Source organism: Chiroxiphia lanceolata, chromosome 4 (assembly GCF_009829145.1).
Source record: "Chiroxiphia lanceolata isolate bChiLan1 chromosome 4, bChiLan1.pri, whole genome shotgun sequence".
NCBI classification, from domain to species: Eukaryota; Metazoa; Chordata; class Aves; order Passeriformes; family Pipridae; genus Chiroxiphia; species Chiroxiphia lanceolata.
In genome coordinates this window covers 72,708,824-72,997,181 of record NC_045640.1, presented here as the reverse complement: position 1 = coordinate 72,997,181, position 288,358 = coordinate 72,708,824, and the positions used below count along the sequence as shown (strand labels likewise).

The 288,358-nt window shown below is 43.0% G+C and overlaps 2 protein-coding genes and 1 long non-coding RNA gene across 9 annotated transcripts; 2 read left to right on the top strand and 1 right to left on the bottom strand.

Annotated features, from left to right (window-relative positions):
- Positions 1-89,714: 89,714 nt before the first annotated feature.
- Positions 89,715-123,770, top strand: UGT8 (UDP glycosyltransferase 8). Of its 5 annotated transcripts, XM_032686066.1 has the most exons (7): positions 89,716-90,082; positions 90,827-90,944; positions 105,216-106,039; positions 117,854-117,996; positions 119,793-119,869; positions 120,767-120,986; positions 122,207-123,770. In XM_032686066.1, exons 3-7 carry the CDS (start codon positions 105,218-105,220, stop codon positions 122,568-122,570), a joined length of 1,626 nt encoding a protein of 541 aa, XP_032541957.1. In that variant the 5' UTR covers positions 89,716-90,082; positions 90,827-90,944; positions 105,216-105,217; the 3' UTR covers positions 122,571-123,770. The 5 variants fall into 5 exon arrangements, with proteins under 5 accessions (XP_032541958.1, XP_032541957.1, XP_032541960.1 ...); XM_032686067.1 differs by lacking the exon at positions 90,827-90,944 and having other exon boundaries at positions 89,715-90,082; XM_032686069.1 differs by lacking the exons at positions 89,716-90,082; positions 90,827-90,944 and adding an exon at positions 90,379-90,398.
- Positions 123,771-152,255: 28,485 nt separating this feature from the next.
- Positions 152,256-261,044, bottom strand: NDST4 (N-deacetylase and N-sulfotransferase 4). Of its 3 annotated transcripts, none has more exons than XM_032684663.1 (18): positions 252,945-253,135; positions 251,841-251,969; positions 228,659-228,798; positions 219,769-220,521; positions 205,470-206,716; positions 185,955-186,042; positions 181,290-181,444; positions 176,194-176,379; positions 175,188-175,316; positions 163,768-163,950; positions 163,148-163,244; positions 162,610-162,733; positions 161,619-161,793; positions 160,443-160,613; positions 159,007-159,116; positions 156,144-156,246; positions 155,375-155,900; positions 152,256-152,795 (listed from the first exon to the last, which is right to left on the bottom strand). In XM_032684663.1, exons 5-17 carry the CDS (start codon positions 206,448-206,450, stop codon positions 155,781-155,783), a joined length of 2,622 nt encoding a protein of 873 aa, XP_032540554.1. In that variant the 5' UTR covers positions 206,451-206,716; positions 219,769-220,521; positions 228,659-228,798; positions 251,841-251,969; positions 252,945-253,135; the 3' UTR covers positions 152,256-152,795; positions 155,375-155,780. The 3 variants fall into 3 exon arrangements, with proteins under 3 accessions (XP_032540554.1, XP_032540553.1, XP_032540555.1); XM_032684662.1 differs by lacking the exon at positions 252,945-253,135 and adding an exon at positions 252,821-252,922; XM_032684664.1 differs by lacking the exons at positions 228,659-228,798; positions 251,841-251,969; positions 252,945-253,135 and adding an exon at positions 260,972-261,044.
- LOC116785360 lies at positions 253,047-264,279 on the top strand. Its single transcript, XR_004356505.1, has 4 exons — positions 253,047-253,252; positions 253,976-254,043; positions 256,202-256,293; positions 264,147-264,279. It is a non-coding gene; the product is annotated as an uncharacterized LOC116785360 (long non-coding RNA).
- Positions 264,280-288,358: the final 24,079 nt, after the last annotated feature.

The following is a 288,358-nucleotide window of genomic DNA, read 5'->3' as shown; positions in this document are numbered from 1 at the left end:
GGTTCTTCATATTCAGCCTTTTACTTAATTATCTCCCAACTAGACAGTAGAATTCCTTGTAAATGTATTTACCTTCTCAGTCTCTGTCCTGTGTAACATACTTGATCCTGAGATAGAGCTCCCAGGGGCAAGTAATGCAAATTTGTCATCAATGAAGGCTGTCTCAGTCAGATTTAGGAAATGCGTATTATTTCCATATTCAGTATTTTCTATCACTAAAGCTCCTCTGAGACTCCCATACCAATCCCGTGGATGTTTTTCTACTTCATTATATCTGGTTACCTAACTGGTATCCCTGCTCAGAGACTACAGCTCAGTTCCTGACCCTTTTCCTTAAAAGATGTGGCACAAAAGGTCTTCTAAAGACATCTTAGTAGCACCACAGTTTGCCAGGCGTGGTGTGAGCCATCGGAGCAGCTGCCCCGAGAATTCCTGCCACACCAACTCTGTTCTTCTGCTGTGCCTGCACAGATCTGCTCCTGCCACTGTCCCACACAAGGGCTCATTGTGGCAAGGGCCCAAAGCGGGAAAGGGGGGGGACAGCCAAAAGTTCTTGAAAAGCCTCAGTTCCCAGCGTTTTACTTCATATCCCATTTCCAAAACAGTGAATTTAAATGTCACTGTGCTAATTCCTTCAAACACGAGTATTCATTACAGAGCCAAGGAATCAATTCTGGCCTTTGTTGGCAAAGAATGGAGAAATGCACTCGGGGCTGACTGTTTACACGACAACAAAGGCTGCCCAAAGCAGCTGCTTTTCCAAGGGCTGGCTGAGCAATCCTCACAGCAAGGTGGGAGCAGAGGGGCTGCTGATGCTCTAGTTTCCAGTTCAGAATAATGACTTGGAGCTGAAGAAAGGAGAACAACAGAAATCTAAAGGATGTGAAGGCTGATTTCTGAGTGCCGGCAGAGGAAGCGTTAACAGGATTGAGCTGAGTACTCTGTTTTCTTGGCTGCTTGTTCTCCAGGACAGGAGACAGCTCAGCATCCCGGTCGGCTCTGTGAGAGCCATCCTCCGAACACAGCCCGGGCTCCGACCAGCCACAAAAATCCAGGAGCCCTCCAGCGGCCAGAGCTGTCTCAGACCCTGACACAGTTCCCGTTCCCGTGGTTTACCTCCCTCGTGCAGATCTTTAATGGAAAGATGCGCTATTTTTACCCATTTCGACACCGTCGATGGATGGAGGCCCTGGCAGGAGTCAAAAGGCTGCTATTTCCTTGGCTTTGGAACTGCCTCGTCCTACTTTCAAATAACCCAAATCTTTTGACTAACTGTGCATGCTGGAATGTATTGCTTTAGCTGGGCTTTTGGGAAATCAGAGGAGTGATTTATTCTCTGAGTGTTTCAGTAAAAAGTAAGTAGATGACCCTGGCAGAAAGCTTGAGCACATTAGTAGAATTTTAAGTTTGCAAGCTAAGAATTGCATGAGGTTAACATGTACCCTTCTAGTCACCAAACCACCCTCTGGTGACTCGGAATTTACTGTGCATTCTCTTGATGTAAATTCAATTCTCTTTCTGCTGAAATGTAAAGAATCCTTTTATTCTGTAGGTGAAGGGAAGAGATGTATGAAGGAGACTGAACACTTCCCTCAAGAAGGACCTCTGCAGCACTCAGGGGTCAGCATCCCACTGACCTTTAATAACAGGTAACCATTACTTGAGGAGGATTAATGGGCTCTTCTGACATTCTTTTGCACGTTGGGTTGTGCTTTCCTCTGAGATACCCTCAGATATATCACCAGGTTACTTAGGAAGCAGGGCCCTACCCTTTACAAGACTGTACTCGCTGAGACAACACACCCACAGCACTGGGATGAAAAGAATCCAGTTCCAGCAGATCTAAGCAAGGCATGGGATACTCTTAGGCATGATGGGGAACTGCCACTGATTTCACCAGAAGTGAAATTTATTCCCCTTTCTAGAGCTTCAAGGAAACAAACAAACAAACAAAAAGCTGTAGTAAGGGAAAGCAAATCTTGTTCCTACCAGTCAGCCCTAATGATATTTTTGGCAAGTGCATTGCCTGATAACCTGGGACATAACTGCTGCCCAGGGTTTTGGTGTGACAGAGACCAAACTGCAAGGTTCCTGTATTTTTTTTACAGAGCCATGAAACTCAAAGGCAAAGTGTCCTCCTTCAAACAGCCTTCAACTGTTAATGACATATTTTTTTGAAGGACTTGTGAAAAAGCAGAAGGTAATGTTACACACTATTTTTACCACACTTTGCTGTTGCATTACTTTCAGAAAAACGCCCCACAAATAGATTACAGAGCTAGTACCTGTGCTCTCACCAGAGCCACACGCGGGTGGTCAGCTCTTCCAGAGGAACTGACTGACTCAGACAACTTTTTACATGGCTGTAAAGATGCAGTTATACCTTTCCACCTCAATACATGTTCCAACTGTAGTATCACAGCTGTCTGGGACACCCTTAGATCTCTTCAGTACACTGGGCCAGATTCTCAGCTCATACTGATTTTTCACTGGTTTATTAAGCTACAGATCCAAACTGATGTCTCCTGTTTAACAGGAGATGGGAATGACATCCTGTTCCCTAAACAGACATCAGATTGGATGCAGTTCTGCTCCAGCTCTGCTGCTCTTACTCCACTGTGCTGAGATGGGGTTTATGGGGCTTCACCACCTACACTCAGCATCAAATCCACACACAGCCAAGAGTCAGCCCGACAATCCAACCTGGAATTTAAAACCTGTAAGATCAGTGTGCGCCCTGTTGGACAGTCTGTTTTCTCTTACTCAACTGGCCCAATATCATCCTGAGAGGCCCAAATTAAACCACAAAAATGACAGACTTTCTTTCACCTACAGTCACCCAAAAGAATTAATCTCAGTATTTTGCAAGAAGGGTTTTAGGAATTTCAGTTGCTAAGTAAATACTTATCAAACCCAGAAAAATACTGCTGTGTTTTTGATACAAACATCACTTATCAGTTCCTTTTAGCTAAGAAAGACTAATGGATCGCTTCCACTCCTCACTTCAAATCTGAATTCAGCCTCACAAAAAATCATTGATTTTACACCAAGGCTGAATTTGCTCTTTAATTATTTGAGACTGCAGAGGGGCTAGAGAGCTATAACATGTATTTTTGCTCACAACAATCCATATCTGCCATATTTTTCTTGTTAGTTCCTATTTTATGAGAGATTAATTGGTTACTTTTGGTCCAGATGACACATAAGCACAAAGACTCGGATGAATTGTCCCTGCTGTAGGACTGACTTAAGCATCCTTAATCACTGAAATGATTTTTAAGCCCTCATTTCACAAACCCAAGGACTTTCTATTTCAATAATATATCTTTTAGCTCTGCAGCAGAATATGAGTGTGTTATAAATAAGCTATAGCTCTTTCCTATTTTATAGCTTGTGAAGATTAGCTTTTTGCAGAGATTGCTTGCTACGAAGTAAATATACTGGTGCCCTGCTGATAAGTCCATTATTTCTTTATAGCTGCAAACAAAGCCTGTTCCCCCCTCTAGATACCTTTGACAAGCTCTTGAAAATATGCCTTGCACAGACACTGCCAGTGAGTCACTCACAGTATTGCCCCAAGTGTATTTGAAACAGCTGTACTTGTAAAAGCTTTCCCAGAATCTCAGCTGATCTCTGCTCTTCCCAGCCTGTAGATGAGGAAGAAAGATTTGATGGGGGGGTTCACAAAGGGTCCAACTGTCACCCAACAACAGGAATTGAGTTCCAAAAGTGTGTGGCCCTTGCCCAACAATCCAATTTTCAATGCAATGTCTCTGTGGATTACAACCAGTTCATACTGAGTGTCACTAGTCTATAACCCTGAGGAAGGGTTGGTTCTGCTCCAGAGCTATGGACTCTGGCATAGACACAAGGAATTCTTTTCCACCTCCCCAGGTGCAGTGGGGAAAGAGACAGATAAAGTTTGCCAAGAGTCCAAGGAATATCAAGACAAGTGGTTCTCAAGAGCAATTCAGCAGGGCCTGAATCTCTGATTCAAGACCAGAGCTGCTACACCTGGAGTTTGTCAGCAGACAACAGACCTTCTGAAAGAAAAGTGGGATATGTTTTTTGAAGGTAAATGATGGAATTTATCTCACCTAATCAGGGGCTGCAAAAGCATCAAGGCACACAGTGCCTGAAAGCCTGAGGTGTTTGCTGTGATGCTCATGGGCTGAAAAGATTTTGTGATTTGGGCATGGCAAACCAGCCCTCTGAAGAACATCACTGGTTTGCTGCATATGCCAGCAGTCAGTGTGGGGCTTCCTTGCTAAGGGAGGAATTCCCTGCAAGGCATTGAGTGGACCGGATAACCTAAATTCCTAGGAATAGCAACTAGTAAACCATAGGGGCTGCTGAAGTTCCACAGCCCATGGATAGGTTGTGATCTGGCTGACCATCCTGGACAAGGCTGGACCATTCTGCAAGAGAAAAGTTTGGCTGCCTGGGGCTGCTGTCATCCATGACTCCTGAATTCCTTCTATCTGATGGCTCTCCAGAGTACAAGCCAAAGCTGATGGAGCCCTGATACATGAGAGCGGGAGCAGAGCCAGCAGTTTAGCCATCCTAAATATGGGAGTCTTCGTTTAACCACATCTCCCGATGACATCAGCCATCCCTGAGGTTTCTCAGTACCTCGGAAATGGGATTTTTGGTTCCAGTTCTTTGAGTAGTGTCCATATGCTGAGAGGGAGAGAGAAGCTGTAAGAAAATGCAGTGATTTTTCACTTCTTTAACATGGAAAAGCACTGCATGCCAAGAAATGTCCTCTTTGTACTTGTTCAGACAAGTTGCTAATGTCTATATTGCAAGATCCAGGAGATAAAATAATCTCCTTTCTGTGTGCGCATGTGGGGAGGAAAAGGGCTGGCAGAATGTAAATTTTGACTCTGTTGAAAGCACAGCCCTGTGGGAATAACTTCCTACCATGCTCAGCTGCAACGAGGAAGCTCTGCTGGAGAGAAGAAACAGGAGGATCTTTGTGAATGCTGCCTTTTCCCCCCTCTGTGCCTGTCGAGATTTAGCAAGTCCTTCCCCACAGTCTCATTGGCTGAGTTGGAGAGATCTCTTCTCCAAAGGGGTGGGAAAGGACAGCTCTTTATTTCAAACATATGGTGAAAAGGCTGAATATAATGTTGGGAATTTGCAGCTGGGAACCGGAGAGCAAAAAGGATATGAATTACCAAAAAAAATCCCAACGATTAAATCATAGCTCCGAAAGGGGGAAAGGAATAAGCAAGATCTTTGCAGCTGGAATAGGGCAGGATTTGCACATTCAGTTTATTTATTGCTCCAAAATAAACTGAAAACAAGGCTTAGAAGTGCAAATGTGCAGCCGAGAGGTGGAAGGGGGGGTAATGCTTGTACAGAACATTTTTTAAAGATTAATCACTTTGATATGCCCATATGTGTCTTCAAAAAAAAAAAATGGACCAGATTCTCTGTGGGTGTAAAAGGCAGCAGTTCATAGAGCTCAATTATTTATATTAGCAGAGTCTCTAGCTAATGTTTCTACTGCTGGCAAACACCAAAGTACAAAAACTCCATGAAAAACACACATAGAGCAGCAAAGTGGGGAAGAGTAGACCTTGCACAAAGCGCTCCTCTTCCTGCTAAAAATACGTATTATTCTTCCTTTTAAGTTTAAAAAGATTTTGCTCTAGAAGTCTATTTCCCTCAAGCTGTGCAGCCAATTTTAGTGGCTCCCACGTGTCACAACACTGAATATTGGTGCCAGCCTACCCATTCTTAATGGAGGGTGTGTGTTTGTTGGCTTTCCAAGCAGCCACTGAGGTGAAACCAATCTGGCAATATAGAGCATGGTGAGAAAAGAACACCAGCTCTGATACTCATATATATATATATATGGGTGTATATGTATCTGTATTTTTAGCTTAACTCCCTATTTTTTCCTGAGTATTTCTTAGAAAGAACCTTAAAAGGTAAAGTATACATATTATGCTTCATACACACAAGCTGTGACTGGAGTCCAACCTATTGTTCTTTCGTGTCTTCCAAGGGGGATAGAAAACAAGGAGTTTTTAATCAATAATTTGATCATATGCAAAGCCATAAGCTTCTTTCTTTTATAACACACCAATACAAAACTGGAATTACACGGATGTTTCAGGAAAAAGGTCTCAAAAAATGCAGGGAAAAAAATGATCCCATCCTTGTAAAGGACAATTAACATCTTACAGGGATATGAAGTGTTCTTTTCACAGGACTTGGAACTTCTGTGCCAATGTTTACCAAATAGAGCATCACATGCCACACAAAGGCCCAAATTCACTTCCCATTTACAGCCATGCAAATCCTTCTCAAGGATAAAGAAATATAATCTCAAAATAAATCTGGTCTTAAAGATGTTAAGATTATGATCCCGCTCGAGAAATCTTCACTACAACCTGAGAGCAAGAATTCTTCTAAGTAACTCTGACATGGTGTTTGGACAGCTGTTTAATAACAACATAAAATCCTGCTGGTTGAGCTCTATTATAGTTTCTCCTTGTGCTTCCAGCTGGCCCGTGCCTGCTTGGAGGGGAACGGAGACAAGAGCCAAGGATACACATTGCTCTGTGCAAGAATCAGAGAGAGGAAAGGCTGAGAGCCAAATCAGCCCCTCTGCTTCGAGGTGCCTTGGGCTGGAATTCACACCGAGACTGGCCAGAACTGGAATTCCATAAGGGAATGCAGACACAGATGTCATAGTTCTACGCATGTGGTCCAAGACCACTGCGGTCTTTTAATGGCTCTTTGGTCTCACGTGCTGATGGATGACCCACCTCCCTGCAGGAATGAGGGTTTGACCTCTCTGTGGAAAACCCAGCTATCCAAGGATATCCAGGGAAAACTGACTTCGGCCTCCTCATGGAAAACCTGGACCTTCAGCCTACAACAGGAAAACGTTGTGATACATAGGAACTCATTCGTGTTTAGATCTACATAACATCACTGGGTGGGGTTAAACCATCTGAAAAGGAGAGTTCAGTTCATGCAACTTGTTGGAAAAGCAGCACTGCAAGTATGTTTTATCTGAATACGCAAATCTATTAAAGTCAAAACCATGAAAACACATGGATTTTATCTTTTGTTTCAGAAGAAAGCAGAAAAAAGTTAAAAGCCACGTCACTGTAAAAATCAAAACAATTGTGTTTAAAATACCAACAATATTTCTTCATGAAGAGCTCTGAAATGCTAACACTGGTTACACTACAGAATGGAACAAAGACTTCAAAACTTCTCAAACTTCCACTGAAAGCCCCTCTGGTTTCGCACAGCTCCAAAATTTAGGTTGTCAGTTCCTTAAGTGTTTTACAGTCTATGTCCTGCAACTATAATGGAATAGAAACAAGACAGACTGTAAGAAAGCCTCACACCTTATTCCTCGGCCCAGTCTTGCAGCATATAAAGGCTCTCAATTCTAATAACTTTGCTACTATGTGACAGAATTCAGTATCAGTCCAATCCCTCAGCTTCTTTTATATACAGCCCCTGCAATATTGAGGGTGCACACACAAGCAGCACAGTCTGTGCTTCACATAAGTTTTAATGTCATACATTAGCACTAATGGTATATTAAACCTCAAAATTGCTTTGCCCTAACGGTGAGCAAGGGTTTGTGTGAGATTTAGGATGTCTAGCAGCTGATAGAGGAGCTCTGCACATGAAATCTTGCTTTCCCCTTTGCTCACCATCCTGATTTATTCACAGTGCTGCCCGAACGCATTTGCCTGATGTGGAGCCTCTGCATGATGACTTCACCTTCAATCAGTGTCCTACAGAATCTGCTTTCCTGTCTTGTCGTGGCCCAGAAAGGGGTTTCTGGTGAAATGAGAAAGCACTTAGTGTAGATCAGGTGGGGTTTGACACGCTTCCCATGGAAAGCTCCTCCTCCATTTAGGTGTGTGTCGGATCAGGCCTTTTGAAGGTTTTGCTTCAGCAGCCCCACGACTGGGAACGAGTCCCTTGATGTCCTGCACCAGCTGCAGTGACACTGTTCAGGAATAGTCACCCCAGGAATCACCCTGGGTGAATTAATTTAGATTATGCAAGGTAGACTTTAAACTGTGTGCCTACACTGCTAGTGGAACATTTTATATAGAATTATTCCTGCTCATTCGTAGGCAAATTCAAACTACCATTTTGCTGGAGCAATTATTAGATTCGTCACAGTTTAAAAAAAGAGCCATGGGAGTTCTAATTTTTTGTTCCTTCAAATATTTTCTACCATTAATAGATAAATTTTCCAACCTACTCAGTTGCTCCCACGAGCAATTTTTACCTAACTAAACTGTTCCTAAGTATCTGCATTTCAAAGTCCCATTTTGCATATTTGCTGCAAGGAAGTCTAGATTAGTTTTAGCACCAAAAACCTCGATAGAACTGGAAGCACTGTGCACATACAGGGATGGCACTTTGATCTGAGGGTACCAATACAGGGGGGGCTGGGGCTTGCTCTCACGCGGGGTCGGAGGGCATGTTGTGTGCCGGAGAGGTACAGGGGCTGGGGGGGCCGGGCTTTGGGGCTGGGGCTTGCTCTCACGCGGGGTCGGAGGGCATGTTGTGTGCCGGAGAGGTACAGGGGCTGGGGGGGCCGGGCTTTGGGGCTGGGGCTTGCTCTCACGCGGGGTCGGAGGGCATGTTGTGTGCCGGAGAGGTACAGGGGCTGGGGGGGCCGGGCTTTGGGGCTGGGGCTTGCTCTCACGCGGGGTCGGAGGGCATGTTGTGTGCCGGAGAGGTACAGGGGCTGGGGGGGCCGGGCTTTGGGGCTGGGGCTTGCTCTCACGCGGGGTCGGAGGGCATGTTGTGTGCCGGAGAGGTACAGGGGCTGGGGGGGCCGGGCTTTGGGGCTGGGGCTTGCTCTCACGCGGGGTCGGAGGGCATGTTGTGTGCCGGAGAGGTACAGGGGCTGGGGGGGCCGGGCTTTGGGGCTGGGGCTTGCTCTCACGCGGGGTCGGAGGGCATGTTGTGTGCCGGAGAGGTACAGGGGCTGGGGGGGCCGGGCTTTGGGGCTGGGGCTTGCTCTCACGCGGGGTCGGAGGGCATGTTGTGTGCCGGAGAGGTACAGGGGCTGGGGGGGCCGGGCTTTGGGGCTGGGGCTTGCTCTCACGCGGGGTCGGAGGGCATGTTGTGTGCCGGAGAGGTACAGGGGCTGGGGGGGCCGGGCTTTGGGGCTGGGGCTTGCTCTCACGCGGGGTCGGAGGGCATGTTGTGTGCCGGAGAGGTACAGGGGCTGGGGGGGCCGGGCTTTGGGGCTGGGGCTTGCTCTCACGCGGGGTCGGAGGGCATGTTGTGTGCCGGAGAGGTACAGGGGCTGGGGGGGCCGGGCTTTGGGGCTGGGGCTTGCTCTCACGCGGGGTCGGAGGGCATGTTGTGTGCCGGAGAGGTACAGGGGCTGGGGGGGCCGGGCTTTGGGGCTGGGGCTTGCTCTCACGCGGGGTCGGAGGGCATGTTGTGTGCCGGAGAGGTACAGGGGCTGGGGGGGCCGGGCTTTGGGGCTGGGGCTTGCTCTCACGCGGGGTCGGAGGGCATGTTGTGTGCCGGAGAGGTACAGGGGCTGGGGGGGCCGGGCTTTGGGGCTGGGGCTTGCTCTCACGCGGGGTCGGAGGGCATGTTGTGTGCCGGAGAGGTACAGGGGCTGGGGGGGCCGGGCTTTGGGGCTGGGGCTTGCTCTCACGCGGGGTCGGAGGGCATGTTGTGTGCCGGAGAGGTACAGGGGCTGGGGGGGCCGGGCTTTGGGGCTGGGGCTTGCTCTCACGCGGGGTCGGAGGGCATGTTGTGTGCCGGAGAGGTACAGGGGCTGGGGGGGCCGGGCTTTGGGGCTGGGGCTTGCTCTCACGCGGGGTCGGAGGGCATGTTGTGTGCCGGAGAGGTACAGGGGCTGGGGGGGCCGGGCTTTGGGGCTGGGGCTTGCTCTCACGCGGGGTCGGAGGGCATGTTGTGTGCCGGAGAGGTACAGGGGCTGGGGGGGCCGGGCTTTGGGGCTGGGGCTTGCTCTCACGCGGGGTCGGAGGGCATGTTGTGTGCCGGAGAGGTACAGGGGCTGGGGGGGCCGGGCTTTGGGGCTGGGGCTTGCTCTCACGCGGGGTCGGAGGGCATGTTGTGTGCCGGAGAGGTACAGGGGCTGGGGGGGCCGGGCTTTGGGGCTGGGGCTTGCTCTCACGCGGGGTCGGAGGGCATGTTGTGTGCCGCGCGCGCTCCGCGCGCGCGGTTTAGTCTCAAGGTGCAGTCTCAACAGGAGAGGGGAGAGAGAAAGTGGGGGAGCCTTGCCAGCACTTGCTACACACCTATGGAGGAGGACAGAGCAGCCTCGGAGCGCACAGAGGTTTGCCGTTTCAGGTCTGGGGGGAAGGGGGAGGGGGGGTTCCGGGGAAGGGAGTGGGGAAGAGAGGGGAGGGGTATCGAGCAGGCCATGGGGGGCTTCTAATTGACGGGGGGGGAAGCAGGGCACTCCTGTATGAAATGTAACAGATGTGCAGTGCACCTGCAAATACCTGGTAACACAGTGGAGGAAGGACATGGTCAGGGAGAATAGTGGGGTTCCTTCAGAGTGATGGGGGTCCCAGCCAAGCTGGGAACTTGAAAAGCACCTCAGACTTGGATGGGTACAAGGGCCAAAACACCTGGTCAGTTTGTTTTTCTGTTTGTTTTTGGCTCATCTGCTGCGACTGCCCAGGTTCAGCATGTTCCAGATAAGTTTGCTCTGCTCTGTTACGTCCTGTAAAGGGTGGGCAGGACAAAGGGCTGTTCCTGGGTATCTCCTTATGACTGTATATAAATAGGTGATAGTAAAACAGAAAATCAAAAACCTGCCCAAACCATTCTAACAGGAACATAGCCTGTATGTCCCTGTGTGGTTTTGGGCTATGCTGGCGATGGTACATGCCTTCGGTAGGGCCGCCCATGCCAGACAGGTCAAAACAGCAGGGCCAGATACAATAAATCTACGGGCAGGATGAGCTCGTTAGCCTCCTGGCAGTCATCCTAGGAGAAGGACAACTCTAATCTCAAACCCGGGCAGATGGAGCTCGCTTAGCCCTGTAAGGCCATCCATCTAAGAGAAGGTCACTCTAACCAAACCTACGTCCTGAGGATTTCGCTGCCACCGTCCAAGCTCGCTCGGCCCTGGTAGATGAACCTCAGGATTAAAGGGTGGGTTCAGTTCCGCGCATACTGCATCTCACCTAAAAAATCCATTGCGCAGGCTTGAAGGCTTTACCCACATGCAAAAAGTCCTGTAGCGACGGACGAGGGTCGAAACGGCAGGTGAAAGATGCACTGGGAGCCGCAGACTCAACTCCGCATGCAGGCGGTTCAGGATATTGGTCATTTGAGACTGACCGGAGATGACAGTCTCTTGGGGCAGCACCCTGAACGACCAAGCAGCCTTTTCAAGGACAGCACTGCTTGCTCCACTCGGAGAGGGGCCTAGAAAAGGTGGCCTAAACAAAGCTCATCTCCACTTTCACCCGGTTGGTTAACCGCAGACCAACGGGCATCTTCCTCAAATGCGGTCGCACAAAGAGTAAAAGACAAAGGCATGCACCTGCCTCCAAAGGTGTACCTAAATTAACTATAGCATGTTGGAACATCAGAACCATGCTTGATTCTACGGATAGTGGACGTCCTGAGCGGCGTTCTGCCCTAATTGCCCATGAGCTGGCTCGTCTCAACATCGACATAGCTGCCCTCAGTGAAGTTCGCCTTCACGAGGAAGGAAGCCTCAGAGAACATGGTGCTGGTTACACACTCTTCTGGTCAGGTAAGCCCAGAACCGAAAAACATCTCTCAGGTGTCGGCTTCATGATCAAAAACTCTATTCTTCCCAAACTCGAAAATCTGCCAACAGGTCACTCTGACCGCATTATCTCCCTACGCCTTCCACTCCACAACAACCAACACGTCGTCCTCTTTAGTATATATGCCCCAACTCTCCAAGCTGACCCTGCCGAAAAGGACAAATTTTATGCTGACCTGCGCCACCTTACCCAAAAAGTGCCCGCAGATGATAAGATCATTATCCTTGGTGATTTCAACGCCAGAGTAGGTAAGAATTTTGATGCCTGGAAAGGAATATTAGGCAAACATGGTGTTGGTAACTGCAACGATAATGGTCGACTCCTGCTAGAATTCTGTGCAGAGCAACAGCTCACCATCACTAATACTATCTTTCAGCAGAAAGATAGTCTGAAGACAACCTGGATGCACCCCAGATCTAAGCATTGGCATCTCATCGATTATGTCCTGGTGCGACGGAGAGATGTTCGCGATGTCCTCCATACCCGCGTGATGCCCAGTGCAGAATGCCAGACAGACCATCGGCTTGTGCGCTGCAAACTCAGCTTCAATCTTAAATTCAAACCCAAAATGGGCAACATCACAAGGAGAAAACTCCAAGTTAACAATCTCCAATCAGCCACAGTAAGAGAGAGATTCCAGGCAAACCTTCAAACTAGGCTTGAAGACCGTTCCACAGTTTCTGCAGATTCCTCTCCTGAAACTACCTGGCAGCATATTAAAAACAGCATTCTGCAATCCTCCGAAGAATCCTTAGGGTTCTCCCTCAAGAAGAACAAGGACTGGTTTGACGAAAACAATCAAGAAATCCAGGACTTGTTGAGGAAGAAGAGAACCGCCCACCAAGCACACCTTGCACTGCCATCCTGTCACGCAAGAAAAACAGCCTTTCGTCTCGCATGCAGCAAGCTCCAACAGAAACTCCGTGACATCCAGAACAAGTGGTGGATCGATCTAGCTGAAAAAACTCAATTATGCGCAGATATGGGTGATCACAAAGGTTTCTATGAAGCCTTGAAGACAGCATACGGGCCTACATACCAGGTTCAAAGCCCTCTACTCAGTGCTGATGGCCAAACGCTTCTAACAGATAAAACCTCCATTCTGAATCGATGGTCTGAACACTTTCAAACTCTTTTCAGTACCAACCGTGTGGTCCAAGACTCAGCAATTCAGTCCATCACACAACAACCAGTAAAGTATGAATTGGATACAGCCCCCACTTTAGAAGAAACCCTCAAGGCCATACAGCAGGTAAAAATCGGCAAGGCAGCTGGGGTTGATGGAATTCCACCTGAAGTCTGGAAACATGGGGGCCTTGCACTCCACACCAAATTTCACGAGTTTGTGGTGCGCTGCTGGGAGCTCGGTGAACTACCATCAGACCTTCGTGATGCTGTCATCATCACTTTGTATAAGAAGAAAGGTATTAAATCTGACTGCTCAAACTACCGTGGTATTACTCTGCTCTCCATTGCTGGCAAAATCCTGGCAAGAATACTCTTGAACAGACTAATACCCACTATAGCTGAAGGGATCCTACCTGAAAGTCAGTGTGGTTTCAGAGCCAACAGAAGCACCACAGACATGGTATTTGTTCTCAGACAACTGCAAGAGAAATGTAGGGAACAGAACAAAGGTCTTTATGTAACCTTTGTCGACCTCACCAAGGCTTTTGATACTGTGAGCAGAAAAGGTCTATGGCAGATTTTGGAACGTTTAGGTTGTCCCCCCAAGTTCCTTAAAATGATCATCTCACTTCATGAGGATCAGCACGGCCAAGTCAGGTATGGCAACACACTTTCTGAGCCCTTTTTAATTAAGAATGGTGTGAAACAAGGCTGCGTTCTCGCTCCTACCTTATTCACAATCTTTTTTAGCATGATGCTCCAAAGGGCCACAGCAGACCTCGACGATCAGGACGGTATCTACATTCGATATCGTACTGATGGAAGCCTGTTCAATCTAAGGCGTCTGAAGGCCCACACCAAGACCCTAAACCATCTTGTCCGGGAGCTGCTTTATGCTGATGATGCCGCCCTTGTTGCCCACACAGAAGCAGCTCTGCAACATTTAACATCCTGCTTTGCAGATGCTGCTGAGCTCTTTGGGCTGGAAGTCAGCCTAAAGAAGACAGAAGTTCTCCATCAACCTGCACCTCAGGAAGTCTTCCATCATCCCCATATCACCATTGGCGAATCAGAGCTCAAATCAGTCCAACAGTTTAATTACCTAGGTAGCCTCATCTCCTCGGATGGCAAGATTGACGGGGAGATAGACAACAGGTTGGCAAAGGCATACAGTGCTTTCGGAAAACTCCACAAAAGAGTATGGCGTAATAAACACTTGAAGAAAAGCACCAAGATCAGTGTTTACAAAGCCATAGTGCTGTCTACTCTCTTGTATGGTTCCGAATCATGGGTCATCTACCGCCACCACCTGCGTCTCCTAGAACGCTTCCATCAGCGCTGCCTCCGTACAATCTTAAACATCCACTGGTCAGATTATGTGACCAATACATCTGTTCTTGAGCAAGCAGCAGTCACAAGTGTAGAGGCCATGCTGATGAGAACACAGCTGCGTTGGGCAGGGCACGTCTCAAGGATGAAGGACCACCGCCTCCCTAAGATCTTGCTCTATGGTGAACTTGCCACTGGCTGCCGCAAGAGAGGAGCCCCGAAGAAAAGATACAAGGACTCCCTGAAACAACATCTCAGCCTTGGCCATATTGATCACCATAATTGGTCCACTCTGGCCTCAAATCGGGAGGCTTGGAGACACAGCATCTATAACGCAGCGGAAGCCTTTGAGAACACACGCAGGATCTCTCTCGAGGAGAAAAGGCAACGCAGGAAGAACCGTGTCTTGCTGAATACTTCATCTAAGGAGTCTTTCTGTTGTGCCTTTTGCAACCGGATATGTCTGTCACGTATTGGCCTCATAAGTCACCAACGTGCCTGTAACAAATGTGGATAAAGCCTTCCCAAATCTTCGTTCGCGAAGCCCAGCCATGATGACCAATACAGGCCAAATTTATACAAGATATTGTGTTCTGTGGGAAGGACACTGGGAAATACTCCAAGCTGGGAGGTAGCCAGGCATACATCCCTATCTAGACGTCAGTCCAGTCATTTAGATACAGGAACAGGAAAATTCACTTTAAATTCAGAAGTTCTTCCTGAATTTAGCTCATTCTATTAATATTAATATACAAGGCCCTGGACAGAAGGTATATGATTTCTTTATCTTAATTCATTTTACCTTGCTAGCAACAAAACAATAAACCAGTGGAACACCACCTTACAAGACAGAGAAACGAAAGCTTGATTTGCTTTCCTTCCCTTCACGGAGGCAAACATTCCCATTGTTTTTCTGTGGAGCACCCTTGGTTTGCACAGATCTCTCTCACCCTGCAGCAGAACTCCCTGCTGTTGTGCAATTGGTGCTAAATATGTGAAGCCACATCTAACGTTTTCCTACTTTTAGAACATCTGCTTTCTGCATTTACCTGCACCTGAAGGCACACACTTCTTTCTCTTATATACAGAAAAGACAGAGAAATAAGAGAAAATGGAAGTGCCAGATATAAAGTGATACCATAAGCATTTCAAATCCAGCTGTGGACTCCTGCTGGCTTCCTCACCCAGTAGGAAGTGTAACTTAGGGCAAGAATCTGTGCTGAGTTAAGCAAGATGAGTTTAGAATATTTTAGTTATCTCTTCTGCCCTTAAAACCTGTCTAAACCTTCCATTTTCTGCTCACACCCACATTTTTAATAATTCAGGCTAAGGTAGCACATCAGGTGAGACCCAGTGGTTAAAAGGAGCAAGAGTGAAACATAGTTTTGAAGTTTCCTCATACACAGAGTGGCATTTTCCTCAGGAGTGTACATATAACTAAGAAATACTAATGATACCACTTGAGAGATCACTGTTGGGCCTGGACTTCTTGCAGGATGGCTGTGGTGTTTGCTGGGGAACAGTGTGATGTTCTGAGGGTGAAAGACTTATTAAAGCAAGTGGCAAGACAGAAATATTAATTAAACCCAGTTAAAAAAGAAGAAATATTTTCTGAAGTTAATGAGAATAATAGATATTATGCAAGTTGATTTCTGTGATCATTCAATGAAGTTAGAATATCCCTAACCAGGAGAGGAAGATTTTTCCATCATCATGAGATGATTAGATGGTTAAGCCAGAGGGTATTGGTGAACATGTGCTCCACACAAGATACAGTCTAGACTGTAACAGAACAACAAGGATAAAAGAACAATTGTGATTAAAAGAATTATTAAGATGGAAATAATCCTACCAGCCAACCTCTCTTTCTGGCCATGGAGAACACCGTGTACAAACAAAAAATGTGGTTTGATAAGCAGAGCTGTTTATATCAAGAATAACTTCAAGTCTGAAAAAGGGGGGGGAAGAGAGCGAGTCTTTTTAGTTGAAGTGTAGACATGGCTATAAAACATGCAAAGACAAACTGACCCTCAAAGACAAGCTCTGTTTTATCACAAGGACAGAAACCTAGGGAAGAACATCTTCAGTGTCTCACACCTCAAGAAGCAACAGCTGAGAGAAGATTGTTCTTGAGATCACATATAAGTAATAGTAGATTTTACAGGAAGCATCCTACACGATTCTGGCATAAGCAGCATAGAATACACATAAACTTTGTATTTACAGGAGGCCAAATAAAAAACTAAAGCAATATAAAAAAGTAGGATTTCACTGTCTTTGATAAATCCAGAAAAAATAACCTGACATTCCAAAACCAGGAAACAAACAGAATAAAAACTTGTTTTAGGGGAAAATAAGCCAAAACTCCCCACAGATTTGTTTTCAGATGATAGAAGGAAGATGACAGCCCAACCTAATTTGTTTGCTCTGCAATTCCTAATAAACCAAGTTGCAAGTGTCTGCTAATTCCCACAGATTGGGCAGACACAGCACCTGAAACGTTACACAACAGAGGTCGGTGCTTTTCCCCCCACTCACGATTCCGGCCTTTGGCAGAAGCTCTCAAGCTTAAAAGCATCTGCAGAGCACACCTGGTGTTCCAGCAACACGGGGCTGTTGGGAACCATTTTCCACTCTAGTTTTCTAGTCTCAGGATGCCAGCTTCTGCTTCAGCATCCTTGTTCTTGTAACAGAAAGGAATAGGCAAGAGGACCCCAATTTCCTGAGCCCCCCCTCATCATCTGCCTGTATCTGTGTGCAAGGGAGTTCTGCAGGAGCACAACAGCACAAAAGCCTTGGCTGTAGGTTTTGGTGCTTCATCCAAATCATCCCTCTCTGTAATTTTATTAAAACATGCTTCATAATTTTTTTCCAGATGATGTTTTTGGCTATGCTGGGGCAAAAGAAAGCACAAAGAACATCATTGTTATAAGCATTATGCTGATGAAAGGTTCCTAAGCAAGTGAAATACTGTAGCAACAGACTCTTCAGCTGATAAAGTGGGAAACCAGGAAACTCCTTATAAGGCAGCCTTACCACAAAGTTCATTTGTCCACCTGCAAATCCTCTGGCACGGAGTTATGCACTGGTGGGGGAAATGAATCAGTCTCACAAGGAACCACAGTAATTTGCTGAAGACCAGAGAAAAACACAGCTACAGGATAACAAGGTGGACTGGGAATCCTACAGTTCCCTAAATTCCATTTAAGCAACAGCCATAAAACTGCTTTGTCAGGGTCTGTGACTGCCCAGGAACTCACATTTATTGAAAAGGAGATGTTGCCATCCCTCCACAATTTCCCCCCCTGCACTCTGGGTTGTTTATAGCAGCAGCAGCATCCCTTTTATTAAGCTGGCACCTGTGGAAGATGCAATCCTGATTTTTGGGCCTGGGGTCTTATTGCTGTTTCACTCCAAAGATAACCCAGCAGGCAAAATGTGACACTTCCCTGCTAATTTTCAACCCCCCCTTTTTTCCTAATAGTCCCTACTTTTCTGTTTGCACTTTACTCACCAAACATTTCTGATAGGAAGGCAGCAGCTTCATATCTGTGATAAACACAACGTGGTAAAGAACATTCTGTGATCCTACAGAACAAGAATATCTGTGAGGCCAGAGAAGTGCAAAGAGAAAGAAAACAGCCCAACACTCCAAAAAGGAACCATCCATGAGGAACTGAGGAGCGGAAGATGTAAATTAAGGAAGCTGAAGAGAAACATGGTGCCCAAACAGAATTCCCTGATTCCTGGTTCTCCTAACGGCAATCTTTGGAATTTGAGCTACTCTTTTGAATGGCAGCAGGGAAGAAATCAAATCAAATTATTCCACCCTGCTGTAGCATTTAGAGGCTCTGTTTCTGTAGAAGTCAAACCACCACAGGGACGATGGTATGGAATGATTTATCTGGTATTTATTAATTTGAGCGGAAAGCTATTTCTGAGTTAAAAATCAGAATATATTAGTTTCTCTTTCCTTTGAGTTGCATTCTTGTTTTGAAAATTATCTGAACATCTGCTTTGATTGAAGGCATTCTGCCTTCATCAGACAGAATAAGTTTATGTAGAACAGAAGGTGCTGAAGGTGGGTGTATTCTACTACAGAAACTGTCAGATAATAATGACTTTCATGAAAGATTTGTCAAATTCAAGGTGGTACTTGTTAAAAGTTTGTTGTTCCTGTGAACCTTCTAGAATAACAGAATACCTAGTTGTAAAAAAGCCAAAGAAACCACTTTCTTTCCATCTATTTGCATCTCTTGAATTCAGGGAAAAAAGAAAATCAAAATATCACTCCTGTGGTTAGAATTTTTTGCTTTTCTATTTCTAACACAGAATTGCTTTTTCTTTTTAAGACAGGAAACCATAGTGGGTAATAATCAACACTGCTCAATTATTTACGCCAAATATTAACTTATCACTATGATTTAATGAGTATAATTTATATTGCTTCACTGTTGGCTCCTGAATAATCTTGACTAATATGGTAGACAACAACTAATTCCTTTGAATGTCATTAAAGAATTTTACCTGTGACTGTATTAAAATGAGGATTTTATTTAATGTTTATAAATCAGAGTTTAAAGAAGCAAAAGAAATATGTGCAGAGCAAAATTGATTCTAGCAGGGCTGTATCCACTGTATCCCGGGGTGTGTTTATACCAGATTTGAAGCTGAAGCATTGACAAAACAGCTGATGTGGAGAGAAAAAAAATAAACTTGTGATGTCTGCAGTTCAGGAAAGAACTGACAGCTGTCAGTATGAATTTTTCTTGTCATTTATAAAATAATTAAAGACCGGTTTCTGTGGCAGGAAGCAAAAATCAAAAGGTTTCAGTCTAGGAAAAGCTCTGATTGATATTTATCTGGGGAAAGGAAGCAGAGGAGAAGGTTGTTTTCTTCCCCTACACCCTCGGGATTAGCAGTTTCTGGTCTGTCCTTGTGTGTGCTTAACTTCAAATGTCATTCAAATTCTGAGGAGTGAGACGTTTTCTCTTTGAAAGACAAGCCCTGTGCTTCTGAAGGAAAGCTTTTAGGGACAGAGCACTGGAAAGGAGTCCTCAAGTCTATAGCAGAGCCGAGAGAAGAGTTTTTGGTCTGTTCTCCAGGGATGGCTGTACAGTCAGAACACAGTTTCCTACACAACAGGGAAAAACTTCCCTTTAGTTCCTACAACAGACTTTTGACCTTCAACAAAAAAGACCAGATGCTTTAAAACCTAAAATGCTCCTACAGAGATGGAAACCAGAGATACCAAGGGCAGTGCCCACCTACCTACAATATCTCGTAGTTATTTTAAGGATTAAACTGGATTAAGATGGATTAAAGTAGAAAATTGAGCTGAAAAACCCATTAGTTGATATTCTCTACCAAATATATTTTAATTAACTCTATCAGAGGGGAAAAATTCATGTTTGAGAATGAGTTAGCTGGTTGCTGTCAACTTAAAGCTTGACCACGACTCGATTAAATGCTCTCCATTCACCTACATTTCCCTCAGGGCCAGACCTGTTGGAGCAGTCAAACTTTCCCTGAGCCAAGAGTTCCTTGGAGGAGCTCTTTGCACCACCCACAGCACAAGCCACCCTTATCTGCTCAATTTATGAGCCCATTTAAAAAGCTCCTGCAAAGCCCAGTGCACTCTCAATATTCAATTTGAGATGCTCATAATTCAGCCCAATGAAAACCAATTTTCTCCAGAGAACTCAGAAGCCTTTCTTCTTGGTGAGAGCAATTTCCAAGCCATATTTCAAGTTTCAGCTCGCATCAGTTTTGGCTGTAAAAGTGTTTAAAAAGAGTCACTGTGTCTATAAATATAAATGTATATAAATATCACACATATATATATATTTTACTTTGGTATAGACATTTTTTAACTTCTCAGTTTCATCAGATTCAGGACCAGCTGAATGGCCTTCACTCAGGACTTTCCAGGCAAACCAAAATTATCATGGGTTTCAGGAAGGGACAGGCTGAAATATTTAGGCATCAAAGGTGAAAACAGCAGAAAGAAATCAACTCAAGAGGCAGAAATGGAAATCTTATAGTTGTTTGTCTTGCTTCCCATAGACCTCCTGGGTCCCCCAGAAATCCTACACTGAGCTTGTAGCAGTCATTCTTCCTCAGTGACAACCTAAATATACACAGCTAATGGCAAGAGGAGGAACTGAAATCAAACTGAAATCCCAATAAATCATCCACCTCCATATCATTCAGCAGCTCAGCTACAAACCAAATTCAAGCCTCCAGTCTCATTTTCTTGTATTCTAAATCAACTTAATGCTATTTCTCACTTGCTAGTTGTTTGTGCAGCCATCTCTCAGTTACTTCTAATATGTTCCACTTTTTGTTGGCAGAATATCCGATGCTTCCACATCTTACACTCCTGTTGTTTGCCTCCTCTCCTTTCCAACGTACACTTCTATCCTGGAGTAATGGGTTCAACCACAACTGATTCCAAAACACGTTTTGTTTTGTTTTGGGAAGGGTTAGGGAGCTCAGCTCCATTGCCTCTGATACTGTAACAAACCAGATCTGATGGAGAGATCAGGCTCCACACAGATGATTCCTGGCTTTTAGATACTCTATTAGAATAGGATGAAAAATAATTTTGTTGTCTCTGAACATTTCAAAGATATTCTGGTTTTCCCACTTCTAGTACGTACAAAAAGTTGAAAATCTTGGAAACCATTGGAAGCCAAACTCTTCTGCACTTCTTCAGTAATTTGAAAAAACTTTCAAATTGAATTCAATCATTGTGCATATACCCATTTTAGTTAAAATTGTCTGACATTTCAAAACTAGAACTTAAATTTACAAAATAAACACCCCACATGGTCTTTCATACCAAAGATAAGAAACACTTTGTTCTCATAAATTCAAAGTCCTCTGGTTGCAAACAGTTTTTTTTCCTTTTTTTTTTAATTCCCTTTCCCTTAGGTTTAGTTTCAGCAGATTACAATGACATCCAAACAGTTTTGCCCCCATGTCACTACGAGATTCTGCAACACCAGTTTTCATACTGCAATCAAATTGATGCAATAGAGAGATATTTCCTTGCTCTGCCAATTTAACAGACCCTTCACATTATTTCAGTGTTTTTTGGATATAATAACCACATGCAAACACTAGGTTAAGGACCAAGTTGTGATTTTCCATCTGAAAACTAGTGGCAAGTGTTCAGGAGTTAAGCCTCATAAAGTGTAATAAAGTTTGGGACAATATCAGAGGGAACAGCTTGGTTTACTGATTCTTAAAGCTTCCTACAGGGTCTGTGGTCACTCTGACAGCTGCTGAAATATAAGCTTAAGCAAAACACATCACACTTGTATACGTTTGAGAAGAGCAATTTATCAGAAACACAATAAACTCCAGCTGGGAATAAGCAGGATGTAATTCTCTCTAAGGCCATTATAACTTGGACATTAAAATTCAGATTTATTTTTTTTTTTAGCACGAGTAGAATTTACATTGGATCAAATTATTTTTGGTGTGTCCATGAATCATTCCATTTTAATGGAGGTTTATCAATTTATATCAGCAAATGATTTATGCCCTTGGCACGATGCCCTCACAGGTTTCCAAACTGCTCCTGTTTACATGTGTTGCAATATTCCCTTTAGTTATTGTGCCATTTTGAAACCTTGCAGCATGTTGTAGTCTCTTGGATACAAAGCCATGCAGTAGCACTTCTTTCAGAGAGTGAAAAAGGGTAAAGACGGACTTTGCTGAGAAATAAGTATTACAGAGTATTTCTCCAAGTTCTACGTTTAGGACAGCAAACCAAACAGAATAATACTGGTAATGGTATCAAATTATTCATTCCATCAGCACCACACTTACCCTTTCTTACAGAGTGGAATAAAACACTCCTGCATTTAGACCAACAGCATTTTACAGATATTAACCTCAGAGAAAAACTTTTTAGGTGTCTCAGGAAGTTTTTGTTCTTCTCAGCCCTGCTTTTCTCACATCTTTCTGATTATTTCTCAGGTTTTGTGTTCTCTGTTTTACAACTTCTTCAATCCAAACACATTACAATGCACACACACAACAGTGTGGAATGTTATACAGACATGAAAACACTCTCTGTACACTGCAAACACTCCATTATGTATGATTCAGCTTCAGTTAAAAAGAAAAAGGATACTGTATGCATGCTGCTTGCTAAAGCTAAGGCTTGTTGGTATTTTCACCCACAAACTTTGCTTTTGCTCCCTTTTCCAAAGAACAGGCTGGAAAATTGTTCTGCTCCCAAACACTGCTGTGCACTCTGGCTGATAAATATTATGTTTTTAATGACAACTATTCTATTGACAGCTAAGCAGGAGAATTATCCAGGGTGGTGCTTTCAAAGGCAGATTTTATTCACTTTGATTGAACTTGGAGGAAAGTTTCTGCTTTCATGTCATTTGAAACCTAAGACGTGCACTTAAAAATAATCAAAAGATCCATCTAAACAAACAGGAATCCCCAAGGAAATGGACAAGTGTCTTGACCTTTTATGGACAGGTATCACTTGAAAACATTTTCAAGGATTGGGAAGCAAGCCTTATCTACCACAGGGGTTCTTACTGACCTCATCACACTGGTTTAAACAGGCAAGGCATGCTGGAAAAGCCTTCTCTTAGTGTGCTTGTTGAGGAGAGATTAATGGAACTGACATCTTCTGAGAGCAAAGATAAAGCTGAGAGTCAAGAGGAACAGATCAAAACGTGGATCAGCAATCCAGAAGGTGACCAAAGTGTTTTTTTTCCTATACTGCTTCACTCCCTGTTCAGAACTAGAGATTTACAGGAGATTTTGTCTATAGAAGGTAAGGAAGGCAGAATCTCTAGCAAATACTTTGATTTTCTGTATTCAGAGTTGGGACTTCCTGCTGGACAAGACAGGATAGGAGAAAGAACAACTACATTCCTCAGAGTTTTGACACTCAAAGTTGCTACTAAATTCTGAGTGACTGACAGTAAAGTGAGAAAATTGGCATTTCCTTCCAAGAGAAATCCCTGCATAGCCTAATAAAATATTATTTTAGTGTATTCCTTCTCTGATTTGAAAAACAGGATTGACAAATGTCTAAGGACACAAATCAAGCAACAGAAAAGACTAAAGCTGAGAGTTTGGCAGAAAATGCAAATCCTGTTTCTATCCTGGATCCATTCTAAGTGCTTCCACTTGAGACAGAAACTTCAGCTGAGTGTTTGCTGCTGAGTAACACCCAAAAGTCATGGCCCCTGTAGTCAGAACCCAAGTCTTGTTTTATAGCTAAATATAAACCTGGTTTTGAGTACAATAGAATTCCTCACTTGCATGCTGTAGATGCTTCTAGAATGAATACCTGCTGACTGAAGTCAATATTGCCACTAATGTCAGTGAGATTAGGCCTAGAACTTCATTTCCCTGCACTTAAAAGTTTCCCTGCTCTTCTGTGCTCTGTAGGTTCTAAGTTTTAATAGTGCTGTGCTTAAAAGAACTCCAAAGCATTTTAAAAACCTCTTTGCAAATGGGTGTCTTTAAATGCAAAAAGCATTTGGTGTCCTTTGTGCTTATAACATCACTCAGAGATGCTGCACAGAAGTAATAAATAATAGATTAGTTCTATTTTGCTAACAAATTAGATGAATTCATTAAAAAGCCCTAAGCTTTCAGAAATGCACCTATATTTTGCATAATCTCCTCAGATGTGTTTTAGCAAATTAATCAATGAAGGTTTATTATTTCTTTTCCCCTGTACCTCACAACTAATGTGCTTATCTGTAAAACACAGCAGTGGCAAAGTGTAATTATCTTTAATAGCAATAGATGGAGAAGCAGGCAAGTTGTCTGCTTACAGATGGATACGAGTTCAGTGTTCCCGAGTTCCAAACCACTTCCAGACCAGGAATTATCCAGTTCCCCAGAATGGCATTGCTGGGGAGCACACAGTAGGTACCAGGAGCAGAACACCAGGCTAAGATAATTACTTAAATGCTTTTGGGGAAGCATGGACTGAGTAAACCTGGGTCTCTGCAGAACACCACAAAAACATAGCCCAGGTTTACAGCAAGTCAGAGCAAATGACTGGTCGGGGTCTCCCAGATGCCAAACTCATGGCATAATTATTAATACAACCTTACTTAGTAACGATTTTATAGAGAGTTTAAAGATTTGCATCTCACTGAATTTGGGTAAATAAGAGCAGCACTTACTTGGAACTTCTGCTTAGTGGCACTTAGGAAACCAGCATTAACCCATGCTATTAAAAAAGCAGGGAACACTTCGATCCTGAGATATTTGTCTCTTAAATATTACTTATGTTTAATTGATGGCTTTTAAACACTGCAACAAGCCATAAAAAAAATGTTTCATATGTTCAGTATCTTTAATACAAACTGTTGCAATTGTATCTGGAGGAGATCTGACCCCATGCAGAGAGGTTTTAAAGAGCGGTTTGTTTGGCTTAATGAGGTCTCTACTGAGGAATAAGCCGAGGAGCTTCTAGGGGACCATTTTATTAAATGGCCCTTTTTTAATACAAAAAGAAACAAATCAGATTTCTCTTTCCCTTGGCAAGCTTGGAGCATCCACCCTTTCATCATTTGTTTTTCTTGATCTCTCCCTAGCCCTCTCCCCACAGCACACAACAAAAGCCTTTGATGCCCCAGGGTTGTACCATGTCAGACACCACAGAATTCACACCAAGAGCTAATTAATTCATTGGGCAAACTGTGCTGCTGTGCCATGCAAAAAATACCCGGAGTATCCTTTGGTTTTGTACAGCATCGTCAAAAAAGATTGTCAAAAAGCATCATTACAAATCACAGCAGACATCTCAACATTCATTTTTAGTTCATGTGGCTCCCTTTGGTTATATTTACTGCTTCCTCACAACCATATTAAAGCCATTAACACTGTGGGTGTATATATATATACATATACACATTTAGTTTTTGTAACCATTTCTATTTTTTAGCTGAAACTCACTGTACTTCCTAGTGTGGAAAATTATATCTTTAGGACACAAAGTCCTGCAGCACTTGACAGTTTAGCAGAAACCACTTGAAAAATGGGAATGTACAGCTCACACAGCTCTGTCAATAACAGCATAGGATTTAGCTCACACAGATGTTTTGTATTGTTTGATAGGGAAAAAACACATCCAAGATTACAGCTTACATTTTTAGCAAGATATCTGTGCAAAGTCCTGGATGTAATGTCAGCACACTCCTGGCAGCGACTGGTACATCTGGCTACACTTAGTGTGAACTAATATCTCCTCAGCCAAAGAAAACAAAAAGAGGTCTTTTGAGAGAGCTCTGCTCTTCTCAAAAAGGCACCACAAGCTTTTAATAAAAGGTCCAATAATCAAACAATTCGAGAACTGCTAAGATTTGATTTTTACATTTATGGGCAGCCCCTCAATAACCCACCCAAAGAGTGACATTTCATTCCACTGCTGTACCTGACAGATCCCAGCATTAGCCTCAGACAGCAGCAGCTGGCTGATGCCAACAAATCCCACAGGAATTCCTGTCATTCTCCAGGGAATGGCAGCATAGAAGCCTCAAAAAGAGATTAGGTAAAAAGAGTTGACCCAAAGAACTGAAGATGCAACAATCACTTGAAAGCTGCATATTTGCTTATTCTGTCCAGTGCAGTTGAATTTGTCCCACTTCATCCCATGGCTAACAAAAACCTGAGGAGCTTAAGAGTAAAGCTGAAATACTTGCAAAAAAAGTGGTATAATAAGTCATACACTGGTAAAAATTGCTCACTGGGGAGAAGATAGCACATGTGCTGGCAGCATATTCTCCCCAAAACAAAGACAAAGAACTGGTCAACACTTGAAAATTAGTTTTAAAAGGAAGAAGAATATTTTACATGAATTTGTTTTGAAAGGTTCTAGGAAACACAGCAAATAAATTCAAATAATGGATTCTTCTGAGAACACCCCCAGGGACCAGCAGGCATATTTTGTTTCTTTCTTCCTGTGCTATCCTCCTCTTCTTTCCACTGAAGTGCCAATGCTCCCTGAGTTAAATTCCACTTAGTGGACCTTTAGTTGTTACATAAAATGCTTTGTTCCAGGTTCTAAACTTACTGTAGTTCAAAACATGAGACTAATTAAAAAAAAAATAAAAGGCTGACCTTGGTGTTTAAGGGTGACATAAATGGCAGATACCTCCCAAAAGCTAATTCTGTTTATAGGCAAGACCTTTGAGAGGGCCATCTCCCACCCCATGCAATCCACATATCTGAACTAGGATGTTCCATGAGCAGAATTCCCTTTTCCTTCTGAAAATTCCCAAAGACTCATTTTTAGTCCTTTTTTTTCAGGTTCCAATTAATAGCCCCTGGAAATACAAAAATACATCTATTTTAGCAGTTATTGCTAAAGACTGCCTGAAGTAATTTCTGTTTAAGTGCTACACTTTGAAGAGCTACTTCTGATCACATGCAGCAGAAACACATTCTTCAGCTTCCTTTGTCTGGCCATGAAACTTTGCAATCTTTTAATATTCTATAAACCAAATATATCTCTTCCTAGTTACTAACAAGACATTATTGAAAATATTGACATCCATAGGTTTTTATGGAATGGAGTTCTCGTAATTTCTTCTAGTTAAGGCAGGGGCTTCTGTGGTCCTGCACAACTTAATAAATTAATAAACTTAATAAAAAGGAATCTTTTACCCCTAAATGAGGCTTAATCTGTAACATTTAAAATTTTAACCATTTTAGATGTGGGGGTTTTTTTGTTTTGTTTTTGTTTTGTTTTGTTTTTAATTTACCAGTCATAGCTTGATTTAATTTTAGGCAAAACAACCAGTCCCTGTAATCATCTAGTTGCCCTCTTACATTTCCAAGTGGTTTTAAAAGCAGGCTTCAAGTTTTTATTGCCTTAACCCATTTAAAATGAACAAAACTTCTCAGATGTCCATTTTATGAGTACAACCATTCCCCATCATTTGAAGCATTAAAAATCCTGCTAATAATTACACAGGAAAGAGCTACAGTTTTAAATAATTTGCTCTACAAAACCAAACTAAAAATACATTCTTTGCTTAATATTCAAAACAAATCTAAGATTGGTGTTGCAGACTACAAGAAAATACAGTTATAGAGGTAAAATTCCAACCCCCTGCCACGGGCAGGGACACCTTCCACTGGACCTGGTTGCTCCAAGCCCTGTCCAAGCTGGCCCTGAACACTTCCACAGCTTCTCTAGGCAACCTGCTTATGATTCTGTGCTAAATTTAGGGGTTTTACCAGCATAACAGTATTTGTGCCTTTAAAGATCTTGTCAGAAAACTTCAGGTTTTTAATCAGAGATCTTATTTTATTCACGTTTTTTCCTTCCCATTTCCCTTGGCAAGATAATTTCCATTATGGATTTTCACATAAAGGCAGGTAGAGGATGTTAAATTGGAGTTGGAAGGAGAAGAACTGGTAATACTGAGGAAGTTTACATTATTGACTTGGCCCTACACATCATGTTTCAATAACAACTATGTTTTTACAGCAAAATTCTGCCTCTGGAACAATGTGAAAGGTAAAGACAAGATCTATACTCATTTTAAGGACAAGTTTTAACCTTGTTTATGTTTTTAAGGGGTATGACTTCATCTCTTCCCATCGTATATCTTATATTTGTGTAGTACAGGATAGCATAAGCCCCAAATGCTGTATAAACAATGGATAATGAACTAATATACATAATCAGTCTCCAACAACTGTATTATGATTTCAGCAGTTACCTGGAAACCACCCTAGAAAACATCTGTGCAGAACTACAGTGACGGAGACACGTAGAAATTACATTTCCTTTCCCCCTAATTAGACCCTATCAAGCCCCATCTCTTCTGCAGAACATAATGAAGGCTCATTAGCAGAAGTGGGATCCTGGCTGACAGAACTGTTGAACTGCTGTTGATTTATGATGCAGACTCTGCCTGTGTCTGCTCCATCCATTGTGAGCCTGCCTGGGTTTGTCTGCCTGTCTCCAGAGCCAGGCAGGAGCCGGTGGCACCGAGCAAAGCCAGGCTCAGCTGCCTGGGCAGGGAAGTTGGACAAGCAGGGATGGCACTTCAGGCACTGGAAGTGGCTCTCCAGGGTCTCCCCAGAGCCTTCTCCTCTCCAGGCTGAACACCCCAACTCTCATGCAGAGTCATACCCATGTGTCCCGTATGGACACGACCCAGTATGTCCATAAATCTGGCTTCCTGATTACTTCTAAAATATTCCAGCCAACCAAGGAGTGTCAAACACTTCCTCAGGGAAACAGAGGTCCTGGAGACATGACTGAAACATTCGTGCCTCTGGATCGTTCTGCCACTAAATCCTGCTGGTTGCCACAATAATCTCTCTCAAACTGGGAGATGTCAGCGTGTTTTTCCAAAACTAGTAAGCATTCCAACAAATTTCAGTAGTTTAAGTTAGTTGAAAGCAAATGTTTAGGTCTCACTGAACCCCAAATAAAACGTCTGAGTGCAAGCAGAGTGGTAAGGCAGGGGGAGAAATATGAGGCAAATATTTGACTTAACACATGTCAACCTAAGGTTAAGTTTATTACAAAGTACCTCTTCTGCAGGGAATGGATTAAAATCACACCAAACACAAGGAATTCTGTGTGTGCTCCACAGACACAGTTCTCATCACACAAAGGACAAGGTGGGGATGGGGAAAGAAGCTCTTGAAGCACATGAGGAATGGCTCAGAAGTCAAACCACAAAATGCAGGTCCATGACCCCCATAAAGGCAGAATAAAATGCAAGGGGCTGTGTGAAGTCACTTATGCACTCTATACTTCCTTTGCTGTGTCTCAGCTGGCAGCAGCGAGCCCACAGCTCAGCCTGTGACAGCATCTGTCACAGGGAAACAGCCACTATCAGGCACTGCTCATATTTATACAGGAGATGTGTAATATGCTGCTCTCCTACCTAACCTACTCATTAAACCACCGTGGAAAATTACAGCAGTTGGGAAAGAGACCTCTGCAGTATTTGGAAAACAGACTTGAATGAGTTTCCAAGCTACTGTTCCCATTTGTCTGCAATATTGCTGTAAATGAAGGAAAGGCTCTAAGTTGCATATGATTCCTCTGTCCCTGTATAATCTTTCAATCCAGCTGCCTCATAAAACCAAGGACAATTAATTTCCAAACTGTTGATGGTGCTACACCAACAAATGTTCACATTTTAAGGCAGCTCAGCACACTTGCATCCAGAATCAAATATTTACTGAAATCTAAGCCTTTGAAGACCAATGTGAAAGTCCCAGGTAATAAAAACTTGATCCCCATGTGGTTTATTACACCGGTGGCACATGTGAAATTAGCCTTATGAGACAAGCCCCCAGGATTTCTGTTGTAGTCTGAGAGGTGAAGATGGAACACAGTGAGTTCATGCTGACCTCTGTTGCCCTTGAGGAATGTGGGACCCACTCTCTAGATCATCACTGCTTTCAATATTATTCCTTTTGGTTTTACTCATCTTTTTACATTGTTCTTCCTTTACTCCATTCACCTTCTACACACCTGCTTCAGGTCAAACTGCTGTTCCTTCTCGAGCTCGCCATGCCACATTCACAGTGTAAATAAACACAGCAGAAGACAGACAGAAGGACACAGAAAACATAAGCCAAACCATGGAGTTGCACTCTTGTATTGGTTACATTTGCTTTTCCTCCCCTTTCTTCTCATTTGTTTTACTTTCCCCCCTGATGTAGGCCTGGGATTTTTTCCTTTTTAGAAACATCACACTCAATTTTTGATGTACAAAATGACTACAGTGATTAGTCAGTAATGAAATGCCTTCAAAAGCATCTCCCTACCTATATAAAAAGATGCCCCCCCAGACAGCTGGGGATGGATCCTGCCACTGATTTCCTCCCTTCACAAAGAATATCAAACCAATGCAATGTTCTCAGAGCCCCCATTGTTACTGTGGCAGCATTGCCATGAATAAGGACAGGTGGGTTATGTTACATCAGTCATTTCTCCAGGTATAGAGGAGCTCATTGGGCCTGAATGCACAGTAACAACTAACACTCTCCTGCAACTACAACAGCTCAAAAGCACCTGAGCGGCTTTTCTCTGTCTGGAGACAGATCTCTCTTGTTTCTATAGAAAAACAGAAGTAGCTCTCAATTTTTGTATAATCACTCATACCTCAAGTGAACAGATACAACACTTCTGCTTTCCTGCTCTAAGATCAGACTAATCAGGCTACAGATGTTTTTATTAATCCTTCTCAGGCTCCTCAGCTAAGAGAAGTCGACAGCTCGCAGCCTGCACAGAGCTCAGGCACACACAGCATGTGCAAATGGCTGATGCAGCTCAGCAGAACAGCCTCTCTGAGGCTTTCAGGAGCAATCTCTGTCTAAAGCCAAGCAGCATAAAATACAGCTTAACTCAGACTGTTCCTTTGATAGTAGAAGGAATAATTAATGGGAGCAGTTATTAGGGAAGAACACAGCCAAGCTCATTTGCATCGATGGTCCTCTGCCAAACTCTTTACATTTGTGATAAACCGTAATTTCTAGGCCCTTTTAGAGTCCCTTTGCGTGAGCAGTTAGAAGGGCAGAAGAATAAATAAAAAATGAGAAAGGTTGAAATATAAATTCATTTTAATGTGAGGAGTGAGACGTTTTCAGGTACATTAAGTTTCATATCGAGCATGAAAACACCAAAAGACCACCTGAAATTTTGTTCTGGTTTGATTACAGTGTAAACCCCTCTCAGAAGAGGTCTCAAAATAATTGATGCTGAAGCTACCGAAGATTTATCCATAACATAATGCAAAATATTTCATCAGCTTTCAGTTTCTTGGAGCTGTGTGATCAAAGTGAGCTAAATCATTAATTTGCTTTTGTAAGGAAATGTGTGAGACATCTGCTGGCAGCACACACAAAAAATACAGATTTTTTTTTTATGCTGGTTAATGGAAGAGCAGAGATTGAAGTCTAGTTCAAAACCCAGTAAGATTAGCAGAATGGGTCCTGTCATCTTCAGTGGGTTTTTCCTCATCAGACCCCTAATATTTAAAAGATCAGAAAACAGCAAGCATGCTTGAATTCTCCTTTTTAATTTTATATTCTCTTTCTCTGGTTAGAATACATTTTCAAGTGGAGTCATGCTGACAACATACTGGAAGCAGAAAAAAATGGAAACAAACCACCCAGCTCTCCACACACATTTCAGTTTTCTGACCTACTAATTTGAAATTAATTACCGTCTGCATAACAACAAATGAAAAGCTTAATGAATTCTATCAAAACCACATCAGACCAACAGCCTGCATATATTCTATTAACTGGTATGGTGTGTTAGACTGACAGGGATACTCTCTTGTAGCTGCCAGGTAAAAGGTTCATAAAGGGAATTGTTTTTCTGCTGGCAAACAGAAGAACTACTAGTGTGCAGCAACCTAGAATTACCTGCAAGAAGATTTCACCCTGAAATATTTTCTCCTAGGGTTTCTCACTCCTTTTCCTCCATGCTTAAGACAAAGTCATGCTTGGGGTATATCTTCTCCCACCTATGAACACTAGAGTAAATAAATTTGCTAAGCTTGACATGTGAAGGCAGACATTAGTGTTCCTGATCCAGGCATCTGTGTCAACATTAAACCTGCAGTGTTTTTTCAAAACAATTTCATTGCAAACTCACCCTTCTTTCTACAGATCCATTTCAGGATCAAAATCCCTTGGCAACAGAAGATGAGGATTAAGTATTGACAGCTCAAGATATGATAATAATAAATGTGATGGAAGAAAAAGGAAAAATTGATGGCTAATCATTTGCTGCAGTTGTTGTCTTCTTTTAAACTCAAGAGAAACAAGCAGTTCCTCCTTACCATCTACAAAATCACCTGCAACCTCACAGTCCTCAATAAGCATCCAGGATAAAGTAAGGATCTGATAGGCAGTGACACAAAGAAGATGAGCAAATTCAGCCCCTTCAGAGAAATTTGTACAGAAATGGCAATTCTTTAAAGCTGAGTCAAGGGTGCTGTTTTGACAGAGAGAAAAAAATAATCATGGATGTGATGCTGTGGAACTTTGAATGAGCCTCTGAGGAAAGAGCCCACTGCCTAAACCCAGAAAAGGTGAATATTCCAAGCAGCAATTACAAGACCCTAATTTTCTGTTGTTAGAGTTAACTCTGCAGTTTGAAATTTCTGATTTGCTCTTTCTGTTCAGAAAATTAACTGGCTTCACTAGACTGCTTAAAAGACTAACAAAGGTTTGTGTAATTCAGGCATCCCTCAAGACCCAACACGTAGCCAGTGAACAGATGCCAAAAAGTGCTGGCATCAGTATTATACAGGGTGAACCTCAACACTGGGAAAGCACAAATGCAGAAATCCTCAGCTTCTCCACACTGGAAATTACTGCCACTTCAGTCAAGAACACAGTTTTTATAGATAAACACATTTTTCACAATCATTGAAAAATATCACCCTCTTCGTAGAAATGCTGCATTTTCTGAAAAATTAAAAACCCTCTCAAACCCAAGATTATCATCTTATTCTTTTACCACTGCCTGACTTGTACAATTAGGAATAGGACTACATAGAAGAATTAAAGGCAGTAGGATTTGGTTACCTTGACACTCACAGTGTATTCCCAGCCTTACTGCTGTTTGGATGAACTACTCAAGACAGTTCATTCCAATCACACAGGAACTTCAGAGTAGAAGGAGCGAATTCTGCAATACCTAACTTCCTTCTCATCCCCTGTCAAACTCCCTTTGGCATCCACAGAGAGTCTGGAATAGGCCAGTCAGTTCACCAAGAAGAGAGTAAGTCCTACTCTTCCAAGTTGCTTAATCAAGCAATTCCTGTTCTTTAAGTCACCCATGGAATTAGGCTTCAGTGTCACTGCTTTTTCAACAGTCTTGAAACCTCTCCCCTCTGCTTCAAATCACTTAGAATATTCTCAGGATGATCTGCTTGTTTGGAAGGTGAGTTCATACATATATATACACACACAGACCTCAAGCAAACAAACCATATTGGAGAAGTCTGATGAAGTCATATGTTAAATAAAATAAAATGTACACCAAGTCAAGAACTGAAATTCTTTCATATATGACTGCAGAGTCTCATTTTTTCCTTTATTTCCTGCCCCAAATAAGTTACTTACTTGTACAAAAATGTTGCTGTTTGATAAGAGGTCTTCTTAAAATACTTCAGTCATATCAGAATACAATAATCTGCTATGCCCAAATTACAACAGAGTTGTAAACGTGAGCCCTTCACATTCCAAGCAAGAGTACAAACCATTGCACCTATGGCAATGCCAACTGCTGCCAATGCAGCCATGAAAATTCATCTCACCTCTGTTTTCTCCACCATCCCACCTTCCAGTGCTCACTACATGTCTTTTGGAACAGATCTTGCAGGCAGATACAAGAGTTTATCGTCTTTTATTACTATGAGACAGCATGTCTTCATGGCTTTAGTGTATATGAAATGATTTGGATCATGTAGCACACAGTCTGAAGCCCTTACCAAACAGAACAAAACCATTCCAAACCCCCATACTTGCGACCATAGTCCTTTCACCAAATTTACAAAGTATTTAAAAACTATGAGTTTTGCCTCAGCCATTATTTCATACTGTGTACACTTCTTTAATTAGAGGGGTAGGTTGACAATAGCAAGAAATGACACAACCGTGACAGTTTTCCACCTCAGTCAGATAAAGCAAACTGCTGGGCCAGCAAGTGTTGGAATTCCACAGGGTGACTCGTGGAGCAGTGACAGAAGTGTCCCCACGTGTGAGACCTGCCTGCACACACCCTTTGTCCAAACAGTTCTTTATGCTGACGCCTCTGGCCATGGTGCCAGGGCAGAGACCTCCTCACAATAATACCCACCATTAGAAACCATTTCAGCTGGCTCTGCTGTACAGGATGAATGTTTCCATCTAAAAAAAGTTTGCCAGCAAACTCTGAAGGACAAGAGCACTTTAGTAGCCTGGTGACTGGGTGAACTGAGCTCTGACAGTGAAGTGTCAGCCAGCTCTGCTGGCTGCTGCTCTTTTACCTCAGTGCTGGTAACAGTGACAGAACGTTCACGGAGCCTTCAACTCTTGGCAAACTTAGCCCTGTATGCAAACAGGCCTAACAAACAGAATATACACAATTCCTGAATGTGCCTTCCTGCAAAGGGAGTCATCTGAAAGCATTGTATCCAGATGTTCCAATCAGTGTTTCCAATTTACTCCTGTTCATAAACCAAACGTGTCTCAGGGACGACTCAAACATCCCCAAATATACTTTTACAGATGACCTACTCCACACAGATTTCTGTTGCGTGAGGAATGCTCTGCCAAGAGGGTTACTCCAAACATCAAAAACTAAAAAACAGTACTGCAGGCCAATTTTGAACAACTTCTACCATAAAGAAAAGCCTTTTCTTAATTATCTTTTTATACACCGAGTGCTGAGAAAGCCAGACAACCAGGTTCCCAGGACAGAATGCTGATAATCGGTTGCATTTTTGTTTTAGCAAGTCATCTTTTTTTCCTCCACTCATTTTGGCTAATTCTGTCTCCTGTCCTGGGCCTTGGCACAAAAAAAAGAAGCATCCCAGATTAACCACTTGCCTTTTCCAGCCCAGCCTGTAATTCAGCAGAATACTTTACACAGATTTGTTCCCATGGAAAAGAAGCATTTCTAGGTTTTAAATGGAGAATGTCAAGTGTCACCATTACAGAACTCATGCCCAGCAGTGACCAAGGGGCTGAAAGTAGGAATTGAGAAGCAAAACCATGAGATGAATTTCACTTCTCTTGAACTTGACAGCATCCTGACTTGTTTGAGAATGAATCCTTCCTCTCATTAAGGCCCAGGGATGTTCTGGGAAGAGGGATTTTTGGATCAAAGTGGCCATTCTAAATTAAGGCCCTTCTACAGCAGTGGAATATAATAGTAGTGTCAAAATGCAATGATTTTTCCCCGTGCCAGAAGATCTCTCTGCGTCCCAAACACTGAATACCAACAATTAGAAATTAATTCATATTAATGGCTTTTTTTTAGAGATACTATTACGCTTACATAAGGTTCTGGCACACTTGTATATACTTGTATATGTATAAAATCATATTTTATCTATATGGGCATGGACCCCTTCTTACTCTGAGAAAGACCTGGCATGTTTTTGGGTGCTACATAAATTAGAACCTTAAGTGATGACCACCATCTTCTCTGATTACAATTTTGAGCTTTCCAAACCTGAGATAAAGGCACATCTATGTGGGAAGCCCCGCTGATTTTTGCCTAGACTTCAAATCCACCAGTTTTCCAGGCTAAGAAGCCACAGATAGTCTGTAAAGGCTCTTTCTTTCAGGAACAGATGGAACATTCATCCCTAATGTGAAGTGAATTCAGAAGGGAACTGTCTTTCTCAGGTTTAAGGAACAATTCCTACTACACCACCATCCAGCCCTACAGGGCCAGATCCATACACTTGAAAAAACTGCTGAGAACCCCAAGGATTTCATGAAGTCAAACAAAATACTGTGAGGAATTCAATCGCTACAAACATCTCAGACTTTTTGGCTTTCCACCTTAATTTGGGAATTTTTTTTCCCCCTCTTTGCAGCTGTACCATTTCAATATCAGGTACAACCTCATGTGGACCTAATTATCATGAACAGGCAAAGCAATCAAAACCACTCTCTAAAACAAGGAAGTAGCTTTCAGGTCCTTTTTTTAATTCTCATTACATATCTTCTTCTCTCAAACCATTGCCTGGAAAAACAACATGCAAAAAGCACTGAAAAGTGGGTAATCAGGGATATGAACCAAAGAGAAGAGAATAAAGCAGTAAGACACTTAGCCAACTCATGAGCTTTCCATGACTTCATAGGCATCATTCCCAAGTTTTCCTCACTTCAAGGCTAAATTGTATTCACCTTCTCTCATTCCAGTTATTTTATGTCTATTGAAGGAGAACAAAAGCTGTTGAATGAAAGGTTGTTCCAATAGCCTTTGAACTGAATGGAAAAAATAAAATACCCTTTCCTTTAATGTGTTGAATCAGAGTACAGATCAAGGTACATATATATTAGCAAACTTGAAGGTGGTGTTTTATTCCATCAACTCCACACACACACACACACACACACACTGGACAATCTTGTTCACCATTTGAAAGGTGTAAATCTAGAGCAATTGCACAAATGTTAAAGCACCAGTAGAGTCTGGTCTCGGAGACCAGAGCGGTCCAGATGTGACAAACCAAAGAAATACCTTCAAACAGCAGCTAAGTTTGCTCAGTCTCATCATCCTGTCATGTGCATTTATAAGATTTGGTAGTAAATCATCAGGGAGAAAATCAAATGGATCTGACTCTTGATGTGGATTATCATCTGGCTACACCCTGTACAAGATTTAAAGCAACTTCATCTTTGGAAGCAAGCACAACATGCCTGGCATCACTCAAGTTACCTCACAGGAATCAAAAATACTGCATATATAAGGTAGTTGAGGAAGGTGATGCTGACTTGTTCTACAATAGATTTTGGAACCAGCTTGTATTTGATGAGCAAATGTCTGTTTTCCCTCACTTTCAGTCCTCTAATTCTGACTCTTGTCATAGAGCTGCAACCCTTAATTCATTTCCTGTACCTGATAGGTCTCTCCTGGGGTCAGTGATAAACTGGCTCTGGTCCTCCACACTCTTCCAGCAGCAAGCCAGGAACTGGTCATGCCTTTTTTCCTATAGTGGGAACTCTAAATGGGCTACAGTTGGTGTTGATTCCCCAAGTGAAGCTAAGAGACAAGATCACTTACTGTGAATAATTCACTACATGCAGGGTATAGAAAACCATGAGGACACAAAAAGAAACAGTTATAAACTGATCACTGGTACATTTAGGCTGGAAATCAGGAAATTCAAAGCTAATCAAGGCATGAAATTCCATATTAAGGTCTCCCAAAGATTCATAGGAGTTTGGGAGACTAATAAGCCAGTTTAGTTATGGATCTGGACAACACAGACAGGATCATGTAGCTCTGTCACACAGAGTGAGATGGTATTACCTTCATAACTCAAAGATCCCTGCTGGTTCTGTATCCTACATTTGTCTTTTAGGATTTTTTCCCATGATTGATTCAACTATTTAATGAACCTCTGGAATCTTAATAATTGCTGAGTTAATTTTGGTAAACAAATATAATTACCTTCTCATAAACCTAATTCTGAGGGTCTTCTACAGTTCAGCATTTTTCTATAAATCCTCAGTTAGGAAAGTGGCAATAAGAATATTTTTACAATGTTTAGCATGACAAGAATCAATAGGTTTAATCGAAAATAGCTTTATGTGAACAAACTGTGGTTTGGGGAACAATTAAAATATAAATCCATGTTCTCTCAATTAAAAGAATAATTTTCCAATAAAAATCACTACGAATCTATAATACAGTAATAAATTAAGTATGTTCTGCCTATGTCCACGTTGCTGGAGTGCCGCCTTGTGGACATTCCCTGCAGGTGCACTGCAATCAGCTACGTTTCCTAAACTGAAAAGCCAGAGCAGGAAGAGAAAAAAACCCCAAATCTGCTAATTTCGTGTCTTCACAAGAAGAAAATAGCACTGTTGAATTTTGAAGGCGGGAGGGAGTCTGTGAGCTCTCATATGAACTCCTACACCAGTGAATACAGCTTTGTTTTCCAGTTCTCATCACTGATATAAGAAGGATAATGGTCACTTACTGATCTCCTTATGACATGAAGAATAGATGATATCTTGGTAAGAACGAGATACTGCACGTAGTGATGCAAGCTCTTTAGTAAATCTCTTCAGCCTGAACATCAAATCAAAAACTAAACCTCTCCTTTAATTTAACAGGACTGAGGACTTGCCCACAATGATTCTACTTTTGACTTCCCTGCAAATCTAAATAGCCATCATGTCAGTAATATATTCACATATCATATAGATTTCCACTCTTGGCTGTCCAAGAGTGGAAGTGACATTACTTGTGCTCTGCATTACAAATGAAAATATTTAGATTACTAGATTTCAGTAAGTTTCCTTTGAAATAAGTATTAAGTGAAGCAAACGTGGCTTGTCTTTGCTTCCCCATCTCTACATCAATACACGTGCTCCACTTTAGCCCGAGATGTCCTAGACAAGGAACGAGTTACTTGGCAGCTCATTATCTCCTACAACTCAAGAGCTTTCATCACACTGCTGTGGTAGCAGCCTTCCAAGATCTGCTTCTCCTCCTCCAGGTTGTTTAGCTTTTATAGAATTTCAGATTATCAAAAGATGTTTACCAAGTGCTAAACATCCTCCTTTCTGTTTCCTAGAGCTGAACACAGAAATACTCTTCTACAGCAAATTAAATGAGAAAATCAGGAAGAGCATATAAGAAGTGCAATCAAAGAGGAATCATTTCAACAGTAGTCTATTTCTTTTTCTTTGTAATGTGCTCTTGCAAGAATACTTGGTATTTATTTTGCCAAGAATAATTACAGGCTTTAATCATTTATTTCCCTGGAATTTGATTCAATAATTGTAGAACACTGACATCTTCAGGTGGAAGAGTTATTAAAGTACATAATAGGACAGGCTGAATATAAAACATTCAAATTAGAAATAATCCTCAAAACAGTTTTCCTTCTAATATTTTCTAATTTGGCTCTTTTCTCTATGAGGGAGTTACGTAAAGCTGTAGAGACAGTCACAAAGTGTTAACACAGATATGAAAATGCCTGCAGCCCTTCAGTATGTGATGTAAATGTTTGAAATAGCTGTAAAACAGCATGAGAGATATGAAGGTTCTTCACAAAATATCTTGCCAAATGTCAATAAAATTTACAGCTCTTCATTAAAACAGGAAAGCCAATTTTTTCTACTCAACTTACAATCTTGGTCCAAGTGAACAAAGCACAGCTTTCCTTTAGTTGTTCAACTTGTTTTTAGCAGGCCTTTTCCATCTTGTGCACTTTGAAAATTTGGATCAATTTGACTCCAGTCAAGTGAACAGAATAATTTGGAATTTATAGTTGTGATAAATTAAAATATGGCTTTGGGGTCCTGCTCATAACTGTGGTGTATCAAAAGAACTGTTAATATACTTTTGATACTTCTCAGCACACAGATGCTCTTATAGTAATTCAGGTAGGTATTACTAAGGAAAATAGATTTCTCCTAATGAGGGCTTTAGGTGAATTTTATTCTGGATTTGAAGGCCATAATTATATAGGCTAGTAAGTGATGATTCTGGGATGATGCAGAAACAGGTGATTCATGAAAAGTTCACCTATTTGAGAAATGCAAGATGTTAATTTACAACATTAAAGCCTTTTGTAAAGTTCTTGTAATTTTATCCATTTCAGTATTTTATCAGTTTACCCATAAGTCAAAACATTAGCACAAACAATTTTTATTGAACTCCAACAAGTGAGTGCTCATCTCTCTGAATAAAACTACCCCACATCAAATACAGGAATATATGGACACAGATATTCCAGCTGCCTGGTTAAACAGAGTGAGGAACTGCTACATCTTCTCCTTATCTGAAACCAATTTTTTGACTCCTTGTACTGAATTACAGCAGAATCAAATGGGCAGAACAACATCAGAAAAGTAAGAAAGAATATTGACTCTTGCCAGCAGAGGGTGTTCCTGGCAAGGCAAACTACATCTTAATCATACATAACCAGTGCCCTTATGTTTGTTCTTGCTTATCTTTTCCCAAATGTTTTAGTTGCAGTTTTAAATAGGTAAGGGGGGGAACCCAAAGCACATCATGCTTTTACCCTCGCAGTTAGTTGTACACAGTCAAGTGTTTCAGAGCTCCATGGTGCTGGTTCACACAACTCATTGCAAGATTACTGGGGTTACTTAGGATTTGCAAGTTTAGATGAGAAGTCATGTGTAAACTGACTTAGCAAAGTTCATTCCTGTGGATCTTTACCTTCTCATCAGTAGAGTTCAGTCTTATCCTTATAAAAACATGTAAATGGAAAGGATAAACATATCAATCACTTGCTTATTTCAGATCCATTTTTTTCATATGGTCATGTTAAAGACCAAGAAGGAGCTTCAATATAAATATTCCTTGTCCCATATGCAGTGTAGCAGCTCGTACTCCTGGGCATTGTGCAAAGATGAATCCTTCCTAAACCCCAAGGCTGCAACAACAAAGACTGATGGCTTATTAAATGACAGCTGCACTTGGGTGATGATGGTTAATGTACATTGTAATTTCATTAAAATCCTCAGGCAGTTCCTGATGGGATTGTAAATTTTAGCCATATATGAAGATTGATTTCAAGTACCAGTGCAGGTCATCTAGCCTCCAAACTCCTGGATAATCAGTATATAAAGTTAAGGAGAATGGTTATCTTCAGTAATTAGAAGCCAAATTAAAAATTTGCATGAATGCACAAGTGTAAAACATCAGGTTTAAACAAGGAGGCTCAACTATTATATAAATACTAAAACTTTTCACCACTTACGGATTTCTTATGATACTACTGTACATCCTGGCCAAGTGTTGGGTGTACTCTACATGCACAGGACTAACAACTGATTCGCTTCCTCTCTCTGGAGGAGTGACAGTGTACTCCTCTTGCTCTCTAGAGGTCCCCCACGGGTCGGAGTTGCTTTAACTGTAGGAGTTGCAAGGATTTACACTGATGAGCAGCATCAGGGACCTGCAGCTTCGTGCCTCTACAGCCCTAACGTGAGACACCACCTCTGCTCACCCAAACAGTTACACTTGCATTTTCATCAGTGCCCACTAACGAATATAAGAATATATTGTAAGAATATAGTGGCTATGGCTATCACAGGTGTGTCCTGGACTAGCAGTTATCATTCGTATAGAAAGGAGTTCATCGAGCTTCAGTGAAAGGTGCTATCCAGTCCTGCCATGCAACTTCACTTTTGGCAGTGACAGCACAAAGCAGCCCCTGCTTGTATCAGCCTGGAAGTATGACTTGATTTGGGAGCAAGGGTGCCTACGGGAAACACTCAATACAGAATGTGAGGTGATGCTACATCTCTGGAGGGGGAGAAAAACACTTTAAAGGGAAGTTTCTCCAAATTAAATTTCAGCTGGAATACTCCAGAGTACATAGAGCAGAGATAAGAGTAATGTGTGCAGTACAGAAGTTTTTCTCCCAATAGACTGTAAAGCAGGATATGGGAATACTCCAAGGTATCAGAGACTGCAATTATTTGGTTATCAGCAGAAACAAATCAAATCCCTTTTTTGCCTTTTGTATGTTTGGGATGCACTGACCAAAACTTACAATCACTGAGTACCTCTGTTGTCTCCATCATCCCCAACTCAGATACCACAGAAACTGCTGGCAAAGCACCTACTTGGGTAGGACACTTCCCACTGAGGCACAATCCCTAGGAAAATCCCATGGGCACACCACAGCAGCCTTCCTGGTAAGCAGCTGGTTTAACAAATTTGGGGTTGCTGTAGACATTCATCTCTTCACCATCACACTAATTAAGCAGAAATAACTGCAACTACATATTTACAAACATAGTTCCATTAACTGAAATCTGCTCATTTAAAGGTCACAAAATGGAGAGGAAAAAAATTCTAAGTAGGAAAGCAAGGCTTAACATGCATGGGCAGTCCTGAACTATCCAAGTATGGTACTAACTTAAAGTAACACGTTCCACTGTAATTCTCTGGAATACTGAAGTACTCATCCTTCCTCAGTGCCAGACTTGCTTCACTTATAGCTGTGCAGCAGGAGTCCCACTGCAGACCTTGGGGTGCCAGTTCTGACAAGCCATCGGTTCCTGTGCAGCAGTACAGCATCTCTACCCAGGAGCCGAGGTTTGGGATCTTTTCCCTGCCATCACCTTGAGAAACAGGGATGTTGGAAGAGCAGTGAACTCTTCCCTGGTCAGCTGGCAGACTTGGCACATGGCCCTGCTCCTTGGGTGGTGGGGCAGACGTTGCTGGAGCCCGTGTTGGCCAACAGTGACAGTAATAACAAGGTAATGACAGGCTGTGCTCCATCACAAGGACAACCCTGGTGATCCCACAGACAATTAGCCTTATCCTGCATCTCAGCCCTCCCACCTCCTGTGAGTCAGGCTGGGCATCATTTCTAATTACAAGGGAGGTACCTTAAAGCAGGGACCACGTCTCTCCACGCACAAGGGCCTGCACACCAGGGTCCCACTGTTGCTTTGTGGGCATCACCACAACACAAGTGATAACACTGGATTCTAATTACCCTATGTAATGTAACATCTGGTTAAGAGACATTAATGAAGTGTTGTTTACTTGATATCACATGTTAGTGTAAAGAGCTTTATTTTTCAAGCAGATCACTACCAGATTGTTATGATTTTTTACTTTAAAAGGATACTTCAATTATTTAAAGCAGGAAACTATTTCCCAACTTTGTTTCCTGTTGTATGTAATTACTAACCGAACCTCCACTGTTGCACTGGAAGATTCTACTCATAACAATCTTGGTACAAGAGAATTCAGTACAATATGAAGCACAGGTTTCATACCAAAAGTCTTAATGAAAAGGTTAATGAAAGGACTTAATTCTGCAGTGCATCTTCACGACAACCCTTCTCAAAGAGTATTAGCCCAGTTTAGCTTTGCTGGCAGTTCTTTACACCCTATTGGCAAACTCCACCTAAAGAACACCGCCACAATATTCAAAACAATCCCAGGGTCATTTTCACATCGTTCATTCAGGATTTCTTTCCCTTCTTTTCATCCAGTTAGCTTTCAGAACAAATCAGGAAAACTGGGTGACCTGGGTTTCTCGGAAGCTGTTTTGCTGACAGGAGCACCAATGTATATTCATATGAAATTATGAAGACAAATATAATCCATACAAATACACCAAGTGTTGACTGAGGCCTGCAAAGCCCTGATTATCAGTGCTGGCATCTAAGCTGAAAGATTAGCCCTTGAAAACGCTGTGGTCTGTGAAGGCTGTGTTCTGTCTGCAGCAAGGTTGGTCAAACAGGCAGGCCTGTGCTGCTCTATGTAACAAGGTCATGGGGAGCTCCTTATCCTAAGGAAGTCCCATAAAACCCGCTCTACAAGCTGTCCAACACACAGCAAGCTACCTAAAAGCAGCCATAACAAAGAATTCTGATCAATTTTTTCACATGTGCTCGAGAGAGAGCTTCACTTCCACTCACAGTTAACATTAAGGACACACCTATATCTTACCTAATCCATGTACAGAGCCAGAACCTCATGCTATATTCCTTTGAAGTTAATTATCCCTACTACTTCCAAGAGCACAAGTTCACTAGAAATATTCTGTTACCCTCAAGTATTTTGACTTATTCTGTAATTCAGAAATAACCGAGCATCTAAAACATTCCAAGAAGGGGATTGTAAAACAAAACCCATTCTCCTCACAAAGAACCTTTCTTTCCCACAGCATGGGGGTGTAGAGTATTTGTGATGTTGACATTTGTGACTTGATAAATTCCAAAATGTATACTTTGTACCATGCTAGCCTACTCAGCAAGAACTTGTACATACTTGGCTGTTCACAAGGAGATAGAAAAGGAGCGATCCAATGTCAGAACTGAAAAATTAAAGCAGGGCAGGGCAGCTAAATCCAAATCTTCATGAATAGCCTGAGTAATGCAATTGTACAAGAGCTGTAAAAATAATAGTTGACATAGGATAACCTGAAGTGATTTTCCACTAATTACAGACAAAGACCAGACTGAACTTGAGTTATGACTTTTAGCGGCTTATTTTTATCGTATGATCAAGGAGGAGGACAAGGACCTGATGAAACTAGTAAGAGGTCCATCATGGTCTTGAAAACCCTAGGATTTGCAAGAAAAATATTGTTTAGTCTGGAACTCATATAGAATGATAATTATACCAACTGTCCCAAATAATTTGGCAAACTGCGCATTTCTGTATTTAAGGAACATAAATATTTTCATATGAAAAACGGGAAAAAGCAGTAAAACTGTTAAACAACCTAATTTTAGTTATAAGTGCAAAAGCCAACGTGTGTGCATTTACAACAACACACATGCTCATATGAGATAGAACAGTAGATTACACTTTAACCTAAACTTAAAAATGTTTGAGGTTTCTATTCAAGCCTGTTCTTAACTACTGTGTAAACTGGCATATATTCAACACTTACTAGAGATTGATATGATAGTTGTACATTCTTCTTTCTGGAAATAGAAAAGATACCTATAATAAGCCATTATACAGATGAAAAGGAAAACACTACATAGAAATAACCTCTGCATGTTTTCTAGTTTTCCATTAAGCAGCTTAGGATCTAATCTGCCTTCACCAGTGGAAAACTCAGGAATAATGAAGGACTATTTCCCAGACATACCTGCAGGTCAAAATCTTTCCTCCTACATAATAGTGCTTTTGGGATGGTTTATTACCAGTTTTGTAACACTCCCGTTGATCACGTCAGCGCATTATTGCCTTTTACCATTGTCCCACACAGACATAAATCAACCTTTATTCTTGGGTGGACACAGATTTGTCCCCGTTCTCTGAGGGCTCCCTATGACACACAGTCTTCTGCTCTGACACCTGCCAACGTCGAAGATGATCTTTTTGATACCCCACCCATGACTTATTGTTCTGTATCCCCGTCTGCTGCGCACCTGAGCACACCCACAGCACACGTACACACTGTTGGCACTTCCAGAAGCTTCCATCCAAAAGGAAACAAACATCCATGGCCATTGGAAGATCTTAGTCAACAACATAGGCAGCATTCAACATATGGTAATTTGTTTGGGTGAGTTATGACATTTTTGAGGTGTGCCATTCCTTTTCTGTGACATCACCTAGATAAGGGAATCCAGGAGGGCTTGCAGATCCTGGATGCACACCCTGAGAACATCCTAACTCGGTGGTGTCATCTCACCTCATGTTATTCTGTGTGTGACCTCCGTGGAAAACAAACCAACTGCTCTCCAGACATGCCATATGATGGAAGAAATCCTCAGAGGCAAGTGTCTGAGGCAGATGATCTGGGAATTGGAGCACAGGGGTTTGCCACACAGTGCCCCAGTAGATAAAGGTTGATACACCCTAAACTCTTTCAAGAATCACTAATAATATTACAGGTTGCAGCCAGGAAAAAAAAAAAGTTATTAGGCTGAAAGCACCAATGCTATTTTGTCATTATTTTAATTCTTATGTGGATGTTGATCCCAGGTTATGGTTGAGTTCTGATTCAGCCACTCCCTCCTTAAATCTAAAGTTATTGCTTGGCATTTCTTCAAGTATTTGCAGTAAGACTCACTTCCCAACTTGGGGAGACACTGTGCTGAACTACACACTGTTCAGCATCACCATCATGGTGTTTTACTGCAACCCACTGTCAGCACACCTGGTATTTATTTTCCTATTGTGCATTTTAACGTGGGGTTTGCTGTGCAAGTTGCATTGTTTTCTCACCAAGCAGCAAAACCAGCTGATGATCTTAATGACTTGTGAGCCAGGTGATACAAAGCACTGAAGATCAGAACAAATACCCCGTTTCCATATCGTATTTGTCCCTGTCAAAATTAGTTTAAGAAGAGCTGTGTCTGCTCCCAGGTCACTGCTACTTAAGCCTTGGCCCTTGTTTGAAAATGCAGTGGAGTATCAGAACACAAGTAGTACAACAGAAGCCACAATTTAGTATGACACCACTGGGTCCTTGGTCACCCTTTAGGCTCCCTAAACAGCACACTGAAGAACAAATATATTTTTTACTTCTTTCTACCCCTACTTCATGTGTTTTTATCTAAGGCACAGACAGCCTCAGTCAAGGAATATAAGTGATCAGCTTCATAAGTGGGTTAATAAAAAAGAGGGCAGGCACTGCCAGCCCCATGTCACCCAGCCAGGGTGACAGCAAAGGTTATGAGCAGCAGCACAGTAACTGTGCAGCTGCAGGAGCAAACTGCTCCACCTCCCCACAGTGAAGCAGACAGCAAAGTGTCCTCTCCACCGGTTGCAGCACTGGACATGCACACACTGCTAAGATTAAGATTTTCCCAGGGGAACAGGATGGCATACTCATCTCTTCCCCTTTGCCTCTTCCTCCCCCCGCTCCTTTACCCATTTCACCTCTTGCTGTGCTTATCACCATGATTTCTTAATTCTCTCATCTTCCAGAAGCAAATGGAATCTAATAAAAACCTTCATTAAATCAGCGGTTCAGAATTCCGCCCTGCTGACAGAACAATTTATCACATTATTCCGACAACAAAGCAACATAGAAGGACTAAGAAAATCAAAACAGATCCTCAGATGACCATGTGGCCTACACACATTTTTTTGAGTTCATTTACTCCAGTCTGGGCATTGGCACAGAGCTGTTTTCCAGGACACCCACTCATTTTTTTTTTTGTATGGTAGAACTAAACAATTAGCTCCAACTCCACCATACTTCACATTCAATTTAGCAGGCAGAAGAAATCTTTCACAAGTGGTTACTACTGACTAGCATTGAGTTTTACTCCTACAACTACAGTCAATACTTCTTCCATCTTGATTTCTTCCCCCTTTTTTATTTACAAGTTAAAACAAATGCCTTCAGCCTACTTGCTGCAAGGCACAGCTGTTTCTAGCAACTAAAGCTACTAAAAGGCATTTTGAACTCAACACCACTGTCACAAACACTTGTTATGGATCAATAAGTGTCAAAATACCAAAGAGCATGTGTGTTCCTGGTCTTATGGGAAACTCTTTAAAGTGTTGAAAATAAAATCACTCCCTCGATGAAAGAAACTGCCTGATTAGGCGAGTTCTGCAGTGTGGACATTGTGTACTCTTGGGAGGATAAGGCAGCAGGGGAGGTCCACATACATTCCTGTCAAAGCCCACTCCGACTGTCTGGGAGGGAATGTGTGTTGCTAAGGCATTCTTTACGCTTCTGAGAGTCAGCATCATCTACAGCCTACTGCCGTAAACTGCTCAAGAACGACAAGCATCTGAGGGGAAGCCTCCCATACACATGCGCACGTGTGTGCTCAGAAATGCAAATGCAGACAGCCCGGCGTTGTTTGACATCCTGGGCCAAGCTCCTCAAATATGCGGGACCCGTTTCTTTCTCGAAGGGACAGAATCACTCATGGTGTGGAAGCAGAAAGAGAGCAATGAAGACAGTTCCTCTATACACACAGTGGGCTGGTTACCATCTCAAAAAGGTCTGGGGGCCTTAATTCAGAGACTGTCACTTTCTGTAGGAACATAAACCCACTGAGGGCAAGAATAATTTCCACACCTTTCCCCAAAGGTACTTATTTTGATCATATTATTGAGGCCACTAACTAACCCTCAAAGCTAGAGCCACACTTAGTGTTTAGATTCTGTGGCAACCCCTCAAGCCTCGCATCACCAAGTGTGCCACAGGACTCGGGAGCTGTTTATAACATGCACCCAGCACAGGCTACTCATGTCAGTTCACATCAAGTGCAAGCACTGCTTTGTGCTCAAGGAAATGGTTTCTACAGAAAGAGGACAGCGGTGCTACGTGAACGCCAGAATTCTGGCCTTTCCTTGGGAACACGACTCCATTGTGCAATGAGATCCCAAAGCCACGATAAGCCTTCCCTAACAGGCGTGGAAATAAAGAACACACCAACAGAGAAATTCAATTATTCCTCACAAGCACTTAATTTACATCCCAATAGGACTTGCATACTCTTGAGAGGTTGGTGCCTGTGCATAGGCTACCTCTCCGATAAACAGTCCGTAACACAGCACAATGTGCCACTCACGTTCAGAGCAGGCAGCGTCTCCTTGGCACTGCCGCTGCTCGGTGAACCTCGCATAGGAACACCCCTAAAGCAAGAGGCTGATTTCAGCGACCCTTTGTCACAAGCCAAGGCAACCTCTTGGCACGGCAGACTCGAGGACTGTTGCAAGTGACAGTATCTGACCACAGAGGGCATCGAGTTGATCCCACCTTTTTGGTTTTAGTGCCCCGCTCCCACCGCTGGTTTTGGCTGAGCAGCACGGCGGGGGTCAATCACCAGCAAGTTACAATTGATGACCGCGGTTAGTGAGCTGGGAAGGGAAGAACTTGCAACAAACCTATCCGCTGAACACAGCGCCTCGTTCGTGACCCGAGACGGATCTGAAGGGTTTGGGCTGAGCATACAATTATAGGATATTGAAAACTGCCCTACCTTTTCTTTGGTGTAAGCACATTAATGTGATTTAGCTGCAGCGTTGCCTACTGATGTCTAAAGTGTTTATCCTTCTTCAGTGTTGTTGCCTCCACGTTGGTTTTGACACAAACTTCTGGTGTACAAATTTTTACAGTTGCATAATAGTAAATAATGGCACTGTACTTTATATTTTATAAAAATCTCAGGAAACAACGTGTGCTTTAAAAAGCAAGGAAGACTTCAAGCTGAGTGACCAACAAGCTCATCATCAAGTATATCCTCCCTTTAAATGTCTGAATACACCCTGCTCCAGCCATACAACCCATGGTTGCTATTTCTACTCAATCCTTTAAGTGGTTAAAATCCAAAAAGTTATTTGTCTTTTTTTTTTTAATTAGTGCAGGTTAGGGTCTTACTAGTGTCCCACCATAATTAAAAATCAGCAAAATGACATCAGGCACAAGGAGCCTTGACATCCAACTCATTTTCTATGGGACACGTTCCTGTATTTAGGGGCTTTTCATCATCTCTTCAGTGTACGTGGTAGCTAAGAAATCCTTGCAGTAAGGCTGATGTGTTATCAACGCCAAATGCTAGAGCTCCTGTCTCTCAGCTGGTATCAAGGTACAACAGAGGACTTAGATTTCTTCAGGGGAGCAGGAGGGGACATCTGCAAGTCTCATCCTCACCCCAGGTTGGGAATACACACAGAACTCTGTACCGGGATGTGATTTCATACCCCACACAATAGGCACAGGTCTGTATGGAGGTGTATGACGCAGAACTAAGTCCTGTGCAAATTCTCTCATCATGACATCAACAAGGACAGCAATCACAACACTGTAACAAGTGTTTGATTACAATCAAGTCTAAACACTGATGTGCTGCAGCAACAGCAACCACAGTGTCAGACTTGTCCCAGCCAGGTTAGAGAATTCAGACACGACTTGAATACCTGGCAAAGGCAGCAGCACCTGAAGTGTCTGAGGCTGGCACTCCATGGTAAGGGACATGTCATAGCTCAATAAGCTCCTGGCTCCATGGGGAGCTGTGTTCACCCAGTATCTACTGAAGCTGCCCCTAACTGCAAGGTTGTCAAAGGCAACAGGAGGCATGGCAGCTTGGGTGAAGCAGTGTAACAGAGGAATTGTGATTTGCCCAAATGCAAAGCACCAGTTCATTCTCCCCACCCTCACATGCCCTTACTGCCAGCCCTCACAACCAGCTCACAACAGGCTCCACACGAGCTCAGCAGTGCATGTGTCCTGTGCCTTGTCTCCTTCCTAGTGGAAGCTGAAATCAAGCAGGCCTCCCCTAACTAAGGATCATTCCAGCTCCAGTGCACTGCACAACACCAGCTTTGCCTCTCCCATTTCCCCAAGATAGCTCTTTCCCTTCCCTGGCGTCCCACAGAGGACTGGCTGCCATCTCTGCTCCAAGTCCCTTTCTGCGGTCCCAGTTCTACAACTGTCTCCCTAATGGCATCCATCCTTACTTTTTATCCCTGTCTGGTGATAGCAAAGAGCACACAGGGTCAAGCTGGGGTGGTGTGCTGGTTTTCCTTGCATCTAACACACCATTTCCCCCCTCCACAAATCTCAAGCTGTCCCTTGGACACTCCATTAGCTCATTTCCTCCTCCCTCAGCAGTGCTATGTGTAATTACAGTATTCTCCCAAACATTCCCACTCTCAGAGAACATCCCCCATTTGGACAACTGCTGTTTAGCTGGTCAGAACCAGCAAATTTGAGTTGTTTTGCATTCTTAAGTCAGCAGTCAAGGCTCCCCACGGCCCCACTCACAAAGGGTGGGCTGTGCTGCTGTTCCTCTGCTCTGATTTCCAGCAGTAACTGGACAGCAACGTTTCTGAGATCTCTCTTGCTGATACACAAGGAGCAGTCAGAGATTTGCATAATGTATTCCTTCAAGTTCAACTGGATACAATAGTGTAACAGAACACAATGCAGGGTGGTAACAGGGGCACACAAAAGAGCCACATACCGCCCAGAGGAACAATTCACATTCTTTTGGGAGCTCAAAAAGGAACTGTGTAAATATGTTCCCAGGTGATGACTGGATAGAGCTAATGGTATCAGTGCCAGTTTAATTTTGTAATTTATACTAGGTGGCCATGTAGAATCTGAATAACACTTGTGTGTCAGACTTCTGAAGGTCAGGCTGATGCAAGTGGCATTGGTTGCCTCAGAGCTACTTTTGTTCCTCTGCAGCTGGTGGAGATGTGCCCTGCGTTACCTTCATCCATTACTACACTGTTCTGACTTACAAATGTCATTCTCATGTTCTTGGGAATGGCCTGAAGCTTCACTTACATTTGCTTAAGTCATTGCACCCTTTGTTTTTAATAAAACTGTATTTAACTCCATGAGAATCAAAGCAAAGAGGTAAATTATGTATTTCCTATACTGTAATATCTCACCAGATAAACATAGCTGGAAACTCAGTTTTCCATGCAAAGTGCGTGCCTAAATGGTGGATGCAGCCAACTCTCTAATGCTTCTTACTAATTCTTAGTATCTCTGAGTATATTGGACATAATTCTTACTCTAGTTTCCCTTCCTTCCCCTCCCCACCTGGCACTCATGGGTCAGAAGGAGAGAAAAAAAAGGTACAGTATGACCTCCCATAAGGCTATAAAATGTCATACAACAAACTACATCTGTAGTACAGACATACCTTACAGATACTTTGACATAAACTGAAATGCCAGAAGAGAAAATCTACCCATGTACTACTTCAGTGGTAACACTCAGCTGCAGTTACAAATAGAGCATTTCATACTGGCCATTTCTAACACTCTGAATTGATTATTTCTACTAGTTTTGTCTGGAGAAACCACATGGGGATACAATTGCTGTACTTTGATGGCAAGTGTTTGGAATATGCTCATAATTTCAAGGCAGATGAACCTGTTCTGAATTTCTATTCACTTGACAAACTTTGGAACAGAAAGCCACCATGTAGGTAATACAGATATAATCTTAAACTTAGTGTATTTAATAACTTCAGTTGTTATTGGATTAGTTGGGATTTGGAACAGCACAGCACCCAGGCCTGTAGGGAACAGTACTGGCAGGGCAGGGAGAGGAACAATCATTACCTGTTACCCATTATGTTGGGACACACCCTACAAAGAAAATTCTGTGTAGGATTATATTTCACAAGGCTTGGCTGTCTCAGAAGCAATGACAAATCCTTGTGATAAACTAAGCTCACTCAATAATTGTCTTTTTGTGTTTCTACTTGGAAGAGAAAGCTTTTGGCAGTAGATTCCTGATAATCACTGTGCCAATTTTTCAGTAAGAAAGGGAATGACACTGATAAAAACAGTCAACTATTGCAGCCCCTTCAAGTTTCTCCTCTACTTTTTGATTTTCTGCTGTTTGTTTTCATCTCTCCTTAGTATAATGAGATAGTAGAACAGGTACATACCTGAGATCAAACATGTATTCCTGCCACAAAGCAGTTAAAGCAATGTTAGTATCACAAAGCCAAAGGTGAATAATAGAGCAGGGAAGTTACTTTTGCTCCCTTGTATGCATCAGGTACGGCCCAGTCTTCATTTACAGGCAGAAACCCATTCCAGGGGTTCTCAGTTCCAGAAACAATCAGTGCCACAATCACCTCTGCTTATCAGGGGATTAAATTGCAGGGAAGGGTTTCTTAACGACTGCAGTCCTGGCCTGTGGTGTACACAGCACCCAGTCTCAGCAGAGTTTGGCTTTGAAACACTCCAAGTCTCTACTCACATACTTTGAACCTACAGTGTAAAAAGCCATCAGGTTTCTGATATCTATGTTGGTTGTTTTCTATCAATAAACTATTCCTCTGTCAAATGCCAAATGCTTGCTTTGCAGAACAGAGATAGTAAAGCTTTACTGATCCTTACCATTTTATTCTTGAACATGGGCAAAGCAGTGTGTTTTTCCTGACCTCCCTTTTCAAGTGCTCTACACATCATAGCCAAAAATCATATCATCATGACCACAGGCAGGTAAAAATGCATGGAAAACTTCAGTGAAAGCTGTTGGAGAGAGGAAACACTATAACATGCTAAGACACAGGATCCTAGGATGCAAAGTAGTTACAACAATAGGTGGCACTTTCACTTTTTTCTGTAATTAATAATATGATCTAGGTATATTTATGGCTACACTACTCAGGACAAATATCTAGATTTTTTTTTCAGTCACTCGGCATTTTTGCTTGCTACAGGAAACAACTGCACCATCTTCGATAAAGGATTACACAGAGTTTACTAAAACATAGCTTAACACCAAAAAAAAAAATAAATACAAATTCTATGAAAAAAATTCTTTGAAACCAAACTTGTGCCGAATAGTATAAACCAGAAGTGGATACAAGACAACAGACCATTTTCAGCAGCTGAGCACAGGAAGACAGACAAAACATTTAATGTTTGACTGATAGTGAACTGAGAAGGAGCTTGTCTAAAGTTACAGCATTCACCTGAGTGATTAAGCAGCCTTCCTGGCACGAGCCCAAACCGAAGGAAGAACCACCTGACATGGAGTTGGAAGGCTCTGCCTCTCTTCATTAAAGACTCACATTTCCTGTTCTACTGTAAGCTGCACCCAGAAGTGCATTCCTCTGTGCTGAAGTTCGAGATAGGAGCTGGCAACGCTTTGGTGAGCATCTCAAACTATCAATCTAAGTGACACATGAAAGGACTGTGGAAGAACTGCAAGTTGCAAAAGTTACTTTGGGAAATTAAGTGCCAAGAACTGGAGAGCACAGCCCAGTGACAGTCCAGAATATAGAGAGGAGACAGTGTTTGTGATAGGATTGCAGTGGGTATTGTGACACCACTGCCAGTGGTCAGACACGTCACGCTTGATTTCAGATCAAATTCAGAAAGTTAGCCAAGATCACCAAGATATCCTGAATCACACTCCATTTTCCCTTAGTCCTTTCCAAAAAAAACAAATGCACATTCCTAACTCCCTAAAAAGCCACCACCCCAATACTCACCCAGGTTTTACCTGATGCTGGCTTGTATTCCTCCTGCTCATGCATTTTTAACAATACCTGATGTATCCTGTCACTGTATCTTTTCCCTAAAGTGGGATTGTGTTAGTCTGAATTTGAAGAAAGCAGATTCCATCAGCTTATAAAACCTTTCAAGAACTTTCCTAAAATAGTTTTAAACATATCCTGTATTTCTACAGAGCCAAAGTTCTACCACTGTACATTTGATTTCCAGAGGTCTGCTGCATTTTCTGAACTAGCTGGCAAGTCTGAAAGCAGATCATACCCACAGCACAAATGTTCTTTGAATCCAGTGACGAGACATCACACCAGGAAGTAAGAAATGCTCATTGCAAAAAGTCTCAGATTATTTGCTTTACAACTCATAGGGAAGTGCCTGTAACCACTCTTTCAACCAGTTCAGTATTGGTTTATAAGCAAACTAATCAGCCTTTTTAACACTGATGCTCTCTGCTGCTTTGGGATCATTCCAAGTAGGTATCATCTGCCCTGTGATGGGAGGCAACAGGCATTCTGCCTACCTACTGGAGCCACTCCTCCTGTTCTTCCCATTTTCTAATGAAAACTACGGCTTGGCTGCTCTCACTGGAGCCCTGCCAGCTCCATCCTGGGCACAGAGGGCTCTCTGTGTGCAGGTGTTTCCAAGGCAGCGTTCAGCAGACCAAAGAGAGGTGTCCCTAAGCTGCTTCTAATGACAAGTCAATGAGAACAGCTCTATCAGGCACAGCAGAGATCAGGACATTGGGAGGATCTCTTCCACAGTTGGGCTTATGATTCGCTCCATCAAGGAGCACAAGCAAGATGCAAAGCTCAGTCACTCACACAGCTGTCAGGAAACCCTCTAGTGCCATTGTGCCTGAACAGGAGATTCCAAAAGGGGCTTCAACAGTTGTACAAACTCTGTGAGCAAAGGTCAGCAACCAACTTGGAAATTCTGCTACAGAAAGGGGTGCCAGTTAGTGCTACTGCTGTATCTGCAGTTACATGGGGAAAGGAGTTTGAAGTATTTTACCCCTCTTCTGTTTAAGTAGTCTGCCTGCTACCAGTCCCTATGGATCAGAGACTCTGCATCCTTATCACTTAACCCCCTTCCTCCTCATTGTGACGCTCAAAATGGGTTCTAGAGACTCACCGCTAAAAAATTGATTTTCCCCTCTATCAAATCAAACCCAGTGACCTTCAACATTTCTGGCCACTTTCATTCTCCAAGCTCAGTTTTGTTCATTCTCCCCAGTCTGCCTCTTCCAGCCTTTCCCCCAATACTGGCATTATGAAGACAGCAGAAATCACTAAGTTACATGATAGATGTGTCCATGGCATTACCCAGTGCAGAAGAGAACTAGGAAGCCTACCCTGATTTTTCAGTTTGATCTTGAACTAAATGTTGGCAATATTAATGAAAAACTAACCTAATAAGAAGAAAAGACCCATCCAGAAGAGGTGAACCCATATTACCTAGTATTTGAACACAGATGCAGCCTAATTTGGACCTCTGCCAATTATTTATGTAAAATGTAGTTACTAGCTGGGAAACTTAAAAGATGTGTTACCATAAGAAAGAGCAAAACAACAATAACTACCAGCATCTCATTTGTTCCTTTGGATCATTTTATGACAGAAACAGGACTTCTATCAAGGCAACCATCACAACCACATCACAACTTGGAACCCATTAGCAACACCATACAGTACATGTGTTAAGTAATAATTTCAGTTTAGTTCTCTGCCTCATATATACACACAAGAAAAAAAAGGATGTGCAAAAGCAATATGCATTTAGGTAACTCATAACTTGTGACTGATGCCTGAAGTCAATAACAATTCTCCTTCTTGCATCCATTTCACTGGCTCCAGTCTGATTTATAGACTGAATCCCATCAGGAAAAGAGTAGCAGGAAGAAATATATGCTGTCACAGGAAAAAGAAAGCTACTCAGGTGCCACAGTGCTCATTAAAGCTGCACCAAGTGCTCACACAGAGGGGAAGCAGTAACTGTACTAGATACACACTGGTTGCCCCACAGAATGGAAAATGTTGAGGTAAATACCATCAATACACAAGTCTGTTTTAATGACAGTATCTTGTGCATTCCACCATTTTTAGCACATGAAAGGATAGCCAAGAAAGGAGTTCTAAGGAGACAACTCCTTGGAGATGAGTTGCACCGTTATTAACACTTCACTACCAATAATGCTTGGTGGGAGGGAGCAGCACATCAACCTGCAGGATCAAGTACCCATCTCCTGCTGTACAGCAGGGCATTCCCCACGGCATACTTGCCATCTCAGCAGCACTCCTTGGCTTATCCATAACTAATGTCACACTGGTACATCCTATTTGCAACAACCAACTGCGAAGTGTCACTGCTCAAGTGTTTTCATGACACGCAGCACTGATTTCATTCACGTAACACAGCTCACACAACCACAGAATGCCATGGCTGCTTCTCACTCAGCAACACCCACTTGCAGAAACTCTCCTGTACTTGCTCCCTACAGCCTATTAAAAAGGAGATTATCATTATTTATGCAGGAAGTTGCACTCAACTCCCCTGCCTATGGAACACTGATTGCCCATTGCTCGGGAAGTGCCCAAAACAAGCATGTAGCTGTCAGACTCACATTCCCTGTTTCGAAAGACACACCAGGCAGCAGGGTTACCTCTCACTGGATTGCAAAACTTGAACCCCAGAATTACCTTTCACCTACAGGAAAGTGCATTCATTGAAGACTTTTTTAGCTAGGTTATGAACGAAAAAGCTTCCAATCCAATTTATCTGGAAAACAGCTGTAGTTGAAATTCAATGGATGGGCTTGGAGAAGACAGGGATTTCACAGGATTAGGTTCCAAATGTAAGCTGGCATGCCTTTATTTGCTGTCACAAGTGACATCTAAACTGGACTGCATATTTCTGCAGTTGCTGTAAGGAAGGGACTTGTACATACATTGCTTTAAGTGTAGTACACAACACAAAGCAGAGCATAAGCAATTAAACACCAATGCAGCCAGAGAAGAAATAGCCTTAGCAATAAAAAGAAAGTTTGAAAGGAAAGACAAAAGGATAAGAAAACAAATGCTGTATCATTTTATGTTAAATCTGTGCTTTTCCCCTCCTCTGGAGGGCCTGGATGCTTCGTGCTATTTTAATGCTCAGGGTATTGTTTTCCACAAGCACTTGAACGAACACTGAAGGACAAATGTATCATTCTGGAAGGTGCATCTTTTTGCAGTGAGGTAGCCCTGAAGTCCTGATTCTGTTGATTCAGTGTCTCCTCAGATCAGGTGAATGATAGGAAGTGCATCTCAGCAACCCTGTGACTTCAGCTGTACTGCCAGAGCAAGGAGGTCACAGCACCCTAGTGGAACCCACCGATGGCCCACATCCAAAGGTACAGCCAGAACAGGACATATCAACAAATGAGCTACAACACTCCCATATCCACCCAGATACATGTGCTCAAGTCTGCTTTAAACTTCCCAAGTTTCGCCTTCGCAGGAAGACTAAGAGCTGACTTGCAGCTGCTTTATTGTTTAGGTGACCCAGATTGTGCTTTTAAACACATTTGCTCAGCTGAGCTACGAACTGGCTTCTTTGGGGAAAAAGAATTATGCAGAGCATTAAGACTGATTATAAGACACCTCCTTTCGTTTCTGCTTTCAGACAAGTCCGGCAATGTTGAGAAAAACCGGTCACAAAGATCAAAAGAGAAGGGAAGGCAATTAGCAGATTGTCACTTATCCCTCTTCAAAAGAAACAGTTTTGCAGCTTCTGTTGATAAGAACAAGCTACAGCCACGTTTTAAGGGGCTCTTAGCAAACTACTGCATATGACAGGGACAGGGACTTCAGTCTAAGGCTCGTGAACGATTTCTGCTTACTTTAAAATCTGAATTTGTGAGAAATATTTGCCTATTACCGTGAGGCAAGAAACATTCTAATTAACAGATCAAGAAAAAACATGAAAGGACAGTGTAAACTGCATAGAATAAAGGTTGGAAAGTTGACACTTAGAAAGGACACCTTAGATGTTAACTGCTGCTTTTCAATGAAGCCCAAGAAAACAGTGAATCCTATACCCAGTCCACCTCCCTTGCAGTACAGATAACTGAGTTACATATTCAAGGTCTGATCTCTGAATAGATGCAAAGAAATCAAGTCTCTAATTTTCCTTTTAGTATTTGTCTCCAAAAAGGAACTTGTGGATATACTGCATCAAAGAATAATAAGGAAATAGGTGAAATCACAGCAGTTCCATTATGCAAGAAGGGGAAAGACAGATGAGGTTGGCATTTGCAATCTCAGGCACTGAAGGACATCACATGTTACAGAAGCCTGTTCTGGATTCAAGTTAAACACAAAACTATGAAATAGAGCAGCAGGTAATAGAATTGATGTTACTATGTCAGATAGGGAATAGTACTGAACACTGCAGATGTTATCAACACAAAAACACCCACCAAAAAGACCCAAACCAACAACAAGAAACTAATCCAATTTCAGCCAAGTTGCTATTTTGCTCATCAAGTTGTTATTCAGGGAACAGTACTTCCTTGTTTATTTGTATAGATTTTTAATGTACTGTGAGGAAAGGTAGATTTTCAGGTCTCTACACTGCAGCGAAGAGCAGCCTGTGCTGTGACCTGACAGAAAGCCCTGCTGCACCCAGAAGAACCACATATTTAACATTCTGTCCTCAGATTATTTGAGTGATGCAAAGAGTAGTGTCAATACCAAATGAGTGGCTCACACAGGACAGACTCCTGTGGGATTTGTGATGTGCCACTGCTGGGTCTTTTCAACTGTGGTTAAGGGATCATTTGCGAGAACAGAAAAGGAAAAAGTACATAGGACATGTAATTTGATGTCTTTAGGAATGATGTCCTTAAGAATGGCCACCAGCCTTTGCACCGAGAGAATTATGTCCAAAGGTGGGAAATGGCCCAGTCATCGATGTCCAAGGCTGACTCTGACTTCTGAAGTTGACCCCAGTCCAACACAGTGACTTGAAAGATCATGGCCTGATCCATCCCTTTTGAGTCTATGTTCTCTTCATTCCCATTCTTCTATCAAAAAAAAAAAAAAGCACGTCCAGATGGCCAAATACTTACATTTTTTAGTCAATAAAAAACTCAGGCTCATTTTAGGGTAACCATATAACTTGCCAAAAGAAAAAAACCCAAACATGTAACTTGTTTGCAGCAGGGCTTCTCTCCTCTGGCACACACCATAGCTGTGGGAAGCACACCCAGACATAAATCAAGGACTGCTCCCACTTGGCACTACTAACTCCCAGCACAAGCACATTATCCCACAGCACTGAAAGCAAACAGGTGACATTCTGAGGAGTTTGATCATTAAATACAGTATCTGTGTCACGGTGAACACAAACAACTCCTTCAAACAGCAACCACCTCAACCACAACATGAGTGGTAACCTTCAGGACAAGTAACTGCCTTATGTTGTCTTCAAGTATGAACAGCAACATGAGCTGAAACAGCACCCAGAATTCCCAGTGTAGGGAAAATACCTATAAGATCTCCAACTCCTCAGTTAAGTGGGTTTCCAACGATGATCACTGCTATTTGGGCAGTGTTGCTATGAAAGCCTGTGAGGGGATGATTAATTTGAAGTTGGTCTCAGCTCTCTTAAAAAGGGCCAGGAACTAAGTGTTTTCATCTTCTCCACACACACACTGCAGGGACAGAGTTATTGTTGAGAAACCCCATCCAGATACACTTTGTTCCACCTTTAAGCCCCATCCAACACAAGTCTCCAGGTGCCTGCTCTGTTTCCCTACTCCACACCACTACAAGCAGCAGTAACTAAGGAATGACACTATGCCTGAGCTTCAAGCCTCCTGGAAGATTTTCAGCTAATTCTCTCAGCAGCAACTGAAGCAAAAACTATAGCTACTCCCTAAAAAGATAAGGCAAGCAGGGCTGATTTGGGGGCTGCAGGATATCCCAAATGACTGGTCAGTCTGAGGAAGTCTCACACTTAGCATTTGACACTAAATTACACTCACAGAGCCCCCAAAGCCAAAATATTTTCAGCTTTCGGGTTTGCAATTGCTACTCCTTGGGAAAACCAGCTGTTAAAGCAGCATCAGTTCAGGTGTTACCTTCTCCTTACAAGTGAAGTCAGAGCAAGAGTGGACTTGGGGGCCCACACCAGGCCTGCCTAGATATGAAAGCTCAAACAGGCAATGAAAAATTTAGCACCCCACTTATGTTGTAGGGCTTGCACACCTACAGGATCCATATAATTTGCATCTGTTGCTGATAGTGGTCTTTTCAGTTTAGGTATCTAGTTTAAGGATCAGTAGACAATTAACAATTGATAACCAGCTCAAATAGCTCACTTGATATCTCTGTCTGAGGCACACTCCCACACTGTCAGTGTCTCAGTTCACTCTGCTACACTGAACAATAACTCCAAATCAAAACAGAGGCAGCTGCACTGACAATGTCAATAAAAACAGTGCTTCAGTGCTGCTTTAAAACAATAAAATCAAATAAATCAGCACTTATGGGCCACATTTCCTTTAACCTTGAAGCCTTATAGCATCCTCTTTGAAACAAATTATTAGAAGTAGATAATAGTTTTCTGTGATGCTTGTGAATTGCTGCTTAAGTGGATTTTAATAATTGAGAATGGAAAATTTTATCACTGTGCACTAGAACCTTGTCAGGATGAAATGCTGGGGAGCAAAAATTTGTTTTAGTTTGGTGCTTCATCCTCATTTCAGTAGCATGTGAGGGAGTTCTAGCCCTTCGGTTTCTTCTATTTTAATTATTTAAGCTATCTAATAGGCTTTTTAATTTTTCAAGGGCAATGCACAAGGTAAGAAGCAATTTGGTAAGGAAAAAAATGGACAGGTCAGTCGGTACATAAATTATACTGGGCACAAATCAAAAGGCATCCATCATGGAGTCACAGCATGCCAAGCAGTTGGGAGGTCATGGCATCTCCTGCATACCCCTCTTCCTTCCTCCTTGAAGGAATCAATGTGCCTCAGTCATTAAAAGGATGCAGGTAATGCCTGTGCAACCTCAGGATCATGTTTCTAGAGAAGAGGTTTGAGAGCCAGCTCTCCCAGTTGAAAACATTGGATGAATTGGCCCCATTGTGTAATTTTCATCTCTTCACCCACCATCATTTAAGAAAATTAAAATGCAAGTGATCTTGGTGTCAGTGATCATGAAGAACAAGAAAATTCAATTGAAAAATACAACCTGGTCTGATGTTGAGAACTCCTCTAAATACATACCCACTTCACATCTCCCATTTGTTTTCCCTTCTGCAAGCACAAACAATTCCTGAATAAGAATAATCTCTTTTAGGAAAGAAATTAGAAATAAGAAATTGCTTAGATTAAAGTAGGCCTTACTAACCTTGCTTCCTGAATAAACAAAAAGCTTTCCTAGAACTGAGAAATGCATTCTACACAAAGAATGTGTTTCTTTGTTGTCAGACAGAAAATGCAGTGCAGAACCAAAGCACTTTGTTCTAGGCTACTTGCAGCTAGCACTGGTTTTAAGTCTTGAACTTCTGGAGGGAGGAATTAACCCTCCCAGGCAAAGCCAACAACACTCATCACATCCAAGTCCCAAAAGCTAAACTGAAATATTAACTCCATGAAGTACATTTGCCTTGCTGAAGCTCCTGACCCAGGGATAGATTTCATCAAAATGGGAATGCACTTATTTGTTTTTCCCCCCTCTTCACTTTGCAGTTTTAAAAAAAGAGTCAGATTCTTTTTACACCTTTTTTCCCCCCCAGTTGAATTAGAGTGGGAAGGCACTAAAACTGCAGTAATTACAGTCAGTCAAATACTTTAAAGAACAAATCATGCCTTTTTCCCCCTCTGGAGGCTAATGTCTTCCATTAAATTGTTCCTTTTCTGCTTTCAAAATATTTTTTTTAGGCAATAATAGATTTCCACCTCACTATCTCTTTGAATACCTGTAGAAGTGTAAAGTACAGTACAGCATCTCACATGATATGGTATTTCCAAAAGGTCTACAGAAACAAATCATATTCATGGTTTAGGACACTCAATAAGAACAAAGTAAGACAGTAGAAAGAAAGTACAATAGTGCTGAGGTTGCTTCTGTCATTAATGGATTTTATGATATTTCCCAAGGTAAGTGAAGTTGGTCATTAATTCTTTTTCTTCTGGAGTCTTCAGAAATACTTATTTCTTGAAACAAACTTGACAGTTGCAAAGAATGTTTTTGATGCAAATATTTCAGTTTCAGACATAGAGCAGTGGTAGAGAGAGATAGCACCTTTTCTGAACTAACAAACAGGTTAGCAGCAAGAGGGGCTTTTCCCAAAATAGGGAAAACACAAGGAACACTCAGTTCTTCACATATCAGGTCCCATGACAACATTCCAGCTATTATCCATGGAGAAATATAGCCTTCCAAGGAGCATTTATTCCCAAAGGAAGCATCAAGGCCCACCCTATGGACACCCAGCAGGATATGCAAGAATCTAGGTTAGTAAATACCTGTTTCTCCAGCCTCACCCTCTACCACCAAGCTTGCCACGTATTTTGACAAGAGATGTCTTTCCTCTATTTTTTGGGGGGAGATTTAGCTGGAGGGGTGGCAGAGGGAAGGAATGAAGAAATACCCCACCCTGTTGCACCAGAACCTCCTGTTGCTAAGGTGTTACCTACATCATCTGAGGAGCAGAACCCAAAACTCCAGTCTGTACTTACTGCTTGAATTAAAAGTGTCCCTCAAACCATCAGACACTCATAGACCTGCACTGGGGACTACCAGGATGGGGCAGCTTCTCAGAGTTCATCTCCTATTTAATTCACATTGTTCAGAGCATGACACAAGTTTACTACTAGCAAAGTGGACATGCCATGCTTCAGGACACCTTGATGATCACATGATTGTGACAAATCCAACGGGGGGGGGTGAAATCCCAACTGATTTAATATTGGCACAGTAACTTGACGTGTATTTACAGGCAATGCTGTAAGAAATAGATTCTGCAATGTACAGGGACCAAGTACAACATTCTCTATATAATAGTTAAGATAATGAGCTATTTTTGGCCTATGCTGATCAAAATCACAACAGATAAGGGGGAACAGAAGATAATCTACTGAGATTAATCTACTGAGATACAGTTGATTAGAAATCCATCAATCAAATCAGATGAGAATTACAGACAGACATCCTCTGGCAGGAAAGCCACCCATCAGAAAGCCTACCTCAGTTATTCCTAAATAACACCAGCTTCTATGGGGAAATACACCCAGCTTTCCTTTCCTGCTTCTACCTGGAGATTCTCTCTTTTCAAGGGCTGTTGACCACACATGACTTCGTGGGATCTCATTTTCTCCTATCACTGACCATGACATCTGAAAAACAATTCAGGGGTTTTGGCCACTGGCTGTTTTTAAGTCCACACTTACAAACAGCACTGGAAAATCATCTTTACAGCTGGTAACTATTCAACTCCCATAGTGGCATCCACACCAGTAACAGGTTGAGTATTCCTAAGTAGAGGTTCTGGGTAGGAATTCTAGGCTGCTGTGATGCTGAGCACACCAGAGCTGGATTGAACACAATTATGATGTAATGGCATTGTTGACACAAGACACTTCCGTAATTTTCATTGTTGATATGGCTTCTACACAATTAGTAAGAGACTGAATTAGCTCCGATTGAATGAGTCACAAGAACACAAGTGGGCTTCCATTACAGCTCAAGTAATTCATCAACTCAAGATAATTAAAGCCAACACCAAAACCCACCACAAACCAAGCTCCTGACCAACACCTTTACCTCTGCTTAGTCTGGCAGATGAAATACAGTCAGTCCATTTTTGTTGCCTAAGATATGCCTTAAACAAGTAAAATACTGTATAATTTTATCTATGGTTGTTTTCAAATGGGTGATGCCAAGAGGATTGTGCTTTCACTTACGGAAATATGAGCTTTACATCTTAATTACCCTCTTAGTTCCCTTTTTTAAGAACCTACATACCATGTTCTATACCATGCATTGTTATCTATAATATTTCTATAGAGTATTGCCAACATAGCCCCTTCTGAATGACAGCCCTTTTCTTACCCAAGGAGCAAAAGTAGTAAAAATTACAAGCTATATTTTTAACTACATCACTAACTCCTACTCCCCAGCAACCTTGATTCCAAGCTAAGTTTTGCTGGAACAGATTGGATTTGAGAAATGCAGCTAATGCATGTTTTCTGTAGAGCCCTGACAGTGCAGTGAGTTCTTTGAGGTTTTAGTTGTTTCTTCCCTGCTATTATTATAAGGAGAACATTAATCAGATGCAAGGCTATGAAATATGCTACATAAAAATACACAGAAAGGTATTTAAAAGTATTAAAATTAATTTAAAAATTTTAAAACCTTTACATCGATAAAGTGTTCTGTACACTGGCAACTTGATCATATTGCCTCAAGCCCTCAAGTCTTTCAATGTAAGAAGTCTGTATAAATAGACTAAGCCTGCTTTATTCCTCAAATGAATTTGTTGTTTAAAACTCAAATGAAGACATACAGACCTTGGCTCCCCTAAGACTAGTTATTCATAACTTGCTGTCATTTGCATATTTTCAGATACCTTCCAGATCCAAAATAATGCACACAATCAACATAATTACTTTGCTAAGATACATAAATAGTGTGTTTGTTATGTCAGGTGAAGAAATGCTTCTGACTATTTTGGGGTTCAAATTTTACTTATTAATAAAGTAATACATTTAATTACAGGGAAAACAGCATCCATTTAATTGTTACCTTGCAACTTCTTATGTCCTTAATTCCACATAATTGTGATTAATGCATAATTTGTATTTATCAGCAGCAACCTCTGACGTAGTTGCATTTAATTATTTCTGCAGTCTTGACCTATCTCAAGTACCTCATATTGGACACCATGGTAAATTTCATAATTAAAATAGAGAAAATCCTATTTCAGAAAGGCAGCCCATGGGCTGGACAGAATAGCCTAAGAGGTATTTGGAATCACGGAACTGTTTGGGTTGGAAGGGCCCCCCTTAAAGATCATCTTGTTCCAGTCCCCTGCTATGGGCAGGGACACCTTCCACTAGACCAGGTTGCTCCAAGCCCTGTCCAACCTGGCCCTGAACACTCACAGGGATGGGGCAGCCACAGCTTCTCTGGGCAACCTGTCTCATCACCTTCCTAGCAGAAAAGTCACTTCCTTAATCCAATCTAACCCCACCCTCTTTTCAGTTGAGACCAGCTATCCCTTCTCCTGTTACTACACGTGCCCTGTAGGAAGTCTGGGTATTGTCTTTTTTTAAAGTCTCATTTACACGTTGTAAAGCAGCGATCAGGTCTTTACTGCACTCCCATATTCTGCCTTAGACCCCCTGTTATTACTCCCAGCAATCCTAAAGACTCCCCATTCCCACAGCCAGCCTGTATCCCCACTGGAAGCGCTGCTACGCACTCCCAAGGAGAAAGAAAGGACAGATCCCATTTGAATACAAACAGTTTTTCTGATTTGTATTATTATGAACAAAACAGAAGAGCTTGCCTAAACATCTGAATTCCCTGGAAGAAAGAGAACCCAGCTAAAGAAGATGGTAGTGTGAGCCCTTGAGGACTGACCTCCAGGCTGCTGCAGTGCTGTGAGCAATCCTGCTACTCAAGCTGCTCAGATGAGGCTCTTCCTGCTGTGCCAGCAGTTCCCGGGCCACGCATCACTGAGCTTTCACAAGGGATGTTTTTGTTGGTTTAATGAGGACTATTTGGAAACAAGGAGAACTTCAGGAATGCCATATGCATCATTTTTCCCCCTATCCTGCACACAACCAGTTGTGCTTAGAATAAGAGCGCAGCTACGACTATAAATTTCCTATTAACTTCACTAACACCATTTATAGTAACTATACAACAGTAAGAAGTTTCTGGACCTTAAATTAATGTGAATAGCTCAGGAGTGGACAAAAAAAAAAGAATAAAGCATATTTTAATACTGCCATCTGGGATCAGACAGCAATTTCTCACCCATGATAATTCATGTATTCCACCTAAGTTCCTTCTCTCTTTATTTTCCCTAATAATCAGTAATAGGAACACACCACCACATATAGGGCCCAGACCTCTCCTGATGGAAGCACATTGTGAAATGGTGACTTTTATACACAGTTTGGTTGTAAATTGTAAATACATTCCAGAGCTAGAACAAAACTCTGAAAGAACATAATTCTGATGAGCACAGGACACAACAGGAACTGCAGCGTAATTCCCCCAAACATTTGGATATCTAATGCTCCAAAACCAGCTGATGCTCTGGCTATAACTCAGACATCCTAAAACTATTTTGGGAGTTCCTGCTCAACTTCCAGACTTCATTGTAGAACAGCACACAATTCTTTAGGTCTTGTGCCACCTGCCAGCCCTGTCTGAATGACATTTATATTTTAGGCCATCTCAGATTTTAATAAGTAACTGGAAGCACTCGGCCACATTGATATCTCTGAATATTCTTAATTTCTTTGTGACTGTTATTGTCTGCCTCTTTACTCCTGCTCTACAAGTTCAGTATCAGATCAGGGACTCAGAGCTACCATATACAATATCAGCAGTTGTACTTTGGATTTTGACTGATAGATTGATCTCTGCTAGTAACCATCACGTGTATAATAAGTTACTCATTAAAGCGTGATCTTCCATCTCAGGTGGAATAACACCTCTGCTCATTAATTTCCATGCACAAACACCAGTGGAAATGCAAACATCCCAAATTTACCCAGTACAGGGTAAACTAATAGGAAACTAAGTAGAAACATTTTAGTTTTGCCATGATGAGTCATCTTGAGTTATCTTCCTCCTTTCTTTTCACCTTCACAGCTCACCCTCCAAAAAAATCAAAACAAACCCCAAGGAAAAACATAGGTTTCCAACTGAAAGCTATGCAGGGTACCATCAGCAAGAAAAATGTCTTGCTCTACAGCTCACCTGCCTGAAGCACTGCATTGCTAAAGTCTTTGTGCCCTCTGGTTATTATTTAATCTTTTCCCAAGATCATATAATTTCACTGTAATTAACCCACATATCTGGTTTCCCTTGTGGAAGTAAACTGCAGGCAAACCTCCCCTCCCTTTAGGATGAGGTCGCCTCTGATGTGCCAAGAGCAGGGAGGCAGCAGCAGTTTCCAACTTCCTCTCGTAAAACAAACACCTCTGGAGGGTTATCCCTAATGGTGCCGTGGATCTGGAATTCCCACAGGAGATGAGAGGCAGGCCCTGCACACAGCTTGCCTGGGGCTACAGCAGCATTCCCTCAGTGAGCCCTGGCAGCTCACGGGAATGCACTAATTCCCTAAGCTGCAGATTCCATGCCCTTGAGCCCTGGGATAACACCTTCTGCTCCACACACACACACAAACACGAGAGTGGATTACAAACCCCATTTAGTCACCCATAAAAGTGGGTGTTTTTTTTTCCAGCCCCACCTCTCTGTACTGTTGTACCTCTGGAATCAGCCTTGCCCTGGTTTGTCTCTGATAAACAAAGGCAAGATAACAAACAGCATCCGGTGACAAGTAAAGCCAAGCTTCATGTCACAATACTCTGGCACTTTTTAAAGCAGTTTAGGGGCCCAGGAAGGGTCACCACCTTTTTAAAAACAGACTCTGAGCATATTCACAGAAGGTAAAAACCCAAATCAGGTGGCCTCTTATTTAATTCTGCACATAGTCCTTTTTAATGTTTTTCCCACCAATCAATATCTAGAAAGGGCATTTTGCAACAGCCTAGAATTCTCCAGAGCCCATTAGCACCTGCCTGGCCACTGTGGGACTAGAGTAGAGGGGACAGACTCAGTCTCCTATTGCTGTTCGAAGGCATGAACAAAGAAATTGCTCTTGCAACATAAACAGTACTTTGCATGAGAACAAGTCAAAGTGAGAGGTACAATATTCAGAAAAAACTCAAAAACACTTAAGTACAGATTATTCTACTAGATTATTTTATGTCCTGCTCATCAAATCACACTCCAACATATTTTTAGGACTACAAAGAATAACAAAGAAACCCTCAGCAATTACAAGTGAAGCAGCAAAACAGTGCAAGCCGAGAGCACATTAAGCTTTCCAGCCTAACTAAATTGAAATGAAAGGTGACCTGTAGTTCATTCATTTGCTTCACAGGAAATCAGAGGGGACTGAGGTCCCTGATCCCACCATCTGTATCCAGTATCTTACTCATCTCAGTCCCTACAGCAGATCAGCTCAAGTCTAACTAACTACACTTAACCAACAGTCCAGAGAGTTTCCTCTGCTCCACTGCACCAGGTCAAATCCCACTGACCAATAAAACCTTTCAACAGGAATATCCCATGAAGATGAACTTTTGGCTTGGCTTATATGGATGTAAATCAGATTGCAATCAGCTACTGTGAAAGTTTTGTGTCTGTACAACCTCACAGGGCTTGTTCCTTCTCTGAGACATGTGGCTACCAGGTGTTAGACAAAGGATCATAGATTCATCTGTCTTCAGGTATATATATACATATATATAATTCTGTGAGGAAGTTAACAAGATACACAACAGGATTTACAAGGTAACCAGGGCAGACTATCAGTTACTCTGCAGAGAGAAATGCAAAAGAAGCAGGAGCACAGCAGAGCTCTGAGCCCTGACCTCAGGGGAACACCAAAATCCTTAACAACAAGTGGCAGTAGCATCAGCCTTTTATCACCAATTTCTACTTTTCCATCTTTCAAGCACATTTCCAGATAGTGGTATCTCAAAAGCTCCTAGGACTGGACCTGAAAATGCAAATCTGTGCAGCACAGAGCTGGACACAGTTGGGTAAGAAAGAAGTGTGTGAGATAAGAGAATATCCCTCAGGGAGTTACTGAGCTGTGTAGAGGCAACACCCATGAAAGTACAGTTTATGAATAGTCAAATTCCATCTACACCTTGGAAACTCCAGTTTGCTTTGCTTGCTTGCAATGGGTCGAAATTCAAGGTAGGGCAAGGTAACTGCAGGTTAACTGAGATATTTAGAGGTTTGCATCAAAAACAACCACTTCCTAAAAACCACGCTCTGACACTGGATCTGCAGAGGCTTTGGAATGAGGTGGAATTCTCAATGATTTTCTTTAATCATTTGGACAACTCACATCTAAGTCTGTTCCCAGACTGCTCCTTTTACTTCCAACTTACTACCCCAAGCCTCTTACTCTTAAGAGGTTTACAGGCAAGTTACCAAATTTTTCTCTGAACATATATATTGCTTTAATTAGAAAGGGACGTGGTCATACAGACTTCACATAAGAAGCTGGTTTGTTGGGGAGAAATAGGTGTTTCTTCTTTTGTTTGTTTTCAACTCATCTGACAAATCCTTCACCATTTTAACAGTCATTCCGTTTCACACATCTTTCCTGAACATATATTTCTTTAGTGCACCCAGAGTATTTGAAACTACAGTATGTGTGCAAATACATATGTTTATCTATATAGACAGATAAAACATTCAAGTCAACATTCTTAGATGCTTTTTCCTACTACAGAGTTAAAAAGAGTTAATGCAAGGCAGAGACAGAGCTGTAAAAAAAAAAAAATCACACAGCATAAGCCTAAAGAAATCAAGAATTTCAAGATAATGTATCACCTCTCTCTGATAATTTGCTACTAAAATCAACTCTTCATTTGTGCCTAGACCAAAAGTACTTGTGCTCTTATGTGAGCTGAACACTAAAGTAAAATCAGGTAGGCAGTTACTAAATATGCTGAAAGAATGGGAGTTTACAATTATAAGATTTAAAAAAAAAGGACTATGAACTTTATGACCCAAGTTTTGCTGTCATAAAGTCTCTTGGTAAACACAATTCTCTGTAGCATAGTCAACAATTCATCACTACCAAAGCACCCCGTGGTTTTAATTGCTTGACTTTGACCCCCATCACTTGCCTCACCTAACACTGGAGTCTTCTCTGGTGAACTCTGAGGAGCAAAGGGAATCTGTAAAACTTTCTAGTATTTCATCTCACTGTTTGGATTGTTCATCCTCCCATTAAGTGTACCTTTCAAACTGAACAAGTTTTGAAGAAGCTGCTGATACCTCATCTGTATTACACGCATTTGGAAGCCTTCAGGGCTGCTAGTTCACAGCTGTTCCATGGAAAAGCTTTATTAGACCAGCTGAGTGTGATCTCATTTATAGTTTCCCACAGTGTTAAAAAAAAAAAAAGAAAAAGCCTTTTTCCCTCCCATGTATGTTCTCTTCTATCTCAGAAAATACAAAAGCACCATCAGTTTGAGATCTGTGCAAGTGTGAAGCACTTCCTGGAAAACAAGAGCAAAATCAGCTCTTAGACTTGCCAAATTCGTTAGTAACAGAAACCTACTCCCTAAGAAGCAACATGAGCATGAAATCACAAAACCAGGCACCTGAGGCAGCAGTACCACAAAACTCCTCATAGAGACAACTGCCCTAAGGAAAACAATAGTCTTCATTATTTCCCAACAGCCTGGCTAAACTGTGTTTTCTGGGGTCTTCCTAGTCAGAACAATAATACATGTATTAATATGAAATAATATGTATTATTTCTTATGTTCATAAATACATTTGGAGTTTTAGTCTCGACTTAACAACCTGTCATTGACCAGGCCCAAACATCATATACTGCTCTACAGAGCCATAGCTAGGGGAGATTCAAGGGTTCTCAGAGTCCTGCTTAGGAGGAGCAGTGCTGTGTAAGTGGCAAGTGGGCTTTTAATGGTTCATATGACTGGTTAATCAGTGACATTACAATACAACTGCTGTTTGGAAAACCTTGACAAGTGTTATTTCCTGATATCTAGTAAGGAGTGCTCAGTGTTTTAACAAAATAGAGTTAGAGACAAAGAACAGATACAACAAAAGCCTTATAAATTAGTATGAAAATCCCATTAAGTAGAAAAATATAAAATAGTATAAAACACATGGGGTTTTAGATTTCCATTGCACATTGGATTATTAATCCTTATCTTTAGAAGTCTAGACAATGCATACAAGTCAAATTAACAGGAAAACCAGAATTCTCATAAGTTAATCAAAGAGAAAGCCTGCAGAGCTCCACAGACAGAAGTTACTTGTATTTCCCTAACATCAGCGCTCTTGACCAAAAGAATAATTTCATTCTTTTTATCTGATAAGCTTCACGAAAGAAGTGTTTATCCAAAAATACACAAAGTAACTGACTTAGAGATCCATCAAGGTGAGATAAGTAGACATTCCCAGCCCCAGTACTGTTTTAACGATGGGTAATGCCTAAGTCACACTTCCCTACGCTAATGTATCAATTTAGAAGAGTTATGTCAGAGAGTCAGAGCTTAAGCCTTTAAAGCATAACTAATTCAGTCCTGCAGTGTCCCAGTTCATGAATCATTAACATCATCACAGAATGGCTGAGGTTGGAAGGAACCTGTAGAAGTTACACTGATGCCTTTTGAGCAGAGTAGTCCCAGGCTCACTCACACATCTGACTCCAACTCAGTCTCTCTGGTCAACCTCTGCCAGTGCTCAATGACCTCACCTTGAAGAGGTTTCCTGTTCAGAAGGAACCTCCCATGTTTCAGTTTGTGTCCATGGGCCCTGGTGCAGGCACTGTGCAGCACAGGAGAGAGCCTGGCTCTGTCTGCTCTGCACCTTCTCTGCAGGTGTTTGTACATGGGTGAGATCCCCTTCAAGCTGAACAGCCACTGTACTCTCAGCCTTTCCCTACAGCTCAGTTGGGGAAGTTCCCCTGAACCTCTGTCTGACCCTTCCCTGCCCTCTCTCCAGTGTGTCCACGTCTCTCCTGCACAGAGGAGCGCACAACAGGACACATGACCCCAGGTGTGGCCTCACCAGTGTTTAGCACTTTGGAAAGAGCTGCTAAAATGTCAGCAGTGACTCTGCACAGGAAACATGCAAAGCAAAGTCAACTTTCCTTAAAACATTCCATTAGAGAGAGTTTCCTAACACCAGATTACCATTGTCTGACTTGGCTTTAAAGACACTTGACCACATTCTTGATCAGGCTTTTAATTATGTTTAAAACAAATAATTTCTTAACTGTATAGTTCCATAGACAAAGTCCAAGATACAGCCTTATGACATCAAGTTTCTTCGCAATAAACTTCTCAAGCCCTGGATTCTCAGCTTTGGTCACCTTATAATTTAAGCAAATAAATGCCATTTTAGTAGTGAAAGTATTTCATAGTTACATATCTAGAACCATCTTCTAATGTTCAAAGCAGATCTCTAAGAGGTCAATTCCATGAAGTTTACATAGCCTTTGTTTGTCTGGGGATCTTTCATTCCTCTCTCACACTGAGGAGAATCACTGTTCAATATACAGATGAAGACACCATCTCTACTTTTGAGTTGAATCTTTGGCCTTTTCCTCCTCAACAACTTCTCCGAATGACACACTCAAGCTAACAGCACTCCTTCCCAACCCTGCTAAGGAGAACATCTGAAATTAATCCTTGTCTTTTACACCTCAAAGATGGCTGGAAAAAGTTAAGTGAAGAAATAAGTGGGTTTGTGTTCATCTGACTTTACTGAGTTATGATTGCATTGCAGTAACACTTGGGGAGCGGGGAGTAAGTAAGCACAGTTCTTCTGTGAAGTTCTCAAAAATGTATAGCCAGAACAGTTTCTAAAATTATTTCCTTGACTACAGTTTTGCAGAGGAGAATTAAAAAGCCAATATCAACCCAATAAGGATAAATCAGCTTTGTAAACAAGCTGCTTACAACACAAGACTTCAGTTTCACTTGACAAATCCCAATACAGATCATACACTTCTCTTGCCTAAGATTGCAGTGACTAAGCAAAGGGCACCATGTTGGGAAGACAGTGTCTGATTTATCACATTACTCTAATTACCTTGACTTACTCACTGTTAGGATCACTTCACTGTTGTAGAAAATTCGGGCAGCCTCAAGTTTGGCAGACCTTAACAAGTGTGCAAGGACTAACTCAATACGTTATTAAAAACTGAAGTTCAATGCTTTTTTAAAAAACATTTCTAGCACAGCACATCATCGATGGATGTGTATTCACTGGGAATATGTGATGGTGGGGATTCTCACTCTTATTAGCCTCATGTTTATTTCTTATGAATCAAAACACTTGGCCTTACACAATTTCCATAGAATTCTCACAATTCTATGAGAAACCACCATTTTCACACTTCTCCCAAGTCAGTAACAGTAAAAACAATTCCAGACTAAATGCTACAACAATCCCAGTCACTAAAATCTTCCTTGTAGCCCAATAATTTGAATCATGTGCTTACCTGCTGTTTTACTTGTATTTACAGAACCACATTGACTCAACTGTTTCATTCTCTTGTGGGGAGGCAAAGCAGCCTTTTAGCTGACTTCTCTACCTGATTAAGGTGGATCTTTAGCACTTTTGGTTCACAAGAATTAAAGAAGACAGAAAAGGGGCTGATTTGTCCTGATCTTATCACATTTGTCATCAGCCACACCTCTGCAACTCCATTGAATGTAAAGCTGCTAGGGACACCACATCTCCCAGCGTGATTCCAAGTGACCTTTCCCCCAATAGTTTGTTCTGTACTTTTCTTTGTATGTTTATGCTAAACACAAAACATCTTTTGTCATACACTGACTTGTTAATAATAAGATACGACGTAATGCTCACTCATACTCATCCCATGACAAGGCTCAGCACTCACCTGAAAGTCATTTAACATTCACAGGCACTCAATACACAGGAAGACTCCAGGTTTATCTATCAAGCAGCACAGCACAGACTTTTACCTAACACACATATTGAAATCAAGTCCAAGACTAATTTATCCAACCCAGACTTTCAGTTGTACAATAGGAGGACACTGCAGTCATGTTCTGAGCCGAAATTTAGATAGTGTTCTCTGATATCCTGAGTATGCTTTTGGAATACTCTGCTTCACCAGAGGTCCCCAGTTCTTGTACCTTTTCAAGATGTCCCTCAAAAGACAAGAGGAACCAACTTCCTATGTCAAGGAAGGCAAGAAAGAAGATATTTTTGTCAGGAAAGAATGTACTAGGAAGTGTATGTATCTTTTAAAATAAAAGGTTTCCTATAACTTCTTTGGACTCCTTATGTTACTGTGATGGACCCATGATGTTTCCCTGCTAGGGTGACTGGCCCATTAGGTGACTTAGAGAGTTATTTAAGATCCAGAGAAAGTTCTGTGGCACCCAGTGCCTGATGTCCTTGGATTTTGTACAGGAAACCTGAATGCTCAGCATGGCTCACATCACATGAGCTTGTTACTGTAGGATTCCTTACACAGTATCACATATCAACCCTTTCCTTGCCTTGCAGAGCCCAAGAGGTAATATTTATAACATTGGAATATAGCAGGAAGTTCACCCCTCTGCAGAGCCACTCAAGCCTCTATTTAACCCTCACTCAAGACTTTGCAGTATCACACTAAAAAAGTCACTATTAATGTCACGGTTCTGTGTTTAAATACTCATTCTAATTTCACTCAGAATATTTCAGAATTAAGGGGAGAGAAGGATTGAACATTTAGGTCCAGCTCCATCTCTCACTTAAGACTACCTTCTTAAGTGTATCAATACTTACATATACAACAGTTATAATTTTAACTGTACTATTATGAGTAATCAGAAGTAAAAAGTTAAAACCAACAACAAGATGGGTTGAGCTGGAAATCAAGTAATGAAAAAACAGACCAAGTAAAAAGCAAGTTGCACAGATATCCTGAGTATAACAGAAAGAAATTGCACAGGAATAGAAAAAAACCCCCATGGACAATGCTTAGCGTTTTGCAGTTCTACTTAAGAGGTTTCTACAAACACATTCAGTGTTTCCCCCACAGCTTGTCATGTGCCTTGAAGGGCAGATGACCATATTTTTCCTCATTTATACCAATGTATTACCAACAACTCTGACTGAAGTGATTCTGAAAAAAGGTGAAATAACCAAAGTTTATATATTTATATAAACACATGCAAATATTTTACACCAGAGACATAAATATGGAACTACAGCTTATCTGGAGAACTACATGCTGAAAATACCCTCACCCATAAATCCATTTCAGTGCTCTGTTCCCAAAACTCACTACAAGGAGGCAAGCACATTCCCTAAAATCTTATCATGCCCCAAATCCTTAGGTTGAACCTCATAAAATTTCTAAATTCAACTTTTGTGTTCTCTGTAACAATTGCCATGCACTTGTGAGGCACCACCTCAGACACCTAATAGGCTGTTCAGAGCAAGATACCAGGAGCTGTGCTAGTTAAAGACTTTCACAATAATTCAGATAAATCATCACAGCAACACAACTAAGAGAGGCAAGGCTGGTAGGGACAGGTAGTCAGGCTATTATGCAAGCCTTTGGGCAGGCAATCACACGAGGCTCAGTGAAGTGTCACCTCTGAACTCACACAGACTGTAAAATACCAGAATAAGATGACTGAGCACATAAAAATCTCTTGCCTAATGTGAAGCTTTATAATGGGGCCACACAGGAGTTCTGCCCTGTCTGTTAAGGGGAACATCATCATTACAGCACATTTACAGACTCCTACATGTAGATGTGCTGCAAGATGGAAAGTGAAACAATTTGCATACAATGATACATGTGCAAGATCTCGTCTATATGATGAGGCTTTCAGGTACAGAAACTCAAACTGCTTCAGGAGCTTACAATTGAGAAAATCATACTTTTGTTCCCATATAATTTCTTTCCACATAAATCCTGCTTTCTTGTTTGGCAGGTACATGTTTTCAGTGCATTATAAAGCAGACAATGCCAAGGTATTTCTGGAGGTTCATCAATTTTTGAATGGACATGTATAGAATTATTGTTTAACTACTCTTTGAAATGTCAGTCTAAAAAAAACCAGCACTAAACACACATTTGGGAAGACCTCTGACAGTAATCTTGCTATTCTAAGAGCCATCAGCACACACAGTCAGATCTGTGGACAGTTAGCATTTGTCAGCCTGGCTGCATTATAGTGGACTGGGACTCATGGGAATGAGTCACATCCTTCCCTTCTAAAGGAAGAGCAGCAGCATTATGGAAAATAAAGAAATCCCACTTAATTTGACAGGTATTACACAAAACAATCCAAGAAAGAGCAAGCAAAAAGAAGGCACCAATACCACTAGGATTGGGAAAGCTGGTTATTCATCAACCACCACGCTATGACATAAGCCACAGTCAGGTATTACAAACACCAGCACAGAGATGAAAATCAACTCAGACTAAATAAGAAATTGCACAAAGTTAATTGACTGATTTGCAAACATACAGAACCCAAGACAGCACCAGTGGTTACTCCACCTCCACCTTGTTGACCCACAAGGCCCTAAGTGAATTACCTGCTCTTATTTAGTCTTTAACCTGGTCAGAGCCTGCACGTCTATGAAATGTTAGCGAGAACAAGTGATTCTGCTTTACAAAAGCAGGGTTTGTTTTTTTCCCCCTCTGGTGTGTTTGGTTGGTTGGTCAATTTTCGGGGGTATTGTTTGGGTTGGGTTTATTGGTTGTATGGGATTTTTGTTTGTGTTTCTAATGTTTGTTTTTATTTGTTGTTTGGGGTTTTTGGCGGAGGGTTTCTGTGTGTGTGGTGTACAAGGAGCAGTTCATCAGTACAATGCCAGGACAGCTCCTTCATTTTCAGGGCTAACCTGCATTGCTGCAGGCCCCAAATGTTCTCACACTTGACCAGGTAAATATAACCTGTCTACAAGAGGAGGTTCAGAGCATTAACTGTCACTCCCGGTCTCATATAGCTGGAACATACACTAATATGCTATCTTAGCTTCCAACCTTTATCAATAATTCACTGGAACAGATGTTAATTCATTTCCAAGTCTTTTATGGTAATGTATGAACATTTTAGTTTTGAAACCTAGACTGAAAGGGAATTTATCTGACTGTCAGAGGGCAAAGAGTACAGATTTTCTTTCACCCTTATGCCTACAGTGTGGAACCAGAGGGTTTACAATTTTTACCCATGGTAAGAAGCCTCGAAGGTCTTAATCCAAGAGTCATTATTTTCATACACACTCCTTATTAAAATGCCCCATTAGACTAAAGAGTTCATCAATATGCCAGAGTTAGGGAAACTTGCCTTTCCTGGCCTTTGAAAGTTTGGTGACCTAGCAAAATGTGCAATATAACTTCAAAATGGAGCCAGTTATTATACAAGATTTGTTTGGAGCCCCAGTAACACTGAGCATAGTGAGTTATGTAAGGCACACAGCCAGTCACCAGGCACGAGACAGAGGAGTGCTACTAACTGCAAACATTTCCAGCTAAGCAGAAGCAGGAGACTGTCCAAGTTCTCATCCCTGACACTCAAGAAACAAAAGGCTTTCTTACTGTTTGCTCAGCTCCACATAAACACTTTGACCAACATAAATTAGAACCCATATTATACATCCCAAGTCACAGGTGACAAGTTCAATTTCATTTTTATATGCAACTCCAAAACATCTCAGCAGCTCTTGTCTACAATTCACAACACAATCACCACATTAATCATCACTCCTGCAGAGTGTTTCACAGATGCCTTCAGGTTTGTGTGATAATTCACACCTAATCATCATTTGGAATCAAGTTTGAGAATTATTTCTAATCAACACTTACAGTGCACCAGGGGTTGCAAAAGAATTTCAGTCATTATCAATATTGTGTCCTTACCTAAGAGATAGTTTCATTACCTGCTTTGACCTTAACCTTACTGATTCACCTTTTGCCTCTGTCCTGTCTGCTCTGGCAAGAAAGGAGGGATCCTCTCTGAGAGCTAAACCAAGAATTAAGATCTGGTGATAGCTCCTAGTTTCATGCCGTGAGGATACACCCTCTTACTACTTTAAACTGCATGGCAATAGAAACAACACCAGCAGGGCAGTTCGTTTGGTCTGTAAAAAAAAAAATCTCATAAATGTTGTTTTAAGACAAGTGACTGCACTCTCCTCAAGCAGCAGGCGGTACCTCCAGCTGTCTGTCACACTTGTTCACCTCTGTGCCTGAGAGACACATGCCAGCCCAGTTCTGTGGCACAACTCCATGAAGTCTTCATGCTAACAATGAACCCTATCTCTGCATTAACACAGAAGTGACTCTGCAATCAACAGCTCTGATATATAAGCATAAAACTGAGAAGTGCCCTGGCTCCCTAAATTTTAGATGTATTGTGTGCAGCACAACACTAAGAACACAGCAACTTCTTTTCTTTCACTTTTGATTCTTGATTTTACCAGAAACCTGGTGTCAGTTGGTTCAAAACTGAACGCAGGTTAGGCTGAAAATATTTCCAGAATCAACAAAGTTAAAGCTACTATATTAATCTCGGTAGTTATGTGTCATTTTTATGGGTTGAAAAAAGACTAGATTTCAAACTTCTGCCTATTTAAAGCTGTTCAAGCTCATTTTCTCTCTAAACACTAAAAAAAACAAATCCAATGATACAATGGTATAGGACAGACCCATAATGATTTATCTGTTAAGATGTTGCACTTACATATGTGCATACTCACTGATCACCAGTAAACACCTTTTCCTTGATAGTTTTAATGAAATTGGAAGACACCTCTGGTGCTCTATAATATGGTGACGAAGAGGGGAGGTAGTGCTATTCTGGGAGGGAGATATTTTTGAAGACCATTAGTCAGAGGGAGCATTTGATGCAGGCAAGACAGCAAAGTGTGACACCATCTGTTCATCACTGTGGTTATCAGTGGTAATGGAATTTAGTTGTTCATAACCACTTCTGTTTTGTTAAAAGAACACTAATTTTTGTCTTTAAGGAGTCAAAATACAACAATGCTCATTTCACTGTGCTGCATGTATTTACATTTTGTTCAGTGACCAGAACAGATCAATTATTGGCCAATGTCCATCCTGTTGAATCCAGGCTGTCATATGGATACTTTAATGTTGGCAACTACTGCCAACCTTGTCACCGACACGTGCCAGTCACTTCACAAATTCCTTGGTGGCTGTCCTGAATTCTCAATGGACCCTCCACAATTAGTTTCCAAGTCTCAACTAGGCTGGAGAGGAATCTGCTAAAAAGAAGGCTCAAGAGGATTTTTCCAAAGGAGAAGCAGGAGACATTTACCACGGAAAGCAGCACTGAAGCAGGAACGGAACCTATTCCTACATTTCTTGGTGAGCTTTTACCACTAGATGGTGCTTTCCAAGAGAGTCAAACAGTAAGAGTCAGAACAACAGACAAGGTCAACATGCCAGAATGAAGTAAAAAAAAACAAAACAAAATCACAACAAAACTAACTAGCAACATGCTCTTATATTATTGAACTTGCAATCTGGGCCACGTTGGGTTCTCTGACAGAGAAAGGGAACCCTAACACACCCTGTCATCACAACAGGGACATGACAAACAGTGACGTATTAGTAAGTATTCCCAGCTCTTAATTGCTTCCAGCAAACGATACTGGGGCATGGAGAGAAGAAAATAGACTGGAGCAGCCTCTGGGCAAGCAGGTGTCTTTTTGAGAACATAGATGAGTTACACTGCAAGCCACCTAAAGGCATCTCAGTTACCACCTGGCATAGTCCCTCCAAGTATAACACTGGATCACTGGGCTGGGAAAAAAGGAAAAAGTCGATGTTTGTCCTTGTGAAGAGGCATCAACTTCGAGAGCTTCGCTGGTTATTTCCATCATTTAGAAGCTCGTTAAACAAACACTATGAAAAGCTTGGCAACTGCCCTTTGAATGATGTTGCAGGATGTTTTAAGACTCATGTAACACTGCTGTACAGACAAAACTCATGGGGCTGGAAGCTTTAAGATGAGTTGTTTTGCCTCATGCTCTAATCAGGTAATGAATAGAACATGGCACAGAACAAATATATACATTTTAATGTCAGTCTTTGCACTGTTTTATTGTTTGTTTAAGCCTGCCCAACTGAGACTCCTTGCACTATACGCCCCTGGTTGCATTCCACTGGAAACAAAGGCATATTTCAGGGAAGTACCTCTCACAAAGAGGTATTGATGAACCAGAAATCAGAGTCTGGACAAATGACCATTTTTCTATAAACACAGCTCTATTGTTTCAGCTTTTCTTCTTGCAGGGAATAAATATTTCATTATTCAAAGCAGTGGCTGAAAAGCAAACGACTCCTCCCCCTTCTACCAATAATCTTTCCCTCTCCACTCTAGAAAAACCCAACTCCATGGTTTCCACAGTCCCCATCTTGCAATATTTCTCTTCATTTTCTCTACTCTTGTCCACAAATACATGACTGTGGAGTTAAAAAGGGAAAGCCTAAGCCTATTGAGATGCACACAGTGATTTCTGTGGTCACTTGCCCACCACATAGGAATTCTAGTTTGCTCTCTGCATGTGTATCATTACACTAAACACTTATCCCACTACTACCAATGCCTTTGTTCTCACTAATCCTGTCCCTGTTTTGTTTTACTCTGTCCCTCAAGCTGCCTCCTCTGCAATGAGTTCTTTCCCAAGGAAGTGTTCTCAGCCATTTCACTGATATGAAATCAAAGGGAAGAACCAATTCTGTCTTCCCTCCACCCTCTGCAGATTTCAAGATCTGATCCAAGTCAGGAACATCAAGTTCAATTCAGCCTCCAAACTTCTGGCAATCACCTTCTGTTCCACATGAACCCCACTGCACTGAGATTTACACAACAGGCCCAGAGTTGAATACATGTGAAGGGATATTTGCAGGCTCTCACCTAAAATCCATTCTCCAGCCAAGATGGAAAGAGTACAGGTGAATATCTTCTCTAACGTCCTTATCTAAAGAAAAAGCTGAGGGGAGATCTCATTAGTCTCTCCAGCTATCCAGTGGGATTGCATCAAGGAAGAGCAAAGCTCTTTTGCAAAGTGTACAGTGATAGCATGAAAGGCATTGGACACAAAGGCCAAGACTGGAAGAGCTGACTACATACTTGAACAAAAACACTCCTGTGAGGGTTGCCAAACTGGCTGTGGAATCCACAGCCTCAGACATGTTCCAGACTCAAGCCATCAGGCACCCAAGACTAATACAGGTGGTTCAAGGATTAGACCTCCAGACATATCTTCCAACCTAAACTATATTTCAAGACTGCCATGCTCAAGGATCTGTTACTGGCTGTAGCTACTCCAGATACACATCATCTCCAGAACTGTGTTCCCAAACTTCTACAGGGGCAACATTAAGCAGCAGACCCCTCTTCTGCAGAAGGAAGATTCACTAAGGCTCCCTAACATCCTAATCTAGATATGACAGTTCTTCAATGATTTTGCTACAGTTCTCCATTCACAGCACAGAAGACAAGAAAAAAAAAATCTCAGTTAATAATCAGTTACTAAGCCTTGGTTCATAATCATACATAGAAAAAAAATCCAGAAGAGGACCAACCACAATTCTCAGCACAGAAAAATGAAATATTACATTAAACTTGCAACTGACCATGCTTTGCTATACCCTACCAACCAAAGAAACAACCTCCCAAAACTGCTGGTAAAACTATTTTGTAGAAGGGGAGATTAGTCATTACATAACAGATTTTTCTTTCCTAAACATAAACTTGTGATTGGCTGGAGTTCAGTCATTACTCCTGCAGTAACAGGAAAATGGGACAAATCTAAGTGTAACAGGTCACTGCTCCAAACATTTTGATGCTTTTGCATATATTTAACACAGTCTGGGTATGAAACTACAGCAAACTGATTTCCCTAAGCAAGGTATTTAATATATTATTCAAGGTTCCTGAGAGGGCTTTAATATAAATGTACTCAGTGAAAGACACTTAATACCTCCAGTTCCATCACTGAAGGTTTGGTGAAGGACAAGGTCCTGCAGAAGATCATTCACATGAGGAGGCAAACCCAGGAAATGCATCATTATATGATAACATCAACACAGGATTGCAGAGATGGAAGATTTCTGTGCTGACAAACAGTGTCTGCTCTCTCCTGCATCACAAGTTAGGGCCAACATATCTGCCTGCAATTATATTATTCCTATCCAATTTGGGTTTTCCTAGGAGATCATAAACACAGATGGGATTACACAGATATCCATAGATACAAGCTAATTAGTTCCATAGCCAGATGACTCCATTTGAGAATGTGTTAACCCAAAGACAAGGCAAGGAAAATAAACAGAAGATTAATACAAGGCAAACTTCCCCTCCAAGAGAAGAAAGGAAGAAAAGAGTCTTGGAAAATAAATGCAGACAAAATGCTTATTTGAAAAGGAGAGATAGCACTTGGTATTATTAAAAATGTGCTATTTTCTGCAATTGTTTAAAACCAATTCTCTAGAGTTAGTTTGTATAGAATATCAGCATCGTGATTCATACATTGTACCTGTTTAAAAATGTTTTACTTAATCTATTTAATACCCAATTTTAATGCAGTCCTGCCATTATGCTGTTAAAAATTACTTCACGCACTGAACAATTCTGATATAAGTTCAAGGGTTAGTACACGAGAAATTCATTAAAAACCCAGACTAATATACCTATGATTACTCATTTGAGACTTTTGACTTGAAAGAAGCATGAATGCCACCAGGGACATGGAACACCAACAGGTTTCTAATATGTATCCCTAAGTTAGGGATATAATTAAAAACTTCAACTATCTTTATGGTTTGTTAGAGCTCTAATTTGTTAAGGTTACTCCTTTCTCTAGTTTTGAGAGAACTGGAAATGGATTCTTGCTTTTCTTGAAAGTTTCTTTCCCATCCTTCTCTTGATATTTAGCTCTTGTTCTAAATAAAAGGGAAGATGGCTACACTGAAAACTAAGAGAGAAAATGCCTTTTGATTTGTTCTTTCTTTCAAAGCACATCACCTGCCCTAAATGATTCTCTCTATACATTCAGGCCTCCAGGCTTTCTGTGGCCTTAAGCTCAGGGACAGCATGAAATAGTTAAAAGAAGAGAAAAAATTAGAGATTTTAGGAAATGGCCTGAGATACACTCTGAAAAACAGATAAATCAGTACAGAACTAATATATGAGTAACTACATGCTGTATTTGTAAGAAACTGTAAAGCCACTTGTGCAGAAGGGACAATGTAAAATTACACAGCAGGTGTCCCAAAAGGGGTAGCTATAAAAGTAACACATAGCCTCAGTTGTAAAAGGCTGTGGTCTCTTAAACAGATTTTGATGGTGCATTTCTTAGATCTGAGTGGAAGAAGTGACACCTATTGTGAAAAAAACTTCTGCAGCATTTAAAAGAGAGCTTGATATACAGTTTTTATTACCAGGGCTGCTTGCAATCAAGGAAGAAGGGAAAATAGTCCATAAGATGTACAGGAATGGACAAAGATGAAATAGGGATAAGGAAATTCTGCAAATATGCCTATTAGAACAAAACAGAACTGCTTCCTGAAAATACTGCTTCTCTAACTGAAGCACAGACCTCTCCCCTGGGATTTAAAGCAGTGGATAGCAGTAATTTCAGCATGACATTCTAAGAGTGTATCAATGCTTGCAAAATGCAGACAGACATGCAAGTGAGGAACTCATTTGGAAAGTGTGGCATGAGGATGTGGTGGTGGCTACCCAGACATTGGGAAACAACTTCTTGGCCTGGGGTAGGTAGGTACACGCAGTGATTTGGGCACACTTCCCATCACACCCAGCACAGGAGCTATAACAAGATGAACCAGCATTGCTGCTGAAGGCCCACAGCTGCTGCATTAAGTTCAGTACTAGAAGTTACTGACTTCCCAAAGCACTGCAGAGTTGTTGAGATCAGCTCATGGCACTTGAAACGCCAAGTTCCCTCCATGCTCTGTGGACTCACATCAGTGGCCACACTTTATTGCCTTGGCAGTTTTGATCAATCACGCTGGTGGCTTGTTTTGTTTCATATCAGTTGCTGGAAATCACTTTCCCCCCTACCCCTCCCAGCTTTGTATAGAAAGAAATTGATATTGAATAGTCACCTGGCACTGGAGCTTGTACTCAAGATCTTTGCCCTGTACCCCTGGCAAGCATCCCAAAATCAAGGCTGGAGAGCCCTGTTCTGGTTTTTAATCTCTTGCTTCTTATAAATCTATAGTCACAAATTCAGGGTTGAAAGGGATCTCCTAGGTTGGGACTATTACCCTACCACTGAAGGAACTCAGTCCTACCATGTCTTTCACGGACTTACAGAGCTCATATTGAAGTCAGGGTACTTCCATAACATGGAAGAACATAAAACAGGTTACAGTCAGTAGCTTACAATCACAGCCCAGCAGTATCTGAGGAGACAGGAGACATCTTCAGACATTTAAATGAAGGGTGTCAGTTCTCTGCAGACTCTACTGTTCAGCACATTTTGAGACCACGACTTAGTATTGTCTTTAACTACAAAGACTTCAAAACACTGAGCTCAATATGACCTACTCAAGTTATCTTACCTCTGACAAGAGGAAGAAAAAAAAGAAGCATCCACCTGAACAAGACTCCAGGGAAAGATCCCTAACTATTTGTTTTGTCAAGCTTTTGCCACTCTACATGCAAGGCTATGAATCCTGTTACAAACCACTTCTAAACCAGAGAATTGAACCTACACAGCCCATACCACACCCTTGTCAGTTGTGCCAGTATCCAGTGACCAGCTAGATGTCAGTTCAATTCCCTAGTTCCTTGAAGCCCTATTGAGGTGCTCTGTTGCTCACTCCTGCTTCTCAGCTGAGGTAAGGAGAACAAGCAAGATGAACAGTGTTTCTCACATTTGGTGGTTTTTTTTAGTAGGTGTGGTAAGACCTCTGTTATTAATGAGAAATGTTGTAAGAACCAAGTACAATAAAATACTGCTAGAGCAACACATTTGTTTGTTGCCCTTTCTTCCCCTTCAAACAGAAACATGTTTTATTGGAGTATCCAGGCACTATTAATTGTCTTATTTATGGTCATACACAAGTAACTTTACAGGGGAAAAATACACAAACCACAGCTTACCATCGTGCATGATTTAAGTTATAACCATATAAACCTCAGCAGCACTTCCTGAAGTCACTTACAGGTGTAAAAACAAAGTACAATCAGGAATCCTGTTGGATGGGTTCACTCCCTCTGCAGCCACATTTTGAACTCAGTACTTGTTACAATATTGGAGATAGTGTCAGTGGGTTCTGAAAAAACCACTCGCAAGGGCCAGGTATGGAATTAGTACTAACTCTGAGCTTTGGTATTTCATGGATTTTTCTTTTCCTTCTAAAAAGGAGACTTCATTGTAGTACCACTTTGTAATTGCTTCTTCCTGACTAACCAACTAATTACAACAAGCAAGCTCTGTCAGGTAACAGACTTGAAATATCTTTTGATACTTAAACTGAAAAAAAACCTACCACTGCTATCTATTATGTGGTTTTCCATAAGCTTAAAGACATGAAATTACAGCTCTTCTCTTTGAGGAGGGACAAGGACGGCTACACAGGGCACTATTGGCATGAGATATATCAACCTGCAAGGTAACAAATTACATTTACAAACGTTTTTAACCACAACTAAACCCACCACGTTTTAACCAGATTAAATCCACGCAGATAGTTTTTGAGCTTGTACCAATCTGGCATTTGAACCTCCCTGTCAATGATACCAATGGCTTCTCAGTTGTCAGCTCCCAAAGACTTAAGAACAACATCTTAACTGAAAAGTCAAGTTTCTGGATAGAAACAATAGTCTAAATAAAACCTCGTGAGTGACTTTTCACGTGCAGGGGGTTTTCTCAAAGACTTAACGACTCTTTTTTTAAAATCGAATGGGAAAACATCAATTTCTATGATAATGTGAACACAAGCATCCGTCTTGCTATTGTTACATTTCTTTTCAAATGTATAACGAGAAAGATGTTACCCCACAATTCTAAGAACAGCTAAAGATGCAGTGCCAGAAGAGCAATATTAGAACACAGCAATGCTACAGAGAGTCGCACAGGTTTTGAATTGACTCCAGTGAATCACAGTTAAGCACAGAGAAAAAAACAAAGGAACAGAGAGTCACCAGAATAGGTAACATAAACAAAACTCGACTCAATCAACAAAAACCTACACCACACCTTATTGCCTGTTTGTGTTTCAGCCTAACATCGATACTACCAAAAGATTTACAAATATTCTGAAGAGACAGCTGAGTCTTCCAGACCTAAGTTTCACAAAAACAAATTAATTTCCACTTGCTAAGAAGAAAAAAACCAGAAAAAGGGTACTGTAATTTTCCAATTACACCCTAAAATACAGAGTTCTGTTTAGACTAGGGCAAAACCAACAAGAAAACTTAATTAACAAGCTTCTCTACTATCTACTTTAAGAGGTCCCAGTACAACATAAACCACACGGGTGACCAAACTCCTTCTAAGCCACTATTCAGTTTCTAACACTAGGAAAAAAAAAACCTTTCAGAGACAGCACAACTACTTGGTATAATCAAAACCTTTATTACTTACCCAGAATACTGAGGTGTTGCACTTGCACCCTCCCGGAGTCAAACTCTGCCCTTGGAGCAGGTTTACAAAGCTGTTGCCCATAAAGCTGCTCACTGCCTTCTTACCTGCTCAAACAGCCTGCTTTTAAACTTCCTGGGGTAATCAAGGAAATCAAGGTCAGCTGCTTTTCATGAAGAGCTTTCTTTCATCTCTTTCACCTGTTTTGATACTTGCTGCAGTTACTGTCACCTGTTCTTGGATTACAACGAATAACAGCTGTGTAGTTGCCATCTACCCACTTCGTGGTTTCACAGACTTTGACCAAATCTTCCCTCAGCTTTTCCCTTTCCATACAGAAGAGTTCCAGCTTCTTTAGACTCTCCATCCCCCTAAATACTCTTAAGTGTTCTTCCCTGTACCTCCTCCAAACACATCATGTGAAGTGGGATTAATGGTTTTAACACTTTTGTACATTAAAATGTTCTGACCCTGTGGTCAACAAACCCCCTCAGAAAGTTCCAGTACTGCCAGACAAGGAATAACAAGAGATGAGATCTTACTTGAATTTGTTCAGAAATGATTCCTTCTTTCTTTGTTACAATTTTTGCTCAAGGAAATAGCACACTGTTTTGTGATCACGCAGGGTGCACCGAGAGAGCAACTGAAGGTGCACCGCAGGTTTCTCAACCGGGAGAAAAAGTGATCGAGGCACTTGACATTCTGCCGCTGCCCAAATACACAGCAGTTAACTGCAAATTAACACTTCACACCTAAAAGATCCTCAAAATACAGGGCGATCACACAGGACTTATCTTCTGTTGGGCACCACCACTTACAGGTGTAACATACAGTTCTGGGAGTCACCTACACAGGTAGAATTAACATCACTTCTGTGTTAGTGCCTGTTATGTGAGATAATAATGCCAGCAATCACCTGCAGCAAAGGCAGGCTCTTCTGGACATTTTTCTTGTTTTTATGGGGATCTGCAAACAAGTTCCCAAGATGTGGCAAGCAGATCTAGAAGAGCTGGTTGTCTGGTAACACTGCAGTTAAATTAGGTAATATACATTTCAGATGATTAGTTCCATCTGGCATATTGGAAAGGCAAAAGAACTCCAAACCGCAGTTAAATAAATTAGTTTGGCCGATCACATACCACTGAACAAGCAAAATTATCTAACACTGTCTCAGATGAGCTACAAGGAGGTTTGTACTTCTACTTTGCTCTGTAAAAACTCTTGAGGTATGTGCATGTATAGCCAAAACAATCAAGGCAGTGGGGAAAACAACCCAAAGAACAGGGTGTGAATCATCATGATGCAGAAATCTACTGGAGAAATGACTTTCTCTTTTGCCAACAGACCTGGGCAAATCAGGAGGAAAGCACAAGGGACATAATCTTCAACTTAACTTGCATACACTGAACAGTTCAACCAACCAGCTTTGAAGAATCACAGATCTAGAATATTCCTTGATTCTTATGAGCATGATAAAAAGTCCACAAGGAAGAAAATGCAACAGGGAACAGTTGCCTTCGTTCAAGAGAATCAAGTTAGAACTTGATTCTATTGGGTGAAGGCACACTACAACCTCAGAGAAACACTTCACGTCAAGCAGCATTTCCTTGTTTCTCAGCCAGTAAAAATAACTTTGAGACATCACTGTCCAACTTACAAACAAATTTTCATTAACTATTCCTCTCTTTAAAAATAATACGAAGGTGTCCTTTGGACAACAATAGAAAGTTCTTCAAAAACACTTCTAAAGTGTTTATTAGCTCTGCAAAACTTTAATTGAAATTAAGAATGGTTCAGATTTGCAGCATTTTGTGAATTTTTATCATTTTATTTGAATCCAATTTTCTTATCACGATTTCGAATTCCAAGATTCCAATTCCACTGACTTTCTGGGTTACATTCTGGAATTTACCAGAGAATAAAAAAATCCCTGTTTCAGGGTTGGGCTGTACAACTTATACACCTTAGAAATATAATCATAGCTTAGTTAATAACAAACACTTCACACTTACCTTGAAAGAAATACAAAATCGTTAAACACAAAAATTTTAGGCATATCTGGATTTTGAAATAGAAGCAAATTTGCAGTAGCATGTACCCATAACAGGACAGTATCACGTTCTTGGAGTTGAAGTGTTTGCACAAGGAAAGATCACTACATGCTGTTACAGCAAATGTATGATGTTCTGAGGAAATCATTAACTCTGAACACAATAATTTGTGTCTGACCCATGCTTGCTTGCTGAATAAGATAGGACACTGGCAAGGCAGAACAATGATCAAATCAAGCAACTATGACGTGCTGACAGGAAAGATAGAATGTGTGGGAAATAATACAAAAGCTTGTAGAAGTACCATTCTCTCCTGAGTTAGAATTAAATAGTACACAGCAAATTCAAAACACTACCACCACTGTGAGATGTTTTCAGTACCACATTCCATGAAGAAACCCTTAAACTGATTTTTTTTACCAAGGTCTGCTAAGCAACTGTAATAAAAATCCCCAGGTAATTGCACCAATTGCTGCTTTCACAGCAAGAGCACCTTTATTAAAGGTGAAAGAGAGAAACAAAGAGAATATCGATAAACGTACAGGAGATCTCAGCATAGCTCAGGGAGGTCTGCACAAAACCTACCTACAAATCCAGACTTATGCCCATTGTTACCCCAAGAACGGTTCTGCTGGGTTGGGATTTCCTACATCAGTTGTCACCGGAATAAGGAGGTCACTTAGATATGCAGAGAAGCTGAATTTATTCAATTGTTACCTACTGCCTTCCACTGGCATTACAGTTTGAAATGTATTTTGTCCTGAAGGAACTACAACCTTTGACACAATAGTGTGAATATGTTTGATTTTGAGACATTTAACTTCAGAACCTCATTTTGAGAGTTCAGTATTTACCTCAAAGCCAAAGGCCAGTATTAGCTTGTAGGGTTTCAGTGTCACCCACTAAAGCTTAACACTTTTAATGTTAACTAGATGTCAAATGGGGCATATGGGACTTGAGAAGCTTTAATGATTTGTTTTATATGTGAGAAATGCAAGAGCTTTTAAAAGGTTCTCTAATGAATATCAGGAGAAGTTCTATGTCCCAAATAAACTGGATTAATTTGAATGAAAGTGAAGTTTCATTTTCTTTTGCAAGCCATCTGGACTAGAATGGGGATCAATCTAAAGCTTATGTTTATTTCTCTTATCGTGCACGTCATTAACTTACCATTCCAGTTTCATTAACTTTCTTGTTTTGTCTGATGAAACTCAAACCTTCACTTTTATTAAAGGAGTAACTTGATCTGTCCAATCTGAAAGAGAGACTGACACTTCCTTAGAGTTCATTGCAAAAGAAACGGTGGGTCCGTAAAACACTTTTGAACTTAAAGTGTAAAGCAAGCAGACGGAAAGTTTGGATTTTAGAGTGCCTGTGAGATGAGGGACAAATTTTATTGCTTCAAAGAACTTTATTGTCTGCCCGCTGTGAAAATACACTTTTATTATACTTTATTGTTATGTTGTTATTATTATAGAAGTGAATAGCAGGAAAAAAACCCACCCAAAAAACAAATCCACACCCACCCAAACCACACACAGGGCAAAACCAATTGGAGAATTAGCGTCAGTATTTAAAGTCTGTCAGGTGAGGGCCTTAAAAGCTCTTTTCCCAGGACGGTGGAGGATGGGATAACTTCGTTGCTTAGCCAACGTTTAGTCAGTCGGATGGACCTGGTTTAGAGGCAGGTGCCTCTGCCTCCGCTGGGGGTTGGCACTAAAGAGGTTGGGGCTAAACCCCATGGGCGCTGGGGCTGATTGGCGGAGGCGGCCGCGGCCCCTCCCGCCAGAGGCGGGCACGGGGGACCTGCCCTGTTGCCGGGAGCTGCCCGCTGTCCCGGGAGCGGGGCAGTGCATGGGGCGGCAGGGCAGCCGAGCCTTACCCCGGAGCCGGGGGCGGACGGCAGCGCCGGTGTATGCGGCGGCGCGGAGCGGGGGCAGCCCGGAGTGATGCGAAGTTGAGGGAGGACGGAGCGAGGGAGCCTCCTCTGCTCGCAGGGCAGCCCAGCCCCGCAGCAGGTGCAGCAGAGCCCGGGCGGAGGCACCGGCGGGCCCGGCGCTCCCGGCGCCGCAGCAGCGCCGCAGCCCGGGCCGGGCGGACCCGGCTGAAGGACGAGAGCCCCGAGCGGAGCTGCGGCCATCGGCTCCTTAACCAGAGGCAGCGACGCGGAGGAGCGGCCCTGAAGGGACAGCGGTGAGGGCGCTCGGCGGGACCGAGCGGGGCGAGGCGGTCCCGGCTCCGGCGGGGGGTGCGTGCCCGGCCGGGGCGGCGGAGAGGGGGGCTCTCGTTCCGCCTCGCCGCTTGCTGAGGGGGGGCTCTCGTTCCATCTCGGTCCTTGCTGCACCCCTCCCACATTCCCCCCCCCCCTTTTCCCGTTTCCCTCTTTCCCTGCCGTAACCCAAGGAGAAGCCTTGGGCGCCTTGCATCACCCCGCGGCGGAGGGGTGATGGTGGGGCGGGAGGGCTGAGAGGTGGGAGCTGAGGGGAACAGTCATGGCTGGAGGTGGGGGGTAAGAGCCGGGGGGCCGAGGGGAACAGCCATGGAAGGAGGGGTAAGAGCCGTGGGGCTGAGGGGAACAGTCATGGCTGGAGGTGGGGGGTAAGAGCCGTGGGGCTGAGGGGAACAGCCATGGAAGGGGGGGTAAGAGCCGTGGGGCTGAGGGGAACAGCCATGGTGGGGGGGAGGTAAGAGCCGGGGGGCTGAGGGGAACAGCCATGGTAGGGGGGGTAAGAGCCGGGGGCTTGAGGGGAACAGCCATGTCAAGGGGCGGTAGGAACCCCCAGAGGGGCTGAGGGGAAGAGCCGCAGGGGAGCCGCGGCGATGCGGTGTCCCCGAGCGAGGGGACGGTGTGACCTGAGGAGGGACGGGCAGGGGGGGCGCGCCGCGCCACGTCCTGAGGGGCACCAGAAGGACACGTCCCTTCCCGCCCTTTTCCAGGGCGCTCGGGCAGGAAGAGAAGAGGGGCCCGGGGACCCCGGGCAGGGCACCTGTGTGGCACGGCGGTCGGGCGGTCGGCAGGCGGGCTCTGGCTTGGGCGTCCTCCGGCGCCGCAGCGGTGAGTGCGGGGAAGCCCGGCAGGTGCTGGCGCTGCGCCTTGAGGAAGTTTGGGCTCCGTGAGGGAAGAGGAGAAGGATGAGGAGGAAGGCTGAGGGGGTCCCTCAGCGGCGGCTCCTCAGCCCTGAGGGAGCGGGGCGGGGGGGGGGGGCGCGTGCCGTGCCTGGCGCGCGCGGGGCGCTGAGGGCGGGAAGGCGGGAGCGGCGGAGGGGGGGGGGGGTCGCGGGGAGGACCCGCTGCTTCTCGGACACCGATTTTTTTTTGGGGGGGGGGGGCTCGTTTCAGCCCCTCGGGGCGCTCCGGCCCCTTCCCCGGTGACTGCTCGGTGTGTCGCCGTGAGGGGGGTCTTGTCGGCGCGGGCAGTACCGCGGTTGTGTGGGCGCAGAGCCCCCCCCTCCCCTCCATGTTGCGTTGTCACCCTGGGGCCGCGGTGTGAGGGGCATCATCGAGCCGGGATGACTCCCCGAGGGCCTGGGACGCAGTGCCCTCCCTGGATATTCCCGGAGTTTCCATCCCGGCCGCCTCCGAAGGAGCAGCGTTGCGTAATTGCTGCCGCGCCTCCCCGTTGGGCTCAAAAAAAAAAAAATAGGAGGAAAAAAGGGCCAAGCGTGAACTTTTCGGGGCCGCGCGTCAATAAAGTTGCGGTCTTTAAGCGGATGTCGGGTGGCATCTTGTCTTTCGTGGCTTGTTTACGCGCTCGCTTGAGCACCGACTGTGGAACAATAGGGAATGGTTGGGAATTGCGCAGCCCGTTCTGCATGCTCATCAGAGTTCCCTGGGGATGAATAGGGAGTAATTCCTGTAGTAGACATCCTTGAAGGTCTCCTCCCCCGAAGCGAACACCTTGAAAATAGTATTTTGTTTTCTGTTTGGTTTTTTTTTTTTAACGCTGTGACCGGGTGACTTAAGTTTTGCGAATAATTCACACGATATCACTTGTTTCCGCGTTTCTATCCCAGAAATTCTCAGCTGTGTTTCCGAACTGAAGCCGCCTGCCTGCTTTTCCGAGCAATTATCGTACAAGGTCACTTATATATTTTAGCTGAGCTGGTTTTTAAAGCACCAACACAATGTAGTGTGCAATTAACCTTTGCTTCACGTTTCCTCGGTTTTGTTCTTGTGTTTCGGTCATCGATCCAGGCCGAACACTGGATACTACAGTAGCTTTTTTTTTTTTTTTTTTCCCCTTTCCAAAAGACTAACCAGCTTGTGCTGGGGTCTTGCACTCTGAGACGGCTTTCATGCTATTGTGAAAATATTATAGTTGAAAAACAAGGAAATGAGGACTTGGCCTGAAATGCTTGTGTTGTGTTTTTGCCACTTGGTAAATTTCCTGTCAACGAAAGCTCTGCGGAGGCCGTGAGAAAAGAAAATATGTACGTTTTGTAATGTCTGTTACAAATATTTTGCTTCTGAGGTGAGAAACACGTCAGTGTTTTGTAAATATCCCTTACATTTGATTCTCTTAGAGTGCTGGAAGCAATTGGGTTGTTCTGAAGCGGGATTTGGATGGAGAAACCCGTGGGACTAACCCGGGCTGGAGGAGAGGACATCTGAAACGATCCCCTGCATCCTTGCTCTGGTGATGTCACCTGAGCTCTGGGAGAGTCCTGTCCTTGCCCCCGTGAGTGGATCGGAGGGAAGTGACTCGCAAAGGAATTGGCAACGAAGCAGTGGGTTGGTTTTCCACACTGGTGGCAACTTAAACTTGGTGAATGGCTACTAGCTGTTGTAGTTCACTGGTAGTCAGTCACTGCAGGCTGATAACCTCAGGTGTCTTAGTTAGTTTGCAGAAATCAAAGGCAGTCAGAACTGTCATGTGCCTGAAATTTTAATGCCACATTTATATCTAAAGCACTTTATAGTCCTGTTATCCATCCAGGTCAACCCTTTGGAATGATAACTCCGTAGTTCTTCCAGGTACTGGGTTGGTTAGTAAATAAATGCCAGGGCTGCTGTGGATCCTGATGAAGAAAAAGTAAGAACGTGCCATAATTCTCTGCTGTGTATAATTTACATGGTTGGTTTCTAGCAGTATGTTTTATTTCCAGGGATGGAAAACAAATTTTCCGTGTGGTGGGTGTGTTAATACCTGTGAAAACATCGTGTGAGGAGGTAACATAATCCATAAAATAGCACTGAACTTATAGCTTTGTGTATCTTTTTCCTGTACCTGTTGGGACTTGCACTGAGGATGTGTTTTGCTGGAATACTACTCCTACCACTTCAGGAATGTTCTGCAATTAATTAGAGTTACAGATGTAACAACAGTGCCTATCCTAACTTGATTATTTTCTAATTGACTTTCCTGAGTACGAACTACATTATTTGTGCCTTGAGCTGCCAGGTTCAAGTCTTATTGCCTGCCCCTACTTTCCTTGGTGTTTTCCACATCCCTGTTTTAACCAGGTTGCTTCTCTTAGAGTAGTACCAGGAATTCATCTTGGTTTGCTCCACCTTGGTTGAGCCCCTTGCCATTTAATTATAAGAAAAATCCCACTGCAGTATGAAAAGCCATTGAGGTCTTTTTTGGTAAGATCAGATTCATGAGATGCTTAGTAACTGAAATACCTTTTCTCTCCAGATCAGGACTTTGAACAGAAATGTTTTTATTTCTGTTTCATTATTACAGAGAGGTATTTCAGGAGAGAACAGGACTGTGTTTGAGAAAGGCTGATACTTTAGAAGGATTTGAAATCATTCGCCTCCTTTTGTTGGTATTTCTAGTGTTCAGAAAAAAAAATCTTCTGTTGTTGTTTTAGAAAGTATCTTTGGGCTCAGAACTGACGTTCTGATACAGCTCCAAGGGTTTGTGAATAGGCATTGTAGAGGGCTCTTCTCCCTGTTTTCCAGGAAGTAAGATACACTGGGACCATTTAATATTCTGTCCTTCCCCTGGGACAGCTATGCTTGGAGGGTATTTCTGAGACTTTTGCCATAAGGTTTCTTGAACCCTTTGACAGAATATTTCTGATGTTTTCTGACACTTAGATGTCTGTATTTTAAAATGCTCAGGGTGTGGGGCCCTGTTACTCCTTGTGAGAAGGAAGTATTTCAATTGTTTGTAGCCAGAGCTGTGGTTCCAAGCTGGTTTGTTGTGACCATTTCTCTTAAGCAGCGCACTTGTCATGCACATAATTTTATTTGTGTAGGGAAACAAGCACAGCTTTCTTCTTTGCTCTGTGCTCTTCTTTCCTCCTATGAATGGATGGGTCAGCTTCATCAAAAATAAGCAACTTAAGACTGTTTTCCCTTCCTACTCAGTGACTGAAGGGAGAGTTAATGGGAAGCCTTGAGTCAGCTTCAGATTGTGAACTGAGCTGGAAAGGAGCCGTGATGCCCTGCTGAAACACTTACATTGGAACAAATTAAGGTTGTCTCTCTCTCTCTCTAAGGGGAGATAACAGTATGAGCATCAAACCTTTTGGAGTTCCTTAATTTAAGACACTGTATTCCATTAGAGGAATTGTTTTCGCCCATACATCAACACCAGTCTGGAAAAAGTTATTTAATTCATTGGTTACACCCAAGGATGGAGCACAATAACTGCAGCACAGCCTTCAAACATGAAATTTTTTGAAGTTCAGGGCCTTGGTGAAGATTTAGATTAAAATGCAGTTACGTATGTTGAATTTGATTTGTGTTTTTTTCACATTCAGTTTGGAAGCTGTTTGAAATGAATAAGGTGCTTTAATGCCAAGAACACAAATTAATGAGACGAAAGTATTCAAAAAAGAATTGCAGAAACCTTCCACAAAATAAAATACCAGCTTTAAAAAAAAAAAAAGTAATTGTGTTGCTGCTTGCCCTTAATTTTATTTTCAGGACGTCATTGTTGTCCTCCCAGTTTAGTGTTTAAACTGAAAAAGCCCTTTAATTTGGAGCAAAGTGAGGCGTTGCATGGCATCGAAGAGGCATCTCTCTCTGAATGGAATCTGGGCAAGGCACAGGAATTTTGGCCACAGTGCTGCTGTGAACATGAGATGCACAGCTGGCTTGGGAGGTGACGTGGGAAGCGTGGAGCCCACTGCCATTATCAAACCCTTGACCTGTGGCAGCAGTTTATGTTGTATCTGTTTCAGATTAGTGAGTCCTAGTGATTTTTTTTCTCTTTTTTTTTTTTTTTAGAAGGGGGCAGTTGTTACGAGAGCTTGGGTGCTGTGCAGGCAGCTCAGTGTTTATTTTGTAGGTTTGCTTGGGGAGCCAGTTCTGCCAATTTATCATAATGCAAACAGCTGCTGAAAAGTGTGGCATTTTATATAGCATGGGTGTGTTAAACCTTGGTAGCAGTGTCTTTCTCAAGAGCTTTCTTGGCTGTGGAGGTCTCTTAGATGAGGTTTTGCACTGGACAAAGTCACCGTAGTCTAAATAAAACCTGAACAGCAGAGTGCTGTAAACACCAGCAAAGCTTTGGGGAATTAGACCTTGATGAAGCCTGGCTGGTCCTCAGAACAGTGTTATCTCCTGTCCCTTTATTTTCATTGAAGTACACTTGGAGATTGGAGTATTCCAAATAACTCCATCTCAGACTGCACATTTAATTAAACAGTCAGTTTTGCCTTAAACTGCTTACTACTGAAATAACTAAATACAGCCCTGCTACGGGCCCTCAAGTTATTTCTGTTGTAAACCCCCTGTCACATATTTGTTACTGTACAGTGATAATGTTGAGGAAGCTTTAGCTGCTTTCCAGAAGTGGAGGAAGATCTTCCCGTCTCCTGGGAAGTACAGAAGCATTTGGGGTGTGTGGATTGTTTATTGTTGATTTGTTTTGGGTTTTACACCCAGATCACTCTGTGAATCACAGTGAACCATCTTTGTGTTGACCCTCTGTAGCCTTTGGATCTGTTTTCTCTTTTGCTTGATATTTGTGAATGAACAGATTGCACTGAGTCTCAGATTGTCTTTGGAAGTCCACAGATCTCCTGTCTTTAGACCATTCCTTTCTGAAGTTACACTCCAGTCTTAGTCAACCGCTGATGCTAGAAATCGGCAGGAAGTTTGCATGTTGACAAATTTATGGAGCTACTGCAAAAAAAAAAATCCCAAACTGACCCTTACTGGAGTGTTTTACACATCTTAAATGAAGCCTAAGTTGATTTCTGTCCCCTCTTGCTCTAGTAAGTGATGTGGTCTTGCCCTTAAAATCAGTCTAAGCGTTAAACTACATAGCAAAGCTGTTACATACACCACTTCTATCCTTACTCTAGGCCCACATTCTGCTAGGAGGTGGCTCAAAGCAGACACCCCAAAACACAAATCTGAACGTAATAGAGAGTACTTGACTTCAAAGAAAACCTACCTATACAATTCAAAACAGAACCTAATGATTAACAGACTGAACAAGCTGAATGTTTCTGGAGTGTGTGTGGTGCTGCTGCAATTATTTTAATTGAGCTCGAATAAGAACAAAACATTATTAAATCGAGTATTTTAACTTTTTTTTCCCAAGTTTTATTTCCCGCTGCAGAGACAAACCTGCCACAGTTTCCCCTTTGTGGGTTCTGTTTGTGTGGCTTGTTAAAATGTGCTTATTTGCTGTAGCATGAAGTCAGAAATGGAACAAAGCAATTCATTGAGTGCTTCTGGGTGTCATGTGATGGCGTGACCCGGGGGGAGCTTGTACCAAGCTGGAGCCAACTGGAGTGAGAGATGAAGCATCCCCCCAAATAATTACTGAAGTTGAAGGAAAATCCCAGTAAAATGGGCTGAAGTTTAAAAGTAATGTTGTTTCAGATCCCGAGGCTTGTTCATGAGGCGAAATTCATGCTTGGGTGATGGCAGCATGTAATTACAGGCTGTGCTTGTTGCACCAACAAATTAAGCTCGCTATGAAGCTCTGTGATTTCTTCCAGCCCCTTCTTCAGAGAGTCACTTTATCAAAGGAGATTCAGTCGCTGATCAAAGTCTTGAAAATCAGAGTCAGGTTGTTTTCTCTTTTTTTCTCCATTTTTTTTTTTCCCCTTTTCTTTTTGGTGCTTCATCCAGCCGCTATTTCAGCCTGTCTTTTGATGCCAGCGTGACAGCAAAGACCTCCTGGGCGGCTCTGACCCCTCGGTGGAGACATCTTTGTCTCCATCAGCTGCTGTGGCACTCGTGCCTCCTGCTCTCTGCAGGTAGGAGGCTTCCTCTCATTTTTTTCTTGCTCTGTTCCTGGGCTCTTCGGGGCAGTGTGGTCACACAGCAGGAGCAGGGCTGGTGAATAACCTCTTACACAGCACTGGTGTCCCTGGGAAACGTGGAGTAACCTGTTGGCTCCTCTCTGGTAGCGCCGCCGAGCCCCGGCTGCCACAGCAATATTTCTGGGTGCAAAAATGGCTGCAGCAGGTGGGGAAACTTTGCCCTCAGGTCTTGGTGCTTGGAGAGAGAGAGAGAGTCTCCAGGAGTCGAGGGGACTCTCTCAAGGGACTTGTGTGTCGGTGCCAAACTGCTGCATGTTCTGTGAGCTCCCAGGAGCTCTGAGGGAGGCGAGCAATTTGTCTCGTCCGTCCAGCGCGACGGGAGAGCCTTTCCTGACAAATCCCTCCGCGAGGAACGTACGTGTCCTGCTTGCGAGCAGATGGCTCTCTCGCTGTGTGCAGTCAGCAGTTACCTTTCCAAGGTGCTGGGGGTGGGATAACCACGGGCAGCAGGACCAGAGCTGCAGAATGGAGAGTGCCAATGCGGAGAAATCCGAGTCCCTGGCACGCGGAGTCGGGTCCCTTCAGTCGCACGGGGTTTGGAGCGGTGCATTAAGTGGGGGGCTCTGCTCATCCCCACTGCGTAAAGTGAAATTATAAGGATCTTGAAACGCCCCATTTGAGCTGCCCAGTGCACAGCAGGACGAAAGAAAAGAAGGTGCTGTTCTTGTTCTTTCTGCTTTTATTCGGGTTATTAAAATACCTGAAGAATACCTCTTGATTTGTTTCTGCTCCCCTACCTGAGATGTCTGCGAAGGTTAATGTTTCACAGGCTGTAAAATCTTCATGGAACTCACTTTAATGCAGTTAGCTGGACTGAACTTTGCTACTACTGTACCTAGTATCTATTTTCATTCAATAAAGTTTATATTTTGACCTATATACTGTTTGCCCACTGTTTTTTAGCGTGTGGGATGTTAAGAATTGTGGGTCCTGTCGAGTGAAAGGTGCCTTTGCCGTGTTGTAACTTCAGGTTGTGAAAATATTTAACCAGACTTTAAACCTTTACTCTCAGGTAAATCAGTTCTTGAGTGCTGTCAGTACTGCAGTGTTATAATCTCACAGTGTGCAGGGACTTGATGTAAAAGAGCAAATCTGACTTGAGAAACTTAGATGGATTTAGAACCTATTCATGGAACAATGATGGTAGTCTTTGTGGATTTTTCATCTTTTTAGATATGATTGGTGTTTTCAGAAGCTTAGGACAGTTTTCCATGGCCACGAAGACTCAAAGTTATTATTTCAGGAAGCCAGTGGCAAAGTGTTGCCAAGAACGTGGTACTTTGGCCACTTGCTATAAACTCGTCTTAATAGGACGTGATGCCTTGCACAAGAGTTTTATTCCCATGTAAGTTCTGGAAGATCTGCCTACTAGCATGTCTGCTGAAAATATTTTGTGTATCAGCTGTAAAACCTGTGTGTTGAAGGAGAAGTGCCTCTGGTACCTTGCTGCCTTTGGAAGAGAGGATTTCTAAAATTGTTCTTCCAATGCTGTTCAGTCCAAAAGCTCAGGTAAAATCCTTCAGTGTTCGATAAAACCTGTTGCACAAATTAATAAGAGCAGTTTCATAAGTTGCATGTCCTTTTGACTCCCTCTTGACAGCTCCTTTGCTGTTTGCACAGCTGACACAGTAAGTCAGACAGGATTGCAGTGACACTGTAATGCCTGTAAATCTTCCTCTTTTATCTGTGGATGAGATGTTCTTGTATTCACTGAAGCGCTTCAGTGAATAGATAGAGGGTGTAATTGTTTGGGAGACTGTACAAAGCAAGTTGAAAAGCCTATGCTTGCTCATGCACTCAGGATTTCTTACTAATTTCTTAATTTATCAGTTGAAAATGGAGCCTATAGTTAAAAGCCAAATCTTACCACTCATCTAAAACGCTGCAACACAGAGGAACAATCACATCACACGCTTCCCTCAGCAATTAGTAACGAGATGTGCGACCGGAAAAACTTCAGGTTCTGAATCTGAAGGCTGTACAATACCTGTTAGGGGAGTGTCTTCCTAGATAATATCCTGCCTTGTTGCCCCAGGGCTCTGTGCATTCCCACATTTCTGCTGTTTTGTGTGTTGTTGAGTAGCAACTGGTTCCTCACCTTAAACTGCCTGAAGTCAGCTTATGGGCCTGACTTATTTAATGCTCCTAAAGGATTATGGAGCAGCGTTTCCTATTGCCTAGGGAATATGGACAGCAGAGTAGGCAGTATTATGGGTTAAGAACATACTTCACCATTGCTGGCTTAAAGGGTTTAGGAGGCGAGTTGCACTTGGAGCTTGAAGGTTGTGGTCTGTCTTACTGTCACGTGTTATGCCACTAATTAAAATCTTCCTGTGTCTGACAATTGGAGCATCTGCTGGGATTTGCTGTCAGACATGATGTGGTCAGTGCATTGCCTCACTCGGAATTTCCAGAATCAATGCATCACATTATTGTTTCTGTATGTATTTTTTTCATCTTTGACATCAACTGGTTTGCCTGTGGCTGACACTGCTAAGATTTGGGTTGAGTACACGGTTTATCCCACTGAATCAAACTGTAACCAGTGTTAGTGAACCTCTGGTTTGTCCTGGAATATTTTCTTCCTCTTTCAGCGTTATACTTCCCCTGTAAGTGCTTTGTGTCAGTCATTCCTGGCTATCTTGGGCTTGATAAAAGGCTTTGCTTACAGGGCCTTTGGTCATGCAACCTGCGTTGTAGGGCTTGGTTCTGTGTTTGGCCGAGGTGTTTACAGGCCTGTGGAGGCCGGATACCGGGGTTTATCTGTAACACTGTGTTTAATAACAGCTAAAGGAGCCAGATTTGCACATGAAATAAGTTGTGTCCGTGGGAGTTCGAGTAGCAGGGCGGGACTGCGGCTTCAGTTCATCAGGTTGTTAACAACCCGTGGTCACGGGTGGCAGTTTGTGGTACTCACAGTTCGCTTAAAAGCGTACAGGATCTCACCTTTCCCCTCCTTTCTTTTCGATCATCGTGCTCCTGCGGTGCACGTCGTTAGCTTTCCGCTTGGGCATAGTCATTTCGGTGCTAATTAGCATCCGCCGCTCCTTTAACGTGTGCCCGTCTCTGCTAAATTGTAATGAGTAATTCGAGCCCTTTGGGAAAGGCGAGAGCGATCAGCAGCTCGGAGGCTGCTCCTCCGCTGCTGTCTGGGATGAAGGGCACCTTTCCCGGCAGAGATTCTGCTCAAGGTAAACTCATCAGACCTTAACAAACCTGAAGGGAAGGACTTAAAAAAAGCAAGTGGCATCGCTGGACACAAGCTCTGTAAAGCCTCCCTTGCTGCTTTAAAGCCGGGAGCATTGTGTGTTACTAGTGGAATAAAAAGGACTTTTTATATCCTGAGGTGTAAGTGCCTGGGAACTGTTTAGTCTTCTCAGAGTGATATAAACACTGGAGCAGTTTGAATTCAAGCTGTGCTGTGTATGGAGGTGCTGGAGAGCCTCTTCTGCTTCTAGACCTGTCTGCAGCGGAGGAAAACATCAGTAATTATACTGCTGGCTTGAAAATGGTTATTTCTGAGACATTCAGAAATAGCAGGTAGGCAGCCAGTGGTATAAAGCAGAAAAAAAAAAACCACCAAAACGTGCTTGTAAGTTTTAATTATGGAGTGATTAGCAGATTATTAAGGATTGGCAGCAAATCTAAATCTCACTTTGGGTATGTGTTCCAGCACTGTAACTGACTGTTACAGGAATTAATTGGAATTAATCTAAAATAGTGCCACTTAATTCTTATAGTCATAATTTAAGCATTAAGACTTTTTAATGTCATTTATATAAACCTAAATGTCATTCAGTTTATTTCCACACTGCCTAGCTCTCAGGTATCATCACTGATAGGATCATAGGGGAAGGATCCTCCCTCTTATTTTTCCCTTGGAAGTCACTATTTTCTATGTAGTCACACTTCTTGTTCTGGATCCTGCTTGGTCCTCCTTGAGTGAATGGAAAAATAACTTCCTTAAAAAAAAAAAAAAGAGGATTTATAAGTATTTTGGTCAGCTGTCTTGTAGAGTATGTCTGGTGTTCTGTAACATTTTAAAACTCACACTTTCCCTTTCATTTGAATGTAGGTCATTAACTTAATGAGCAACTGTTGGAGTAGGTTTAATGTTTGACTTGGTCTATCTTTAATATTCAACTTTTTCTTGCTGTGCTCCAGTAGGTGAACCCTCTGCAGTCAGCAGGTGCTTTCCCTCCTATAAAGCCACTCTGCATATTTTTTTTTTCTCCATAGCATTGCTTTTAGGGCTTTTTTGCTGAAATTAGTGGCTTTGATTCAGTGATTGTTTTGTGGGCGTTGTCGGTTGGTTGGAAGTTTTGTTGTTGTTTAAATTTTAGCAAGTTTGGATTTTTCTTTTAGCTCTCTTTGATAAAAGGATGTTACACGCCAGCTCAGACCCTGAAACAGTCTCATTTAATGGAGGCAAATCCTAAGATAGAGGTACAAAATGGCTTTATATTGTTTATGGTCGTGGAGAAACTCATCATCCTTTGTCTTTGGGCTTTCTTTTCCTTTTTTCTGCCAGGACATTTGACAGTTCTTTTTCATGCTCCAGGTGTGTGCAGAGACAGAAGGCAGTTGCACTGGCTGTTGATCCTTTTTGTTTGTTTTGGCCAGTGATTTTGCTGCTGGAGTGTGACTGGGAGTTAGTGGGAAGAGTCCCCGTGGCTGTGATGAGCTGGCTTCCAGCTGCCCCTCAGTGTTTTCCTGACCCCTGGGAAGCCCCCTTTGCCTGGAGGGCTTACAGGATGCTGCTGCCTATTGCCCTTGTTCCTCTTAAATTGAAGCCTTCCAAGCTCCTGCTTCTCTCTGGCCAGGGCATGAAATGATGAGGCTGCAGGTTCCTGCCAGAAGTTCGATAGAAGGTCAGTGCCATTTTTCCCCAGTAAAAATGTCACTTAATCTGCATTTCTCTAATAGCATCACGTGTTTAAATATCCCTATGGCTTGGCAGGGCCTGTACATTTATTTTCCTGTCCCTGTGGAAGGTGCTTGTGTTGAAGAGGCGAGTTGCATAATAGGTTTTGGAGAAGCCATGATGGTTTTAGCAGTTCTGAAGGTACCACAAGGTACAGACTGCCAGGGAGGTGTGTTATCACCTCTTGACTTTGATACACTGCAAGAAGAAGAAAATAAAAATGTGATGAATTTTTTTGCAGGTACGTTATCAGATTTTTCTTGTTAGGTGGGTAGTGCTTTAAAATGCCTTCACAAAGAGTAAAATATCCAATGTGATTCCCGTTTAAAACGTTTTTGTTTGGTGAGTGTGGGGGATAGAAAGCAGTGGGGTGGTACCGCCAGCATCCCGGGCAAGTACAGCTGTAATTCCCATGGCTTTTGATGGCATGTGCATAACCTTGGCTGTGGAAAATACGCCTTAAAGTTAAGGATTATCTTCCTGCACTGTGCTCCGGGCCTGTGTGGGGTCAGGAGCTGGAGTCTGGCAACCTGTTGGATCATGAGTAGCCCTTAGGCTGCTGGAGCCTTTGATTTCTGCTGCTGACAGAAACAGTGATTTTTCCCCATCCTGCTCCTCCATTCATGGTTTTGTAATATCGCTGTTGTTGACAGGAGCAGTAACTCAATACCGTGGGAATGCTTCTAGCGTGGGGACATGGAATCAATAATGGGCTTTTTCCAGGTTTGATTAATCATTTTCTTGGATGCTTCATTGCTGAAGCATTACTTTAGGGTTTTGGCTTTTTTAAACCACCCTTATCTAAGGAGTGTTATTCCTGCAGTGGGGCCCTGTTGAAGGTGGCTGAACATGGACGAGAGAAGTGATTCTCCCTCTGTACTGGGCACTGCTGAGGCCACACCTTGAGGGCTGTGTCCAGTTCTGGGCCCCTCGCTTCAAGAAGGACGTTGAGGGGCTGGAGCGTGTCCAGAGAAGGGCAACAGAGCTGGGGAAGGGTCTGGAGAGGAGCTGAGGGAGCTGGGGTTGTTCAGCCTGGAGAAAAGGAGGCTTGGGGTGACCTTCTCGCTCTCTGCAGCTCCCTGACAGGAGGCTGTGGCAAGGTGGGGCTTGGCCTCTTCTCCCAGGCAAGCAGTGACAGCACAAGAGGACGTCAGGAAGAATTTCTTCATGGGAAGGGTTGTCAAGTATTGGGATGGGCTCCACAGGCAGGTTGTGGAGTCAGCGACGCCGGAGGTGTTCAGGGAACGACTGGACGTGGCACTGAGTGCTCTGGTCTAGTTGACCGGGTGGTGATCAGTTCAAGGTTGGACTGGACGATCTTGGAGGCCTTTTCCAGCCTAAATGATTCCCTGGCTTGTTGGCACTGCACCAAGCCTTGTGCACTTCTGCACTGGCACAGCCCTCTGCTGATGTCCGTGACAGCGGTGCAGCACAGCGAGCTTCTCAGGTCCTTCTGCTGCTGTTTCCTTCAGAAACTTCATATTGTGTAGCAATAAACCTAAATTACACAATTACTGTATGGTGACCATGTAGTATATAGTAAGTATAATTATAGTATTTTATATATAATTACATAAAATACGAGATGCTCTATTTGTGGGCTGGTAACCCACATAACATGAAAAAAAAAAACAACCCCACACTAAAAAGAGTCCTGAGCAATGTGTTGTAGGACAGTTATAAGACTAGAGTGTAAGGAGATAAGGCCTGAGTAGCAGCATTATCTGTTGTTCTTATTTACAAAGGACACTGCAACAGACTCAGGTTTCTGCATGGATTGGTTTGGCACGAGGAAAGAGCAGATTGTTTGGTTTGGCGTGTGCTTGTTTCTCCGTCCTAGGAGGGTTATGGTGACTGAGGAGTTTCTGACGTGCCCTCTCTGTGCTTCTAACGCACTGGGCTTTCATCTGGTGCTTACAGGGTTTTAAACCCCCAAAACAGGGGTGTGAGAAGTGTTTTCCCTTTCCCCAGCAGCCTGCTGCTGTCAGGAGCTGTGTTCAGGATGGCAGTTTGAGTGTAGGTTAGAGCTGGTGCTCAAGTGGGTGTTCAAGTGCTGATTTAAGTAGGTTCAGAATCAAGTACTTGTCCAAGTGTTTCAGTGGAAGTTGAGATGTTCACGTGTGTGGTACTGCCTCCTGTTACTACATGGTGTCTCGTACACAAAGTGTAATTTTTGAAAGCTCAAAGTAAAGTCAGTTCTTACTCTCTGGTAGCCTCTTCCTGCCTGATTGTGACTTTGCATCCCTGTCTGGCTGATCAGTGTTGACACTAAAGGAAAATATTGCATGGATTTGCATGTGCTTTTAGGAGAAAAAAAACTACCTTAATCTTCTCTACTCCTCTTGGCTTATATGAAAAAAAAGAAAACCTCAGAAGATGTTATCCTTAAATCAGACTACAGAGTTGCAACTTTAGGGAGGACAGCCTGAAGCCTGTGGGCAACTATGAGACAAGAGCTTGTGGCAGGAATGCTCATAACCATGTTACCAGTGGTGTGCAGTGTGGTGTGTTCAGACTGCAAAATGGATGTAGAAGTTCCAGTTGAGGAACTGAGTTGTATTTGTACTAAGTCCTGTTATATCCTGGAATATGAGTACTGGTGATTTCTTTGGGTCTCGCGTGTGTGAGTAAGTACAGGATTTTAGCCTTTGGGTCTTTGAACTTAGCGTCTTTCTTAGCCACTTAATAATAAATTCTAATAACAATGGCGCAGCTGTGCTTTTAAGTGTAATCACAAGTGCAGCAGGATGCAGCTCTCAGGGCTGACGTGACGATCTGGGAGCTGCGGGGTGACGTCTGTAGTTCGGAAGTGCCGCGTGTGGTACCTGCGTGGAGGGCACCAGCCTCGCAGTCTCGCTCGGCTTCCCCGCTGTTTCACGCAGGTGCCGTATCGCTGTCTGCGTTGGAAGAGGTCTCTTGTTTACCCTCAGTGCCAGATGGAAAGGGAGGGGTGGGGGAAAGGCGGATCTCACTGGAAACAGGGCGCTGCCAAGTGCGCTCTGAAACGGAGTCTCTCTGGTTCCCTGTGACCACCGCGAGGACGCCTTCAAAGCGGGGAGACGGGATGAGCTCTCGTGGGACGGCCAGATGATAACTTGCCTTAAATTCCCCAGCGGGTTACAAATCTGTTGCGTGTTGCTCTAATGCTTTCCCTTTCCCGTTCCAGCTATGAAGCCGTACGCTCCAGCTTTCATTCTCCTGTGGAGTGCCGTCGGGATAGCGAGGGCTGCCAAAATCGTCGTCGTGCCGCCAATTATGTTTGAAAGCCATCTTTATATTTTCAAGACTCTGGCCTCAGCCTTGCATGACCAAGGTCACCAGACAGTGTTTCTCCTCTCTGAGGGCAGAGAGATTCCTCCATCTAATCACTATAGACTTCAGCGCTACCCAGGGATCTTTAACAGCAGCACCTCGGATGATTTCCTCCAGTCCAAGATGAGGAGTATCTTCTCGGGGAGACTGACAGCCCTCGAACTGTTCGACATCTTGGACCACTACACCAAGAACTGCGACATGATCGTTGGCAACCAAAACCTCATGCGTGCCCTGAAACAGGAAAAATTTGACCTGCTCCTGGTCGATCCCAACGAGATGTGCGGATTTGTTATAGCCCATCTTTTAGGGGTTAAGTACGCCGTGTTTTCCACTGGCCTCTGGTATCCAGCAGAAGTGGGCGCTCCGGCTCCCCTGTCCTACGTCCCCGAATTCAACTCGCTGCTCACGGATCACATGAACTTCTTCGAGAGGATTAAAAATACCGTTGTTTATCTCATTTCGAGGTTCGGAGTCAGTTTTTTGGTTCTGCCAAAATACGAACGGATAATGCAGAAGCACAAGGTCCTTCCGGAACGGTCCATGTACGACTTGGTTCATGGCTCCAGCCTGTGGATGCTTTGTACTGATGTAGCGCTGGAGTTCCCGAGACCTACGCTTCCCAACGTCGTTTACGTGGGAGGAATCCTCACCAAACCGGCCAGCCCTCTGCCAGAAGTAAGGTTTGCTGAGTTTTACAGTCGTTTCTGTGCTTTCTGGTTCACCTCATGTCACGAGTGAGGGTTTTGAAGCGGTGAATTCCAAACGGGATCCGGCGTTCTGCTGTCGTTTGGTGGAATACACTCTTGCAGTCACTGGAAGTTGCTTGGGGTGGCGGGGGCGAGAGGAACTGTGAGGCAGAGACTCCACAAAATGAGTCTTTTGTGGCTGCAGGAAGTATTTTGCTTTTGAGTAAAGTGCTTAAAGGTGCATTAGAGGTGAAAAACAATGCGCTCTGTCCTGGAAATCACATCAGTAGCTTCTACCCAAACACGGTTTAGAATGGCAAGGAAGGAGGATGGATGAGTACTGCTTATGCTTGAACAAGCCTGCTGACAAGTTACGTGATTTAACTTCATGGTGTTCATGTTCTTTGTGGTATTTTTTTGCCTCCCCTGGGTTTGATAAGTAAATGTGTCTTTTAAAACTACATGTATGTAAGCGTGGGAAAAACCCCTGTATAGGCCAAGATGTGGAGGTGTGAGTTGACCTAAATGGCACCGCTGCTACACTCAGATGTCAGTTTTTACTGTGCACGTGCTGGCCATCAGGCACCCGAACGGTGACAGTGACTGCACTGGCTCCAGAAATCCTGGCTGCACAGATCAATTAGTTTGATTAATTCAGTACAGTAGGTGAACTTTGATACCTGATACCTAAGAGTGCCTCTCTTCAGCAACAGAGGTGGACAGGTGGTGAGGGACAGGCAGAACAAAATCTTATAGGACACGATGTCGTTTACAATTTGTGTGTCCATAAAAAGGCAGATGTTGAGTTGGAGGTGCGTGTTAATGGATGCTTATGGCTGGGTGATAAATAGGGGGGTAGACCTGCAGTGCTCAACAATTTCCTTGTTAAAATGCCTTGTTCTGCCTTTGCTTTTGGCATGAAAACTGCTGTTGCCTGTGCTCCAGGGTATTCTCAGAGATGGCCCTAACAGTGTTGCTTCCAACATATTCTTGCTGGGTTGTACACTCCTGTGTTTGGAAAGGGTCAGGCTGCACAGGTATCCTGAGAAAGCAGGCTAAAGGTGCTTTGTCTGTGCTATCTACAAGTTCAGCCCTGTTCCCTCCAGGAAAACTTGGTGGGCCGGACTGAGCTTTTTCTCCCTTTTCCAAACTGACATTTTCTTGTTCTGCAAGAAGAAAAAACGTCTTTGCACGATCAAGTTGGGTGCTAGGGTAACACTGTCTGTTTTGTCTTTTTGTTTAATGTAACCAGAGTGACAGTGACCTGAAAACAGACCTGTAGGTAGAGTTCATGCTGGCAAATATTCATTGCAGCGAGGGGAAAAAAACCCACCCGTAATTATTTGTAATTATTTACCTTGTTTTCAGTTTCATCGGGCAATTCATTCTTTTGGAGTTGTAAGCGGGAGATTGAAGGTGCAGGAGAGAAGTAACAAAGCGAGCATGTTCCTCTTTTATCCTGTAATTTGTCCGTGCCCAAGGTGTTACACGTAATCCCCTGTGGAATGTATTGTAGGTTAATTACTGGGCGATCACTCGGTGCTTGCTGAGCAGCGAGAAAAAATTCGGAACTGTGGCGGCTCTGCTCTGGCAGATTTAAAACTGGATAGCGAGTGCTGCGGCTGTTCCCTGCTCCTGCTGCAGCTCTGAGGCAGGAGCCTTGGCTGATTTATCTTCTGCAGCTTTGAGTTTGGTGCATTAAGGTGAGCCAGAAGCGGAGCTGGTTCACGTTCCTGTGCTGGGCTGGAACTGGTGATGCTTCAGGAGCTCTCAGAAATTACGCTCCTGCCCAGAGGGTGATAAGGAAAGAGGGGCGTGTGGCTGGAGACGGCAGCTTTAGCAGGCTTTTTTTAAGCTAAAATTAGAAGTTATTGGGTCTCTTACAGTCTCCAAAACTGCCTGTGAGTAGCCTAGTCCGCTTCGACTGCTGGAGACGTATTAGGGAAAAACCAGCGGTGTTTTTTTCCAAGCCCAAAATACCTGGTTAACCCAGGATACCTGCGCACCTCAGTAGCGGCACTCCAGCCTTGCCGGCAGTTTTTCCTTTTTTACCCCTCACTGAAAATAACCAAATAGTTTGTTTACCCAAACCAGAATGCCTGCACTTAACCGAAAAGCTCTCGTTTTCTGCTCATAAGTAGCATCTTAAAAAAAAAAAAAGGCAGAGAGGAATAATTCAGCGGTCAGTGAGGAGGTGAAGGTCAAGGTGTTTTGGAGTGTTATGGGGTGGCCACTCTTATCATTCTGGGGGATGCGGTAGCTCTGTTTTGTGGCTGCTCAGAACCTGCACCTTCTCCGAAGTTAGAAAAGCACCGCTTTAAAGGTAGCACGTAGCAGTGGGTGCTGAATATCCAGGTCGTGTGAAGGGGAAGGAAACATAGCTCCTGCTTCGCTCTGTCCCATCTGCGCTCATATTCTGGTTCCGGGCACTGGATGGGGTGTGCAAATCCTTTCCCTTTTAGCCGCGCTTGCCGCCTGCGGGTCCCTGTGCTTTGTGGGATCGGGAACCTGTGCTGGGATCGGGGAGCGCAGGAGATGCAGCCAAATCCCGGCGGCTGGAGGTGTGTGCTCAGGGAGGGGTGTGTGTGTGCTCAGGGGCTCTGCCGTGCTGGCACAGCGCTCCGTGGGGCGGCTGCACGTCCCTGCGGGCACCGTGTGTTACCTGTGTAAGCCTTCCCCAGGCTCCCATCCTCCTCCTCGCTCCCTCCCGGGCAGCGTCCCGCTCTGCGCTTGGCGCAGTGTCCCCGGGGCGGTCGCAGTGACGGCCGTGCCAAAGGAGCGGGAGCCAGCGGGTGTGTGCTTTGGAGGTCACCGCGCTGCCCGGCTCCTGCCCGGCTCCCTGCAGCTTCCTCCGGCACGGCAGGGTCGGGCTCACCGGGACGGGCGGGCCAGGGTGTCCGGGCAGCGGCCGCAATGCCAGGGGATGGCACATTTCCCCGCTCCCGCCCCGGAGCGCCGAGCACAACTTGTGTCGCTCCGCTCCGTCGCGGTGGGAGGGCTGATGGTCCCTTTGCAGGGCTGGGAGTAGGGCAGCGTTAGTCGTCCTCTGTGGGAGCCAGCGTGGCGTTTTCACTGGTTACGCTGGGTTTAAAGGCGCTTCTTGCGTGAGGTGCGCTGCTCTGTAAAAGGCGAGGAGATGGTTGCGGCTGTACCCGTTATCCCTAAGGGAATCGTCAAACGTTACATGCACGTGGAACACAGTCCAGGATCAAAAACCCGGTGTGCTGAATTGCACTGAGGACGGTGGGATCAGAATTATCCCGAAAAGATCAAAAGCTAGAGGCAGACCGACCACCGAGTCCTTAAGGTAATCGCTGCCGTGAACTATCAAGTGCGTGGTGTTCCCTGGCAGCATTTCCCTGATAACTGTCGGTGCCCATTAGGAGGGGCTGCTCTGCTTCTCCCTCGCTGCGCTTCTCCAGGGGGATGCGAATGAAGCTTTGTAAAGGAACACCCATTTGGAGAAACAATGAGGAAACCTGTGCTCTGCCATTTATCGTGTGACTGGGTTGGTGTGTATTAGGCATTAATGAGCCCGATAAGAGTCCCTGACTCAGGGCAGGAACCGGGGAGGTGCCACAAGCAGCCGCCTGGGGAAATACTCAGCCCGCGAGTAAACCGGATTTATGCTGTGGAGGAGGGTTGTGCACGTCTCAGAGTAAGAAGTTGGCCTTTCAGCCACAGCTGTCAACAGATGGTAATTGCAATAAGTTCCTCACTCCTCCCTGTACATCTCTTATCTGAGCTCGTTACTGTGAACATCAAAGCACGGAGCAAATTGGTGGCTCTGAAATATCTTCACTGAAAAGTGTCGGTTTGGTGTTTGTTTGTTTTCCCCTGAGCCTTGCTGACAGTTGGGTGTAGCTAATACTGATATTTATCTGTTAAAGTGAGGTGGAAGACTAAGGAGAGATGTTCTACTCCTTAAATCTGACTTTTCTCCTTCATTCCAGTTCAAGGGCACGGTCTCTAAGCTCTTGCAGGCTGTAGCAGTAGATTTTTGCACGTGGCAGAGCACCATCATTTTAGGGTTTTTTATCAAGTCCAGGGAATAGTTCTTACAGAACTGTTTGGACAGTAAATTTCTGGTGATCTGAAGCAGCTCTAGAGCTGTTCTAAAATGCGTGTGCTTGTCAGCTGGAGAGGCTGAAAGTCTTTTAAGGATGATAGAAATGATGCAGCACTGTGTAAATTCCGTGCTGAACCGTGTGAATCGTGTATTTTGGCTCTGAAATATATTTTAGGTGAAGCTTCTTCCCCCCCCCCCCTCAGCATTCCATGTTTTGCTCCACAGGTAAGTGTTGCCTGAGCTTTGCAGGCACCCAAAGGCATAAATCTGTAACCTCCAGTCTCAGCTGTGCCCCAGTAGGACTGGGCTGCTGAACAGCACACGGGTTCATGAGCTGCTGCTTTCAACGGGTTTAAATATTCTGATTTATCACATTCATCACGCTCATGCTGGAGCACACAAATCAACACCACTTACTGACTGCAACAGGCAGGGGTTTCACCGAGTGTGTCACTTCCAGGTTTTGAGCAGTGACCTTGGTACAGGACAAATCGTGAGCTGTGCTTTTCCCGTGTTTTTCCCATTTATAACATCCAGAAAACCCACAGAGGAATTTATTTCCAAAGGCACTTTTTTTTTTCTGTAATATTTGGGTCCTGTTGCACTTGGGTACCAAGTTTCTATAATGTGGGGAGTGGGAACGTGGTCAAAGCTGAAATTTGAGAGCAGCAAGCCCTAATTACTGATATTATTGACTAACAGCAATACTTAATCAAGGCAGCTTTTTTGATGTTTCCCAGTTGCTTAAAGGTTAAGTGAAGTGGATGTTTTGTGGTTAATATCCTCAGGAGAGGCATCTCCCTGAGCCTTCCCGGGCTGTTCACAGCCCACCTGGGGAATTCCAAGTGGAGGAGTTGCAGGGGAGAGCAGGGAGGTCTTGGTGAGGGATGTGACTCTTACCCCAGGATCAGAAGGCAGCTGATTTTAGACTTGTTAAAGAATGGGTGGTCAGTGGCCTGTTTCTGTAACTATTATATAAAAATATATGGGTACTGTGTATATAAACTTTATATGTATTATAAGTCTTTAAAGAGATAAGGGAGGAGGTAAGCCCTAGGAAGAAAGAAAAGCTGTTTTTATCTGAACAAGATATGAAGAAATTGCCATTATTAAATCAAAGCTGCAGGTTGGAGTTGTATCTCCTGCCATCCCCAGAGCACAGGTGTCCCAGAGCAACGAGAGACAAAATTTCCCCCCTAAATTGGGTTATAATATGGATTTATGGAAGGGGGTATATGTCAGTATCTGTAATGCAGAGGTCTGGATTTAAAATTGAGCTTCTCTTTCGTTTTCTTCTTACTGTGTTGGCTGCAGTTGAATTTGACCTAAGTAAAAATAGTCTCTTAAAGCTGGTTTTGTTCTTAACAGTTGTAGAGTTTTTTGCTACATATGGAGCTAATCAAAGTGTAGAAGGGTTGGTAGAACCTTGGTTTGCATTTACATTTGATAATCATCAACCTTCCTGTGCATGCTTTGTGTGTTCATGTTTAGCAAAGTGGCTTTTTTGGGGTATTTTTTTTAACAGAATGTTGCCTCTGGGATAACACCAGCAAGTTTTCAGTTTGGATCCCGGGTTTGAGGATCCCTCTGCTCCATGCAGCCGTTTTATTAACCTCTCCTGAAGGACAGGCTCCTTATTTTCCACTCCTCCCATTGCATTGAGAGAGGCAAGGTTGCTTTCCCAGGGAGCTTGCCAGAGGTGTGGTGAGTAATGGATTTTTGACAGGGAGTGTTGCAGCAGGGAAGTACTTGCACTGCAGTTTCCTGGTTGACCTCTAGTTTTGGGTAGACCGTGTTCTGGAGGCTTCACTGGATACTCCTGGAACTCCAGAGAGGAGGGGCTGTATTTCCTGACTGCGTTTTTGGGAGTGAATTTCATTGCTCTTCAAAGTTAACTGGGCTTAAACACTCTGGTATTGGATGTTCAGTGGGACAAGACAGAGGTCAGGGATAAAAAAATACAATATTTTAGACATTGGAAAGCTTAAAGACCTTTTTCATTCTCTACTGTGTTTTTGATAAGCTAAATATACAGTGTGTGTGTATATATATATATATATATATATCTCAAGTAATTAGATATATATCTCAAATAGTTAGTGAGAAACCATGAAAGGAAAGTCTGTATTTCAGCAGGGCTGAATCTGGGTCTAATATTGTTGAGGAAGCACTTTATCAGCAGCTTTAAATTAATATGTGGTGATGCCTGGGGTCCAGATCTTAGTTTGCTTCCCAACTGATGGTGTTAGCGTGGCTTTAGCCAGCAAGAAAAGAGGGATTTAGTCTAATGCCATAATCTGAGGGTGCTTTTTTTTTAGTGGGTACAGGGTATTGTTTTTGCAGTTACTGTACTCTGTGCTAGCATGAATTCCCAAATGTGAGAGAACTGTGAGTGTTAGCTGCATGGAGTTTTTATGTGGTAGTTGTTAATAAAATCAGTCATTAATAAAACCCAGGGAAGAGCACTGTGAACTTGCTGTTAATCCAGAGGGGAAATGGGAGGTGGGGAGGATCTCGTCCTCACTGGGAGCAGCGTGTCTGCTCCTAATTGAGCTGAGACTGATGTGAAAAAGCCCTGATAAAATGGGATGAGCACTTTTGCCTGGTGGCCGTAGCTTTGGAAAGGCAGGAATTCCTTAATGGAAAAGAACCTCTGGGCTGTGACAGGGAGCCACCAGAAGCAGCTGGATGTGTGGAGTCAGGGAGGTGTGAGGCATCCTCTGCCTCATCCAGCCAGGAGCTTCACCGTGATGTTCCCTCTCCTTTGTTCCTTAGAGCAAATAACTCCTGTTTTCGGTTGTAAACTGAGTTACAAATTCATGGCGAGTAAATACAAAGCCTACTCTGCCTCAGGTGATGGTGTTTCTCTGGGTTTGCCCTGGACTGATTGGTTGTTTTGTAACTTCCACAGTATATGATAGGATCTTGTTTGTTTTGGGATGGTAAAGGTTGTATAATGGCGCCTGTATGACCTTTACCCACCTGTGCTGCTGAGCTGGTTTAGTAAAACTTGAAATAAAAATGTGTTCATGGAGAAATATGTCACATAAGAAGTACTGTTCAGAAGATGCCAGGGGAGCTCAGGCACCAACACAGAAATGGTCTGTGTACCTTTCTGTGTATTTATCAGTATCCCCTTTCTAAACACTTAATGTGTTTAGAAATAGCTTAATGTGGCTTCTTATTTTGAAATAGATCTCATTTTGTCTGCTCTAAGCAGCATTTAACAGGAGAAGTTGCATGGGATGCCTGTGCTCTCCCCTTGGGGGAAAGGGTGGTTTGCAACCATATTTGAAGAACAGGCATTTGTGCTCTTCCCCATTTTGAATCGAGCAGCTGAACAGGGCAAAGCTTCGGCTCTTAAACCCGGTTATGTTTGTACTTGGGTACTTTGTTTATGGGAAACAAAGCTCAGTATTAGGCACCACTGGTTACTGCCAGCTGGGCCCTCACTCTCCCCTCACAGCTGTGCCTCCAGCATCCAGCCCTGCAAAGAATGGCTAATTAGAGAACCAGGCAGAACAAAGCCCACACAGTGGGGCTGCCACAATGGCATTCCTGTCCCTGCATGCTCAAAAGATTGATTTTATTTCTTTATTCCTCCCCCCCCCTTCCCCCCCGTGCCTATAGTACAGCACAGATCAATAAGTGCTTCTTCTCCCTATGGAGGCACAGGCTCTTCCACTATTTTTTCCCCCCTGAGAACATACATTTGCACAGGAGTGACATGGAAACGGGCAGGGTTGGGCACAGTTGTTGCAATTGGGAGTCCTCTGAGGTTTTCATACCTTAGTATGCATTGCTTCAAGTGAAAATGGTGATTAATGTGTGTGTGTGTTAGGAGATATTTTACTGTCAGTGTAGACAGAGCTCTAACTGGGTGAAACCCAACATTCAGGTAGAAAATGTGTAGTTCACAATTCAGTAGAGAACCTGAATGTGCTCTAATTAGGCTTGCCAGGTTTCCTGTCTTTCCTGTGGGCTCACCTCTTCCAGAGTGGGAAGTTCCCAGTGAGGGGAGGTGTGTGCCCAGCTAGAGGTGCTCAGTTATACTCTCAGCCTCTCCACTGACTGTCACCGTCTGGACAAAACAGCTTCCCTCACCCAGGTCATTTTGGCAAGCACCTCTGTAATCCCAAACTTCTCAGCTATATTTGTGACTTAAAATTTCTGGAAAATCCGAGTATCCAGCTCAATGCTTCGTTACTGTAATCTCATTTGCAGTGTGAAATTAGAGAATAATTATACTTCTAATGGACGTGGTGTATACAAGTTCTGTGAGTGGCTGATCTAAGTTTTTATTAGAACTTCTACTGAAAGTTTTGCTTTCAAGTTCATCGAGGTTTTAGGGGGTAATAATTCCTTCTGGTTTGATTCTTGGCTTGGAAGGGGAAAGCCAGATCCCTGTTTCCAAGTCACTGGGAAGTTTGTGAAGTTGGCAGAGCAGCCTCAGTGAAGCTGGTTGCTGGCTGTGCTGAGACTTAAACTGAGGCAGGGGCTTTCCTTTCGAAAGAAAATCTGCAAATACTTATATTTTGGGGGGAAAAAAGTATTAGGTGTTCTGTTCCAGAACCTTTTAAAGAAGGGCATGTCTTGAATTAACTGCAAAATTTAAAGATGTTTCCCTCTGTATTCTGTTCAAGTTCGAAGGAGAGTTTGAGGAAGGTTCAACGCAACTCGTCGTGCAATAACCTCCCTCCCCGGATTTCTCCTGTACTTTAGGACCTCAGAAGTTGCAATTTCCTTTCCCTGCGTTTAAAAAAAAAACAAACCACCCTGAGTTTACAGTAAACCTGAAAATCATTTCAAGTGGGCAAAAGGAGGTCGCTTTGCTGCACGCCAGGAGCCCGTGAAGTGCTGCCCGGCCAGGGCAGGCTGATTTTAATGAGGGCAGCTCTAATGACTCATCAGCCTGACTCAGGGCCTTTTCATACAGAGCGTAATTAGATCGGGAAGGCAGAATGAGCTGGAGGTCAAAAGTGTAAGTGGATTTAAGGAGAACAAAGGGGTGAGCTCACAGGGGGACGAGCTGGGTGTCTGTGAGGGTTTTTAGCGGGTGGTGGATTCGTCGGGGCTGGTGCTCGGGGTGTTTGGGTTAATAACGTGGCCCTAATGAGTGGCGAGGTGACTGAAGGCTGCTGAAATTTTAAGCAAACAAGGTTGTGCTGTGGCATCAGCGTGTGCTCTCCCAGTGTTATGGTCCTGGGGGCATCGCCCCAAGCTGACATTTCTTGCACTTACATTCCTAATTTTGCAAAATAAAACGAACTACACGGCTGTACAGTAGTAAGTAGTGCTGTCGAAGTATTCGATCTGCTTGATGTGCCAGGATCACAGCCTGCTTCTTATCTGCTGTATCACTGCTGCACCTTGTATGTCACACAAAGAACAAGGAAGGTACAAGGAAATACTTGAGCCCTTGTGCCGGGGCCCAGCTAATTTGTACCAGGACGTTCAGATCTGTCTTAAAACCCGAGAGCTGTGAACGCCCCTCCTTTGGCTTCGGTTTCACTTGATCTTCGGTTTAGAAAGCCCGTGCTAAAAAGCTGTCAGGAGAAATAATGATCAGAAGTTAAAGGAACCCGAGAGTGATGGACTCAGCCAGGTCACGGACTCGGGGAGCTCTCCAAGGAGGCAGTCAGTGTAAGTTCCTCGTTTTCCACTTCCTGGTTTTTCCCCAACTCTGCGTTTCTAGTGATGCTCAGTGATCCCATTTAATCCAGGCTGTGCTGTGCCAGGAATTACACAGAAGTATGCGAGGAGAGCCCTCATCCTGACGAGTCTCTAGTTGATTTTGAGCAGCCCGTGTGCTGTAGCGATGTCCTGCACCCCTCTGGGGAAGCAGCTTGGAAAGGGGCTGCAGATCAGGAGGCAGGTAAGCAATTAATGTAATCCTGTTTAATGCAGCAAACAAATCCCATCTTTTGAGCCTGATGGCAGGATCTTGCCTCGCCTGTGAAGATTTTAAGTTCACCTTTGTACATGTGATGTTCCACTGGAAGCAGTGGGATTACCTTCAAAGGGAAGGATTACAGAGGTTTGGCTCTGAAACCAGCCCTCGTAACACGAAGCAGGTTGCTTTGCTGTTGCACAATAATAAAATGCAAAAGCCTGTTTGCAGGTGACTCTGATTCTGTGGTACACAGTAAAATTGCCTTCTTTCCCCCATACATGAAATTCAAAGTACTTAATAGCTATTTGTTACTGTGCATGGGGATTTTTGAATGCTGTTTTAGAAGTTCCATTGCGAGGAAATATTTTGTACCTTCTCTATGTTTACATAATGAAGTATAATTTTTGCTTTGTGAATACATCAGAGATGGGAAGTCTCACAGAATTTCTAATTAAGCACAGAGGAGCAGTAGCCTTGGGAGCAGTTTCTCAGCCAGAACAGGCTCATCTCTAGCAGCAGAAAACCACGTGTCTGACCATGCAGAAGTAGTCACAGGTAGGACCTCCTGATGCCAGGATCCTCTGGGATTATTTGCTCCACCCAAAGGCCAACCTTACCAGTCAAGGCTGAGATGTTGGGCTTTCCAGAATGGTTTGTCCCAGAGCCCACGAAAAGTTGTTTTCTCTTGGGCTTTAAACTGATAAGAAATGGTTTAAGATGTAACTAATTGAACCACTCCAGTTGCTATAGTTCATTGACATTTGCAGCATGCCTTAGGTCCTTAACTAAGATTCAAGGACGAGCTTTAAATAAATCACAAAACCACTTGGAAACTTTTTTGTGTCAGAAGTTCAGCCCCTAATAAATGATTCAGCTTCGAGGCAGGTCACAGCCGCTTCCCCTCCTTTCCCTCCTTCCTCTCCCTTCGCATGAATAAAAAATAGGAAGAGAGAGCGCACTGGAAAAGGGTGAAGTGTGGCTTGCAGAGAAAATGGGAGCGTTTTTTGCTGCACAGCAGAGAGCAGAGTGGGTTTTGGGGCAGGTTTTGTGCTGGGATCCGATAGCACGGCGTTACTCCAGTCCTGCCCGCCCCGCTATTTATGCCCGGGACAAGAGGCACATTGTGAGCAGGGCTCTTGATTTTTCTCTTTGCTCACTTCCTATTGCTGTACTGGTGTTGAGCAGGCTTGTGCTTACACTTGGTGAGGCCAGAATTGAACCACGTCCCGAGAAACACAAAATATTCCTCATCCCAGTAATATATCTGCATGTCTGTGGGGTCATTTTTTTTTGTTTCCCCTTCTTCACGTGCTGGGAAACCGAAAGTGTTTTTTTGAAGCTCTGGCTTCTTTCAAACTGTGTTTATTATTTTCATACGAAAGAAAGCAAAACAAGCCTTTTGAAGTACTGTCACTTTCTTAAAAGCTGAAAATGCCACAGCCAAGCCCCAGCTTCATTCACACATTCCCTGTGCCGTGCTTCCAGGCTTATGGTACCACGACGTGGATCTGTTTACTGCAAAGTGGATCTCTTCGTGTTTTGCTGAGTTAAAATGTGATGTGTTAACTTGTGAGAGTGTGTGTCAACTGATCAGTGGAGGGATGGATTGTCTTAAATCACTAGGGGTTAATATGGAAGCTAAAACAAACGTGGAAGGGTTTTGCTGTTCGTGGCCTGCACCATGGATTCTGAGTCATCGAGTCGTTGTTCCCGGTGATATCTGCAATGTTTGCAACTCCTGAAACTTGGCTCGTGAGGCAACCAGGGCGCCCACAACTGTTCTTCCTCAGCCCTGTTTGCTCCCTGTCTGTGGTGCTCAGTGTCCATTTTCCCTTCCCCAGGATCTCCAGGCGTGGGTGAATGGTGCTAATGAGAACGGCTTCGTGCTCGTCTCCTTCGGGGCTGGAGTGAAGTACCTGTCAGAAGACATCGCCAACAAGTTGGCACATGCCCTGGCCAGGCTGCCCCAGAGGGTTATTTGGAGGTGAGTGCAGTGGGGGAGGCGCTTGGGGTGCTTTGCACCAGCCTTGTTTCCTGCTCTGCCATCTGAACCCGGAGTTGCAGAGGCTGGAATTGGCACAGAGCACCTGACTCTGCTGAAAGGCACTCCTCATGGAAATAGTGCAATTCCCCAGCAATAAAGGGGAGCACTGAATTTTTTTTTTTTTTTTTTTTTTGGTGGCAGAATAAAGCATGGGTTACATTCCTGTGCCCAGTTGATATCCTGGAAGGATCGGGGATGAAAAGAATCTGAGGTTATAACATTTGTGACGTACTGTCATCATTTTTGACGAAAAAGCCACCCCGGGGCTCAAGAGTGAATCCTGATGATTAAATCCTAGGTTTTCTTCTTCTTTCCCTTTCCCCTCACTTTTTTAGGCCCCTTTTCTGCTTTCATCTGTGAACACGGGCTTTCATTATTGATTTTCTCACTTGTTTTTTTTTCTGTGAGAAATTGGAGGGAGAGAAATCTGCAGGAGTCAAAATCACCAATAAGCTTTCTCAGCTCTGAAAACATCTTGAGTGGCGCTCTCAACTCGCTGGAAAAACCCAAAACTTGTTTAGTCAGCTCTGCTTCACGTGGAGCATCAATGATTAATTTGGAGGAGTTCATGTGAACCGTTTATTTCTAAATAATCAGTGTCTTACAACGCCTGCCTTGCTGCCCTGCTGTTGGAGTTGTATTAACAGGCTATTTAGCAGCCTGTTCCCTGCCATCTCATAAGGAATGTCCTCACTGCTGTGTGTAATTGAAGTAGCAAACCCCAGTAATGAACAGGAAAATGGGAATTCTTCAGCCTGTGGCACAGAACCTGGTGTAGTTGTAGTAAACATTGCATCAGTTTTAGTTTGGGGTAGAGCCACTATGTTTTCTCTGCTTGGCTTCCAGTTAATTATTGGTCCCAGTTGATCTTGCTGCTTTTCTTTTCTGTCCTTTCATTATGTTTTCCCTGGAATATTTCTCTGTACAGGTATCCACTTTTTGTAGTAAGTCAGTCAATTTTAACAGATTTTTTTTCTTGATGCCAAAGCAACAACTTCAACTGAAGCCTTCTATTAAATGGGGTTTTTTGCTGGTGTTCCCTTAACATTTTTCATTATGGTGGATTTTTCTCTTTGTTACCTGCCATCTATATTTTGCTGAATGGCTTTTTGGATAAGGGAGCCCACCTGCTGTTTCTTTCCATCATGACTTATAAAATGGGAAGATGTCCCTGGGACAAGGTGCAAGACATGATCTTTATGAGGGATAGGCAGTCGATCCACCCCAGTGGGAATCTGAGTTCCATAATTGAATACCTAAATATTATCAGTCAAACATGGCTTGGAGATTTTTTTGGGGGGTGGTTGGGTTCATTTTTGACATCATTGACCTATGTCTTTGTTGGACACAGGTGGATTTATACTGGATACTTCTGGGAATGAGAGAGGTGGTAGTGCAGCTTGGCAGTCTTTATCATCACCGTGATAAACCAAGGGAGTCTTTGTAGTTCTTTGGATTATGGGAGCCCAAACTAGTAACTGTTTAGCTGCTTTTCTATAACTTGATGTAAATAATCTTCTAATAATACATAGAGAATGTACAAGCCAGTCCTAAGTAGGTGTTGCTTAATTGGGAATGAGCAGGTGGTTGTTTAAGTAACTAACTGTTCAAATGCTCTCCAATAAACAGAATATTGAAGTGGGTCGATGGAGCTGCCACAGAACAGCTCTGTCCTATAGTACTCATTCTGGAGGTCCTGATAACTCCAGCTTCCATTTGATTTTTCACTGGTTTAGGTTTTCAGGGAACAAACCAAGGAATTTAGGCAACAACACGAAGCTGATTGAGTGGTTACCGCAGAACGACCTCCTGGGTGAGTATCTGTTTTGATCAGACACTGCCTATTCTCACTTGATTTCAGTTTGCTCTGCTAAAAATATTCTGCTGAATGAGCAGTCCTTATTAAGCCAGGATTGCTTCTGTCATGCAAGTCAGGGAGCAAGGACACAGAATTAGGATTTCAAGATGATAGCTGGGTCCCTTGGAGATACGAGAGGCCACAGAGTGTTTCTGACTGTCTCTGGGATACCTGGATGTTTGTGTGTTCCCAAAACAGCTCCAGTGGGTGCTGATGAATGCATTAAACATCAGTGTGTGTGTGTGTGTGTTGTGTGTCAGCTGGAGTATTTATCCTAACGTGGTGATTAGGCAAATGACTTCTAAAGCAGGTAGGTTGTTTTGGTTACAGAAGTGCTCCGAGGCAGTGTGATTTCCCCCTCCCCCCCCCCCCATTCCATGGAGCTGTTACTGTGGTTGTCAGTGTTTACTGGCCTGAAGTAAGGCATGGGAGGCTTCAGAGAGAGCATAACATCAGTTGTCCTGCATTTGAAGGTCTTGTATTTCATCCTCAGACGTGCTCTCCCTCGCTCACTTGTACTGCTAAACCTGCTGCGGTCACCACCTGCAGCTACTCGCCAGTGAGAAGTGCATGTTAATGACTCCATTAATCATTTTACATGACTCATATACATGAGAACTTTCTTTGCTTGGGCTGTTCCCTCTCGTAGTGTGTCAGGAAGTGATTTAATGCATGAGGAATTTCAGCAGAGTGGGCTTAGGGAGAACTTTGGAATAAGTTGAACTAGTTTTGCCTTGCCTGAGTTTCAACCACAGAAACACTGAGATATATGTTGTACCCAGGTGCTTCAATAACTTTACAGTACGGAGATATAAATGTGTCTTTTAACCTTCATGCCTCTTCTGTTTTCAGGTCACTCCAACATCAAAGCTTTCCTTAGCCATGGAGGTTTGAACAGCATTTTTGAAACCATGTACCACGGGGTCCCAGTGGTAGGGATCCCCCTTTTTGGAGACCATTACGATACCATGACCCGTGTGCAGGCCAAAGGCATGGGAATACTGCTCAACTGGAAGACTATGACTGAGAGTGCACTGTATGAAGCCCTAGTAAAAGTTATTAATGACCCCAGGTATGGCACGAGGGGTTTTCTGTGGGTCAAGTATGACTGTACCAAACCTTTGTGCAGTGGGGGGGAAAAAAAACTGCATGTTGGGTTTTATTTGTCTGTACAGCTGGGGCAAGTCTGTGACTGTTTGTCCCGTTTCCCAGGATTCCCCAGGGCTGAGGTTTCTGTGTAGGTGCTGGGCTCGTTGCTCCCTACCAAAACTCGATTGTCTCACGTGCTCTTTGGGGCAGTTGCCATATGGAGGGCAGAGAGGTTATGGAAACAAACCTGTCCTGACTTATTCCGTGTTGCAGACCAAGGTGTCCCTGTGTCTGTCTGGATTATTCCTTATTACCAGCCTGGCTGTTGTGCTGCCTCAGGGGCCTGGAGCAAGATACACATGCACAAAAAATTTCAAATGTTTTCCTGTTCTAGTTAGTAATACCCGTCTTAATTCAGGAATGTCATTTTTGCATTCACACGAATTTGTCATTTCGCAATGACAACATTTTGGCAAGTGTCTATGAATGAGGACTCCAGTCTGATTTTTTTTTTTTTTTTTTTTTTTTTTTTTTGTTACTCAGGGGATTAAGTGCAAGCCTGTGAGCTGAGTTTCAGAATTCTTTCTAATTCCAGCAAATAAGTTTTTTTTTTTTTTTTTCAACAATCCTTGTGTGAGGAGAGTCGCTCCACGAGTTGGTTCTGAGTGTTCTGTTTTAAACACCTTTGATGCTGAGACCACCTTCAGATGAAAAATAGTGAGGTGTTAGCTGGCAATGTATTGTATTGGCCAACCCTGACTTTGGAGCATGGTGCTGTTGATGCTTCTTGCTTTCTTGAGAGCAGAGTCTTCAAGTGGTGCTTGCCCTGGGGAAGGAGAATCCTGTAGGGATCCAGCAGCAGAGGGGAGGGGAGGGGGGATGTGCGGCGGAGAGGCCTCGATAACATCAGTTGCATCACCTTTCCCTTGTGCAATTACCCTCAGTGAAAAGGCAAGTAGTGTGTGAATAACCTGCTGACCCTGCAGGGAGGAGAGGAGCAATCCCACACGATGAGTCGCTGGGGTGAAAACGAAAAGTTTTAGGTGAAACTCCCGTCCGGGAGCGGAAACCGTCCCTTGCGAAACCAGCCCCGGGTTTCTCGTCCTTCTGCATTTCTCCACTTGCACGATAAGCACAACGTGGTGATTTTTTTTTTTTTTTCCCCTTCCTTTCTTCCCCCTTCCTTGTTTGCTCTCCCCCCAGCTACCGGCAGCGGGCGCAGCGGCTGTCTGAGATCCACAAGGACCAGCCTGGCCACCCCGTGAACCGGACTGTGTACTGGATTAACTACATCCTCCGCCACAACGGAGCCCAGCATCTACGTGCCGCTGTTTACAGCATCTCCCTCTTTCAGTATTTCTTACTGGATATTGCCTTTGTCCTTCTAGTGGGTGCTGCCTTACTTTACTATGTGTTGGCCAGGGTGGCCAGGTTTGTGTGCAGGCAGAGCAAGCAGCTCTGGTCGAACGACAAACACAGCGCCGTGAACGGACACTACCAGAACGGGATCCCCAACGGCAAGTACAGGAGGAACGGCCACATCAAGCACGAAAAGAAGGTGAAATGAGCCAACAGCCCCCCCAGTGTAAAGTAGTAACGAATCAGATCAGTAATCGAATTTTATCGCTGTAACTTAGCCTAACAACTACTTAAAAAAAAGAAAACAAAAAAAACCAAACCTCAGTAAGCGGTTCTAACACTCCCCTTCGGTATGTAATATTATGTGACAAAATTCTACGGAACTAAGAGAAGCCTTTAAAAAAAGGAGAAAAAAAAAAAAAAAAAGGGAGCAAGCAAGCAAGCACAACCTAAAATGGAAAATGTTTTATTCTTAATACTGATGCAGAGAGGTTATTTTGGCACTGAAGTTTTTTAGAAGCCTTAATTCTCTAAAGTTCTATACGTCGACCGTATTTATGAATTTTGAGTTTTTAAAAGCTCAGTGTGTGTGTCCCAAATGAGGAGAGGTTTCTTTTTATTTGCAGAGGTGTTCTCCTTTTATTTTTTTATTATTTTAATACGTCCATCCTTTTAGCTGAGAGAACTCTAGTGCTAGTTCTGTGTTTCCCTCGTTGAAGGTTCAACATGTTGTGTAAGAATGCTGTTTAAAACAAAAAGTTTTTCCCAGTCTTTATGCAAGAAATAGCAAGTTGCAGACTGAGAACACAGACCTTAAAAAAAAAAAAAGGAATAATCTTAATGAGCACTGAAGAAAAATGGCAAAAATATGTACTTGTTTTACTGATAAGCTGCATGACTCTTCTGCTCACTCCCAGTACTTTGGCGAAAAGGGTCTTGAGCAAGTCTACAGTAGGTCCTAATTTTAATTTAGATGAAATTTCATTTGTTGCCTTTCTCTGCATAATGCAATTCATGCCACGAAAATATTAGGGAGTTCTGTTCCAGTTGAAAATATGGCTGTGTGGGGAAGTAGATTTGCATAATTAAGAAAAACAAATGAAACAACAACAAAGAAAAAGATGAGAAAACGATAAGAAAATCTATCCCTGTGCTTCCTGCAGGAGGTTTTGTAATGGCCCAGAGCCGTGCAGAATCGAACCACTCCTTGGGGTCTGTTTAAAAAGGAACCAACCAACCCACAGCAAACACCCCCCCCCCCCAGAGTTGAATGTCTTTCCTTGTTAATTCTCACAAAGTTCTTTCGGAATCGCAATGTTTGTAGCTGTTCTCTTTCAATGGTTGTATCTGGGGAAAAAAAAAAAACCCAACAAAAAACCAAACAAAAAAAGACCAACAAAAAAAACCCCCTCACCAAAAAAAAAAAACACCCCTCAACGGAAATCTTCCCTTCCATTAGTCTGGGCCACGCAATCCATGTTCCGCATAGTTGCCAATGGGAATTGCGCGCCGCGGGCGGGCGTCCGGCCGCACCGCCTCCCGGGGCCGAGGCGTGAGGGATGAAGCCTGGCCGCTGCTCTGGGGAGGTGGCCGTGTCCGTGTCCCCCCCCCCCCCCTTCCCATCCCTGCAACAATCTCCTCCAATCACTGTCGCCGACACGCGGGACGCTGGCGCCGGGCTCCGCTCCGAGGGTGGGATGCGCTCCGGGCGCGGGGGCCGCCGCCGCCGCCGCCCTGCTCGACCAAAGTTGGCAACTATGAGGTTTTTTTGATTTCCACGTCATTCTGTTTACTTGGAATTTTTGCACTACACCCGTTGTGAGTGTACGCTTTTATTTATTTGTAGTTCGAGATCCCATTTGCCTTGAAGGAGAAAAAGGGAGGAAATGCCCCGTTTTTTACCTGGTGTCGCTCACTAACATGGCAGGAGTTGGGAATGATGATGGGATGCTGAGATCATCTTCATACACAGTGATGCAATATTTCGCTTGTCATTCCATCAGGAGCCTCGGTCCTATAGCAATAAAGTAACAGTGCAGATATGTTTCTAATACACAGTACAGCTACTTGTACTGCTTTCCGAATACTTGAAGAAAATGGTATTATAAATAAGCCTAGTAGCTATTCCTTTTTACAATCTTGCAGTTCGTGGCAACTTAAAGGAGCACACAAGAGGCGATGAATGGTGGGATGGTGAGAAGACTTCGAGTGTATGAATGACTTGGTTCAAATGTGGGGGAGGGGGGGGTTTGGCATTAAAGAAGGTACAAAAGCACTGACCGGATGATTAAGCATAATTTAATCTCCACTGTGATAAAACTTAAGCAATAAACATGGATTTAATAGAGAAATTCTGTGGTTTGGGAGTATGATTTTCTTCAGTTGAATGGTGGTGGTTTGAAAGCACCCTGGGGGGGTGTGTGTGTGTGTGTCCACACAAATGTGGGTGCTTACTAGGATGCACATAATTTGTCTCAATATGTACTGTGGGAGATGATACGTATTTGAAATCAAAAATTATTATTTTTTTCTTTTGTGACTGTAGATCTGTTTCCTGCAGCAGCTTTGAATCCATTGAAAGGCAGAATGCTTAACTAGATTTCTCTAAGGCAGTTCAAGCTTTTCAAAGTTTCTGGACGTCCCTGGCAAAGTGTCTTTTTTTTTTTTTTTTTTCTTTTTTTAACCTGTGCATGTTATTTCTTCAGAAGCAGAACTAAAAGGTTTTTCGCAGTGATGCTGGATGAGATGATGGATTGTTTTGGATAGTCTCTGTAGATACAAACGTGCTGCAGTTCTGTTGCAGGAAGAGGCAGTTGCTGCTTTAATTGTGTTACCCAATTTGTGATGGGTCTGACCCACCTCATGTAAAGAAACACAAGTTGTGTTTCAGCTTTCTCGTTAAGTTCAGGTATGAGCTGATACTGTGATTTCACTTCCCTCTTTGCTATAGCGAGTGAATATTCCTGTGCTTTAAGACACAGAATTTAGCAATGATTGGTGTCAGTGCCCAGCCAGTGTTGAAATCAGCCACATTGCTGAAGGAGTGTTAAAAAAAGCGTTTAAAAATACATGTGTAACTCCAGACTGCGTCACAGCAGCGACCCTGAGGCTTTACTCACCTGTTATTGTGCACTGAAGAGAGAAGACAGTCTTCTTAAAAGAAACTGAATTCACTCCTTGGTAAATACCACACCTGGGGTTGATTTATCCTAAAGAAAATAATACTTTTTTCGGTACTTCATTTATTTGGGGGTGGGGTGGGGTGTGTTTTCTCTCCTAAACAAAAAAAACAACCAGTGCTAAACCTTATTTCATTGTGGAATAACAAAGATTGCTCTCCTGCACCTCTGTCTTGGTCTTGACGTAGTTACTCTGTAAAGAAACAAAAATTGGATGGAAAGGATTCTATTCCACGTGGAAATAGGGGCATGGAAGGCTGAAAAGTATTCAGGGGAATGTTGACCAGGATTTTAGAGTGGGGGATAGAATCCTAGAGCCATTCAAGTACACGAGGTTTATATTATTTAGGTATTATGTAGTGGCAGCTTCCTTGGGCTGTCACTGTGAGCTGATTCAGGACTTCTTCTAAGACCAGTGTGGACTGGGGAGGTTGGGACTGAAGGATCTCTCGAGTAAAGGGTGCCAGGTGGGGTTTTGAGGCATGAACAGCAGCGTTCCACAGGGTTAGAGGTGCTGGTCTGTGCGAAACACGAGCATCCCTCCGAAACCAGAGCGTAATTGCGCTGCATGGAGCGTTAATTGACTCTGTAATGTTAGTATAATTATGTTTTAATGCAATAATGGCATGTCTGGGTGTAAGAGCTGAGGCTGGTGAGCAGTGATGACTGAAGCAAGCAAGAAACAGCGGACTGGGACTCGTTGCAGGTGAGCACCAAGGTTTTTTTAGCAGTCAAATAATGTGAAGCCCACGGTGGTGGTTTTAAACCAGGTGTTCTTCTGGCACTCAGAGCCCTATTCCCTGTAATCCCCAGGTTATGATGCCATGGATTCTCCTGCAGATACACACTTTAAACTGGCTTTATTATGTTGCTTCTTGTAGTTTTCTGTGAATTTTACTAAAAATTTTGAATTCCAGGCTTACCTCTGCAGGCAAACCTTGAATATTCCAGCTGTGCTGCAGTTGTAGTTTCAGGCGTGGGATTCCCCCTGCCTTTCTTTTTCTTTTCTTTCTTTTTTTTTTTTTTTTTAATGAAGAAGGGCATGTTGTCACAATTAGTTGTGAGCATTTCAAAATAAATTTGCACGTCCTGGGGTATTAAAAGCTTTGGGAGGGAAGGGACCTTAAAGATCATCTAGTTCCAACTGCTTGCCATGGGAGTTGTTCTGGCGTGTCGTCTGCTGGTCATCTTTTCTTTGTGATTGATTCCTGCATAACAAAAAGTTTTACTGGAATTTAATATTATTTTAAACTTTACTGCATTCCTACATAGTTAAAAATCACCTGGGACAAGCTGAAGCTCAAAATTGTGATTTATTATCCATGCTTTTAGTCTGAAAAAAACCTGAGAGACCTCCTGAAACTGGCGGGTTGCTTAGTGAGATAATGGAGCTAAATACATAGGTACAGGCACTTCCTCCTTTATAGAGAATCTTTCATTGTGGAAAACAAATAGTTGGAGCTGAGACTGGGAAATCACAGAGGGCTGGAGGTGAAAATGAGCTGTTCCTTTTGAAATCAGGAAGAATTCCTTGTCCCACCTGGCCTGACACGGTGTTGAACCGATGGGACTGTGCAATGTAATAATTAACTCGGGAGAGATATGAACAGCATGATGTGTTTTATCTGTGCTGGTTTTACAGGAAAATGCAGGATTACATCAGGTAGTTCAGAAGGGGCAGAGGTGGAGAGGGAGAGAAGACAATGACAGCTGCAGTTGGTGTGATGTTCAGCATCCTCTGGGATGTCTCTGTGTTATTTGTATTGCTCACAGGGTGGCTGAAGCTTAAATTTTCCAGGTTCACTACAGAAAGATGCACTGAATTCCTGGGGTGGCTTGAAAGGAAGAAAATGTTCTCATTCCAGTCACAAACAAACTGCTTATCACATCTCTGCTGCTTAGTTTTTAAGAAGCAATCTCAGATACAGGCTTGAAATAAATTCCCCTCTTCGGCTCCCGTGAGATTTAGAGCAAGGATAAGAGTTCTTCAGCACCAGGAGATGCCCGCTGAGAAAACTCAATGTCAGAAAGACAGCAAGTATATATGTAAAAAGAAGAGATCTGTAAGGAATTAACACATTTGCCCATATTTATGAGGCTCTTCTCTGTTGTGCCCTGCTTTTCTAACCTTAACTTTTACGCCTCTCTCTTCTAGATGTTTCTGTATCTTCCTTTTTCAGAGCAGCAGCCTTTCTTTGTGGGGTTTGTGTGTACGGTTTTTGCGGATGCCAAGTGATTTGCCACGTTCCCAAAGCCCCCTGGGTGTTCACCCATTCTCCTGATGCTCCTTTGCTGGATAACTTGCCTGGGGACACCATAACCATCCCATAGCTCCATCCCACTTCTTTTAGGGAAGGTTTGGGTTGTTCCTGTGCACCCCAGATGTCCTGCTGGGCTCTCTCGGCTCTCAGGTGGAGGTGGACCCGCCCCAGGGAACGTTTCCAAGCCGAGATCCAGGTTTGGTCCTTTGATTTCACTGCAGATAAGACCTGTCAACACTGTGAGCTCACACATGAGCTTCCCGATGAAAGAAATGTTTATCTGGCTGTTCCTCTCTGTTGTTCTTGGCTCAGCACCTCCTGTCTGGTGGCCTGGGAGAAGGTGCAGCGTTGGGTCTCTCGGTGACGCCGAAAAAAAAAAACCGTGACAAGAAGATGCATGAATTAAAATCTGCACTGCTTTTACTGGGGAAAAAAATGTCATGGTTTGTTTTTCGTAGATAAAACGATACGAAATTGGAGTGTGATTGATTGTAGGGTGCAGCAAAGGGAGCAGTGGTTTTTTTTTCCCTGGATCTCATTACTCAGGTGCAGGAGTTTTCTCCATTCTTTTTTAAGGCCTCCTTGCCAAGCAGGCCACCCCTTCTGCCATGGGTTGCAGCTTCTGCCTCCTCGTTGTGCAGCCACGTCTCTTGGTGGGGCTGCACCATAAACCAAACCTGTGGGAAGATCCAGGTTAGAAATAAACCCCGTAGGTCATTGCCTGTTTGTTTGTCTCTCATTTCAGAGTGACCTTACAAAGCAAATGGAGCAGTGGAGAACGGAATGGGTAAGGAATGACACTTAATGAGGGGCAGGGACTCTATGACTCCATGTTTTTCCCAAAAAGGCAAATGAGTTCACATCTGTGCATGGCACCTGAAAGTCTCATCAGCTCACTTAATTATTTTTTTTCTTTCTGTGTTCTTTGGGTTTCTTTTTTAAAGTATGTATGTATTGGATGTTAAGGGGCGAGCACTTCAAGCCAACAGTGGGAAACATTCCAGCCTCTGCCTGGGACCCTGGTGGGATTGCTGTAGAAAATTAAGTGTGTGGGGATAAATTAAAAAAAAAAGCTCTTAGTTAAGAAGGTTCAAGTAATGTTATAGGTAAAACAACCTTCTAGAAATAATGAACAAATTGTCACCGAACAAATCATGTAAAAGCAACTTTCTCCTAGGACATGTTATTCCTGGACCTGCAACCAACTTGCCACTAGTTTCTTAGATCACTCTGTAATCCTCAGGAAATAATCCCGTTCTTGGTTTACAGGGTGCTGAGAAAAGCAGGAGAATCTCTGTGCAGATGAGGCACCAAGGTTCTCCTTCCTCCACCATGTTGTGGGATCCTTTGGATGGGGAAGGGCCACAGGTGGCTCCTGCCATCAGCCCCTGGCATTCCCAGGCCTCCAGCGAGGTTCTCCTCAGGTCACACTGGTGGTGGCAGGAGGCAGCTGAGGCTCCCCTAGTTCTCAGGAGTTAAGAGGGAAGGCTGTGGATCTTCTGGATGGAACCTGTGTCTCCTTTGGGCATAGACCCAAACCGTTTCACCAGGTGTGTTCTTTGGGAGAGCTCCTGGGCAGTCCTGCTTTCCTGGGTGTGGGAGGGAGGGTTGGGAAAGCTGGGCACCTCCGGATGCGCAAAGGAGGCCACACCAAATTGCCCCTGTGTGGTCTCCCGTGGGGAGGGCACACCTCTGGTGTGTTGGCAGTGCAGCTGTGTGGGTGGCCAGGGGCTGCCCAGCTGCTCGGGCCGGGTTCAAGTGTTCCCAGTCGGGCTGAAGGGATTTAGGGAACGCAGAATCCTGGCCGCTCTCTTAAGATCGATTTTTTTCCCCAAGCCTTGAGCCTGTAAACTCCCCGTTTCTCAGCTGTATTTGAGGCTGAGTTATCCGTATCACCGTGATCCTCCTGAAATGAAGGCCAGGTTGTAGGTGCTCCTTCAGTGTCCATTCACAATTTGGGAGCCAAGAGATAAGAGTTCCTCCGGCCTCCCGTGTCCGCGCGGTTCAGGGACTTCCCGGCACCGAACAATGAGTTCTCAGGGCTGGGAGGTCTGTGAGAACGGCCCGTGCAGTCCCTGCCAAGTGCAGGACCATGGAAAGGTATGTGGGGTGCTGTGCTTGGAGATCATTATCCATTTCCACGTACCGGTCGTGCAAAGCCAGCCGGTACATTCCTGGTCTCCATTTTTTGTGGAGTTCCATTGAGCTAAATACCGATACTCCTACACCTGCTGAAGCACCTCTGCCCCCGCCGCCTCTGCTTGCATTTTTTTCTCCTAATGCTTGGCCTCGCTCCGTGAGAAACAAGGAAGACACAACCACTTCCCAGAAAAATCTGTGCTGGGCAGGAGTTCACCTCCGCCTCCCCTGAGCGTGTGTCCAGATGGCCTTGGCTGTCTCCAGGGAAGGAGACTCCACAGCCCCACTGTGGGCAGCCTGTGCAGCGCTCAGTCCTTGGAGTGCTGCTCTTTGCTCTCGGCATCGCTGACCCCCTCGGCTTGTTGACACTGGAGAGGGATCGAGTTCAGGGAAGGAGAGGCCAATTCCCAGCTCATTTAGTGCAGACAAAGGCTGGGAGGAGCTAAGGTTGCACAGCTACAGAATGGGGAGAAGGGCTTGGGGAAGGTGTTTTAGCCAAAGGATTATTCTGTGAGACAAAACCACATGGGCACAAGTTGGCAGGAGAACAGGGAAGTGTCCAAGGCCGGGTTGGACTGGGCTTGGAACAACCTGGGTGAGTGGAAGGTGTCCTTGCCCATGGCAGGGCCTTGGAACTAGGTGGTCTTTGTGGTCTCTTCCCACCCAAACTGCTCAGTAATTCCATGATTCGTTCTATGATTTAGGTTGGGAATTTTCTCATTTCATCGTGGGGGACCAGAGCAGTTGTTTTAAATGGGGTTACAGGAACAAAATGCTGCTTTGCTTTTGCCCTGGAGCTTGATAAACTTGCAGGCAGCCCCTCCTGTCTCACATTGTGGCTGGAAATCCCTTTCCACTTCAATTCTGGGCATTTCTGGGCTTGGAAATATTTCTGTATTTCCCAGCATCACCTTGGCTTCTCTCTAGCTGTTTCAAAGGATGGCTTTCCTCGGAAAATGGTACTGTTTTGCTTTTAAAAGGCCTAAACTTAGACAAAACCTTCTTCTCATTATAAACCTGCAGCTTTTCCTTGGAATCCCAAAACCGCGGCTTATGGCAATTCTGGGAACTTAGCACTGATTTGAGTTTCTCATTAGAAATAAGATGATTATTTATTTTGAGGGGTCGAGGAGGAGTAACAAATGCGTGCCTCTCTGTCCCTGTGTCTGCATCTGTGGGAGTGTCCGCGCATCCATGTCCTCGGTGCCAGCCCGGTCCCTGGAGCTGCTTTTTCCGGGTCTGGAAGCGGCATCGCCCCACGGGGGCTATTCCCGCCGCGGCGCTGCTTTCCCTGCAGGCAGCCTGTCAGAGACCCGCCGCTTTTTTTTTTCCTTCGTCCTTCTTTTTCCTCCTCTTTTTTCCCCTAATCCCCCGCTCCCGCCGCGCTCCATGGCCGGGGCTGCGCTGCCACCTGGCGTCGGATCGCGGGTGGGAGCCGGGAAGGAGCGTCCCTCTCCCTGGGAAAAAGTGGGTTTTCTGCTGCCTCTCGGGGCCGTATGACCTTCAAAAAACCCCACCAACAAACAAATATCCCCCCCCAAAACGGAAAGCAACTGAAGAAGGGAAGCAGACATTGTTGGTACCTCCCAGAGAGCTGGAGCTGCCTCCCTGGGAAGAGGTTTTATTGGATGTTATGTTATCTTTACTATATATTATTAGTAGAAAACTCAGTTGGGATTTGAACCCTTCTGCAGTATCCTTTTCCTTGCCCCTGATGATGTCCATAATAAATCAAGAGGAGTCCTCCACGTGTTACCTTTCTCCCACAGGATCCCTGTGGTTTAGGAGATGTGTTTTCCCACTAAACATTTGCCATGTTTACATCTCCTGGGCTGTGCAAGTCTCTGGAAGCAAGAAGGCAAAGGCCACAGCCATTAATTGGCCTGGCTGTGGAGTTGAAGGCCGGGGGAAGATAGGGATGCTATTCATTTTTCCTCAGGACAGTGTGAAATGTTTTTTACACGGAATGTCCCTGGCAAATCCTAACGGGTTTGTTTTGTTTCCGGGTCTAGCTGTTTTCTGGGATGGTGCTGTGTCTCCAAGGAGCGAACAAGTCCTTTTTTCCCTCGGATATAACCCGGGCACAGCCTTGCTCCTGAGTAGTCGCCGCTCGGGGTGAACTTCCAGGACAGAGGGGGCGAATCGCTGAAGCATCGAAAGGGGTCATTCCTGTTTCCAGCCTGCTTCATCCCAAATAACCCGCCCGTGGCACCCTGTGACAGCCACCGCTGTCTTGCCCTGTGCCCGGGGGAGAGGGGGCCGAGCGGCGCCACCGCTGCCCAGGGGGACGGCTGAGTAACTCCGGCTCCAGCTCCGCAGGAATTCTCCCCCGGCCCCCTGCCCTGGCTTTTCCCCGCAGCGCCCCGCGGATCCCCCTGGGAGAGGTCCGGGGGGACACTGAGCGCCGTCTGTCACCGGAGACAAGGCGGCGATTCAGGGGCCGCGGCTGTTGATGCCCCGGAGGCAACAAAGGCGCGATTGAGGCGGGAGCAGCCCCGTCCCGGGGATGGGATTGCAGCCCGTGCATTGTGCCCGGGCCGCGGGCCTTGTTCCCCAGAGCCGCTGCTGCCCTGCAGCACTGTCGGCTTCAAATCCCACCGAAAGGGAATCTGGATGGAAACGCGGCTGGGAGAGGAGTCGGTGATGGCAAGGGAACGAGATATGAAATTAGAGCCGGGGTGTGAGGGCAGAGGTTTGTTTCGGGTGGGGGAATAACGTCCGTGTGTGCACACATAGCCCCAAGTTACCATTTCTTCTCATCTCAGCCTTGGCAAACAAGGGTGACCTGAGGCAGAGCTGATTGCAAGGTATGCAAGTTTAGAAGGCATACAAAGTTATATTTTACCCCTTTATTCTGTTGCATCCTCCCTCTCAAAGGTGTGCGTGCTTTTATTTTTCCAATTGAGGAATTCCTCGTCTTCCTGGGTGGGAAAGGAATACGTTTTCCCAGTATGTTCCCTTGCAAGATGAATGGAGGTTGTGTGGAATAAATTCCATAGGTACTGACTGCTGAGGGACAGGTGGCAGCTCAAGACTTCAGTGTGTTCCTCTCCTCTGTCCTAGCTCGGGAAAGGTGCAAATGATTCACCAAATATCACAAACATCCTGATAAATTAAAACACTCCTCAAGGCAGCTTTGAAGGTCGTTCAAAGCATCAGTGGCACCGCTGAATTGCTTTTCTCTGAGACATTCGTCTTCAACCCAAATGAATTCTGCAATATTTTCAAAAAGGAATTAAAAGGTGAGTGGACACTGAAAGGCCGAACAGGAATTCTGCTTGCCTGGACCTTGCTCCTTACGAAGGACCTGGGAATGATCCTTCTGAGGTTCTGGATGCGTTTCAGTGCACAAAGGGGAGGGAAGGCACTCCAGGTTTTACAGCTTAAGCAGCACCACCGGTCTTTCCTCAGCAGAGGTGAATCAGACCCTCAGAGAAGTGAAGGGGTTTCATTCCAAATTCTTATTTCCATTTAACCCCTGTACGAACCATATCAGTGCAGGATACTGTGAGATGTGTATTACACCACAGGGGCAAAATGCTTGTGACCTGCAGCGAGAGAGGGGCTTCTTTGCAGAACTTCTTAGTGAATTTTGCATTACCTGTCAACGTTTTATAAGGCTCCAGGCTGGAAGTTGAATCCGTAGAAACGTTTGCCAGGTGGTTGATGAGTACAAATTGCTGAACAGTGTGAGGCTGGAGGATGCAGGAGAGGCACAGTTCTGTCTTCCAGGCTGAGGAACTGGACTGTGAAATTAAGCACAGGGTTTTGCAGCCTCGTCGTCTGGCCTTGCATTGCTTGGGGTTCCACCGCTGTGGGCACGTTCAGGTAATGAAGAAGCCCGAAGAGGTAAGAAATCCCCTGTGACACAGACAAAAAAAAAGCATGGAAAAGCTATAGGAAGGAGGTTAGAGAGTGCAGGAGCTGGTGTGGCTGCAGGAAAGCCCTTGGGGAATCCAGGTGTTATCCAAATGGCACAGGGGATGAGGAGGGGATGTCCAGGAGGAGCCACAGGTGTGGCTGGGGGAACACCTGAGTGGGTGTGAGGGGACAGAAACCATCCTGGGCATCCAAATTTTCTTCCCCCGTGGAGGAAAATGTGACTTTCACGGGCTTTCAACTTCGGCTTGGCAGTGGCTTTATATTAAAGCAAATGAGGTATATCATCAACAGCGATGCAGAGAGGCTGTGCTGGCCATTCCTCTGAGCTGGGAAAATGCCCTTATTGCCCTGCTTGACTGAAATCTGAAGTCATTTCACCGGCCAAAGGCTCGGAGAAAAGTATTTTGTCGAAATTCCCGATTCTAACGAAGAATTCTCGATTCCAACCCCTCTTCTCCTGTGAAAAACACACTGGGAAAGACACTTGACATATCACTGAATCCAGACTTAAAGCAGAGATTTGGTGCTGCCTGAGGAAGGGGAGAGCCCGAGGTGTTGGTGGCTGAGGGAATGGGAAAGTTTCAACCTGGAGGGTGGTTTCGGTCACGTCCCTTTTTACAAAGTGTTCTGCCACCCCTTGGAGACGGCCCAGATGGATTAGGAGGAAGAGGTTCATTTCTTCGGGATGGATGGCGCTCTCCAAAAAAGAAAACGCTGTCAGATAGGTTTTTATCTGCCACAGGTGCTGCCTTGTGGGCAAGGTCTTCACGATGGATGAGCCTGGAGCTCCGAGCCGGAGCCGTTTGGCAGGTCTCCGGAGACGACGGGAATTTCGGATATCATGGCTGTTTTCCCGGTGCTTTAGCACATTCTACAGCCGCTCCATGACTATCCCTGCAGCACAGGTGGGCTCCCAGGGGGCCGGTGGCCTCACAGTCTGCCTGGGGCGGTTTGCCTGGTGTTTTCAGGGAGGATAGGTAAAAATATCGGGAGGCGTGTGCCTTCCTGGGGAATATTTACATGCCTGTAGTTCTTCTTCATAGAATAGGGTCTAAATGGTTGTTCTTGTAGGATCATAGACTCCTGGAATGGCCTGGGTAGGAGGGGATCTGGAAGTTCAGCTAGTTCCAGCCCCTCTGCCATGGGCAGGGACAGCTCCCACTAGCCCAGGTTGCTCCAAGCCCCATCCAACCTGGACATGAAGCCCATAGCATTGTCACTGCTGGGATTTAACCTGTGGAGCAGGTGACTGGCAGTCGGGATTGACACCTGGAGGATGAGTTCAGTCAGTGGCTTTATTGGCAGAGAAATTAAGTGGCCAAAACCAGGAGTCAGAACTTGCGTGTGAATGAGGCCGGACGTGCCCTGTGCGCTGACCTGCGCATTCCCCAGCCCGGCTCCCAATCTGGAGCGTCACCACATCCATCCTGCTCCCTGAGTCCCTGCCTGCAGAGCAGGGACACTGGTGACATGGATAATAAACCCTCCTGGAGGGTCTGGGGGTTTGCTGTCAGGCAGGAGGAGGGCGGTGCCGGTGCTGGCTGGCGAAAGCTGCGCTTTCCGTCCCATTCCCGATTCCCCGGGGGCAGCTGACGGAGCAGTGGTGGAAAGATGACAGTCTGCCTGACTGCAGAGGGCTGCCACGGCTCAGCGTGCCTGGAAAATGGGAAATGCAGGGAGAACAAGAGCTGCAGGCGCTGGGAGGCTTCCTACTGGTTTCACTTCATGGAGTGTTACCTGTCAGAGCCCGCGGGGGGTGTAATGAAATCCTGTCAGTGGATCCGTCTGGAACAAAAAAGGGCAGGTGGGAGCAGGGCTGCCCTCATGGCAAACATCCCTTCCCATGGCAAAGGCCTGGTGGAGACCTGCAGGAGTGCTGGGAGCAGCTCAGGGAGCACCCAGCACCACCCCTGGCTGCGTCTCCTGGGGGGAATCCTTGGCGACAGCTCGGGGTAAACAAAAATTCCTGAACTTCCAAGTGTCATCTCGTTAATCAGGGACCTTCCATCTGGGAGAGCCAAGGACACTCACCACCAGCTCAGGACCGAAATTCTTGATGTCTCCTTTGGAGATACCAGGAGAAGACAAATGATTCCAAGTTAGGCTTTTCCCTTCTTCCCTGTCTCTGAGAGAATTGGGAACAGTGTGGTGAACCTGGGAATTGGAGGGCCCTGACTCATCTGAACTGAGCAGATGGGAAAGGGCCTGAGCAGCCCCAGGGCTGAGACTTCTGGTAAAGCAGGGAAGCAGCTGCCTCTGTTATTCCCTCTGTGTCCCATCCCTGGAAGTGCTCAAGGCCAGGTTGGACGGGGCTTGGAGCAACCTGGGACAGTGGAAGGTGTCCCTGCCCGTGGCACGGGGTGGAACTGGATGGTCTTTAAAGTCCCTTCCCACCCAAACGGTTCTGTGATTCCATCTCTGAAGAGAGGCACCATCATCTTTTTAACAGTGGCTGCCCAAACAGGGAAAAGGAAATCTATTTTATTCCCTAATGGATGGCCAAATCACTGCCTCTGCAAATAAATATTTACAGAAATTATCAGCTTGCAAATAATTCCTAAACACAGAGTAATTGCAAAGCGAGATGTGTAAATATTGTCCAAATAAATTGCTGTTGGTTCCCAGTGTAGCAGATGGAAAAATTTCTGTGAAAATGTTCCTCCATTGCTCACTAAATATTTTAAGGACTTACTCAAACCTGTGGGTAATGAGGGCTTAACACAAGCTATTCTTTTTTCTCTTTTCCTGTGTGCCACAAAGATTAAATCAGAACCAATCTTTGCATTTGAATTCAACCCCAAAGAAGTGTAATGCTGGGTAGGCTTAGGGTTGTGCTGCAGAAAACGTGCCTGAAACCACACATTTTGACCAAATTGTGTAACTTTGCTGGTGAAAAGAATGAACAGCCTTGTTCATTCATTGTCTGAACCACCTTTAGAATAAATCACAATATACAGCATTTGAATTGTCCCTGTAAATACGAGGTTCCATTATTTTGCTTTGTCCACCTTTGGAGCTGTGTCTGGGAGATGGCAGAGGCAGGGAGGAGTGGTGGGAGCTGAGGTGGTGGCCAGCAGCTCTGTCCATCAACAGACAATAGACCTGCTTAGGGAAACAAATCCCCTTGGCATCGAGGGATTTGTGGGAATTAGGGAATGAAACCATTTGTTTATTTCATTGCTCTGTGGAAAACGCTTTGATGTGATTTCTTCGGGGTTTTTGGGGAGCGATCATCTGTGTGGGTGTAGTGCCCCAACAGTGAGAAGAAGAGTGAAAAGAAAGGAAGCACAGGATTCCCTGTGGTCCTTTACAGGCAGCTCACTTGCTGTGGCATCCCTGGAAGCGTCCAAGGCCAGGCTGGACGGGGCTTGGAGCGACCTGGGCTGGTGGAAGGTGTCCCCCCTCTGGCAGGGAGGTGGAACTGGATGCTCTTTAAGGTCCCTTATCACCCAAACCATTCTGTGGTTCTGTGATTACCTCATTTCAAATGTTATTCTCCTTCAAAACAACAACCAGTATCTCTCCCACGTGGCTGCAAAAGGCAGTACTTGGGATCCAGCTGTTATTTCCCTTGTTCCAAAAGAGGTGTGTCCCTTCAGAGCATGGATGATTCCTTCCCGTGAATCATCCTAACAGCGTGGAAAATGACAGCATAGGAGGCAAAGGACAGCGTGCTTCTCCCCAGAAAGAGATTCAAGACTGAGGTTAATGGAGGGATTCGAACAAGGAATATTCCTCATGCTGCAGGACTCATCATTCCACTGGCAAAAATATTGTGGTGTGCAAAAATCATATCTTTACCCTCTGAGTGAGTGAAGTTTTCCAGTTCGTCTCCCTTTCGCTTGCTGTTCCCTTCCACGTCCTCCTGGAGGGGCTGTTTTATCTGTAAAGGGAGGAAAAAAAGTACTCGAAGTACGTGTTTCAAATAACCTCCATCAAATTAGGAGCCGAGCGGGAAGCGTTCCCCACGAAACGTCCCTTGGAATTCATAAAGGCCGGACATCAAAAATCATGAAATTATTTAAGGCTTTGTTTGCTGCGGCTGGAACAACACGAGATAAATCAGGGGAGCGACATAATGCCTTCCAAGTGTCTGGATCCAAGGCTTTGGCAGTTCCCTGTGCATCTGCGTCGGAGGGGGAGCGGCTCCGTTTCCCTTTCATTCGTATGCAGATTGCTCCCGCAGTATGCTGGGAGCTGACACATCCGATGTTTGGAGGGTAAACATTTACAGAACAAAGTATTATAGTTCCCAAAATAATTTAAGGATTGGCCTCGCCGCAAATGACGCTGAGCGATGATCATCTGCGGGCCCGAGGGGAGGCAATTAGGATCCATCGGAGTCAGCAGAGCTGCGGGAGAGCGGGAGAGGGGGCTGGGAGGTGCCTGGGCCTGCAGGGGAGGAAGAGGAGGAAAGCCAGAGGTCCAGCTGTATCCTGGGATGCATCACTCCTCCCTGTGAGGGTGGTGAGGCCCTGGCACAGGTTGCCTGGAGAAGCTGGGGCTGCCCCATCCCTGGAAGTGCCCAAGGCCAGGTTGGATGGGGCTTGGAGTAACCTGGGATAGTGGGAGGTGTCCCTGCCCATGGCAGAGGATCGGACTAGGTGGTTTTTAAGGTCTCCTCCAACCCAAGCTGTTCCAGGAATCTGTGATCTGGCATCAGCCCAGCTCGTGTCACCCAGAGCTGGCCCTCCCCAAGGCCGAGGGAACTGGTTTTGGTCCAGGGCACAACTGACCCATCCCTAACAACGCTGGCACATCCAGCAGCATTCCTGCCTGGATGTGAGGGGCTCCAGTGTTACCTGCTGGAGGTGGTGGTCGGCTGCTGTCTGTCACAAGTTACCTCTGCCCCTCCTTGGGAGTTTGGCTCTTTGTTTTAGCCGTGGGTGGGCTGGATAACAACTCAGTCATGTTCGGACCTTCATTGCTTTTCCCTGCTGAAGCCTTACCATGGAATGTAGGTGGTGCTTTCCTCGATGGAGAATCTGGGGCCAAAAAGAGCTCTGGATAACACAAATCAGTGTTATGAAACACCCCCCCCTAAACTAAGGAAGCTTGGTTAGAAATTCAAACCCCTCTGTTTAAGGCGTGTTTTATGAGATGGCAGGATGCTGACGAACGCAAAGCCGATGATGCAAAGTCGTTCTCCCCAGCACTGGCAAAGGCAGATGGTGTTTGGATCAGGGTGGAAAACAGGAGCCCCAGGGCTGCACGGATGGTTCTGTTCCAGCTGTAAATCTCTCCGTGCTTGTCTTCATCCTACTGCTCTTATAATTCAGCTAAGCTGTCAGCACGTCGCTTCCTCTTAATAAGGAGTCTAAAATGGGGTTTACTGTTTCGTTTCTGAGGGCAGAAGGTCTCAGATGATGCTAAAAAACCAAGTCATGACATTTTTTTTTATTATTACAAAGACATACATAAAGGGAGAGAGATAATTAATTAGAGGGAAAATAAATGTGCAACCCCCAATTTTTTATTTTTAATTGCCCCCCCTCCCCCCCCCAATCATCTTTATTTTCCAGAAGGACTCACGAATCAGGCAGGCATTAAACCTGCCCCAGTTTTATGGTCAGGGATATTCCACTGCCAGACCAGAGTCAAGCTGCTCAGGTCGAAAACTCTCCAGGGAAAACGTTCCCGTGGAAAACTTTTCTCCCGGTGAAGTGCGGAGGAGAGAAAGATCCGCTGGAATCTCGTGGCTTGAAGACAATCAGCCCTGGGCACAGCAGGGGATGAGGGAGACGTGGCTCTCCCCAGCTCCTCGTGTTCGCTCTGTGGGCACAGGCAGGAATCAATAGTGGGAATTGTGAGGGATGTGAGACGAACAGAGGAAAGGGAAAAGAAGGAACAGTCCGAATTCTTTGCTCGTGTCGAGTCTGTTGATCACTTATTGAATTACACCCATTGTGTGATTTGAAAGAACTCCTCCGTTTATCTCGACAGCCATCGGGATCTGAACAGTAATAAAACTCTGCTGACAGGTGCCACAAAGGTGACTTTGTTTCCAGAGCCCCTCTTAAATTTCTGCTGGATCAGAGAGCAAACAAACCCCAGGAAGTTCTCACTGGGCCAGCGTAGGAAGAGCGGGAGTGTTGCAAATGCTCGTTTTGGTTTTGGCTGACGCTGCTGGAGGACAGGAGAGGTGATTTAGTGGCACGTTCAGTGGATGCTCAGGCAGGCAGGGGTTTGGGATGACAGCAGCTCCGTAGGGATGACTCAGAGCCTCGGTCTGTTCCACCAGCCCTGCTCAAAGCCCCTGGGATTTATGAGGATTTGGGCAAAACCTCTTGCCAGTGCGAGGCAGGAGCAGTCACGGCCCTGTCCAATCTCACCTTACTGCTGACGTCTAAGGGCAGTGCAATATCCCAATAAAAAAAATGCAGTTTCATGGATATTCTTGGGCATGAACAGGATTTCAGGGAGCTGTGTGAAGCAGAGCCTTGTTTTCCTCCCACCTTGCTGGAATACAGCAAACTTAGGCTGGCAGCATGGAGAGGGCATCTGACAATTTGGGAATCACTGAGGATGGTGTCGGATTAAAATGCTCATACTGATAAACTGCCAATCACTGCCTGTCAGGGGGCGAGTGAGGAGAGCAGAACAAAAATCACCACACCCTGACACCGACTGAGTAAACGCTCCCTCTGTACCTGTATGGAGTCTCTGGATTGTTTATCACGTGTTCTGACTCGGTACAAGACATTTTATAGTGAGAGGAGCAGGTGGCCCTACAAGAGCAGAGCCCCCTACCTGGCAGCACGTGATTAATCCATAAAAAAATAAAGCCAGGTCCTCTCTTTGGCAGCTTGTAGGTATTCCAGGCTTTGGGATGTCATAGGCTTTGTGACAGCTCTGAGCTTAAGGATTAAAAAAAGAAAGATCTGCATTCAAGTGTTTAATTATAAGCTTTTAGAGGTGCTAAACTCCGAGGGGGGGGGGGAGAGGATTTTCTGGGGCCACGCACTCTGTGAGGTGTCTGAAGTGAGTCTCGGGCTCTGCGCGTCCAAAACAAGGCTTTGATACCCGTGTAGGGAAATGCTGAGCCCTAAAATGGGGCCTGATTCCGATTTCGGCTCGTTCAAAGTGCAAAGCAGCTCCCGCGAAATTGATGGAGCCGGGTCAGGGAAGGAGCCGAGTGCGGCACGGTGGGATGCGCCGGGAGGAGCCGTCGGGCTCCTCACTGCTCTGCTCCCAGCAATGATCTGAACACCAGCAGATTTCCCGGCTCAGTGACTTCCTGAACTGCTGCTGGAGCTCCCAGGAGAAGCCCCGGAGTGACCTCGTTCCATCCGTTTTTTGCCAGGGAAGAGGGTCTGTCGGTCTCCTGTTCTTCCAGCGGTGACAGGCCAGGGATCAAGGCTCCCACACGGAGTCTGTTGTGAGTCAGCAGATCAGAACAGCTTGGATTTCACTTTTATTTATGCCCGAAGCATTCAGTGACCATTTATTCGTCTCCTCATGTTCTCAGAGCAGAAATTTGGCAGCGACTTTTTTTTTTTTTGTTCTTCTAAATTTATTCTGAATTCTGCTTTTATGTCTCAGCGGGTCACATCTGAGCCACGTGCCTGGATCCAGGAGTGCTCCTGTCCCTGGCTGTCCTTGGCACTGGGAGGTGTGTGGGGAGAGGAGAGGCAGTGCTGTGTATTATCACAGAATCCCAGAATGGTTTGGGTTGGAAGGAACCTTAAAACCCGTCTCATCCCACCCTCTGCCATGGCCAGGGACACCTTCCACTATCCCAGGTTTCTCCAAGCCCCATCCAACCTGGCCTTGGGCACTTTCAGGGATGGGGCACTACTCAAGATTCTTTGGATTGCAGCTCATGTCCACAATAATTCTCCAGATTCCTTCCAGATTTTTTTTCCCCCCAAGCTTTCCTGGGCAGATAAGGAGTAAATAGAGACATTTGTAGTGCTCAGGATGTATTTTAAGATTCCTTAACTATCTTAAAGTTCACCAGTTCCTATGACCCAGGAATAGCCTTTTGCTAAGCAAGTCTCAAGATTTTATGACCTTCCAGCTTGTGGGAATTTTTTTTTTAAAGGGCATTAAAGAGATCTGTGTCTTCTCCAGCACCACCCTGGAGAACTGACCTTCCTACTAAGAGAACAATCTTTCAGTAGGAAACGTTTGGGCGCATCTTTTGTGCCCTTCAAGCTGATTTTTTCCCGGGCACATCCACGCGGTCTCCGGGCAGGAACAGATTGCTGCTATTAACCTCATGATGGAACTTGCCATTAACATATGTATAAGTGGGATATCAATGATTAACAGATGTTGTGAGCTCGTCCCCAGCGTGGGGGTTGGCTGGGAAATTTCCAGTTTAGAAATTGCGGCGAGGGAAAGGTTGGAGAAAACCAATCGATTTTTATCCGGGAAGGAGCAAAGGGCAGGGAGAGAGAGAGAGAGAGAGGAAAGGTGGAAGGGGTGATGTTATGGAAAAGGGTGTAAGAAAATGGACAAAAATCAACTGTTTTCCCTGGACACCTGGAGAAAAGGGAGGAGTGCCTTTTTGGGGGAGTGGGGTGGGGTCTGGTTGGTTGTTTTAGGTTTTTTAAATGTGTTTACATATTATGGAGAGGGACATGGTCCAGCTCTCCATTGCCTTTGGCTGCTGCGAAATAAATGAGCAAGGTGGCACTGTGGGGCTTCTTACCCTGGATGCCTGGCCGTGTTAGGGAGGGGAGAAGGTGTATGTGGCTTTTTAGCTCTGCTTTTCTGCTTTACTTACTGCTTTATCTTACTCGAAATAGGTATAAAATACTTGGTTTGTTTAAAAAAAAAAAAAAAGAAAAAAAGGAAGGAAATTCATTTGAACCTGAATAAATTCAGTCAGGAGAGAAGAGTAAATGCTGAGAGTGTTTAAGCTCTGAAAGGGGGAGACAGAAAAGTTACAGCCCTTCTGGCATCAGAAGATGAACACCTTGCTGGAGAGCTGAACTGGCCTTACTGAGAGAGAAGCCCAGGAGAGGGGAGGGGAGGAGAGGAAAAGTCCTCTCCTGAGGGCAGTTTTTTACTGATAGTCTTGGGGGAATTCCTGCTGGCTTCTCATTTCTAAGGGAAGGGGCTCTGGCCAGCCCAGAGGAGGGAGGGGAGCTGGAAATCCCTGAATTCACGGGTAGTGCCTTCCTTGCCCACACCCCTGTGTCCGTGCAGCCACGGGGCTGTCTCTGTGTTTGCTTAATGGGGATGCAGTGACGAGGGTTTATCCCACTGGACTGTCACCCTGTGCCCATCCACAATCCCAGCTCAGCCAAGTGCTCCAGCCCAATCCTGCCGGTGTGATGTTGCAGGGAGCAGAGATTTCCCCCCATGTCTCACGCTCCAAACAAAGCTTACGAAGGGAAAACCCGTTCGATGGCTCAGTCAGGCAGAATGAGCCATAGTAATCATTCCCAGGGCTCTGTCTTCCCGAAATACCAGATCTCTGGAAGTATCAAAGGTGCCTCCAGCCCAAGCAGCGTGCCTTTGACAGCAATAAAAGACAGGCACCCACGGATAACTCTTCCACAATGGTTTTATAGCCAGTTAATCAATATATCACAGCAGACATACTGCCTTTTATTTGCTGTTTATACACCACCCAGGATCCTTGTATATAGTGTTGACGCCAGCACAAGGATGCAGGGGCTCGGAGATCAATAGGAAACACTTCTTCAGGTGTATTGATTACCCAGAAAGGGACGAGGATAAATTTTTGTGTATTATCCCTCCATCTCCGAACCCGTTAAAAGGAAAGAAATGTGCCCTCTTTTCCTTCTCTATTTCTGTCTTCTGAGAAGATAATAAAAAAAGGTGGCAGGAGCATGGGGATGTTGGGTCTTTTTTTTTTGTTTTGAGTGGGCAAATCTAATATATTTCTTTTTTGACCTTTTGTCCTCTTTCCCTGTCTTGGGAGGAGAGAAAACAAGGATGACAGCTAAAAAGGGAGAGAATGCCAGGAGAGGGGGGAAAAAAAGCAACCCCCAACCCTGAAAAGACAACTCCTGACATTCTTTTATTAATCTAATCAGTATTTGGCTTAGCACTGAATTATTGAAAAAGCGAATTGAATTACTTTTCATTGGTATGGAAAGCGGGAGCCGCATTCCAAAGGCTTCCGGAGCGCCGGGATCTAACCTCATTCCTGCAGGCACTAGAGACCTGGCTTTGGCACAACTTTTCCCACTCAAAATGCAGCGGCTCCGGGTGTGCTCAGCATTTTTGGGAATTAGGAGAGCAGGAAGGCCACCCCTCAAGGACACTCGTCCCGCGTTTGTCTCCTGAATTCCGCTGCAGGAGCTGGAATTGTTTCCATCAGCAGGCGCCTCTCGTGTTTCGGGGAGGCTCTGGGAGGAGTGAAGGACACGAATGACACAAGTGGAATATTCCAGCTCTGTATCTTAAGTGTAGTTATTATAGTTAACTTTGGGGATGGGGTTGGTGGTGCTGAAGAGTTACCAGTTTGAGTTGCCTTGAGCGTGGCCTGGATCCTTTCCCTGCCTTTCCAGTGCACATGGGTGGAGGATGAAAACCACGTGTAGGCATGGGGAGGTCACAGTTTGGTTGTTTTGTTCGTGTTTCTTCAGGCATTTTGTTACATTGAGCTTTTGTCTGTTCATTTTTGTTTTAAATAATGGCTTGGGAGAAGTAAAAAAAGCTTGACTTTATTGCTTTGGCTTCCCTGTGCTGCCCGGGGTGTGCAGGCAGGCTGGTCCATGCATCCCCAAATGGAGAGGCCAGGTTCCAGGTGCTCTGTGGAAAAGAGGCCATCCCTCTTGGCTGGGACTTCGGAGGAGCTGGGATTGTATCTCTGCAGCAACACCAGCAGTAAATCAGGTCAGGGAGGAGATGAGGCCCAGCCACTGCACCTCCCGGGCACCCCATTCATGGAGGGATGTGAATTCCTGCTGGGAGGGTGGCGTGGGACTAGAGAGGCATCAGTAAAAGAACTGTCTGCTGGGGGATAAAAAAGGTTTCTCCCTTTCCACTGGTTGTGAACTGGGGCTCCAGTGGTGCTGTCTCTGAGTTTCCAAACCTGTCCATCACTGCATGCTCTGCTAATTCCTGGTGAAGCAACCCCATTCTGGCTGGAAACAGTGAAGGGTTGGGAGGGATTTGGGAACCTGGGTGAAGGGGATGAGTTCATTTTAATCCCCCCACCTTTAAATTTTTCATACTCTAAGGGCAAAATAAAAAAGGGGTGGCTGCTTTTTCCCCCTGCAGGTGAGGCAGGGTGAGTCAGCACAGCCCCCCCTGCTCCGTGCCGTGTCCCTGGCGCTTGGCAACAAGTCCCCACCAGCACACCCGGACTCCCAATTCATCACAGTCTAATCACGCCAGGACAAGGCTCTGGCTGCTCCAACAACAGCGAGAGGGGTGTAAATTACGCCGCCCAATCTCGGGAAGGCAGCGGGAAAGACACTCCATCAAAGCGGCGTTCCGTGGCACAGCACGGCTCGCTGCTGCTGCTGCGGCTGCTGGCTGGGCAGGCAGGTCAGTGCCAGCTCTGCTGGGTGACAGATTTAGCGGCAGAGCCCTGAGGAATTACTGCTGATTACTGTCCTCACATCCCTCTCTCCCCACGGGCACAGGCAGGCGCTCGGCAGCCCTGGGTTAAATCACCCCCCCGGGCCCCGTGTGAGACCGCTCGGAGCAGCAGCTGGAAGCGCTCAGGTGTGGCTTCACAGGAAATCAGAAAGGAGACAAATACCCGATTTAAGACCATTCTGCCCCCAGAAAAACCCCCAAACCAACAAAACCAAACCCCCGAAACGAAAAGTTGGAGCTCAGGCACAAAATGGATCTGCAAGTTGCCTATTTATGCCCCAACTTCCCTGTTTCCCAGGCAATCCCTGGAACCATCTTTGCAGGAGGCGAAGGCTTGCTGCTTTCCTTCTGGTATCTAATACTGATCCTTTGAAAGGTTTTTATTGAGACACAACTGGGAGCAAAGACCTCAAAATAATGTCATCAGCAGTGCTGCCAGGCTGTTCTGGGCTTTGTTTTGTTGGGTTTTTTTTGAGGAACACTCTTTTGCTGTCACGTTGTTTTGTGCTGGTTTTGCTTATTTTGCCTTTTTTCCAAGTGATTCCTGAACGTCTCTGTCATCCTTTCACTCCTTCTGAAAAAGCTTTGTCTGTTTGAAGAAGCTGCAGCATGTCAGAATAAAGTGCAAATACCCACTTCAAGGCTCTAACAAGTTCTGTGCCACTAAGAGCCTTTGATTCCTGCATTTCATTGTGTCTCATTGGATTATAATAATCCTGTCTCTCCCTGTTTCTCGGGCTCAGTTTTCCATACATGCCTTGCACTTAATTAAAAGTGCCTCCTTTGCCTCTGGGCTGGTGAAACAAAGGCTGACACGTGGGGGAACTTTTGCATCTCGAGGAATCTTATTTTTAACCTCCCAAACTCAGCAGCTATGTACATATATTTTTCCCACTTCCCATTCTTCAACTGAGTAAAGAAATACTCATCACAAGCCCAAAAGAGTGAAAGGTTACTTTGTGAATCTGCTGTTAAACATTTGCAAGATATTTAGAGATGGAAGGAAAGGAAAGGTTGAATGCTGTGCTGGTTTCTAGCTAAATTTGGCTAAACTGCAGTTAATGTCTTGCCAAAGCTTTCCCCACCTCCCCTTTCTCTTTTAATAGTAGCGTTTGGACTTGCTGATCTTAAAGATCTTTTCCAACCTCGGTGACTCTCTGATTCTCTTATCCTTAGTGATGAGTTTGGTTTTTTACCCACCAACACGAGATGCTGCGAGGAGACAAAGCAAAGAAAATATACTTCTGGCACCGTATCTGTGATTGCATTTTGAGTTGGCAGCTGCTTTGAGGCACAGTATCTGATTTCGAGGTCTGTGTTATTTATATTTAACTTTTCTGGGAACTTTCAGCTGCTGCAGTTGAGAAAACTCCTTCAAACGTTGCGAGTACCTGCAGTTATTTCCAGCCCTAATCGCCTTATTTCAGCTTTGCTCCATTCAGCTCCATTCAGTGGAGTGTATTTTCCTGCGTGGTCTATGACTCAAGACCCTTGAGTCATCCTGGCTTCTTGGGATCAGCCAAAGGATTTTAGGGCATTATGCTCCTTATTCCTGAAGTGGTGATTTGGGATTTTTGAGATTAGCGCGGCTTTTTCCTTTGATTCCTACTTTCTCCTTTGGTCCCTATTTTCTGTTTCCTACAGTGCCAGAAGTGCAGATCTGGACATGGTCCTCCTGTGCCCTGGTTGTACCCGCAGCCACATGGCTGGGTTTTCCAGGGGCTCCTCTCAAGTTTTCCAGAGGTTCCTCCTAAGCATTTCCAGCCCGGTCTAACCGCTGCGGGTATCCGGTCGTTCTGCTGGCTGTCATCTCTGCTCTGGCGGATAAGGGAAAGCTTTTAAACTCTGCCACCATAATAGGATTACTCTTTTAAACCCTGAATGATTCCAGCTTCAGAGAAGCGTTTTTGAAATCAGATTTGGATTCCCACGGCTTTTGATTATTTTGGGAAGCTGGAGAGCGATGGTGCGATTCCTCGAGCTAATTACGGCGAGGCACACGCAGCGTGGGCTCCGCGCTGCAGGGAGCAGGGCTTTGGCTTTCCCAGGCAGCTCTGCAACCAAAGAAAGCCCTCTGCTGTCAGAGGGGGCAGGACTTCCAGGGGTGACCCTGTCCATGGAGCCCAGGGGCTCCCACAGCGATGGCAATTCCCGGTGAAGCTGTGCTGGTTCCCTGTTTGGCTTCCAGCGGTTTGGCTCGTGTCTGAAACCAGCTCCCTCCTCCAGCACTCCTAAAACATTCGGTAACACAGAGTATTTAAAGGTGGTAATTGCTCCTCTGATCCAGTCCCTGTGGAAGTGCCTCTCCAGGTAGGATATCCAATCCACCCACCACTGAATTCCCTTTGTTGAGGCCTCGCACTTCACGCTGCTGCCAATTCTCTGCTCCTCTCACTCGCTAAAATAATACATTGCAGTCGCCTCTTAAATTAGACTCAAGCTTAACCCTCTGGCAAAGCTCACAAAACCTGTTCCCTGTGAGGGTAAACTGAACAGGCTTTTTAATTTGGGAAATGCCACAGGTCTGTCAGCTGGCTTTTGCATGGCAGTTCATAGGATCATGGACTAGTTTGGGTTGGAAGGGACCTTAAAAATCATCTAAAGGGCTTGGTTTTCCTGAGATGGTTTGCTAGGACTCCAGACTTCCTTTACTGTAGGCAAAACCCTGTCTCCAAGAAGGGCTTTCCCCTTCAGGATGTGTTAGTCATTCCCTATTTATTGCTGTGTTTTCCTATGCCCTTTTATTACATAGAAGGATGGGAGGTATGAAGGAATAAATTCCTAAGACAATTAATCAACAGGTGGTCAATGGAGAAGGCAGCCAAAATGTGATGGAATTATCTGTGGGTAAAAGAGTCATTTCAAGTGGGTGCTAAGCTCTGTAATTGCAGGTGCAGGAGTGCAAAACTTAATGTTGGAAGGAAACCAGAAAATGGATGTACTTAAGGTTGGGCACCTAGGAAAGTAGTTTTACTGCACATTACCAAATTTTATAATGCCTTCCTTGGGTCACTGTTAAGTGTCCAGAATTATTCTTCTTTAATGTGTCAGATAAAAACGTGTTTAACGTGCCAGTATTAAACAGGTCCACGGGAAAGATGGGTCTGCAAAGGACATTTCTGCTTTAGCACCCAAGACTTTGTTGAACAATGTTTTGTGGAAGACGCAGGAAAAGCATCCTTCTTTTAAGGATTTCCCTACAAATGAGCATTCCAATTTCAAAAATCACCTCCAGGTTTCTGTCCTGAGCTCGTTCATAGGCTCAACCTGCACAATTCACCTCGTCGCCTGATTAGTGGTTGGCTCTGCTACGCGAACGTGCCAAGCCTTAAGCGAGAGCACTTGGGGTTTATGAAAATATAGAGCTATTTGGGGGAAAAAAAAAAATCTGCAGCACTACAGAAATGGTGATTTAGGATCTGCACTAAAGCCTTCAGCTGCTGAGCAGGCCGTAAAAATTCTCCCTCGTACAGATGTTTTCCACAGCAGAGCCGAAACGCTGCTGCGAGATGTCCACCAGTGTAAAACACCTCTGTGTTTTATAAATTTTGTCTCTCAGCTTGTCCCACATGGGAGGGGAGAAAAAAAAGAAATTGCTTATCATGGAATGAGCTTTAGAAAGACCCTGACAACGTGGTCAGTGTGAAAGCACTGACACAAAACCTTCCTACAGCCACCCAGGGAAGCCCTGAAATGTGGCTTCTTCTGCCACGTTTTCCAACGTGGAGGGAAAGAAAAGAAGGGGCTTCCTGGGTGTGTGTGTGTCTGACCTTTGGAAAAATGGGGTTTGGTGTTGTGCCGAGCTGCCTGTCCGCTCCGATTGTCCTGGCTGCTTTGGATTGCCTCCCTGTACATTCCTAAGCTTTTATCCTCAGGTATCGGATCATATCTTTTAAGAAGATTGAAGGGAATTAGGTCCCTGGGCTCAGCTCTCTCCTCTTCCAGGCAGCTGACAAATTGGAGTGTGTTCTGTGTGGCAGCCACTGGAAATAGCTGAAGTCTGCAGAGGGTGAACCAGGATCCATAAAAATGTTCCTCCTGCTTAAGATGACGATTTATAATTGAACTGCAGCTCCCAACTTAATGAGGGCAGATTTCCACGTGGTGCCATCCCGCTCTGCCTTGCTTTACAAATGGGTTCTGGGCACTGGGAACAGTGGGAAAAAGTGTGGGAATAATGCAGGAAAGCTGGTGACATCAAAGAGATCCTCAACACACTCCTAGAATGTGTCTTAATTAACTAGGATATTTAGAAGTAATTAAAGCCTGTATGGTCTAGGAAATGAAAGATGATGCTCACTAGGGAGATTTGCATTTTTCCTCTCTGGAAGCTGGCAGCAGAAGTTAGTCAAGGAAGAAATTCAGTTGGGATTGAGATTTACAGATAAATTAATAGAAGTAGCCCCAAGGAGGGCGGGTAAGTAGGAAAAAAATGGAGGGGAAGCAGGCAAGGAAGATGGCCTTGGGGGAAGGGAGAAAACAAGAATATCTAAGACAGAAAACTTTCTCCTGAAATAAAAAGCTACCTGAAAGGTGATTTTTGCCTTTTTTTTTTTTTCTTTTTAAATCAGATTGCTTTATGAAATTTTAAACGCTCCACGTTGCAGAACAATTTTTCTTTGCTTACTCGGCGTGATTACACAAAGCTCTGCAGGAAGATGTGCTGCGGCTACAATGTCATTAAATAACATTTTCCGTTGGTGGGTTCATTCTCTCCTTCCCGAGCATATTTAATTGTCACCGATGCTAATGGGAATTGTGTGCCTTTGGAGGGCGTGCAGATTAATACGGAGACGGTTCCCCGGCCAAGGCAAACACAGGGAAACACACACAGGAAAAAAAATTAGAGAAAAACTCTGCAAATAAATATCTGCCTCGGAGCAAGCTCTGTGAATACTCATCCCCTTGTATATCCAGCTCTCTCTTGGATCTGCTATGAGGGGAAGTTAAATTACCCAACAGGGAATGCGTGTTACAGATAAGTTCTGCAAGGCGGCGGAGTTAGAGAAGCAGCGAGTCCAAAATCAATTGAATGGCAGGCAATTATCTCCCAAATTATAAACCGCATTTTTCAACCCCCGTAGCATTTTATGGAATTGCAGCTTAGATGGAGGAATCCCACTCCACCCACTGCTGACCTTGCCCTGGCTGAAAATAACCTCTGACAAAAAGCCCGGGGTGATTCCAACTCCCAGCTCATCAGCAGAGTTGACCTTCTGCGATGGAAGCGGATTTGTGTATTAACATGTCCCATTCCCATTCCCAAAGAAATATAGGAGCGCTGTAAAGCTGACCCGTGTTTGGTAAGACTTGGCTGCAGCAGGACAAACAGCTTTGTAAACCCAAAGTGGCGTTTGTTTGGATATTTGGGATGTTTTCCTCCCCACCCAGCAGCTGCAGCTGACCGAAATGCAAACAACCAATCTACTTTCCCTTGGGAAGTCTTTAATTCTTCATGAGGGGAAATAGGAGTATAAATTATATGCAGAATTCATTTTTGCAACTCTATAAATCAGTTACTAACTGGAATTTGGATATTTACATGCCTGACAAAGTGGTTCTCTCCTCTCCTCTTGCAAACTGCACACGGAAAAAGCCCTTTTCACAAACGGATCAGCTCAGAAGTTTATTGAGTGCTTTCAGGTTTCCAGGTTCTGGGAGGGAATAATCTGGTTCTAGGAGGGGAGAGTACAAACCTTAATGAATTTTATAGAAATAGTAAATTTTTGGCAGAGCTCTGCTGTCGTTTCACTAAATAGGACTCAGGCAGGAAACTCAGCTGAGCCTGGAAAGGTTTCTGGTTCAGGCCAAAACCTTTCAGGTTCAGCTGCAATTTCCACATGGCTTCCTTTGCCACCCAGGGAATATGAAGGGAATACAGGAGGTGACCAAGAAAGGTCAGGGATCTGTGAGTGACAGGAGAACAACCTGGCTGTCTCCTTTTTATTCTTTTATTTTTTTTTTCCAGTAATCACTTCATTTAGCTCTATAAAGGCACTTGGGGTCCAAAGGAGCAGAGACACGAATGTCTGTGAGGGCTTTTAAAAGACATGATAGAAAGCTGCTTAATTTTTAGTTGCTAAGGACCAACAAATAGTTTTTATCTTTTTTTTTTTTTTTTTTTGCAAACAGATTTAAAGTCCTAAAATACTTTGAATATTTTACTTACCGTGTCTCCCTTGTCTGCAAGCACCAAGCAGATCTGGGGGAAAAAAAACCCCAAAATCCAAAACTGGTGTTCAGATAACTGTAGTGTCACTTGTAGTTTGTGTGATGATAAAAGATCTAGAGAGGCATAATTTGCTATTCTGTAAGGTTTGTACTAAGAATCCTCAACTCTGAGATGATTTAACCTCACCCTGACATAGATCTGAGAAACAAATGAATATTTTATAATAAAAAGTAGAAGCATTATGAGATTTTTGAGGGAGGGGTAATTCTGAGTGCAGGGTTTGGGCGATTTGCATCAGCTGAAATCAGAGCCTTTTTAAGTTCCTCGAACAGAGCAAGGGGAAATCATTATTAATTATTATTACTTAGAGCAAGAGCTTGCATGGGGCTGCCTGAGTGTCCCCACCTCCCACTGGGTGCGGGGAGGCAGAACTTTGGGAAGGTGGGCCCAGAAATGCACGTTGTGCAGCGTAACAAATATCAGGGTGTCAGACTTGCCTTGAATTCATGTTGTCTGCCTGGAGAAGGAGGAGGAGAAGGAAGAGGAGGAGGAGGAGGAGGAGGAGCAGGAGGAGGAGGAGGAGGAGGAGGAAGAGGAGTTCAGTGGCACTCCCCGTGCTGGTGTAAATCCCACGTTGCTGTGTCGCCTTGAGGAGGTGCTGAGGCGGGAGAAGCTGAGACAGAGCACTTGAAATACGAGGCAGAGGTTGTTGAAGAGCAGATTTTGGCTCAGAAAACTGGAAAGGGGGTTTAAGGAAAGAAGAAAAGCGCTCTGTAATACACCCTCAGAAGTGTTTATTCTGCGGCAGTGAGAAGAACCGGTAATCAGGTGTGTGCACATCAATTATTTAAAACCATTCCAACGAATACAGCCTTTGACCTCCCCCCACCACCACCACCCCCCTCAACAAAAATACTTTGAGGGATCAAAATTTATTTTGATTCCCTTTGCTTCAACACCAAGTACTCGTTCAACTGGACTTGCTGTTGTCACGTAGGAGGGGAAAGAAAAATTTTTTAAAAAAAAGAGCTTGGGCAAGACAGTGAAGTGTTTCCTTCAGCTCTATCAACAGGATGTCTCTTGTTTTGAAATACTACAGAAATGATCATAAGTCTTATAAAAGTTATCCAGTCACTGGAGCACTGAACACTTCAGAATCTGTGTTGCTTGCAAATCCTTATTTTTTTGGTAGCTTTTCTGGAAAGGAGTGGGATGGAGGAGTCGAATCCATAGGCAGGTCCACACCTTTGCAGTCACGCTAAAAGGATGAACTGGAAGGACAAAAAGAGACAATAAAGACAATGTGAGAGATGTTGTCCGGTGGAAATTCCTGTCCCATGAACATACACTCAGGTAAAAGAAAAAGCAAAATGGATCTTACTTAACTACAATAGAATTGGACACTCGGCCACTGCTGAGTTCTGTACCTGTGTTGGACCCGTTTTACACAGCTGTCACATGCTCACACACCTTTCATAAACATCAATTTTAACTCATTATAAACAAAATTAGCTACTGGTGGAGACTAAGTGGCTGGTTTGGACTTGATGTCTCACCCTGGGGTGGCCCAGCTGAGGGGAAATGAACACCCCGCACCCAATTTATTCTTGGCTGACCATTTAGGGGCTGCATGTTCCCCCATTTCACTGGCTCAAAATTTAGCAGGAATGGGAAGGGAAAGGAGGAGAGGGAAGAGGAGAAAACACTCAGCTCCTGCTTTTGTATTCAGGGCACTGTCCTGCTGCCTCATTATCACATCAGAGAGCCTGGACCCATCAGCACTTTCACTGTGCCATGTTTCCCTCCCTCCAGAGTTTACAATTCCACCTGTCTGAGGGGACACTCAGCAGCCTGATCCCCTAGAGGAAATTTGTTTTATTAGAAAACATCCACGAGCAGTTAATCCCACAACTTTATTTTGGACCTTGAGAGGTCAGTGCATAATTTAGGAGGGTCTGGGTTTCTGTTCTGATTGCTCCGCGCTCAAAGACAACCTCAGTTATGGGAGTTGGGTTTTCCAAGCGCTGAGGTCTTGCTTTAATCATCAAATATGCTGCCACGGGCCCTGTTGTCTGTGTCTGGCCTGTAGGGTCAGATCCTCAGTATGGCAAAACTCCCAGAATCCCTGTTTCCAGGGGAATGGGAGCAAACCGCAGCTGCAGCCCTCCAGTGTGTAAAACTCTTATGGATTTGCAGCCTGCACCACGTGAAGGACGTGAATCCTGTGCCTTGTAAACAGGAAAGAAGGACCAGCACTGTCTTTCCCAGCTACAACCCCCTTGCCATGAATAAATGTTTCATTTTTTATTGGGTTTGTGTTGCTGGTCTTTAAGAATCCCGACAGTTACGTGGTCAGGGATATGAAAGGCATGAAAGAAATGGAGATCATTTACGGGTAGTTCACAAAGGCTCCTCTATCCTAGGCCGGTCCAGAGACATTCCATGTTGATGGGTCCCATTACAAGTGGAAGGAATGAAACTTTGAACTGCTGTTATTTCATCTTTATGACACATAATGGAATCAATTCAAATGTCAGTTTTCAACGGGACACAAGATCTCTCGGAAATGCGATGCCCATTCAAACTGGGAAAAGTAACAGTGGGGTATAAAAATATCTGCTGTGTTTTAAGGACATGATGCTATCACAGAGCTGAGGGTTGGGAGAGACAGGCTTCTTTCCTTTCCAAATGAAAAGCTAAGAGTGAGAACTAGTTTTTTTAGATTTTATGGTATTGGTCTCATTTCCTTGAAAAACTCCTGAAACCAATGTCATGTTTATTTAGCTTTTAATCAAGAAGTTGGGAAGTCCTCTTTTAATTAATGATGAGCCAATTCTAATGCATTTTAACAGCTAAAATTGTACCAAATGGTTGATTTAGATCTTCTTCACTGAGCAAGCCTTCCTTACCCAAAGCTCTCATCACACTAAGTGATCTTTGGCATTATCAGTGCTAAAAGAAAAGTGGATTTGTGTAGTACATACAAAGTATGTAAATGACTCCGCTGCCCAAAAATGCCACATAAAGTTCCTTTTGTTTGACATTTATTTTGCCCTAGCTCATTCTGTAGAGTCCTCCTGGTCAAAATATAAGAACAGCTCTGTCTCCTAAGCTGGGAGGTAAGGATCAAATCCACGGGGAGAGGAACTCATAAGGCCTCTGCAGCACCTGAAATTATTTGTGCCTAAGAAAGACAGAGAAGTTTGAAAATGAAAACCCGCTGCATTTTGAGCTGCATAAAGAATGTACAGCAAAACTTTGCCAGGTTTTGCTTTCCCGAGGAAAAGTGTTACAGGGCTAAAATGCCTAAAGGGTCTTTGCTCCCTCAGCTTAAATTTCCCAGTGAGTCTCTGCCCAGCCTCGCTGACCTTGGCCCTGCGTGTCTGAGTCCCAAGCACAGTTCATATAATGGTTTTGGTAAAACCACCCTGTCATTTCTTTATGGGCACAAAAAGCAGGTAAAGCTAAGTATGTGTCTGATCTAGATGCACAGTAGGTAGATACCGAGGCGTTAAAATATATACATCATACATGTATATGTGCTATATACTGGCTGTGTTTGTCCTTCCAACTCCATAACAGCCCACGGAAAGAGTTTTGCTTCAACAGACTGTAGTTTGGGTTCAAACCCTTAAAAAGAGTCATTAAAGTTATTTTTCTGTGACAGCTTACAGACCGGGACCCTGAACGACTCGCCCCGTCCCTGAAGGCTTCAGAGCATAAACATTGCTCCCCAGACAGAGGCAAAATGGCTGATATTGGGTTATGGGCAGGGCACTGCTTGCATGGCCTGCTTGGAGTTTAAAAGGGTTGAAAAACAAATGTGGGAAAAGCCCAGGGGATGACCAACCTCAGGGTCCAGAGGGAGATGTTCCCATCCTTTGCTCGTGTCCTGACAGACTGCAATTTGTCCTACACACAGTTTCTGGTACTTCCTGGTGGAGAGAGGAACTGGGCTATGCACGAATCCCGGCCTGGATAAGGGGTAATGCCACGTAGCTCCGGGTTATTTCCTGGAAGCCGACGAAAGGGGTCGATGCTGCGAACTGTCAGCACGTGCATATGAACGGTTGTCGGGTCTGGGGGGATTATTATTTTTTTTTTGTTGTTTTACTCATTCTTGGGTGGATTGTTGTTTTAGTTTTGCTGGGAAGAGCGTTGTCCATGAGGTCCGGCACTGACGATCACGAGTGAGTCGGAGAAGCGGGGGTTTGGCGGTGAAGGGAATGGTCCTGCTCTCGGGGTGCCCCTGGGTGCTACCTGACCTTCTGCAGCTCCTGTCGCAGCCAGGAGGGCAGGGGCTGCCCCAGCCTGTGCAGCAGCTTGGACAGCTCCACGTTGTGGTCTCTGTAGTAGCTCGACAGAAAGGCTCGAGACTGAGGAGGGTGGGGAACAAAAAAAAACCACAGCAAAGGTTAAAGAAGGAAAGATTTCAGCACCCGCTCCCTGCATCCCTGTTCTGCTCCCAGAGAGGGGCTCTTACGGGGGGCAGCTCATCTCCTGCTCCTGATCTTTTAAAGTATCAAATAAATAAAATAAAAATAAATCAGTGCACCTCTATTTTGGGAGCCAAACACAGGCTCTGTGTTAAAAGTTGTAAACCTCTGGGAAGCCCTTACCTCTTGGTCCATTGGTGGGTATTTCCGACCTTTACTTTTTCCCAGGCACTTTGTTTTCCCTCCTTCCAGTAACTGGCACCAGAAGCCTTTCTGAGGGTCAAACCTGTAGAGGATTATATAATTTAGAAGACCTCACACAGAAGAATCTCTCAGCTACTGAGACATCAGTGTTAGCCCACAAATATTGCTGCACACCTCTCTCTAGATGAGTGGAATTCTGAGGACAGAGTGGGAAACAGCTTTCCTCTCTTGTGAAAACTTTGGGGATCCATTTTTTTTCCTTCAAATTTGCCTTGGAAGTGGCTCAAGGCAGGGAGTTTTTTCACACTGATTTACCTGTGCTGAGTAGATTTTTATTCTGCTTGTCAGCATACAGGGTACAAGTTTGAAGGGTTGATCTACAGGTCTCCTGAATGAATTACTGGTTGGGTGTTCAACCTCACCTGGGAAGTTGCTGTTCCCTATCACTAGATCCAAATACCATTTTCATTCCAAAGATGGCATTGAGCATAAACACTGTCTCAGCAGCCTTATCTGAAATAAACCATTTGATTGTGATGTCTGAAATCCAGAGACAGATTAATTTTAGATTAAGGTTCTAACACACGCACCCACTAAGGAATGAGCAGCACGTGGCGTTAAGTTTGGAATTCATTGCCGTGGGACTTGCAGCACTGCATAAAACACTGGAATGCTCTGCATTCCTGCTATTCAGCAGATGTTTGAAAAGCATGAAGCGTAATTGGCTGGCACACGGAGGTAATTAGTTACAGAGCACCTTCTTGCCCTGGCTCTGTCTGTGCGACACGGGCGCACCCGCAATTCGCTGCTGTGCAGAACTGAACTTATTTCAGGAGAAGGGTGAACCTTCTTCATGGGTTTTTTTCTTTCCTAGCCTATTACTGCAGGCCTGACCTTTGTTTCCTAAATTGTCTCGGTAGCTGTATCAATTAAAAACAAATAAATCGTTGATTAAAGGGGTATATTGATGACGGATTAATTTCTGCTGTGGCCTTTCCCATCTGCTCGTTGCTGGTGAAGTGCTTTGCTGCCTTGCACTGATTTCCCAAGAGGAGCAGCAATACAGTGTGCTGGGTAAAAGGAAAACTGCAAAACTATGCCCCAAACCATATTTCTGCCCCAGAAGAAGCATATTAAACATTATGAAGAGGATGTGCAAATTTGGGTAGGGGAAAAGAGGGCGAGACAGCTCAGGCTGAATTCAACCCGCCGTGTTCAGGTCTCACAAAACTCTCGGGTCTTCTGTAAACATAATTGGGCACAGTGGAAGTATTTATTTAAAAATAGTGATAGCCCCGAGGCTAAGGTTACAAGGGAGCTTTTTAAGGCAGTCAGCAGAAACCTTCCCAGGCCTGGTTACCTTCTCTTCCTGCAGAGTAAGCCCGTGGGAGAGGCAGGATTTGGGGATGGGCAGGTGCAGGGGTGAGCAATGCCGCCGAGAGGAGCTTCCTCTTAGCCTGACAAAAGGTAGCAGCACTCTAAGAGAGAAGATTTCCTTAAGCACACTCCCCTAATCCTGTATTTTCTTGCAGCCCTGCCTCTGTGTGCCCCCTGCTCTCCTTCCAAGGCTCTGGTAGCACCTCCCCTCTGCCTGGGCTGGTTTCACCCTCCTCTGAGACCTTCCCCTCATTACTCAGGGTGATGGACTTATTGCTCACTGGTGTTGCGGGACTGGGTCCTGGGGCTGCTTCCTGACAACTTTAAAGATGTGTGGTGTGCACTTGTTAGGCAGTAATGACTAGGAACAATCCTGTGCAATCTTTTTCACTTTGACAAGTCCTGCCATAAAGCGACTCCAGGGTTTAACGCATTTTTCTCTTCCATCCCAAACCCGTGCGTGCTTCCGCGGCACATTTGCATTCTTGATGCCTCGAAACAGTGAGTGCATAATTTTATAGATCTGTTTACAATCCATTTTTTCCTGTCCAAACCAGTAGGAGAGGCCAAATTTTTTTCCTGCTGTGTGACTCCACTGACTTTAATTTAGTTCCAGAAAGGAAGATCTATGTCTGTGGGTGTGTATTTTAAAAACCTAGCAGAAGGCACTGCAGATGTGAAGCAGCAGTTGTTCAAACATCAGTAGCTCAGCTCTGAACTCAAGCTCCTCCTCTCTTTCATCCGCTTCGGAAGCCAGTGACTTAAAAAATTACATTCTGAAATCCAAATTTTTTTTCCCTCTGGAGAAAGGTTTTGGCAGAGCAACTCCCTTAAGCGCTGAACTCTCGCTCTGTGCCTGCGACATAAATAGCATTGAACGGTAATTGTGAGCGGAGAGGAGCGGTGTGGGGCGGCTGGAAAGTCCAAAGGTCTGCTTTTCCCACAGTGTTCCTGCCACCTGCCTGCAGGGAAGGCAAGTGGAGGCTTCTCTTCTCCCCACCCCACGTGCAGGCTCGTGCTCTCTGCTCGCACAGTGACTCGGAGAGGCCTCCACTGCCATGCCAGGCTTCCCAGCCCACGGATGTCCCAGGCCTCGGGCTGTGGGGAGATGATGCTGCTCACGTGGGGAGGCTCCATTTTCTGCTGGACTAAGGGGGGAGAGGGAAATTCAGCCCACTCCTGCCCCTGCAGGAGTCTCAGCCACACGTGAAAATGGGATCAGGGAGTGAGAGCTTCTAAGCCAACCTCTGCCATTGGGGCTCCAGTCTGAACGGGATAAAAACATGTAGTTGAACTTTTCCACAGCTGACAGCTCCTGCAGGCTGACGTAGGAAGGCCCTAAGCTTTGCAAAATTATCATTGTCATAATGTGTTGGTTGTTTGTAACTCATGATCCAGGGATCTGGGTGGGAGGGGATGTACCCCCTGCTCCCGTGGGGCAGGTAAAAAAAGGGAGTAGACTCACGTTAGAGCTTCAGAGTAATTGTAATGAGGAGAGACTCCAAGGAACTTCTGCACTTCGTCCATCACAGTGGCTGGGTCACTCCTCAGCTGCTGTCCATCAATAATGAGCAACTGCAGGGGTAAATGGGGCAGATTTTTAGAAACAGGACTAAAGCTTCACAAAATGATGGCATTGTTTCCCCCCTGTGACAACCCGAGTTTAAGTTAGCACGTGACTTTGGACAGTGCTAATAACATTCATATGGACAGACTTCTCTTTAGGCGTGCTTTTTATTTTATTGGGTTGAATTTTTATAAGTGAGCACCTTTGCAACTCTGTGTGTGTGCCCCTTGTTCAAATGCAAGGGTTAAACCTCCCAAGCCACACCCGAGTCTCAGAGAATTCTGAGAAAGAGAGATAAGGAAAGAATGTAAAATGTTATTGAGGCTTACGACGTGTCCGTGGAAGATCTGGCACTGAATATGAAAAACAACAAAAGGTCATATATATATTGTAGAATTGAATGCTCAGAACAAGATGATTACGTGTTCAGAAGTGATATGGTGGCAATTTATTTGAAACTTCCCACCAGCCTATCAACCATAAAGGCTTGCAAAATTGTTGGCAGTGGGCTGGGTTTTTTGGTTTTTAATTAAAGATTACTGTGATGTAAAGGTGCATTGACCCCCATAAGCAAACAGTAAGACAATATGCCCACAGACTGCTGGAATACCAAGCAGTAATGCTGATAACTATTCTGGGCAGGCTTGTTTTGTATTTATTGTGAGGGCTTATTATGAATTATTAAGTTTTTGAGTGCCCAGGCGGGGTGAATGCACGTTACTGAGTGCCCATTAGCAGGCACTGGGAGTGCACTCTGTGTGTGCACCTGATCAGCAACGAGAGCATTTTGTCGTGTGTCTTGTAAAATTAATCACCATAACTGTGAAACACAAGCGGTTTGACAAGAAATGTGTCGCCGTGCCCCTGAATGTTTAATAAGGGGGTGTAGTAGGCAGACATACGGACTGACATATGACCATGCCCATGGATAAAGAGTGCCCATGTATGCATTTTGTGGTACTAAAAGGTTTGCCTTAGGTTATTTTATTGGTGTTATCATTTTAGCAATTTTCTTTAGGTCTCTGTGTTTAGGCGGATTTTTTCATGGGAAAGATTACAAAAGACAGCACAAGAAAATACCTGAAGGGAGATGAGGCAAAAGAAGGAATTTCTGCTGGAACCCCAAGAAAAACCACTTCCATACCAGGATCAAAGATTTTTTTTAAGGAAAGGGAGCGAGTGGGAAGCAGGGTGAAATTTCTGTTTAGGAAAAGCCCTGGCATTTTCCAAATTAATTGACCAAAGCTTCCTACCATGCCGCAGCTGCTGTTTCTTGGGAGCCAGCAGCCTTGGGAAGCTTGGCTGGTGCCGGAAGGGAACCCCAAGGGCATTACCTGGGAGGCAGGGTAGTGGGACAGCCACCTCTCGATGTGCACAGCGTACCATCCCGGGGTCAGGCACCTCTTCTGGAGGGCCCTGATCTCCGAGGGTGCCCGGGGGCCGGACGTGATCACTTCATAAAAGTTGAATTTCAGGGCGGCGGGGTCCTCGTGGGAGCGCTGGTGCTGCCAGGAGATATTTGGGAACGCGTCACAAGGTTAAGCCTTAAATCTTTCAAGAGCTGCCCCTCAGTGCCACTTGTGCCACGTAGGAGTGGGGGGTTCAAGGCAGTAGAACCCCCATTCAGTCAGGGGTTCCCCTGGGAGCCGAGGAGTCAAATCCTGCCCAAGCAGGCACAATTCTTTCACTGCTTTGCACTGGCAGTTGTAAAGGTGCAAATGAGAGAGTAACAGGGTGCAAATAAGATATTAAAAGTGTGCAAACTGCAGCCCCAGGCCGAGTTTTATTCCTTGCAGAACTTTCTAACCACCAGAAATGGTGTATTTCATGCTTATTGCAACATTATTAATTTGTATCTGGTCTGAGATGGCTTTTAGTCTTTCCTATATCTGTAGGCCCACACCATATTTCACATGGAGGGTTACACACGTCTCTAAAAGGAGCTCTTTTAAATAGTGCAGATTTTGTTAGGGATAGGTGTGGGCTCAGTAAAAGACAAGAAGGAGCATCCTAGAGATTTCACAGGAGAACAAAGGGCTTGCTTTTGCTTCCAAAGGGAGAAGAAGCCAACCTCTCCAGACACAGCTCTTTTGAACTCCTTGGAAACTTTGGAAGATGCCGTGTACGTGTGTACACAGCCACGTATTGCTGAGCTCACAGCAGGGAGGGGATGAGGTGCCAGATCCTCAGCAGCAAGAGCTGTGATTTCCTGGCTAGGACACTCTCCTCTTCCCCATGTCCCTCCCTGGGTGAGGAGCCCAGCTTTCCCTCCAGGCGCTGCCAGCTGTGATGGAGATGAAGTTGTTTGTTTACTGCCGGTGGCAGCTCCGTGCCGGGAAGTTTCATCGTTTGTGACACCGGTGTCACAGGTGCCACCTACCAGAGCTGGCACTCGGCACCCTCCTGCTTCCACAGGCTGCAGAGGCTTGGCAAGAAATCCCTCTCCTTGCTCAAGGACACGAATCCCCACCGATGCCGACCGTCATCCCCCGCCACCGATCTCCCCGTACCTGGTACCAGGAATACGCCCGGTCCGACGGGTCGATGAGGATGGTGATGATCTTGGCCTTGGGGATGAGGGAAGCAGCTCTCTTGGGAGCTTCCTCAGAGTGGAAATAGTTGGCACTTTTCTCGAAGAGGAGGTCGGTGGTCACGTTGGAAGGAGTGGGGAAGAAACCCATGTACCTGGGAGGGGAGGAGACTTGTTAAGAATCGGCAGCAGCACAAAAGGGTCGTGTCCCTGCGCTCCCCATTGAAAAGGTGGATTTTTCAGACATAATCCTGCAGAAGCAAAATTGAATTTCTCCACTCACTCCAGGCTGGAATAAGGGGAATGAATCTTGGCTCTTAGGTGGTGCTGGTAATAGCTAAAGCCACCCCGAAGTCAGGTAATTAGGTCTTTCCTTTGACGGATGGGATTTCTGCTAATAAGTCCGGTGTCAAAGGAATATCTTTCACCAGTCTGGAGTGAGTTCAGTTTTAGCTGCAGGATAAAAAAAATGGGAAAAGCTTCAAAATGTCAACCATTTAATTTTAACATTGCTGAAGTACTTCATTTTGGAGCTGACAAATCTTTGCTTTTGGACGCTTTCGGAATGCGAGATTTGAATTTTGGCTTCGAAATCTGTTTAAAATTGATTGGATGGATTCTCATGGAGAGATGAATCAAACCTTACTTCATGAAAAGCCACTTTTGAAGGAAAAGGGTGTAACTCAGTGCAGAAACAGAGATGCTGTTCAGCATGAAGACAGAAATGATGCCTGAGCTGGCTCTTGCATGAAAAATCTTGGTGTGAAAAATCAGGAAATTGTTACTGCAGTATCTAAACAAAATTAAGGACTTGATTAAATGTCCCATCATAACCAATTAGACTCTCCCTCTGTCCGATAATGCCAAGCATAACAAATTCATCCAGTAATTATGGTGGTGTCATACATGCTCCTGGAATTGTTCCATTGTCATTTTCCATGTATTAATAATGAATTTGTTCTTCTCCTTACCAGTCAATTCCCTTGTGGTAGTTGTTGCCATTGAAGAACTGAACTTCCTCAAAAGTTTTTGGGCTGGGGAGGTTACTGATAATGGAAGGATGCATCAGAAGGAATAAATAAAGGGCTGTTGTTCCTAAGGTAACAAAAAGGGATGCCATTAGAAATAGGAGAAAAAAGCACCTTTGACTTTATTCATTCCAGAAAGTTTCTGAAAGCTCTGACTGTGGGATGATGCTCTTGGGGCTCCCAGAACTGCACTTTTGTCCTCGGTGTGTTTTTCCTGGGAGTCTGTTCTGAGGAACGAATTGCCTGTCTCAGGGCTATCCATCTGTGTGCAATGAGTACACTTTAAAATCCCAGGAATGTTTTGGTTTTTTTTTATGGTGAATGAAGCAATTTTATGGCACAAACAGTTGTCCCTTTCTGTTGGCAGTGAAGGTGTAACTACAGAACTCCACAGGGATCTCCATGGCAGGGAGTTGTCTTCTTTTTACAGGACACAAACACACGGGTACAAAACTTGGCTTACAAATTTATGGCTTCTTACCTGTTTTCTGGGGTCCTATCACCAGGAATTTGGGCAGGTGGTCACAAGTTTTGTCTCTGGACCAGATGTCCCTGTGCCGTTTGTCGTCACACGGGTTCTGAGGGAAGAAAGGGGTTTGGGTTCATTGCACCACCCTAAATTTTTGCACGAACAATCTTTGCAGGATCTAAATGCACAGCATTAGTTACACTGAGGAGTAAAACCCCACAGCGTGTGTCTAATGGTTTTGCATGACTGAGGGATAATTTCGGTCATCAGGAGAAGAGAGAAGGAAAAGAAGGGGAAAAAAAAAGATGAAAACATTGATTTAATCAAGTTTTTTTAAAACATTGATTTAATCAAGTTTTTTTAAAACATTGATTTAATCAGGTTGTCATTCGAGGTTAAAAAGGAAACCTCTGAAGGCATTACTTTCTGGGGTGTCAAGATGCTTTTGGTTGACATGAGGATGCAAAAAGGAAGGATGAAATAGAAATGTGGCATATTATTCATCCCCTTATCTTTCTACTACCCGTGAAGGCAAAATAAAACCCGGCGAACGAAAGACCCCTTTTTACCTGAAGAAATTCTCATTGCAAGAGGCGGATTGTGATGGGAGGAGGGAGAGGATGTGGCGTTACCTGCCAGAGAGGGTCTGTCTGCTCCGGGAAGAGCTGGAAGTACTTGTGGGCCAGCTGGAGCGGGGGCAGCGTCTGCAGGTTGAGGTTGGTGGAGCTCTTGACGAAGCTGGCCAGGTTGGCAAAGGTGTAGAGGCCCAGGCGGTCGTTGCCGTAGTTGGACAGGTGGGTCATGAAGATGCTGATCTGGGAGGCAAGAGGGGGGGCTTCCAGTCACGGGACTCCTGGCAGCTTTGCCAGACCCTCTCCCCCCCGCCCCCAAACCCGAAAGAAGAGAGTGGAAAAGTTAAACTGGTCATGCTTCTCATCCTCCTCTTTCCTCCCCTGTTCCTCGCCCCTGGGCAGGTGAGGTGCTGGCGTATGGGACCCCTCCGTGAGGAGTCCCCGGCACCTCTGAGGGAGCTCTGGTCCTTGGATGTGCAGCCAAAGCTTCATTTCAGGGCCGAGGTGGTTAAACTCTGGCTGCAGGGCCCGGTTTCATAGAATCATAGAATCAGCTGGGTCGGAAGGGACCTCTGAGATCATCAAGTCCAACCCTTGATCCAATCCACTACCACCATGGTTACTACGCCATGGCACTGATGCCACATCCAGTCTCATCTTAAAAACCTCCAGGGACAGAGAATCCACCACTTCCCTGGGCAGCCCATTCCAATGCCTCATTACCCTCTCTGTAAAGAATTTCTTCCTGATATCTAACCTAAACCTCCCCTGGCACAGCCTAAGACCATGCCCTCTTGTCTTACTGATTTTTGAAAAGAGCAACTGTTCATTAGATTGCCATTATTTAGGTTTGTGAAGGTGCCATAAACTGGGTGTTGTTACTTGGCTCTTTCCCTCAGCACGTCAGCCTGGGACAGGATGGAATGGCAGTGGAATCTGATTCCAGCTGCAGGCAGGGGTTGGGGGTAGGAGCCAAGAGTATTTAAGGATCTGAGGACAGCTGATTCACAGGTAAAGGGTTTGGTTTGCAGAGAGGTATCTGTGCCCAGGTGAGCCCTGGTTTGGATGATTAGGAATGGGAAGTGTGAGCTTATAAAGTGATGTGCAGGCACAAGGGGAGAGACTGCAGGGGAGTACGTGTCCCTTCCTCTTTGGAAAGCTGCAGCAGGAGACACGTCCAGGTCGGTGAGTTGTGGTTTCTTTTCCTCTCTAATGTCCTGGGGAGAGCTGGATGTAGTTTGAGGCAATCCTTGGAATATCAAGGTGTGTGCTGTCCTTGCTGAGGGTAGTTTATGGCTAGAAACCAGGTGGGCTGTCCTGGCAGCCTGGTCCTTGAGTTAGAGCTCTGGAAACACGTGTCTCAGCTGGGTGGCACCCAGGCTTCCCAGCAGCTACATTGGTGGGAAGTGCTGAGTCTCAAAATTTGGGACCTTCGTGTCTAAAATATCTGCAGAATGCCCAGGTGTGTCTCAGAAAGGTTGTTACCACTGATCCACCCGGAGATGAAATTTTCCCATTGTTTTTTTTGCGGTCCCAAGCTTGTCCAGAGCACACTGTGCTCTCCTGACTTTCATAATCCCTGTGGGATAAAAAGCCACAAGCTTCCCACTCTCCCCGTCTCGCTCCGCCAACGTGGTGCTTCTCTAAATGAGAGTCCACAAGGTTTAAAAACACGTCCATTAGTTTGTTAAATTATTAACAAGGCTTTTAGTACTTCTGTAAGGTGGAGACAGATAGAGCTTAGGAGAGTGTCCCTCATGGCCCCTCTGCAGTGGGTTTGCAGTGTGCACACTTTATCCCACTGAAAGTAATTTATCCTTCACTTTTATTCTGTTCTCAGCCTCTGTTGAGCCAAGGTTGGCAACTGTGCAAGTTCTTTTTGCTGTTGGCTTGACTTGGTGGGTTCCAGAGCCAGTGCATTTTATGACCAAAAGTATTTGACACAGAGTGAACATTAAAATTACCCTAAACTTGGTGCATGTGTCTGTGTAGTACCCCAGAAACTTATAGGGAAGGTAATGAATCATCTTCTTCTCCCCCAGAAAACCCAACACAAACATATCCTTCCTAGTTTAGAGTTCAGCTCCTGAAAACATGACAAGTGCTTCCTCCAAGCTAAGTGATGAAAATACTTGTAGGAAATGTTAATGGGGGATATAATCCTGTCTCTGAAGTGGTTTTTGATGCCACAGGTCTGCCAATGACATTTAATATTATTGCAGCAAATGAAGTTCTCCAAGTAAATCTGTGTGCTCCTTGTGCTTTGTTTACCCTTGGAAATGGAGGAGACTTTCTTTCAATGTTAATACCTATTTCCTACAAGTACCTTTATTTCAGGAGTTTCATTGGGCTGCCAACCCATTTAAAAGATCCAATTGATCGGTTTTTATGGAGTCAAAAGATCTTGGACTTCTCTCCAGACTTCTTTTGCTCCTTGATCTTTTTTGAAGTGAGAAACCTCAGATCTGATGGATTATTCATGGGATAAAAACAGGGCTAATTCTTTGTTATCTACCTCCAAATCACTTGAGACAAAGGAGGGGGTTTTTTGCTGTTCATGTTTACAGCACGGATGGGCACTAAAGTCTGCTTCCATGCACATGCATCAATCCATGGAAAATGCAATGGGCTGGTGCTGGTGCTGGGGAATTACATGGATCTGAATGGAGACCTGTGGCCCTCAGACCATGGAAATTCAGATTTTTACTGTTATAATGAACTTTTCCCTCCTGTTTTCTTCTGCCTGCTCTGTACTAACATTTCAGGGGTGCCCTCAGTGGTCTGCAGTAGCTGTGCTCTCAAGAAAGAGGTGAGAGGAGAACAGAGGTCCTAAATTTCTGAGAGCACCTGTGAAGTTAATGTGCCATTCTGGCTGCTAAATCATATTATTTCCACTAGGCTGGGTGGGTAGGGGGAAAGAAAGGTGTTTTACACAGCCTTCACTTGACAGACCCCAACAGAAACCACATTGTGCATTGGGCTGTTTAGGAACTCCTCTGCTCCTAAACCATAATATTTGGTGAGTGACTGGCTGACAAGCCTGAACTGGTCACACCTATGACATGAGATTAATTTACGAACAATGGCAGCACCACCACACCATTTCACACTCTGGTTCTTGTTTCCAGGGCTCTTTAAAATCAGTTCTATCCAGAAATTATGCATCTATAGTGTATTCTCTACCTGTAATTTTTGCATATGCGTGCTTATGTTATACATAAAATGAAATGTAGGTTAGGTAGCAGAGAAAAACAAAGGGCTTGTTTCAAAATTATTGGACTATAAACCAATATTGGAGTGCCCTGAAACTGCCTTCTGTGCTCACACTTGATGCACAACTATTAATGCAGAGTGTAGAGGTTTGTTTCCTCCTGTAATTGCCAAACTTAGTATAGTCTTGGCAAAAAGCACTTAGTTTTGGACAAAGATTATCCACCTGCCTCTGGAGGGCACTAGAATGTTAGTCTACTTTGAGACTGGAAAACATGTTTGGTTTTTCTGGGGAGATTCACCCTGGAGAACTGCCAGCTGCTGTAGGTCCTGGAGTGTGGACAGAGCTTTAAAGAGGAGTTTGAGAGAAGTGCTGAACTCTGTGGGGTTTTCAAACTAACCCACCCCTGTTAGTGCTCCAGCTTCCAGCTGAAATGGCCCCCAATCTCAAGGATGGCAATCCCACATGGGGAATAAAACATTGGCTGGTTTCTTGATGTTGATGCTTGAAACTCTTATCTGTCAACCAAGCACTTGCCATGGAGAAGTCAACAACAAAACTTATGTGTAAATGTACTCCACCTCATTCTCTCAGCCATTCCAGAGTTATATAGGATCAGTGTTCCCTTTTAGGTCCTTTCCTCCTGCTCATTATTTGGCCCCGACCCATTGCTGGACATCCCATGATCCAGAGATAGGGCCCATGTGGGAATCCTGCTCCTCTAAGAGGAACTTGTTGCTCACTGTCTTTAAGAACATTTTCCCTTGCTTTTGCACCTCTTCAGTAAGATTTGCAAGGCAGGGAGGGATTAATGCACGCAAAACAAACCAGGGGTACAGCTCAGCCTTGTGCATGACAGAGACACGCTGGGAAATCCGTGGAAGTGCATTTCCTGCTCAGCTCCTCTCCTGCGTGCATATTTCCCAGAAAAACGAGGTTTGCTGTTCCACCTTTTCCCGTTGTGCTCAGAAAACGCTGCCTGGCTGCTCCAAGAGCGAACTCTCCCAACGGGATCTTGCTGTTGTACGTCTGGATGCGCGATGGGATGTCACAGCTGAGGAACGCCCGGCTGCCAAGCGTTCCCTTGCTATAACCCGGAGCAGCTCCGTGCCAGGCTGGCCACGGACGTGCCTCCTTCCCTTTGGAATGTTCCATGTATTTCCCAGCCTGAGCAGCCTCCCGTTGTGGGTTACAGACTTTGTACCCTGTGAGCCAGAGCCCCGTTCCCGGTGGTGAATCCCGGGACGCTCAGGTCCTTAACGCAGCCGTTTGTGCGGCAGCGCCCGGAGGAACCGGGGAAGGGAGAGCTTTGTGTTGACAAAGCACTAATTTGAATAATGACAAATCGTGTCTTTGGAATTCGGCGCTATTCATATTCATGACCCTTCTGCCGCTGAAGCGAAATCATTTATACGCCCGAAAATCACCGCCTGGTTTTTTTTTTTTTTTTAACTTTTACTCTATTTCCTCTCTGCACATCTTTTTATATTTGAACCTTCTCGACAGGATAATCAAATATTTTCCAAACATGATATCTCTCTCTAAAGAAAGCAACAAAGGCAGTGTCTGGAAAGAAACATTTTTGCCTTTGACTGAAGGGGAAACAAAAAGCGGTTGAGTGATGTTTTATTTCCCGTGCCCGTATTCATGACTGGGTCTGTTTTCCAGGCCAAGTGTTCCCAGGGATGGGAGGGGAAGCTGCTGTCCATCAGTGGTGGGACGTGGCCTTGGGACAGCTGTACAAAAGAGCATCTATGTTGTTTTAAAATTCCCTATTCAAAGAGCAAAATTGTTTCTCGTTTACCTGGGAACGCTTCCTACTTTTCCATTATTTAGTTGCTACGCTTTAAATGAATTCTTTATTATTGACAGAAAAATGCTGTGCGTTGTTCCTTTCCCTGTGAGAATAAAGCTGCTGGGTTTGCTTTCTTATTTTTATTTTCTAATATTTATCCAAGTTCTGCTTCTGAAATAAAGGCCTAATCATGGCCATATTCCAGCACAGCAGCTGTTTCCCAGGTTATACACATTTTTGACACCATGGATGTGCGGGGTCCAAGATAAAGGAAACTAGTTAGGAAGTTTCAATCCATCAGTTCTATCTATTAGTTATATATTTATTTTTTTTTTAAAGTCTGCAATTAAATAAAATGGCTTTCTTTTTTTTACTATGAGGGCATGTGAAATTCATGATATAGGAATTTGTTTTCTTGCTATCTATGTTTTCTCATTGAAAAGACTTCCTTAGACTATAAACTCTCTCAGAAAAAAAAAAAAATCTATTCAGTTCAGGCTCAAGAATAAACCCAAGTTCAAATTAAAGAAGTAGAGCGGATTAAACTGGTTTTGGGTACAACTGGCTTAAGTCACACTCAACATGAAGCAGGGCTATAGAGGCAAAAAAAAAAAAAAAAGGTCAAAATGATTCTTAGTTTGGATAAGACATTTCTCTTCAATGTGGTTAAACAAGGCCTGGCTCTAACTGTGCTTGGGATGATGGGATGGATTGTGCCTGTTATCCTTGACATGGCCCTTCATAGTCTACAGGCAGAGGAAGGAAAAGTCTCTCAGATCACCCTTTTGGTACTGGACATTCTCATAAATGCTAAGGAGGAGTTTGCACTGGGATATTTACTTTAGAACTGCAAGGAAGTGCCAGGCAGGTTGATATAGATTGGAGATGCAGGAAATTTATCACTTGTTTTTATAACTCTTCTCCTGTCATGTTGCTATTCCAGCAGTTTTCTGGAGAGCTGACGGCTCTGCGTTATGGAGTGTTCATAAATGATGATTAATTAATCCATTTCGGTGGCCTACCCTGAGCAAACAAACCTCAGAGTTAATTTAATTCTCCACTCTTGGTTTCAGAGGAAAGAAAAAAACCAACAAACCAAACCCCCAGCATTTTCAGTTCACTAGAGGATATAATATTCTCCAATCAGCCACTTCCCAATTAATTTTGACTGGCGAACGCAGCGAGGAGATTTCGCTCTTGTCCATTTGCTTCTATTAAGGATTCATTTTCAATAATCAGGGAATTGAGTCAGCTGGTTTTTTACCTTAAAGGCTTGCTCCTGACACTTTAATAAATTCGTGGGTGGTGTGGGCTTGAAGGTAACAGATTCCCTCCCTCTCTCTTTGCCCAGTACCCCCCTTGCTGGATGCAGTTGTTTGTTGCTATTTCTGCCATCACCCAACTTGCTGGGGAGTAATTCTGCTAAAATAAGTGTGGTGTGGAGCATCAGCCTGCACAAAGCAGGGAAATGTCATGAAAGAAGGAAAGAGGGGATGTGTTATCCTTCAGATATTTTCTTCATGCTCCGAGTTTCGAGCTAATTAGTTTCTAAATCTGCTCCTGGAGGCTCGAGTTTCCACGGGATAATATTTTTCCTATGCCAGCTCTGTGCAGCTGGGGTGGCCATGTGGGATGAGGGGGGGAAAAATAATGATTTACAAAGGGGAGAAAAAAAAAAAAAGAATCAAAAGCCTGAGGAAGGTTGGAGTTGGTTCGGTGCATTTGTGACCACTAAGATAAATTCTGATGAACTCGCTAACAAAACTCCCTTTTAATTTGGTAGATTGAACATTTCCCTCTTGTCAGGTTGGAGAGGGACACATCTGTCCCTGGAGGCAATACCTTGCTAATTGCAGCTCAAGAAATATTGACTTTTTTTTAGTGGGGAGGTTGCTTCCTTTTTTTTTTTTTCCTGTCTCCAAATTATGCTGAGATGCTCAATTCACAGGGCCCTTAGTAGAGCTGCATTATGAATTACTTTTGGATTGCAGCACATTTCCTCCAATGCCCAAGGTTATTTTTTATTCTTTCTGCAGCTCTGCTCAGAGAAACAAAGCAAATAAGAAGAAAAATATTATTAACACTCAAGATGTTTCATAATAACACTCCCAAATCTCTTGTGGAAGGTATAAATTAACCCCTCTCTGCATTTACTTTTAATATGCTGAAGCAATAACATGTGATTCTCATCTGTTTCTGTGATGAGGGAGAGCAGGAAACAAGAAGAAAATCTTCCAAGTATGGCCCATGTGGGACATGGAGAACCCAGCTCCAACGGGCTGGGAATGAGCAATAACCCTTTAGTTACGGTGAGAGTTTAAAAATGTAAATGCATTTAAGTGGCCTTCAAAATTAAAAGCATCCCATGCCACTTCCAGGGGAGTTGGAATAATAATGAACATTATTATTCTGGGCTGCCTGTAGCTTCTGCTGAGTGGAGTTCAGAGTTACCTTTCAATCACCAGCCTGGTTTCGCTCTCGCCAGCCAAATTCCAGCAAAAGGAGCTAATCTTCCTGAAATTCATCTGCCACACTTCACCTCCAGCTAAAGCTTCTCAGGGATGTTTGATTGAAGGGGGAAGAGGAGTCTGAAGAAGTGTTTCACTTTTCCCTCTTTCTGCTGCTTTTCTGTTTTAATGAGGTTTAGGAATGGGCTGAGCTCTCAGTGGGCAAATTAGTTGCGTTTTGTTGGCTTTGTGGACAAAGAGTGTTGTGCGGGGTGTGCCTGACTCTAGATCCTCTGTGGTGAGGCAGGTGTAGATCTAGAGGAGAGAGATTTATATATATATATATATATATAAAAATAAAATGCAGGAATGGCCTGTGCACATTGTCATGGTGGAGCTATGGAAAGGAGACAGTGGGAGATGGAATAAAAACAGACCGTGTTTGACAGAGGTGCCTTTTGTGCTGTCACTTGCTGGCTTAATAAAAAGCTCTCAGGATCAAAGAGGTGGGTTTTTTTAAGGAGAAATGACTCTCTGGCTGTTGTTTGTAGGGGTAATAATATTTAAGGCTGTATTTATTAGCTTATCTTGGCTGTTAAATGTTTATGGCTGTTGTTTATGGCCTGTGGAGCAGGGGAGTAAAGGAGAGGAGCCAGCAGACAGATAGTGGGAGACCCTGTGGCTGCTGGAGAGGTGATAAATGGAACAATTTGTAAAAGCACCCTTTAAATATGTCAGGGCTTTCCCCAGGAGGCTGAATGAAGGCCAACAGTCAGGGAACATGGGCTGAACCCACTGAGTTTTGAGCCTGACATGTGGAGGTAGAAAATCTCCTTTAAAACTTCAACTCCAATGGAGATTTTTTTGCTTTTTGCAGCTGGAAGTATTTCAGTTTGGAAATTGTATGTTACCAGAGGGGTTGATTTTAGTGCTGCTTAACTTGTCTTTCTCTATGGAGTGTGTCAAAACCAGAAGTGCATGGAAAGTTGATGGGAATGTGTTTAAATAGAAAGGGGAGGCTGAGAAAAGGAACGTGGCACAGAACTGCTGAAGTGAGCAGAGAGGAAGGGGGCTTTGGATATATTCTGTGAGAAGAAAAAGTCATTCTAAAGGACAATTAAGCTAAGTAAATAATGAGAAGTAGAATTTAAAAAAAAACCTGCTGAAAATGAATGTAATGCCATAAAAAAATTAATTTTAATTATAATTAGATTAGGCACAAAACCAGTTTTTTCAGCTTTGACTGGCTGAAGTTTTAGATGTCATATTTTCCCTTCCCTTCTTTCTACTGATTGTGGTGGTTTTGCTGCTCTGCTTTCACTGCTGATGTGCAAGTGCTGATGCTACGACTTTTGGGAGGTCTGTCCTAATTAAGCTGTAGTGAATAACTGGGTTTTGATCTTTGTCAGACAACATAGCAAATAACATCAGAGATGATAAAACTTATCACTGATTAAACATCCAGCTTTGGCCTGGCAAGGGAGAGAGATAAAAACATTTCAGCTGAACATTTCATTGCTTGTGAAGGAAAACCCCAAAAGGTAATAATATCTCATTTTCTACCCCAAAGTGTACATGTATTTCTTATTTGTGCATCCAGCTGAAGCTCCTTGTTATTGTTCTGAGCCTCCAAATGAAGGAGACCCTTCGGAGGGGAGCTGGATTGATACCTTTTGGAAGAGTTTCACTGTTTGGGTTTATTTCCAGCCCCGTCTGTTCGCCGAGACTTTCCCACTACCTTTAATGAGCTTTGCTTTGAAGTGTTTATGCGAAGAATAAGTCCCCCACAAACTGCAGACTCCCTGCATTAGCTGGAGCCTGGAAAGGTCTGGCTGGAATTCCTGTCACCCTCATTAAGACTCAAAGGAAAGTTGGTTTGATTTCTGTGGGTCTTGGTGGAATTTATCCCTCCTCTGCCTGCTACTAAATCATCTCTGCCAGACATGACTCATCTTCAGGATTCATAAATTAGAAAGTGAAAATATCTCTCTGAGCCACAGAGTGCTCAGTAGCAGCCATTTAAAAAAAAAAAAAAAAATCCCTTCGGAAGATCCCCTTGACAGTCTCTCTGCAAAGTCTTTGTTCCAATGCAGTGTCACTTGGGCACTTTCTAATCTAACCAACTGCATGGAAGTGCAAACATTTTTGGTGTTTGAGCTTAATATTTGTTTGTGATACGTTTGCTGGAATTGCTAATTAAGACCCGAGTAAGGGACAAGATTCCTGTAAACCCCTCTTGAAAAACATGTTTCCTCTCAAACTGTAATCCACAGCCAAAGGAGGTGGTGTGCTGATTGCTGATTTTAGTCAAGGCACTGGGATTATTCCTGAAGTTTGAAACAGTCTGAGAAAGTCTGTCTTGAACTGTGTGTGGGGGAGATACACGTAATAATTCTATTTACTGGAGTGTAAATTGTGGCTTTTCACTTCTGGAAGCCTAGTCTGTAGATAATGTGGAGCTGAACTGAACTACAATCTGGTGTACTCTTATTCTCCCTGACCAGTGAATATATTTGGTACTGGTTATCCAAGCTGATATCCAAACACTAAGGAAGCTTATTAATGAAGGGAGGTGTGTGAAAACCTTCCAGGATATAAGATGGGAAGTGTCCTGCTGCTATTGCAGCGTGTGCTGCTGCCAGTTTGGAGAACACATCACATCCAAGGCATATCTTTTTAATCCAGCTGCATTTGCACCTGGCCAGTGGAATAGGCACTATATTGATTCTTTTCAGACCCTGGATTTTGGGTACTAGCTTGTGAACTTTTGCAAGCTAACCACTGAAACACTGCACTTTTGCACTAAATAAAAGTCTTCCCTTCCATAAACGTGGGAGGGGGGAATTTAAACATTAAGAGTAAAGAGAAGCTGTTCTTTTCAAATGCCACACGACAATATATATTGCACTCCCAAGTTATTGGGACGTAGATTGGCTGAGGAATTTGGGCTGTTGCAAGCAGCACTCGTGGAGTGAAAACATGCTCTGCCCACATCTGAGGGAATCTTCAGATCAGTGAAAAATGCACAGGTATTGACCGAAGCGTGCTAGAGCTAAGCTTAAATTCCAAGTTACACTTTAGGAAACTATGGGGAGAAAAGCCAGCCTGAGAGAACTGCAAGGAAGGGAGGGATAGGATAAAGAACAGGGATGTTTTTTATTCTCAAATTGGGTGTCACGTGGGTGGTACAGGCAAATTCCTGATAGAAATATCCCATTTCTTTAAGCCCACTGAATCTGGCTCGGATGCCAACTTAGCTCCCCAGCCAAAATTTTCACCCCCAAGCATCTAATTATATAATACCAAAAAAAAAAAAAAAAAAATCTATATTTAGGTGTCTAAATAAAAGTGACCTGAATTTGAGAGTCAGCTCCACCTGAAGTTTCTTTAGCTCTGCAGAGGAGTCAATGAGTGCTGCAATTTAAACCCACTGAAAATGAGGCCACCTGGCAAGACAAGGGACATTTATCTTGTGACTAGCGCAGCTTCTTTGGGTGGAGCAGGACCAAGGGAGGACAAAATAACTGATATATGGCTTTTTTTGTTTTGTTGTCCTTGCTCCTTGCACCTTTAGGCTGCTGTCTTAAATGGCATCAGACTTTTTAGCTGCTCAAAACCTGCTCTTAAGAGCCAGTGGTGGAGGAATGATATCAGGCCTGAGCTCTGGGGTTTCCACCGAGCTGTATCAGGAGTTTCTGAGGAGCCAAGCTTGTGGAAGAAAGGAAAAGAGGAATAAGATCACAGGTTTTTCTACTCTTGCTGTCTCAGACAAGTTTCTTCCCAGTTTTCAGTTGGGAAACACTATGGAGATGAAATTCATGCATTTTCCAGGAACTTGTTGCATACAGCTGTAGTTCAAAATAGGCAGAAGACATTGTTCTCCTTTCTTCTTAAGCTGCTTGTTACCCCTGAGCAAGTGGTCCTGCTTTTTATTTCCCAAACCAGATCCAGGAAGACTGATCTCCTTCCTTTCCTCCCTCCCTCCTCCCTGTTAGTCCAAAAAAAAATAGCAAAAGAAGGTACCTACGGGATTCAGGAGAATGGTGAGGAACAGTTCACCTCCTCGGATGCTTTTGTCCAGCTCCTGAGGGCCCCCAGGATATTCCTTGTAAAAAATGGTGTGAGTGAAAAGGCCACAGGTCTGTCGAGGGAGCACCTGAGAACAAAAGAACAGCGCCTTACAGGGATTGCCTAATCCATGCAGAGACGTAACTGACCGGGGGAAGGACTTTTGTCTCCCTTAATTCAATATTTTGGTGTTTTTACTTGGTGAAAACAACAAACTAAACCCACATTCAGCAGAGCATTTGGATACATGTGTAAATACACTGCTGATTTTGAGTCTATTCCAGTAGGAATTGGACTCTGTTCAGGAACTTGGGGTTAGGACATTCCTTCTGCCTTGTTTAGGGGATCACAATTTTGGCTTGATGTGCACGGGGAATATTCAGATCAGCTGGGATTTGAAACCATCCCGGGACCTGCTCTTGAAATGTGGGACAGGCCAAATAATTTTATACATCTTCCTGCCCTCTGTGCACTTTGAAGTGTGTGTGAGGAGCCTTCTCTCTCCTCACACACGTGCAGGGTCTGGAGCAGTCAGGCAGGTGTCCCAATCCCTGGCTCTGGGAATTTCCAAAGCAAAGCCGACACCGGGGCCTTGGAGAAGTGTCATCCTCACAGGAGGAGATTACTTACACCTGCTCACCTTCCCAGGTGATGGATTTCTAATCCTTTCATGCATAAAGATGAAGCAGAGCTGGAAACACAGGTCTTAGGCAGTTTAATGACTTTCCCAGAGCTGGTAGTTGATGGCACCACAAGCACGTTTGTAGTTGCCCGAGTTCGTATGACTATTTTTTTTTTTCCCCCTTTGCTAAACTGGCCGCGTAACAAACACACCATCTTGGCATCCTTACAAATCCTGGATCACGGGGAATTTTAGCGGTTGCTGGGAAAGCTGGAGCCCAGCAAGCCCAGCCCCGCTGGGAGGCCCTGCAGTACAAGTGTCTGAACATGGAAATGCAGTGTACCATGATGCCATTGTGGATGAAGCCCCGTCTGTACCGTGCAGGCTTCAGGTGTGGATACTCTTCCGTGCTGGTCACTCGGATGTGCCAGACCTTCTTCCAGGCCTCGTACAGCTGGATGTGCACGGGATAGACCCCGGAGTGGTGCGGGGCCACCGCGTAGCCCATGCCGGTCGGGATGCCGTGCTCCTGCAAGGCAGCACAGGAGGAAGGTGTTTTAGGGATGAAAAAAACCCCCAGGGAGTTATTCAAAGCTTTGTTCTTCCTGCCCACAGTGCCACTGGAGTGTCCTTAGGCAGACTTGTGCCTGTTGTATTTAACGCAAGCTGAAAATGGAGGGAACTGGAGCTACAGGTTGGTAACTCCAGAGGAAGAAATCATCCTCCTGGATTGTGTTACGTCACTGTTGCACGGAATAGATTTGACATCTATTTGAATACCCATCCTGCCTGTTTGGCCCTGTTTAAAGGTAATCCAGTAAACCAGTGCTAAGCCATCAAACAGCATCAGAGCAGCAAACAGATGGAAAAAAAAATTGTTGCGGTGACACACATGGGATTTCATTTCCTATTTCTGGAATAAGAACAAGATTCCTTCCCTGTTTAATAAGTAAATAAATATTCCTCGTAGCTTCTGAACTGCTTATTTTTTAGCATGGTATTAAGATAGAAGCAAAAAAAAAAAAAAAAAGCCAGACTCCTTTTTCATTTCATAAATATTTATATTTGGCTCAATTTCTATGTGGAAATATGTGCACTTTCATGAATATAATCTATAGGTTATCTTGGAAATATCTTCTGGAGGCACAAATTCATTTTACTCCCAGTACTGCAGGATACATCAGCTCTTTTCCATTCCTATAAAATTGATGTGCAGAGAGAAATGGCCAAAATATGAGAAGATTATATGAGGTTTTGTGTCCTTCCTCTTGTCCACATTATCCATTGATTACTTTAATTCCAGGAACAGCAGGTTCTGCTGGGCATCTTCAAGTACTTAACAAAGAAAGGGGTTTGATTCACTGACAAAAATTAAGTTAAATCTGTAGGGAACACTTCTTCCAACATCACATAATGGAACCACTTAAAATTATCCATTCCTTACTAGTAAAGATCTTGAGTTACTGGCTGATCTTGTAAAAGAGAGACCCAAACTCTCCCTTTCACAGTTTGCTGAGAACAAAATGTAATTTCAGCCTATTAATGCTATTACTTACTCGAGAGGCATGAGTCAGTTTAGGGGGGAAATGAGGGATAGCTCTGCAATGGGAAATGTTAAATCACCCTGTTCCCTATTTTTTTTTTTTTTTTTGGCCACGAATGTGTATAAAGGAAAAAAAATCTGTACCTAAAGGTTTCATAAAGTCTGGCCATTTATTACCCTGCCTGAGTGGTCTGTGACGCTCACGCTGTTAAACTGATAACTTAAATATCCTGGGTCAGCTTGAATCTGCAAACCTGCACCAGACCTGTGCTAGGGAGTGCACAGAACCAGAAATGGGAGGCGAATGTGTCCCGAGGCAGATAATGAACACGCTGCCCTGAACAGCAGATCCAAAGGGAGGGATCTGGCTGGATATGCGTAAGATCCTGTTTATCTGCTTACCACTTGATGCTGGTGTTGCCATGGCAACGGGATGGTGACATGGTAATCTGCCATTCACAAATAAAATGAGGCAGCTTTTCAGGAGTTCTCGACAAGAAAAGGAAATGAGCCTCTGGATACAAACCTGCTCACTCCATAGCTCATCCCACAAATACATGGCGGGCACTCGGATACCCGGCATGGCTTTAAGGAGAAACAACTAACAGATAATCACATTTCCTTTGGCCAGTTCTATTTCCAGTTTACTCGGGAAAATTAAATGTTGCGTGTCCTGACTGCCCAGGACAATGTTTTCCTATATATGCAGACCATTTACAGGCCATTTTTAGAGGCAGTCTCTTGTGGGCATCTCTCCTTCCCAACACTGAGTACAGATATTAATAGTGAGACAAATTAGACAGTTTTCGTCACATGTAGATACTTTGCCTTTGATATGTGGTCACTGGGCTTCGCATTCTTGGTATTTAATTGGTGTATTAAAAGCCCATGGTTTCCTTGTGGTTTGAGCAGCTCAGAAGTTTCGGGCCGAGGAAGTGCTAATGTGCATCTGTAGTTGGTTTATAAGAGGAGATTGAAGCCAAGGAGTGTTTCTGTAAAGGTTCTGAATTGATTTGTTTTGTATCTGTTTCTTTCTCCGTGTCAGATCACAGCTCCCTTGACAGTCAGTGAGAGTTTTTTTGCCCGGTCTCTCCTGTGCTTTGGGCACGTGCACTCACAAATGAGCCCAGAAGATAATCACTGAGTGAACAAATCAAGGGATGAAATAAAGAGCTACAGGCTTTGGATTAAATATATTCTACTTGTTTTTGTCAAATAGGGATGTACGAAAAGGAGGAGGAAGAATATCGTGTTACTGATGGCCGTGCAAACAAGGTTTGGTTTATTTTTGGAATATGTGCTATCAGAGACAGGAATTTGTTTACCTATTTGTGTATCCATTGCATTGCCTACAAACAAAGACAATAATACTGGAGGTATTATCAGTTTGCACAATTTAATCCAAGGCTCAGTGTCTTTAAAGGGTTTTGGGATCCTCTGAAACAAATGCACGTGGAAGGGCGTCCTTTGAAGGCTGTTGATTTTGCTAAGCCCCGGATACACAGAGGTGTCCATATCTGCACTGGAATCAAGGCAATTAGTTATCTAATTAGCAATTAGTTCTGTGCGTACAAAACTGTTTGGGTGTCCAGTTCCTACACGTGTTCTACATGTGCTTTGTCAGTCCCAAGCCTGATACTCTCTTGCATGGAGAAATGGCTGTGATGGGATTTGGGGGCAGGTTTCCTGACAGTGTGATCTGGTTTAGTTTTCTTCTAAAAAGAGAAAGGCAGGAGGAGCCAACAGGTCTTAACAAACGGAATTTTTGGGTCTTATTTGGGATCTTAAGCAACCTTGACTGTTTTTCTTGGATGTAATGATGTGCTCTCCCTTCCTGAAGACCCTGTTACCTTCTTGGTCATGTTTGAAACAAAATGAACAAAGAAATACCCCACTAGGCGAGGAATTAATGTGATCACACTTCCACAGAATTACTGCAGCTTTCCTTGCAGAAACTCACACAAAGTGTCATCTCTACCTGCAGCTAAAACAGGAGGTGGGGAAATACGGTCGATAAATGAGAAACGCAAGAGGAAATGGCATCAGCATCAAGCTGTGTCCCCCTGGGTGTAATACTAAATGAAGATATCAGAAAACAAACAAAACATGTGTAACATCAAGCAGATTTTGTAAGTATTGTTCCGGATCTCTAATTTAAATTTGGATCCAGGTTGTGAAGTCAAAGAATAATGAGAAGATGTTTGCTTTAACTTGGAGGACTTGGAGAAGTGCAGCTGTGGAACGGGGAGTTTCTTTCCCAAGTAATACATGATGCCGAGGATGTGAAATCCAGGGAGGAATCAAACCCACTCCAAAGTCGTGGCTGGGACCTCTCTGATAGCCATCAGGAAGGCTGTCATAGCGGGAAGATGAATTTCTCCCACAAGAGAGACTTTCACAGGAAGCCTTTTGAAAAGAAATGTTCTCGTAAGTAAATTGTACAGCTCATATAGATTCAAGGTCAAGGGGTTGGCACAACCCCTGTCCAAATGTTAGCAGGAAATAAAAGTGTAATAACAGCAGCCTTTCACTCACATCAGCTCCTTATTTATAGGCACCCTAAGGAGTCCCTACCCTTCAGGAGACGGGCTTTATCTTTCTGGAGTTGAAGTTAAAAACAGACTCTATTACCAGCTCTGTTTTCAGGCTATGCTATAGATTTTAGTCCTAGAGGTGGTTTGACCTAGAGGACTTCATGTTTCCTGGAAGCATGAGGAGAATTTCCCCACAGGTTTAAAGACGAAGGGACTGTGTGTTTTTGAGATATGGATTATTTAAAAAATGACTCTTGCATTTAAATTCTCGACTCTGGGTCTATGGGCCAGGCTACAGAAAAGGCCATGCCAGGAATGAGGCTGACAGCAACTGTAGGAAGGAAGAGAAGTCATCCAAAATGCCTCTGTACTAACAGGAGATGGGAAAGGGGGAAGTCTGGCAAGAAGACTAAACAGTTAAGCCATTTTTAATTAATTTTCTGTAAAGGTTGTTAGGAAAACATTTTCATAAACAAGGCAATAAATTGCTTCCAACTGCTCGTTCAGGCATTTGCCTCTGCCTTTTTCCCCATGTGCCTTGGCTCATGTGAGGGGTGGGAGGAGGGAGCCTGGCCTCTAGGAGATGGGAAGGGCTGAGATTTCTGTTCCCTGAGCATCTGGGAAAGCCCCACTGTGTCACTCTGCTCCTCTGAGTGGCTCTGGTTGCTTGGCATTCCTTGGCCTCCTCACAGACCACACAGTGTCTCTACCAAAGCCAGCATTTGTAGATTCCAGGTTTTCTTTGTCCTGCTCAGTCAGCCAGTAGAATCACCCTGAAAGGGCTGTAAATAGTACAAGTGCTCTGAGCTCTGGGCCATGTGGGGAGGATGGAACAGCAGCACAAATGAGGAAAAGGGAAAGAAACAGCATTATCTGTCAGTATTAGCAACAGGTTAGCTACGTAAAAAGCATATTTTCAAGCAGCTCATTTAAAAAAAGCACAGTGAAATCCAGCACCTTCCCTCATTTACTTTGTCAAGATTCCTCCCAAACCATACACATGTAGGGTTCACTGCAGCTTTCTCCCTCCCCTAGTGAGGATATTTGTGCCAGACTTCAGGGAACTGATAACCTGTGTACAAACCCCTTCCTAAAGCTTAAAAGGTCAGCTGGTACCTGCTGAGTTCCCACTGATTGTGTTCCCTGTGATCTCACAAGGATGCTTGGATGAGGGGCATCTCCCTCCTCAGAAAACCTGTGTCAGTAGAAAAGGCTAAGGCAAAATTCAGCCCAAGTTTAAGTCACAGAAAGGCTCTTTTTGGGCTCAGTTTCTAACCTTTCTGCCTTTGCTTATCTTTGCAAATGCACAGGTGTCATATAGACAGAGGTATTCTAGTGAATCTTTTGGGAACTTTTACTCACTATTGCAAATTCTTTGTTGAGGATCATCTGCTCCACCAGCGAGGACTCGTTGTGGAAGAGGTGGGGCTGCATGTGACTCCACATGTGGGGAAACCACCAGAACTCATCCACTGATCTCAACAGCAGGTCATCACCTTCATCCTCCTCCTCAGTCCCTGCAAGAGAAAGAAAGGGAGGGGAAAAAATGATAATAGAAAAGCAACAGCAAAAAAAAAAGGCCCGTGATTGGTTTTTAAACACAGAAGAAGCTGCCATAAAACCTGGTGTCCTTGCCCTGAGTGCCTCACTGTGCTGGGGGTGTATCACAAAAGGCTAAAAAAAAACAACCAGTAGGGTTTGGTTTTTTGTGGGTTTTTTTGGTGTTTTTTTTTGTTTTTTTGGTTTTTTTTTTTAGTGTATGTGATCTTAAAAGCCCACCCCCCCCATTTTCTCTATTGGCCTAATTTTAATGCCATGCTATCTTTACATCACCATAACCTGATGACTTGGATTTAGTGGGACAAAACAGTGTCAGGAATATTAATGCTGGTTGCCAGGTCTTTTTGAAAGCTGGACAAAGGATGACGTTGGATCAGTATTAAAGCAGGAAAGGTTCAGCATATGTCTGTTATTTTCCATTTTGTCCTGATAATAATGTCACTGTTAAATACAAAATACTCTTAATAAAGGCAACATATGGGTGATAATGAAATCTTATCAATGCCATCCCTCCATCCCCCTTGTAATTACCTCTTTAATAGCCTTGGTTAATTGAAATCTGATAATTTTTGGTGAAGTGTGAAACAAGTTTGCAGTAGTTTCAAAGTATAATTAGGTGGAAAGCATGCAGCAGCAATGGCAAAGGGCTTCCAAATGTTTACTAGGGCTCAGTGTTCATTTTTTGCCAGATGTAATGTTGAAGTCAAACCAATCAAACCTCCTGTGCTAGTGAGGAGAATCTGCTTCAGGCAGAAGAGAGGATGTGTGGTTATATCCCAGAAAACCTTTCATCTGGGGAAGGGTACCATGCTGCTCCCACCCTCTGCACGTGTGTGTGCCCTGTTTTTTAAACTGGAAAGGCACAGTGGCATTCCAGTAACTTCACCCTCAGATAACTTAGCAACGTTTGGTTTATTAGCAGCTTTCCTCTGTGTTCCTCTACCATTTAAATGCTTTCATTTTGCTCCAGTGGAAGGAATAATTGCCAAAATCAGGGTAGTGAGGCAAACACAGAGATCTTGTCTTCTTACAAGCCTTTTTAATGTGTTGCAAAAATCATTGGGAGAAAATGCTGCACGGATGTCAGTGTTTAGTTGGCAGGAACACGCAGAGATGCCTGTTCAGTGCATGCACTTGAGCTCTTTGCTTTTATTATTCCCTTCTGCAGTGGTTTTTGAAGGATGCCACTACACAAGGAGAGCATTCCTTTGAAACTTTCTCCCGGAGTCCCTGAATCCCTTTGCTCCCCTCGCTCTGCCAGTTCTAAGGAAGTTGCTCCCACTGATGGAAGCGTTGCTGGAAAAAGAAAACAACCTTGTTTACCAGGTCATTCCTTACTGGAAAGAAAGGAGGGATGGCTGCTCCCTCTGTATCCTGCATTTGTAGAGTGACTGCTGACTTGTTTTCTGGGATGTGTGGTTCACCTGCAGTCACTCAGGCACGTGCAAGGGAAGAAACTTAACACAGGCTTTCAAAATAGGACAGAGGAGAGAGAAAATGGGGCTTGCGAAGCAAGTGAAGATATTTTTGATAAGCCAAAGGCAGGGATGAAGAGGAAAAAAGTGGATATGTGAAATATATAAAGAACTACAATCATCTCACAGAAGATTTAGGTCAGAGTATAATTTAGTGCCTTACTAGCTTTTGAAGCAGAGTGTGGTTCTTGAAATAATGTCATTATTAAAACCTGTGCTTTAAAATCCTATTTTTTCCTACTCATTACTTTGTAAATTTAGATATACAGCTAATCAAACTTTGCACCTTTTTCCTGTAACAAAAATCAAACAAGATGAAGCGCAACACTTTCCAGTGTGAAGAGAAACAGCCCCATCCTGTAATGGCAGAGCTGAAGCAGAGAGGATGGGAGTTTAACAGTTGGTGGTGGTGTTGCTTTTGAGGACAAATGTCTTTGCAAACCTTGGGAAAGAGTATTGTTTGAGTTTATGAATTCTTAAGTAGTGGTGTTTCAAAAATTATCTCGTGTAAAGTTTAAATGGAGCATTTGATGGGTGCTCGTATTGTTTAAATATTGCTGCCCAACCCCTTACTCAGAGTACTGGAGGCAAAACATGGGATTTTGAGGTTTAATTTCTTGTACAATCAACACTGTCTATGTAACTTTCTTCATTTTAACCTGAAATCATACACCTGCTTTGAGATGTGGAGCGCTCTTTACACAGGTCATAATTCCAAGTTCGTCTGTGCATCGTAAGCAATCCCAATATTTTAAAACTTTTCTGTTAGTGGTGTAAAATCTGCAGTGTGGAGTTTTCCAGTGCCACAGAGGGGATGGTGGTGGGGAGATGAGCAGCGTTGCTGATGTGTCAGCTGTTGTGCTACAGATGTCAGCAACGTCTTTGGATGAAAACGTATCACTGTTAAATCTGCCAACACATCCCCACGCTCATCTCCCTCCTGCAGTTTTGAAATGATCCAAGTCTTGGAAAGGAGAACAAACTCACACATTAAGGAAGTCAATAAGGCACAGCAGTTGCAGCCTGCTAATAAAACACGTTGAATATCTGATACTAAAAGCGCCTCTGGGTAAACAAGCCACATTTCCAGTAATTAAAGAACACCTTTCCATGCTTTATTTATAACGAGTCAATAAAGTGTATATTGCATGGAGAATACTTTGAAACCTTTCCACTCAGCTGCTATGGCAAAACACCATCTCCAACCTGTAAATGAAGTGTTCAGTTAAAAACCCAGCTGCACCACTGAGTCCAGGTCCCCTCATGGAGGCGACGACATCCTTCAGCTTGGAAGTGCCTCTGTGCTATTTCTGGGAGCCTGGAGAGCCTTAGGAGGATGGCACACATGCATATTCTTCTATTTTCTCTGGTAGATTTCAGCATTGTATCAGCTGATGGCAGTATGGAGGGTGTTGGGATGAAGGAAGGAAAAATACATTGGCAGGTCAGGGGGTTGACTTGCAGACAGGCTGCGTGTTTTCTGCCAGCCACTGTCCAGTATGTCATATATTCAGTACAAAAATCTTCCCTTTCTCCATCTCCTCCCTTCCTTGGACCACTTTTCTCCACGGTGGACATTAACAGCCACAGCCAAGCAGCTCCTGCTTTAGAGCAGCTCAGCACCTCAGGCTATTTTTGTTTGATTTCTTGTATGAAGTGTGTGTCCAATTAATCTCCAGAAGGAGTAACTACGCAGGCAGGTCAAGATGAAGTGAGGAGAACACTGTAGTTCTGTCTCCAAAGTTGCTCTCTGATCACAGGTCTGCCACTGCCTTGTTATGTGACTCCAGGCAAGTAATTCCATCTCTGTCTCCCTCTCATTTTTCTCAGGCTCTCCACCCTGTATCCTCAGTCTGTCGGGTTTCCTGGGCAGCAGTTACTCAGCATTATGTGCTTGCACAAGGGGAAAACAGCCTGGACTTAGGGACAGGGGGACAAATACATCATTTTGGTTGCCTTCTCTCTGCTCAGCCCTCGAAGGCTTCCTCATCTCCCTTCTGCCAGGGTGACCTGCCTTCCTCCACAGCTGCCTCGTGGTCCATGGAAGCAGGGACTGCATCATTCCCAGCTTTTAAACTCACCCTCCCATCCTCTTGCTGCTCCAGATGAGCATCCCAGCTTCCCTGAATGTGCTGACACCTGAGGATTTTGGAGCTGATCCTCAAAGGTGGGAAGGGTGTGGGGTTAGGAAAGGAGAAGGACAGGAGGTTCTCCCCTGCAGTGAATCTCTTTAGGCAGAGGATCCACCAGGGATCCTCATGGCTCAGTGGCAGTGGAAGGAAGCCTGAGTGGAGGTGCAGCAAAACGTTGAGGAGAAGGCAAAAGAGGAGGAAAAGAAATAAAATTTTTACAAAGGGCTATTGTGCTGGGGAGAAATGGAGCAAAAATGAGAAAGGGGTCATGAGGAGGAGGAGTAAAAGTGCCTGATGTTCCACAGGAGCAGTGCAAGTGTGCAGCCTGTTAGTGCCCCCCGTGTGGAGAGAGCAGGGTTTCAGGACAAATTCCTTTTCATGTTGTTTTCCTTTTATCATCCCTCCCGATTTGCAGATCCCTGAGACAGATCACCTTCACAGGCACGACAAAATCTTGTGCATCCATTCAAACGCTTCTGCCTCTTCAGAGGTTATGAAACGGGATTTTTCCAATCTTTTATATTTCATCGTGCCAGGAAAAAAACCCCTTAGCACGTCTTCTGTGCTGTCCTGTGGAACCAAAGATATCTCAGCAGCTACTGTGCCTCCTTTATCACCCTGAGATTTACTACCACACATCTTTCAGGAAAATACCAAGGGCATCTGAGGATGTACCTGAGCAGCTCATCCATAGTGCACCTTTACCCCTTTGGACACTGGCTGCTAAACTGGGGGAACATGTATTTCCCACTGCTCCACTGGCTCACTGCGTTGTTTAAAAAGGGCATGTTTAAAGCTAGGTTTGAAATTCTGTCCCCTATTTAACTGCAGCTACCTGAGAGCATGAAGTTCCTTCTTACCTGTGTGGTAAAATTTTCCTGAAAATCCAAGGTTGAAGGTAAAATTTGCAACCTGAGTGCGCAGTAAATTTTGAGTCTCTAGTAAAGCCTGAAATAAATAAGAAATTAAGATGCATTTAGAAAAGTTAATATTGATTTTTGGAATGCCTCGTTTTAAAAGTTGTGTCCAGCTGAGGAGATACAAAGAAAGAAGATACTGTTAAAATGCTTCACATTTTATTTTGGGCTCATTCTTTTTTATGAGGCTGTTACATCAGGCTGTGATGGTCTAGAAATGCTGGTGATAGTACCTAAGTACCCAAGGAGGGGACGGTTCTGTGGCTTGGACCAAGATATTATCCACTGCGGCAGTGATCTATGGCAGGACTTGGATCCAGCCATTCAGAGAAAACAATATACTGGCTCACTAAGCCCCCCATGCTCTGGGTTATTACTGAAGCTTGATAAAATGTGCTTAAAACCCGAAGTAAAATTAGGAATACTACTTGCCATCCAGACAGGGAGGCATTGGGCTTTACTTACCTGCAGAAACCTTATGGATTGTGTCTGAATGGCAAACTGAGGCCTAAGTGTGAATGAGCAAAACTCCAGTTTTGATCAACGGTACAAGTGATGTCCAGGTCAGAAAATAAATCCCTGTCTAAATATTTTTAGTCTCTCCTCCAGGTGAAAGATTGGCCCACTCTAAATGAAATGGAGGGAAAGGGTGTTGCTTATAGAAGAAATAGGTGTAGTCTTGCTCACCCATCCATTTTTTTTCCTTGGACGTTTCCAGTTACTAGAGAAGGAGAAAGGATGGTTCAGTCTGTGTGAGCTATTTACATTTACTATGAGTTGTCAACCTGGCGCTGCTTCTAAAGCTGCTCCTTGTGCACTTCCAATCACCAGCCCACGGAACGCGAGCAAGCTACACGTGAGATGGGCAGTGCATTTATCTCCCTATTGGTCTTGCCAATGCTGGATGGGTTATAAACTCTTATTTTCATCAATTTTCGGTGTCTCCATTATGTGGCTCTCGAGAACTCTTCCTATTATCTATTAATAACATTTCTATCGATCACGTTCTTGCCGAGTTCAGCGATAAAATGATTGCGGTGCTTTACACGCTCTCCCAGCCCAGCTAACGTTGTCCCTCATTTGAAAAAAAATTATATTTTGTGTGGTCATTACTAATTTCGCTGAACATTACAGGAAAATAGGGGGTTTTGCCTTTTTGCTGAGCCCACTGCTCTAATTTAAACTGCAGCAACCACCACCACCTCCACCTGGGACCGTAAACCAAAGTTATCTCCGGTCCGGTGTAAATGATGACACCAGGTTTAAGCAGCTGGGGTGTGTGAGTGTGACACAAAAGGTTGGCAGGCATTGTGCCTCTGCCTTCATTTTTTAAATAGAAACATTTATTAGGTGGCAAAGGAAGGTGTAAAGCAAAGAGGGTGTTTACCAGCTACAGCAGCCACCAAGCAAATTCCTCTCCTTGCTAAAGGAAATGAAGTAATGCAAGGACAGTAAATCTTGTGCTTTAGCATTAAATATTAAGGTAGCAGTATGGTTTGCAGCCTGTCTTGCCAGACATTTAGTAAGTTGATTATTTCAGCCCCGTGACAATTTCACATGTGGGACTATATTTACATAATATATAACAACTAAACGCTCACTAAAATGTAAAACCTCGGAGATCAACACCACTGTTAGCTGAGACATTGAGGAGAACCCCCAGCTGGCAAAACCTGGCACTAAATTGACACCATTTAAGTCAGAGGCACAAAATCTGAGTCATTGCATTTTAGAGCATCATTTTCCAAGCTGTGTACAGCATTTTAGATACGTTGAGAAAGACTGATGGGCTGAGCAAAATCGATTTAATTTCCCTTTGAGGAAAGAACATCTCGAGAAATTATCGTCACTTAACATATAGTGCAAGGAGGTGCACGAAACCATCATCATTATATCAGCCTGGCTTTTTCCCTCTCCTTTCCCTCACACCTCCATAAGATGACAGAACTGCGGGATGGGCAGGAGCCTTCCAGCCCGGTGAGGTCTCACTGAAAACACAGAGCAAGGATTAAGATGTAAATCCTATAACCTGCAGCGTGTCAAGCGTTTTTCTCTGTCTAAAGGACAAATCTGTCACTCAAACTGGATTTGGCTTGATCCTAAAGACTTTTTTTTTTTCATTGCCATTTCCATATATGCATATTAATTTATATAATGTGCAGCCAAATTTCAGTTTTATGACCTCACCTCTTTTCAGTACTAAGAAGATCTTGTCAGTTAAACCAGTCCAAGCTTATTTTGTCACTACTTGACTGTTTGGGGGAAGGGGAGTAATGTCTTCTACATCTTTAATTATGAAAAAACGGTTAAATAGATCATACTTAATCATTCTCCAAGGAAAGAACCATGGAACTCACCTGCACATGGAACACGTTTCCATGCCAGGCTAAGCAAAAAGTGGGTGTTTTTTAAGGTAATCTAAGCTGTTCTTTCAAACACAAACCCTTAATTGCCTGGAATCTCTCAAAAACTCACGGTTTTCATTCCATTAATTGATTCTTTGCTTTGTCAATGAAGCTTCTCTCTGACACCCACAAGACACAGTTTCTTCTTTATGTTGCATTTACATTCAGCAGCCTTTTACATTAATCCATATAATTACCTTTTGTAGATTTGAAGTTGCCATGTCTTTATTCTTCATAATTGGTGCATCTATTAGGAAGAAGTGATATTTTCCTGCTCTGTCCTTTTTAATTATAACTCTGTCCTTCATTTACATAATAAACTTTTTGGGGCGATTTCTGCAGGAACATTTCATGCCTAATAGGAAGCAATTTGCTTCCCTTCATTAAGTACATTAAAACTTCATGCCCCAGACATCATTGACTGTAAACATTTGATTCTGCTCGAATTTAATGCACCAAGGCATTTTGCTCTGCCATATTAGGTTTATTTATGTGCTCTGCTCTGGATTGTTAGCTGCTAATGAGACTTGGGCTCTTATTGCTCTAAGGCCTGAGCACTAACCTCATTTTAATGAGTTCATTATTTGCTGCCTCCTGAATGGAAGACAACAAATTTTCCTTTTAATTAAAGGTCAAAACACCTCTGGCTAAGGAAAGTGTAGAGGTTATCAAATCCTTAGAGAAGGGAGAAGAATGGCCATTTCTGATTTTGGTGCCAAGCATGGGCAGGCCAGGCTGAGGTAGGAGGTGTTTCTCTGGGGAGCAAAGCTCCGAATCTAAGCTAAGTGATAACAACACTAAAATGTGGTACTAGTTAAAAAAAAACAAAACAAAACAAAAACCAAACAAAACCAAACCTGAAAGTCAGCCAAAGTAATTAAAGAGGCTTTACTCCTCACCCAAAGGTCTGGGTGGATCAATAGTGCTGCTGAAGCGTGAGCCCTTCTTTGCATGTGCAATGATTTATAGGGTGAAGAGGACAGAGCCAGATTAATTCAGCCAACCAAACGTAAGCTCATATTTCTTATGGGGGAAAGTGAGGCAAAAGTGGTCAGTGCTGGGGCTGTTTGTAGTGAGACAGCAGGTGGGAAATGCAGCCCTGGGTTTGTGTGTGTGCAAGTGCTCTGACAGGGGGCTGGAAGCACAAATGGCAAGTTTGGTTAAACCAAAAAAAGGTTAATGATGGGAAATACTACACAGATCCTTGTCCTCTCTCTAGCATTCCATGCCTGGTCACCATCTTAAGGGCAGGCTGGCCAGTACTGGTTCATGGGCAGGGAAAGCCCAAGATGTCATTAGAGCTCCTGGTCAGACATGCACCCTTCCAGAGGCAACACTGGGAATGGGAATTTTGGGAAGCAGCAAAACCTCAAGGTCCTGGAGGTTCCTGTCCCTGTGGTGATGGTGCCCAGAGTGCCCAGCCTATGGGGCATTCCAGGCATTTCATTCCATGCCCAAGGAATCATGATTCTAAGCCTGTCCATGAGGGCTGCACAGTGTGGAGGGCAGATGAGAAAGGATGTAGCTCTTCACTCCGTCTGGAAGGAGAACAAGGGAAGGAGGGGAAGTCAGATATCCCTGTTTTCCATTGTATCTGTAATTTGCTGTCATCTTGAATTATTTTGCTTGCACAAACTCGTTCTAGGAAGTGCTTCTGGCGTGGGAGGATGTGCCAGTGTCTGGCATCCCAGGGGTACTTGGCCAAGGTTATGTTGTCCCATCACCTGCTGAGGGATATGACTGAGAATCTTGTCAAAAATGGGCTCACTTGCCATTACTCAAAGTCATTATTCATTTGGGAGCAGATCCTAGTGCTGGAAAGCGATTCCACTGCTGCAGGTTTTTTCTGTCTCGTGTGTGTGTATGTAATATCTATATATATGCTCACTAGATACACTTTTCTGTTTCTTTATATGTGCTGGAGATAGAAAATATGTGCAAATATTTGCACATATCTAACTTCGACATTACCTCTGCTTTGAGCAGGGGCTTAGATTAGATCACCTCCAGAAATCCCTTCCAACCAAAATTGGTTTTTGCTTCAAGACAGTTTTCTCAGGCTTCTCTGGCACATAGCTGTTATTAATGCCAAGAAGTCTTTTAATGCATTTATTCATTTTTGTCCCTAACATCTGTCCTTAGTGCTTTTGCAGTTATAGAGCCCCGAGGTTCATTCCCAAGCTGTTCCTTCCAGCAATTTGCTGGTGGTCTGTGGAAAGTTGGAGGACTACAAAGCAGTAGTTTTGCTCTTGATTTCCGACTGAAAATTTGTAGGGAAGAAAAAAAGCAGAGAATGTTTTCAGTGACGTTTCTCTACACTGCAAGCAGCTGCTGTCAGCATGTGATTTTTTTTTTTTGATTGCCTCTTCCTGCTCTTGCTCATTCCCTGAAATCTATGCTAGGAAAAAAAAAAATAAAAAAATCTGACTATGCCTGATGTGGTCTTGGCAATTTTCAAAGCCAGTGGAACCGGAATTGATAGGAATACCACAGAATAGTTATAATCATAGTAAAGATTGGAAGGAAGGTGTACAATAATAACTAGCCACTTTTTTTTTTTTATTCTGATAGGGAAACTGAATTTGTAAAGAAAAAAAGTCCTGTCTAGCCTGACATCACTGATGGGGTCACTGCAAGACCAGGATTCTGGGTTCCTTATTTTCAGCTTTCAGTTTGGAGCCCAAATTTCTATCATAAGGGGGACAATCAGCTCAGCTGTGCCTGCACTTGGGGAGGAATTACAAACCCCCTGAAGCCGAGGGGATGATTTCTGTGTGGGGAGGATTTCAACCACTTCACGTGCTCGTAATGGATAATACCTTAGAGCAGGAATTGTGAGGAATTCACATTATTGACGTACTGGCTGGAGTCTGAAAGGAGTTTAGGGGTTGAAGTTAGTCCAGTCTTTAGTGGGATTTTGCAATCCCTCACCCTGTGTGCCCATGCCAAGCCTGGCTGGCATAGCTGGTAACCAGGGCCCAGCTCAGTGGGCGGCTGCCAACCCTCACGGATTCGTGTTCCCTCTGGAGACACTTTTCACTCAGTGCTTTACACACATGGTGTCATTCCCAGTGCTGGCTGCCAGAGCACTCAGCACAGCAGGATTTGGCCCTTGTCCTGCCTTGCTGAGAGGTAGGATTGCACTTGTTGTGTATTTATTTCTGTGAAGTGCTATGCTAATCTATAGTGCCATATAAATAATTAATAGGCAGCTCTGGGATGGGGCCGAGCACAGCCAGCTCTGTCTGCAGATCTATTTTTTATTATAGAGCTATTACTTGAGTTCTGTTCAGCATTTCCCCCGAGTTGGCTGCCTTTGTGTGAGGTCTGAGAGGATGTGTGGGTTTATTTGAAGCAAGAAGAAAGTGATGATTTGCACTCGTGTGTAATATGTTTACTGCAAACAGAGAAATTTATTTTTCCTTTATGAGTGGAATACCCAATTTATCAGCTCTACTTCTGCTGCTGTTTTGTAACTCTGTCCTAAAGTCAGGAAACTGCCAGGAGTCTACTTGCCTTTAATTCAGCACAGAGGAATGCATCTGTCCCAGCAAAGGTTCGGCTTGTTTCAGCTGAATGGGATGAATGGAGTGATATTGCATCAAATTTACTACCTACTCATGACTGATTAATAACATCCCTGAGAACTCAGAATGTGCCTGTTGGTGAAGTATTAGATGAGAGATGATGCTGGAATTGTGCCACAGGTATCCCAGCAAGTGAGAGCACCTTGACCAACCACTCACATTTGGGTGCACAGATATGTAAATTTATCCATGGAAATTGTTCAGTCCCTCGTCTTGGAAAAAGGAATTCATGGCCTTGTTAGAACACCTAGCAGCAAAAAGCTCAAATGAAGAGCAAGGGGACAGGCTAACGGGGCAAAAGGAATAAATTAAAAGTAAAGAGCACGAATAAAAAGCAGGGTTTGTTTTAACTGGGGCCACGCAGATGAGTTAATGCAACTGCTTCCCATTCTCCAGCCCTGTCTGGCTGGGGAAGATCAAAGATCTGGCTGGGGCAGGGCTGGGAGCATGCACAGGACCTGCTGCTGGTCCCACAGGAGCAGGGAATGGCCGCAGCAGTTCCCTGCAAGCAGTGATTGCTGTCCTGTGTTGGCGCTGCCCGCTGAAAAGATTTACAGCCTCTTTGGGAAATCACTGAGGGGCTCCAATATCAATCACTGCTGATTCTGAAGGATTTTTTAGGAATACTAAGCAAATCTGCTGACAAATCCTGGAAAGGGAAAAACCAGCAGGTGCCCAGGCTGAGAATGGGTGGTGGTTCCCTGTGGCTGTGGGGACGCTGCTGCCTCAAGCCCCAGGGCTGGCCAGGATCCTTCCCCTCAGGTTCCTGCAGCAGGGACAGGAGCTGGGGGCACTTCCAGCAGAAGGGCTTTAGAGCTTATCTCTTATCAGTTCCAATTTCTCAAAAGCTGAAGCATTTTCAGCGAAAGAAATCTGTTGCAGAAAGGCCCTTCAGGCTGGGGAAGCAGGAGGAGGCAGGTGGGGTTCGTCTGTCTCCGGTTCCATTGCAGAGCTGGCAAGGAAGAGGCCCGAAAGGCAGAGGCAGAACCATCGTCTCAGCTCTGATCAATCACCAAAATAACCCCTAAAATAAGTATTGAACGAGAAAACCGTCTCGAGGCTTTAAAGGGACCAACCACAACAAGGTTTAAAATAGCATGTTAATAAAAAATTCAGGTTCAATGGTTATGATCCCGTTGCAGCAAAGTGTAGTGTGTCAGTCACTGTGCTGTGTGTCACAACAGGAAAACCCGGGGAGGAGTTTAGGAATGTTTAGGCCATGCCAAAGAAAGATCAAAGTCTCCCCTTCTTTGGCACAACACAGATATAGAATAAAAGACAATTAGCATCAACAACTGCAGTTTGGTTTAGTTGTGTGTGCTTGCTTTCTCTGGTTTCTTGGTGGTTCAGAATTGCTTCCTTAAGCAAAAAAAACCCCAACAACAAAAAAACCCCAACTTGTTATAGATGGGCACTCAGTTGCTGTAAATTATTTGAGGACTGGACTAATGGAGACTACCTTATTTATCTTCTTTCATTTGTGGATTTGGATCTACTAAGCTTTAATCAGAGTAGTTTTCTGTTCCTTTACCGCCCTTGGAAATAATTTACTTGGAAAACTTGTCATAAAAATAAAACTTCCTTAAAGTTCTCAGTACGGACATTTATCTCAAAATTCTGAACTCCTACCAGCAATCTCAAAGTTCTGCTTTAATTTACTGCTTTACAAACTAACTGATGTATATGCTTTGTGCTGGGGAATTAAGCTTTTTTTTTTTTTTTTCCCAGCACAGTTTCAATCATAAGGAGAGATTGGAAGAGGTGATATATTGAAAATTCAGGTCTGTCCTTCAGCTTTTGGAATGGGCGTGTTGGCACAGTGATGGATAGATCCAGTGGCTCCAAGAGAGCACCTCCATATGTTTAAATAAGAGCTTCTAAAGCTTTTAAATGGGGAGGGGGGGGGGGGGGGGGAAATGAACTCACAGCAGGTACTAATTTCTCTTTTCCTGTTGTCAGTGGTAAAAAACAGGAATGTCCAAAATATCCAATGCGAGAGCAGAAAGAGGCCTTTCCTTGGCAATTTTTTTCATCTGTGAATGGATATTTTTAAACTCCCATGCTCAATATTTCCAATTTTGTTGTCCTTCCTATCATTAATTGCTATTTTTCCTTATAACCTCTTCTAAAGTATGTAGTGGGAATACCAGATCATTCACTCAAATAATTACTCTACACCTGCAGCCTGTGTGCTTTGTTAATTTTTTTTCCCCTATGCAAGTGTGTGCACTGCTCACCCTCTCCATGAAAATCAGAAACCAGGGAAGTCCAGAGAACTATTTTCACCAGTTATTCTGAAAACTGGAGTTTGCAAAATCCATCCCAGAAAACCCTCCTGCTTTATTATCCTTCCCAGCTCGAAGCCAGCACAGTGAGTTGTCCAGTGAGAAGGAAGCTGGAGTTGTCCAGTGAGAAGGAAGCTGGAGGATCCAAAGCAGTGTTAAGTTTCTACTCAATTCTCTTGAATGGAAACATCAAAGGCCAGGATGTTCTCCAATAAAATCAATCCAGATCACCAACTGGGGATGGCACATTTGAAATCAAGCACCTCAGAAATTCCAGCGGGTTACTTTTTCATAGAACTAAGGAGTTATAGAGAAAAGTGACAATGGCTCTCTCTAACAGTCAAAGGAAATGGTTCAGGTTAAAAAGTATCATCACACCTCTCCAAAAGCTCCCTGAGCAGGGAAGAGGATCACCTGGCTCTCCAGGCTCTGGAACAGACCCTGAGCAAGGACAATACCCACTCCTGCCCCAGCAGTGGGAGGTCACCAGGGAATTTCGGCCACCAGAGAGAAAAAGAGGTTTGGGTTAAATTTCCTACTGTCTGATGGAGCTCATCCCTTTCTAGATGCTGCTAAATCATTCCTGACAGGGATGACTTTATCCCCAGGGCTTCCAAAACTGCTTCTGACAAACAACCTTGTTTGGTGTTGGAATGTGCTGGATTTCCCGGAGCGCTGTGCGCCCATCCACAATGTTTCCTGTCGGGAAGGTGTGCCTGTGTTCTCCTCGAGCTCCTCATCCCTGATTTCCTAAGTGCCACAGGACCAATGCTGTGCTGTGCCTGAGAACGCCAGGTGAATTATTTGGCAGGGAAAGAGAACATTTCCAACAGGCATTTTTTTACAGAGAGTGGTTACTGATGTCTTTTATGACGTGTTTTCTCGGCTGCTTGGAAGAGAATGGGAACATAATTCCGAAATTTCTCATTCCTTTGCTCAACTTATCACTTGTATGAGAACACGTTCCCATGGTGGATAGAGCCTTCCACAGGGAATAGTTCTTGGGGAAAGCTGTGGCCTGCATCCTAGAAGAAGGGTATGTCTTCTGAGAGTATTAATATCTGATGACAACAGTAACACAGTGAAAAATCAGTGTTTCTGATGTTTGTGAGCCTTTCATAAGTCTCAAAACAGCTGAAATTTTGGGGTTTTCTGTGTTCTCACATATATGAGAATACTGGTTTTCAAACTTTATGGTGAATAGATCTCTAGGACTTAGGAAGAGGGAAGAGAGCTGGGCTCACCAGCACATTAAATACTTGCATAGCATTGTCTCAGAAAACAAAAGAAGCACAGAAAGGTTGTTTAAAAAAGGTCCCTATTTCAAACCATTCCTATGCATTTCAGTGGCAAGCCATTACTGAGTCAGTTCCCTTTTACATCTAATTGCTTTTGATCTTAATCATTAAAGGCAGAACTTTTTTCTCTAAATATTCCCATTGAAAAGTGTAGAAAAGTATGAATCCATGTGAAGTATGAATCCATGTAATACAGGACCATCAAACAGAGAAAAATATGTTCAGCCAACTATCCACCTTTTAATTTTAGTTGTTACACTAAATTTCCACTCATTTCTGAAGTGAGGGATTCTATTACTCTCCTAGCTGAAGGGTAGTGCCATAATTTTATTTTACACGGGAGTAGCTGTTTAAAAAATCATAAATCCTGACTTGCTGGGATAGGTTTCACTTGGCTCATGCTCTGCTGGACAAACGGGATCATTGGGCAAGGTGTACATCCAAATCCTGAAAGTAATCTGCAACGAGACATAGGTGGTACTTTTCCATTGTGGAAAATATTCCTTGTTCCTCAAGCTCTTCCATGGGCTCTGCATTCCCTCTTCTTTGCCCCCTGCTGGGGTTTAGCACCCCCCCGAAGGTTACAGAACCGGCAACCAGCCCCTGAAATGACTAAAACCAGAATATTGTTGCTGGGCTTTGAAATGCACCTGCTGCCTGAAATCCCCTCTGGTCTTTAACTTGGGGCTCCTCTGCAACACCCACCTTGGAAAATTTACAGCAGGGATGGGTAGCTTTTATTTCCTGATAATGTACTGGCAGCATGTTCCCAGTTACAGGAGAAATAATAGTGAGAGCATATGGGGAAACTGTATTCCCTTACCTAATAACAAATACAGTGGAATCACACTTTATAATACCACAGACATATTTGTTTATGGTGCACATAAATCCTGGGACATGTTACCAGGAAGACACATGCAGAGCTTTTTTTTATTAAAGCATTTGCATTCTGCAGATGAACCTGATTTTTTTTTAATGTAATGCATTATTATTATTATTATTATTATTATTATTATTATTATTATTTTATTATTAACCATGCAGAGGGTATCCTCAGCAGTTCACACTTAAGCCTGGAACTCCATCAAAGATTTCCTAAATTAATACGATTATGGAGTATTTAGCCTCTATTAATTATAGATTCATATAGATTAATGCTTATTTATCCGTGTATATTCAATTAATTCCCAAACATTTGTGCTAATTTGTTTAAAAACTTACAGTAAATATTATTACAAAGGAGGTTTTCAGTCTTTGTAGCCCTTGGGGATTAAAAGTTACTGGAAAATGGAGAGAGCATGGCCCTGATCCAGCTTTGATCCTCATCCCTTGGGCCTCTCTCCCATGTCCTGCTTTTCCCCAGGCACAACCTGCTGCCCGTGTGATCTGCCCTGTTCAAACAATTGGAACTCCACCAAAAAAGCACTTGTGCTCTGCAGAATCACTGACAGCTTTAAGAGCCAATATTTCATGAGGTTTGGGGAAGGCAAGCAAATCCAGTCTGCTGTCAAAAATGTGAATTCCAACATCCTTTATCCTGCTTTTACTTGAAGAGCTGATGTTTTGGGGTGAAAAGACATACAGGTGCTTGAAGCCCATGGCTTTAATTCAATCTGAATTTAGTTCAAGTATAATATCGAGACAATTTTTAGAAATTGCCTCAGTGTTGATATTTGGGATTTAATATGTAATGTAAAAGCTACATTAATAATTCTGGCTTTTACATGAAATGAAGAGGCAGTATAAACCTGAAATATCCATTGCCTGGGATGTTCTCATATTAAAGAAGTCTCTCAGCAGAGTGTGAATTATTTTCATTTTTTAATTTCTGGAAGATCAGCAATTCCAAAGCTCCATTTAATTATGATCTTTGGAATACTTTTTTTTTTTTAATATTCTACAAACTGCCCACTTTTGCTTTAGTCTGCCAGAGCAGATGAGCTGGCAGAACATAATTTTGTTCGAATCATATTCTGGTGAAACAGTCTGCATTTAATAAATCAACATTTTGCCACGAGAAGCTGTTTCACTGGAGCAGTCCAAGTTGATGGAGTAGCAAGAATATAAACTTCATTTTCCTCTGCATTGCCACTTTGCCATTATGGAAGGATTTTTCACCCTATTTAGTCCAAGGATAAATGGCTACACAAGTTGCAAGGAAGGAAAACTAAAATCCTAACCTCAAATCCTTTAAAGTTTTCCATGCTTTGGTCAGAAAGTATTGGGAAGGTGATATTAGTGGGAATTAAAAGAAAGAACAAAAACACAGAGAAGAGTAAGGTTTATAGACATTTAGAGGAATTGTCCTGGCCCGGTAAATGATGTTTATGATTTAAAAAATTAATAATCCGTGGTTTTATTCCCTAAACAAGACAAACTCTGGGCTCTAAGCAGGGAAAGGTGCTCGTGGAGAAGCCCTCAGTGGAAGGACACCACGTTGCCCTGGTAGTCCTTCTGTGCCAGCCTTAATTGGAAATACAGGAGCTTTTTGTCATCTGCTCCACTCACCAGTGATAAATGCTGGAGTTTTTACACCAGGACACTCCAGTGCATCCAGTGTGGTGCAGTAAATCAAACCCTAACCAACAAAAACACTGCCCAGAAAGCTCCAGAGTGCTTTAACTAATGCACTGGTTTGCAGGAAATTGTGAATAGCTTATCCTTTGATTTTCCTGTAAATTTTGGAAATGAAATTCTACTTGGAACTGAACAAAAAAAGTTTTGTTTTCTTCCTGAAATTTCTGGAGAGAAATTCCTAACTATTATGAAATATCTATAAAATAGTGTAATGGTTGAAATGATAAATTACAGTATTTAGTATTTCCATTGCAAATTTAGAAGTTTTGTCAACCTATTTAAATTAATAAGTAGTCCTGTATCAGAATATTATAAATGCCTAAGAGACCAAAAATATTCTTTTGTACTTTAAGAAACGAATTAACAGCAATCAAAAATCATTTTTTATCTAAGTAGTGTAGGACTGGCGAGTGTTTTTTACAATGTGCTATTCAACAGTAAAGAGAAGAATGTGAAAAATATATAGAATTTTAATAAAGAAAAAGACACTTAAACTGTAAGGCCCTGTGCAGGTGAATCTCTTAAACAGTGCCTTTGGTGCTCTTGGCTCTCACCCCACCAGGAGGAGGCTGGGGATGCAAAAGCTGCAATTTGTTAGCTTTTCCCTAAAAGCCCTTAATGTTATTCTGCCTGTGTGGAAAGGAGACAGGTGGAGATGTAAAACATCATAAGTAAAAGCTGTAATTGGAGGGGTCTTTGGCCATAGTCATGGAAAAGATAAAGATCATAGGATTTGAGTTGTGGGAGTATGTATGTATATAGGTATAAGGATGGATGGATGGACAGGTGTATAGATATGTCTAAGGATTTGAAGCCAGACATAGTCAAATATATTTGTTTTCATACTACATTATGATACAGAGATGGACGGAAAATGCTCAGTTAATGATTTAATTTAAACAGCTGAACTTTCAAATTTCTCCTTTTCTCTCGGAGATTTTCTCCATTACTCATCTGTTTGTCCATCCCTCTGTCTCTTCAACCTTTTCCCACTTTCCCATCATTTGAATAGTGCCAACGGTGCCAAGCTGAGCTTTTGCTCTAAGTGTTCCTTCTGCTCACATTTGGATGACAAAGGCATATTTAAAGTTCACTTAAGTAACACTGCTCCTGAAGGCACTGCATTATACATGGCATTCAGGGTAATGTGTTTATTGCTGCATCAAGTGCTTTTAAGGCAATAATTACCACTGCTCTTGCAGCCTGCACTGCCTGGCCTTTCTACAAGGCTATTTCATCATTCCACAGTGGTATTTTGTTGTGCAGGAAGCAATTGTTATTGCTCTTTTTTAACTAATATGCCTTGTTTTAAAGCTCAGGTTAATGCAGGTCTCTCGAGGGGCTGCTATAAAGCAGCCGTGGTTTTTGGCTCCTATGGATTCCCTAAATGAAACTAAATTAAGTAGAGCACCACGTGTGTCCTGGAAATGTACTCCAGTATGACACAACCTATGACTTCAGAGTTATTTTGGAGAAGGGATTCAAGAAATCAGTACAAATCCAGGAAATCAGGGAGAGTGTAGCCAAAGGAGTGTGTCACCAGGCAGTGGTGCTGAGTCAGGCTCTGAGCACTAGAAATCTCTGAATGAGACCAATAACTGAAAAAACTGCCCATTCCGTATTTGAAAATGCATTGTGCTGTTTTTTTAACATTTCAAAATGGTTAATCTTTTTCAAAATTAACTTTTTGTTAAATAGCCGGCAGGATGATTTTTCTCTGTTGTTTTTTTTTTTTTTTTTAATTCACTTTCTTGCTTCATGGAAGAGTCAACTTTTTTCCCAGCCCTTTCAGATTTGAGATGATTCTGTGGTGCTTGTACAAACACTATTGAATTGGACATGCAACCCTGCAGACTAAAAACCAGCGTGTGTCCTCTGGGACAGGAGAACACTGAGTGAGTTCTCAGGTGTTCGGGAAAATCTCGATTAGACCATGTGACAGAGCGAGAGACACATGGAAGGAATGTGATTGTTTAACAAGTGAAAGAGTGAGAAAATTAGAGCCACCAGAATTTGTTTTCTGTCAAGACCTGCCAAATCTTCAGTGGGAACCTGGCGGAGGAGAGAACCCCAAATCTCTTATCATTGGGGGAGGGTACTTGGATACACAGTCAATTCATAAGGCTGCCAAGGAGGAAAAGAAATGTTTTGCTGGTGGCAAAGGAATTGTGGTTTTGAACTATGCTGGTACTGAAATTCTGAATGAAAGAAGAGTCTATTGAAACAAAAGAATTATGGAACATTTGGTGTGATGTATCTTGACAAGGCACTTGAGCAGTATTCAACACTCAAATTATTACAGAAAGAATTGGGTGATTCAGGAGACCCAGACAAGGAAAATATTGAATGAACTGTCATCTCTGATGAAGCAGAATGGAGCAGACACTCCCATTTTTAAAAAGATTGTCTGATTATTAAGGTTTTCTTATAATGCCTCTCAGCTACTATTTAAATTCATTTTTAAATGCTTTAGGACCATCCAAAAGTGGGAACTCCAGAATTTCACTTGGCCGTGCTCTTCACTGCCGCTCTCAAGTGCTTTAAAAGGTGACATTAGTGCCACACAGCCTGTAATGACTAATGCTTGGCTGTCTCCTCTGGCCTCCTGTGCTCATTCATCTCCTGCTTTTGGTTTCTCCCTGAACTGCCCAGTGGTCTGGGCCTTATTAGAAGGGTAGAGGGATGATTATTTTATCTCACATCATCAGCAGGGAAGCAACTGCTCTTTGCAGCTTCTGCTGAAGGAAAAAGCCCCAGATGAATGAACAATAAAAAGGGGTTTGTTTCCTGTCTCTCTTTATGGCACAGGGAGTTTTGAGTGTTGCCCAAGCTCTGGGGATTTAGGGGATTATAGTGAGGCCATTTGGAAGCACCTGGATGCAGACTGAGGTGTTGGGCTGCTGTAGCTTCGCCATAACCTTCCCTACAGTTCAGTGTGAGTGTAGGATGGGCACAAGGGCGTCCAGAGGAACACCTCAGAAACCTGAGTTAGAAATCCAAGTATCCATTGTCATCTGCCCTGCCTCTTTGCACACAGCAGCACGGAGAGCTTGGCTCACCCTGTGCCCACCCACAGCTTTGTACCAACTGATCACTCTGCCATGCCTGGGGATGTGGCCCAGACATGTCCAGTTATTCCACCTGAAAGCAGTTGTCCTTGCTCAAAGATCAGGAGAGGCAAGTGCAAGAGATATTCAGTTGTTGAGCTCAGCCTCCTGCTGAGCCAGTAGTCCTTAATTTGGAATTACCATAAAAGATGCAACTCCAACATGAATTGTTGCCTTTAAAATACTGAAATGAGCCAAAAATCACAGCCTTTAAGTGTTCCAGGCATTTTAATGATGGTGAAGGTCAAAGACAAAGTGCAGACTGTGGCAGTGAGGAGGTGTCAGAGACTAATGCAATTCTTATTTTCACTGAAGTAAGTGGAGCTCAGAGTTGAAGAAGGGGGGAGAACACAAGATGGGCTGCAAGGAGATGGAAGGACTGCAGTCAGCAGTAACACAAATAACATTCTAAAGCTCCATCATTTTGTGGTGTCCCAGGAAGCCCAACGATGCTCTTGCCCTTGTGGCAGCAATTAGAGGAACAGAGAAAAGGGAAGCATGGCCTTTAGAGAAGGGGCTGTGTGATATGGTGGCACTGGGATGAGCAATTCCTCTTTGATTATCTACCAGCTCCACCTGGGAGAGGTAGAGAAGAGAGGGAAGCAGGTGATTCCTAACAGAGTCCACCTGAAAGAAGGCTATAAAAGGGGAGTTGTGGTGCAGTGTAAATTCTTGAGCTAAGAGGAGGAGTGAAAGTGAGAGGCTAATGCTTTTTAGTCTCTTTGGATTTTTTTTTTTTTTATAAAAAACCTTTATTTGTTTTATTTATTAAAGAATAAATTCCCTAGCTTGCAATGTGCTCTTGCAGGGTTTTTGAGTTAACATTAGAAAGTCTATTTGAGAAAGGTGCTGAAAAATCCCTGGTCGCTGCGTTGAGCTCTTCCTGGGTGAGTAAATATTGTTCTATCTCATGCTACAAAAAATACAAAGGCTTGAGCAAGTTCTTACTCCCTGTTTGGGCAATGCAGCTTTGCTTGTGCTCAGTTAAAAAGAAACTGTAAAGGTGAAAGTTTTGTGTTTTTCCTGTGTGGCACTTCCAGGCACAGCATAACCAGATGTTTCTAAGAGTTTTTTGCTAAATCAGTGATGTCAGCGATACTGGACTTTTGTGTGCTTGGGAACCAATACCATTTGCAAGTACACAAGTTCAGTAATTCTGCAGATTAGCTGATGACTTCTTTTTCCTTCTAAAATCAAGCACTGAGATAATATATTGGCAGGCAGGAAAGGGAGACATTCATTTGCAGAGGCTTGCTAGGCTCAAGATAGATCTCTGCAAAGCTTGGGAAAATGGCTTTCTGTGGCTCTGCTGAGTTCCTGTTTAATTACTGAGCCAGACATGACTTTGCACAACTTGTACAACACAGGGGACCAGGAGATCTTCTGTGGTAAACACAGCCCCATAATAACTCTGTTCTTTAATCTCTGTTTCTCTAGCTGATGCCACCCTTTATAAAACTACATATTATCCCTGAAGCGCCTAATTGAGGAAAGGCTTTGTGAGGGAATAAAAACATTGGAGTTGCAGGAAGTAATTACAGGGGAACAGGTTGACTTGTGTTATTATGGTTACATACTAATATTGTTATCAGAAGACTCATTTCTGGTCGTGTCCTCTGGGTTGGCAGTTATGTTTGGTCACTGCAGAGGTTGAACAGGGTGATGTTATTTAGTGGTATTTTTCACCCAGGTTAGGAGGTGTGTAACTGTTTACTTGCTTTTTTTGCATGCACCTGATGTGTGTTAAAGCATTTGAAAGGGACTTGGGTGTGCATGGCACCTTAGGAGAGCCTAATAGAGAGTTCCTATAGCTCTGCAAAGCAAACCCTCTCTGAAGAGCTGGACACAGCCACTCCTTCGTGGCAGTGCTTTGGCATCACTTAAATATCAGCCCCCTAAATACTTGTTATTTCTACCTCTCTCAAGCAGAGCTGCTCTGCCTTACGGGGTGAAGGAAGGTCCTCTGGTTCTTGATTGCCTCTTTCCCCAAGTGACTGGGGAGATTGTTCTCTAACTGGCTGTAATTTTCTGTAAGCTAACCAAAGTGCACTCTGATTTTGGTGTTATGTTCATTAGCAAGTGCTCTGGTTCGTGTGTTAATGCGTTCTGGGAACGTCCAGTCTCTAGGAATGGACCGAGGTGAGCAGCAAGTGTTTGTGACATACCCTGAGGAACAAATCTGTGCCACGTAACTGATTTGAAATTAAGCCACAGAATACCTACAGGTGGTCAAGTTGCAGGTGGATTTGTGTGTGAACATCCATCTAAAGAGGGAGATGAACTCTTTATTGTCCCCAAAAGAGCACTTGATGGGAAGGTTGGTTCTGAGCCTGTGCCTGCCAAAGATTCCTCCCCGTGGTTTGTGTTTGTGGCATGATTCTTGTTTGAGGTGAGGAGAGGGTTTATCCCGTGAGTGGCACCGTTTGTGGTTTTGTGATGAAAGTGGGCAGCTATGTTGGCACTGGAGAAATGTGGGAAGAATGAAAGCTTCCTTTTGTACCTTGACTCAAACATACTCCATAAAGGAACGCTCACCACGCATTCCTTGCAGAAAGTCTGGATCCTAGCAAATCTCAAATCTTCCTTGTTGCTGTCTAGATGCTCAGCAGTGTGGACTGGTGGGTTTTCAGATGGCTAAATGTGTGTGCAGCATATAAAAATAATACTGAATGCTTTTAACAGCAGCCAGCTCCTACTCAGGCCCCTGGATCTGGAGTTTTTTGCTGTGTCTCCTGTACTGAGCGTGGAGGTGTGGCTGCTCTGCCAAGCACAGGGGGAGAGGTTTGCCTGGTAATGTTGTTGATTGCTGGGTAATAAAGGAGGTGACTTGTTATTTTTTAAGCATAATGAGATTATTCCGGTGAACAGTATGACCTGAATCTCCAAGTGTCTCTCTGTGGACTCTCCTCTGCTGGTAATGGGGGCTCTTTAACCGGTGTGGAATAATAATAGACTTCCTTAGTGGAGCAAATCACGTCAGAGAGACGCTCTCAAAAATGTGCAGGCGGAAAGCTATTGCTGGAAAACTTGTTTCACAATTGCCTTCTCAGTTAATTTCCTCTTGTATCCAAGCCCTTTCCCAGAGCATTTTCCCCGATATTTCCAGAGAGAGAGAGCACTTGATCGCTGAGCTTGTGCACAGTGCTCAGATCTCACAGACACCAGGCACTCCAAATCAGCCCTGATGAGCATTCACATGCCTGGTTTGGCTAATAGAATTACCCAAACTGTTCTGATGTGCAAAATGGTTTTAATTGTATATGAGAATATTGCTTTTGCTGGGTGTTTTGATACGTCAGTGGTCCGGATGAGGAGGCAGATGAATACAGAAATTGTAGACACGGAAATAAGAATTTAGACATTAAATAGAAATCTGCATTTCAAAACAAAAGGCTTCCTTGTTGTCCTTGAAAGCATTGGGGTATTTACAGAAAAAAACCCTCTAGAATAAAGGCTGCAGAATGTGTTATTGCATGCTTAAGGACTTCAATTAATCTCTGAATGTGATTCCCACATGTGGAAAATTACAAGGAAATAACTGTCAAGCAATAGAGTTGCGTCTATTCCTTCCAAGTTGCACACATCTTTGAAAATTACTGTGAACAAATCTAGTGGCATCCCTGGATGCTCCAGATCATCAAATAGGTGTAAAGGAACCCCTGAAGCCCTGTTGGCTTTTCACTGTGTCAGATGATTATGTCACTTGCTCCAGTGTGTGCTGTGCTTCCATCCTGTCACTGGTACCTTTAAATGCTTATCTCAAATTTGGGCTGTAACTTTTTCAGACTTCTTTTTTTTTTTCTTTTTGATCTTTCTCTTTTCGTTCTTTCTCAATACAGTGATAGTGAGGTTTAAGAAGGCAACCATCTTCTATTGTTCTGTCTACTTTACAGGAATAGTGAAAGAAATAATACAGGAAAGGCCTATAAATGATATTTTTGATATATATATATATCCCCCACATACATGTGTATGCCCCTCCGTACATCCACAGGTGCATCTGTGGATGTGTGTGGGCAAACAGGCTTTTGAAGTAATCTCAGGTTGTGGTTTCTGTATCTGCTGGCTGCAGTTGTGCACTTTCAGCCTTTATTAGGAAACGGAGCTTTCCAGCTTTTCCAAGCTTTTTGTGCGTTTTTAAGCATCCCTTTGCACACACGTGTGTCTGGGATGGTATCCCCCAATCCTTGCCTTACCTTCACATCGTTGACGTTCATCCTCGTTCCCTCCTTCCCGACGAAGATGTCGTCTATGTCGACCAGAATGTACCTATCCAAGGACAGCGTGAGCTTCTTTCCCGACAGGAAAGAGATGGCGTCGATAAAGATCAGTTTGTGCAACCAGAAGGTCAGGTTGTTTCCAAAGAGGACCCTCTGGATCCCGTCATGGAGCCCCAGGTCCTGGATGACGGTCGGGTACAGAGCAGCCCTGGGCAGCGCCGGGGGGGTGGCTCTGGAGGGCTGCAGCTCCGTTAAGAGCACCGGTTGGTAGGTGGAGTGGTTGAACTGGAACACTGTCCAGTCCTCCCCGGGCAGGGGCCCTTTCTCAGCCCTCGGTGCCTTGGTGATGCGCAGCAGGGGCGACTGGGGGTTCACCACGCAGTCCTTGAGGGCCACGTTGTTGTAGAGGTGTAATGGCAGCCCTTTCAGTTTGGTGCTCGGGGAGCTGTTCTCGTTGGCTTTATGAAAACCAATTATGCTAACACTGTATTCCACACAGTATTTTTCCAGGAGCTCTCTATTCCACGAGTCCATGGATACGTACTTCAAAATATTCTCGTATATAACAATCGTGTATTTCCCTCTTCCGTTGTCTGTGAGAGGGGGAATATCCCCCTTGGCTGGCGCTATGACCATGTGGTACCGGAATCTGCTGGACTCAAGGATGGCTATGATGTCTTGCCCCAGCTGGGAGTACTGGCTCTCCACAAACAGCAGGACAGTGGGATCAGTTTTGGACGGATCGATTGGCTTGGCTGTTCTCATCTCCGCAGACCTGTAGGGTAGAAGCTGGAGGGGTTCACACTCTGCTTCTCTGGTGGTTTCCACGAGGGTCATTTCCTGCTTGTATCCAGTGTAGAGGAAGTAGGCAGAGATGAGGATGCTGGCCAAGCAGAAGGCTGCCAGGAGGATGACCAGCGTTCGGAAACTTCTGCGGAGCTTCACGATTAGATTCATCTTTCGCGGGACTTCCAGCTGCGGTTGGACCTGCCGCTTTTCCGGTTCTCCCTCTTCCTAAAGCGCCATGGGAATGAGGAGCTGCAGAGGTGCCGATTCCCCTCCCGAGACGTTCATGTGACCATTGCAGAGCATTTATGAAGCTGTCAGGGAGGCTGTAAAGCTGTCGGAGCGGGAAGTCAAAGGATCCGGAAAGTTAAATTGAAAGAGGTTCTCTCAGAATGCGGCAGCTGCCAATAATCAATTAAGAGAACTCTCAACATTATCTGCAACGAGAAGTAAAAGAAGAGAAAGTAAAATAAAATCCATAAAGCAATTAAAAACACACGTTAATAAGGCTGGTGATGGATGCTGGTAATCTGAGTTGAGAGGGAAGTTTGTGAGCAGCTCCAGGAGCACTCAGTGTCACTTTGCTTTCTTGATGCACTAGGAGAGGCTGCATCAAACAGCTCTGCCCTGTTTTCAAGGTATAAAAACAAAGTCTAACCATAACTTTTTGAGGATGTGTATCTATTTATCTATTTATTTCTTATCTGAAATGGTTCATTGCTTTTGCAAATGGGAATGATTGAAGATTGTAGGGCAAAATTAGGAAAAAGTAAGTGTTATTTAAACATGGGGACGTGTTCCATGTCAAGCTGCATAAGTATTTTGAAGGGGTGATAAATTCTGTGTTGGACTGGGAAATTAATGTGACCAAGGTGAAAGACACGAGAGGACTTTGAGGAAAGACTTGTAGGACTTGTCTCTCCAGTTTCCATTCCGGACTTGGAGTGATCAGTACTTCACAGTCGTTTTAAGGAACAATAAAGATTGTGCGGGGATTTTCCAAGTGGACGAGCAGGCTGTTAAAACTGCAGGGTGCAGCTGTGCATGCCTCTGCCTCCATCAGGGATCAAAGGGAGGTGCTATGTAGAGTGAAAAGTACCACAAGGGAATTATCTCTTGGGTGTTGGGTGGGCACAGAGGTGCATGTCCTGGTCCGTGACACCCACAGCTGAAGGACTGGGCCTTCAGTGTCCTTGCATGGATGAAGTACAAGGTGCTCAAACCTCACTGCCTGGCTGGCTCTGAGGCTCTTGTGCCATTCCTGGTAGTTCTCCCTGCAGTCATGACAAATTGCCATTGGTAACAGTAAACCATATGACTCAGAGGCAGTTCGAGCTAACTAAATAAATAGCCCGTGCTGTTCTATGGATTTATAAAGGAATTAACATCTTCCTGAATTATTTATGTTGTTTGGCCGTGGGAACAGTGCGAGATGGTAAACAATGGATAATTTTGGAACTGCAAGGAAGAAGTGCTTTTTCCAGGCAGATACTTGGCAGTTGATGTGTCCTCCTCTAACAACTCGGGTTACACGTCTTGAGTTTTATTCTGGAAACTATTCATTTATCTTAAGCTTTGCACCGAAAACTGGAAAATGCTTGTAGGAAGCATTCAGAGAGAGGGAGTTGTTGCTGAGGCTGTTTGTGACTTTGCCAGGTTCGGGTTTGTGTCTGATTTACCTTCCTCAGTTGGAAGTGTGCTGGGAGATTCATCCCCCTGGACTGTGGGCTCTTCCATCAGTGACCCTGCTGTGTGTCACACAGCGATTGGCCAAAAGGTGTGAGCGAGGCAGAGAGTTTACCCGTGCACAGAAGTGAACAGAAACGAGAAAAATGTCCTGAATTTACATGTGAGAGAAGAAATATAAGAGAAATCACAGCCATCACAAGGAAATTAAAATCATCCTGATAATTTTAGGAGTATTTGCCCCGCTTTGGTGCTTCCCTTGCTCCGCGGTTCTGTCTGCTTGCCGGGATTTCACTTCTTATTAAACCTCCAATTAAGATTTCCTCAGAAGATAAAACTGGATCAAGTGAAGCTTCCTCTGTGAGCCCGTGTTCGAGTAGTGGTGACGTTGATGAGTCGCTCAGCCCCGACTCCCGGGCTTTACCAGTTCAGGAGAGCAGCTCTCGATGGGAAGGGGAGCCCCGAGGGGTGGGTGGGTGATCTACCCCCCAAAAACAGCCGATTGCAACAAGCCTTAGTTGTGTTGGCGTGCGACAGGCAGGCGTCTCGGAAAAAATAATTGAACCCCCTGTCGGACTCTGCATCCTCCGCTTGCTTTCGGCACTAGAGGGCAATATATTCTTGCTTTTTAGAGCCAACACCTGCTCTCCCCTCGCGGGCACGGTCCCTCCAGGAGGGGCTCCGAAACCCCCAGGGCAGGTAGAACGTCTTAATTAAGACTCGTATGTTTAAAATTATGGAAAACCCAGGGCTTCTGCTCTAAGAAATGTGCTGCTAAATCACCATGAGTACTTAGCAAATGTTTCAGCCCACACCTGTAGCACGAGGGAGTAGCATGCAAGGAGACCTAAAATTGCACATTTTCCCCTCAGAATAGCATGCGAGGAGACCTAAAATGGCACTTTCTCCCTCAGTCTACGGTCCTGCTGTATCTCCTGGGTACTGCTACTGCAAGCTGTCAAAATCAACTTCACAAATACTATTGCTTGTGTTACTAAAATGAGAAGCTTCTGACTTTACAGAAGCCAAAACAAAACTACCTCTTCATCCCAAATTACTTCCTCCAAATAATAACACTGGTAAAATCTCTTCCAGTTAAAATATTAATAATCAGGTTTAATGTAAACTATCTGTTGTATGCAGATGTTATAACAGGTGCAAGCGTTCTCACTTATCTAGATGTCTAAACACTAGAACTGATAAGGAATTTAAACTTGCCTATGGAAACCTGGCGTTGGAGCAGAACTTCCTTTTAGTTTGCACCTTTTTTTGAACTGCTCTGTTGAATTGATTATACTGTTCAGTAAAAAAAAAAATAGTGTGAAGTAATTAAAGTTTATGAAAATAAATCAGCTATATTAGCCATTAGTGGGACATTTTCCAAGGCATAATTGGAAGTTAAGTGCCATTTGTGCCTTTGAAACTCTCCCCCTTAAAGTTCAACAGCTTTATATTCGCTCAGAAATTCAAAGACCTTTGGAGAGTTCCTGTGCTATATTAATTTGAAAAACATGAAAATAGGCCATATTTCATAATTAGTGTTACTAATGGAGTTTTAGAAACTGGTATTTGAGGTCCTGTGTTCCTGTGGTCACTGATGAGCGCTCATTGACTCCTCAGGGGGGTCAAGCCCAAAGCTGGGCACACTTTGGTCAAGGAATCAAGGAATTGGCCCTCAGTAGATCTTCAGTTGTGGGGCCTCTCCCCAGCAAGAGCAGAGCTCTGCAGTGTAACTCTGTCGTGATGTCAGACATCTGCAGGGACCGTAATTTTTCTTTAATTCAGGCAGCTGAAGAAAAACGGAGGTTTAAAAATTGCTGCCTCTTTGCTAAATAATACTTCCTGCTTTCCCCCTGCAAATGCATTTGATTGATGACTGAAGTGTACTGATTTGGAAGATGATTGATTGGAAGATTAGGACTCGACTATTTAAAACCGATAGCATGATAGTGAAGAGAAACAGCCTCTTATTAACACCATGTGCTAACACTGCACCAGGAATTAAAGCTGTGATCCTCTTGTGCTCCGGTTCCTACACACAGACCTTCTCCCAGAGCTCGGTGGTGGAACAAGCAGGGTAAGAGCATGTTGCTGATGACAGCCCTGAGGAGGGGAGTGGGACACTTGTACCAGAGCACTGTGGTCATTCCTAATCTCCCGTCTGCACCGGAGTGTGTCGCTGGGAGTAATTCACCTGGAGGCAGGCCAGAGGTTTCCTTTCATCTTATTCCAGCATCAGTCAGAAGTCAGAATGTCTTTATTTTCTATATATAAGACTTCCCTTTAGGCTAAAAAAAAAATAATGTAAACCCTTCCCTCTTTTCCTTCCTTTCTAAGCTCGTATGACTCCTGCCGTTTACCAGCAGCCCAATGAATCATGATACCTGCTTGCTGCTCCTTGCATGGGACTCCTCATTCATTACAGAAACAAGTGACTGATTTGAGTGATATATGACTCCTGCTGGCCATTAGCAAAAATTCAGGGTTTCTGTTCACTGCAGAGGAAAAAAAACAGCTTTTTGTTGGTTTTTTTGTTTGTTTGGTTTTTTTTTTTCCAGAAAAGTTTCTAAGAGACGTTTTTAGGGAGCTCACAGAACTTATATGCTTCTTGAAAGTGACTTTTTTTTTTTCTTTCTCAGGCTTAAGGTAGTAATGTGTTCTGTGCTTACAAGTGTGGCTTTGCTCATAAGGGGTGTTGCTGACAGCTGCTCATAGCTCACCACAAGGATTTAGGAAACTCTTTTACCTAGACAAGGGCAGCTTCTCAGCTGGTGAAAGCTGTTGCAGGTCTTCTGGCTTCTGTTTTATGATTTCTGAGTGGAGAGGCTGCTCAGCACTTTGATCTCTTCTGTTTGTTTTCAATGCATAATCATCTGTAAGTGAAACCACCAGTTTTTCAGTATTTTCAGCAGTTTGGTCAGTCTATAGTGCACATGTAATCTTGTGTGATTTCAGAAAGCTAAATGATGCCAGAGGGTGAAGTCAATAATCGATGAATATAAAGCAAAGTGTTTGAAATACCTCAACTTGTGCACTCAGTGAAAGTGGAGTGGTCTTAGCGTGAGACAATACTTGGAAGGGAGCTGTTTGACCCCTCTGGCTTCTATCTCTCTGTGGCTTTCAGCTTTTCCAGATGATATCAGAAATTGGAGCTTTGAAAAAGGCTCCCTGTAGCAGAGTGGCTGGAGGTATGTTTGGAGATGGGTTTTACACATGTACATAGGATGCTTTTAGACAGCCAACTATAACTTCTGCATGAATTCTACAGGAATTGGTGGGAACCTTTTGCAAATGGGAACTAATGGGACTGTTCCTTCTGCAAATCCTCCCTCACAGATTCGTTGCCTCCTTTGTTTCCCCAGCTCACATGTAACACTTCGTGTTGCTTTACTTGTGGTACAAATGTATTATAAAACTTAACTAAACCACACTTGTGGTGAATGTTGCCTGATGGGCCTCAGCACTTCTTTCTTCTGACCCATTAACTTCCAACAGCCCCACAGTCATTTGGACCACCCAGGAACTCCCATAAATATCCCATCCGTGATGTTTCGGTGACGTTTCCTCCAAATGTCACAATTTATGGATCTCTGACGCCTCAGTACTTCTGAACATAATAAGCAGTTGTAATATTTCCTCAGAAATAGCTGACTGCTGATTTCTCTGGAGTGTCAGGCGTGGAAGCTCCTGGAAACCAGTAATTTAGGTACAGTCTTAGGAGAACCATGTGTGAAGAGAGAGCCTATATGTGTATTTCTTGTTTATTGACAGGGTGACTCTGGTCACCATCACAGCAAGTAGCTGTTAGTGACCACATTCACTGAGCAGCTCCATAGGTTGTGTGGTGATATCACAATATATTAGTTTATCAAAATTACCAAAATATATGCGTTTTGATGTCGTCGGGCAAAACACCTTATCTCTGTGTCCAGATTTAAAATAATGTAATAATGATTTAAAAGTACCTTAGTTTTCAATGTGTTTGTTCATCTTGCCTGAGCGATGGTGATAAGATCTGTCATTTTAACCAGTAACTCACCAAAAATTCAAAAAGCTGAAGAGCATTATTTGGCACAGGCCTGACTTTTCCAAGGTCCCTTGGCAGCCCCTCGGCAGCTGAGCTGGAAGCAACAGCCACTTGCTCTTGCATGACGCCCTTCAGCAGATGTTTACAACCCTCATGACATCTGTAGGAAAGTAACTGAGCCACCAAGGGTGAAAGGAAGGTGTTGAGAGGTGATCTGAAGGTCAGAAGCTTATTGCTAAAGCCGTGATGACAGAGCCAAAATGTCACGGCAGAAAGTTGTGCCTGCGATCACAGCAGAGATGGTGAGGTGCGTGACCTACAGGACTGAGTCCTTGGAGTTGATGCTTTGCCTTCCCAGTGGGATTAATGGGAAGTGCAGATGGAATTAACATGCTTTGACTGCCCCAGTCCTTTTGAAGGAAGCTGGTGAATAAAAGCAGGCTCCACATGTTGTCCTGAGGCTGCTCACAAAACATTTCTCCTGACTGGGTGCAACAAATCTCCTGTCCTCACTTGGTTAATGGCTCTTCATCACTTTTCAATTCATAGTTTAATGCTTCAATGGAAGCCAATTTGAATTCATTTAGCTTTTCAAATGAAACTTTTGTGAGATATTGTATCAGAAGTTTTATTACAGTCCATCTATTCTGGTACCGTTTTCTGCTTTTATAAGGCTGTCAATTAGTTATCCAGTTCCAATAGAATGATTTGTGTTGTGAATTCAGCTGAGAGACAACATTTGTGCAATATAATGGCTGCCTAACTAGAACTCCTTAAAGTCAATCAATGCAGTAGTCAAACCCTGTACATCTTGTTTGATTGTATATACAAGGTAAGGCATTAAAAAAAAAATAATTTCAGAACCTTTTTATAGTTCTACTAGAATCTAAATATCTGCAGATTTTCTGTATCAGTTTTGGACGTTTACCAAGGATTGCAGATTTGGTGGATGGCTGTTGAAACTTTACTTTTTGGAGGTTTTTCAGACAGAAAAAGTTTGAAAGCTCCATTTTTAATGAAGAGGCCCTTTGCCTACAAGATACAGTCACAGGCTCTGGAATAGTCTGTCAGAAACTAAACTATATTTGATCTTTTTTTTTTTTAAGTAGTTAATGGTTTCCCACACTGTCTGTTCTCCTATTGCTTTTATAGGACCTAAAAATCTTTGCCACCATGTGAGATAATTAAAATGTGTCCACCCTGATACCAATGACAATATATTTCCCCAAATAACATGTTTTGTGGTGTCTATATCCTGTCACAGGGGCTATTTGTGAGAAAGTCAGATGTGGTCACATCTGTGCTGGGAATTAAAAGGAGGCCACTAACTTATTTCAGAGGGACCACTGCTGTCACATAGTGATGATCTATTGCTACTGCAAAGGAAGTCTATTTAAACCCAGATAACTAAGACTTTGTACCTAAATCTTTAGAGCAGCATGTTTTACCACATGAAATTTAAACAGGGGTTTATTCTGAGTTTACTCAAGCCTGGTTCCAGCCAGCCATAAAGCATTTTCGAGCTCTGTATACATTAATTCTCATTATAACAACATCCCTTTATTTACTCTTTAAGTAATTTCTGCTGGAGTTCCCTTGTCCAATCTTTGTCCTCGCTGGCTGAAGGGTTTTGTTATCACTGAGAGGATCTGGTAGGAAAATGGGGAGAATACACAGGGTTTGGTCCCAGCAACCTCTGATCAGAGCAGATGTTTAGGCTGGAGCATCATTTAAGCCCCCAGTGCTGGTGACAGCCTGGCAGGTCTGGGCAAGTAGTGGCTTTCAAGCAAAAAAAAAGCAAACAGAGTGGCCAGTTCTTTAAAACAGGCAAGGTGGGCTTTTTGTGGGAACCAGTTATGGATGCACATATTATTGTAGTCAGTAAAACTAATCTACACAGAGCAACCTGATGATGTACTGAAAATACTACAATGCCCAACAGGCTATATCTCACTTTAATGTACTTAAGTATTGCAGACAAGACAGTCTGAGGAAGTTTTATGGAAGATTATTAATACAAATTCAACTCCTCATCTGGAAATGATTGGGTGGGTATTGTTTGCCTACTAAGAGGACTAATGCCTGATGGGGAGAAGATAAGGCAGGGAGCTGAACCTCTGATTTCTGTCTTTCTGCCACCACCATCATGTTTTGCTCTCTGGAGGCCGCTGGCTTTTTCTAGTACTTTAGTTTTTCTGTCTGTGTTGTGGGAATATTACTCTTTTCTACCTTTACATGCATATCAGCTGTAAAATGTTCTAAAATGATTCATGTTTGGTTCAAATGTGTATAGTGTGGATATTGCAAAGGGTGCATTTGGGAAAGCCAGTGCAAAATCCATACTTTCATGTACAGTCAGATGTGTTTGCAGAGCTTGCTTCCTTTTTCCTATTCCTTGTACCCTTTTTCTTATTCCTGGTTAAATTCCTTTGTGTTAATTTCTGCCACTGTTTTCATGGGGTTTCTCTGCGAGAAGCCACTTTGTCAGTGAAATGAAAGATCTCTTTAGAGATTTCTGGTGTGTCATCTGTGACCTATAGATACTGGTTTTTCTTTTGGTTCCAAATATAAACAAATGTTTCCTTTCCAAAGATGTATTCTTTGTTTTGTCTAGATAAAGTTCAGTTGGGAAATGCCACTAGTAGGATAAGGTCCTACTTAGGAATTCAAGGGATTTTTTTTGTTGAGTCACACTGAGCTCAGAGACTGGAACTAGAACTAATAGCATTAGGGCTCTGTGACAGAGTAGAGAGGCTTTGATTAACCTCTTGTTTTCATGAAAAATCTCTGTTTATTGAACTACTGAGGCATTAACTTAGATGTGAAGGGGGAGGGTGTGGAATAAAAAAGAAAAATCCAAATGGTTGTCAAAGTCTTTCTTAGGATGGGATTATTTATGTCTCTTTACATCCCTATGCTCTCCTGTGGGGTGGGTGCACAACTGTAATTGTGTTTTCCAATATGCATGTCCCTGGTGTATCATGGAAGAGAAAATCCTGGCTTTCTGGTTTATGGAAGGGTCTTACAAACCAACAGAATGATGTCTCATTAGTTGACACAATGATATGTTGCAATCCATAAAGCTCTGTTTTAGGCAACATATACATAGATACTTATATTTTCTGCCTGAGCACAAATATCTTTCCATGGAGGAGAAAGCCTTTTTGGAGGCACTTCAGCTAAAAATCTGAATGTGCAGGATGATTGCTGCTGATTCATGCAGGCTCCAAGGCTGGTGGAGAGTTGGCCTTATGGAAGTCTGAGTTGTGGCAGGTGTTTTGAGCTGTGCATGGATTGCTTTGCTTGTTTTGTGGACAGTGCATGTCACAGAATTCCCTTTAATTTTGATTGTTCATGTACAAATTACAGTAACATACAATTCTGCAGGTGATTGATTCATCAGGCTGGTTCCACCCTGGACAGTATGAGGGTAGAATAGTGGAACAATTTACAATTGCAAACCAAACACAGTCTACTGACTCGTCATGAATAAAAATGCTCTAGTCTGTTATACCAGCTATTTAGGTAGGTAAAGTGCAGGTAGCCTGGCAAAATGTCCAGGCAGATGGCCCTGCTTTAGTTTAAATTTAAAAAAAAAATAAATCTCTGAGGGCTTTAAAATCAGTTGTGACCAGTAAGTCTAATTTCTGTATCTTACCCAGAGGCCTGGATACTGAATCTTCCTCTCATTTCCAAAAATTTGCCTGTGAAGCACTGACCACCTGCCCTCCCCTCTGGTGGTTTAGGGGGTGATAAATATCCCAGTGAGAGAGAATAAATTCAAGAGTACCCTGAGGCTCTGGAACTTGAGCTCTGGTCTTCTCCTTGCAAAATATGGTCCCACGCAAAGGCAAAGATGTTGGATAAAACCTCCCCTGAAACTGGAACATGGAGGTGGGTGCATATTTCATGACAGGCTGTTTTAACTTCCCAACCAGTCGCCTCTTTTATGGCCAGCAGCTACTATTAATTATTAATCAGAACACTTATTAATACACTAAGAGCTAAATGGAATCCTTTCAGGGGATGCCTGGCAGAGTGTGGGGCGGAATAAGTAGCTGTGGATGGTCCTACAGGAGGGGAGGTTTTGCACAGGTCTGCTCAGGGAAGAGCCTGTTCACATTCTTCTCTCTGCTGTGTGTCTGATAATGGTATTTATGTTTGGGGAATGAAGACCCAGCCATCAGTAAAAGTCCGTAGCTGTGGGTGCACCAGCCTGCTTTCCCTTGGCCAAGCTGAGGAAGTTAAGGGCAGTTCTTATCTCATCAACTTCCAAGGAGGAAGAGGGAATCCCTTCCTCTTCACTTCCCTCTTCATGAAAGAAGCCCCCCCCTGCCCTGGCTTCTGCTTCTGTGTTTGCTCTGGCTCTGAAAACCCATCCTGACAGCAGAGGAGGGAGGGTTCATTTGCTCGCCTGGGGAGAGCAGTTGTGACCCCTCCTGTAGCCAGAGGGAAGGAAATGGGTTTAAATACTTCTCTATTCCTTTTGGAATTGAGTTTAAATCATCTCATGGCCATAAGTGACTTCTGGTGACAAGGAGTTTTCCTCATCAAACCCTGTCATGGTTTCTACACTGGTGTGCTGCTGCCATGTGATTCTGGTGGCATCACTGTTTAGGTAAAATATTATTATTTTTCTATTGCAGCTGTTCATTTCAGAAGAATCTGTGATTCCATTGTAATCATTCCTGACAGTAGTTGTAACAAATGTTTTGGATTGATGTGAATGATTTTCATTTCTTCCAGCACCCGATTCTTTTAATAGCTCAATTTTTCTAATTTAAATGTTGACATAGATGGAGAATTAATTCTGTATTTCTCTCTAACACTCTTCTGGGTGGCTTACCTTCCTGAGGAGCATTGCTTTAACATCTTAGTAGGACTTGTTGCTATGATATGAACCTTCTTCAGCCTATCTCAAAATGTGGGACAGGACACTTTGATTAGTGCCCCATGCAATTTCCAGCACAGAGACCCTCCTTCTCCCATAGTCCAGCCCCTCAACCCACTCCAATTGTCCTCAACTGCATCCCAGGCCTGAGAACAAGGGATCTGCTGGACTGCCACCTTACCCTGTGCTCCTTAACACCTGCAAATGGTTTCAAACCCAAGCTCCCCTCACCAAATGTGGAGAGCCCTTGGCTCACCTTAAGCTCAGTGCCCTGCTCCTGCCATGACTCCACAGGCTGGGGAAATTGCAGTTTTCTGCACAATTCCCAGTGAATTTCCTTCAGCCATCCAGCTTGCAATGCTTTGCTGCCCTTAGTCCAAGGTTTGCTTTGTTCAGAAAAACCGATTTCACAGGTATGGAAAGCAGGTCCTTGGATGCACCCTTGAAGCTGAAGAGAGGTGTCCCTGTCCATGACAGGGGAGTTGGAACTAAATGATCTTCAGGGTCCCTCCCAACCCAAACCACTCTGTGGTTCTGTGATTATGAAAGCTTTGCAAAGCAAACACCTGATGGAAGCAAACACCTGAAATTCATCCAGCCCCTATGGTCATAGGGGCAATCAAACCAAAATTGTTTGTGGGCTAAATCAGAAAGATTTGGAATAGAAATTATGTGGGTTTGGTTTTTTTTTGTTTGTTTGTTTGGGTTTTTTTTGGTAAAAGATCATGGTATTCTTTCCCTTACTGCTTGTAGAAAAATGGTAAAAATCTTCTTCTGGGGGCACGTGGCTAAATGCAATTTTTTGTTTATCTAACTGAAAACTCCTGGGTCACAACTAATAGTAACTCATCAGCGTTTTCTTTGCTCAGTATTGCCATGGGTTTGCAATAGATGGCTACATTTTCCTCAAAGTATCTCATTATACTGCTGGGATAATTCCTGTACTGTAAACCTTAAAAAAACCCATCTTTACTATTAGCATATTTTTCTCCCACTTGTGCTGAGTGATGGTTGAACTGTAGAGGAGCTCATGATTCCTGCATGCTGCCACATCAGCTGAGTGTGCTCATTGCCATTACAAAGAGTGATATAGCAGATACCACAACCTCTAAGCATCCATAAAGTTTTAATAGGACTTCCAGAACTTGATAGTGTGAGTTAACAGGGTGTTCAGACTGAAATGGAGTTAAATGTTGGGATGTGTATATATATATATGTGTGTGTGTGTATGTGTGCAAGTGGTCAGTCACTCAAGCATTCAGCTTTAATCTAACCCTTTGCATCTGATTTACTCCAATAAAATGAAAGTTAGAGGAGTATTTCTCCAGCCTCGTAGAAGAGGGTGGTGTCAACAAGACATTAAGATAATCCTACTTTCATTTCTGGGGCTTTCAGACATTAGGCATCTATTATGAATCAAAAAAAAATGGCCATGTTCTGAGGAAATGGCACAGAAAACTAATATACAGCCTTAAACTTCTGCACAGAGCAATGCCATTAGGAACATCTAATCTAATTGGGCAGATCATATTATCTGCAGTGATAAGATTCAGAAGAAAACTGGAAGCCAGGAATTTTCTTAGTTAAAAGCAACTTGGCATTTCACACACCACCCCCTCCCCTTCCTTTAGAGCAGCATTTCGGAAAGCAAGTCAGACAGTGCAGCTGGGGGGATGCAAAAATGTGCACGAGGGAAGTGTACAGGCGTGGTGGGGCAAGACAGGGAAGTGCCTGGAAAACGTTGCCAACTATTGAAACTTTGTGAAGAAGGAGGTTCTGCTACCCTTCCACAAGCTGAACATCTTGTAGCAGGAGGATGTTAATTAAAACTACCGAAGAAACGGGGTGAAAATGACTTTATGTTTTTCTCTGATGGTATTCAGGGCTAGAAGTGGCAGAGTAACCTGCTACATGGGGTAGGCCAGACTCTGCAGCATTTATTCCCGGGGTGAGAGGGTTCAAGCAATGTGATTGAGAACTGCAGAAGTTGGTAAATGGTAAATTTGGTAGAATGGCATGGTAGATTCTCTGGGGAAAAGAGAACTCAATGAGTGTGGGGTTCTCTATGTATGTGTGCTGACACTAGTGCAGTGCTTGTAGGAAGGGACTTATTCACCTCTAAACACTCCTCCTGTGAGTGTTCATTCCCAGCAGCAATGACTTGGAGCTGGAAGGTAAAAACACAGGGCTGCTGCTGGACTCTGGCTCTGTAGTGTGTGAAGAGCACACACTGATTTCTTCAGTTTGCCTCTCTCTACCTGAAACAACCCTTGCTTCCACTCTATGAATGGCCACGCTCTTTAAAAAAAAAAAATGTTGCTGACAGATGTTGTTTGGTATCAAAAGTGCTGCAAGAGAGCAGATCTGTAGGTCTTGGCTTCCTCACAGTACAATTACTCTTACTTTAAATAGTGCATGTTTAATATATACCCAAGCTTTCACTCCGTTATTTTAATACAGTAGTTCTGCTTAACTTTGCTAGATGGTAGCAAAGTAAAGCAAAGGATATGGAGTGGACTAAAGAACTGCAACAGCATCCTCTTTTTCCCCACACATAACTTCCCATGCTCTGCCTTCCGGGATCTTTCATATATTTAGGCAGACGAGTTTCCCTTCAGACTGTGCATCTGTTTACATCGAGGGCACTTGCATGCAAATGTGGCAAAGACTATCCCAAACTTTCACATAATCCTTGGAATGCCAGGCTCTAGGCAGCTTTCTGAGGTGTGCTCGCTGTGCATAGGTTCAAGGCACACTGTCTGACACGCTGTGTAGGTATTTGTACCTGCTCTGCACTGCTTTCTAGCCTGAGCACAGGCACTGTCTGGGTGGTTGTATGAATATATCCCCAGAAGTATAGGTTCAGAAGCTGAACAGTAGCTTACCTAGAGAAGAATTTCTCTTGCTAGCGTGCAGGAGAGAGACATCTGCTATTGAAACCTCTTCGCACGGCTCCAGGTAAACTAGGGAGAGTTTTCAGCTGATAGCAGCTGCCTGAGCGGCATCCCAGGAAGGCTCCTCTTGCTCCAGCCCCAGTAGCTGAACTCTGCCGGCACGGTCACATCTCATTTGCACACAGACCGTCCTCTTCAAAGCGAGCGGCCAGCTGGAATGATTCGAACCTCTGTTCAGCACACCGTTGAGAAGGCGGCTTCCTCCCCGGACCCGGGGATCGCTCCGGGGAGCAAGCAGGCTCCAGCGGGAAGGCGGCGAGAACTGTTCGGTCACCCCAAGCGCAGCCGCTCCCGTCGGCGCTGCCGCTCGGCTCCCGTTCGCTGGAGTCAGCCTCCTCTCCCGCGGATCTCCAGGAGTATCGGGGCGGCCTCGCAGGGCTGTGATTGGCAGAAGCGGCCGATTCCTCCCGCTAATCAACCCGCAGACTTTCAAGGACTCGGAGCCGCTCTGATGTCATTCCAGCCGAAGGGGGGATGCTTCGCGCGAGGACGCGGCGGTGGAGGCTGATTCGGAGATGAGCCGCATCCCTCTACCAGCGCCGTGATTGATTAGATGCTCCGCCAGGATTTGCATAATCTGTCATTGTGCGGTTGGACCACCCCCCCCTCTTACCCGCCCAAAATGCGGGAGGGAAGTGCCACTTCCAGCTTCTGATTTTACACCTGGAGCCTGCAGGAGAAAGCCTGGGAGAAAGGAAAAGTTGAGAGAGTCATTTTCCTGACGGGAGGAAGCTTGAGCCCCCAGTTGGCCCTCACCATCTCCAGATGCTGAAGGAGGCTCAACAAAATCACAGTGCTGGAAGACTTTTTGGTTCCTACTCTTTGTTAGGTCATTGATAAGATCACCTGGTACAACGAAAGGTGGGTTTTAGTGTGTGACCGAAATCAAGCAGAGGTCACTCAGCAAGTGGGTTACAAATGATGTCCCTGATAGCAGCAAATATTCGGTGCTCAGAGTTGCAAAGTATTTTCCTACTCTACGTGACAGAAGTTCCACCTATTTGTTGCATAATTCCTTATTAAAATCCTTTATCTCCTCCAGCTAGAGATGAAAACCTGCCTCCATAGCCAAGAAACATGATTGCTATGTGACTTTAAATTATATTACAGAGGGAAAACTAAACACTTTCTATATTAAAAGAATTAGATTTTATTCCAATCTAATTTTCAATTTTTGCCAGCTTGACACCTTTCACTCCAAAACTGTTCTTTGTACAATACACCTTGGAATTGAAATTCAGCCAATTCAGTGCAGCAAATGTGAGGAGAAAATAGTTTTGTTCAAGGAGACTGGAACAAACCCATTCTGAGATGATGAATGACGCTGTAAACTCAGATTTGAATCATAGGAGGGTCAGCTCAACCTTTCGTGTTTCCAAGACAGTGTAAATAAATGGTGTTCCATGCAGCTTCCCATTTGCATCCTTCAGCTGGGACCTGCTACATGAAGAGCTGTTTGCTCTCTGTGAATATCCAAGTTTCAAAGATGGTAGATACTCCTGACTGGGGACTAATTGATTCCTTCTGGCTAAATTAGAAACTGAGGGAAAATTAAAATTCAGAGAATGTCTGAGTCATTTCCTGCAATTTCTAATTACAAAGCACTCGCTGGGGGTCTTTTAAAAATGCCTTATGCCTACGGCTGGCTATGGATTTGGGATTTGTTTTCCAGAGGCTGTTGTGGCTGTTGGGTGTGAGGTTCCCACTGCAACTGGGTGGTGAGCAGGTGCCTCCTTGCATCCGGTGTGAACATTAGAGCTTCAATCAGGCTGTAAACTAAAATAGCCAAGTTGAGTTACAGGGTTTCTCCCCCCAAAAAAGGAAAACTTCTGGGGCAATTTGTCCCAAAGCCGTGAGGATTTCCCAGCCCTAATGTGGTGGTGTGAAAAGAACAAGTCTGGTTTCTTTGCTGCTCTTTGTACTCCCACACTTGGCTCGTGGCTGCAGTTGGAGAACTGGAGTGACCCCTGTGAGCAGAAGGGTTTGGCTGCAGGCCAGCTGTGCCGCTCCAGATGTGGTGGGAGCAGCGCTCTGCCCCTTGGAAGCTGCTGCTGCAGATGTTCCCAAGGCGGGCCAGCGGCCAAATGGTAACACACACTGTTGAGAGGGTTTGAATTCAGATGCTGAAGTCGCTCCCTGAACTGAAATCCTTGGCTTTAGCCCGTGCCATGCTGAGTGAATTCCACGTGGAGAAGCCTGACTGTGGATTCGTGCTGCCTCAGTGTCTGTGTGCTTTGCTAGGGGTTCATTTGGAGTGCAGGATCAGGGGAATGGCTGTGCCAGGGTCTGCCCTTATGAGGAATGTGTTGGAAATCAGTTGGCAGGATTGTTCTGACTCTGTGGAACAGAGAGAGCACACCAAGCCTTGGGAAAAAGTGCAATTTGAATTTTCACTTCTCTCTCCTTTGGGTAATAGAGAAAATTGAACTCTTCTTGCTCGGTCACAAGTGCACTTGAGTTACCTAGAATGTCCTTCTGATCATGATAGAATTCTCATGCTCTGCTTTAGGGAAAAATATGCGAGGAAGAAAACAGAACAGCAAGAAACAGAAATTCAGTACGGATGGAGAGAAACAGGAAAAGATAAATTCTAGTAATATAAATACTGTATTAATGAGGTATCACTTTTATGCTGAAATCCTTTGCCACAGGATGTGTGTTTTTTTGTCTCTTACCTGCAGCACAGATTTTGCATTAGCTGGTGGAAATTCTGTACCTGTTATTCACTATGTGATTTATTTCCCCCCCTGTATGGATAGGCAATCACAACAGCCTATTCCTCCTATATTGGTAGTTCAAAAGTTAGAGGTGAAACTACCAATACTTTGCCCAAACTAGTATTACCATTCTGAAACATGACTTTCTGGTTTTATAACTGGGTTTGGTGAGGTTTTTTTTTTTCGTTGTTTGGCTTTGTAGAGGGGTTTTTGGTTGGTTGGTTTTGGGTTTTTTTGCTGTTGTTGCTTTGTTTGGGTTGTGGAACTAAATGTTTCTATGTTCTGTCCAAATTTAGTTAGAGCTTACACACCTATCCCTACAATGTCTGCGTATCTGTTTTTGATGTATTCATTTTCACAGCACATTATGAGGTGGAAAAACAGAATTCCTGCAGTTCTGTGCTTAGAAACATAGAATCATAGAAGCATTTAGGTTGGGAAAGACCTTTAAGGTTATAGAGTCCAACTGTTAACCCAGCACTGCAAGGGCCACCACTAAACCATGTTCCTAAATATGATCAATAGCAAGCAAATCCTTTCAGAAATTAGTACAAGTAATATGTGGTACCTCCCTGGTTCACTCTTCTAGACTATCTAAAACTTTGGAATGTTTGAACTGATGTTCTGTTGGTCTCATGCTGAGCTTTTGTGATCTCTGACTGCCCCCAGTCTTCTCACCTGTTATTTCAGTGCTCTGGTGACACTGCAATAGGTACCTCCCTACTTCTCCTCTCCAAAACCACCTCAAAGCACTTGAAAATTAAGTTCACTGCAATCCACAGAACTGTCTCTTTCAGCTAAAGACACATTTTTTGTCTTTATTGAAAGAAAGATGGCTTTTGACACTGAACTTCATAATGAGTTGAAAAGAACAAAAAATGACTATTCCTGAAAGGACCAGCTTTTTCTTGAGCTTCTTATGAACTCGCCTGTGATTAAACAGCAGTGTCTTCTATTAAACACACAGAACAGTGTCTTTTATTGAACACACAGAGCAGTGCCTCAGATGGTGTAAATTGTCAAAACATCCGTTGATTTAAGAGGAACTATGGCAACTTAAAAGAGTTTTATAGATTAGACTTAATTCTCCAGCAGCTCCTTGACATATGCAGAACTTAAATACTCACATCAAAAGTGGAAAAAACATAAAGGCATACCAGAATGTTGTTTGGATTTTTTTTGTTGGTTGGGTTTTTTTTTGGGGGTTTTTTTTGAGTATTCATATAATTCATTAAGCAAAGTCTGTTTGGTTTTCTTGGTGTCTCAATAAGTTGTTGGGGTTTTTAATCTGAGTGTTTTGACTCTGACTCAAACCTTGTTAGAGGTTTTACATACTCAGAAATGTAGGGATGAAATATAGATAGACTTGGAGCTGGGTTTCATGCACCACAACTCAGTAAAGGCATTTGTGTCTTCTACTCTGAGTGCCTGCCTTGTCACAGGCTATTCTTATTTCCCAGATGACAGGGGGGAATATGCTGCTGGTAGTTCACTTAAGCATGAAGCACTGATTTGCAACACCATCAACTGCAAAAATGCTGTGCATGGTCCTAAAGTAAAATAAAAAAAAAAAAAGGAGAAAAGAACTAAATTCCCTGACTGCTGACTTTCTCCAGCTGCACAGTCTCTAATTCAGCTTCTATTATCCTCCCTTGTTTATAGCTGGACACACTTCTGGAGATGATAAAGGCAAATCAGTGCACACCAACTCTGTAATGACCTTTATCTTTTATTCCTTTGTAAGATAACTTTGATATCCTGCTGTGGCTTTGTTCCTGTAAGGCTTCAGATGTATTAGTTTCAGAAAGGGTACTGATATAAACTAATGTTGAAATATCTGTTAAACCAACATACATTCATTAACATCCAGCATTAGAACTGCTCCACATCTCTCTAATTACATTACTGTTTTATGTCTTAAGTGCTTACTCAACTATAAAAATATAAACTGTGGTCTTTCAAGGACTGTTACTGAGATACCATCAAAGCAAGAAGTGAGTTTGTGCTTGATCCACAGCCTGATCTGTGTCACCCCTTCCTGAGTGACACTGAGAACAACGGTTCATGTTGTGTGAGAGAGAAGCATGTCTTTGTGTGTCCATAAAGCCTTTGGGCTCTGTCCCACAATTTTCCTTACAGGATCCTTCCTGGGTTCAACTTTGACCTGAAGTCAGCAGAAAGCTCCTGGGAAATAAATGGAGGTAGGACTGGAGCTTAGAATGAGAAGAGCTTTTCCCCAGGCCGCTTTGTTGTAGCAGGAGAGACTGAAGCACCAGAGAAGGTTTATATTCTGCTCAGTCCCTTTGTGATTTGTGTTTGCACCTGCAACACCTCACAATGTGTGGGAGCTGTGTCCTGTTTGGTCTGCTCTCGTGATCACTGTTCTTGGGACCTCTTTGCTGATAAACAAGTCAATCTGTATTTGTAGATCCTTGCTGAAACTAAACTAAAAGGTGGGGGAAGATGTACAGAGGAAGGCAAACCAGCTGCTGCCAAAGCAGTTAGCACAAAGGACATCATCCAAAAAATGAAGTGAGAGCATACAAATCTTAAAACTAAGCATTTCTTCTTTGATTACAAAAAATAAAGGAGCTTGAACTCTTGGTTTAATGTTTTAAGAGTTGGGTTTTTTTAATTCTTTGAGTTAGTCAAACTGTGAAATGATTCGTAGAGTAGCTTCATTAGACCCAAGCTCCAGTGGGGAGTCCCCTTTACCATGTCTACAGAGGCTCTTCAGATACTCTGATCCACTTCTGAATGAAAGGTGAAACCAGGAATGACTTTCAAAGGAGAAACTACAAAGAGCATTTATCTTTCTCTTTGTGCTTTTCTGTCCTTGCGATCTTGATATCAAACTTCCATTGCTTTCTAAGGATGACTTTTTTCCCTAGGTTAACTCTCACAAATATATCTTTTTTATATACCATAATTTAAAACTTAAAACCCTCAAAGTGAAAAATCCATTGCTAAACCACTCTCAAACTGGTGTTCTAGCATTACTGGAATAAATGGATCCTTTTGCACGGAGTGTTTTGTTTCAGCTCTGAGCAATTTTTTTTTAATTTTAGATCATCCCCTTATCATTTGTTTTCTGCTTTATCTGGTGTTGATACTCCAGCTGGGGTGGGAAATCATGATGTGGAACCAATCCTTCGTAAATGAGTTCCTGTTCTCTTCCCTGACCCTCTCCTTTCTAAATTGCCACTGCTCTGAGTCAGGTCCGTGGTGCTAAAAGAGGTCTTCCCTCTTTTAGGAAAATTGATGTCCTAGGCTGGTGCTCTGGGAATGGTATCTCTCTAGTGGGCCACAGCACTTTCCAAAAGCCACCCCCAACCATGGAACGTGACACAGGGCAGTAAAATGGGAAATGGAAGTATGCCCTCTGAGGTCTGTTTTTAGACTGATGTGACTATGCTGTGTCACAAAATAAAAAATCCCAAACCAAACACACACAGATCTGGGTTCAACAAAAGGGAGCACAAAAGACTTGAAAATGTCGTAGTCTGACAAGGGAAACCAAGATCATGATGTTATATTTATGTTGAACTGAATTACATTTACTTTCTTTAGACATGTGAAATCTGTCTGCAACATCTGTTAGAACAGAGTTAATAAGCTAAAGAAATGCTTTTAGTGTCTAACTGCTATTGATTCACTTTTCCTGAGGTAGGAACTGCTTACAGACTTTCAGCACTGCTCTGAAAATATCAGGATGGCAGCAGGGTGGTTGGGGGGTTTTTTGGCTATGCAATACAGTTCAACGTGAGTAATGTCCTCTGATCATTGCTCTTCAAACAATCACCTTTGTACTGAGATTTCTTTAAAAAATACATTTTTCTCATGGGAAGAAAATAAAGGTGGCTTAATAAAAATGATCAAAGAAAAACAAGGATGGGGTAATCAAGACTGAGAGCACTCCAAGTGAATTAAGCCCTTGGTGTTTGACCATTATACTCCTTTATCATGGCCATTCCTTCTTTACCCATGGCACTCATGCTCAGCAGGTTACACTGGAAAATATCTGTTTCTATCTTTAATGACGTTTTGGAACTGGCTTTTTGCTCTCTGAAGACTTTTGGGCACTTGGAAATAATATTCAAAATGTTATTGACCTATTCATACCAGTGATGTGTGGCTACTGGGCCATGTGTATTTTGGTTTGTTTTGTTTATTTGTTGTTGTTTAGGCATAGCAGAGAGGCACACACTCTTCAAGAAGGAGTCTGTGAACTGAAATTATCATATAAAAGCTAAGCACCAATAATAGATATTTGTTACAATGTGAAATGTAGGCTCAAAAGAAATGGATTAAATGAGGAGAGGATGGTAGGTTGATTTTTTCCTGGTGGCATAAAGCTTTTATGTTAACAAGAAAAGTGTTTTAGGCAAGTAGATAGTATACTCAAGAAAATGAATAGGACAAAAGAACAGGAGCGTGCATACTTCAAATCTGTTACATCTTGGGCTCCCATAGAGGGCAATATTGTATAAAAGATAGTTTAAAGCCATGTATCAGGGGCTGCCAATCCGTCTGTGTGGATGTACTTTAAGGAGAATTGCTGTTACTATAAATTTGATGCCACATTTCCCTTCAGTCAGGCTGTGACTAATGCACACACCAGCACCACGTTAAAGGTGAAGGAAATTAATTTCGTAGATTACCCAGTTGTAAGTTGTAGGGGGGGGAAAACGTCACGTTTTGGTTTACAATGCTCTGTTCAGCCTCTGAGTCACAGCAAGGGCTCTCCTTTAAAGTTGGTTCAAAAACTGATAAGAAAAAGGACCAAGTCTGTGGTGCCAGTCCTGGGAACAGGGTTTGTGGTGAGATGTGTCTGGGGTGACATGAAATCATCTGTATTTCTGATTCTATCTGGTATTTCTTTCCTGTGGAATGCATGGGTGGACTTATCATAATGCTTTCATTTGCTTCTGTGCTTCTCTGGGTTTGATGTGTTGTCAGCACATGGCTCTGGACTTCAATCTCTCTCAGCCTCCTGGGTATTTGGAGCATGGAAAGGTCCATGCTCCTTTAAAATAACCTCATATACTAAATTTCTCTCCCGTATTTATTCACCTGCTGCATGAGCACTGCTGTAGAGTTGCATCACAATAAGCTGTTCACGTTGTCTGTGCCGGACATGAATGAGGGTACAGAGGTCTGAGTTTATCTGGAGTGATTGGGGAGAGGCAAGTTCCTCTTTTGGGAGGAGTGGGAGCCTCATAGTTACACATCTACAATTAAAAAGTGTTAGTGTCCCCAGTGTTTCAGGCAGTGACAGTTATTTACAAATATCCTTAAGTAATTCAGCTGGATTGGAGGGGAGTGATTAAGTCTCAGGAGATAAATCCCCAGATTTTGACTGGCATTTCCCCTGTATTACCTCACCTAAGTTGTGTAAGTACAGTGATGGTTAAATTTACTTTTTCTTAATCTCTGTTCCAGCATTGGCACTAATGACAAGCCCCACTGCAAATGCTGTACTCAACCCCAGAGTTCAGTCAGTGAGGCACTACTTGTTTCACTGTTTACCAACAGAAGTGGTCCAGGGAGACTTACAGTGGTTTCTCATTGCTGTCATCTTGGAAATCTTCATGGAGTAGGAAAGAAAAGCAACCAAGAGGAACAGAAACAGAAGTAGTTGTTCTGCCCATTGCATATGTTGCACTGCCCCTGTAGGGATGAGAATTCTCTTTCCATCTGTCAAAGAATCATAGCAGAACAAAGGAGGACAGCAAGGGTATTTTAGGTATCTGTGGTATGATCTCACTGGATGCCATAACTCACTGGGGATGGACAGGAGGTACAGGATAAATCCAGATTGTTGTGTGAGAAGTGACTTCAATGAGGTAAAGATAGTGACTCTGCAGTCCAAAAATACCTTTCTTTTGTAATGAGAGATGCCAAGGTTACTCCTGGTCCCAACAGCTGGCTTGGAAACAGCTCAGGGGTACAGTGAGGAGTGAAATAACAAAAATAAATATTTGTCCAGAACTTCAATATGGGCTAGCAAATATTTTTGGCATATAAATGATTTGGGGTTGTTTTGTTTTGGTTTTTTTTTTTTTTTTTTAATCTGAATTAAATTTTTGATCCAGGTCTCGTACCTGAAGCCTGGTCCCCAGCTGGGGGTCCAGATGCAGCCTTAGGGGCTCTCCTGTTGCTGCTGGGGAAGTCTGTGCTGGCAGCCAGCACCTCCTCTCTGGAGCCATATGCCTCATTTTCTGCTCTCCACTGCTTCAGGAATCTGGAAAGAATGGGAAAGAGCAGGTTGTGGCTGTCTGTGCTAGTCAGGCTCCAAAAATAGGCAGATTCAATGAAAGAGAAGAATAATAGGGAAGTGCAGTTAATGGAAGGGTCTCTGCTCTGTAAATGACAATTTTCAGCTCTTAGCTAATATGATATTTGGCAGAGAGTGTTTTTCTGCACTTCTGGGGAGTTCACATCTCATTAATTTGCACGTTCAGTGCTTATTTAAAAGTGAGTTGATGACACTTTGTATCCATCAATTTATATTATCCTTATTTAAAATAGCAATGAAGTATTTATGTATAACCATTTCTTAGATTTGAATATTTATGTTCTCAATAAACAGTGTTTAACACTGGTTAAATAATTAAACATTTCCAGCTTCTGTAAACACAGGAGGGAAAATAAATATTTCTGAACAACCCTCTATATTGGTAAATAGAAGGATACATACATTAGATCCAAAGGAACAATTAAAAGTGAACTCTGATAAATTTATTGGAGGCTTTCCAGAATGACATGTTTTCTCTGGTCACACAGACTACTCAAAGGGAGGATGAGAAAAAAGGGAGCTTAATATTTGCTTTGCAAGTATAATTTCTGTTCTATTTAGGGCTAAATTGAGGCCTGACATTTCAAATGTTGTGTCACTACCAGAATTGCATCCGACTGTGCTGGATTCAGATGTGGTGTTGACAGACATACACATGGCCACTGGGCAGCTGGAACCTCCAGCATTTAGTCAAAGAACTTCCCAATGTATGAAATCTCTCCCTTTCCTTCCCCCTTATTTATTTACTCCTTATTTGCTAAATGAGGCAAGAATCAAGAAGTGCATTTTTCCCTGTCTCACGTTCTACTTTAATGGACTGTATGAACCTTTCCCTTCCTGCTTTAGGCTGGGATGTAGTCACCATCTGATCCTCTTTCCTTTCTCCCTCTTCTGACTGTAGTCTGGAAAATGTAATGATCAATGAGAAAAGACTATAATCACACATTCCCTTTTTTGACAGAATGCAGATTTTAGTAAATTGCAGCTAACCAAAGCATATGTATTTCCAAGACTTAATTGGAAAAGTAAATTAATCTTATAATAGGAAACTCCAGCTCTGACTATAGAACAGCTACTGCCTCTAACACACTTGTCAAAAACCGTGAGCATGTTTTTAATAATATATTATTCAATAATCAATACCTCCCCAACACAGCTGTTCTTGGTCCTGTTATTATTTTACTGCTAATAAGTCATCAGTAATGACATTGCAATACAAAATGTACAGGGAAAATGAAGATGTGTCAGTAGCACGTACTGAAAAATTCTGTAAGCCATAAATAAGAGCACTAATTATGGCAATGGAGCTGTCTCCCCTCAGGTACGAAGGAGGTGTGAGGTAGGGATATCAGTGTCTTCAGAGCTCTGCTCTGCATAACTGCAGCCCATTTGCGTAGCTCTGGGATTCGGAGAATCCCTCTGTAACCTGGACCTAAGAGTTTTAGGCCCGTTGTAAAGCTCCATAATTTCCAAGGCTTTGCACGGGTTGGTGTGAGGAATTATAACGCTACTTCTTGGACAGCTGAAACCTGAGGTGTGGGTTAGTCGTGCTAAAGATGAACGGAAGTTACAAGTTTAGAGGTTTCATTTCTAAGTAGTTGCTGCTTCACGGTGATGGGGCAAAAACCTCTTCAAGAACTTCTTGAAGTTCTTTTGACTTGCTTTCCCTGGAAATCGGGTGTGGAAAAAGTGGAGAGGAAGCGTAATTGCATTTACGGTATAAGAATAGGGAATTATTTTCATCCTGTTATTTTCACAAGTTCTGCAGCTCTACCTGTGCTGACACAGGGGGCCATGGGGGTGTGATCACCCCAGGGTGGCCCTGAGCACCCCTGGCCCCAGCTGGGCCCTGCAGGTGATGGGGAATTGCGGAATTGCGGGGGGTCAAGTGCGGCAGCTGTCAGCTCTTCAACTCTCCTCCACAGCCCGGGGGCTGGAAGTTCTCCAGCTCCCAGACGAGCTCAGCCATCACACCGACATCCAGGAGCTCTGCTCACTTGTTTCCTGCCTTTTCATCCCCATCTTTGCCTTTCAGAGGCACCACAATATGTCTGACAGGGATCCAGATTCCTGGGACACGTCTCGTCCGCCTCACGCGTTCCCACATTAACGAGGAGGGCACGCGGTTGCAAAATGGTGTATTTTGGGACTATTTTAGAGGTCTTGGTGTATGTTTGGGAGGCTGACTGCTTGAGAGGGAGAATTGGTCAGATTTATGTGTGTTTTCACCCAAAGTTCACTTCTCATTAACTGCAGTGTGGGAATAGTGAGATTCCTGTTGGGTAGAAATCATTTCACTTCGGGATAAATCAAAATTTGAGTGTGTGCTTGGTGTGACATACTTTCTATGACTCTAAGATCTTCTATATCTGTTGCAGTCGATATACTGACAGGACAAATTATCCTACTTAAAAATATAACTGAGAAGGCAAAAGGATTCAAGATAAACTGGTTTTGAGTCTTTTAGTTAAAAAGTCTTCATTGATTGTTATCCCTTGCCTTTCTAGTTACGTGGCTACACAGGCATGTGGAGATGTTACTAGCAGGAGATGCTACTTAAGTCAGCATTTTACACCCACTTTTCCAGACACCAAGACCTTTAAAAACAAAGATGCAAATCCAAGAGGAGTCAAGGCCTTAAACTCAAGGCAGGTAAACAGAAAAACTCAGCAACGTGCCAGGACACTGAACTCTCAGTTCCTCGGCTGTTCTGACAAAATCCACATTATTGTGCAGACAGGGCAGAAAGCCTCAAAACTGATTTAAGGAAATCGCAGTAGTGATTGTTTGGATTTATTTGATTTTTCTGAGTCAGCAGGAAAAAGTAGGTTTATTCTTGTATCCATTGTGGGAACCAATTCTGTTTCATACCAAAAAAACCCATCTTCCATTTCAAGGAAATGGTATTTAATTTAGCTTTTAAATTAATTCCTCACCATTCAAAATTCAGTTTTCTGTTTGTCCATGACCAAAGAATATTCACAGGAAACAGGTTTATTTTATTGTACTTCAGTAATACTATACAGCTTCTGTTCTCTCAGCAAAGTCAGCTGAAATAGAAGCAGGTGTTTCAAACCCAACAAGAAGATATGAATATGAAAGCTCTGCTATTAGAAAGCAAAAAGCTCATTTTCTCAGTGTTTAAACTTACTTTCTCGTGGTTGCTATGGTACCATCTCTGCACCTAATTTATGGAGCTTTGAACTATATTAAAAAAAGGCTTTTTGGAAAAAAACCAGGCCTGAACTAAACTTGAAACCCATGCGAGACCATCCAGTCAAGTTTTTATAGTGGATAAAAACTTGATATTTAACAATATTTAAATTGTTCAGCCAAGGAAACAGTGAGCTATTTCCTCAGGACATACTGGACCTTTTTTGTTTTTCCAACCCTTTTTAATACAATATCTTTTCCTAAGCTTATACCACCAGCATTAACATTATTTGTTTCAGGAATAAGCAAGTTGCTGCTACTGATAACAGTAGTAGCTGTTATACTCTTTAATATACATGAAAAACAGATCAAACTCTCAGTAAAATAATATTTGCATAATAGAAAAAGCCAGCCTACGTTCAGATGATGTATCACAAGAGTGCTGGGCAAGTACTCTGGTATTCAGAAAGCAGAAAGCTAATACGGGCAAGTGGTCTAAAGATATTCAAAAGCTTTAGTAAGCATATTAGTGAAATAAGAAATGTGGGGAAGAGAGAGACCTAAACACAGAAAACATGAAGTATTATTATGCAGTGCCTAATGGCAAAGAGGTGGACAGGATCACCTCCTCTGGCTTATTTCATCTCCAGAGTGATTGTTTCTGTGAAGTGGAAATAAATAAAATTGCATGCTGATAGATCCACCTCGCTGCTCTCGAAGCATCTTAAAAGAATCATTCCTCATGGAGGAATATTAGCCTTGCTGAAAATCCTTTCTTTCCTTCTGCTTTTGGACACCTGTGTGCATACACACATGCCTGCACTTGGGATGGATAATTCCTCTTTACAGCTTTGGAAGTCTCCCGTGTGATTCCTCAGTTTGGCTATTTATCATGTGGCTGTCACTTCCATGCCTCCATACTGAAGCAATAAGGAAGGGATACACTTGCTTATAAACATCATAACTACAGGGGCAGTAAAGATGGGAAGGAATTATTGAGTATTTAAAAGGTGCAATGGGCCGAAACCAGAAAAAAGAAAATTCTTTTTATGCTTTAGGAGAAAAAGGCATTCCTGAGGGAAGGTCAGTCTTACAGTGGAATAACTTAGTTAAAGAAAGTTCACCATAACTGTAGAGGTGATGGTGTGAATATCAGATATGGTGTGTGAGGAAATAGAAAGGTATAGAAAAAGAATGCTGTAGTAAATATATTGTGGAAAATGTTAATGCACTGCTGAGCAGCCGGAGGGGAGAGCCCAGAATTCCTTCCCCATACTTGTGCTGTTTAACATTCTGCTCTTGTGACACCAGCAGCTGTTAATGGCAAGGGGAAGGGAGGCAGAACAAGATGATCTAGGAGGCCCCTTCCAGCTTTAACATCCCTGGGATTCATTTGGCTCCCTCTTGGCACAGGAGTGAACTCACCCTGCTCTGATTTATACATCCAAAGTTTGTATTTTAATACTCTTGCATGGAGGGGAAAGATATTGCAGCCTGACAGGAACTTTAAAAAGTTCCTTGCCACGTGAAGAAGTGCATTCTTGCCTTTGTCACCAGGGATTGCTTATTTTCTGCCCACTGGCCACAAGTGCATTAAAGGCTCAGCGGTGGTAACACCAGCAATAAATAATTATCCTAAGCTGCAATATATGCTGTGCAAAGACTTTTAGCCATCATAAAGATTACTTTCTGTACTGTCAGATTTCCGTGCTGTGGAATTACCAGGATTTATTTTACTGAAAAGAAAAAGCTGTCTGCTGATAAGATCACATATCAAAAATATGCAAAAATGTTCCCTTTACATTTGGCTAAGGCAGAGACTGCATTCTTCTTCTGCATCCTAATTTGGAGACCCAAAAAGTGGTGCTAATGTAATGTCTCATCAGCCTGCGTCCCCTGTGTTCAACCATCTACTTTTTCCACTCATAAAGTACAAGGAGGGGCTAATTTTGGTCTAGGGCCAGAGTGTGCTTTAAACTGAGATTAGCGTGCAGTTTAGGGTACTTGCTCATCTCTGGAACACCAAAACAGTCAGGTGGGAACACAGCATCTGTTTTACTCCTATCCTGCACAGTGAGCCAAATGCAGAAGAGAGTGGGAGGTGGAAAACAAGCAGTGTGTCCCTCTGCCTTTCCTTGGACAGCTCTGTGGAGTGCACTTGCTTCCCAAGGGTGCATCCCTTCCCAGGATATTGACAGAAACCATTTTCCTGGGAGATAAGTGTGCCTGTTCTAACTCAGATTTCAGCAGCATAAATGGAGTGGACAATTTCCTTGCTCTTTTGTGTTTAAGATTGCCATATCTGGGAAAAGCAGAGGTTTGGTTACCAGGGGGAGGCACATCATCAGGTGGTCTAAGTGTATGCTTTGTTGAACATACTTTATGAAAAAGAGGGCCAAGCTCTGAGGATTATGATCTCCCTGTGCTTTCCTGGCATTCCCCTAGGATGGTAAACAGCAATTACTTGCCCAGTGCAGACAGATGCATCCAATATGTTCAAATTCCTGCAACTGCAAGGCAGCAGGTGGGGATAAATATGGGGGTTTTTCCCTGTTTATTTCTTGATTTTAGTCCTTATTTTTCCCAGAAGAACTTTGTTTTTGGGCTTTATTTTCCTCAGTGATACACAATATTTGGGAAGCTTTATCTGCACAAAGCAGACCAGACTCTGTTCCACTTTGCAACTTCAATATGCAAATTCTTTTCCCTTTTAAAACTTAGATAGTTAAGAATACATACAATTCAGAACTTGTGAGGTCTTTGCATGGTGACCTTTTCATCTTATCTTTTCATCCTCCCCTCTCTAGGCCTTTAAACTCCCTTCTATTGAGTAACTTTGTTACAAATGGTTTTCAAGTTTATGCAAGTTTCTCAGATTTCTTCTCGAGCATCCCATAGAAAAGCCCAGGCAAATACACCTCTTCTGTCACTGACAAAACATGCATACTTGGGATTCCTTTTTAATTTTCCCCCTTTCCCCTGTTTTTGATCCCAGGTTGTAGGGCTGCTCTATTTCAGGTGACCTGATTGCTTTCTGAACTCTCAGTCCTCATCTTTCAATGTCCTCATCGAAAGATGTCCTCATCTTTCCGCTCTTCCAAAGGCCTTAATATTGATGAATTCAGACAGGTGATCTCATGACACCCTCTGTATATAATTTACCCTCAGGTTTCTCTGGAAACAAAACTACTACTTGTTTGATGCTCTTGATGCAAACACCTTCCTGCCTGGAGCAATGTCCAGGTAATTAATTTGCAGCGCTCTGCTGCCACAGGGAAGGATGCTGCTGTGCAGAGGAGGCCACATACAAGCTCCTTCTCCCTGGCAGCCAGGCTCCTCTCATTTGGAGATGCTGGTGTTTAAGATTTGAGAAATTTGAGATCTAGTCGGGAGAAATGGTGAAATAATGGAATACAAATGAGGGATGAATAAAGCAGATGCCGGGTCTGCATCGCAAGAGGGAAGCGCAAGCAGAGACACTGTCAGGCTTTTCAGTGAGATACACATTCAGAGGCATGGCAGCTTCAGTAAATTGCTTTTGTAATCTGTAATTTTACAAGGTTTTAAAAGTCTTGTTTTCTGAACTAGTAAAACTTGAAATGGAATATCAACACTCCCATTTCGCTACTTTTCCTATGAATTTGTTTTGAGACCATCAGCTTTTCTCTCCCCGCTGACTATTGTCGGGTACTTCACTAGAGCTATCAACACAAAATCTGTGTGTGACAAAACAGCCCTGCCACCGGCTAAAGCATTGCTGGAGTCAGCTGTGTTAGACTCGATGCTGCCACACTCCATTAAGTGGCAGCTGCCACTCCAAGCCCACGGAGAGCGGAGCCCGAGGACTGCCACGCTCCCTCCACAGAGCAGCACATTTCCCCCTCGGAAATGCCAGCTTGCTCAAGAGCTGCTGTTTGTGTCAGAGAAGGGTCTGAGCTTAGACGTGGACTAGATCCAAGTTTTGCAGCTACTTCCTCTCTTAAGAGATTTAAGATGCAAAAGCAAAGGGAGATGGGAATGCAAAGATACGCTGGTTGTCCCCGCCGTCATCCTTCTCCCAGAAATGAGGAGCAGCCTTTCTTTGCAGAGGGACTGAGTGCTGTTGAGACCCTGGTGCTCTTCCCCCTCATCCAGGCTGCTCTTTCCAGGCCTGAGAATCCTGGATCAGATGCCAGCACGTCGGACAGCTGAAGGCAGCCCACTCCTTCAGGCTGTGTGCAGGTCAGGAAACCTGCCAACATGTCCACATCGACACGACGAGGGAGTTGAAGGGAGCAGATCTGACAGCTCATACGTATGTGTTCCTTAACTATAGTCACTCTAAGTAGGTGTAAATTGCTTGCATTTTAAGAACAAGCTTCTTGTTTTCATTGACGTGCCAGTGAATTTCTGGCAGTGTTCTCAAACAGGATAATTTTGCATAAAAGACAAAAAGGCCTCCAAGGGAACTCGCACATCAAGTGCAGCCCAGTGTAGTCTTTAGGAATCCATTTGGCCTTTAGCATTCCTTTTGTTCTGTGCCCCGGTGTGTGTCCTGCAATGAACTGAGCTGCATCTAATGCCTGATTTCATCTTCTTGTACGTTGTCAGCCTCTTTAATTTTATACCTCTGGGCTGAAGCCCAGCATCTTGTTTGCAAGTTCAGATTCGTATCTGAGATGAACTTATGGCTCTAAAAGATTTTTCTTTCACTGCTTCTCAAACCTCTTCTTTGTCAGCCTGCAGTTGGCAGCAACATGTATGACAAGGTTTTGATTTTTTATTCTTAGACCCCGCTTCATTTACTCCACATTGCATGAAAAAATCCTGGTCCAGGCCCATAAAGTTGAGAAAATCCTTCTGAATCTCAAGGTTTTGTTCCTATATTTCTTTGTAATATCTTTCAGTCAATTAGACCAAAATTGTTGAATAAAGTAAAAATCTTGTCCTCATTATAATGATCTCAGCAAGGAACAGCAAATAAAGAACGAAAAATCTCCAGCACTGTGGGAGCATCCTGCACAACCTGAAGTCCAAGCATCTACCCTTTCATAAATACAGACAGAATGTGAAGTGCTAATGATACCTTGGACACAGAAAACAGATGACAGCAGGAGAATTTCTTGCCTGCGTTATTCCAACAGAGCTTTTGAAAATAATTATACTTTCTTATGCGATTTCAATAGATCCTCACGCCTACTGTATTACGACTGCACAATTCCAAGTACGAAATCACTAATTAAAATGAATTCACAGCGAGGCTATTTACTGAAATGAAATAGTTGGGGTGGACGCAGAACACTCTTGAGACTAAATTAGCCTTTCACCTATCAATAAAGCACAGTGGAGGGCGAAGAAGAAAAGAAAAGAAAAATAAAGGGTCCTGATTCCAAATTATTCTACTTTAGTTGCACGTTTGAAGAGTTGAATTGTGGTTGATTGCCATGCAGGAAAATTATTTCACGATATTTCACTTTTCCACTGGCAAATGGGAATCCTGTTCATACTGGAAGTCTCAAAATGGAGGGGAAGTCGAGGTGAAAAAGGTAGAAGCAGTGTTGAAAAACTGCTAAGCAGGGAAGCTGCTGCTGTCCCAGATGGGAGAAAGGGCAGTTGGCACTGAGAGCTGCCAGAGGACACATCAGCTGGGTACGTTCCCTGTCTCAGCAGAGCATGAGCTCACAGGTGGGAAACAGAGTAAACAGGGAAGTGCAGGGAGTACAATTGTGAGTGAGATGAATCTCCCTGGAGCTGTGGGATGTGATTTCCTGTGCCAGCCCTGGTGAATATGACCCTTGGACTCTTACTTTTATTGTAGAAACCTGTCACCAAAATTGATGGAGAGTGTTTTATGTCCTGCGCTCTCCATCACTGAGTTCTTTTGTGTTTGAACCAACTGTGTTTGTTCATCTTGTGGGATTATGATCTAAGATATGAGCATTAGTTAAACCAGGCCTTTTGAAGCAACAGTTGCAGAACAGTTACAGCAATTAAATTTAGAATTTTGAATACAAGCATCAGGGCTCTGATTTTCTAAGAACTTGCATACAATCAAAAAGCAGCCTATGTTGAGAGGGCCAAATGTTCCACCAAAATGTTCCTGTTGAGTGCTGGTTGCTCATGAATAATCGGAAGCCAAGAAATTAAACATTTTATGCACAAATATGACTGAATACCAAATATTTAACTGCAAGTTGAGTTCCTCAGTGTCTCCTACACACAGAGCCTGGAAATATTACAGAGCCATGCTGTGTTTTCTCAGTGTGTAACTTGTCACTGTACTTAGCACAGCTCACACATGGAGTAAATCAAGGTTGGTTGTTTTGCTAATTTATATGTTCTACAGGCTCTCTGGAACCATTCTTAGCTTATAATATAACTAGAGGAAAGAAAAAAAAAGGTAGTTGAAAAGATTGGAAAAGCTTTATCTTTGGCATTCCCTATGAGAAGCCTGAAGTTTTAAGACAGTTGTGGTTTTGGCTTCTCAATTTAAAGCATTTTCAAAGGATCTGGTTTTCAAGAAATGGACACAGAGCACTTTGGAAAGACCTCTGCAACATGAAAACTGCTGGGACAAAGTCATCCCTCGCTGCAGACTGTCTCAGTTCTTGTGAACTGAGTGTGGATGTATCTGGGCAGTGGGAAAAATGCCAAGTGTCAGAAAGGAGGGTTGTATTTTCATTGCCAGGGTCTCTCCTGTTTGGTTTTGGCATTCCTTAGGAAGTTTGCTCCTGGACTGATTAGCTACAATAGTATGCTGCAAGGTCTGTTAATCTGCTCAGCCTATAGGTGTCCTTGCCCTAAAGGAAATTTGCTCATCCATTTTTTCCAGGAGAAAGTGGGGCTACAGTAAAGCTGCTTCTGTGTAGGAGGACCTGTAGCTTTAATTCCAGCTGAGGACACAGTTGCAGCTCAATCTGTGTTATTTTGGCTGCACCAGTATTTTAAAGCAACTCTAGGCACAAAGAACTAGGTGGAAGGGTTTTCTGGCAGCTCTAGCAATTAGGCAAATGCTAATCCAGACTTTCAGTGCGTTTTCAGGCACTTTTTAACACCTTTTACAGCATGCTGTCCTTTGCTCCTGTGTTTTCTGTTGGCAGTGCCTTACATAATTACTGTCTTTTGCATAGGTCCCTAAAAATGGGTAAAAATTACCCTGGTCATATTCATAATCTCTCATACATAATCCACTAAGTATTTGCCTTCCATTTCATTTTATTATAGCTAATGATTTTGTGATGGTCACTGTAAAATTGTTTTGGAGGCTACTAAAGTATTTCAAGTAACAATCATGTTTTTTACAGCACCTGTGACTGACTTTGTTGAGCATGAACAAGGAGTCACTCTTTCTATATTATATATGATTCTTTGCTTTTAGGTATTTTGCCAGGCACTTACATTATAGGAAAATGCAGGTTTCCACCTCCAAATTTCACGTGAAACCAAGACTGAGCTGAAATCCCCTGGATTACATGGCTGTCTAAAATATGGCATGCCATACTTTTGGACAGGCTAAGAAAAGACTTGAAATCAAATAGGATCAAAAGGGGTTGTGCTTTCTTCCCTGAAAGGTGGATAACAGGTCTCTTCATCAGGTTTTTGTACTTCCATTAAGCAAATATGAATAACCACATGATGCAGCACTCTCTCCCCATTAGCAAGTTGTCATGTCTGAGTATAAATACCTGTGTACCTGAGTGAAACTTCAGAGCAAGTGTTCTTCAAGGTAATTGAAAGACTACTCTTTTTTTTTAATCAGAATTTGTGAACAGTTGTTGTGTTGTTTACACTTATTAATCAACAATGACTTTTTTTTTTTTTCCCCACTGGATCTTGACCTCACAGAAGGCAAGTTGTAGTCAGTGTCCTACATCTGTTCAGCCTCCTCAGTGCAACTGTGCTTCTGCCCAGCCACACTGTGCTGTTGTTGAACATCACCTAAAATGACACCTGAAAAGCTGCTCCTGGAGGATTTGTATCTACACTTAGGGCTGCACACATCCATTTAGCAGGTAAACAGGCATTTCCAGGGATACTTTAATACCCTATTATTCTGCAAAACCAGATAAAGCAGCACTTTTATGGGTGAAGCTCAGAGGGGTTGCTTAATTATTTTGCTAGATGCTTACATAAAATCTTCTAAACTTCAAGAAATATATCTGATGTTCCATCATGTGACAGTAACATTGGTGCAGTGCTGACAGGAAAGGCTATAGGTGTACATCTGGGAATGTAATTTTCAGTTTATTTACTGGCACATAGCAAGCTAGCTTGTTTTCTCTCCTTTCCTTATTGTCTCCTGGTTTTGTTTCTTTTTTTTTTTTATGGGTAGTAATTTGCTCTCAGGTGCTTGAACACTTTCTCTGTGTCCACTTTTCTGCTATTCTTGCTGTGGATATGTTCTTAATTAGTGTTCCTAAATGCGGGTTTATAATTATGCTGTAGTAGGTGGAAAGGACTGAGGGAAAAACAGCACTAAAAGGGCATAATTAGATTCAAAGGAAACAAAAGAAAAAAAAGAAACTTCAAATGTTCTCACTTTCCATTAGGTTTTACCATTGATTTCTGCATTAGCTCAGTCACAGTGGTCCTGAGTTTAAAGTTAAATTATGTTGCCCATTATAAGTAGGGAGCTTTAGACCTCAGTTCAGCCAAACTACTTAAATGTTTAAAGCTAAGCAAGTGCTTAATTTTGCTGTTGAGCTGGAATTTTAAAAGGCCTGTAGAGTTTCACAAGAACAGAATTTACACCTTAGTTTCAATCCTGTCATGGCTTTGCCTGACCTGAATCAGATTTTGACAGCATCTTGTCTTACAAAAAAGCTAAAAGAAATCGGCAGACAAAAGATATATAGCAATATTTTCCATTTGGAGTTGGTTTGGGAGTTTTCATATAATTGTGGTTGATAATTGTGGCTATTTCAGATAAGTGAGATAACTTTGTTCAAGTTGAAGAATAAATAGAATCTGCAATGAAACAGAGTAAAAATGAGTAATGGCCTATTGTAAAATGCATAGAATAGTCCTCAGATATCTGTATATGGTATATATTTGCTTGCTAAATCCCAACTAACAACTGAACCTAACCAGTTACCTGTAGAAAAAGATGAAATCTGATCCCACGGTGTTCTGTAATAAGGGACACAAAGCCAAAGCAAGAGCTACAGCTGAAATCTGAGCTCACAAAACTCAAATGCAAATATACTTGTAAGCCTCCATGTAATTTATTTGTTTTATTCCCTTGCAGAAGGATAAAGTAACTTCCCTATTGCTTAGTGCCTCTGAATCTGATTATTTTTGCAAAGGTGCACTCCACTGAAGCTATTTAACTCAGTGCCAAATTAACATGTTATGCAGGGGTTAACACAATTTTGTTGCAATGGTTCCTGTTGCTTGTAGATCCTTACACACAGTTGTACTCTTCAAGGAAGATACAGGGTATTTTTCAAAGTGATTAGATGAGACTGTTTCAGTGTCACCCTGTTTCAGTAGAAACCATGACTATTTGCCAGAAGGAAAGAAAGTACCCTGCCCAAAATGCTGTTTGAATGAGCATCGTGAAGTTTGTGTTCTAGTTGTCATAATGAAAGATTAGAAAAATGCAGCCTGACAGATCTGCTGAGTAAAATTAGAAGCAAGAATAATTCGGAGGCATATGAGTAACTTAGGGAGAAAAAACCATTTCTGGGAGTGTGGTTGTTGACTTCAACCTTATCTAGAAGGGAAAGAATGTGGCACCTGGCCGTAGATGAGTCCCCCCCTCAGTCTCCTCCCTACCAAGAATGAGGCAGTACTGAAAATTTATGGATGAGGAATTTCCTTGTGAAGCTGCTGTCTAGATTTCTGGAGAAAGGAAGCCCACATATGTTCTGATGCAGATCTTAATGTTGGAATACTTTTCTTCATGGGCACAGGGCTACATCTGAACTCCTCTGGGTTTCTGTTTCTTAGAACTGGCTGTATCCAAGAATGCTGACAGAGGGGTGAGGGGCAGAGATAAAGTAGGAACCAGGGCCTCCTCTTCTGTGGGGTCCTCTGCTCGTAAAACCGGTTTATTTTTCCCTTGAATGAGGCAGTAAGCCAGAACAGAGACTGCATGGACATTAGGGAATTTAACCCTCAGCTGGAATACTAGTCCTAAGCCCTCCAGTCAATACAATGGGAAAATCCCAGAAGACCCTGTTGAAATCCACATATCCATTTCTAAATTTCACAGGACATGGAAAACAGTGCAAAAGGCTGCAGTGCCACTAAGGCATTTTAAACTTGTAAAACAAGGGCAAGCAAACACAGCCTAAAGTAATACCAAACAAGCACAGCATGTACCAAATTCTGATTTGGATTATGGAAATCTCCTCTGAAGCTACAAAGAAGCAGAAAGAGAGAAGTGAAAGGGGAAAGTGTCTGTGTTTTACTGGCTGTTCTGCCTAAATAGAAACTTCAGTTAATTTTTAATTTGGTATTTGGAACAGAAGTATTCAGAGCTTTTCACTAAGTAAACCCTACATGAATCCAGGTGGTAGCTGGATTTCAATATGGTTGCGATGAAAGATATAAATTTAGATGTCCAGAGTAGGCTGGAATGTGATGTCTCTCTTAAAGAAACATATTTAATGTGGGTGCTGACAGAAACACTAATACAATTGATGCTGCCAGCTTATCATCCAACAAAAGGAGAAAAACCACAAGGAACAAGACTCCTGCTTTAACTCAGTTAAGAGAATGAATCTTATTGTTACACAAATACTAAGGCTAAGAGGAAAAAAAGCAACAGATGTGTCTTATTTTATCTGTCTGGGTCTAAAGCCGTTATTTAAGCAATATAAGCTTCCACACAGGATGTTTGAGAAGGACGTGTTTGGTTGTTTACTGTCTGGCATAGAAACAGGCATAGTGTGGAAAGTTTCCCTCTGTCTAGCTGCAAGTGTTGAGTTTCATTCACTTTAGAAGCCCAGATAAGCCTTGGCTTAAAAATCATAAACAAGGCATAATAACAGAGTTGGGCTGAGCTGGAAAGAGTTATAACCTAGTATTTTTCATGAAAATTAGTCTATAGTGTTCTCTTACCTAACAGATTCTGTTATTTATAGATCTGCAGCATTTAAAGGTGTTGGCTCAACCCTTCCCATTGCCAGAAAGAAGCCCTCGACTGGCCAATATGGACTATTTAAACCAAAAACCTCAGTCCTTTTCAGCTTGGAACTTTTCAGAGCAGCACTATCTTTGTTCATTAAGAGATGAGGCAATACAATACGATTCTCTGGTGATTTTCTCTTCAGTCATAGAAATGAATCACAACCACTAAAATTAGATCAGGGCATCGACTTTAAAGTTGAAGGCAGCCACAAGTGAGAAATAATATATCAAATTCTGTAGCTCATGGGTTCTTTGTAAGAGCAAATTTAAAGACAAAAGAGAACTAGGGCAAAGGAAGATCTAGTACAAATCTGTGGAACTTTAACTTTTCAGAAAGATTTAGAGCTCGTCTTCCTGGTGATGTACATGCTGACAGTGCTGTGTGCAGGTAATGGAGGGTAGACCTGATTTCAGGTGACAAAAATTGCAGTGTTTAGAAAAGGTCAGATATCTTTTCCCCCCTCATAATTTTATTTTTCACTTCTTGACTAGGAAATCAAAACACATCTTATTGCAAACACCCAAATGCTTGTAGGTCCTGAAGAGTGCTAAAACAACTCTACCTCCCCTGAAATCTTTAACTTATTTTAAATAGCATGCACCAATTTTTAAGCAAGTCTGATCTTCCCTAACATTTAAAAGGAACATTTGAGGTTTAATTGAAGGAACACAGAGAAATTAGACTGTAGGTTTTACATTGCATTAGGTACTGTGTGAACACTCTTGCTCAGTGGTCAATATGAGGTTGTGTATATTGTTCTGGAGACCCTTATTACCTGTGAGATTAAAACAAAGGAGGGGCTTATCCAAAAATTTCTTATATGAAAGCAAAATCATAGAGTAGATACAAAACTTCTGTTAAAGACAGAACTTAAAACACCGTATTTCAAAAAATTGTAATTTCTTAATAATGGGAATTCATGAGAAAAAGGTGAAGAATATTTGCTGTTTATCCATGTAGAGCCCCTTGGGAAGATAATAGAATCACAGACTGGTTTGGGTTGGAAGGGACCATTAAAGTCCAACCCCCCTGCAATGAGCAGGGGCATCTTCAGCTGGATCAGGTTGCTCAGAGCCCTGTCCAGCCTGGCCCTGAATGTTTCCAGGGTTGGGGAATCTAGGCAGCCTCTTGGTCAGGTTGGACAAGGGAAAACCAGATCTGTTTGTTTTATTAGTCAGTAGATCCCAAATGGACCATCATACAATTTGTAGCTATCTTACTGGGAACTTTTATCTGTGATTTGGCTCATTTATACATTCCTGTTGGAAAAAAAACATGGGGCTGCTTGATATTCTGCAGACATTTATTTTCAGGAACACCTCACGTGTAGTTTATGTCCCTGAATGATTATCCATGAGAAGTGTACGGACATAGGACGAGTCTGAACAAAGTACAGTATTTGTTGTCTTTGGAATCCAAGTAGGGGAGTTATTTGCTGGATAAATCTGTGAGGTCATGCAATGCTCAAAATAAACTCTCCCTACAGGATTAAATATAAATTTTAATTGTTATGTGGCTGATATAATATCCTAATCAACATCTTATCCTGGGTTTATAGAAACGTTATTATAAACATGCAGCTTTAACCTTCATTGATTTCAAGGACTCTGTCATTATCCATTTTCCAGGGTGAGGTCTCTAATTACTGAGCATTCTGGTGCTTAATTTCTTGTGATAAGCCTGAAACTAAGAGATAAATGGTCTTGCATCATTCTGAGGACAAAATCGTTTGTAGACAAAATGTATTTGAAAGACAGATCTACAGATCATACCTAGAAACATACATTTCACCTAGCAAAATATCATTTAAGCAGGGCTTGCCTACTGTCTGAGTTTTTAGCACTGTGCTAAAACAGCTCCACCAAAGGAGATAACCATTTCATTTCTTAACCAAAAATCTAAGCACAAAGCACACTGCACTAATAGGAAGTCTGTTGTTCATTGAGATGGTTTCTTTGGCTATTTGCTTTGAAGAAGGCAAGTGGGTTGTAATTTCAAACAACCATTTCTTTCTTTGTAGGAGTGCTGTAGCAGCTAATGTGAGCCGCTCACATGTCAGACAGTGAGTACTTGGTTTTTTGCAACTGTTGTCAAACTTATTTAATACCCTTTTTATCGCAGTAGTTTGCTAGGGTGTGTTTCAAGTACACTTTACCTACCCTGAAAAGATTAGGCAAGACATGGGCAAGAACTTTGAAATAAGCCTTCATCTTATTGAGAACACGTGCAAACTGTTATTTTTTCCATAACCATGACGATCTTCCAAACACTTATTTATTCCAAGTTCCATTTTGGAGCACACGCATAGCCAAGAAAGAACTCTGTCAAAAGAGGGCTTGTGTAAGCCCAGCTCTGTGTAATTCCCATCCATCAGTGCCATTGCACAGGCAGCCAAGTGTCCTGGACTCGGCTCATGCACTGCTTGTTGCTCCTGAGTACAGATTTCCATCAGTGAAAAGTAAAGCCAGATGAACAGCAATCAAGGCTTTTTTGTGGCTGTTATAAAACTCTCTTTTTTCTTTACCCTCTGCCCATGAGCAGCTATGTTTGAAACAGCTGGTCAGCCTCGGCTTAGGGAGCCTTGGGGCTATTTATGTCATTGCTTTTCATTTTAACCATTCAGCAGTAGGACTAAATTGCAAAACTGGGGATGCCAAATTAAAAGTAAGTTCCTGTTCTGGCTTGCTATTTCTGCAGATATCAGCCTTTACAAAGCTGCACTTACACCTGACCCACTCCTTAAGTACCTTGTAATCAAGAGTGTGTCATTGATCTGTCCCACCTCAGCACAGACTGTGTGACATTGCAGAATGCAGAATCTCTAGTGCCAGGGTTTAACAGGGCTGAAAAAGACATTTATTTCACATAAGAAAAGATGAAACAAATTATTTTGACCTATGTATTATGTGCTCAGTTGTGTGTGAAGTTAATGTAAAAATAGTACAGTCTTACAGGAAAATGCTCTGACAATGCAAGAGGCTGAGTAATCTCTTTGTGTAGGAGAAACACCTCCTGAAAGGGATTCTGGTGTTGTAAGTCGGGCTTTGTCTTTGTATTCATCTGAGGTCTCTCTTAACTATGTCTTTGTGAAGATGTTTTCATAGTATCTTGCAATGGAATTGTGTAGGTAGCTTGGAACTAGTGGAAATCCAGCAAGGAACCTCTTCTGGTATGTATAAAATAATCTCTAATTCCAGAAACAGCAGTTTGGTGTTTAGGAACTCCTGGAGGATATGCCAACATTCTACCTGCTGATAAAGTTACATCAGCTGGAAAAAGTCCATAGATGTTGCATATTATATATATCAGTGAACTGTCTAGATGGATAAAAAACACTTTGAATTCCTTTAGTAAGGACTATAATGCATCCTTTCTGAAAAGTCCTTTGATACCAATATTTTTATCCTTTTCCTCTTGTTACTGCATAGCAGAAAGGGGGAACAGAAAATAAAGGCCCTCTTCTTAAATGCCGCAAAGAGCTGTGGTTCTGTTCCTTCCCAGCTATCAAGTATTTCCTGGATTTTCTATTAATGGTGTAGGACACAGAGTTTTTGATCAAGATCAGATGTTTTGCTTCAGAGCGAAAGAGAGGGGGCTGTTATTTCCTGGCAGCTAGCAGAGTTCCTGCTGTAGCTTGAGGGGGTGAGACAGAGATTCATTCCGGTGTCTGTCCCATGACATTTCAGGTGTCTATATAGGGTCCTGCTGTTTCTTACAGAAAAAAAACCCCACCATGGAACTGGAAGTGTTGAGAGTGCTAAATGCTCAAAAATAACTTGTCTAGTAAGTTATGTAATGCTAAGTGTGTTGATAATAGTCTCCCACTGATGTCTAACCTGTGCTGACAAAGAACAGGAGGGCTAGCAATGGATAGTTGTGTGAACTGTTCCTTTAGCTCAGATGTTGACTGAATGGGGTTTCTGTTGCTGGAAGTCACAAAGGTGATCCCTGCTGGGCCTGGTACGGGTGTGTGTAAAGCCAGCACGTAGACAGGTTTTACACACTGTACTCTTTGCATGGGTACAATTACTGTTAGAGAAATGTAGAGCCCTTGCAGCAACCGGAGCGAGAGCCTCCCCTACGCTGGGGCCACGCTCAGTGCGGGAGAACGGGGCGGGTGTGTGCGTCAGCAGAATCTGGAGCATGACTTGGATTTGCTATTAATCATTCATCTTTGCATGGAATCTTAACAAGGCCTTAGGCTCCACAGTGCCTCGTGTTTGGGCAGCCAGCCCCTGCATTAGCATTCAGAGCCCATGCAGGTTGTCTGGGCTTTCTAGACAGCGCAAGGTTACGGCGGAGCTGTGCCCGGGCTGTGTCTCAGCGAGATGTGAGCGGGAGCCAAGTGCTGCAGTAACGTGGTGTTGGGCTGACTTCTGGAGTTGTTCAACGCAGCCAACACACCAAAGAAGTCTCCTGAAGTCAGACTGGCCAGTGCCCAGTTACTGGGAGCTGTCCGAAGTCCAGGAGATGGTGAGATCTGTCATGTACAAGATACTCCTCAAGAAGTGTCCCCTTCCACTGGTGAGCCTGGAGGTCATCTCCAGAGGGCGGAGATGATTTCACTCAAGTCTTTGTAAAGCACAGCTTTGTAAAGCACAGCTTTACAAAGAAGCCAGCGGAAGAGGGGACACAGAACCCTCCCTCTCCTACTCTCCTCTTTATAGTATCTCAGTAAGTAAATCACTCGACACAGAAAATGCAGAATTGTTTTAATTTTCTGCTGTAGGTTTTTAAAACCTTCGTTGTTCCCCCCTGCTCTAGGGGCTAGCATCAGTTTTGGAAGAATGACCAAATACCTCCCCCCCACACACAAGTTTTACTTCAAAATTATTATCCAAATAACTGGGCCAGAGGGACACTACAGCAAAGAAGTGTTTAGTGTTTCTGGCAGGATTATTGATGGATCCCACAGTAGTTGGATGAGAGCTCTTTTTATTGACTCTGTGTTGTAATGAGGAGCCATAGATTCAGCAGCACATCTATCCTTCTAAATTAAAAGATGCATTACTTCTGAAAATGTGTTATTCTCCATCTCCATACATATAGGAAGCAAATCCTGTATCTGCAATTCAGATATGGTTGAAGTGATTCCTGTGTATAATATTTCCAGGATGCACATATCAGTGCACAAGCATGTGCAGTCAGATAGTAAAGTACTTGGGGATGTTTTGAAAGAAGAGGCACATAACTAATTGGTAGTAAACACTTTGTCTCATAATGTCATTTGTTGGATGCTCAGATTTAAACCATGCCTTTCATTTTCTGCTGTGATTAAAATTAGGTGGCTGTTTAAGTGCAAAAAGGCACAGTGCTAATGCTCAGCACTGTTTATCAAAACATGCATATGCATTTAATTCCTGTAATGTGCAGCCAGACTCTGATCAGAGCTCAAATCTTGAATGTGGACGCTGATTTTGATTAGTGGCACTTACACACTGAGGCACAGACATTTCATATTACATGATCTACATTTTAACTCCATTTGGCATAAAGGTAAAATCATTTTTCCTTGCATAAAAAACCGTAAATCAGATAAGAATTGATTATATTTGTTGGTTTAATGAAGTAAGATAGTGGATTTCTGACTAATGCATTGGAAAGTATTTATATAATAGAGAGTTTTGCCATCATAAATCACTTTGTGGTGAATGCAACAATTTTTTATTGGAGGTCACCAGAGTTAGCAGCAAAATCAATTCAAATCAAATCACAGAGCTGCTGTATACATCAGAGAACTGCAAAGGAATTAATACACTTACGTATTTGCTCACTGTGCATGCCTAAATTAAATATTAACAGTTTGCATGAAGATGAAGATGTCTTGCATTACAACCAGTTAATATGCTTTTAGGCCAGGCAGCCCAAGGTACCTGTTCAGTAGAGATTGGTGGAGTTTACATTTGAAAAAGCAAACTACATCCTGCTGGCTAAAGAACATATTGATGGTGTTTTTCCACTATAAGGACCGGGATCCAGTTTTGAAAGTGTGATGAATTGCTCTCACAGTTAAATTGCTTCTTTGGGCAAGAAAAGCTCATCTCTGAACTTTTAAACATTTTTTTATGTTGTCTCTGTTAATTCCCACGGAGCAAAATTGTTGCAGTGGGTGTTGTTGAAACCGTTTCTGCTTCCTCTACAGCTCAAGTTCAGAGTCTATCTCATAATTTTGGTTAATGAGCAAATTCTAAATTACAAGGGTTTTCCTTCTTTAGTTTTGATGGAACCTGGCACAAGGATAAATTGCATGGAGACATAGAATGATGGCTTTTAAACTTCTTTTTTTCAATAAAAACAGGAGCAATTCTCTGAAACAGAAAACTCTTTGTAGTTGTGAGGCAAAACCTAAAAAATCTGTCACTTTTAATATTTTTTTTTTTTCATTTGGGAAAAACAAATGGACATTTAGTACTCAATCCATCCAAGGAAAAGGATCATCACATATATTTACCAGACTTACAGCTTGGCATACTTCTGCTGCTGAAGATAAGCCAGGGGCTTCCAGTACATTGTCAGACCTTAACTGCCAGTTTATATATCAGCAATATTTTGGACCTTCTAAACTATAGCCTTGTTCAACAGAAAGGCCTCTGAGCAGGGATCTTTCTGGAGTGCTCTGTTCAAAGAAGAAGCTGTAAGCTAAATGACAGGAATAATAATAATGTCAAATAGATTAACAGTCAGTCAGTTCCTGGCCATAGAACTATATATAGGGCGTATCTAAAGAGTGTGATCTAAATTTAAAAGCACAAACCCCAGCCAAATGGACTAAGTTTAAGCCTTTTCCTGGGTTCTGCAATTGCAGAAATGTGATTAAACAACAGAGTGGTCACTAGGGGAATTAAATAAGGCGAGAACTCAGTCCACTTTTTTCTTACTCTTCTGAGTTAAGCTTTAAGTCGTGCACAAGGGACACTGAGAACCAAGTCTGCTCTTTGTTTACACCTGTGGAGCTTCCTTTGGCCCTGAGCCTGAAATGCCATGAACAAAGCAGAACCACTTTTCCCTGGGCTGTGGCCCCTTGAGCACAGCAACGCAGTAAAACGGGAGGAAGCTACATAAAATTAGATGAAGAAAATCTTAAACCCATTCCTGAGACCTACAGACTTGCATGAATTAAACAAAATGACTTGGAAGTGTGCTAGATCTTTCCTTATGTTTCACATCCCGGGGGATACATGCTGCCATTTAGTCAGACCATAAATAATCTGAGTCAAAATAGATCAGGCTAATCTGTAGCATTTCCAAGTTTCTGAGGTACCTGGTAAAAATGTACATGAGCTTTTCCTTTCAAGAAGCTAAAACTTGGTTATATAATTAGATATTATCAATTATAAATGCATATATTTTAGTTTTTATATATACATAGATTATAGAGTTATATGTTGTAAAATGTATGTTATAAGTTACATAGAGGCACACAAATAATGTTTCTACACCAACCTATGATTAAGAAACAAATCCACATGTAACAGTTACAATGAGTGTTTTCCTCCAACTCTTGTTAACCCCTATTTTGCTTTGCTTGCAAATTGTGGTGTTCCAAAGGCTGAGAGAAGGCTGTGCTTAGAAACATGCTGTTAAAATTCCTATAAGACAGGAATAAGCCAGGGGCCTACTGGGAGCTGACTAATGGAGTGTTCCCTTGTATGAACACCCAGCGTGGTGCGGGCTGAAATCTGAGTGTTGTACATCATACCGACAAAAAGCTGATTCTTAATGCTAGAATTAACTTGACTTCTGTGAAACATTCATGACTTGCAATCTCCTTTACTGTGTTTTGCTGCAGAAGCCATGCCTGATGTCTGCTGCTGTAACCCATTTAAGTTTAATGTGACTGAACTGGATTCTGCAAAGTGGGCAGGCACTATTTCCTGGGCTAAATTTACCTCTGACAGGGAGGTTACTCAGACTCAACCAATATAACTCATCACATGATGCATTATTCACAGTAATGGATTTATTCTTAATCCCATCAGCTTTATCACCGAAGAAATGGAATGGGCCTTTTGAGGAAAGATAGTCTTCAAGATGTTCATAAAAACCATGCCAGTAATTGCCATGAAAAGCATCAATTGAAGGTTTGGTAAATGTTTCCTTCAAAACTGGGACTATTTTTTCTCACCTTCACATGGAACTCTTCTCTCAGGTTTATATTGGCCAATTTAATCCTGTTTAGCCTTTCCATTACTGATTTTCAAGATGGAACTTTTGGAAAGAGGTAATAATTTTGCTTTTCCTTAATGTGCAGAGCATTGCAAAACACAGAGTACAAAACATACTGAGTTTAGCGCTGGTGCAAAACTCTATTAAATCCCCCCAACTTTCTCTGTTAGAGCTATGAGACCTTTCACTGCATGAAGACTTTTCATTTTTTTGAGTGGACTATCAATTCTTTTGCAATCAGTTGCCACTTACCAACCTTTAATTAGGGATTACTGATGTTTCCAGGTTATATGGGTAAGGTTACAGGTAGTAAGATTGAAAATATGGTTATTACTAGTGACATTATGACACAACAGTCTAGGAAATAGGATTTTAAATATATAGCTGAGGTCTCATAAAGGTGAAGCTGTGAAAGCCAGGTCATTTTGGGGTTTGCCAAAATGCATCCTGCTCTCCAGTTCTGCTCTGGTCAGTGCCTTTGCACAAGCCCACAGTGATGTTTGTGGTGTCTGAGGTGTAGATGAATGAGGAAGTCAAGTACCCATGTACATACCATACTCTGGGAACTTCCAGACCAGAGGTTGGAATGGTCAGCAAAGGCAGTACAGAAATGCCTGGTCTTCAGAGGCTGGGTGTGGGCAAGGAACTATGAGACAGTTTTAGGAGTAGATGGAAAACTTACCTACAAAAAAAAATAAATTAAAAATTCAACGAGAGATGGAAAATAATGCTTTTATAACAAAAGTTCAGACAGAGGTGCCAGTGGAAAAGAAATCATTTCAGAGGTGTCAGTGGAATAGTTGGATGAACTGATAGTTGGGTTTTTTTTAATCTATTTGTCCCATTGGAGGAGGAGGTGTACTTTATATATAATCTTGATAAAATGAGCAAATCCGAATGTTTCATAAAGGAATTAGGGAATTATGAAAATCTGGGTGAGGCACCGGCACAGGTTTTCGCCCGGAGAAGCTGTGGCTGCCTCATCCCTGGAAATGTTCAAGGCCAGGTCGGACAGGGCTTGGAGCAACCAGGCGAGCTTTAAGGTCCCTTCCAACCCGAACTGTCCTGTGATTCTATGACTCCAAGGACCACAGTTTGTATAAACTCTGCTGGCTGCCGCTTTTCAGCGTGTTTAAGAGCTGGAGGCAGCCGGCCGGGGTTGTGCAGCTCCGCACCAGGTACAGCCTGCACAGGTACGCTCTGTGCACGGCCCGCAGCCGCGTCCGTCTCCTGTCACCGCTCTTGCCTCTCCTCTGTAATCGCTCTCCTTTCCACCGCGTCTCTCGCTGACTTGGCAACCTGTAACTTCCTTCCTGAGGGGAGCGGGACCCGGACCGAGATCGGGACTGGGACGGGCGCGGCTGAGGGGGAGCGCGCGGCCGTTGGGGAGGCTGAGGGGGGGGGGGGAGCGCGCGACGGGAGGTGCGTGTAAGTTCCCATCCCGCGTTTTTTAGGAACCTCCAAAGTAAGAGGTGGGAAAACAGGCGGCTCGGGGCAACCAACTTGTTCAAATACCCCCCAACTAGCTTCCACCTGATTTTAGCGAACCCTTTCGGTCGGGTCGGGTCAGGTCAGCTCAGGTGTTACTCGGGTGGCGCGAGCGCGGCTGAGGGGGAGAGCGCGCGCGCCGGGAGGCGCCTAAGTTCTTTTTCCGTACTTTTAGGAGCCTCCAGATTAGGAGGAGGTGATAAACGGGCGGTTGGGAGCAATCAGCTGTTAAAATCCCCCCGGTCGGCTTCCCCCGATTTTAGGGAACTCTGCGCGTCCTTTCCGCCAGGTGTGCCCCGGGGTGGCGCGGCTGAGGGCGAGGGAGCGGGGCGGGAAGTGCGAAGGCAGCGGGAGCTGAGGCGAAGCCCCCTCGGTGCCGGCACCGTCGAGGGACAAAGGCGGGGGTCCCCTGGACCAGGGAAGGAGAACTGATCGGTGGAGAGACGTGGACGGACGGGATCATTTGTGATGTCGCAGGTAGGTGTGTTTGGTTAGCCCCGTGGGTGAGTTTGGTCGGTGTCCAGGTGAGGAGGGTCGCTGCGGGGTTGTGGTGGCGGCTCAGTGCCGTGGGCTCTGGAGCCTTTCTGATGGGCTCTGATGGTTACAGCCCCGTGGTACCGCAGTGCAGGGGCTCTCAGAGCTACCAGGGGGCTGGGGGCAGCACCTCGGGGACTCTTGTGCTGGTGTGGTGTCACCTTCCCTAGGGGCTACAGTGGTTTTTGTGAATTCGTGCTGAAGCACGTGGCTGCGTCAGGAATGTGGTGTACAAGGTGTGAAATCTATCAAGAAGATAATGTTAATTCACATATTTGAACAGCCTGGTTGCTTCTCCCTCCAGTTCCCAGTTAACAGAGACTTCTGGTGTTAACTTCCAGTCATGGGGCAGCCTGATGTTTTTTTGCAAAATACCTGTGGTCCCTGAAGTACATGTGTTATATGTCACTATATATGTTAAATACATTTGAAGGCAATGACTGAAAGGATTATTTATGTCTTGATTTATTTGAAGTCTGCAGTACTATGTAACGTTCTAGTATACTTGTCCAAGTTTGATTTGGCATTTTCAGCTTCCGTACTGAAATTCTTGGGCTGCTGTGAGGGCAAGAGATTAAATGCTTTCAAGTCCCAGCCAGGTGTTGCAGGTGAAGCTAAAATAAAAGCAGCCCCACCTATTCACACAGGCTATCCTTCCCTGCACAGGGCTCTGAGCTACTTCAAGAATTACCTTATACTGGCTTCTTTAGGAATGTCATCTTGGTTTCTACCAGGTAAACTTGCACAGTTGTATTGACATCTTTTCTTAGAGAGCCTTTGGTACCTAAGTTAACAAACAAAATATTCTTGAGAAAGGATAAAGGCTTGCTATGTTAAATAAATATTGACATTTTAACTACATTGTTTTGAAGTTCTTATCCCTCTTTTAGATAATTCTGAAGCAGCTTTGGGCTCTCTAAATAATTCTGCAGCTGATTTCCAAGTTACTCTGTATAAAATGCATGTTTGTTTTTTTAGTATAAACCCACCAAATTGCATCTGTCTCAACTGAGTTACATCGTATCTACTTTTTGCCTGTCCCTTCCTCTTAGGTACATAACTATCTTTAATTTGGGCAAATATTTGTGAGTTATTTGGGAGGGTCTGTGTTTTCTGCTTAAAAATACTTTTTTTGTGTGTTGCCTCAAGTGAAAGTGGTAAGAATTAGGTCAAGTGCTGAAATTACACACAATGAGGAAAAAAGGAAATGAAAGATACGAGCATAGACAAAATGAGACTTTGGTATTGGTAGCAAGGAAGACATAATATTTTGTTTGATGGTTGTGAAAATATTTATCTTTCTAGTACAAATTGTTGATACAAAAGTTAAGGTACAAGGTAACTGCAGCAGGCTGAGTCACTGAAGTGTGTGAGGTGTGTGGGAAAGGAATGGATGCAAAAATTTACAGCCAACTTTTCAAGCCTTTAGTACGAGAAACTTTCTTTTATGTCAACGAACCTCTATCATGGGGCCTTGAAATGTTTGGACCCCGGGTTTTGTAAAGCCATTTCGTATCCCATAAAGGCCTACTGTCTGCTTTGTAAATGCATGTCGGGGAGTTCTCAAGTCAGACTTGTAAATCAGTTCAAAAGATGTTGGGGAGGACCCTTTAGGATTTGGGCTGCTTGGGCTTACAGTCTCCCAAATCTCGCAGGTCTCACTGAAAGCAGCTTTGCTTTCCCGTGGTCAGATCCTGTTGCAAACCCCTCTCTGTGTTCAGTCTCAGATCTACGCGCAGTGGGGACGAGGCCTTAGGTTTGATACTGCAAAATGAATCTTTATCTAAAGAAAACAGACTTCTCCCTTTTGGATACAGTTCTGAGAGCCGGAATATAAAGCGTTGGCTGAACCGAACCAATTATGGGTGGTCATAAAATGCTTCAAATCCCTGCCTGGGAAAGCTGCTGGAAGAAAATTCTGTTTCTTCCCAACCCTCTCCCTTCTTCTGGTGAGAGGAGAGGGCTCAAGTAGACTGCACCAGGCTGCTTTTCCCTGGAAGGGAAATACTCCACTGATGGGAGCTGACAGCTCTTTGACCACATTCCCTAAACAATACCCGTAACAGAGAAAGGCATGTCGTGTAATTTTGAGTGTTTTCCATCTTAAGCAAGGCTGAACCTAAAGACTTTCCTTGATTGCCAAAATGACACTTGTTTCTATTGTGCAGGGACATACACTTTAGGAACTCGTGCATTTGTGTTTGTCAATGGTCAAATATGAAAAATAAATGCACATAATGTCTGTCATGAGAGTTCTCTCCTGAGACATGCAGTCTAAAAGCTACAGTGACTGAAAATTTAATGTCCATTATAGTGTAGCAGACTTGCTTTCAGCTTAACTAGGTGTAGCACTCAATGAAAAGTTTAGAGGAGAACAGTTTTCTTCATGACTTTTCTGCAAATGTGTATGGGCTACTTTGCAGTTCTGTTGGTGTCCCCCACAGAGAAGCTGTGGCTGCCCCATCCCTGGAAGTGTTCAAGGCCAGGCTGGGTGGAGCTTTGAGCAACCTGGTCTAGTGGAAGTTGTCCCTGCCCATGGCAAGGGAATTGGAACTGGATGGTCTTTAAGGTCCCTGCCAACCCAAACCATTCTGTGATTCTCTCTGACGAGTGTACTCCACAAAAGAGAAATCTAGCACTTATTTTTTGGTTGAATATTAAATGCCAGTTGTTTTTCCCCTTATGTCAATATTTTAATGAGATTCTTCAGGCACTCTTCACTCAGTTGCTCTGAGAAAACTTAATGAAAATCAGAAATCTTTCTCATAATGCATGTGTGGACTGCAGAAAAGCCTTCTTTTACAAGGCCAGTGTCTGCTTCAGGCAGTAGGTATGGAAGAACCAAAAGTTTTGACTGATTTCTGACTTAAATCTCAACTTCTTTACCTTCAGGCACCCTGAAGCTCCTCTGATCTTCCAAAAATGGGAGGAGAGACACTGAGGCTGTATTTCAAGTCACCATATTCCTAGTGAAGAACTAACAGGTGTGGCTTTTCCTGTGCTTGGATACCGTGTGGCAGGGTGAAATGAGTGGAGATGTGAGGGCAGGGAAAGGGAGAGGGAAAGTCGTGGGAGAGAGAAGTGAGAAGCAGAGAGCTGTGAACACCCATTGCTTTGCAGCATTACGCAGGCTGCACCCACAGCTGAATTTTTTCAGGGCTGATCAACAGAGATGTTGAACTATAGGTGAACTGGACTGTTCACCTCTTTGAAACACTGACCCAGATATGTAGCTGGGAAGTATCAAATAATATGTTACCTGTGTAACTTAAATGCAGCTCTGCCTGATTATGCTTGTCACACACAATTTGTTACTCTAAGACCCTCCTCTTTTCCCTGGGTGAAAGAATTCCAAATGATGTTGATTAATCTTAAATTGTTGTATGTCCAGTGCACGTGAATATTTTAAAAAAGCTTGGTACTCTGGAAATTAGAGTCAGTAGGCTTAAAACTTCTAATCAAACAAACAAAGACAATCACTTGGCTTTTTTGAATATAGGTGAATGCTCATAGACATAAATTTAATGTGTAGCTGGGTGACCTTTAGCACACACCATCAAACTCCAGTGCCCTGAGCATGTGTATGGAAATCTCATGAGAGCTGAATAAAAAACAACTGAGTTTCAGTAGGGATGAAACAAAGTCTGCTGGGGTGGGGAGAAAGGCAAAGAAGGTGAAGAGAAAAATATAATGCTTCTTGAAAATGACAGGCTGTTCCAGCGGGAACTTCCAGCTGAAATACTGGCCCGAGGCGCTTGTCGAGCACGGACTATTACACTCCAACCAGTTTAGCTTTTGCAAAACTATCATCAACAGCAAGCAGTGAGAAGTGTCAGTTAATATTAGCCACAGGGAGCAGTGAGTGCTCCAGCTAAAACACTTGCTCTTCCATCCTTGAGCACAGTGATGGCACACCAAACATTGCCCTGAGAGGTAAACTGCTCCCTTCAGGGGCTGGGGCAGAGGTGGAAACAGGCAAACGACTTGGCAAGTCCCAAAGTCTGGGGTCATTAAATAAAAACATTCTTTTTTTTTATTGCCTGCTTTGCTGTCTTGCCTGCAAGGTTTGTTCTGGTTTTGCTGTTGATGTCCACAGTTACACATCAGTGTAGCATTTAGAATGAGATTAGATGAGGAACATTGGATTAACCTTATCCCTTGTGCAAGGCTGAGAAGCTACTGGTGGTTCAGTGTGTAGTGTCTGGTTGATGACATGTATTCAAATTTATGTGTGTATCATGTTTTTCTACATCATTTTTAGAGAAACAGATAAGCTGTGATTCTGTGTTTCCTCTACAGAAACTTGTTTTTCCTAACTATAAAATAAAATTAAAGGAGTGTGAATCCTATAAGGTTTTTTTCATGGTCAGGTTCTGAAAGGTGAGTTTTACCTGTTGAAGACTATCAATTTTCTCAATAATCTGAAAAGCATTTCAATGTTTTTGTGCTTGGCTTAGCAGAAAAAAAAAATTGAGCATCACATCAGCTTTGAGCACATTCTAACCTTCAGAATTTTTAACAAGGGATTCTTCAGGGCAAACAAAATTCTCTACAATTGTACAAAAGCTTCCCCAGTAGTCTCCCATGATTTCAGTGCTTCTACTGCGGCATTTGGAAAATGTGAAGACAATCTGGTTCCATGGATAGAAAAAATGAGGAAAATGTAAGAAAAGGGAACCTAGACAACTTGGAATAATTAAGCCAAATCTGGGATGCTAGAGGGAAAACCAAACAAAATAAATGAAGAAAAACATACCCCCCCCATCAAATCCCCAAAATACAACATACCAACCGAAAAAATGAACAGCAAAACACTCTAAACTCTCCCTCCAAAGCAAATTTAAATGCTTGAACAAGATTAGAGATCAGCATACAAGCAGATAGTTGAGATAGATGGTATGTGAAGGGACTGAAGAATGAACAAGAATGAAAAGGAAAATGTTTTAAACTTAAAGGAGAAGCATTTTTTTTTTTTTTTCAGAAACCTGAGCATGTTTCTCCACTAGTGCAAAACTAGCAAATATCTTCAGGCAGAACACTTATTCTTATGGCAAATATGCATGCAGTACTCTTTGATACAGTGAAATTGGAGTATATAGAGTATTAAAATGTTTAACACCATAATTTCCATGGATTTATATAGCATTTAGTCTCTTATAAAATGACAAAGTAATAAAACCATTTCTAACAAGAGTGCTTAATAGACAGTGGTAACTTGGTGATATGACTGGAAGGGTCCAATCCTGCTTATTCTGGGGGTAAAAAGTCTGTTTTACTTGGAGGGAATAGGATTACATTTCCATAGAGGAAAGAGTAGCTTGTACATACTAAAGGAATCTTCAATACAACATAACTATGAAAGAAAATAGTTCATAGAACATCAAATTAAAGTTACTCTTCAATTTTTATTTGTTCCTAAGTAAAGTCAGTTTTCAGCATAAAGATTTTCACTTCCCTTTGCTCTTAATGAACTGTTAACTTGTTGCAAGCCTTGAAAGTTATAAAAACCTCGTTTGCCTTGGACATTCCTTGCAGTGAAAATTTTCATCCTGGCTTAAGGCCTAATGTTATCAGGTGAAGAACAGCCTCCAGTTTTATCTAAAGGTAAGAGTGTGCCTACTATGACACAGAGTTGCCTTCAGGTTAAAACCCACAATGCTTGCTATCTCACTGCTGCTAATGCTGAAGAAAAACTGAAGATTGAAAGGGACCTGTAAGTACATTTGAAAGCACAGGACTGTTTGTGTGTGTATATACATGTATATAAATAAGGGGTTTTGCTTGGAGTGTGCTGCGTTGTAGTACCTGACTGCAGTAGAATGTAAAGGTCACAAAGGGATGAATGAGGAGTTCAAGGGTTTATGTGGGTAGGGCTTTATTCTGCAGTAGTTTGAGAGATCTTGGTTTTGAATTGGAGAGGAGGTTTGCTCTTCACTGAACAGGAAGGCTTTACCTGCAGTGCTGCTCAGCCACTTCCTTACCCTCTCTCCATCGTGTTCTCCCCTTCTGTAAGTTCTTTGTAACAGTTACTCCTCTGTTGTCTCCTCCAGCCTTCTTTCAGGGACACTTTCCTTCTCTCCTTACACACATTCTCTGTATTTTCATGTTTTTTTCCCCTGTTTATTAATTTGCCTCATTCACTGAGATGATCAGGAAAGCAGAAGAAGAATTACTGTACTGTGCAACTTCCCAGTGCAGTAGAAAATCAGCTGCCCTGAGTGCAGGGGATGGAAAGGGGGTGTTCCAGCAGTAGCTCTGCTATGGTACACGTGCAAGAGGCAGAGCAGGAAGATTTATGGAGATGGAGTTCAGGTGAAAAAAAGAGTAGTTTAATGCTGTGCCCTATAGGAAAGGATCTTCCCTGAGTCACTGCTCAGTTGTGCAGGCAGCAGCTTAGATGTTGTAGACTCAGGCTTCTGGTTCTTATAGGAAAGGACTGAGAAATTATTTTGGAGCCAGCCTGGTCTTTCCATGCCCAGCTCAGAAAAGAGTTCAGCAGCCAGAATAGCCATGGCTGTGATGTACAGTGTAATTGGGTTCCAGAGCACTCATAACCTTGGAGCTCTATGACAAAGCTGAAGGAGCTGCTGTAATAAAAGTGACATTCAAGGTCAATATTTTTTCCTTTGTTTCATTTAAAAGAAAAAGGTGTGAGCTGTTTCTTCCTTCGAGTTATACTGGTGGAAAAGCATTACTGCTTTAAAGATAAAGTTCATCACACTTGATATCCATGGATATTTTGCTACAGAATCATTTTCCTTTATAATGAGAGAAAGTTATTTAGCCATTATCAGTAAATAGTGCATCTTAGAAAAGTTGATGCTTTTCCTGACATTTTAATCTCTTCTTATATCCCAGAAAGCAAATAACATCGTGATTTTTCTCAAAGTATTAGTGAGATTTATTTTAAAGCCCCACAACCAAGCCATGTAAACAGGTGTTAAGTCCTTTAGCGATGGCTCAACTGTTACAGAGCTCTAAAGTAATGTTAATTTTTTTTCTGTCAAAGTACTTTTAATCTTACACCAGGATTATGTGAGTTTCTGTGCCTCACATAGGATTATATTTTTAACTGTCAAAAAGTTTTTTCAGAAATTATTTGCACTTTTTGTAGTCTGAGTCCATAGGCAACTATCTCCATAACAGCTGGGTGATGCAGGACACATCTTTAACTGAAGATTTTGAAGTGTGCTCATTGCAGATGTGTACTGCTTGAGAGAATCTCTTAAGGCATGAAAATATTTAATGACATTGGACTATTGTCTTCATTTCACTATCTCTGTTCTGTAAGATTGCTATGCATCACTTAAAATATAAAACTAAGAGGAAATATAACAGCTATAGCAGCTAGTCAAATGATATAAAATTAGAATATGAAAATGTTACTGATGCCTTTCTGCTGCCCTGTGTAATAACAGGCATCTGTGTGCTGCTGCTTCTGAGATTCAGACCCTCTGCAGTCTCTTTGCTGGCTGTATTTCATTAACTTTTATAAACCTCTTGCCTTCAATAACAGCAAATGAAACTCTGGCACAATGTCTCCCTCTAGGCCACAGACAAGTCCAACTTCCAATAATTCAGTGTTGGAGTTGAATAAAAGACAAATTATTCTGTCATCTGTCGGTAGCTACAATACATCAAGCAGTAATACAAGGTACTTACCGTGAAAGAAGCAGGGATATTTTCAATTACTGCCAGCTCCTTAATTACCCGTGGCACAGGCGGGTGTGAAAGCCTGCACAAAGCGCTGCTTCCTGTTTGGCTCCAAACCCTGCGTTTCCTGTGCTCGGGCACACGGGACCGGAGACAGAACCTGTGGTTTTGGTGGGGTTTCTGTGTTAGTTTGACAAGGTGCAACACGTGACAAAGGTAGCTCTGTGAAACGAGGTTTACCTTCCGCACGGCGTGTGGTTGTGCACAGCAGAGCCGAAGCCGAGCGGAGCACAGCAACCACAAGCACTCTCCAACTTTTGCTTTCTTAGGACAGACTTTAAATGACCTTGCTCAAAGCAAAACAACACGTGACCCTTAGAGGCAGCTTGACATGGGAACTCTCTGATGCTCTGCAGCATTTGTTTATTCTCCACCTAATGGTAAAACATTCTGACCTTGTACGTAGCGCGTCTGTACTGGTTGAGAAGATTCTGATTGACCCTGCTCTGAGGAGGGACAGAAACAATGTTCTGGTGGTGCCCTGCCCAGACAGATTGACCTTCTTTCACCCTCTTGAAATGCTGCAGCTTGTTTTGTTCTCCAGCAAATATTTTGGTTTGGTTTGGGGTTTTTTTTGAAATCTTCCTAAGACTCCAGCATCTCACTACTTTTTCAGTTGTGCAAACAATGTGATGCTGAAAGGCAACCTACTGAAAAGTCCCCTGTAAATTACAAAAAGAAAGCAATGGTTTTATGGTTTTCATGGTTTTATTTGATTTTCAATGGTTTTATTTGTTTTCATGTTTTCTTTTTCAGAATACAAAGCATTTTTCCCCCCTTACCAGAAAAAAAATCCCAAAGTCCGTCATTATAGGCACGTGTGTGAGAGGATTGGTATAGAAGGATTCAACCAAAATCCTTGAGAGACTGATTTTCTTGAGACTGTCTCTCTTCTTCTGGGAGGTCTTTGTTATTCAGGTTTCAGAACTGAAAACACCTTGCTGGATAGGTATTGCCATCACATATGTGTATGGGGTTGTACTGGTTTTGGCTGGATAGAGAGAATTTTCTATGTAGCAGCCTGTGTGGTGTTATGTTTTGCTGTGTTTAGTCCTGGCTGCCTGCCATGTTTAAACTGCAACAGGGGCCATGGCCAGTGGAGAAAAATTATGTGGATACTGGGGGCTAAACTTACCTGATTTAGTGCTGTCAGTCCATAACTTCTAGTTTGCAGAATTATCCAAAAGGCTTCTGTGATTTATTGCATAGCTGGTTATCGGGAGAGGACAATATACTCCAGTTTTGCTAAGTAATGTATGCACACAACGAGCTGCTTTGTCAATGTCACATTAATTATCCGATAATATTGAACTTAATTCTTGCTGTAAACTTAGATGTGCGTTTCCTTGCATCATAATAAATTATGGACTAAACCATACCTGTTACCATGAAAATGCTTCTAGTAAAGCTTTTCCCCTCCAATTAGCTTAAAAATTAATAGCAAGAGATTTCCCCTGTCCTCTGTTTATTAATTCAGGTATTATAAATGATCCTCTTCAATTGGTAGGGACAGACTTTGCTGTTTAATAAGCACCATCGTATGGTGGTTTTGTTGCAAAACAGCAGTCAAATTAGAAGATTCAATTTTTCTCTTTCTGGCCTAGATTTCAATGAAGGGATGAGCTGTAGTCATTGCATCCAGTTTCTCTGGTCCTTTCTTCTCAGAATACTTCAGTTCTTTATGGTCTTTATCAGGACTCTCTGCAGATGACCTTACAATAACTGCTTCTGTTTTGAAAACCTCTTAGTTCAAATGAATCCTTCAGATTTTATTTATTGGTTAAAAAAACCAAACAAAACTCAACAACTACTACAAAACCCCAAATCCTGTCTTCTAAGTATTTAAGAACTCAGAGAAAGCATCATGACTTGCTATTGCTGTGCTGGAGCAAACAGTGAAAATTATCCTAATCTAGTTTTGGTCTTTGTTTTATGCTTTGCAAATGAAAGAAATAGTGCAAAAAGAGATTAGTTATAAGAAATACCATCTGTTTGGGGATTTATTTTATTTTGCAGTTGAAAACTAGCAAAACTATTTACCATCTGACAGTCAAAAAACTTTAGTCTGTCAAAATATTGTACTAGAAACTAAGACGGACAAATCATTTCATCTGATGAATAGGGACATGAAAAGGAAAATCAGGTTAGAGAAACATAAAAGAACAAAGGAGGAATATTTTTTTTTCCTGGCAACTTTCTAGCAATACACTGCAGTCCAGAGGTGGTTCTCTGTAAATTCATTCCATACGACAGTGATGTGAAATTTTATAGCTTGTTTTGCAAGCTATCCCTTTTGTCCAAACAATCAAAAGCTCTACTCATGACAGCACAGAAAAAAACCCCAGAGGGTGATAGAGCTTCCCTTCTGATTAGCAAGTTTGCACTTGTTGCTGGTGTTAGTGATGAATAATCCAAAGGTATTATTAAAGGTGCTGGGATGGCTCCTCTGCTGCACTGAGTTAGTTTCTACTTTATTCAGTAGGTATAGAGGGACCATCAGGGTACAATTTTTTGTTCTCAGTCTGTCTAGCTCCACCCTTGTTTAAAGCCATCCAAATAATTTCCTAACATGAGCAGGTACATTTTGGGAGTTTGTCAAATAGCTTAAGGCAGCAAAGACTAGGGGGCAGTGCCTTCTGCCCCTGTGGCCTGAGATGCAGTATCTCAGGATCATGGAAGCCACAGTTCAGTTTACTTTTTAAGAGGGAAGACCCACACAGGCTGCTTACTTTTCCTACTTTTGGCTACTTGGTTGAGTGAGATACCCATTTATTCAGTCTTTGCTGTTCTCTTACTAAGAGTTCATACTGATAAGATAGGAAGTAAATACATACCTACTGCTTTCAACTGTGCTTTACCTCAGTATCTGAACAAATCTGGAACTTCTCAAGGAAGTGATCTGTGTTATACACAGTAAGATGTAAGTAACCCCAGGAATCCTGTTCAGATGTAAAGTCAGTGTAATTCTGCTATTATTAAAAAACAAATGAACAGAAGACCCCAAAACACCACCCCACCACCCCCAAATTGGGCAAAGATGCTTTTAGACTAAGCTGTGTTCACTGTAGCATACCTTTTTAAAAAGTATTTTCTCATGACCTTTAAACCTTGTCTCCCTCTACAGAAAAACCTGGCAAGAGTTACTGGCTGACCATGCTGATCCTCCATTACAGAAGAAAATGCATCCCTCAGCATAGTCCCTCTTCCAGGAAGTCCTTTCACAGTGATCCTACAATGTCCTGTCTGCAGCTGCTCTTTCTTAGGTAAGCCCACATGAAGGGACAATGGTGGGGTATGTTGTGTCCTGACAGAAGCCCTGTTCACAAAGATCCTGGAGAATGGTTAATCAGATTAAGGCAAGTTTTCTATGCTTTCTCTGAGTTTACCTGTGGTGTGATGGTTATTGCACACTGGGCCCTGGGAACCAGTTCTCTGAAGGCTGATGACATCTTAGGTACGTCTCTCCTTCACCTGAGGAAGACAACACAACTGGAGAGAGAACCCATTCTTTGATCCTATGTGTGTGTCTAAGTACCATGTGCTTCTCTTCACAATGGCACTCACACAGTGTAAGGCAGGATTTGATTAATGAGGAGACAGGTATTTTTTTTTTTGAATAGCTGAGGTACTTCATGTCCACCGGTTATAGTACAAGGAAATCATCCCAGCAGATCTGGCAGGACATGCTTCATTCATCTCTTCAGGCTTATTATCTGAACAAGTCACAGAAACATGCCAAGGAATGCCTTCAGACTATGACAGCTCATTAATCATGTAGTCCTGCAATAAAGACAGACAGAAAATGCATTAATTACTCCTCAAACAGTTACATTTGTTGGGATTTTTCCTTAGCTAATGTTGAAAGATGTCTAATTTTCTAGAAATAACACTCACTTTGCTTCATTTTTTCTAAATAATCAGTCAAGTTTTAACAGAAAAATATCTTGAATAGCAACATGTATAAATATAGATTAATGAGCTTGACATTTTAAGCCAAATTCTGTGCTGAAACATTTATGCCTTTAAAATGGAGTTAATGCAATTTTATTATATCATACCACTCTTACGACTAAAGAAAAGTCATATGGAATAAAAGATATAATTTAGAACACAAGGTGGAATATAAGGAATATATTCTGGGTCAGTGGGTCTTCTTTTGAGTGATCTTTACAAAAAATCTTTCAATCTTCTCCTCTGATGCTGGCTTACCTGTAGTAACTCACCCAGGAACTGTGAACAAGTTTTATGGCAGGTAGGAATGGGGGCTTGTGCCCTTAAAACACTGTGTGGTTTTTTCCTCCTCTCAATCTACAAATGTTATAGCCAAGCACAAGTTAACCTCTTTTTTTTTTTTTTTTTTTGAAAATGCAGCCTCTTCAGGTAGTAACTCAGTAGACCACGCTAGTAGCCACCAGATAAAGTTTGTAAGCCCATATGTAGGGGCATGAAAGAACATGCTGTGGGCTGGTTAGCCTTCAGAAATGAACAGGTTTTCTTTTAAATGGTTGAGGGATTTTGGTGAATCACTGCAAGCAAAGCTTGGTGTTATTTCTACATAAACTTTCTTTGTAGATAAACTTCAAAAAATTGAAGAAAAATAAAACAATATCTATATAAATAAAGTATGGAATTAATACAGATGAAAGTACAGTTAAGATTAAATGCAGAAGTGCTTTATGAACGTTGGCTTGAAGACATTAGACAGTCATCACAGGGTCTGTTAGATATAAATCCTTCGGCCAGGCCTTAATTGTCATTCCTGCTCTGTGCAGACATCCCCCCAGTGAAGTCTGTAATCCTTTTGCCTGTGGCTTGAATAAAATACAGGATTCATTCTTTTGGCTCTTACTGTCTTTATGGGATTTCTTTCAGTAGCATATTCTATGGTTAATGGGGCTCAGAGGTGCAAAATTTAAAGTAAACCCTGTTTTCATACAAAATGCTAGCAAATGTTGAGGAGTACCAGAAATTTACCCTTAATATTTCTGAGAACCAGCCTGGGGCTAGAGAACAGAATGGTGGTTTAGGCACAGTTTGGTTTGTTGAAACACGTAGATGAATCTGCTGGCACCTCACTCTGAAAATGCTGGAGTCATCAGTGAAACTGGAGCTTGAAGTCTGACTTGGCAACCAAATTGGCATTGCAAAGTGTATATTACCTCTAAAAACGAGGAAGAGTCTGTGCACTGCCATCACAGTGAAATAAGGACTAATAAAATGCTGGCAAAATGCTGCAACTCATTTATAACGATTTTGATTCAAACTTTCCCATTTATATTTTTTCTTATGAACCTAGAGTAATGTTTCCCTTCATTTCCTGCTTTTGATGATTTATCAGTTCTGTTTTTGAATACAGGTGTTCTGATAATACTTAGAAACTCTGAAATAGGTGATCCTGGCTCCTGCCTGATAAGAGAAGCTGTTTGTTGGTCTGCAGTACAAATATGTGTGAGTTTAGTGACAGAAAAACAAAGGGAAATGTGAATGCATTGATGTTTCCCTCTGGCTGTTTCTCCCATTTTCTTTGAAAATAATATCTTTCAGGGACAGAACCGTGGAGGGGTCAAAAGGACTGAGGGAGTATCAACTATGAGAGCAAAGGATAAAGAAATAAAAATGAGCTGAAGTGATTGAAAGATTAGTCGGATTTATTTTTTCCCAATCATTCAGCCTTGATGCTGTAACATGAAAGGCCCAACAGAAAAACAGAAGCAAGAGCAATGGGCAGAGCATAGCACCAGGAATTAACCAACGCATTAGGCCACATTAGTGAGGGAATGTGTGTAAATCAAGTACTCCTGCCTGTGTGTTTGCCACTGATTCCTGCTGAGAATGAAGGAGAGTTGTGCCTTCTGCCTCTGAGTATCTACCATGGGCCATTTGGATATCCCAAATTTACAGGACAATGTGCTGTGGACATTGAAGTTTATTTTATGAGCTCCTTATTAAATAAAACAAACAAAAGGGTTCAATTGCCCTTGCACAGACTGTATTTCTATCATGTGAATTCACTGTTTGACTACTCAAGTCATAAGGTTTCTTAACTTGTAACCTGTAACCCTTCACTCGTGCGCTGATGAGCAAGATTAGTCACCCAGCCAATGGTGAGAGTGCTCATCATCCTTCCTTCTCTGTTGCTGTCTCAGGAAGCATGAAATCCTTGGCAGTTCAGCTGCTATTAGATCTAGTTCAAAAGCTTTTTTGGGTAAACTCCTGGTTTTATACCTTCCATCAAGGAAATTTGATGTGTAGCATTTCCATGAGCTAGTGGGTTCTGGTGGAGCCTCCAGACACTCACTGTACAAGGGTGGTGGCTGCGTCCCTCTGCAGCTGGTGATGGCTAAAGGATGGCCTTCGAGCTCTTTTGGCCACCTCTGCTGCCTCTGGAGCTCTTGCTTTGACCCCAGGTGCTGCTCCATTAGGTCAGGCCTTGGCATGGGCTGCGTTAGCCAAAATCTGAGCAGGAGGTGCATGAGCAGTCCCCATACCCAGGGAGGTTAATTTAGGCACTTCAGGCAGTCACTCATCTGACACAAATCTTGCACAAGCATTTGTAGAGCGATAACTCTACAAAGAACTGTTGCTGTGATGTTCCCTGTTTCCTTTGAGCAGCAGGATATGATAAATTCAGACGTGAAAAAATGACTATGTAATAATGCCACTAGGAACAAATTTAGATACTTCATGGGACTTCTGTGAAATCAGTGGAAACTGGAGATGTGTTCCCATCATACTGCCTTTATCAATTTTTTTTGTAAATAACCTCTATTTTTTTTTTTTTTTAGATTCAGGTGAATGACCCAGTTTTACTACATAATTTTTACTATCTCACAGCAGAAGGCTGGAGATTTGATAGTGACTTCCTCTACTCTCTGAAATAGTGTCCTAATTTTTTATTTTTGTCCACTGTAAATTGCTGCATATTCCTCAGAAATGGCTGTGAGTCTTATCAGTAGGATATGAAAGCACTGGAGACTACAAGTAAGGAATGTGTTTGTTTTATGAGGTGGTTATGCCTATCAACTCTGGCCTGTTGTAAGACTCTTAACTCTGTGTTGCTACTTTCAAGCTGAGGTGAAAGTTTCCTGTACTTTGAAGTTGATTAATACCTAGTTTTCATAGACTCTGAATTCATAGTAATTTCATTTTGAAATAGGCATCATGCAAGTTGAAGGAGACTGATTTATTTCTTGTATTATTATTTTCCTTGTGCAAAATGCAAAGAATTCTGAAAAGCAGAGATAATCACTGTACATTTGTATGTTAATGCTACCAGGTAATCATCTTGAAAGACTGAATATGATTAACACCTTGAATCATAAACTAGGGAAAATGTACAACACTTGACAGGGAATGAAACATCTAATACAATGTGAAAACATCTGGCCAGGAAATTGTTTTCCAAACACTGAAAATTATAAGCAATTATCAAGTATTTTACCTGACTATTCTCGTAACTCTGTTTTAGTGACACTTTAACTGATATTATGCTTCATTTCTCAGCAGTCTGATTTTTGGATAATCACCCTAGATCTGTGATTTACACTCTTTCATCTTCCTGCTTGATGTGCATAGCAAATATTCTGTGGTGTGCTTTAAGGGGGCAATCAAGGCTGCAGATGAAATAAGGCACTCGTGACAATTGAAGGGAAGAGCTTAATTTGGCAGCTCTCATCACTGAGGGATCTGACAGGGTATCCAGGTGGCCCTAAATCAGCTTGAGCTAAACTTCTAGAGAAGTGAGCCTACATATGCCAATTTTCTTAGCATAAGCTGGGTGTTATTTCCAAGAACTTTGACTTTGGCATGTGGCAAACTGCCAGAAAATGGTGGCAGTTTTATTGGCTGATAATAATTTAAGAAGACACTTGCCTATGATGTAGATGCCCATCTGCAAACCCTACATGAAGAGAAAGGGCATCTCCATCCTTTCCATACCCATTTATGCTCTTTTCTTTTTCTATTACATATTTTCCCAGAGGAGAAGGTAGAGTAATGAGGACAGAGTCAGAGGGTACTGGGTTTCCTTTGACTCCAAGAACATTTGTAGCTCATAAATCCAGATGCTGTTTCTGTGCACCATTCCTGATTTTTATTGTGCTAATAACCCTTTTCCTGTAGCAAGCCTCAGCCACTAAGCAGAAACTGCCTTTTCGTCTCAGAAATGGAGCTTCCCGTCTCAAATCATTCCAGGACATGCCATCAAACTGACATCCCTAGTGGTCATTTGCTCATGTCTGAGATGAAAGTCACAGCAAGAAAAAAATGCCACTCTGTTCCTCAGAGAGCAGGTTCGGAGTAGGTCAGATCCTCACACTCTTACCCTGCTCCAGGAATAAAAAAAAAGAAAAAAAGATATAAATCAGGTTGGTTTGTAAAGGAAATAGGGTGAATTTTCACCTGAGGTGGTGACAGTGCTTCACTGCCATATGCCCTTAAGCTGTGTGAGGTCCAACCCTTGCTTTTACATAGTGGAGCTACTCAGAGTACTGAATCAAGCAACATTTTGTGTTGAACATGTGAACCTCCTAACTTAGCACTATAGGATGGGCCATTTGATATCCAAGATCACACATCAGTGCAAAATGTTATTGGCTTTCATTTTAACCTCAGGTAACACGACCTCGTGGGATGGCTGTACATTCCTAACCTGGTGTTTTTCTCATGCCAGGAAACAATACAGGTTCTATTTGGAAACTGTTTCTTTCTACACTGTTTTTCTTTATTTTGATTTTTGCAGGTTGAGGAAATGTTCTTGCTTTTTCCCCGGTGATAATTTTCCTATTTCACGAGCTGGAAAAATAAAAGGGAAATTTTAAAGCAATTTAGGGTTTTCAGTCTGGAGTATGCTGAAAAATCAAAGTCTCAAAATATTTCAAGGAAAGGCTGAAATAATCAAATGAGCTTTGGAAAACAGTATTTTTCACTGCAATTGAATAATTCATATCAATGCATACAAGAGGATTAAAGATAAATGGAACAAGGGAATTTGATATGAGAAAAAGGAAGACTTAAAGTGAGATAGTAAAAACTGTCTGAGGTCTGCATTTTGAATTTTCCTTTTTTTAAAAAAAAAAAAGAATTAGTTGCAATCAATGTGTTCTGTATTCTAGTGCTAATATAACAATATTTTCTGGAGATGACCTGCTGGAAAATTTTTTTTTGCAACTTTATAGAATGCTTGGAATACACAATTTCCTGCTGGAATTCAGTCATATTGTTTGACAACTGCTTTCAGACCTTCCTTTCCTTGCATGACCCATATTTGCTCTGAGGCTTCTTTTAAACTTGTTAACTTTATAGAGGGAGCTTTAATCGAGCTAATTCATTAACAGTTCTGCATCCAAAGGAAAAAAAAAGGCTAATCTAATTTAAAATTTGCAAATGAGAAAGGCTAGTTTTAAATTCAAGCAGTGAATGAAAATTGAATGCTCTGAGGACCCGGCCTGCTTGTGCTTTATGTGACATTTGCTGTCAGATTTGAAGGAGGGTCAAGGTAAGCGCAGGGAACTGGAAAGGTGTGTGTGCTTCTGAATATTCAAAACTAAAATTCACCTACAATTTTTTTTCTCTATAAAGAGTTTAAAATCACTGCTTCATGTTACATGTTCAAAATGTTTTAGGTATTCCATTTAATTCATGTGCTCCATTTAATCTGAAAGTTACGTGAGTCAAAGCTGTCTCCTTTAATCTCTCTAAACCCCCAGAAACACTTGAGATACATCTGGTGTATGAAAAAAGGTTGCAAGTGGAGCAGTCCACTGGACCTCTGGAGACCTGATTTTGTTTTTGTCTACCACTGGCTGGTTGGATCTGGAGAGGCCACATCACTCTGCTACACTCTTGGTTTTTCTTTCAGGAGGGAAAAGATAATATCACTGACCTTTAGAAAGCATTTGAGATCTAATCATTTATAGATTAGGTAACATTACAGGATAGGGTTGAGTTTTTTCAATGTAAAATCTTGCTTATTTTTTGACTATGAACAGAGCATTTTTTCCTCTCAGTTATTGATAGATGAGATCACAACTTAGTGGTCAGTCCAAAGCACGTGGTGGTTTGAAGAGGAGGTTGAAGACAAAAGAGAGCTCTGGCCATTGGAAAAGTGCATTTCCTTTACAATAGGGCTAAACCCCATTACATTTATTATATGTAGTGATCTAATAATCATGGAAAGATAAAAAGCTCTATTAGCTTTTCATTGAATGACATTGTAAAAAGTAGCTTCAAAGGTTCTTCAGAGTAATTTGATCTGAGCGAATGCTTGGTACTCACATTCTACCTTTTCAGATACTTTAATATGGAGCTTTCAGGAGTTTTGCCTTATTTATAGCACTGAACTCTCAGAAAAGATGAGTAGGTTATGCAGCTTCTCTTGTTTAGTAAGTTACAGTAAACAGCACCCGTATTTTTGTACCTCACAGCCCTATTGCTCTTTTAAACTGTGCTGACAAAACAATTTCACTCTAATGAAACAGCTCACTGCCACTTCTCCGGAGAAAATAAAACTGGATTTGATGGCCTGGTTGTTACTGACAAGACATTTCATCATGAACACAGTTAAAGTTCCACTTTAATCATTAGACTAGGTTAGAAAGAGCAGAATATCTAATATCCGAGTTGCCTTAGTTGTTCTTAGTGGGAACTTTGCATTGCGCTGTGAATATTGATGCAAACAACAGAAATCTGCAGGACTCTGAAGCATTGGCTTTCCTGGTAATCTTTGACCATAGTATCTGTGGTAATTTAGCCTTTCCAGTCACCTGCCTGCAGTGTTGGTTGTAAACTGGAAAACATTGAAACCCCAAATATTTATGTATGGAATATATCCTGCCAAACAAAGTGTTTCTCTAGGTTAGCAGTCCGCCTGGTTCAGCAATGGAAATGCTGAAATGAAAATATGCAGCAAAAGAGAATGATTCTGGGTATTATCTTGTATCCTTGAAGGTCCGCCTCAGTTCTCCACAGTGCAGTCATTCCACATGGATAAAGGCTAGCAGTAAAACCAGCTTAGTCTGTGTGGGATTGCTTACACAATTAGGAAATCTTGTCTGTGTGTTCAACATTTACCTTACCGAAACATGAATTTAAATGTTTACCTATCTAAGTAACTTTGGATTGAAAAATTCCGATAACTCTCACTGAAATGTCCTAAAAATCACTACCTCAATCTCATGAATGTGAAGAAGTGCATTAAAAAAAAAAAATAAAAAAAATTAAAAAAAAACCAAACCCAGCACCCCCCCAAAGGAAAAAAATCCCAAACATCAACCCAACCCTGAGTATTGTAAGAATTATGCTTCAGCTGTAGACTGAATATTTGTCTGCTTGATACTTTAGCAGAGATCAGAGTCTTCTGTAGTCCTGTTGTCATTCAGTGATAAACTGGAGGAAAATAAAAAGGGAAAGGAAAGGATACTTCCAGCTGAGATGGGAACAAAATCTGCTGAGAAAGAATTTAGGGATCTTCTTAGGGAAAAACTGGCCTAAGTATTGTGATTTTACTTGGATTATTTTTTTTTTTTTTAAGCTTTGACCCTGGTAAATACTAGAAGGGAATGTTATTCCTGTGGTTTATGGTAGTTTCTGCATGTGTGGTGTGCTGTGCCTGGGTACGAGTAGAGTGTGTGGTTTTCTACTGCTTCTGTATGGCAGTGATATGCATGTCGTTTCTATATATTTTTAAATAGACGTTACCAGAATGTTTTGTCAGCTGCAAGCCTTGCCTAAATCTTCCCAGGTCTTCAAAGTTAAAACCCAAACAAATCTGGGCTTCCAGGCGAGGTTTGTGCAATGGTTTCAGAGCACAGGAAACGAAATAAGAAAACAGAGCTCACCATAATGAACCCTGCGGTTATCAGGAGGGTTAGAGCTCTCAGAAATACATCCTTGAGAATCTTTAGCTGGCTGAGTGAAGAGCAATTGTGCTGTTTTGACATCCCTATGAAAACACAACTGCTGAGGTCAACAGGAAGCTTTCAAAACTTGTGCAAAATGTGGTCTTTCAGGTGAAACTACTGCAGCCTGCAGAGTGTTTGGCACTTAACTGAATTTGAAGAAGAAAAAGGACCTGGTGCCATGGGGCACTGGAGCTCTGGGGAGTGTGTTTTATGCAGAGGGCCTAGAAATTAGATGTCCGTGCCCTTCCTTGTTGCTGTCATAGCCAGAGAGGTACATGAGACATATGAGCTGCCTGGGAGGGAAATGCAGAACTCTGATCACTTCAGTCTCTCAAAATATGATGATTTGTAGGCAGGTGTAGCTGCCCATGAAAGCACTTGTAATCACAGCTCTGGGAAACCCTTGGATAATTGCTATAAACATGTGCCCATGATCTCCTTCATGCGAACAGCCCTTAGATACAGCTCTCCTTCAGCATTATTTTCTTTCTGAACTCCCACCTCCATCAGTCTGTCCTGCTACCCATCCCTTTGCTACTAGATCAAGCTCAGAGTGACTAAGATTACTCTGCCTCTGTCCCTTTCTCCAAGGGACATTGTCCCTTGCTTCCTTCTCTGTGATTGAGCATATCTAACCTCAGTTATCTGGTTTTCTTATGCTGCTTTAACTTAGTCTTTTCAGGTGCCTCTAACCATTACAAATTCTTTCTCCAAAGCATCTTTAAGATGTTGCTCTGCTCTATTGCTCCCTGAGCAGGCTTTCAAAGCTTAATGTCTCAATTTTTGTAACAAGTTCCTGTATGATTTGAGAATACTGCCAAAAGATTGTGTACTGGTGGTGGTTCTGATCATTTTTAACTCTGCTTTTTATTCCTCTGCAGACTCCCAATTTTCTTTCGCAGCAAACATTTTCACTTGACCTTCAGAGAACCTTTCTTCCCTTTCCGCTTTTCACACTGTCATTTACCCAGAGGTTGAATTCTGCTTAGGTCCATTTTCTTTGAACACACTTCTGTATACTTTTGCCCCATCTTGACCCCACATTATATGTGACAAAATTTCTAGAAACATCTGTAAGCTTCATTCTTTCAAAGACCTTATTTAGACTGTCTGACATACGTGACAGGTGTCCGTCATGATGATCTGTGTCCTCTTTATTTTCCAGAGCCATTCCAGTTTGTCCCAGCTGATCATCTCTGTGTGGTTTTACTTTTCAATAATGGCTGTTCTGCAGTGACTTCAGTAGTTTGAGAACAGAATTTCACCTGGATAGTTGAACTGCACTTAAAATGCTTGGCTGATATTTCAGTGTTTACGTAGAACGTTGGATTTGTTTGTACTTCACCCTGATTTTACCCCATAAGATCTCAGATGAGGATATAATGCTTCCTTGGCACTTCTAGCACTGATTTAAAGAACAATTGTTTCATGACGTCAGACAAATTGAACACAACCTACACACTCTCAAGAGGGGTCAAACGCCTGTGTTGCATAGATGTTTTTCTGTCTTGGCCAAATATATAGGAGGAGAAAATCTCCTCAAAATTATGTGTTCAAAAAATAATTTTTTGCTCTGCTCTGTTTATGTGCATTGATAGCAAAATACCTCACTGGGTCACTAAAAATTAAATGTGTAATCCAGAGAAGTTGTTTGGCAGTGATTCACTTCCAATGCTTTGGGACCGGGTCGAGAGTAAATTGCTTCACTTTCATCTCTCATTTTTACTGTTTACTTTTCTGCTTTTTTTTAAAAATGCTCTTCCATAGTTAGATTTTGTGTCCTTTAACAAATGTTATAGACTCTAAACAATGACAGTGTTCTCTCCAATTTTTATCCCTGTTCTTCAGTTCTAGCCCTAATTAATTTAGCTATTGTGAACTGTATTTCAGTGGATTAAGTGATTCTTACACATGAAGTCAGTCAAACATTTAAAGTTCTTCTGGGATAAAAATTATGGGTGATTATTGTAGGTCCCTTCCAACTGAAATATTCTGTTCTCTGAAATATTCTGTCATTGCCAAGTCCTGTGGAAACATTCTACCTGTCCTGTAATCACTTCAGATTATCAGTTTACATTTGGTCAGTGCCATTGATATATTTTTTTAATGAATAATTACCTGTTTGGATGTATATATTATTTTCTCTGCAGTACAGACTTTAATAACCCTTAACCTGATCAAAATATTTTTTTTTTCAATTCCATGTTTAACAGTAGGCTCTTAAATGTCTTCTGATATTTTGTGGTAGCAGGGATAAATTGAACTTTTTCTTATAACTGGAGAAAAGACAAGCCAGAAAAGAGTTACCATAATCTTATAAAATGTATCAAGAATGTTAATTCAAATAACTAACTTGTTTTTCTGCCACAGAAAAGTTGAAGGCAAGCTAAAACTAGAGCTTTACAAAATGTTTTAATGACCCTTATCATATGCTGGTGGGGTACAAGAAATGCTACTTTTTAATTTAAAATAAATCCAACTTCTGCCTAATGTGTGTGGTGGGCAATTTGCAATTATGATCTTCATGATGAGATTCCTCCATGAAATGAGAGGTGTATTATAATTTAAATGGAGCTGTAGATCTGGTTGATTTTAATTTGTGACCCAGGGGTCAGTAGTTACTGGGTGCAATAACCCTGCGGTAATGTGACTCTTCAAGGCACATTTGTATAATGAGAAATCATAACTAGTTATAGGAGGCATGATGATTTTTTTGCCTTTCCAATTCAAAAATGCTGCTCCATCAGTCTCCATTTTATGTGCTTACAACTCCAGTTAACGTGTTTTCTGCTATAAAAGCCTCTGTAGCTGTTGGCAGCATCTGATTTACAGAGGTTTACACACTTCTATTGTTTCAGCATGCAGCCATAGCCCATTGTTAGCTCCTCCCTGAAAACTCAGCCTCTCTTGTCAGTGGTGGTTGTGATTTTGGTGCCACTTCAGCTTTTTGCCGCTGTTCCCCATTCCTGTGGCTTGGGTGACTTGTTGATGGCACTTTGATTGACTGAAAAGAAATGACAAAATTATGTTTGTGTTTTTAACTACCAGGAGACAGCCCAGACCAGTAAGAGATAAAGAGCTAGTTGGCCTCTCGTCCTGAGCATTTAAATATGTCATGTGCTAAGACATAGTAAGTGACTTGATTTTTTCTGTTGGATACTCATACGTCTGTCAGGGGTAAGAGGAATAACAGCACTACCTTCATGTCCTTGCATGTATCAGAGGAAGTGCTGTCACCTTCAGTTCCAGCAGTAACATCACTCTGCAAGACTTAATTCTTCCTTTCCCTTTGGTTTTCCTCCTGCTGGTTCCCCAGCGCTGTTCCTGCAAGATCAGTGGCAGGATTCCAGCTGAAGGGAAACACACCCAGCAGAAGACGGTGTCTTCTGTGTCCCAGCTCTCATGCTTGACATGCAGCCAGGGATCAATGTGCTCCCGGTGCTGCACGAGTAGATCTTGCAATTCTTGTTGGAAATGAGTATTGATTACCTCTGCAAATAGACAGGGGATGAGCAACACAGAAACATTGCAGATGCTCCAATTAAGAAGCACATCAGGGATTGTTAATCACTGTCCCAGTCAGCTTTTCAGAAACGCTGTTGGCAAAGAAGATGCTGTAATAGTACACACAGAAAGTGTCAGGGGGAAAAGTAGCAGCAACAACTTCTACAAATAAAGGAGAAGGTACTTTTTCTTTACCACATGATATCCTTATGGCAGCAGGTGATCCAGAGAAATCTCCTTTTCTTTACCACATGATATCCTTATGGCAGCAGGTGATCCAGAGAAATCTCCTTTTCTTTACCACATGATATCCTCATGGCAGCAGGTGATCCAGGGAACTCTCACTGAGATGGATTTATCTGTATAACGGGGCTCTCAGAGCTGTGCACTGCACCCATGACTGTTATATGTTATATAGGGTTAAATGATATTTCAAAGTAATTTCTGTGCAGTGTCTATTGTTTTATTCATGATAGATCTGAGGTACAAAATCTAACAGTGTTCTCAGACTCTGGATTGAATCTGGTGTGTACACATTGCCTTTCAGAGTGAATTTCTTCCACCCTGGAGAAGGAATACCCTCACATTGCTATCCTTTTAAATATTGGCTTGATAAAATAAGTAGTACCTGTTGCAAAATTAACAAGCCTACTTCATTAGAGCTAATAGTGGAGAAAGGGACGATTATCAAATTGAATTTTGGAATTACAAGATGCTTCACAGCTGACATGCAGCTGATGCCTCAAGAATGCTAAGTTCAAAGCAGGCGAAGTATGCATTTAGCCAGGCTTTCTGCAATACATTCTTATGAAGAAGTATTCGTGGAGTAAGCTTTGATAGTGGTGTTGCTTCTCATTTTACCTCAATTTATCATTTAGACACTTCCCTCAGGCACACCAGGAACTCACCTCTACTTCCTTCCCACTGAGCATCCCACCTTCTCATTTGGGCCGTCTTGAATGCCTTACTCCATTATCTGACAGCCAATGTCAAAGGGGTTCCAGTTTAAAAGGGTAGCACGGGTGCAACAGCAAGCCCAGCCTGCCTTTCATGCTGTGTCTGCAGAGAGGGAGAGGGAGCTGAAATTCCCTCAAAGAAGAGCAATACAAATGTACACTTTGATATGATGGATGGTTTTGTCCGTGTGCTGGGTGCAGAGAGAAATGGGGGCTGACGGCAGAGGGAAAAGAAAACCTCCTTCACTTTTGATTTATAATGGATTACTATGACATGTCTGGAGGCCACGGACCGGCAGAGAAGGACTATGAAAGCAAAATAATCCTGGATTTAGAGCATGAGTGCAGAAATCAGAGAGGTCTTGGTAAGCCTTGGGAACTTACTGAAAAACCTCTCATGTGCTGAAGAACTTCAAGAAAGTGGCTGGGGAGAGACTAGCTTTGAAGGTGTAATTTTTGAACTTGGGCACCTATGGTAAGAGCTCAGTGGCAGTAAAATACTTCTGCTTATGCCTCTTTTCCTCTCATTGTGATTCTGGAGAGTTCGCTGCACTGACACAAGAGCGTTGGTGTTCTTTGAAGTGGAATGTAGTGTTGCAAGTGTCCATTCTCAGAATGTGCAGACCAGAAATGTAATAGCTGAGCTCACAAGGCCAGTTTTTTCCTCTGGCTTCTTTGTCCTTTTGCGAACGTCCACTTTTCCTTCCCACTAACAGGCCTCTTGTTTCACAGTTTAAGAGAAAGTTAAGTTCTTGGATCATCCCTAAGTAATGTGTCTGCCTAAGGACTGTACAGAGCTCAGGGAGTCTGAATCTCAGAGCTGTGCACTGAGGAATTCTAAATCTGGGCAAATAGTGGGTGGTGAAAGAAGCACCAAAGGTCTGCCTTGATTAATTTGGAATTAAAAAGCCAGCTACCTAATTGAAGAGAGAGCTAAACAAATGCAGTGGCAAAACAGGGCTACTTTTGGAGTAGTGTTGTAATTTTTACTCTTTTACTGGCTGGAGAGGATACTATTGTGTTTCAATGCAAGTCAGTCTTAGAGTTAGAAAGAAATATGTATTTATGCACTTATATACCTGAAAAAACCAGCAGTAAAAGCAGTATGCTTTTTTTCTGGGAATACTACAAGTTAGAAACGTATATAAATACTTGTTTATATTTGAAAGAGTTTGCCAACTTCCTCTGTATGGACACTTAAAACCTTTTTTTAAACCATTCTTTGTCTCGGAAACCTTTGTCATGAAATAGAAGCAGAATTTTTATATATGGACAAAAATTTCTGACAGAAGTTTGTGGATTAGTTTACTTCTTACTACATTAGAAGTTACTCATGTGCATTTTCTATTAATGAAGCTATTAGCTGAATCTCTTGATTTAATATAGCGCTGAGGTGGAGCCTTTTCAGACCCTTCAGACCCAAGGCAGTAGTGGACTGGGTATGGGAATTCCTCGGGAGAACAACTGACAATGCAGAAATGCAGACTTCTCAGCTCAGAGTAGGAGAGGGAGTCGTTTGAAGGAGCTACTTTAAAAATATATATTTCAAATGTATATTGCATCACATACCTGAAAAAGACACCTTGGTGAAGAGTCTTTAGGAATCACTCCGGGACCAGGTCCTTGAGAGAGATCTACTTCATTCAGTGTTTGTTCCAACTGTCTCTGGGTCGTACAGTGTTAGCCTCAAACTTACAGCTTGCCAGTCAAATTCTGCTATAATAACAGGGAATAAGTGACACTATGTAACGCCATTTGGAATATTTATAACCACTACCTGAACTCGCTGCCGGCATTCAGTCCCCTGCACAGCTCGCACTCCCTCTCAGTGTCAGTGGTTGTTCGGAGGTATTGCAGCTTTCTCTGCTCGCAGGGGTGTGCTCTGGGATTCCTCTGTTTTATCCAGCTGCGACTCTGCAGTGCTTGTCTGGGAGCCCTCCTTAGCATGGCTTTGAGCCTCCCACCTGGAATCAGGACGAGCTTGTCCTGCTCCTCTATGTGCTTCGAGCTCACCGGAGTGTGAATCATCCCCTGCGGGTGCCACAGGTATTTGTGATAAGGAACCTGCAGTAGAGACGCACAATATTGTCATTCTGAGGAATGGACAGTGTTCTAAAAAACATTGTATCTGTCTTCCCCTTTACAAATTTTATACCTTCCCTATTGTGAGCATGTTTGCTCTGATTTTTCTGGTAAATGCAGAATGAACAGCTTTAAAAAGCTGTTCTTTGCCAGTGTTACTCTCTGATTCCAGTGCTAAACGCAAATCCAATTATTCCATTATTTGCTTAGTATTTTGAAATCTCACCACCAGCCATTTAGCCTGTTTGTTACCGGTTACTCTCTCTTTTAATACAAATATGTTTTCAGTTAAATGTAGCTGAGGTCAGTATTTCTTCCTTCATGATCCATTTCTTTTCAAAGTCCTACTCCTACAAGAACCTCAAAAGTTTTTCTTTGTTACTTACGCAGATTCATTCTTGACGCACTGTTTTCCAGCAATCAATAGAAAATATTTGTCCTTGAAAATATGAGTTCTAAATGATATTAGAGTGTTCAGTGTCCTGGGTCTGAGAGCTCTCCTTTGCGTTGATTCAGGGTTGAAATGCCACAAAATCTGTTCACAGTAATCTTCCTCGAGAAAAAAAACCCACCAACATGTTTCCTTGAACAAGGAAAACAATAAAATTATTCAAATTATTTTTTTCCTCTCTCAATTTAATTGTAAGTATGCAAACTCTGTTAGTGTAGTGCATTGTGCAGTCTCTAAAGAGCCCTTCTGGGAGAGCAAGGCTCCAAACACGGACACATTTCTGCAGCTGAACTAGTCAGGATAGTCTCCTTTACCAAGTGAGCATTGGAATGTGTCCTAAGATAAATGGACCTTTTACTTCCTTGGAATTAAAGCTGAGGAAGTTACTTAAAACTTTCTTAAAACGCAATGATGGGGAAATTATGCCTCCAAAAAAAGTAATTTTTTTAGAAATGATGTATTATTCCTTGATTAAGAGAAGAAAGCCTGAGCAAAGAATCTTAAATTAGATATCTATTATGCCCCAGGCAAGGAGGCTTTCTAAGCAGAAGAAACTATTGATCCCACGTCTGGCTCTCTAGCACAGGAACACAGAGTGCAATCCATTATAAAGTGAAAGCAAAGCCATTAGCCTCCTCGAGCATTCCATTAGGCTATTACTTTATCTGCCTTAATTGATGCTGCTAATAGTATCATATTTAATTGTTTCATATAGGTGGAAAACAGGCTTGTTGGTGAGTCTCAGCTAATTCACGCGCTGACATCCAAGCAATAGCAGCAGGGCTGGAGGTGTGTTCCTGATCAATGTGTGACACATCACCTTGGGCTTTCCCTGGGATGGTCTGGAGCGGTCTGTGTTCATTCCAAATGCATTCAGTGTACAGCACTTGATGTGCAGGGCACTCAGAGTTTGCTTTCAGAGAAATGGTGCTTTGTCAAAGAATGTCTCTTGAATTGTGGTAATTATTCAGTAAGTGCTTGCTAATGCTGTTCTCTCATGTCCCACTCTCTCTTCTCAAACTTTTAGACAATAATTTGTTTTAGCTATGGATCAAATCAGATTTTTCTCCTTGGAACCTCATAATATATATAAAGGTGTGTATGTGTAATAATATACTGTAAATATATATCTGTATGTATATATACAAATATATGGAAGCATTTGTGCATAGGCACTATACAAACATACACACATATCTATATATCTGTATTATGGATAGGAGGAGATTTGTGTGTTGGGTCCTGAAATACTGCATTTTTAATAAAATATCTTCTTTCAAAACTCCGAATCACCTTGCACGTCTGCAGGGATGTATCTAACAAATTGCAACTGAATCCAACTATGGTAACAAAAACTTGCCGAAATTTGATCAACCTAAGAGAAGATGACATTGAAGGCCCATGACAAAAAAAAAGTGACATGACAGTAAATGCAAACTCTGTGTAAACATTTGGTTCCTCTCTACTAGCACCCTGTTCTTCTTCTCCACAGCTATTTACAGATTTTCTTTTTCCTGAATCCTGTATTCTGAGACTTTGCTTAGGGACTTCACATTTTCCTTTCAGCTGAACAAAAAAAGCTGTACTATAATTTCTAGATTGCTTATTATGCTGTACAATACATGCCTCATCTTCCTCATATTTAAAATCTGTCTTTTCTTAATATTTTCTTCTATTTTCTTAATTTTTTTTCTACCTGGAAACTCCTCTAAGAACTGCTAAAGACTTTGTCAGGTTCATGGTTCCAGCTCATCTTTCTTGAGGAGCTATTTCATGGGACCTTCAACCACACCTCAGGTCTGAGTTACTTAATAGGCTTTTTACTATTTCACAAACTTCTTACTGATGTTTGAAATAGGCTTTTACTTGTCTGACATGAAAGACTGACTTGTCCTGTGCTTTGGTTGTGGGTAGGTGGGCTTTGCCTTTTTTTGGTTGCAGTAATGGGAATCCCATGAAGAGTATCTGCCAGCTGCTCCCTGGGTGCAGAGAAATGCAGCATCCCACTGATCACATCCATCTCCCTGGGTTGGGAATAGGCTCGAGAACTGCCATCAAAATGTGTTGCACCAACTTAATATACAATTTACATTTCAGCTGAAAATGGCTGAAAAATTGAGTTGGTAGTGAAAGGCCTAGAATTCTTCAAACAGTGTCTTTCTAGCGTCAGGGTGCCACGGTTGTCTTGAATTCTCATGTTCTAACAACCTTCATTTGAGTCTCTGGGAAGCTTTTGTGATTAGGTTAACCTCTTAGTGACAATGGTTTAATCCTTAGAATTGATCCTAATGAGAGCATAAGCCAAAATTTTAAATTTTACTTAGCTGTTTATGACTTTTTCAATACCTAGGTAGCCAATGAGAGATGTTTCTTGTGGTAATAGGACTACGTGTCTACAATTTAAAGGACAGTAATTATTTAAAATGAGCTTGATAAAATAACAGTATGGAATTTTACAGCTGGTTTTATTAAAACAAACGGACAAAAAAACCCCAGAAAAACTCTCCCCCAAACCCAAATAACATCGTCCTACTATGTGATAGTTTGGGGTTTTTTTTGAAAGTTAGAAGTACAGAATATGACAAGATCCTTGTTAAAATTACTTGCTGCCAGTGTTTAGAGAACACCAGCCATCTTTCACAGGCATTCTGCGTGAGAATGAAACAAAAGAATTTATATATTTTTGTGAAATGGAACTGCTGAAATGTCTATTACTAGTCTGAAAGGTCAAGTTTTCAATTTGAGTCTCTCTAGTCTGGAGTAACCAGGGAATGTTCACCTTGGACCTGAGACATCTTCATGTTCGAAGTTTCTGAAATGCATTTCTGAAATGTTCTGCTTTTGAAACAAAACATTTTGACAGGGATAGATCTTGCACTGCTTGGAGATGCTGTATCTTTCTATGTCAGTTTATCAATATTGTATACAGAGGACAAATAACATTTAAAACTACTTACAATATACAAATCACTTTGCCTTATGATGCTGACTACATGTGAGGGATGCACAGTGTAGGTTTTATGCTTATTTACAATTAAGTAAATGAAAGTTAAGTAATAAATTTCCTTTTTCTTTATGTGTATGATTATTTTAGCAAGTGGACCTTTTTTGTGTGTGTATGGGCTATTTGTTTCTCCACTTAAACTAATGCAATATTTTCTAGTACACAAACACATGTAAATATGTAAACTTATTGGCTTGTGACAGAAAAGGCTGTTAAAGGAAAATAGTACAATATTATGCATGAAGTTACATAACTTACATTTAAAAATTGTCAAACCAACCTTCTTTCAGAGATCCACATATTTTATCAAATATTGCTGTCAATTTGTATTGCTGAAAACCTGTGAACAGTCAACTGCACTTTACTGGCTATAAGTTTTAAAGTAGGATTATGTTACTCGACTGGAAAATAACTGAGGAACAAATTGGGAAAGAAAAATCTCTCTATTTTCCAGCTCAATAAGATCTTTAACTGTTACATAAATTCTAAACTATACCGCATGTAATATTTGAAAAGCACTTCTGACTTGAACATGAGATAAGTGTTTTTGTTCTTATATTGCATCAATTTTGAAAGTCTAAAGGACATTTCAAATAATCAAATGGCAGCACTAAACCATGAGAATGTAATTATCTTTCTGCAGCTATTCTTAGCTTCACTTTGAACAGTTTGATAATTGAATAAGTCTTCTAACAATTTAAAGTCAGATTCACAGTCTACATCACTGTGAAATGGCCTCTATAATTTCTTTCTCTGAGTTATTTTGTTTAGCATCTGTTTTTTTTTTTTGTTGCCCATATTCTTTCAAACCTATATGAAAAAAGAAAGCAATCCTTCAGTGATGGATTTAATTCCATTGCATTGCTTATTTTTTCACGTAGTTATAATTACTAGGTGAACTAGCATTGCAGCAACTCCTAATGACAAAACATTTGAATAACAGAGCAGAAATTTTGTGGTTGGATAACTGGCTTCTATTGCACCACTATCAAATCTTAGCAGAAGGCAAGTGCTGTCATCAAATGTCAGAACAGTGATATAGTCTGGTTTAGATCTGAATAATTGCACAGTGGGTTTTGTTAATGCTATAGACAGTTCAGAGCAAATTTGCCAAGCTTTTAGTTTTCATGAATGCTGTTAGCACGTTATTCTTGTCCCTTACTGCTGTTCTGAGAGAAGGTCGGGTGATTACAACCCGAATAGCCCTCTCTAGCAGTGGTGTGAAAGCTCCTGTCCTCAACTGCTCGGGTGTGTCTGCTGGATGGAATAATTGACTGCACTCTGTAAACGATCAGAAATAGTTGTGCTACAGGCAGTGAGGTTCACAAAGCAGGTCTACCAACCTTTTGTGACATAAACTCACCTGAGGGGCGTCATTTATTGTTCCAGCTGTCTGGGTGAAGCTCCTGACATTGCCTTCAGTGAAGCCTTTGCTCCTAAGTGTGCCATTGGGAACAGGATAATATTTTACTTATGACATGTCTTGTCAGGTAGGAATAATATTGCTTGTATTTTACACAGTACTTAAAGTCATATTTGGGTTATTGGGCTTCTCTGATAACAAACATACATCATAGAAAGCTGTGAATGCCTTGACCTATTGTGCTGGTGAATGTTTAACACTTGACACATGCTAGTCATAGCACTACAGACTTACACTGCTCATGTTGTGGCTTCTGCCTAATTTAGATACATGAAAACATTTTTAAAATTGACAATTGTGTTCATAGCTGAAGAATCCTGCACTGAAGTCAGAGGTCACTTTGCCAATGGACTTCATGGCTCATGGAGCCCAGATTGCACTCAGTGACAGTTTTGCACCTTGTAAGTTGTGTTCCCCTGTCTCTAGTTCCTTGGGTCGCTTCTCTCCTGTGTATTTTCAGTTTAGTCACTTCAACTGACCTCTTTGATTTCAACTAACGTTGCTCTCTTACAGTGAATGTGGTTAAGCCACTTTGTGCATTTGCTTAGTGTTGTCTCAAATGTTTCTTGAAGCATTCCTTTAATTTCCTTTATTAACATATCCATACCTAGAAATCTGTTACTCGCATAAAATGTTTCAGTTTTGTGGAAGTAATTGATCTTTAACCTAGAAATAACCATCACAGATGAAATACCCAAAGCAACAGAGTCCTGCAGAAATCTAATCCACATCCCCATTGACTTCCCTGAAGACACAGTGTTTATCTCCTTTTTCCAAGTGTTACCCTCTGTGTATCTAAGGAGAAACTATTTACTCCCAGCAGAAAAAGATGTATTGAAGCTGCTCACTATCTTAAAGCTCTTATGTAAGGGGAGATTATGCTTTGAGTTTTCAGTCACATCTGTAGCATTTTCTTGATGCCTTCATCACTGTTTTGTAACTCTTGCCCTTGTTTTCAAAGTGCTGGTGAGATTAATTAGGCTTTTCTTCACATCAGGCTGGGCTCAGAAGATGGGACAATAATTTTTGCTAGTGCTCCCCACAGTGTACATTCTAACAGAAATGAGGTCTGATGGTAATTATGTGCTGCCTCATTTACACCAATGGGAAGGGCATAATATCACCTAACAAATGGAAAAACTACTGCAAGTGTGTAGATCTACTCTAATTTTTGTCAATGATTTCATTTTAAAACATGGTCCATCTTGCATAACTTGTGCTTGAAGTTATTAGTTTATACATACATAGTTACAGATGCTTCTTTTTTAAAAAAACTGATACTTTTATCATCTTAAAATTTATTGACCACGGCTTTGTTTATCAAAAACAGTATCACAAACTGAATGATGACTGATGTAGTAAAAGTAAAGTTGATTGGGAATCTTTCAGCTCTATGAATTAGATTTTGTTTTCTAAGACTGTATTTACTGTAAAGTTTCCACATAATAATATTTAGAGTTTTCACATGTATTGACATGTAGTGACTATTCCCTGTTATTTGAAATACCAGCATTTGTTTCTATTCACCCTTCTTGTCCCGTATGTACCTTTCCATCTTCAGTGATGTTGTTCCCGTCACAAACACTTTTATAGATTAACTGTCACCAAAACATAGGCTTTTTCTAAGTCTCCTTTTCAAAATCCCCTTTTTTGACCCTCTTGAAAAGTATCGTGATGGTCACCTGAGCTGTGACTGATTGATTGCCTTGTTTGTGAAAGAGAGGGTGAAAAAGCAACTTCAACCTGCTATAAATGTGTGGAAAACTTTGGGATCCAGGTACGTTTGCTCCATACTTTTTAACAGGTTTCTAAATGGCTGTTGCAGAAGGATATGTACATAGGCACTAAATAAAATAACGGGTGACCAGCCTGTTATTTTTATGATTATTTTATTGTGTTATTGTCTTATTTTTACATCCAAGAGAAGCATAGAGCAAAAGTTTTCCACGTTAATGACCAGATGTATTGACACTCAGTAACAAAAGGTGATGGAAGGTTTGAGCTTGGGGTCTGTGGGGAGAGGGGAGATTTCCCAGTGGGTCATGTGTCCAGGCTGGTGGGAGGGCTGGAGGACCCAAGGGCTCGGGGTGCTGGCCTCTCCCCCTCCATGGTTGGTTAGAAAAGTGAGTCATTTTTAGTGTCAGCAGCAGCACTAAGTGAAGGGAGGATGTCAGGGTAAAGAGAGGAGGAAAGGAGTGTTTGGCTGTAAAATCATTCCCAGTTTGTTGTAAGGAAAAACTTGAATCTGCTATACCTGCCAGCAAAGCCATAAAAAAAAAGAGATGAACCATCATATTATAGATTATAGAGCTTTCTGAGTTTTTATGATTTCACTGACAGCCAAACACCAAATGAAGATTTTTTTTTTCCCTCCCTCTCCTCCAATGTACATGAGATGGTTTACAGTCTAGTGCTTTCTTTCCCTCCTTTGTCCTTTTATCTCTCCATACTTGTTATGGCTGTCCTCCCCAAAGCTCCCTTTTCCCTCTCTGCTTCCACGTAAATGAGTCACCAACATTTTCTGCTAAAAATTCTATTGATTTGCCTTCTCTTTCTCTCTTTTTTGTTAATTAAAAAAAAAAAAGTACTCTCTTGAAGTAGATACATGTAAGCAGGTGAGAGATTTGGGCCATGCTGTACAACAACAGTTCTATCTGCCACCACAGCTACTAGAAAAATAGAAATAAATCATTATTTCTTGGCAGCCACTAATCATGGTGCCTCATCTATGTACTCTTCTAATGGATGAACTCTTTTGTAATAAATATATCACTTTGACAGAGTCACCTCATCTTAACAGGAACATTTTGCAGCTGGGCAGCAAAGAGACAAAAAAGTGACAAGACCGCAGAGCTTTTGCATCCTGCTGCCTTTCTGTGTAGAGACTCCCCAGCTCTAACTGACAGTTTCCAGGTGCACCTACAGCTTACCTCGACCTCTTTTCCATGTAGATCTTGATGGTGATTGAGGATAAATCACTTTATCCAAGACAACCTCTGTCCTCTCTGGTAGGAAGAGCCCACCCTCAGAGTCTGAGAGATGATCCCTGAGGCTTCCAGGTGGATGGTGGTGCGTGGACAGCCCCCACCCTTCCTTTGTTTGTATCATATGTAATCCATGCTTCGCCTCCTTACAGCTGAATGTTGATTGTTCCATAGCATAAGTGGGAACAGAGGACCCTCAGCTGTGCTGTGACATTGGCAACTGGCCACTTAGAGACATATGTCCTGGAAGAGCGACAGAAATCGCCTGTAATTGCACCCATCCACATCTGCACCACTGATTGTGAGCTTGAGAAATGCCACTTGAAACTCAGGGCCTGCTGTTGGTTTGATTTTTAAAAAAAAAAACCAACCAACAAAAAAACCCTCCACAACCAAACCCCAAAAAACTCCACTGCAGTTAATTTCTTACGAAAGAAATATTTAGAAACTGTCTTCAGGCCTTGATCATTTATCTCACAGCTTTGCTATGCCACATTTTCCACAAGGGATGATGTTGCTATTAATCTAAAAAATCAGCTCTGGAGGGGTGCGGGGTAATAGAGGGAAGCCAATATAAAAACCTCCCAGTCATGACTTCTGGAGAAATCTTTTGACTATAAAATTTTCTTAGTAGTATCACCAAGGAGGGCTCTTCTAGCAACATGCTTTGTGACAGATTTGTTGCTACAAGCTAATTTCTGAATATAAGCAAATATCATGGGTCATGTTCAGGACTACTTGTAAGTGGTTTGCTACAAGTCAATTTGAAATATAGTGTAAATATTCATGCATTGGAAGCTGGGGCTTGTGTGCCTGGTCTGAGATTCACTGAGTTGCCAAAGTAAAATTCTTCAAGGTCAGTCTCTTGGAGCTGGAGAATTAACACTTTTTAGAAAAATGTACTTGGATGCTTTTATCACATGGGGACTATCCATGGGAACCTAATTTCTAAATTTTAAAAATTAGAATATTAATATATAATAAACTCGGAGAACTTGGAGGTATTTAAATAATTAAAAAAAAAAAAAAGAG

Coding starts and splice junctions, on each gene's coding strand:
- UGT8 (XM_032686065.1), top strand. CDS start 90,710: ATGCGGTGTCCCCGAGCGAGGGGACGGTGTGACCTGAGGAGGGACGGG. Junction 106,040..117,853: donor CGGCCAGCCCTCTGCCAGAA/GTAAGGTTTGCT, acceptor TCCCTTCCCCAG/GATCTCCAGGCGTGGGTGAA. Junction 119,870..120,766: donor ACCGCAGAACGACCTCCTGG/GTGAGTATCTGT, acceptor TTCTGTTTTCAG/GTCACTCCAACATCAAAGCT.
- NDST4 (XM_032684664.1), bottom strand. CDS start 206,450: ATGAATCTAATCGTGAAGCTCCGCAGAAGTTTCCGAACGCTGGTCATC. Junction 163,951..175,187: donor TCACCATTCTCCTGAATCCC/GTAGGTACCTTC, acceptor CTTGCCTCCCAG/ATCAGCATCTTCATGACCCA. Junction 163,245..163,767: donor AGACAGACCCTCTCTGGCAG/GTAACGCCACAT, acceptor TTCTTCCCTCAG/AACCCGTGTGACGACAAACG.